This window comes from Rhinolophus sinicus, linkage group LG02, assembly GCF_036562045.2.
Source record: "Rhinolophus sinicus isolate RSC01 linkage group LG02, ASM3656204v1, whole genome shotgun sequence".
NCBI lineage: Eukaryota > Metazoa > Chordata > Mammalia > Chiroptera > Rhinolophidae > Rhinolophus > Rhinolophus sinicus.
Genome location: NC_133752.1, coordinates 33,686,598 through 33,932,428, shown reverse-complemented (window position 1 = coordinate 33,932,428; position 245,831 = coordinate 33,686,598). Strand labels below are relative to the sequence as shown.

Genomic DNA, 245,831 nt, shown 5'->3' with positions numbered 1-245,831 from the left:
TGGCAAGGACTGAATCGTCTCAGGCCTTCACTGCATTGTGATGATCTGAGTCTGCTAATGGCCGTAGTCTAGCTGCCTAATAGAAGAAACTAAAAATCCTCTCAGGAAAGTAATGCTATCTAGAGCCTCAAAATACCTCTATGATATTTTATATGTAATTATCAGTACACATAAAAGTAATCAGGTATAGGAGAAAATATGACAAAACCAGAGAAACACAGACCATAGAAACAGAACCCACAGGGATTATGAGACTTTAAAATACTATAATTAATATGCTCAGGAACTTAAAATATAGGAGTAAGAATGTTTATAGAGAATGGAAACACAACCAAATGGTAATTATATTTTTGAAAGATATAAATTAAAAACCGAATGGATGGATTTAATAGCTAGTTATACAGAGCTGAAGACAAAATTAGATATTGGAAGAAGTTCAGAAGAAAATATGCAGACAGATTTACAGAAAGACAAAATGATGAAAAAATGTAAAAAAAAAAAATGTGAAAGAGATATGGTATAGAGGGGAAAAAAAGTCTAATGCAGTATAATTAAGACCCAGAAGGGGAGGCAGGAGAATGTAACAAAGTGGTGATATTTGAAGAGATGTCTAAAATAAGCAAAAGGCATTATGCCTCAGATTCAAAAAGCACTTTAAACCTTAAACAAGAAAAAGGCAAAGAAAATCACACCTAAGCACATCACAGTAAAACTGCTGAAAACCAAAGTGGAAAAATTTAAGCATCCAGAAGAAAAAGATGTTACTTTATCTAATGAATGACAATAAGACATCTGCTTTGCAATCAAAATGATGCTATCTTCAGAGTACTAAAAGAAAATATTGCGAACTTAGAATTCATTCAAGTAATACAACCTTCAAAAATTAAGGCAAAATAAAGATATTTTCAAACACAGAAACTGAGAATTTGTTGTCATCATTTTTGCCTTAGAAGAAAGTGCAGCCTTGAGCAGAGAGAAATGGAAGCTCTCAGATTCTGGAAGGGATGAAGAGCAACAAAAAGCGATGCAAGTGAGAAATACATGGGTAAATCTCCATGAATGTTAACTTTATGAAACAATGCTAATACATATGGTGTTAGAAACACAGATTGAAAACATAACAACATAAATTGAGAGGAGAGGGTAAATACAGTTAAAGTGGTCAAATATATGGTGATGGAAAGAGTACTGACTCTGGGTGATGAACACACAATGTGATATACAGAGGACGTATAACAGAATTTTACACCTGAAACCTATGTAAGTTTACCAACCATTGTCACCCCAATAAACTTTAATTAAAAAAAAAAGTTAAAGTGGTCTAAGCTGTTCACATTGTCCACGAAGTGGATAAAGTACTAATGGACATGGCTTTTAGAAGTCAAGGACGCACATTCTAATTTCTACAGTAATTAATAAAAGAATAGTAAAACAAACATAATTAAAAAGTTAATCAAAAGAAAAAGATGGAATAATAATAAAAAAACTTGATCAGTCCCAAAGAAAGTAGAGAAAAAAGAGTGAAGAAACAGGTGAGACAAAAGACAGGATGGCAGCTTTAAAACCCCATATATCAGTAATTATACTAAATGACAATTGATTATACCAATTAAAAGACAAAGACTGTCACGTTGGATTTATAAAGACACACTTTTAACCTGTTTTCAAGAGACAAATCTTAAATATTAGGATGTAGAAAAGCTTAAAGTTAATAGATATATCATACAAAAACTAACAGAAAGATGGTATGGCCAAGCAGATTTTAGACAAGAAGGAACACAGGAGATAAAAAGATTGTGAGAGTCCTAACAGGAAACAAATACTCATGATCATTTAGGGAAGGTTTATTTACAAAGGGACTAAGTACAAATGTGTGTGCAGGGTATGAGAATTACAGGAATAGTTCTGTAACCCAGGGCTAACAGCATGGGAGCTGTACCACACTTAGGCCCCTGGAGACAGAAGTAGTTAACCAGATTCTGGAAGGAGACAATTGTGGAGTTCACTTTGAGAGAGGCAATGACCTTTGGTCAAGGTACACATCAGGTTCAAGGTAACCTCTATCGGAGGGAGCAGGGAGAATATGTTCACCTCACTTCTTTTCTACCATGCAATCTCCTCCCATCAGCTATGAAATCACCATGGGGTGTATCAATTCAGTCATACTTTTACCTGAAACCAAAAACATTTGCCACCCCTGAATTTTTCATATATGGTAGGGGAGAAATGAAACAAGTAACAAAACAATCATAGTTTCATAAAACCTGCTTTTTAGCTGGTCATGAGGCCTAAATTAATAAATAGTTGTTTTCACCACCCAGTCCAGGTTTCCCAAACATTCCAAACATGTTTGCGGGTGACCCAAACATTCATTCTTGTGAGTCCTAGTGGAGGTCTTTTTCGGGTTACCCTAGGTTTTTATTGGACCAAGAGAATACTAAGAAGCATCTCAGTGAATACCCTCCATTCCACATATAGTTCTATTTACTCCATTGTATAGCAGCAATCCAACTTTCCCATGTTAAAAAGTTTGCCTCACTCCCACCAAGTAGAGTCATCCCCTTCCCTGTTGGTTAGTGACAGAAAAGACCAAACTTGCCAGTGAGCAGTATCCACTTAAAATTCATTGAAACCATGTTTCCTAGGAAGCATTCCTCCCTTGAGTACTAAGACCTTCAAACCACTAAGTCCAAAGTTTCAAGGACCCACCCCTTCCAAAAGAAAAATCTTCAAATGGATTATTAGGTATAATGGAACCCCACAAAAATGCATACATATGTAGGCAGAAGACGTACACCAGCATGTTCTTACTGGCATTCCTCAAGATAGTACCAAAATAGACACATCTCCACTGTCTATGAAACAGTAAAATGGATATGTTGTGGTATATTCATAATGTAGAATACTATATAGCAATGAAAATGAATGAACTGCTCCAGGTAACATCATGGATGAATCTCAGTGTTGAAGGTAGACAGACCCAAAAGCATACATTATGTATTCAATATATACACAGGTTAACCACTGGCAAACTTAATCTTTGGTGTTAGAATTCAGGATAGTGATTACCTTTGGTAAGGCAAATTTCTAAGAGCTCTGTATAAGAGATGTTAAATCTCCTTGAAAATATTTTTTTAAGTTTATTGTATACCAATTAACTTGAACTATTTATCTTTTTGCATACAAGTTACTTTAACGTGTCTATTTTGAGAAGAATGTATTCTGTTGTCAGGTGTAGTCTATAAATGCCAATTAGGTCTCGTTGATTGATGGTACTACACAGTTCAACTATCTGCATAACCTCACTGATTTTCTGCCTGCTAGATCTCGATTACTGAAAAGACAGGTGATAAAGTTTCCAACTGTAACAGTGGATTTGCCTATTTCTCCTTGTAGTTCAATCAGTTTTTGCCTTAGCTATTTTATGCTCTGTTAGATGTACACACGTTAAAGGCTGTTACATCTTTTGGGAGAACTGATGCCTTTATCATTATGTAATGCCCCTCTCTATCCCTAGTAATTTTCCTTGTTCTGAAGTCTGTTTTATCTGACTATAGCAACTACAGCTTTTTTTGATTAGTATTAACTTGGTGGATCTTTCGCCATTCTTTTACATTTAACCTGTCTTTATATTTAAAGTAGGTTTCTTATACATATATGGTTCCTGAGAAAACAGAGAACTTATGTAAGGGCTGTTATCTTCCTTCCTCCAAATCAACTCTGGATAACTACAGAAACAAGGGCTTGAAGAATAAGATCAAAAACTGAGGAAACCCTACTTAGGGTAAGGAATAAGTTTTTAAGTATTGTTCCTGCCATTTCCCCACGTTGCTTTGGCACTATCAGTGCCAGACAACTGATTGCTACAGATCAGGCCTCCCCGTGTAAAAAAATATAAAGGGTCTGTTGAAGTGAGTTGCTGATGAAAAAGAGTGTGGGCTGACCAGATACTCTGGAGCATTGGGACACTGACTCCCCCAGTCCTTCCCCAAACCTCCAGGGTTTGGGGGGATTACAAGACTTCGCTGGATTTTGAGTGTCAAGGCAATTCCTTATCAGCGGAGTGAACCAGTGAAACAGCAGCAGACAAAGCACTCTCTACTCTCTAATTCTGAAACTTGTGGGAAGTTCTGCCCTTTTGCTTTTCCTCCATATCCATTATCAGAAAGGGTAGTAGAGAACATGAACTTGTGGACCACAATATCTAGACACCTGAGGAGTATGTTCACGATGTAATACAACAAACTAAACAACATATAACAACTGAAGCAGAATTAAAGGAACACATACAGTTAATATTAAAAAATTAATCATTTAAAAAGTTATTCATTTAACAAATTTTTATTAAGCACCTACCAAGTGTCAGGCACTGAGGAGTCTGTGAACAGGACAAAAAGTTTTATTCTTGTGTATCTTTTGTGGTTGGAAATGACATGGGGGACAGATAGAAAAACATACAAACAACTAGGTATCTAATGAACACACCATTTTAAAAGGTAATATTTGCTATAAAAATAGAGCAGGGTAAGGCAGATTGGTATTGCTGAAAAGGGTCACAATTTAAAAATGAAACTAAGCCTAAAATAGGAGTCAAGAAGATGATGGGTGGGAGGTTAGTAATGTGTAAAGAAACAAGAAATCATTAAAAATCCATGTGAGGATATTAGGCATGAAAATAATGAGCTTACAGAACATCACAGATGGATAAATAGAAGGGTGGATACGATTTTATGATGCTTTTGAGGGTCAGAATTTTATTATTTTTATGCAGTTAAAATCTCTTGATCTTTTCCTTTGTGGTCTTCAGTAATTTCATGTTTGAAAGAAATCTTCAGAGATTTTTTAAAAAAGCTTTATAATGAAAATATTGTAAATTATAATATTTGTACATGGTAAGAAATTCAAATGAAATAGAAGGTAAGCAGAAAGTAAAAGACCTCATCATCTCTTCCCCCATTCTGCTTTCCACAGAAGTAATCATTTTTCTATATATCCTTCCACAGAAATTTTCTATGCACAATTAAATATATGTATATATGGTTTTAAAATTTTATAAATACTATATATATTTTTGCAGCTTGCTTTTTTCTTCACACATATGGATCTACTCCAGAGATTGAGATTTCAAATGACAGTCAAAATTTCATTTAGAAGGTAAAATTCTAGAGATAATAAAAATTTCAGTGGTTGTCAGGTTTGCAGCAGGGGTGGTGGTGAGCGCAATGGAACTATTCTATATACTATAATGCTGGATACATGACATTATGCGTTTGCCAAAACCTACAGAACCTTACAACACAGAGTGAACCCCAATATAAACTATGGACTTTAGTTAATAATATCAATATTGGTTTGTAGTGAACGTATCACACTAATGCAAGATGTTGATAATAGGACAAACTGAGTATGTGTGTGGGGGTGTCATATGGGAACTCTGAATTTTCTGCCCAATTTTTCTGTAAACCTAGCATTGCTCTAAAACAAAGTAAATTTTAAAAAACTTCATTTAGAAAAACTACTTTTAAAACTTTGTAGAGGATTTTTAGAATTGGAGGCTAGAGGTCAAATATCAGGCAGGCTGTCGCTCTGGTCCAGCAATAAAATGATTAGTACTAAGGTAGCAAATGAAATTAGTTTGAACAGATGTGCTAATACTGAAGAAAACTGCACATTAGAAAGTCTTAAGTGGAATTTAAAGTTTCTGACTTAAAGAAGTAATGTATCAAAAATAGTATGTTAATCAGGAGCAGCAAAAAACCAATATGCTTAAGAATTATGAGAACAAAAGGGAAATGTGGCTGAAAAGATGTGAATAGTCATAATTGATAAATTTGTTTTAAGTTAACGTGACGTGGAGGAACCAGAAAATTATCCATCTACTAGGTGTATGTCCTTAAATTATTTGTAGAGTTTTTATAACCTATATACTTTCTTAACAAATCAGCCATTAACAAGGTACTATTGGGTACTTTTAATCTGAAAAGCATTATTACATAAAAAATGCAGCTATATCTGTGTTTACAAGCTCAAAGGTAAAATATAAACAAAACATAATATAAAGCAACATATTATTAAATCTAAAATTTATTCTGGGCACAACAGTGGTATCACAAAGCATTAGTCACATTCCTGTTTTCTTTAATGCCTAGTTCAGCACTTGGAGTAGGCTAGTTCCATAAACTTTTGAGATAATTAAGAACCTGCCCTATTATTTTAATTATTATATAAGAAAATTACAGTAAGCATGGAATTTCTAAGGCAAAAAGGTGGCTTCTAAAAAAGAAAGTTTGAAGATCTACAGAATTAAGCTTTTTATTATGTATGTATGCATATAACGATGTATATATTTACCTCTTAACTGTAATCTTTTTCTAGTCAATGACAGCAAAAGTGGCCTTTCCATATACACTCACACATTTATAGGGAAGGAAGGTTTTTTCAAAGCTCACTCTATTCTACCACGTGTCTCTAGGAATTTTCTATTAGGTGACTCCATACACCGCTTGTTTTTAGTACCACAAAGTGTTATGAAATATGACTTTAAAATAGGTTTGCCACGTTATTAATTTAGATTCTAGTTTTGTTTCTCTAATTTTGCTCTTATTTCTAGTTTGCTGTGTGTTCTCTTAAAATTGTGGGTAAGGCAAGACAGTTAAAATATGGTTTCTCAGAAACAAAAGGGAAGTATAATGTAAGAATGCTAAGCACCAAAATCAAAACAAACTTTTTAATAAGTTTTGTTTATCCCTTAAAAAATGTTTGAAGAAATGGATTTAATAAAAATTCTTTTAAAAACTTTGCTTAGCCTCTCATGTAATAATCATTAATTTAACCCCAAACTATAGCCCAGAAGGGTAAGTCTCCTCTCAATTTGTTCAAACGTTATTAGGTGTCCATTAATTTCATCTTACTGTTCCAATCCATCAGTCAGCAATACCTTTTACCACTCTCTTATTTTGGGTTTCATCTTTTTTTTTTTAAATCACATGTCCTAATTTTTCTTCGTTTACTCTTCATATAGGTGGTATATAGATCCTCCATTAGTTTCTTGAGAAAGGATGCATGGAATGCATATTTTTTGAGACCTTTTAGGTTTGAAAATAACTTCATTCTAGCCTCACAATTGATTGCTAGTTTTGGCTGTATAGAATTCTAAATTAGAAGTAACTTTCCTTCAGAATTTTGAAGCATTTGAAACTTGCTTTTTTCTGGCAATAAACTTGTACAATCTGTGCTTTGTCTATCTAATTATCATTTTTGTAGAGTAAGGGGAGATGGGAGATACACAGAGAAAGATCTTTGCTCCAGAAATCTGCATGGGGTCCCCTTAAGCATTTTATACTTACAGAAATCTTAATTAGATTCCCAAGAGCCACTTCTGCTAGCAATGACACATTGCCCGATTACACTGACTGTAAGTGCAGCCCTAGAGCAACCACTGTGAAAAACAAAACAAGGGCAGCTATAATGAAAAAGACGTGTTGATGATGTGTAAAAAATAGTCATTATGACGATGATGAAAGATAACACTGCTGTGCATGCATACGCGCCAGGTTTTGTTTTTAAATGCTTTATATTAAGTCACTGAATTAGTACATACGATATAACCTTAAGAGGTAGATATTATCTACATTTTTTTAAGTTATATAATTTACCCTGGCAGAGCCAAAGAGTCTAGCTCCAGAGTCTGTGGTCTTAACCAGTAGATGGTACCGTGTTTCCCCCAAAATAAGACCTAGCCGGATCATCAGCTCTAATGAGTCTTTTGGAGCAAAAATTAATATAAGACCCAGTCTTATTTTAATATAAGACTGGGTATAATATAATATAATATAATACCAGGTCTTATTTTAATATAAGACTGGATATAATACAATATAATACTGGGTCTTATATTAATTTTTGCTCCAAAAGACGCATTAGAGCTGATGGTCTGGCTAGGTCTTATTTTTGGAGAAACACGGTAGTAGTTTTTTTATTGTTATATTGCTTTTCATTTATTTATTTTTATTGAATTATAGTTGATATACAATATTATATTTAAAATTGTATTATAGTTGACATATAATATTATATATATATTGCTTGTACATATCTTTTCTTGACAAAATAAAAAGTTGGCAAACCTGTTGATTTTCTCAGTTAAAAAAATGTATTGCTTGGTGAAATCTAAAAGGCTGGAAATCACCAGTTTACAGGGCCAGTAGAGAGCAAGAAAATGTAAATTTGGGAGCAGATAACTGAAGGAGCCACGTCTTGGAGGATGAGCTCTAGAGCACAGAGAGCAGACAGACTTGAAGAACAGGGCAGACGCTAAGTATAGGAGGATTTATAGCCACGTTTAAAGATGATGGTAAAGAAAACTTCTCTGGCAGCTGCAAATCAAGTCATCGGAGCTCAAAATAAGCATGGTAGTAGAAATTAGAAGGTTTAATAAATAAATAATGTACAACAGTGAAAATTTGGAGCAACTTTTGTGAAGAATGTGAAAAATAATAAATCTAGGAATGCACTGACTAGAAAAACAGAGATGGTTTCAACATTAAATATCTTGATGAAGTCAAAATAAGTTTAGTGGGAGTAAAGGAGTAGAAGATGTACAAACAAACATGTGCGGTGTGGTCAGAAGGTAGGATTTCTGAATTTAACATCTCAAAACCAGAGTTAAAAACTCCTTCACTGATGATGATGAAGATGATCCTGCTGATAATACCCATTCATTAAGCACACCAAAAATTACTTCTAGTCATAACAACCATCAATAACAGCATATTAGAGAGGAGAACCTGAGGCCCTAATGAATTTTCAAGAAAACTAAGTTTTTTTCATAGATGTTAAGATGACTCTGAAATTCATATAGAGTAGTAAAGGGCCTGGCAGTCCCAAGATAATTTTGAAGAAAACAGGTGAATATTAACAGTTAACTAATATCCAGCTGGGTATTAACACTTACTATAAACCTGTAGAATTATGATAGTGTGATAATCTCACAGAGGTCATACAAATTGATCAATGGAAGAATAAACAACCCATGGTTGTGTGGAAACCTGACTGACTTGAGATCAGTGACATTATAAACCATTGAAGAAGATTTAAATGATTCAATAAATGCTGCAAGAAAAAAATCGACTGTTCACATATGAAATAAATTAGATCGCTACCTTATACACAAAATAGTGGGTTGATTAAAAACCTAAGCATAAAGAATAAAAGTTTGTAACTTTTAGCAAAAACATAGATGAGTATCTTCGTGCTTTTGAGGTAAAAAATGACTTCTTAAATAAGACCTGCAAGTCACAAAATATAAAGGAAAAGATGAATAAATCTATCTACATTCCAACTAAATTTCAGTATGTAAAAAGACACCATAAACAAAGGTCAAAGAAAAGGTATAGACTGGAGGAAGATGTACAGAGATCAAATACAACAAGCCAGGTATTACTATCCAGAAAACATAAATCAATGACAAAGATGAGCAAAGCAATAGCAAAATGCGCAAAGATGCCCAGAGATATCCAGAAGACATGTGGGATTAGTAGTACTAGAGAAATCTGGACTGGAAATAGAGATTTAGGCTATATCAGTTTACTGATCATATTTGAATTCACGGGACTAGATGAGTTTGCTTATAGAAGGAAAGCATGAGGTTAGAGAGTAGGTCTTTCTAGCGAGGACACAAAGCAGACAGTAGATTATTGATCCTCATTCAAGTTTTAACACTAAATAGTTACACCTTTAACTTTACTCACATACTGATTATTTTGTCTGGGCTTTTCTGACTACATAGTATCTTTATGTCTTTTAAAAATTGAGTCTAAATATAAGAATTAATGCTAATAAAACCAGATTTTGTTGGGCACTACATCACAAGGTAGTTGGATAAGCCTATTCTATTTAGGATATTATCTTCAGCCCCCGTTTCACATACTGCCAAGAAGGAAGGGTTGTGGAAATGAAATGAAAATTTAAAAATATGAATAAAACAAGATATAAATTTTAAGTAAAGGAAATCTAAGAAAATATTCCCTACATGCACAGTAAAGATTTTTCTTTTTTTAATTGGTGAGGTCAGAAACTCTCCTTTTTATACATTAGCACAGCTCAGGTAATACATCACAAATATCTAATGTTGCATCCACATCTTCTCCAAATTGGAAAAAAAAAAAAAAAGTTTTGCCCATCATACATATAGGCTTCCACTCACTATATTTCTTCTACTTGGAAATAGCAAATCAGCTATCCATATCCACCTAAATTGCTCAGGCGAAGCCAGTCACAAAACTACATTATTATATAATTCCTTTTATGTGAAATTCAAGAACCTGCAAAACAAGACAAAATAATGGTAGTGGGGTGTGGTAGGGTAGGTAGTAGGTGGATGTGGTTACAAGGGGTACAAAGAAGCTCTCCGGGTGTTGGATATATTCTATATATATTGATCTGGGTGGTGGTGACATCAAATTGTACATTTGGCACGAGCATTTAACTATGTTATTGCTCTTAACTGAGGTATACATTTTTAAATTCCTTTAAAGAAAAACTTCTTAGAGGCCTTAGGAATCTCAAACAGCACAGCTTGCTTTGCCCTTGTCAAGACTACAAAGCCTCTAATGAAGAGACAATTATTTAGTGGCGTTCTCCAAGCTTTTCTTCCCCTAATGTGTCAGGCTCCCAACCCATGCCTACCTCATTTCTATGATCCACAGAGATTAACGAAAACCACCAACAGAACAGTCCAGAGGACTGGGATATTTGAGATCATCATAGTCAAGAAAAACAAGCTTCAGGGCCCTTCTTCCACGATACCAAAAGTAAGCTCCCAAAAGGTAATTGAAAGGAAATCTTAATGTAAACACCAACCTTTTAATCATCACTTTGTAAATCACTTCTATATTGTTCAAGCTCATGAACATGAACCTGTATTATATGAAGAATAGAATTTCCATTGTAATGGTACTTTGATAATTTTGAACAGGATAAAATGACAGATAATCAGCTTATCTAGATTCTAATTAACTTTCTTACTGATGGCTATTTTTTTAGTGACTGACAATCACAAATATTAGTCCAGAGAGTGGAAAATTGCTTTAAAAAAATTCCTTCCCTTTCTCACTTTAAAATGAAAACGCCAAGGGAAAAACAAAAAATAAAATGTATGTATTACAACTGGCTGTTACATTAACTCATATAAAATGAAAACTGGACCATGCGCAGGTTCGTTGGTACTATACGAGTATGTTGCTGGCCAGTAAGGTTCAGCACTGTAATGAGACACTGAATTAACATATCACACCACATACACAACACGCAAGCAGCAAGTGCATGCATTACTTCGGATATTTGACTTTGGCAAAAGTATGAAACAAAGTCATGTCAAGGGAGGTGTTTCAAGCGAGTGAAGCTGTCTCCTTACATCCTTCAAGTTTTTAAAGATGTTAATAAAAATAACTAAAATGGAAAGATCTTCACGGATACTTTACATTGTAGCAAAAGCCCTGCAACAAAATATAAAGGAAACCCGACGGTTTTACATTCGCTAACACTTTCCCAGTTTTAGTTAACCGAAAAAAGAACTGATCTGCAGAAGGAACTGAAAATATTTAAGGAAGTACTATCACGGGTCTTGACTGAGTGGCAAAAAGCTCGGGGCCTCGGAGCAGGGTTGCACGAAATTGCCGAGGGGCAGAGCTGTAGCAGCCCCTAGTTTAGGTAGACTATTTTAACTTCTTTTTAAGAGACCTGACTTGTAGGGATGAGGGAGCGAACTTAGACACCGCTAGGGTAGAGGTGGATGGAGGTCCTCTTAGGTGAACATGTAACCCTAAGGCCACGGCGCCCAACCTGTAGGAAGAAGAGGCCAAGAGGAAAAGGGCCGAAGTAAACAGAGATGCCAGGAGAGATCCACTTCTGAAAGGCCCTTTCCGGTTACAAAGCACTCTCACATGCTTTATCTCATCGGACACAGCATCCTTTCTGCTGGCTTCCGGCGTCTACAGACGTAAAAGGACCAACGCGAAGGCACTCTTCAAAATCCAGACCCAAAGGGGGCCCGCTACCCACCCGTCCCCGCAGCTCCGGAGCCTGCGGCCGCCCGCGCCCCCTAGGCGTCCACCGGGCGCGCACGTCACTCGCTCGCTGCCAATCGGCGCCGGGCAGGTCACCTCTCGTCCCGGGACTCGCAGCCCCGCCCGCCGCCGCTGCCGCCGCCGGGGCCCGGACTTCAGGCGCCCACCGGTCGCCTCCGCTCTCGGCGCAGGCGCGGCAGCTCGGCTGGAGAGGGGCGGGGGCTTGGGAGAGGAAAGGACGCCGCCGGCAAGGATGGTGCTGGAGAGCGTGGCCCGCATCGTGAAAGTGCAGCTCCCCGCATACCTTAAGCGGCTCCCAGTCCCCGAGAGCATTACCGGGTTCGCCCGGCTCACAGGTAATCCCCACTTTCATGCAGTCCCCATCCTCGCGCGCTCCCCAAGGCGGGGTCGGGGTGGGCGTGTGTGCGGGGGTGTCCAAAAATTCTTGGGCCAAGGGGCGGAGCGGAGCCTGGCGAGTTGGCGCGTGACCCCGTGACCCTGCGCGCGGAGGCTGGTGGGCGCGCGCCGGCGCAGCCGCGGTGGAGCTCGCGTGATGCCCGCTCTCGGTAGTTGGCAACACCGGGTGCTTGGCTTCGTCGTTATCTCCGGTGTCTTTTCGCGGACGGAGACCAGATTTTTCCATAGAAGGTGCTGAGCTGGGGGCGCCTTCATCTCATCCATCTTCATCGCTCTCTGCAGTGTGCTTGTTTGTTGTAAAGCACGATAAAGCATTATCCAAGGCGCTGCGTATCCGGCAGGCTCAGTTCTCGGCTGGATTTTACCCACATTTGTTGTGGGTGTGAGTGGGTGTGTGGGACAGAAACACAGACATACGCATAATATGTATATGGCCGTTTTATTTAGTAACAGAACTAGAAAATAATCTCTATTCCCATAGGGGCGAGATGACCTATCATGGGGGCATTTGAGGTCACCTCCGTTACTATGAGCTTGGAGAAAGTTGGGCTAACTCGAGTTGGAGGAAGGATACATTAGCCAGAATGTCTTCAAAGACTAGTGTGATGGACCAAATCTTAGAAAATGAAATTCAATAAATATAGGTAACGTTCTGTACTTAAGATCCCTCCTTTACAGAAAAAGAGCCCACAATTTAGGATTTCATATCTAGAGGATGAAAATTTCCAGAATGCAGTCAACACTTGGAAAATGTCCAGTTCTAAGCATTACAGTGTGCGTGGGATATTTGTAAACCAGACTCAGATTGATTACGATGGTAAGGGGCAGTCTGGAGATGTATGGTAGCTTACTTAAAATACAGCATTTGAAAGACTAGAAGATTTATTTTGTATAGACCAAAAGACAGAACTAGGACCAGAATAGTGAAAGTTATTTGGAGATAGATTTCAGCTCCAGTACGAGGACGTTTTGAAATTTTTTTTTTTAAATTAAAGAAAATTTACCTCAAACAAATTAGGGTGCTTTGGGAGATAGCCCCTCTTGGAGATGAAAAAAAAAATGTCTGGTGGGGATAGATTTAGACGGGTAAACTAGATGACTGTTCCAAATCTAGAGATTCTTTGAATTACGGACAGAGACAGTTGCCCTGTTGACAAATGGATTGTGAAATTTTGACATTTTAGATTTTAAAGCATTGGGTAGAAAGCTCGTAACTGAGTAGAAAGCATGATAACTGAATAATAAATGTTAAAAAGAAACATCTAAACATCATAAGCCACATAAAAGTAACAAAATGGAAAAACTGTTTCAAATTGAAATCTTTTAATCCTACCAGTTTATTCTGATAGATTTGCAGGAATTATGTAAAATTGACTTTTTTCCCCTTATCATTTCTTTTACTTACTTTACATATTTTAATATATTCCTCATCTTGTTCTAACAACTATATGATCTTATTTTAGATTAACATCACAATAGGCCTACCCATTCCCCTGCAGCTGGAAATTCGTAATGTTTATATATTTTGTGATTTTAATGTTCACTGGTAAGTAGGCCTATACCAATACCAATTATTATTATTATTTTTCTCTTTTGAATTATACCCTTAGATGTAGTCACTAAAATAATAATACCAGGTCAAAATGATTGATCATTTTGTGATATTTGTTCCTGGTTGCCAGCTTACTTTTTAATAATTTGCATAAATTACTGAATTTTTAGCAGTCAAAAAAAAATGTCCCCTTACTCCCACCCAATCCAATTATATTAGTTTTAATTTTCTGTAACTAGAGTGTAGTTGAAGCAGATTAGAAAGTATGATATTTCACTTAGTGGCTAGGAGATTTTGGAAGTTTTGGTTTTTTTTTAATTGAAGAACCCTGCTGTCAACAAATACTTAATTCCTATTAAAGGCATTAAGGAAACAAACCATTTTCCCCTTACATCAATAATATATAGTAACTTCCTCTTCGAAACTGTTAAATTTTTAATGTGAGGACTGATTCTCAGAAATAATGATAACTCTGATAAACAGTGTTACACATTTAAGTTCCATTACATGTGTCTACAATTTAGTTCTCATTGCATTGCTTATTTGTTTAGGAAACATTAACATGTTTGTAATAATTACTTTATGAAAAAAATGAGACAGGTTTTTTCACACTGTAGCAGTTTCAAAATCTATTTTGAAGCACTATGGAGGAAAAACAACCAATTTCTACCCTGAATCTCCTTTTCAAAACATAATATTTATAATATCTAATGACATTTGTCTCTCTTGAATGAGCGTCTTATAGAATCCATGCTTAGATTTTGTTGAAAGAAAGTTACCTGGAAGATAACTTTTTAGCAACTGTTTAAAATGTCTAGGAGACCAAAAAATATACTCATTTTTTTAATCGTTGACAATTAGAGCAAAAAAAGGCACAGTTCCACATTATTGTTGCCTGTTTTTCCTTCCCTATTTAGCTCTAGGAAATTTTTTTAAAACAATCATCTCTCTCATGATGACTTTACATTCTTAGTATAACACTTGGAGATCCTTAATTACTGTACAATACTTACAGACAATCCTTATCTATTAGAAACAACTTATCTTAGTTTAGGTCACATTTTTAAGAGTGAGGCTTTTGAGATGAGTTAGTATGATTCCCACCTTTGGAAGTGTAGTGTATTCTAATACTTTGACCTTTAAAAAAGCTTTCCCTGTCATATGAACTTTCAAAATAGAACAACAAAAAAATCTTCCTATTTTAAACTCAGAAAATCATTTACTTCTAGATTTAAAAGCTAGCTATGTAACTTTGAATATAGTTCTTCCCCACTTGAACTAGTTTGCTTCTTTGAAATGTAATGGTTTTGCTCTTAAAGACAAATAATATTTTCCCCAGAGAAACACAAACATGTCAGAGCTGACAAATTTAGGGGCATTGCGTCCTACTTTGAAATGAGTCAACAAAATGTTGCCTAACTGGGCACCTTTTCAATGGATTGAACGTTGAGGTCAGTCAGTTCCATCTTTGACGTAACTGCAGCCAAAAATGCATCTCTTTCTTTCTCCACCCCCTGATATTCTCTCACACTTTTATCTTCAAATTGTGGCTTGCCTTCTAAAACCCTTGATACTTGAGGCACCTTCTTGCCTTAAGTGAAACAAAGCTTTCCCTGAGGAAAGCACTTCTCCCCGTAGCTCTCTCAGTGGTGTCTTTTTCTATCCCTCCTTGTCTTTGTGGGATGAGAGAGCAGACACATTGGGCATCTTTCAGGCCCTGCAGAGCTACTTCCACACTGGAACTGTTTCACTCTCTTTCAACAAAAACTATGTCTTTTACCATCTATCAGTGTACCTCTTGGCTGTTATCTGTTCAACTTTAGTCTCTCCATTACATTTTTTAGGGATGTTGACACCTCATATTTTTCCCTTCTACAATACTGAACTTTCTTTTTCTGCTTAAAGCTGCCCTTATATTCTGTTTGTTTGTTTTTTTAATTAGAGGCCAGTATCATCATACATCCAGATAGTGAAACCAGAAATCTGGGAATCATGAAGGATCTCCACTACCTCCATTTACCTCATGCTCCATACTTAATCACCAAATCCTATTGATTTGACTACCTGAGTTAGTGTTTGTTTCAAGGTGAGTGAGGGTTGATCACAGACCTACCCCAGTGAAAGCTATAGACTGTTTCCTCAGAAAATGTGTGCACTCATACACATACATTGTTCTAGGGAGTATTAGGGGATCCATTTGTCCTCTTTTTGCCTTAGTTTCAGCTCACATTTTTTTCTAGGTTATTTCAGTGGATTTCCAACAGGTTGTCTTGCCTCTTAGCCTCCCTCTCTGCTCTTCCTTATGTCTCTCCACTAATCCATCTTCCATCTGATATCAGTGTGATTTCATAAATGAACAATTTTCCAGTTACATAAATATTCAGATATTTCAGTGGTTCGCTTTTGTATCAGAGCTTTTCATAATCTGGCACCTGCTCACTTCTACAGCCCCTCTCCTTTCATTATATCCCAGCAATACCACAGCACTTAGTTTCCCAAACTTTTCATGTATGTTGTATCTCTGTGCCTTTGCCTATGGTGCTTTTCCTGTGTGGAACGTGCTCCTCCTATCTGCCTAGGGTCCCCTCCTGTACTCATTCATCTTTCAGAAACCTGTTTAGGTGTCAAATGCTCCCCATAAAGTCTTTGCTCATCCCTGCAAAGAGTTAATCATTTCTTCCTCTGTATTGCTTATTTATGATTATACATACTACACAGTACTGTAACCCTTTATAGATCTATTCCATACAAGATGGAAAGCTCCTTCTTCTAAAATGTGTGCCCTATAAGAACAGGGACCGTATGTAACTATTAGCTTGTGTCCCCAGCACTTAGTGCAGTATTTGGACTATGGCGGGTACTTGTATTGTGGAACAAATGAATGAATTATTGTTATTCCTATTTTACAGACCAGAGAAACCTGATTCCAAGTCTATGAAAATCTGACTTATACAACAGATAAACTGGGAATTAGTTATGTATTTGAAATCCTGCTCTGTACCAGGCACTGTACGAAGCACTGGGTACATAGGGACAAATAAGACAGCTGCTACACTTGCATTTAGCACAGTTTCTTCACATAGTAGTAGGCACTTAATAATTATATAGTAAATAATTATATAGTAAAAACGTTGACAACAAATTCTTTATTCAGATTTCTTCATTCAGAAATATTTATTAAGCACTTAAATTGATGAACAAATGCAGAAAAAGGGGATTGTACAAAAGCAGTGTCTAGAGTGATGGAAATGCCCTAGATTTTGTTGTAGGTGGTGTTTACAGGTCTGTATAGTTTCAAAGTTCATCAAATTGAATACTTAATACAAAGCTCGATAGGCTGAACTGTAAGTTACACCTCAATTTAAAATAAAATAAATTGAGCCAAGCAGTATTTAGGCACTGAGGCTACAGTAGTGACTCAGACATCTTGTAGATCTTCTGTTATGATTGGGGTACGTGATGGCCGGGTACAGCCGTTAAAATGCATATTTCCAAAGGATACTAAGGAATTGGGAAATGTTTCTGATATAATATTAAGTGAAAAAGTAGGATGCAGAATGTATATACAATATGGTCTCAATTTCGCTTTTTGTTTTTTTCAGTATTTAAAGCATACATAGTTATACACCAAAAAACCCCCCAGAATTACAACAAACTGTTACTGACTCATGACTGGGGGGTATTGAAAGTTATTTTATTTTTTATACTTTTCTAAATTTTTACAAATAAATGCTATTTTTGATAAATCCTAAAACAACAAAAATAAAAAATATACTGTACAAAATATATATTAGGTTGGTACAAAAATAATTGCGGTTTCTGCAATTATTTTTGTACCAACCTAATATTATACCTAACAATTAGTAAGTAATAGTTTTTTCTTCACAGTATCTAAAATATCTGCAATAGCTCAACATGTATCGAATGGGTTCATAGGAAAACGCTGGTCTTAAAAGTTTTTTTAAAGTTTCTTGTTTGATTTTTCTGTATTTCATATTTCTTCACTAAAAGTCAGCCTTAATAAGTAAAATGATTTCTAATTGAGCTATATAGGTTGTATCATTTTCCTTTATAAAACTTTTCTGTAGTTAAATTGAAGTTTATCATTAAAAAGCAGATGGTACTAAAACTGTTATATAAATTACTCCATTGTAGGAGATAATAGTACCTTTATATATATATGTAATATATGTAAATTATATATATATATACCCTTTATATATATGTAATATATGTAATATATATATAAAGGGTATATATATATTACATATATATAATATATATATATATTATATATATATACACATCGTGTTTCCCCAAAAATAAGCCCTAGCCAGTCAATCAGCTCTAATGCGTCTTTTGGAGCAAAAATTAATATAAGACCCAGTCTTAATTTACTATAAGACCGGGTCTTTAATATAATATAGTATAGTATAGTATATATAAAATATAATACCGGGTCTTACATTAATTTTTGCTCCAAAAGATGCATTAGAGCTGATTGTCTGGCTAGGTCTTATTTTCGGGGGGAGAGAGAGAGGAGAGAAAGAGAGAGAGAGAAAGAGAGACTGACTAGTGTTTTTACCAAGGAAGTGTCAGAAGAGCAACATTTTCTGAAGTAGATTTTAAATAGTATTAATACCATTTATTTCCTGAGATTTGTGGGTTAAGATAGGAAATGCTAAACTTAAGAATATAAGTTAAGGATTTCATCTTTACATTCTCATTCATTTACTTTTTGACTTGGAGCATTTAACCTCTTGTGACTTTATAATTATTTAATTTACAGTATACTATGTAATGTTATTCTACATTCCACAAACATTTATTGAATACTATTTTAAGACTATACTGGCTGTTGGGGACAATTGCAATCTAATATATTAATTGCCTGATCTAGAAGGTAAGCGTAAATGAATAATTACAGTACAATGTGATGAGTGAGAAAGGAATTGACATTTATGCTCTACATTATTCATTCAGTAAGTCACTCATTAAACATTTCTGAGGTATCTGCTTTGTTCCAGGAGAGTAGTACATAGCTCCTTTTCTTACAGGCCGACAGAAGAAACTTTATAGATAACAGTAGTGTAATAAAAGAATCTTGAGGAAAGGGGCTTGAAAGCACAAGAGGAAGTGATTAATTTTGCTTTGTGAAATCAAGAAAGACTTCTGGAGGAGAACGTGTTTGACCCCAGTCTGAAAGAGTTTACACAAATGAGTCATATATCAGAGGGTAGGAAGGCATGGCAGACAAAAGGAATAGCTTATGCAAAAAGCACAGGAAGGCTGCTACTAGGTAAAAGCTTTGGATGGTTTTAAGTACATGCGAGACGGAATGTTTGTGGGAGCGGAAACTGTCACATTAGCCCTGCCACGCTATACAGTTAGTACTTTATGGAAACAATGGTCTCCAGCAGCACCATCTAAGAAACTCTGTGATGATGGAAATGTTCTCTGTGCTGTCATATACAGCCACCGGAGGCTATTGAGCTGTTGAAATGTGACTAGTGTGTCTTAGAAACTGAATTTTGAGTTTAAATTTATTTAAATTCAAATAGCCACATCTGTATTTTAATCATATTTTTTACTTTCTATATTTTGACTCTGACATCTTGGGGGGACTTGCTGGCCCTGGGGAACCTGCCCCTCCCAGGACTAGCTAATTCCTAGAGATAATAAACAACTTGCTTGTAGAGCTCACTTTTCATATGCAAATCAACCAATCCAAAGCCTATACCTCAGCCAGCTCTAACTCTCACCGCCAACAAGGATTTTTCCTGCCCTAAATCACCCTGGGCCAGGTATGAAACAACTAAGAAACATCCCTATAGCTTAGAGCCCACTGAAAATTTTCAAGCTATCCAATCCTAAACTGTTTACCTTGTCTTACCTTGCCATTCCTGGAAACCACAATAAAGGCTTCTGCCCACTTTTTTCCCCTCTCCTTCCTCCTGACCAACTCTGGTATTTTCCCATGTAGACTTGCATGGCATATTGTCCCCTCCTCCTGGGAACTGTAAGTCACACTTTTCTTTCAAGGCAGTTCTCTCTGTGTCTGTCATCTTACCATATCTGATTAAACAAAATCTTGGGTACAAATCAAAACACTGTGGCTATTGGCTACTATATTGGACAGCATAGATCTATAGATAGCCCCCACGCCCAAGAAACTGCTTTTGTTATTCCCAAAACGTTAATTCATTCTAAGTATCTATTTGGAGTGTGTTCACTTTGGTTATGAGAATAGAATAGCCAGCATGACAGATAAGATCCTTAAAAGCTTCATTCTAGTGACTAAAAGATGGTATCCCCCCAGATTTCTACCATATGGCATTGTCAAGTTGAGTTGTCAAAATATTTTTTCAAGAGTTGCTACCATCTCCAGAATCTCTTATTAAAAGCTAACATTTATTGTATATCTTTTCTGTGCCAGACAGTCATATTTGTAGGTGCTATAGATAAATGTTTAATTTAGAGTTCATAACAAACCTTTGGCATGGTGTATCAAAAATAGTTTCATTTTGGAAGAGTTGGTATTAAGCTAATCTTTCAGTAGTTGAATAGAAAGAACAATTATATCTGGAGTGTAGTTTTACCAAATGAACAGATAAAGTTTTAAATCTGCTGGATTTGATCCATGGTGATTTAGAACAAGCTGTGGACCTACTGTCCTGGACTAAACCTGTTTAAGTTACAGTTTACCCACGTGAAAAATGGGAATAATAATGGTGCCTACCAAATACAGTTGTTTAACACAGTTAAATGAGATGATACAGTCTTACTCTTACCATAATCTATTATCATGAACATTTATTAGTATGCCTTTACATATAATCTTCAGTTTTTCTCGACTAAGCTATTTCTACATAGTGCTTAAGGTATCAAGGAGGTCCCCAGTGAAGGATGTCAAATGATAACTATTTAAGGACAGAAAGGATTGCCCAACAGAGCCCAACAGAGGCAGGACATGAGCCAAGCTGACATTTGATAAATACATGTTGAAATGTTTATCTTGGTTTCCTGGTGTGTTTGTTTCTACAGGCATAGAGACCATTTCATTTATATCACTTATGTTCCCTATCCCCCAGGGCAGTGCTGAGTACTAGAAAGGCATTTAATGAACACTTACGGAATAAGATGTAGCTAACAATGAGAACATTCAGTCTATGAAAATTCAGTTCTTTAAAAATAGTAGCTTTGACACAGCATGTAGGTGTTTCCTTAGGAATCACTGTCCCTTACCAAAAAGTGTAAATTAAAGCATTGAAGACATGTTCTGTCTGAAATTATAAATCAATGGTAAAATATTTACAGATATTCTGTTTTATGGTTTTAGACATGGAAATATTTTCTAAACCTATGAAATATATCACACATTGAATTTTGTTTATAATTATGGTGATAATTCCTGAACTGAAAATAAAGGTAAACACAAATATACTTAGGATACTGAAAGAGGATATTTGATATAGGACCTATTTCTGAAAATTTTGTTTTCCATTTCACAAGTCTCAAGTTAGCCCACAAATGAAACCAGGTGGTCCTAGGTATATAGGTGGCTGATATGTTAACTTATTCACAGTTTTACAGATGAATAGTTGAGAAGTGAAAGTGAGAAGTAAAGACTAGATAAAGAATAATCTCAAAGATAAGACGTGCAATGTGAGTTCTATTACAAGAGCACTGCCGACTAACAAATCCCCATGTTCAGTTTCAGAATGGCTTCGGTTGTTGCCTTTCCTTGGTGTGCTTGCACTACTTGGCTACCTTGCAGTTCGTCCATTCCTCCCAAAGAAAAAACAACAGAAGGATAGCTTGATTAATCTTAAAATACAAAAGGAAAATCCCAAAGTGGTGAATGAAATAAACATTGAAGATTTGTGTCTTACGAAAGCAGCTTATTGTAGGTGTTGGCGTTCTAAGACGGTAAGATGTCCATTTATACATACACTAAAATTTTGTGCAGTTAAAATTGTTTTCCTTCTTAAATCCCCAGTTTTGAGGTTCTGTGAGATGAGAGATGTTCCCATAGTAGTCAGTACTGAAAGTCTGTATTTCTAAAGTGTGCATTTTATAAGCAATACTACCTATATTAAAAAAGTTAGAGCAGCAAGGAAAGGTAGACATCTGATATTTTCACTGTGTTCAGCAGTTAGCTAGACTAACATGTCGTTTAAAATATACCTGTTATGAGAGAGGATGTAAGGCTTAGTGGAAAAGAGTTTAAGCTTTGGAGTCCGAATAAATTGTGTTCAAAGCTGATGTCTGTCACTCATGCTATGACTTTGGGCAAGTTACTGAATCTTTAATCGCTGATCTTCAGGGTTGTTTTTTTTTTTTTTAAATCTGATAATATACCAACATCACAGGCATTTTTGAGAATTTAGTGAGATGATGTGTGTGTACAGTGCGTTATAGTGTGAGCTATAATTATGGATGATTTTTAATGTGGAGATTAAAAAGGAGGAGTTTGGAGTGCTAAGTATTATAAGTAGTTGATGAGGTCTGTTTTCTTCTACTACTTGGATCATAGGTTATTTGAGGTTTTAAGTGTAATAATGTTCATTACAGCATCCTCTGTAATAGCAAAATTTTAGAAACAATCTAGAATCTGATAATAGATGAATGATTCATACAAATAATACAAATGATGGGATATTAGGAAGCTACTACAAATCATGTTTTAAAGAATATTTAATGACTTGAAAGCATGATGTAATACCAGTAAGACAAGCATATTTCAGTGTGATCCCATTTTGTTTTAAAATGGATACACATAGTAAATGCAGAGGAAAGATATACTAAAAACTTAATTATTATTACCTATGAGTGAATCTTTTTAAAATATTTTTTAATATTTTCAAAAATGTTATAGTACACGTTTATAGTAAGAAAACATTATGAAATAATATATTTTGACTTTAAATTACATTCTTTTAAAATTTAAATAAGGGAATAAAATAGGTGAGCACAAATTTAGAGCTCCACAGAGAACAAGAGCTTATTTTGATCCCCTTTTAAACCTATTTTATTGACTCATATGGAATTGTACAAAGCTTATTTAAAATCTATACCAAATAATGAATTAACTGCTTAAAAGTTAGATTTGCTGTGGTAATGGGATATAGTTTGGTTAGATGTGGACTATATCTATACTCAGGAAAGCTAGCTGATGGTTTATTTATTTTTTTTCAAAGTAATGTGCCTTCTTTATTTGTAATGAGCATTTTACAAATATTTCTACTTACTGAATCATTTAAAAATAACACTTGTAATTATTTTTCCTTTCTAGTTTCCTGCCTGTGATGGTTCACATAATAAACACAATGAATTGACAGGAGATAATGTGGGTCCACTAATACTGAAGAAGAAAGAAGTATAATAGTAATGAATTAGGATTGAATTCAATTGTATGCTGTAAAATCTTATAACAGTATTTTTTTCATTCTTTGTGTATAGATCTTTCAAACGGTGGTCTTAATTATTAATACTGGTTAAATAGTTATTTCTGCCAACTTCTTTTCTTGCTACACTACTGTTTATATTTGATACTTCGTATCTTCAGTCATTTATATAGAAATTACTATATAAAAGTGTACAACCCTTTCATTCTAACTTCAAAGAGTTAATGTATCTTCCTACAAAAAAACAACACTTCTGATTTTAATTAATTAAGAAAAATCTTAAGTTTTTGGCCATGGGTCTAAAACTCTTTATTTGAATATCAATATTTTCAATACTTAAATTTTTTCTCCCTACACTATTAAAGATATTATTTTTCAGTTATCTTCTGTTCTGATCATTTGCAGTGATTTTTTTTCTTTTTCAGCCTTCAACACTCCATTCTTTATAGATCACTAAGAAAATTATTGCTCTCAAGAATTACTTGAGTTTTCAAAGAGATAAACCCTTTGCTTTATAGAGATTGTTGTCTAATAAATATGTTTCCCAGTTTCAGAAAAGACATGAATTAGATATAAAAAGTTCCAACAAGGAACACTTATTTACACTGTAAAAGTTTTGTTTACTTTGCAAAAGGCTTGTTTGTATGTTCATGGATGTTGTGTATATGTATAGTGAGCTGTTTGACTCAGTGACAGCATGGGTGGGGTGACAAGAACACTTACAGCTAAACTCATGAGCTGCTGCAATTTAAAGGTCAATTAGAAATAAAGCATATCTGAATTTATATTAAAATAATAAATAGTTCAGTGGTCAAAATTGTGTTTATATGAACATTTTCCTTTTTATAATAGTGTAAACCCTACAAAAAGTTGCAAAATAAACTTACTGGAGAATCTTTAAAACTTTTGCAACTTTTTAGCCTAAGAATCTGTTTAGTTTCATTTCATATTACAAGCTATCCTTATGTCTGTCCGTTAAAGGTAGAATCCAGTAGGTTCACTCTGCCTCCATTATAAATGAAGAAGGTACATGAGGCAGACATATGTAATTATTCTTTCCATCATATTCAAAGCTAATAGTTATTGACCACTTATATGTATGTACCAGCCACTGCACTAAGCATGGTACTTGGATTTTTAATTTATTACATGTAATGTCAACAGTTTCTGTTGTGTGATTTTTTTTACTTTCTCTTGACCAATAGCAGGAATTTTAGAGTTAGAAATGTAGTTGTGGTTTTGAGAAGTTTTACAAGCTGTATGTCCTAAATTGTTGCTTTTTCCTCTTCTCACCTGTGAGAATGGACAAATACAACATTGCTTTCACTTTGGCTCTGGTATTTTTTCCTGAGATCTTTTCTTCAACACTCTTAAGGTGTCTGATTAACTAATTATTTTTCCACAGTTAATCACAAGACTTTGGGAAAAAGCCTCCTCACCAAAAGTTCAAATAGCTTGGTTGATGGTCATGAAATGCTTTTCTTTAAAATCATTCACTGCAACTCACAGCAACATGTTTACACATGTACTAATGGTTCCCATACTTAGATTTCACAGGAGGAGGAAAAATTTCCTCAAAATATGGAGACTAAAATTAAATTATCAACTTTTAATTCCGTAAAGTAAGAACATTTAAAAAATAGAATTACCTCATAAAAGGTAGTTTTCACACCCCAAAAGTAAGAAGATACTCTCAGAATAGTTTTCCCTCCACGTTCTCAGTTGTTTAAATACGATAAAGAGTTGTGCCCAAATATTTTTCCCACCTGTATAAATTTTTCAGAAGCCTGAGGCTGTTGTTTTAATAACATTATGCATTGTGATCAGTTGCCATCACTTTTTCTTGTAAGTTCACAGAATCCCATCATGTCTTCTTTAAAAAATAGATATCTAATAAGCAACTGTATCTGAATTAATACAACAGAAGATAGCTCTTGAAATAACATATCTTGGGTTTCTAAAACCTTCAAGAGACAACCCTGTTTTTACTGTGTCACATGATTGCTGAGGACTGATGCTTACCCAGGAAGTACTCAGTGCCTTACTCAGCAGATGGGCGATACTACTACATAAATAGGTATGCAAAGCTGGTGAGCAGGCTTGCAGTATTAATGATTCATTTGTATGTACAATTTAGCAAGTTATTGTGAAAAGCACATTACAATGCAGCTTTGAATTCAATGCCTCATGATGATTCAGTAAATTGCTTTTGTATTTTGTAACCTAACTTATTCATAAGTTTATGCAAAGCTAATTAAGCCAGTTGCTGATCTATATAGTTCTGCTTTCCTTATGTATCCTTCCATTAGAAACATGCTATCAGACTCTTTGCAAAGAGTTTTACTCTCTCAAAACTCTACGGTTCAACAGGGTTCTTAAATTATGGTGGCTATTTTATTTACTACCTACCAGAAACATCTGATTGCACCTCATTCATTTAGAATCCAGTTGTGACAGCATCACCAATCTGGAAGAGCAGGAGAGATGTTACCAGTACACATGTACTTTATTCAGAAGTGAGTGCCTCAGGTCCTCATCTTCAGAGTCTGCTTATTTTTACTTCACACCTGATTCTATAACAAGTTTGGTTATCTGATTTCTGCTCCTGAACAAACAAGTATCTACAGGGTCCTGCTAGATGTAGAACAAATAAGTATCTACAGCTGACAGCTGACAGCAGGAGGGAGAACCAAAAAAAAATAAATTTAATGTGAATGTTAAAAGGCTAGAAACTATGTGAATATTAAAAGCTTTAAAAACTACAGAAAACTAAATGGCTTGAGACCTGCACACCACAGTTCCTGATAAGATTACTGTGATCACATTATACAAGCGATGTATGATGAATTTGAATCAAGCTAAGTACTATGGTATTTTAGAAGGCAGGATATATGTTGCATTTGGTGATACATACCAGTTTCCACTTCAAATAGTTAAAATCTTAGTACTTAAGTGGTACGTCCAGGTGGAAAGTTTGTACAGAAAATAGTTTAACACCTTCATATTGGAAGGCTTATAGGAAGTTTTTCCATTCAGCTGAAACATTTTTCAAGTTAAATCACTAATTCACTGCAAAATCTAATTCGTTAAAGTACAAGGAAAACTAAATCAAAGAATAGTGATTTAAACCACAGAAATCATGTTAGATGACCTCTTCCACCTGAAAGAGGATTAAAATCATGTTTAAAAACCATTCAGCAGCAGTTCTGTCACTGCCTCACTGTCCATTGTTGGCCCTTTGCACCAGAGGTGTTGGACTGTAGAAGACTCCCACATTTATTTTTAGTTTTTATTTTTTTAGCTATGCTGCATCATCTGAGGTTCTGCTTTGGTGTGTCATAAAAGTCTTTTATGGAAGCTCATTTTATTATGTTCAGAAAGTCAACTACTTTTATCTTCTACAGAAATCCAGTTTTCTAAAGACACGTATCAAGTATTTTAATATAAAAAGTAGAAAGTCCATATTAATTACTAGCATTTCTGTTATGCAATTTAATATTAGTTATGGTCTTGAAGGACATTGAAAATCTGTTCAGAGACTCATGGCTATGTTTTTCAGTCGGAATTGACATCACTAACTTTCCTTTGGTTTAAATGCTTGATTCTTCACTTACAAAAAGTGTATCTGTGACTATTCTCATAGAGCACTGATGACAAATAGATCAGCTATGAGGTTAACAAATTCCTGACCTCGATTAAAATTTGGAATTTTCCAAAATAATACAGAAAGGGGGAAAGGGTAATAAGTGGCATTATCCTGTACTAGAAATGAACCCTAGTGAGAAAATAAAAATGTCAACAGACAATTCACTAAATTTTCATATTTCCTGGAATTTTCCATTAGTATCCATCATGCATGCCTCTGCATTATCACACTAAAGATAGGAACCGTAACACCCACTGAACAAATTGAAGAAACTCAAACTTGGAAGTACAGAGTTTTCAACTATATTGAATGCTGCCAAAAAATGAAATAAGATGAAGATAGAAAAACGTTCACTTAAAAATGTATGCAACATTCTACATGGATGAAACTTTGTTAACTTAGGCCCCTCAAGATTCCTACAGATTAATTCTTTACCACCCCCTCCAAAACAAAATCAAACCAAAACAAAACAAAAGTAGCAAACAAAAAGAAATATATTACCAAAAGTTTGAGAGGCATCAGAACCAAAGAGTAAGATTTAGACCTACAAAGCACTTTAGATACCACACTGTTGGACATAGACTATTAAATAAGTATATGCAAAGTTTTTAAGAGATGAAAAAATGGATTAACAATGAATAAGGAATGAGACTATCAAACATGACTTTAAAAAGTCATTAAAATTAAAAACCCAAGGAATGTGCTTAACAGCACTTACATACAGCTGAAGAAAGACAATAGTGAAATAGAAGATAAAGTCAGTTACCCAGAGAGCATCTCAGATGAGAAAATGGAAAATATGAAAGCGGAGTTAACAGAAAATAGTTACAGAAGGTCTTTAGGTTGAACCAAATGAGATTACCAATATTGGATCAATTTTGATCTGTAAAATTACAATTTCATATGAATCAGCTTAACATAAACATTATAGAAAGAGAATGAGGGAAAGACAATGTAGGAAAAGATAAGTGGCTAAGAATTTTGCAGAAATGAGATATGTAAATCCCTAGATCCAAAAAGTACAAGCAAGCAAGAGAGATAATTACACCTAGACACCTCGTTTTGAAACTACAGAACACCAAAGGCAAGAAGAGCTCAAAGCAACCAAAGAGAAAAGACGGATCACTTATAAACGAATGAATTTTACAGCAGACGTCTCAAACTGTTGTCAAGAATGAGGGCAAAGTAAGACATTTTCAGAAAAAAATAGTTTTCTATCAACAATCACCCAATAAAGGAACTTCTAAAGAATGTATTTTAGGGTAAAGGGAAATGATTTTGGAAGATAGGTCTGAGATATATCCAAAGACTATGTGTTTATCAGTTATCTAAGTTTTGGGATTAAAAATGGTAGCACAAAAGTGCTGGATAACAATAGTATGTTATCTGCAAGGCAGGTTATTAGAGTTAGGGCATTCTGAAGTCCTTGTATTATTTACAGAGTGTATAGATATTGATTAACCTCAGAATTAAATATGGAGGGCAGAATTTCAAGGGTAACTAGTGAACAAAAATAGCATCATCTATCACTTAACTCTAATAATCCATTTCTGAAAGTTGTATGTAATGTGTAAACACTAACCAGGATAAAATGTCCACCATTCCCTATGTTTCTTACATTCTAAATTGGAAAAGGTACAATATGTTACATGACAGCCCCAAACCCTCAACCAACTTCCTTAAATATATTGAAAACTAGCAAAATGTCTATGAATGGGTAGCAATCTGTTAGGATGATGGAAAGTGCTTAAAACAGTTTTCTGATTACCAAACTTTTGATATAATTGTTAAAAAAAATAGTTGCTTTTTATGTGGTAGTTGAGGCCTTTCAACACTAGAACATACAAGGCATGTGTCTCCTTTATGGATGTACTCCTCATACTCGTGATTCTGAGGTTCTAACAATTGCATTTGAAATGTAATTTGAGAATCTTCTCACACATTGTTTTAAAATGTACGTCGAGCTTAAATATAAAGTTTTTCTATATAAGTATCAGCCCCCAAAATAATAATAATAATGCGTGCAACTGTATAGCCATACATTGGAAAATCTAGGGAAAAATGCATAAATTCTTAGGAAAACATAAATGATCGAAAGTAACCCAAGGTGAAATTTAAAAATGTTAATAGACCAATTATCAAATAAGAATGGAAAAGTGATTTTTAAAATCCATAATGTAAAAAGTACTAGGATTGCAAGAAAGATAATTCCAATGTTATTTAAATTATTCCAATTTTTTAAAAGGGAAAAACTCCCCAATTTATTTTCTATGGCTAGAATAACATTAGTGTGAAAACCTAATAAAGAAACACAAAACAAAAAACTATAGAAACATTGTATTAAATAAGAATAAACAAGATTGGTAGGAAATCATTGAGAATTTAGATATAGATGAAACTTTAATATACGAAGTCAGACAATTAAGTTCGCAAACTCATCCTAGAATAAGTGCTACATACCTCATTGCTGAATATCACTAAGGTCACCTTCGAAGTACTCCCTTGGGAACTTATGCACCGATGCCAGTGCCTAGTCCATCCTTCAAAGCAAATTTGGAACTCTTTTTCTGGCATGGCCATCAGAGCTGTCGTATTACCCTTGATGTCCTGAATGTCATCAAAATGTCTTCCTTTCAATATTTCCTTTATCTTCGGGTAAACAAAGAAGTCACTGGGGGCCAGATCAGGTGAGTAGGGAGGGTGTTCCAATACAATTATTTGTTTATGAGCTAAAAACTCCCTCAGACAGTGCCTTGTGAGCTGGTGCATTGTCGTGATGCAAGAGCCATGAATTGTTGGGGAAAAGTTCAGGTCGTCTAACTTTTTCACGCAGCCTTTTCAGCACTTCCAAATAGTCAACTTGGTTAACTGTTTGTGCAGTTGGTACAAATTCATAATGAATAATCCCTCTGATATCAGACAAGGTTAACAACATTGTTGCAACAAGTTCGTGAACTTAATTGTCATACCCCATATGACGTGGTATTTCAATTCAAAGAGAAAATAAATTGGATTCCAATTGGCACTAAAGTATTTGATGTGACACACAAAATGATTTTAAAATCATTTTTAAAGAGAGATGGGGGATGGTGGAGGGCAAGAAAAAAATAGGAGACTAAAGACGGAAAACCTACGTGGCAAAAATTAATACTTATATGGCAAAAGAGATAAATGAAGTCAAATATTAATACATAATTAATATGGGGGAAATTGCAATGTGGGTCACAGAAGAAGAGGTAACACCTGTACCATACTAGTATGTATTATGGAATATATAATGATAATATGTACTATACAATGAGCACATGAAAATGGACAGTGTCAACATAAGAAACATCCATACCTGTAGAGAATTTTTATGAGTTTATATGAGCCAAAGTGACAAAAATGTCAGGAAGCAAGATCTTAAATGGTCCGGAGAATGACAGTTTTGAAGTTACTTTTATAACTTTGGAATTAAGGAAGGAATGTAAGGAAGATTACATGGGAGAAAGAAAGGCATGGATTGCATTACAGGATAGTTTAGAAGATTATGTGCTCTCTTGAAGGTGGATATGCTTCCAAGGGGTCTGCAACAGAGGCATTTCAAGGGTGTATTAACCTAGATGCACACGAATGGACAGGGCTGGCTTAAGGTGATGATAAACCTTGTATAGGTCTGAGGTGTGACTACCTACCTTGACCTGCATGGTTAGGAATTTATGTTTAGATCACCCTGTGAGGTTACTTTTGGTTAGACTTATTACAGATGTGAACTGTAACTTTTTCATCCATAGTGGTGAGAAATAGATTATTGCAGTCTTTTTGGGAAATGATTTGGTAATATTTGTGAAGAAATACATTCTTTGTTACAGAAATCCTCTGGAAACAAAGTCAGAATGCATGAATATGAATATGTGTATTTTTAAAATTACAACATTGAACTCATTCAAAAATAAAATTAGAGCCACAGTAGTTGACTCAATATTTCTATGCAGTAGTGAAAAAAGCAAGATGCACTACGGCACATTGAATCCCATGTCTGTGTGTATGTGTGTATATATACACACTTTTATTTTGGGGTGTGTATGTGTATGTGTGTATTTAATTTTATGAGAATGAAGAAAACGGGGGATGAATATATTCAAATGAAGATGACATCATTTGGAGAGGCTAGGTGGAGTAAAGATGGGAATTTTGATGGAAAAAGAGAGGAGAGAGGAAAGAGGTGAGAGTAAGCAAACCAAAAGGAAAGCAAAATACTAAATTCCATGTATGATAGCTCATTTGGAAATTATACAAATTAAACATGCATATACACAATAAAATTTAAAACATTAATTGGATTTGATAACTTGAAGTTCATTGATGACCTTACTGAGAGCAGTTTTAGTTCAGTGGGAGTAAAGAATGAAGTAAAATTTCTATTAGAGCAGTTTGAATAATAAATAAGATAGCAGACTACAATAAACTGAAACTTTACCAAAATAATACCAATAAAAACAAAACTAAAAAAAAAAAAAAAAATCAATGGTGAGTGAAAAAAGGGATAAAGAGAGTCACTACCTGGTATGTACATTAGGCAAAGATAGCCTCTGTGTATTAGCCCCTGGTTTGCTTATTTCTTCATAGGAGACTGACATGCATTAGCTCAAAACCCACTGGCACCAGACCAAAATTTTACACATCCAATTGTTTTAAACATAGCACAAACCGGCACACTTTTAGCCATTTAGAGCTTGCCTGCTTTACATACCCTATGAAACTGCATCCAAATTCTGCTTGCCACAGATAAAATAAGGCTTGGACTATGAAGATTCTAAGCTGTTGCTACCCTGGGGAATTCTTTGACCCAGAGATTCCAAAACCCCCTCTCACCCAGGAGTTCCCTTGCCTTCCTTCCCTTCTGGATGATGGCCCCCATGCCTTAAGCCTCTGGATGGTCTCATGCTGTTAGAGCTTTCCCCAACATTCAAACCTGTCAAAGTATCACCCAAAGAAAGCTTGTGTGTTAGTGGCACCTCAAAGCCATAGCTTTTTCCTTGATCAGTCACAAAATGCTCAAACTCACCCCCTTATACACTACACAATAAAAAAATAAATAAAAATTCACCAAGAAGATACACCAATCCTAAAATTATAGATACCTAATATGTCCCCCAAAGAAACAAATCCAAATTAAATGACAGTAAAAATTTCATTTAGATAGCAAATCATAGAGATAATAAAAAGATCAGTGGTTACAATTCAAAGCTGTTACAAAATGAAAGCAGAGAGGAATGTCTGGCACCCATTCCTACTGGGGGATGTCTAGGCAACCTCTTGTTCAATTTTTTATGGCTCGATTTAAGTAGACAAGTGTAGTAGCCACGCATGAGTACAGCGTCCTACATTGAGTGGAGAAGGAATGGTGATCTGGGTTCAGATGCCTGAGGGATGCTGAGCTGGGCCACCCCACCAGCTAAGTGACCGAGACCAGCAGAGGTGCCGCAGACTGAGGGCAGGAGGAATGCAGGACAGAGAGCACACAGGTAGTAGAGGCAGGAAATGGTCAGTTGAGGGTGTAAGACCAGCTGCCAAGGGCTAAGGGGCTGTAGTTTATTCCACTAATATTCTTTCATAAATTTCCCCAGCAAAAGAAACCAAGAATCCTGGAGGGGTTTTTTCCTAGATGCAGTGAAATTATATGAAGCAATAGATCCAAATGGCACAAGGGGTGAGCAGTAGTGTATTCTGTGGTGTGTAGCTCACATTCCTCTTTCAGGACTGAGGCACTCATTCCCGTGCCAGCTTCAAGTGCTGTCTCTTAAGGGCTCGCAACAAAATCCCTCTGTAAAAATGGCCCTCGGACAAAGGGAGCCCCATTACACTCCCTCTTTGAGGGCATGTACATATCCAGTGACTACTTGATTGGAATTCATATTCATTGTTCCTAACAGAATTTTAAGCAATATGTTGTCAGTGAAAGAAAAAGGAAACTTAAGATGAGCTAATAGAGTGGAACTGTTGGTGAGAGGACAGGAAATGATGATGTGGTCAGTGAGGGTCACTGAGGTTCAGAGGGCTATTAGAGCAGGAGGCAACTGAGAGAGGTACTTGGTTGGTATTTGGGGAGTAAATTCATGCTGGTGGATTATTTTAAACTTTCCTAGGGCATTTACAAATTTACTCTGTTCTTGAAATAGGTAAATACTAGGACATTCTATTTTATATCGTTTCCATTAAATTAACATTGCAATGAAAAATCATAGGAAAGCTCTGTAGTCAAATCACATATTTATTAAATCCTTGCTTCTATGCAGTCTTCACATATTTGTTCCTTTTTATTTTTCCCTCATGTGAGATAATTCATTAAGAGAAGCAGGCAGGTGATGGCAAATGAACTTTTTAATGAAGTTCTAATCTTGTCAATTCCAGTGTTATTTCCTTTGGATCATGGCGTGTAAGTAATTTGGGCCCCAGTGAGCCAATAATCAGAGCTCCATTGGGAGCTGTTGTCAAGATGGCTAAAAATGCTATTGTCATCACATCCTTTGAATATGGTTCCAAGTGGGGTGCGCTGATTCTTGCTCTTTCTAGAGCCAGGGGACCTAATACGGCCTGCATTTGGGTGGGGTGGTGGAGGAAGGCGAGGCATAATGAAAAATGTTAAACAGAATTAAAATATAATAAAAGTAAATGGCTCTCTTAAAATAAACAAAACAGTACTATACTACTAGAAAAGAGGCAAGACTTAAAGTGCTGAGAAATTTTTATAAGGTACTCATCAATTCTATGCTCTTCCTAGCAAATACATCTGGAGGAAGAGTGAAATAGAGACAAATCAGCATACAGACATTTTGGGGCTGATTTTGTATTCTTGTCATCTTAGCTTTTCCCTGTTTAAATTTTTGTTTGTTTGTTTGTTTGGAGTGCTCACATTACTCTCAGAACTCTTGAGTTCTAAGTGAACCAGGGTTTTCTTTATTTGCTTTTACAATGGACCACTTGGTCTTTGGCTGCAACAAGACAACAAAAAACACTAAGGTTTCTTATGGTTCACTAGGACTTCGTTGATCATCTTCTTGTTCCTCCTATTTGGGGAGCAGTGTGGTGATATAGTAAAACTGACAAGAGGTTTGAAATCTACAAATGGCACCGAGAGATTGTGAAGTAATTGTCAATAAGGTTACAGGCAACTAACATGGTATTCAAAACAGGAAGTCTGGCCGCACAGACCTGCTTTCTAACCATGACACATAGGGAATTTTGTTGCATGGAGGCTCACAAGCTTTTGCTTGGAAATAACAACGGAGAAAAGAAACTCAGGGAATAAACACATGTTGCCAGGTTAAAGACTCTAATAGGAAGCAGCAATGCCTTTTTCAGTAGGAGGAGAATATCACTGAATTAGATTGCAAAACTACGTCTTCCTTTTTATTCATTCATTCATCCATCATTCATTCTTGTAGGCACACAATGCCTTTTTATTGTGTTCCTCCTGCTTTCTAGGCACTCTTTTAAGTATTAGGGAAAAAAATAATGAAAAAAACAAAAACAGAAACAAGACATGGTTCCTGTCCTTCTTGTGTTATCTAGTGGGGGAGATTCAGTCATTAATCAAATAGTTATACAAATTAAATGTATGACTAAAAATAATATGTGTATAGTCATTCATGTGTGGTGGAGTGGTTGGCAGTGGTAGGAAAGATATATTTTTAAAAGAATCAATGTTTCTCTACTTTAAAATCATAATATTTAGCTCTGTAATTTTCAGCAAAATGTAAAAATTCCAATATTCAGGTATACTCTTATTTTATGTCCTGGGAAAATGGAAAAAAAACGTTTTAATAAGTTCAGGAAGTATTTGTCATTGAAAGTACACTTTTCAATTTCAGGAGAATTGCTTTTAAAATTAAGATTTTAAAAGATTACGTTAATTTTAATGAGTAGTTATGATCAATCAAGCATTTTAAAAGTAAAGATAATAGCCCACATTTTGTGATTACGCAAACATTTTTCATTTAGAATTTTAAAAAAATCAACATTAAAATTATTAGAAAGATTTAGTATGTTCTTACCTGGACTGTAGCTTTGGGCATCCACGATAGAGCAATAAATATTTTCTCCTTAAAATTAAAACCAGCAAAAGACATCAGTGAAAATGTAAAACAAATTCGAACCAATAATGCCAGACACACGGTAGCAACAGAAACGCCTAACAGATAAAAACAAACATAAATAACAAAATACTTGGGAAGAAGGGGTTCCTTATGTCCGAAGCTATGACTTGTAAAAGTGTTGAAAACATTTTAAGGCTATTGCCTCTTTGTGCCTTTATTTTTTAAAGTAAAAATAACAATCATTAAAAAATACAAATATGATTGAAGCCTCTATGTAAAGTGCAAGAGATTATCTGATGGTGGTGGTATCATGGAAAATAAGATAGATTACATTTATTTAATTCTGAGTTAACAGACTTTGAACTTTTACTATAAATGAAAGCATTCAAACGAGGCTCATGGTATCTCACATTTCCCCTCAGAAAAGAATTCTAATCTCCATTTCCTCAGGTCACTCAGGGAAGATACAAAGAGCAAACAAGAAGAGCAAATGTGTGTTACTGTCTCAACATGAGTTTCTGAAGAAGATCCTTGTAGCATTCAAAGACACATTGTAAGTAAAAATAAAAGTTATTCATAGATTCCTTAAATATTTTCAAATCTTGTATTTTTTGTGCCTCTAATCATTCTTACCAATAGCATTTGATTTAAGAGATGCAACAGATACTTCCAGTCCAACCAAACCAAAAAGAAGGGGTTGAAAAATATCCCATACAGATGACATAATTTTTTGGACTCTAATCTGTAGAAGAAAGTAACACATTTTTAGTTTCTGTGGCACATAAAAATAACTACATTTCAGAAATTTAAAGTCTCTCTTAATAAATAAACTTAAGATAGTTTATTTATAGGAGAAATGTTAAAACAGTAAAAATTGAGTTGATTAATTCTAACACTTAGGTAAAATTTGATCAAAAGAAATTTACAAAGCTATAAAATATAAATATTTGGTAATTTTGTCACGGAACAAGTAAGGTCTTTGGAGCTCCAGACATGTTCTGATGGTTCAGCAAGAGGTCCAGCTTTTGTTTGTAAGGTAGCAGAACAGAGACAGAACTACATCATCCTAATGAGAACATACTCAAGATCAGGCAAACATTTCAGCTCTCAAAAGGGTGTGGGGAAGGCAGTCTTCACTAACAATTATCCTAGAACCCAATCCCATGGAAATGAATCCTGATATGTCCTAAATTACTAGGAAAAATTTCTGGGAATCTGTTAGGCCTGTTTTGAAAGGACCCATGTTGAAAACTTCAGTTATTTTTTCCTTAAAACCAAACAAAACAGAAACAGACTCATAGATATGGAGAACAAACTGACGGTTGCCCGAAAGGGTGAAGGGTTGGGGAGCTGGGTGAAAAAGGTGAAGGGATTAAGAAGTACAAATTGGAAGTTACAAAATAGTCATTGGATGTAAAGTACAGCACAAAGAATATAGTCAATTATGTTGCAACAACTACGTATTGTGTCAGGTGGGTACTGGACTAATGGGGAGGATCACTGCATAATTATATAGATGTTAAACCACTATACTGTATACCTGGAACTAATAATAAAATAATATTAAATGTCAACTGTAACTGAAAAAAAAATTAAAACAAACAAACCAAAAACACATAATTGATTCTTATTTGATTGACTGCCGGCTTCCCTTTCTGGGAACAAATTTCTCCCAGTACTACTTCCCCAGTGATGTGGTTACAACAAAGGCCCCTGTGACCTAACAGTGTTCTGACTCTTTTCTAGGAACTTGGGCGAAGCGATTTTAGACTACCTTCATGACTATTCCCCTAATGTCTGAGTTTTCCGATGGCTATTTATAAAAGTAAAGTCTAAAAGAGAAAGAAAGAATGAAAAAGAACCAATTATTACTCTTCCTTGTTTATAGCACATTATCCTATTTGTTACTTTTAATCTTTAAAGTCTATTTTTTTCTGTCTGATTTCCTCTATCATAAAAAAAAAGAATTGTAGTGGGTTTCTTTTAATTTATCTAATTGTAATTTATTATTAACCATTTAATTTCTTGTATAACTTTATTGGAATACTAAACAAAATGCCAGCATGATTTTTTTGGTAGGGAACTTCTCAGGCTGATTCTAAAATTTAAGAAAGACTATGAGCAGGAACAGCCAAGAAATACTTTAAAAATAAGTATAATAAGAGGCAATATTCTATATTAGATTTTGCAACATACAACTATGATTTATAATTTAAAATAGATTTAAAACAGAGTGGTAGTGGCATAGGAACAGATAAGTAGGATTAAACAGATTCCAGAAATGAACTTAGACATATGTGAGTTTGGATCATATTAAAAAAGGCATTTAAAGATCACTGAATGATTCATGGATTAGTCAAAAAATAATTTGGCAATAACTGACCATCCAATGTTTACCTTTATGTGTATATATCTATTATATGTATTTATATATGTATGTTTATGAATACATGTATATGAGGTGTGATCAACAAATATGGTGAATGTTTGAATAAAAACACTTTATTACAGTAAAAGGCACATTGCCATCAATCCTCCTCAAAATACTCTCCCTTGCTTGGAAAACACTTATCCCATCGTTCTTACTACTTTCTGAAGCAGTTCTGGAAGTCCTCTATTTGTGAGTGTCTTTACTTTATCCTGCATCGTGACAATGCTCTGTGTCACACATCGCTTCTGGTACAGCAATTTCTGTCAAATAAAAACAATATGGTGTGTCTTCAATCTACCTTGTTTACTGGATCTGGCATTGTGTGAATTCTGGTTCTTCCCCAAAGTCAAAATGACCATGAAAGGAAAATGTTTTGAATTGATTCAGCACATTGAGGCAGCCACGACAGCGTAACTACATAAAGACAATCATGAAAGTGGATTTCCAGAACTGCTTCAGAAAGTGGCAAGAATGAGGGAACAGCGTGTTGGAAGAGAGGGGAAATATTTGAGGGGGATTAATGGCAATGTGTCTTTTACTGTAATAATTTTTTTTAAATGTAGACATTTACCGTATTTTTGATCACACCTTGTATAAACACACACGTACATCCTTATCTCACAGCATTCATAAAAATAAATTGCAGATGGATCAAAGAACTAAATGCAAAAACAAACAAAAACTACCAAAGTATTAGATGATAATATAGAAGATATTATAATATTTATCATCTTGAATGAAGAAATCCTTCTTAAATAAGATACTGAATCAAAAAGGAAAAACTGACAGGTTTGACTATAGGAAATATTACTTCCATACAAAAGACATTATAAATAAAATTGTTACAATACTATTGACTATATTCCCTGTACATTACATCTCTGACTTATTTATTTTATAACTGGAAGTTTGTACCTCTTATTTCCCTCTGGCAACCATCAGTTTGTCCTCTGTATCTATGAGTCTGCTTTTGTTTTTTAGATTACACAGATAAGTGAAATCATACAGTGTCTATTCTTCTTTGTCTAACTTATTTACTTTTGGGTAGTACCCTCTATGTCCATCCATGTTGTCACAAATGGCAAGATTTCATTCTTTTTTATGGCTGAGTAATATTCCACAATGTTATATAGTTTCTTATCCATCAGACTGTAAAAAAAATAGAACTAGTGATGATATCCAGGGTTGTTGATGGTTTGAGGTATTAGGGACTCTTCTACATTGCTGGTAATAAATAGTGTAACTAAACAGTGTAATTAAATAAATCTTTTAAAAGGATAATTTGGCAGTACCCATCAAAATAGAAACATACCATTTCTAAATCCAGCAATTCCACTTCCAGGAATATATTCCTACTTGGACTTTGCAAAAAGACACATAAACAGGACTGTTCATGGCAGCATTATTTGTAATAATAAAAAAATGGAAGTGATCTAAATGTCTACAAATACAGGACTGATTAGAGGAAATGATTATTTCTGGGAAGGGGGTTGTTATTTGGGAGTGGTGGGGAAAAGTAGTCTTTTACATAGTATTCCAAATGTGAATCTTCTGTATTATTTTAATCTTTTATGAGTGTGTTTTCAAGTATTAACTGCATAAAATTATAATGAATAAAATAAGTGAATAAAAGTTATATAATCATATTGTATAAACTTGGAGGGGAAAAAAAGGCCTGATGTGATAACTCAACTCCTGATTGCATTTTAGTGTATGTCCTGGTCCTTTTCCTAAATACTTTATTTCCTTTATTGATTTGTATACTTCCTTGAAGACATAAACTTCTGGAATATCTTCTAACTAGAACAAGGAAGTTTCCTAAATGTCCGCTGTAGATGTAAAAAATGCAGTTATTTTATCTAAAAAATGGTGTGTTAAAAATATTCACCTTTTCTTTGGACCACTTCATCCCTCCGATGAAAGTCAACACTAGTGTGCATAATCCTCCAGCTGCATGTTTACCTAAATGATGGCTGCCTAAGACAGCAGAAACACACATACTCAAAACAAGGAATGTTCTCTTCAATGGAATGTTTGTCTAGAATTAGATAAATATTTATAAATTAATTTACATTAAACAGATAACAATATTTACGTTATCTATCATTTATCATTGACCCTTTGAGACCACGTCTCTATACGTTACATTAAATAATGTCTAGAACTTTGACTTGCTTCACTCACTGAATATTTTAGTAGACTTGATACCAAGTGACAAAATTTGTAATCATTAAGTTTCATCTTCTGCCACATCTCTGATACTAATGTCAGTAAAGTGGTTCTAATACACGGTGAAGAAGGAAATAAGAGACCCATATAACCTGCAGCTCCATATAACATATCCAATGAATTCTTAAAAATAAATTTCTGAATATTTCTTTAGCTAAAACAGCTAATTGTTATAGACAAATCAAGATGGAAATTACAGAAATACAAGAATAATAGCACATACCTCAGGGCAGGAAAGGGTTAAGTTTAATAGTATTGCCTTAGTCAAAGGGAGTGGGAGTGAATTTTACTCAGGAAACACGCAGAGATAAATGGGAATCTATCTCTCCCAAAATGTTTAAGGGAAAATGTGAGATAAAAAAAATTAGGAAAAACTGTCAGAAGTCAATAGACAATTTAGTGAAGAAAGGGGTGGGGTGGAATGGAGAAGGTACTCTGAATTAAGTACATTTTTCTAATATTTTTAATTTGCCAAATCAGGAAGCAGAGATTTCACTCAAGGCCATTGACCTATATCAATCACAACTGTCCTCAGTTTTATGCAGAGTAGGCACTGGGGCTACTTTTGGGGAAAGAGAATTAAATATTAAATTTAATATTTCATGGATCTTCTAAAAGTTCAAATTTTTGAAAGAAATGTCCAATACTATACTTTTAAAAACTGATTAATTTTTTATTTACCTGATCTCTACTTGGAAAATACTGAACAAAAATTCCCAAAACAGTTCCTACAATCACACCGATAATTATATCCCGAAAAGAGGCAATGATGTTTCTAAGTATATCACCTGTAAGGGCACACAATAAGGAAAACATTTCATAGAGAAATATTTTTATATACCCAACACATCAGAAAATCAAACCTAGGTGATTAATGAAGAAAGGTATTTATTTTATAGAATATACAAAAAAATGGACCTTTAATATTAATAAATGTGAAAACATATGCAGATCTATTTGATAAATTAAATATGTACTCTTAAATAATTTTTCCCCCTTTCTCCCACCTCCCCCTGCCACTCCAGTTCAAGCCGTTATTTATCAGTCTAGTTGTGCAGGACACAGCTCCCTGGCCCATGCTGGTATTATGAGCCTTGCGCACCCCCGACTCAGACACTTGGTAGCCAGTTGTGGTTGCCGATCGTCCATCCGCTGCTCACAGCAGCTCATGGCAGCTCACGCCAACCTCTGGCTCTCACGGCAGCCAGGTTCCAGGGAGAACTGTTGTTCACAATCTTAGCTGTAGAGGGTGCAGCTCACTGGCCCATGTGGGAATCGAACTGGCGACTTTGGCATTAGGAGCAGGGCGCTCCAACCACCTGAGCCACTGGGCTGGCCCTCTTAAATAATTTGATACATACACTCCAACTCAAAAGTGTTTATTGAACAAATAGGCCAGAAAACAAAGACATAGTAAGCTATGAGCTCCCCTTACATAATCCACCTAAAAGACCAGGTGAGATAGAATGGACAGATTGACAAAGGAGCACCTTTAGCACCTTGCAAATGGGTGGTATTGTTTCTTCTCTGAACAAAGAAACAAATAATTTAAACATAATTATGACAAAGAAATAAATAATTTAAGCATAAAAAGAACAATTTAACAACAACATGAAGAAAAGATTTATGCCAGGCTCAATCCTAGGAATATTCAAGGCCCAATTAAATTTCCAATATATTTTAAGTATCTCTATCTGAAATTTATTGTAATAAGTTTAAAAACATGATCCTGAGTCACAAAAAGTTCAGTTATGCTTTGTGTGTTTAGCTCAATAAGGTATATATATTATATGTAATATATATTTCAAACACATATATAAGAAATATTTCTCCATTAGAAATAATATAAATGGAGGATGACAATAGCAATATGGTGGAATAGAAAGCCCCAGAACCTCAATCCCCCACAGAGACAGCAACTTAACAATATACATTCTAAAAGCCCTTATCAAACTCCATAAGCCAATTAAGAAATTGCAGGAAGAGAAAAGCAACTCATTATGTACAAGGGAACTCCCAAAAGATTACCAGAAACCTTACAGCCAGAAGTGGGTGGGATAATATATTCAAAGTGGTGAAAAAAAACTGCCAACCAGGAATATTATTCCACAAAATTGTCCTTCAAAATGAAGGAGAATTAAGACTTCCCCAGATAAATGAAAGCTAAGGGAATTCATTACCACCAGACCTGCCTTACAAAAGAAATACTAAGAGGAATTCTTCAAGAGGAAATAAAAGGACGTTGGACAGCAACACAAAAACATGTAACTATAAATCTTTGGTAAAAGTAAATATATAAATGAATTAAGAAACCTGTAATACTGCAATGGTGGTGAGTAAATCACTTTTTATTCTGTTACAGAGTTTAAGATAAAAGCATAAAAATAACTATAACTATAAACTATGTAAATTGATAGATATACTATAAAAAGATAAAACTTGAGACATTAATAACATAAAGTGAGGAGGGTGAGATGTTAAGGAGTAGAGTTTTTGTATGCAATTGAAGTTATCACTTTAAAAGCGATTATTATAAGGATGAAAAAAGATATTCCATGCAAATGGTAACCAAAAGAGAATAAGGATGGTCATACTTATATTACACAAAACAGACTTTAAGTCAAATACTGTCAAAAGAAATACTGAAGGACATTCTGTAACGATAAAAGGGCCAATTGACCTGGAAGATAAGTTTAGATCTCAATATTTATCATATTGTAAGGTATGCGTATTGAAGATCTAATGTATAAAACAAAACTTTTTAAAAAGTTCTTAAAATTTTAAGTGACAATTTAATAGTCATGGGAGGAAAGAGGATTTTCTGAGCTTGCACCTACTTGGTTTTTCACTTTTTCTGTTCCCCTTAAATTAGGTTTGCTCTCTTGTAGCATGGTCCCATAGCATCCTATACTATGTAATGTTCATTACATTTGTAAGTATTTGTTTAAATAAACTCTTTGAGAACATGGGACACATGGTCTTTTCTGTCTGTTGTGCTGAGAGGCAGTAGAGTAGTCCTTAAAAGTGTGGGGTCAGACTGCCAGGTTTGTATCTTAGCTCCCCTACTTATTGGATCTATGACTTTGAGCAAGTTACTTAACCTGTGTTCCTGTTTCCTTATCTGTAAAATGAGCATAGCACTATTGTGACTATTAAATGAGTGGAAACATCTAGGGACTTAGAGCAAGTACCAAGCAATTACTCAATAAAAGCTAACACTGTTGTTCACTGTTTTTCCAGAGTTTGGCACAGTAGCTGGCACAATGGAAGAGGAGCACAAATATATTTTTTGAAAGAATGACTGATACCAGTCACAAAGGAAAAGACTACCAGATTTGACAATAAAAAATTCAGAACTTCTGAATGGCAAAAAGAGATAAAGTTAAAAGTCAAATTACAGGGGGCAGCTGGTTGGCTCAGTGGGTTAGAGTGCAGTGCTCATAACTCCAGGGTCACTGGTTTGATTCCCACATGGGCCAGTGAGTTGTGCTCTCCACAACTAGAGTGAAAACAATGATTTGACTTGGAGCTGGATGGGTCCTCGAAAAACACAGTTCCCCAATGTTCTCCAATAAAAATAAAAAAAACAACAACAAATTACAAATGGGGAAAACTAAAGAATATATAACAAAGGGTTATTATTCTTAATTTTATAAAGAATCAAAAAGAACAAATCAAAAAGAACAAAAGATGAACACATCTATAAAATATAGGCAAAAGATTTTAAGAAAAGCAATTTATGAAACATACCAAAATGCCAATGGCCAATAAACATGAACATCTGTTTAACATCACTAGTAGTCAAAGTACTCCATTTAAAGAGGCCTCACTTTTCACCTATCAACTTAGCAAAGGTAAAAAAAGATGAGTAATACCGCATTTTGAAAGGGTAAAGAGAAAGTGACAAGCTTGTGCAGCATGGTAGGACAAGATATTGAGGCAATATATTTCAAAAATCTTATACCTCTATATAATTAAGAAATTATTAAGTTCAGGTACAACTATTTAGCTATAAGATGTTCAACCAAATATTATTTTATTAATAAATATTGGAGTCAACTTCAGTTTTCAACAAGTAATTATGATGCAGCCAACTGAATACTATGCAACTATTAAAAACATAGAAATATATTTACTGAAGAGAAACATGTTTGCAATATACAGGTAAGTGCAAAACAGCTCAGGTTACAGGAAAGTATGGTCAATGTCAATGTTTGATAATTTTATAAGAATATTGGGAGCAGAAAGAAAAAGACAGTAAGAGAGAGAGAAAGAGAGATATAGATAGATGGATGGATAGATAGATAGACAGACAGACAGACAGACAGACAGACAGACAGACAGATAGATAGATAAAGTGTAGGTGGATTTACATCAAAAGATTCAGAATTATTATTCCTGGGGTATGACTATTGCAGATTTTATTTTTATCTTTCCCCCTTTTCCTTCTTTTTTATTCATATGTTATGATTTTAAGAGAAACCTGTATATATATAATTAAAAAATATTTTGGTTCTTCAATACCACAGAAGACAGAATTTCAAATACTGCACATAACTAAAGCATTACTAAATGTGGAAATGTTTACTTTCATAATTTCTGTAGAGTGATATTCAAGACCAAATATGAGGTCGGACAATTAAGTTCGTGAACTCATCCTAGAAGAAGTACTACATACCTCATGGCTGAATATCACTGTGGTCACTTTCAAAGTACTCCCCTTGGGAAACTATGCACCAATGCCAGCACCTAGTTCTCCCTTCAAAGCAATTTTGGAACTCTTTTTCTGGAATGGCCATCAGAGCTGTCATCCTATTACCCTTGATGTCCTGAATGTCATCAAACTGTCTTCCTTTCAATATTTCCTTTATTTTCAGGTAAAGGAAGAAATCACTTGGGGCCAGATCAGGTGAGTAGGGAGGGTGTCCCAACACAGTTATCTGTTTACTGGCTAAAAACTCCCTCACAGACAGTGCTGTGTGAGCTGGTGCATTGTTGTGATGCAGGAGCCATGAATTGTTGGCGAAAAGTTCAGGTTGTCTAACTTTTTCATGCAGCCTTTTCAGCACTTCCAAATAGTAAACTTGGTTAACTGTTTGTCCATTTGGTACAAATTCAAAATAAATAATCCCTCCGATATCAAAAAGAAGGTTAGCAACATCGTTGCAACAAGTTCGCGAACTTAATTGTCAGACCCGGTATCCCCTTGGAAGTCAGCACTGGCGCAGGATCCTGACCCTCCAAAATGGCACACAGTTGTCCATGTTCTACATATCTAAGTTGTCTTAATAGAGCAACCAGTTATTTATAATGATAGCCAAAAGGTATAGTTCAAAAATATCTATTAAATATATTAGCAGTACTAATAAGATTGCTGCTTAAAATTTTCTATTGAAAACTGTGATAAAATTCCAAAGCAACATGAGCAGATAAATGGTAATATGGGCTATCAAATTAATTGAAATATATGGTTATTAAAATGAAATCATTTTTGTTTAGTAATGGTTTTGTCACCCATTGAAATGTGCTTCCTGGTCTAGAATGAGATTTCTACGAAGAATAAAAAGATGTTAAATGTAAAAAAGTCCTGGTTAATAAATGGAGAACTAAAGCCAGAAAGCTTATTAAAAGAACTAACAACGAAAATATAGCAATGAATGATATGGCAGTGGTTATATTTTCTCATTTACCTGTGGAGAAGACTATGCTGAAGCATGTGTTGAATCCAGTGATAGCCAGGATGTCATCCAAACTGCTAGCAGCTATTAGTAAGGTTGGGATGCCTTTCTCAATACCATATCCATTGTCTTGCAAAACTAGCATGGAAGGGACAACAACAGCAGGAGAGACAGCACCTAGTACAAAACTGAGAGAAACACTGTGAAAACCAATTCTAAAACATCGCTTTAACAAAACAGCGTTTTATATGGAAATTTACAACAAATATATTAACCTTTACAACAACTTAAAGTTTGAAAATTCTGCTTTTGAGTTAATGTCATTTAATGGTGGTAAAATTTCCCATTCATCCAGCCCCTGGGAAATACCATTCTACTTTCTGTTACCGTGATTTTGATTAAATAAATATATCTTTGGAATCACGCAGTTTTTGTCCTGGCTTATTTCACTCAGCATAATGTCATCAAGGTTCATCCATGTTGTAGAATGTGACAGGATTTCCTTTTTTATAGCTGAATAATATTCTATTATATGTATATACCACATTTTCTCTACCTACTTATCTGTCAATAGATATTTGGGCTGCTTCTACCTTTTGGCTATTGTGAATAATGCTGCAACATGGGTGTGCAAATATCTTTTTGAAATTCTGTTTTCAATTATTTTGGATATATACCCAGAAGCAGAATTACTGATTTTATGGTAATTCTATTTTTGGTTTTTTGAAGGACCTTCAAACTGTTTCCCACATTTTATTAATAACAGCAGTGTACAAGGGTTCCAATTTATCCATATCTGTGTAAACACTTGTTATTTTCTAGGTTTTTTTTTCTTTTCTTTTTTAATAGTGACCATCCTGATGGGTATGATTTACATTTCTCTAATTATTACAGATGTTGAGCACTTTCATACATAAGCTCGTTGGCCATTTGCATATCTTCTTTGGGGAAAAATCTATTCAATTCCTTTACCATTATTTACTCAGGTTTTTTTGTTGTTGTTGTTGTTGAGTTGTCGGAATTCTTTATATGTTCTGAATACTGATCTTTTTTCAGATATATGTTTTGCAATTATCTTCTCCCATTTTGTGGTGCCTTTTGACTTTGTGTTTCCTTTGCTGTACGGAAGTTTTAAAGTTTTATGTAGTCCCATCTACCTATTTTCACTTTTTCTACCTGTGCTTTTAGTGTCTTATCCAAGAAATCATTGCAAAATTCAGTGTCATGAAGCTTATACATGTGGTTTGCTGGATACAGTATTCTTGGTTTACATTTTTTTTCTTTCAGCATTTTGAAAATATGAATCCTAGTCCATTCTGGTCTGCAAGGTTTCTGCTGAGATATCCAATTACCTTATTATGGAGCTCTTGCTTTTAAGATTCTCTCTTTCTATGACTTTTGACAGCTTGAGTATAGTGTACCTTGGTGTAGGTGTCTTTGGTTTATACTAGTGGGAGTTCTTTGAGCTTCTTGAATTTGTATGTTCATTTCCTTTCTCAAATTTGGAAGTTTTGGCCATTATTTCTTCAAATAGGCTTCATGAGCATTTATCTCTTTCTTCCACTACTAGAACTCCCATAATGTGTAGCTTGGTCTGTCTAAGGGTATCCCATTACTCCCTTAGGATCTCTTCACTTTCCTTTTTCTTTTTGCTCCACTGACTTGATTTCAAATGACCTGTCTTCAAGTTCATGGATGCTTTCTTCTGATTGATACAGTCTGTCATTGATCCCTTTTTCAATTTTGGTATTGTAAACAGCAGCTCAAGCTGCTCAATTTTGTTCTTTTTATAGTTTCTATATCTTTGTTGGTATTCTCATTTTGTTCATGCATCATTTTCCTGATTTCTTTTAGATGTCCGTGTTCTCTTTTAGCTCACTGAACATTTTTATGATGGTTACTTTGATTATTTGTTTGGTAATTCATACATTTCAATTTGTTTAGAGTTGGTTTCTGGAGTTTTATTTTGTTCCTTTGAGCCATGATTCTCTGATTCTTCGTTGCCTTGTTATCTTTTGTTGAAATTTGCATATCTGAAAAAACAGTTACTTCTCCCAGTCTTTATGGACTATCTTCACTAGGGAGAGGTCTTCACCAATCAGTCCAGCTAGAGATTCTGGGGGCCTCGCAAGCCTTTCTGGGATATGTCTTCTCTGGGCTTGGATGTGTTATCTCCAGCTGAAGAGTTTTGCCTTTTTCTACTAGGGAGCATCCCCAGGTGTCTATCTGCAGTACTGAAATATCTCTGGAGTTGTAGCAACCCACTTGCTTTGTTTTTGTTTTCAGGGGACCTCAAGCATCTAAAGTGTGCCAATCTCTTTCCTGTCAGCAATCCAAGTCAGGTGAGACAAAAACCAGCACCTTGGGAAGCCCCTCAAAAGGCCAGAATTTAGGATACATGTTCCATGTTTTCCTTTTCCTCCTGAGGGAGAAGCCACAAGTTAGGAGTTTTCTCTCAATTGCCCCTTGTTTTTCATGAAGGAGGGTGGGGTATGATGGGTAAGTACAATGAAATGTCCTAATTGCTCCAATATGAACTTGCACTTGGAGTGCTATAATCTTTCAAGTGGCTTCTGGCATCCTCACAAAGGTAATCTGGTCCTTATATTTTTAAGTCAGTTTCTCCATGGGGAAAGGAGAGCCTGGGGCTTCATATTCTGGCATCTTGTTGACATTACTCCTCTGATTGGTAAGATTTTCAAAAGCTCCTCAGTTGATTTTAATGTATAGCGAATTTGGGAACCATTGACTTTCCCCACATTCCTATCTGGCTTCCTTCACTCAGAGGTTTCTACTGAGAGCTCCCTCAATAAATCACTTGCATAAGAATCTTAATATCACCCTCAGCTTCAAAGGTACTTTGCTTGGTAGCATGATTGGCCTATTCCCTGAAAGAAGGCAACAGTAAATGGATAAAGCAATCAGAAGTTAATAGGAAGCTTCAAATACAAAATGAACACCCATTAAAGTGTCATCAAATATATGGGGAAAGCCAGCAATTTGAATTGAGGCACCACGTTCATTAAGTGGAAAAATTTACACCTAAGATACACACACACACACACATACACACACACACACACACACACACACACTGCCAAAAAAATGTATACATTTTAAGAAAAGAAAAAACTGCATTAAAATTGTAATACTCAATATATACTGATAACAAAAGATGCATACAAGTCACATTCGACTTCTGCAATTACAAGAGGTGCTCAAAGTGGTTACCATCAGCGTCCAGACACTTCTGATTACAGCAAACTACTGCTTGAGCAACGCTGACCAGTGTCCACTTGTATCGCTGCACATGCCATTTCAATCTCTTCACACAATATCATGTGTCTCAAACTTACCACGAATGCACGCAATTGTTAGGCGTGTTGGAGGTTCTGTTGCACACTCATGCCCCTATTGTTGTTGTACTTCCACAATGTTCTCGAATTTCAAATACCACTTCAAAATAGTCTTGAGGTCCTTGAAGGACAACCATGTTTCCGCCATTTTCTTTATCCTGGCTGTCGCATGGTGATGCTAGTATTCATTTGATTAATGCCATCTTTTGAGTGAACATCATACTACACATTGCTATCATAATTCAATTTAACTTTGAAAAGTAATACATTGATAACATTTCTTAAAATCTGTATACATTCTTTTGGCATCCCCGGTACATATAAGAGGTGTGATAAAAAAATACAGGCAATGCTGCTGCCGAGTGCCATCCAATGGAAAGGCAGGATATTCAATACGGGAAGTGGTGTGTCGAACCTTAGTAACAGTGTGTGACAAGTTTCAACTTGTTCAGTGCAGTCACTTGGGTGTGAGCTATGGTTGAGAGAAGGTATGTTTTAATGTGTACTGTAAATCATGGATCACAAACAATGCATCAACATGAAGTGGGCAAACAGTTTCATCCTCCATCATGACAATGCTCTGTGTCACACATTGCTTCTGGTATGGCAATTTCTGTCAAATAAAAACATTACTATGTGTCCTTATCCACCTTGTTAACTGGATCTGGCACGGTGCGACTTCTGGCTCTTCCCCAAAGTCAAAATGACCATGAAAGGTAAACGTTTTGAGTTGATTCAGGATATCAGACAGCCACGACAGCGCAACTAAAGACAGTTATGAAAGAGGACTTCCAGAATTGCTTTAGAAAGTAGCAAGAAAGATGGGATAAGTGTGTTCAAAGCTAGAGGGAGCATTTTGAGGGGGATAACGGCAATGTGTCTTTTACTGTAATATTTTTTTTAAATTTAAACATTCACTGTATGTTTTGATCACACTATATATATATGTGTGTGTGTATATATATATGTGTATATTTAACACATATGGATATTTAACAAGGATATTATATATGTATATATACATATATATATATATATATATATATATGTATATATCAAAAAGAGAAACCAGAACATAACTTCAGAATAAGTGTAAATATCCTCAGAATCATGAAAGTATACTGTAACTGCCCATAACATTTTAACTATAGTTCTCAGAAATTAACAATCAATTGCCAAAATAAAAAAAAATAAATAGGTGCTATGAACATAGCTAAAGAATGAGTTAATAAGCCAGAGAACTGAGCAGAGAAAAAATTTCCCAGTGTATACTGCAAAAAGGCAAGCAGATGAAAATTATAAAGAATACTTAATAGTTTTAGAGGGGAAAGTAAAAAACGGAGATAAAAGAGAACTGAGGAGAGATAAAAGATGTGTCTAAAACATGGAAAAAAATTAGATACACAAACCTCTGAAAGATATTATACCAACTATTGAGTAGAACAAATTTCAAAAAGACACATCCAAGGACATTAAAGAATTGTTGTTAATTTAGTTAGAAAAATGCTCTTACATTTTAGAAATGCATAATGCAAATTATAGGGTAAAATATAATCTCTGTAATTTACTTTAAGATTCATTAGAGATTAAGTTTAAGTTAAGGGTATTTGAGTGTTCATTACATTATTCATATTCTTATGAACCAATAATTCTGCACCTAGTTATGTATCTATACAAAATTGTGTACATGTGTACCAAGAGTTATGTACAAGAATGTTTGTAAGAGCACATTAACAATAATGTGACCTCACATAGAAACAATGCAAAGTTCCACTGACAACAGAGTGAATAAATAAATTGTAGTATATTCATACAATAATATACACTAAGTCCTCACTTAACATCATTGATAGGTTCTTGGAACTGCGGTGAAACAACATATAGTGAAACCAATTTTATTATAAGCTAATTGATAAAAACAAGAGTTAAGCTCCTACAGTTATAACAAAATGATTTTGAATGAAACGACGTTATTTGAGGACCTGTGGTACTATACAAAAAAGAAAATGAACTACATTTACACACAATAATATGGGTGAATCTCAAACATAATATTGAGTGAAAGAGGTAGGCAAAAAAGAATATACTGTATGATTTCATTTATATAAAATATAACTACAGGCAAACTAAATCATAGTATTAGAAGTTAGTATAGTGGTTTTCTGTGGGAGGAGTAGAGAAGTAGTTAGGAAGGGGGCATTAGGGTACTTCTGGGGTTCTGGCATTGTTGTATTTCTTTATCTGCGTGATGGTTATATGAATATTCACCTTTTGATTCATCACCGAACTGTACATTCATGCACTTTACACTTTTCTGTATATGAGTTATACTTCAATAAAAAGTTTAACAATTCAAGGAGGGAGAAATGAATTCTGAATAGAGTGCCCAAAACAAAACAGGGAGAGACATATTAATATTTGACAAGGTAGAATTGAAGATAGATAAGCATTAAAATGAGTGAGAAGGTTATTTAACATTGATTTTTTAAAAACCAGCAGGAAGATATAATAATCATGGATTTTTGTGACCTAATAACTTAGCTTAGATATATACAGCAAGATATGCACAGATTTTATCAGATGTTAAGGTATTAGAAGAGAGGGATTAAGAATTCAAAATAAGCATAATAAACAAAGTAAAATCAAGATAATAGCAAAATAAATCAAAACCAGAAAACATAAAAAATGATAAGTTAAAATATTAGTGTAAAAATGTAGATCACAATAGTTGGAATAAACTAAAGAATGAATAGAGCTGAAGAATGAAGTAGTGAGTTGAAAGATAAGATTGAAGAACTTTTCCAAGAATTAGCAGAAAAGGATAAAAAATCAGAAAATGTAAACTAATAGGTAAGAGATATGATAATAGCAGATTTGCCAATATATAGATGATAAGAGCCTCAGAAAGATAAATATGTGAAAGTAGACAAGATGGTGTACTCAAAGAAATAATGGAAGATTCCCTTAAATAACGACAAAAGACCTTAGATTGAAAGGGTCACACAGTAGATGTAAGGAATAATCCATGTCTAAATAATTTATAGTAATATTTAACAAAATCAAAGAAAAAATTCTAAAAGCATCCAAAGAAAAAGATTATCTACAGAAAATAAGAGTTAGATTGACATCAGAATTTTCAATAGCAAGGCTAGATGCCGGAATAGTTTTTAAAAGTTCAAGGAAAATCATTTTGCATATTTTAAAATCAGCCAAATAGTTATTCAAATCTAAGGGTTTCATAATATTATGAAAATATTTGCAAGCACACAAGGCTTCAAAAGATATGTCACACAAAGACCCATGTTAACAATAATTTTTGGCAAAAGTATGTAAATAAGAGGAAAAATGAATCCAGAAGTTGCTGTAAGAAAGATACATACAAATTAAGGGTATTCAAACATGGTAGCTTCAATACTTATTTTTATTTTAAAAGGAAAGAAAGAAAACTGACATGAAAGAGAATTGATATTGATTATTAAGCTTGGATTAAAATGCTAGATGATATCAACATGAAGGGATTTGAGGCAGTAATACAATAATAATAATATGATATTAAACAGGGCAAAGATAGCATAAGAAAAAAAAACTATGGTTCAGTTTCACTTATACTCCCAAGTAAGTATGAGCAAATTGAATCTAACAGTTTATTGAAAGAATAAACAAGCTGCCCAAGTAGGTGAGTGAATGGATGGTTTTACATTAGGAAACTCTGCCAATATAATTCGTAACATTATCAGATTGAAAGGAAATAAACAATACTATATTTTATTTTTATTAAAAGGGAACTTCTTGATAAACAAGAAGTACAGGAAACTTTCCTTGATCTAACATTAAGAATTGACCACCACCCTACAGTAAAAATGATATTAATGGCAAAGTATTAGAAGCATTTTCATTAAAATTATTAAAAAGTTAGAATTGTCTCTTTTTTCCTACTACTAATATTCAACATTGACTGGATGTTCTATCAAACACAATAAAATAGAGATAAAAGTAGAAATACTGGTAAAGGAAGAGACAGAAGTTTAACTATTCAAAGACAGGATGTTTCTATAAGAGCTAATAAGAGCACTAATATGTACATTCAGCAAGGTAGCCATACACAAGATCAACTTTTAAAAATCAGAAGTATAACATCTGCTTACTTGCATGAAGGAATATAGGTTCTGGAGTTACCTTCCTGCTGAAAGCCCTTAGAAAACCAGAAAAAATGTAAGTAACAACTATTCTCAGACATTGGGTAACAGACAGGATAGGACAGTTACAAATAAGAAAAGGGAAACAAATGACGTAAACTTCACCATTACCCAGGCTTTCTGCTAGGGAGCAATTTCAAGGCTGTGGTGGAAAGAAACCGACCAAAGGCCAATGAACATGCCGAGTTGAGGAGAGAAGAATTTGGGGAAGCCAAGGCAGCTACAATTTTTACTACAGAGTGAGAGAGAGATGACAAAAAGAAAGTTCCAGAAATTTGCACAGGGGATCTCTGTGTCTTTGGTTGAACACCAAGAAGTGCAGGCATAGAGTAAAAACCCCCACAAGGCTGGACAAGCATAACTCCTGAAGAAAGATTATTGAGGAGCAGTTAAGATAGTAATTTCCAGAGCTCACAGAAGCCTGCTAAAACCTTTGAGTTCCCACCAGCTGGAGTAGAGATACCTTATCAAACACATAGGCCATTCAGTAAAGACAGAAGGGCCACACTTTTGAAAGAGACTAAATTAGCTCTACAGTAAGGCTACTCTACAAAACCCCTAAAAGATCTTAGAAACAAGCCTTGAAAGGATAGACTAATTCACAAATAATTTACGACTGCCATCTAGGACAAAGTCCAACACTCTAAAGGAAAAGAACAAAACCGAGAATTCAACAATGTAAAACCTATCAAGTCTAGCATCTGATCATTAGACATATGAAGAGGTGGGATAATCTCACCCATAACCAGCAGGGGGTCAGCTGGGGTGGGTGGGAAATCAGTCAATACAAACAGATACACAAATGACAGCAACGTTGGAAATGGCAGATCAGTATGTTAAAGCAGTTGTTATAAATATGTTCCATATGGTTAAGGATTTAAAGGACAGTGTGAACATAACGAGGGAAAAAAACGGAAGGTAGAATAAAGAACCAAATGGAACTTTTGGAAATAAGATACAATAGCTGATGGAAACAACCTAAGTGTCTATCAATGGATGAATGGATAAAGAAGATGTGGCATATATGTATGCAATGGAATAGTATTCAGCCAGGAGGAAAAAAGGAAATCCTGCCATTGTGACAACATGGATAGACCTTGAGAGCATTACATTAAGTGAAATAAGTCAGACAGAGAAAGACAAACACTTCATAATCTCATTAATATGTGGAATCTGAAAAAGCTGAACTCACAGAAACAAAGAGTACAATGTGGTTACTAGGGGCTGAAGGTGGTAGAAATGGCAAGATATTGGTCTAAAAAGTATAAACTCCCACTTATAAGATGATTATGATTTGGGGAATCTAATGTACAGCAGGGTGATTATAGTTAATAATACTGTATTATATACTTGAAAGTTGCTAAGAGAGTAGATCTTAACTGTTCTCACCACAAAAAAAGAAATGGAAATTATGTGACAAGATGGAGGTATTACCGTGTTTCCCTGAAAATAAGACCCAGCCAGACCATCAGCTCTAATGAGTCTTTTGGAGCAAAAATTAATGTAAGACCCAGTATTATATTATATTACATTACATTATATTATACTATATTATACCAGGTCTTATATTATATTATAGTATATTATACAAGACCCGGTCTTATATTAAAATAAGACTGGGTCTTATATTAATTTTTGCTCCAAAAGCTGCATTAGAGCTGATGGTCCGGCTATGTCTTATTTTCGGGGAAACATGGCAGCTAATGTATGTCGACAATCATTTTGCAATATATAAGTGTATCAAATCAACACACTGTACACCTTACACAATGTTATATGTCAATTATACCTCAAAGCTGGAAAAACAAACGTAAAAATGTATGATGGCTTATGACAATTAAAAAATACAATATCTGAATTGAAAATTTCACTGGCTAAGACTAACAGAAGGTTGAACACTACAGAAGAAAAGATGAATTAGTTTGAAGACATCATAATAGAATATATCCAAAATAAAACACAGAGAGTAACATGACTGAAAAAAAATTAATGGAGTATCAGGGAACTATACAAACTAATATCAAGCAGTTAACACATGTAATTATAGTTCTTGAAGAAGAAAAAAGAGAAGGGGGAATAATATATTTAGGAAATAATGGCTGAATATTTTCCAAATTTGATGAAAAACTGTAAAAACACAACCTGATACCACTACATACCTTGTAAAAATTGTGAAAATTTATACTACCAGTATTGGAGAAGATATGGATAGCCTGGAACTTCATACATTATTGGTGGGAATATAAAATATAACAATACGTTGGAAAATTGTTTGGCAGATTTTAGTAAAATTAAATATTATCTTACCATATGACCCAGAAAGTCTACTCCTAGATATTTCCCTAATAAATGAAAACTTATGTCCATACAAAGACTTGAATTCAAAAGGTCATAGCTTTACTTGCGAGAGCCCCAAACTGGAAACAATCCAAATATTCACCAACAAGTAAGTGATAAACAAGTAAGTTGATGGCATATTCATACAATGAAATAGTACTCTGCAATAAAATGGAATGAACTACTAGTCATAATATGGATACATTTCAAAAACAACTTGCTGACCAAAAGAAGCCAGAAACAAAAGAGTACATACTATATAATTCCATCTATTTAAAATTCTGAAAAAATATCTAATCTATTGTGACAGAAAATCGATTACGGTTTGCTTGGGGCCAGTATGGAATTGATTGGGGTGGGATATAAGAGAATTTGGGGAGGTAATGAAAATGTACTGCATCTCAGTTTTGCAAGTGGATACATGGGTATATAAATTTGTCAAAACTGATTGAAATGTTAATTAAAAATGGGTGCTGATTTTTGTATGTATATTATACCTCAGTGAAAGTGATTTTTAAAAATTAGTAGCTTTCTTACACATCTAAAAAAACTAATTAGAAAATATTATGAAAAATTACATCAACAACATCAATTAAAAAAAACAGAATACCTAAGAACAAAACTATGAAATAGTCTAGACCTTTATAAAAATCATAAATATTGTAGTACTTCAGATAACACATGAATAATTGGAGAGATGTTTCACATTTGTGGGTAAAAATCATCAATATTATAAGGTTGTCATCTCTCCCTCAAATTAATTTATAAATTCAGTGCTATGCCAATTAAAAATCTCTCAGGATTTTTCACTGAACTTGACAAGTTCATTCTAAAATTCATTTGGGAGAACAAGAGCTTAGAATGAAAAATCAAGTCAATGTAAAACCGACTTTTTATAAAGGTAAAATAGTTAAAACTGTGTAATAGTGACACAGAAATAGACAAAATAGATTGGAAGAAAATAGACTACAGTGTAGAAACAAATCTATGGGATCAATTACATGATAAAATTGACATCTGCAATCAGTGTGGGGGGGAGGACTTTTCCATAAATGGTAGTTGTTGAGACAACAACCTATTCATGTGGAAAATAATGTTGCAAGACCCCACACATAATAAATTCTAGCTATTTTAAAGAATTTAAAAAACTGAAGTTGAAAGTAGTAAGAATAAAATATTGAAGAATATACATTTGTGACCATGGGGTAAAAAGTACCTTTTGAGTGACTCATAGAAAGGCATTAACATAAAGAGAAACACTGTTAAATTTAATTATATTAAAAAGCCCTTTGGTATACCAAAAGCATACACCCCCTTACCCCCAGCCTTTATATATTTTTTATTTTTTTTTTATTTTCAAGGTTAAGTGAATGGCTTTACATATTGGCCTTTCTATCTGGTAGAAATCATAAAATACATTTTTCAGATTAAAAAGGTCATTATAAGCAAAGTTAAATATCTAGTAGTATACTGAGATAATATATTTAGTATAATACCTATAACAGACAAAGCAATGATATAATGAATAGGAAAGAAAAATAACTCAATAGGAAAATAGACAAAGGATATGAACAGGCTAGTAGTCACAGATAGGAGGTATGATTTATATAAAAATATACAAAATAATACTGTTTTCTCTGTGGAGATTTATTTAGAAGCCTGGGATGTTATTTTTAAAGGTCTAGAATGATATAAAACTCAAAAGTTTTCACTTTGGGTTGGAGTATGGGCACTAGGATTTGAAGGCATGGTCAAAAGCCTTTTTACTTTTATTTGTAAAGTTCTAATTTTTCAAAAGGAAAATACATTTGGGTATTTTGCAATAAAATTTAATTTAAAAGATTCATTGAATTTAGTAGAAAGTATGTAATAAGTGAAATTAGCTATAAATTTCATTGGAATAGGTAAGTGAAGGCAAAAGTTAAATGGATTGAAAAATGAATAGGAGTCAGGATCCAGAAGTAGATATTGTAGATTATTATTCTGAGGAAGTTGGATATGAAGAGACATGGATGGTAGAAAACAATAGATGGGACATTGGATTTGGGAAGAGTATTTGCTAGTTTTGTTATTGTTGTTGTTATAATATCTATACAAAATTTCTCTCATATACTATATGTATATATAATATGTACATGGAGTATATAAGGAAAAGGCCATTACATAGGTTAAAAATTACAATACAGGAGAGAAGGAATAAAGTTGAATTGATGAAGTGAACTATTTTGGCATTAAACATTTAGGGACTACACATGTTTATCAAGGATATAGGAGATTTAGAACATGGCTCTACTTGTGACCAACTGATTTTTACGGTTGGTTTTCTTTTTTTTTTTAAACCACTGTGAAAAGAATTTTAATGAGAAGTTTCTATATACAATATTCTGAATACATCCACATTTTCTTAAACCACACATCCTTAATCGAATATTTTCATAGGGAAAAATGAGAAAAAGTTACCCTAATAGAAATCCCCATTGCCAGGGAAAATTCATAAGGAAGTGGGAAATAACAGCAGCTGAACATGCCTCCATAAGGCATGGACCCATAGACAATCTTAAACAAACTCCCTTCAAATGCTTCAAAACCTGAAATATAAACACAGTCATATTTAGACAAACTTATAATGGTCAGAAAGAAAATTATTTAAGCAAATATTAAAATAAAGGTCTTTTTTTGAGTAATAAGGTTTTACTAAAGTAAATCTCCCCAGCTGTTCTACTAGGCTTGAAATATTAATACAGTCCATTTTAAATGTCATCATAGATTGGATTATAACCTATTTCATATTTTATAAAATATTATTATATTTTAATTATTAAAAGATCAATTTCTCTGTGATTAAATAACTAGTTATCTCTTCTTTAATCTTCCTAGTAAATAGTATAGTGAAACTATAGGTTTATCTCCATCATTTAATGTTTAGAGATGAACTGTGTGATTAACTTAATAATTATAAATAGAAAATATCAAAATGAGAAAAGAGAAAAATCACTTAAAAACTGCACAATTAACTAAAAAGAACTTTCAAATTTCCTCATTGGCTCAAATTTTCTACTGAAGAATATAATAAATTATCACTGTCTATAATTTTTATGCTTTTGAGATATTACCACTAAACTTATATACTTGCCACTTTTATTTGGGAAGCTGTTATATTCATGAATCTTTTAAAAATCCAAATAGAATTATGATCTCTAGATAGTAATATTTTAGGAAATATTGTAACTAAAAGATTAGCTTTTACAATACAAAGATAATCAGGAACATACTCTGTGGAAAAAAATTCATGAAACAAAAATAGTATTGAATGTCAACCATAAATATATATATATATATATATATATATATATATATATATATATGTCACAGGATGTAAATTATAGCATACGGAATACAGTCAGTGGTATTGTAACAGCTATATACAATGTCAGAGGGGTAGTAGATTGAGGGAGGGGGTTATCACTTTGTGAGTGGTGTAAATGTCTAACTATTACGTTGCTTTGTATACCTGAAACTAACAAAAAATAAAAATATATATTATTGAAATTCTTAATCTCTCCGAAAAAATATAACAAAACAGAAAAGGAGAAACCTTTTATGGGGTGACCGTATCCTTTGTTAACTGAAAAGTAAATAGTTCTCCATAGATAAGCCACAATTCCCAAATAACACAAAAGCTGTATAAGGGGAATTTAGCTCTATGCAAATTAAAGGCTATCTCGAACAGAGATTTTACATCACAGTGATTTCTCTTTATAACCAGTAATAATAATGACAAGAAAGAGAAATTAAGGCAACAATATTTCTGCAAAATTTTTGTTCATTATTTTAGTTTTGCTTAAAGACTCGAGTTGAAACAGCTATAAGAAAAATTCTTCATCTTCTTTTCTACCAGCTTCCAATATTTAAACTAACATTACTCAAGGTATAATTGGAAATCTACCTTTGGATCAAGTCCAAGCCCAGCTCGTATTAGGATAACAGTAAGGGCAATGTTTCTTAAAGTTGAAGACCACGTATTACTAATACGAACATGCTTACTGAGGAATGGAACATTCCTGATGGTAAAACCAGCTAGTAACATCCCTTAAAAAAATAAAAGAAAATGAATTATGTTTAATTCAGTTGATTCTTCCATGAGAGAAAACAGAAATGTTTAATTTCCCCTCTTCAAACACCCTATGTCTTTCATGACTTTGGTGAAGGGCAAGTTATATACAAGTAGAGGAGGCTGCACAAATAAAGAAATGGAGATATGAAATGACACAGCTCAATGGGGTACAAGTCATCCAGTGTTGTTAGAACATGAAGGGCAAGGATGGAAGTCAGATAATGGGCAGGAGGGGTCAGATTGTGAGTAGCTACCCCTACCGAGCACCCCTTCCTGCTCTGGAAGAGTAAGGCAAGTTTTAGGCAGTAAGTGACACAATGAGTATTGCATTTTTTATGCGATAGTCTTGGTGAATTAGATAGACATAAAACTGGAGGAGAGACCAATTAAAAGCCTCTGCCACAGTCCCTGGAATAGTTGGAAAGAAATAGCCTAAGATAGGACAAGAGCAATAGTCTTGGAGAGGAGAAAAAAGGTACAATGAATTCTTAAGAGGTACTGAAAGGGTGTTATAGACATAGAAAGGGTGTTAGAGATAATTTCTATTGACAGTGTACTGAATATTTGGATGTATTTAATACTTAGAAGATATGAGACACCTCTAATAGAAGTTCTTCCACCAATTTTCCTCTGTCCAGCTGGAGATTTGTGTAATAATGGTGATGAAGAAACACTGGTCAGGCAGATGGTGACTCCATGAATACACGTAGAATGTCAAAACAGTTTATTCAAAAACTATAAGGCTTTTTGGTGCCCTAATCACTAATATTTGGATCTTGTAATTGTACTTGAATTAGGTTATCTACAGAAAAACACAGTCTTTTCCAATTTTTTCCTTTTTTATAGTACATTTAAAATTAAGTAAAAATGTCCTATTAAATGATAACTCAATAAGAATCCCATATTGTAGAAATGTACACTTGAAACCTATCTAATTTTACTAACCAATGTCACCCCAATAAATTTAATAAAAAAGAATCCCATATTGAGTATATTTAAATTATTTAAAAATACATTCCAGAAAAAAATCTGTGCGTATATATAGAGAATAAATATTTCTATAAATGACTTATATATACATATATAGTACATATATATATCAAGAAGCTATATATAAATCATATTACATTGAAATATTTGTAAATTATAACTATTCCAACTAAAATATGTTCATAATTTACGTACAGTCAATAAAGCGAAATGAGAACTAATTCTACCCTTACCAAGAAGTGGTGGAAGTTGAGGCACTGAAGGTATTCTAATGAGTTCCACAAGTTTCCCCCCAATTATGGCACAATAAAAGATAATTAACAGTCCAAATAAATTTCCACCAGGAAGACTGTCACGCCCTGAGATTGACCAGGTTACACACCATATCAGAGAAAGGAAAACTCCTGAAACATTAAAAAAAACATATCTACATAGACATGGATATATACATATAAAAGATGAATTCTACTCTATTAAATATCATATTAATAGCCAGTCTTATATGGTGTAGACTAATGTCACTTGCTAGTATGGTTGAAGAAATATCTGTTTAACATCTATTGCAATGTGCCTGTCAATTAATGGGACAAGTTTTAAACTAAGTTTTTTATTTTAAAAAATATTTTAAAACTATGTATGAATCCTTTAAAGTGATAAACATTTCTCATAATATATTACATTTCTAAAATGTCATGGCAATATAATGAGATTTATTCCATTTTACATTTTAAAGTAGCTTTTCCATCAGGAATAAGATGATTGGTTGTGATACGTATTCTCAAATTTATTGAAGATCACAGTGGCAGGGTGCCAAATTTTTCAACAGGAGCAGAGTAAATCTTTATATTGAAAGGACAACTCAGTTGACATTTGGTATAAATTATTAAAGGGGGTAAGGGCTGAAAAGAAAGTAAACCTGGTCTTTGGGAGAATATAAAGTATCTAAGATTATGTGTAGGAAGCAGAAGTAGTCAGAGTAAGGACAAGGTAGTAGACATCTTGTTTCTGGCAGCTAGATCCTAATGAAAGGCGCTACTCACAGGGAAATCCATAGATTTCTATCAAGGACAGATAGTTACCCTGTAAATTGCCATGTGAAAATTAAATGGCTACCTTCATTTACTGTGAATGATAATTTCTAGTGCTTTTACAGGTTCTTAAAACAACACAAGTGCACTTTTCAGTTGTGACCTCTTTTTGGCTGCATAGAATAAACAAGGAGGATTTTGATAAACTCAAGGCAGTAAGTTAGAACTAAGATTCTTGTCCCTTCCCCACTGACTACTGCTATTCCATGAACACTGGAAGGACTGCACTCCTACTGAAATAATGGACCAGAAAATATTCTACTGACAGAGAAAATAAAAGGCAGTTTGTTTGTCTGATGTCTGAGTGATAAAATCACATCTGAGAATTCATATACAAAATATGCCTCAACTACCTGATGTTTAGGGCTCAAATTTATATGATTTGAATGGTTTGGGAACCCCTAAACCCTATACCTATAAAAAAAAAGTGTCTTCCCATGGAACTATGCCTAAGGCAGTTAATAGGTTTTAGTTCAAAATATCCCAATAAACACTCCTGACTCCAGATGGCATAAAGTCCCAAAGATAAAGCCCTACTGAATATGAAGTTAAAATAAAACCTTACAAAACAATAAGTAATCTCCTATGAACAAAAGTTGATAGATACAACAAAAAATGGAATTAGATATCCAAAAACTTCAACTAATAGAACTACTAGATAGATACTATAAAATATGTATTTTCAAAGAAATGCAAAACAATTTAAAAAGACTAAAGCTATAAGAAATACCCAGAAGCAATGTAAAAGAATCAAACAGAACATCTAGAAAAAAACTAAAAAAGTTACTGAAATTTAAAAAAATCACCAGATACCTTAAACAGCAGATTAGATACTGCTGAAGAGAGAAATATGGCAAACTGGTAGATATGAAGAAATTACCTAGCGTGTAGCATAAAAAGAAAAATGAGGTGAAAATTATGAGATATTTAGATTTTGAAAAGATATAAAATACATCTGATGGTAGCTCCAGAAACAGAATTGAAAGAGTGAAGAAGAGACAATATTTGAGAAGATAACTGGCTTAAAAAATTTACAGAATTTATTAAAACCATAATCAATACTGTACTGATTTGGAAGCAAAATGAGTTCTCACAAGGATTAAATAAAAATAGATACTTAGACACAATGATAAGAAACTATAGACAACCAAATACAAAAATAAAGTATTAAAGAATCCAGAGACACAGATTAATTATAAAGAAATAAACATTAGAGCAGTTCTCAATTTTCAATAGCAACAACAGAAGCCGGAAGAAAATAAAGTCTTCAAAGTTCAAAGATAGAATATCCAATGATATATTCAAGCAAAGGACAAATTAAAGATATTGTCAAGCAAATATATCTAAGAACATGTTCCATTTTTACTGAGGGGAAAAAACTATTGGAAGATATTCTTTAGAAAAAGGACATAGGACTAAAAAGGAAGGAATGATGGAAAAAGAAATTTGTAAACATATAGGTTAATCTAAAAAAGTTTTGATCAAAATTTCTAAATCACAGGATACAAAAATAAGTTGGTGAAGGATTTCTAATAATAATTATATAAAGAGGTTGGCAATTTATTTCAACCAAAAAATTCCCAACCTATAAAACTATACAAAAATAAACAAAACAAACATTCCAGGATCCTGAAAACTGACCAAAGGCATTATCAAATTGAGAAGTGTTTATTCTTGAAAATGTGCTTGAGTTTGGGTAGAATCAATGAGTCTGGGGCCTTCCTGCCTGGGATTGTACCATTCCTTCCCTCCTCCTTCCCACTTCCAACTCAGTTGGGAAAAATTATAATTTTACAAATATGGCACTAGATATAAAACCGGCAGCTTTGTTGCCAGAAGAGATAGAGGTAGATTTGATACTGAGTAAAGGGAGAAAACCCATGACTTTGCCAGGTAATAGTGGTAGACTGCACTGGGAATAAATAGAAAAACATGAAGTTTTCCTAGTTTGAGGTTGTAGTCCAAGTTGGGGTGAGTGTCAGATCACCTAAAAATGTAACTGGAAGATCCTGGACACGAGAAAGTCCTAGAAAGGTTGAGATAAGTTCTCCACATATCCATGAATGCTTGGGGAAGCACTTGTATGCACGTGAAGGGAAAACTCAAGATAGTATGTTAAAAAGTAAAAAAATGATATGAGACTTGCAGCAACTTTGACTGAATTCTTCAGTCCACCTACAGATTACGTGACATTGATGGAAGTCTTATTGGCTTGAACAGAATGTCTCCCAAAAATCACTGGGTGACTACTAAACTATGCAGACAAAATGAACCCAAACAGGTTCACACCAAGATACATTATAATTAGAATGGCAAAGGTTAAAGATAAAGAGAAAATCCTAAAAGTAGCAAGAGAAAGACAACTGGTTACTTACAAGGGAGCTCCCATAATACTGTCAGCTGATGTCTCTACAGAAACTTTGCAGGTGAGAAGGGATTGACACAAAATATTCAAAGTGATGAAAAGTAAGGGCCTACAACCAAGACTATTCTATCCAGCAAGGCTATCATTTAAAATTGAAGGAGAGATAAAGAGCTTCCCAGACAAGAAAACACTAAAGGAATTCTTTACCACAACCCAGGATTACAAGAAATGTTAAAGGGATTTCTTTAAGAAGAAGGGGGGAAATAAACAAACAAAAGAAGATAAAAAAATGTGAATAAAATGACAATAACTATGTATTTATCAATAATTATTTTAAATGTAAGTGAATGATTATTTTAAATGCTCCAATCAAAAGACATAGGATAGCTGAAGGGATAAGATAGCAGGACCCATACATATGCTGTCTACAGGAGACCTATCTCAGATTGAAAGACACACATAGATTGAAAGTAAAGGGATGGAAAAAAATATTTCATGCAAATGGAAATGAAAAACAAGATGAGGTAGCAATAGTTATATCTGATAAAATAGACTTTAAAACAAAGACTATAATGAGAGACAAAGAAGGAATTACATAATGATAAAGGGACCAATCAAACAAGAGGACATAATTCTAGTAAATGTCTATGCACCCAACATAGGAGCACCTAAATATATAAAACAAATATATAAAACAAAAAGGGAGAGATTGACAGTAACACAATCATAGTAGAGGACTTTTAACACCCCATTGACATCAATGGACGGATCTTCCAGACAGAAAATCAACAAGGAAACTATGGCCTTAAATGACACAATAGACCAGATGGATTTGATTGGTATGTTTAGAGCATTTCACCCCACAGCAGCAGAATATACATTCATTTCAAATGAACATGGAACATTTTCCAAGATAGACCACACGTTAAGCCACAAAACAAGTCTCAATGAAATTATATCAAGTGTCTTCTCTGACCACAATGGTATGAAATTAGAAATCAATTACCAAAAAAACCCTGTAAAAACACATATTCATGGAGGCTAAATAACATGCTACTAAATAATGAATGGGTCAACAATGTGATCAAGGAAGAAATCAAAAGATACCTTGAGACAAGTGAAAAAGAAAACACAATGATCCAAAATTTATGGACATAGCGAAAGCAGTGCTAAGACGCAAATTCATAGCAATGCAGCCTTACCTCAAGAAACAAAAAGAATCCAAATAAACAATCTAACCTTATACCTAAGGGAATTGGAGAAAAAACAGCAAACAAAGTCCAAGGCACAAAAGGAAATAATAAAGTAAAAGGAAGGCAATAATAAAGATCAGAGTGGAAATAAATGGAAGACGTTAAAAAAAAAAATACAAAAGATCAATAACCAAACAAGAGCAGATTCTTTGAAAAGATAAACAAAATTGATAAACCTCTAACTAGATGCATCAAGAAAAAAAAACACAAGAAAAAAAAATCAGAAATGAAAGAGGAGAAGTAACAACAGACACCACAGAAATACAAAAAAATTTCAAAAATTCTAAGAGCAATTATACACCAACAAATTGGACAATCTGGAAGAAACGGATAAATTCCTAGAAGCATACAATCTTCCAAGGCTGAATCAAGAAAAAACAGAAAACATTAACCAATCGATTACTACTAACGAAATTGAATCAGTAATCAACAAGCTCCCAAAAAAACAAAAGTCCTGGGCCAGATGGCTTCACAGGTGAATTTTACCAAACATTCAAAAAGAATTAACACCATTCTTCTCAAACTATTCCAAAAAAGTCAAGAGAAGGGGGAGGCTCCCAAGCTCATTCTACGAGGCCACCACTACACCGATTCCAAAACCAGACAAAGGCAATACAAAAAAAGAAAATTATAGACCAATATCCTTGATAAACATAGATGCAAAAATCCTCAACAAAATATTAGCAAACTGAATTCAGCAATACATCGAAAGATCATACAATATGATCAAATGAGATTTATTCCTTGTATGCAACGTTGGTTCAATATCTGCAAATTAATTAATGTGATACACCACATAAACAAAATGAAACAGAAAAATCATATGATCATATCAATAGATGCAGAAAAAGCATTTGACAAAGTCTAGCAACCACTTATGATAAAAACTCTCAGCAAAGTGGAAATACAGGAACATATCCCATCATAATAAAGGCCATATGTGACAAACACACAGCTAATATCATACTCAATGGGGAAAAGCTAAAAGCATTCCCCTTAAGATCAGAACAAGGCAAGGATGTCCACCTTCACCATGCTCATTCAACATATTACTGGAAGTCCTAGCCACAGAAATCAGACAGAAAAAAAAAAAAAAGCATACAAATTGGAAAGGAAGAAGAAAACTCATTTGCAGATGTCATGATACTATACATAGAGAACCCCAGAGATTCCACCAAAAAAACTATTAGAACTGATAAGTGAATTTAGTAAAGTAGCAGGATACCAAATTAATATTCAGAAATTGGTTGCAATTTTATACACCAATAGTAAACTAGCAAAAGACAAATTAAGAAAACAATCCCATTTACAATTGCAATTAGGAATAACTTTAACTAAGGAAGTAAAAGACCTGTACTCAGAAAATCATAAGACATTGAAGAGATAAATTAAAGAACATACAAATAAATGGAAGCATGTCCCATGCTAATGAATAGGAAGAATATAGTTACAATATTCATACTACCCAAATCAATCTATAGATTCAGTGCAATCCCTATCAAAATACCAATGACATTTTTCACTGAACTAAAGCAAATAATCCTAAAATTTATATGGAACCAAAAAGACCCTGAGTAGCCATTGCAATTTTGAGAAAGAAGAACAAAGCTGAAGGTATCATGCTACCTGACAAGTATCAAACTATACTACAAGGCCATAGTAATCAAAACAGCATGGTACTGGCATAAAAACAGATACACAGATCAATGGGACAGAATAGAGCCCAGAAATAAATCTATGCCTATATGGTTGTTTAGTCTATGACAAAGGAAGCCAGAATATACATTGGGGTAAAGAAAGTCTACTCAATAAATGCTGCTGGGAAACTGGATAGATACAAAAAAAATGAAACTGGACCACGTTCTTACTGCATATACAAGAATAAATTCAAAATGGATTAAAGACTTAAATGTAAGACCAGAAACCATAAAACTCCTAGAAGAAACAATAGGCAGTAAACTCTCAGACATTACCCTTAGTAATATTTTTACTGATATATCTCCTCGGACAAGGGAAACAAAGAAAAAAAAAACAAAACAAAACAAATGGGACTACATCAAACTAAAAATTTTTCACAGCAAAGGAAACCATGAGCAAAAAAACACATCCTACTGAATGGGAAAAGATATTCACCAATGGTACATCTGATAAGGGCTCAATATCCAAGATTCATAAAATACTCATACAACATTTCTCCAAAGAGGACATATGGATGGCTAATAGACATATGAAAAGATGCTCAACATCACTAGTCATCAAAGAAATGCAAATAAAAACCACAGTGAGATATCACCTCACACCTGAAAAAATGGCTATCATCAATAAATCAACAAATAACAAGTGTTGGTGAGGATGTAGAGAAAAGGAAACCCTCGTGCACTGTTAGTGGTATTGCAAATTAGTGCTGTCACTATGGAAAACAGTATGGAGGTTCCTCAAAAAATTAAAAATAAAACTACTTTCTGACCCAGCAATTTATCCCAAGAAATCCAAAACACTAATTCTAAAAGATATATGCACCCTTATGTTTACTGCTGCACTATTTACCATAGCCAAGATATGGAAACAACCAAAATGCCCATCAATAGACAACTGGATAATGAAGATGTGGTACATATAACAATGGAGTATTATTCTGTCATAAGAGAGACTGAAATCTTACCATTTGTGACAACATAGATGGACCAACATTGAAGGTGTTATCCTAAGGGAAATAAGTCAGACTGAGAAAGACAGAGACCATATGATCTCACTTATATGTGGAATCCAAAGAACAAAATGAACAAACAAAACAAAAACAGACCCATATATACACAGAACAAAGTGATGGTTACTGGATGGGAGGGGGCGAGAAAGGTTAAGGGGTTAAGAAGTACAAATTGGCAGTTACAAAATAGTCATGGGGATGTAAAGTACAGTACAGGGAATATACTCAATAATATTGTAAAAACTATGTATAGTGTTAGACAGATACTAGACTTATCAGGAGGATCACTTCATAAATTATTTAAATGTCTAACCACTATGCTGTACACCTGAAACTAATATAAAATAATATTGAATGTCAACTATAATTAAAAATACACTGACAGGGATATAGAGTACAGCATAGGGGAAATAATCAATATTCTAATAACTATGTCCAGTGTCTCATGGGTAATAATAGACTTATTGGGGTTATCATTTTGTGAGTTATAGAAATGTCTAATCACTATGTTGTTTTGTACCCCTGAGATTAATTTAAAAATGCATCTTTGAGGGAGAGTTGAGAGGCATAGCTAAATGGTGGTATCTTCCTCTGACGTAAAATGACAGAATGTCTTTGCTCGTGTTTTAGTTTGGGGCAGTATAGGGGCTGAGGAGGAGATGAGAAATACATGGGAAGCAGAAGAATGTACTCACTCATACCTTCTGCTAATTATGGTTCATTTTGATTAGTTTATTCCCCATCTGATATGTGAAGAACCTCTGAAACTTTTAAATTGGTCAATGATTCAAAACTTTAGGGGATTATTTCATTAAAGTAATTCACACTAAACTTTAGCAACATAGATGAGAGAACAAAACTGAGAGAACAGGATTTCTATCAAAGAAGTGGGGAATAGGATGCATAGAAATGTGATCAAGGGGCAAATTTTTTACAGATAATTTATAAAATTAAAAGGCATTGAGTACCTAGAAAAAGAACAGAGGATGGGAGAGTGTCAAGCAAGCGAGGCAGGAAAACACCTACTTATAATTGTGGAGTCAATGTGAGTAGTGGTTACTAAACATGACCCTCAACTTTTTTGACAACCTCCCCACAAGATGGCATATTTATGGCCTTGAATCTGGGTTGGCTCATTACTGCTTCAACCAGTCAAGATGTTGGTGGGAGATGCTTATATGATTTCTGAGGAGAAACAGTAAATGGCCCTGCATCCTTCTTTTGGTTTTCTTGAAATACTTGCTCTCTGGATGCTTTTTAGAATAATTGCTCTTGGCCCTATCTTACATACTGTAAATAGTGAAGCAAAATGAAGAAACCATATATAGACACTTCAAGAGAGTGTCAGTTCTTTTTGGTTTCAAACTACAAAACTACATAGCTGTATACCCAAGTACAATCAAAGCCACGCTGAGCCCAGCTTTGAGGTCATTTCAGCCCAGGCTATAGAAAAGAGAATTAATCTCTAGATAATTCTAACCCCAGAATTTATGGCTGTTCCTTCCCTGGCCATTTGAGTCCACCAAGAGATCATGGAGCAGAGATGAGTTATCATCTCTGACCCTGCATAAAGTCCTGATGCACTGGATCCTTGAGTATAATAAAATAGTTGTGGTTTTTATGTCACTAGGTTTCGGGGAATTTGTTAAACAGAATTAACTAGAACACTTTGGTTTGATGGAAAACATTTTTTGTAAGACATTCTCCATGGGTCTCTCATATTTCTGTATGTCTTGTGATCAGAGGCACTAACTACACTTAGTTCTGGAATATCTTTGTAAGGATGCTTGTATCAAGAATAGAATTGTAAGATAAAGACAATGTGTTCTTCTGGAGCAAAAGGAAAGTTTGCCTACAGCTTTGGGACAAATAGATGGTGTCTCCTTTCAGAGCAAAAGCCAGGCATGCTTACTTCTCATTATAAACTATTTGGGTTCCCTAAGCTCAGGGTTCCTTTTCCTTTTAATAACACTTATTGTGTGTGCTGGCATTATTCTGCCCCATCAACACCACCCCATGGGACTTGGGGACAAAGAGAACTAACACAAATATGATGATGTGCATGCTGCTCGCTGTGCCATGCATAATAAAGTTCTTTATTTTTTGACCTAGGAGTCCCCCATGTTTCTGCCCACATCCATAAAACAGTAACAGTCGGGATGGCAACTTGCAAGCAGGGTGAAATTTCAGACCCTTCACAGTTCTTGACAAACACTTGAGTTTTACAGACAGATTTGGGTCCAAATACTGCATAAGTTGGACAGTGAAGAAGGCTGATAGGAAAAAAAAAAGATTCATTTCAAATATGGTATTAGAGAAGAACTCTACAGATACACTGGTCTACCAGAAAGATGAACAAATAGGTCCTAGAGGAAATTAAGTCTGAAAACATCACTGGAGGCAAAAATGACAAAACTGAAGCTGTCCTACATTGGGTACATCATGAGATGTCAGGGCGCTTTGGAAAAGACAATTATACTGGGAAAAATTGAAGGCAGCAGGAAAAGAGGAAGACCAAATATGAGATGGGTGACTCCATAAAAAAAATCATAGGCGTGAGTCTACAGGAGCTGAGCAGGGCTGTTGAGGACAAACCATTGTGGGTATCACTCATTCATAGGTGCCAACTCAACAGGAGTTGGAGCTGACTCAATGGCACGTAATACCCACTGACTCTACAAACTTGTTATTTCTGTGATTTGGGTAAAGTTATGTAATCTCTTTGAGTATCAGTTTTCTTATTTGCAATTTAAGAAAAGAATATATCTTACAGAATTCCTGTGAGAACTAAATGACAAATTGTATATAAAGTACATAGAACAGTGGAGAAAAAAAAGTTTGCCATACTTGATTTTAAAAAAGCAAGATCTAACTATATGATGTCTACAAGAAACACACTTTAGATGAAACATACAGATAGGCTTAATGTAAAAGGATGGAAAAGATACATCATGCATACAGTAATCATAAATCAAAGTAAACAAAAGGGGAATTACAATATATCTTAAAGAGGATATATAGTAAAACACAACACATCAATATCAATGGGATGCTATGTGTATAGAGGGAAATGTCTAATAGCTTTAAAAACTATTACACAGAAAGAATAATCTAAAATTGACAACAAAAACTTTCAGCTCAAGAAGTTAGAAAAAGGTAAGTAAACCAAACCAAAAATAAGTAGGATGCATGAAATACAAAGGATTGGAGTGGAAAATAATTAAATAGAAAAAAAAATTGGAGACAAATCAATGAAACAAAAACAATTATTTGAGAAGTTCATCAAAATGGATACATCTTTAGCTAGACTCACCAAGAAAAAAGAGAGAAGATATAAATTACCAAAATCAGGAATGAAAGAGGAAACATCACCATAGACCCTACAGAAATTAAAAGAATGCTAGGGAAATACAAACTTCAAGCCAAAAAATGAGACAACTTAGAGGAACTAGACAAATTCCTAGGAAGACACAAATTACTAAAACTGATTCAAGAAGAGAAAAAAATCCAAATACACTAAAATCAAGTGTTTGCTATTTAAAAAAATATGGAGAGTATATGGAACAAGTTTAGTCACTATGTTATTGGGGGAGGGAGTGGAATTAGATAGAATTCAGTCAATTTAAGATCCAAAGATGCTCTGATCTGGTGATGGCCACCCAGGTTATATATGGGGTAGTAGAAAAATTTGGGCTTTAAGATTATTTATTAAATTGCAGCTCAATTCCCGAAAAAAGAAAGACGGGGGCGGGAGGGGGACATGGTATAGAAATGATCTTCTAGGAGAGAGGTCAGAAAATCTTTTCAGTAAAGGCTCAGATTGGAAATATTTTTGACATTATGAGTCATATGGTCTCTGTTACAACTACTCAAGTTTGCCATTTTGGCACAATAGAACTTTATAAAACAAGTAGGAACTGGATTTGGTCTATGGGCTGTAGTTTCCTAGCTCCCATTCTAACAGCTGAAATAGAAGATTATACTTGGGTATAAATAAAAACGAGACTGCTTTGGGCAGAAAATTACTGTGAGGGCCCTACTATAAAGATTCCTTGGGTTCTATTTTTCCTAACACCTTTATTCCAGCAAGGCTATAACAATTTTCTCTACCCCATATATATTTTCTGTAGTTAATCATGTTTCATGCTATTTTACTAACTAGATATTTACATGAATAAACAAGCACCTCCTTTAAAATTAACCTATTTGCTAATTGCTCAACAATAAGCTGAGAGCAGATAAACTAAATAATGAGAGTTTTCATTATGTAAAAAAGATGAGGTGAAGGGAGAGAAGGAAATAGTAGAAAACCAAGCTAGCTCAAGATGGCAGACAGGGCACACGAGACAACTGAAATAAAAGTATAGACATACAAAAAGGAACACATACACAACCATAAAGACAATTAGGGGAGAAGATACAGTGGTTGTCACACACAATTCTGGGAGATGAAAGCAAATAAGACCAAGATGAAGGATGGAAATGGGTGGAAAAAGCTGTATCCTTGAATATGTGAGTTAACGACTACCAAAAAAAAAAATCCAACTGACAATGGAAACTGAAAGAATCTTAGGCTTGGAGGTGGTATACAACTAAAGGCAGGAGTGAGGAAATGGGGCTGAAAAGAGGGAAATTAATCAAGGGTTTGGAAATGGAACAATCGCTCCAGTCTGCAACTCCACTTTTCTCTCCATTCCTGTGCTTAGAGACTGCAAGCATTTATCATACTTTAAATAAATGAATGTATTATATAAGGGACAACTAAAGCTTCAGGAGTAATTGTTGGAGTTCCAGAGTGAAAACATCTCATTCTGGTATGGGGAAAATCCCTGACATCATAGCCAGCTCTATGTCCATACACCACAAGCCAAAGCCCATTAGTCAATAAAGCTTTGTCCTGCCCAAGCAGAAGACTCTCAGAGTAGGAACCCAACAAGAAAACAGTCCTACTTTCAGAGCAGCATATGAGTAGTATATCAACATAAGCTACTGAGACCTTCCTTCTTAACACGTTGCGTACGGATCACGAGAATCTTCATGAGGGATTTAAACCCCGCCGTACGCAACGTGTTAAATATCAGATAACCAAGGATCACCAGCATAAAATAAGAACCAGCAGCATGAAAGTGAAAAGTCAAGTAAAACAAACTAAAAACCTGATCTCAGAAAAAACAGATAATTCAGGGACCAGAATAAAACAAAAGAAAAAAATAAAATTATGTTTTCAGAGATTTGAGAACATACATAAAATAAGAACAGAATACCACATGAAAGAAACAATTAGAGAACAAAAAAAAGTTTTTGGAGATAAAATAAGTATGATTGCTGAAATGAAAAACTGGAAAAATGAAAAATATCTGACTAGAAGAGAGAATAAAGAAAAAAGTGAGTAGAGCGGGAAAACTGTCAAGTAATTAATATGCAAATTTCTCAGTGTTCAAATTGAAAGGTTCAATGAAGTGCCCAATACAAAGGATGAAAGGGTCCTATCTACACTTATCAATGTGAATGTTGTAATGTCAAGGATATATAGAAGATTCTAAAATCTTCTAGGTACTTAAAAAAAAGCCATTTCCAAAGGAATCATAAACAGATTTGCATACTATATCTTAGTAGCAACTCTAGATATTAGGAGATAATGGATGAACCCTTCCAAAAAAGGAGACAAGAATATACAATGAGAAAGGACAGTCTCTTCAATAAATAGTGTTGGGAAAACTGGACAGCCCCATGCAAAAGAATGAAATTGGACCTCTATCTATACTATGTACAAAAATTAAATCAAAATGGATTAAAGACTTGAATATAAGGCCTGAAACCATAAAACTCTTGGTCTTGGTAATGATTTTTTTTTTTTTTTTTTTTTTTTTTTTGTATTTGATACCTAAAGCAAAGGTAACAAAAGCAAAAAGATGCAGGACTACATCAAACTAAAAAGTTTGGACAGCTAAGGAAACTATCAACAAAATAAAAAGTCAACCTACTAAATGAGAGAAAATATTTGCAAATCATATATCTGTTAAGGGATTAATATCCAAAATATACTGGTGGTGCCAAAATAGTGTATACACATTTTAAGAGATGTTATCTATGCATTACTTTTCAAAGTTGAATTGAATTATGTAGCAATGTGTAGTATGACGTTCACTCAAAGATGGCATTAACCAAATGAATGCTAGTGTCATTCATTGTATTATAATTTTAATACAGTTTTTTCCTTTCTTAACATATATATACTTTTTTTTTTGGCACCTACTGTATAAAGAACACATACAATTCAACAGCAAAAGAAACAAACAATCCAATTGAAAATAGAGGATCTGCATTGAAAATTTTCCAAAGACAACATACAGATGGCCAACAGGTACATGGAAAGATGCTCAACATCACTAATCATCATGAAAATTCAAATCAAAACCACAATGAGGTATCACCTCACACCTGTTAGAATGGCTATTATCAAAATGACAAGAAATAACAAGTGTTGGCGAGGAGAAAAGGGAACTCATGCGCAGTGTTGGTGGAGATGTAAATTGGTGAATCCACTATGGAAAACAGTACAGAAGTTTCTCAAAAAATCAAAACTAGAACTACCATATGATCCTGCAAGTCCCCTTTTGGGTATTTGTCCAAAAAATTAAAACATTAACTGGAAAAGATATATTTACCCCCATGTTCATTGCAGCATTATTTACAGTAGCCAAGATATGGAAACAATCTAAGTGGCTATTAATGATTGAATGGATACAGGAAATGAGGTGTGTATACTTGTATATACAATGAATATTATTCATCCATAAAAAGAAAATTTTGACACTTGTGTCAACATTGATGGACTTGGAGGTCATTATGCTAAGTGAAATAAGTTAGAGAACGACAAATACCATACGACCTAACTTATATGTGGTATATATAAAAACAAAACTGAGCTCATAGATACAGAGATCAGATTGATGATTGCCAGAGGTGTGGGGTCAGAGATGGGTAAAGGCAGTCAAAAGGTACATACTTCCAGTTATAAAATAATTAAGTTATGGAGATGTAAAATATAGTGTGGTAACTATATTTAATAATACAAGGTGTGATAAAAAATATGGTGAATATTTAAATAGAAAAATTTTATTACAGTAAAAGACACATTGCCATTAATCCCCCTCAAAATACTCCCTCTCACTTTGAACACACTTATCCCATCAATTCTTGCCACTTTCTGAAGCAGTTCTGGAAGTCCTCTTTTGTGAATGTCTTTAGTTGTGCTGTCCTGGCTGCCTTGATGTCCTGAATCTATTCAAAACATTTTCCTCTCATGGTCATTTTGATTTTGGGGAAGAGCCAGAAGTTGCACGGTGCCAGATCCGGTGAGTAAGGTGGATGAGGACACATCGTAATGTCTTTATTTGACAGAAATTGCTGTACCAGGAGCGATGCGTGACACAGAGTGTTGTCACGATGGAGGATAAAGTAAAGACACTCAGGAAAAAGGACTTCCAAAACTGCTTCAGAAAGTGGCAGGAACAATGGGATAAGGGTGTTTGAAGTGAGGAGGAGTATTTTGTGGGGGGGTCAATGGCAATGTGTCTTTTACTGTAATAAATGTTTCTATTTTAAATACTCACCATATTTCTTGATCACACCTTGAATTCCAATTACCAGTATGTTACACCTTTTGTAGTTGTCCCACAGTTCTTGGATATTCTATTTCTTTTTTCCCCCAATATTTTCTTCTCTTTGCTTTTCAGTTTTGGAAGTTTCTATTGACATATCCCCAAGCTTAGATATTCTTTCCTCAGCTGTGTACAGTTTACTACTAAAGCCATCAAAGGCATTCATTATTTTTGTTATAGTGTCTTTAATTCCTAGCACTTCTTTTTGATTCTTAGAATATCCATCTCTCTGCTTACATTACCAATCTGTTCTTACCTGTTGTCTACTTTTCCACTGGAGCCCTTAGTATATTAGTTATAGTTGTTTTAAATTCATGGTCTGATAATTCCAACATCCCTGCCAAATCTGGGTCTGGTTTTGATGCTTTCTCTGTCTCTTCAAACTGTGGGGGTGTTTTGTTTTGTTTTGTTTTTTGCCTTTTAATACAGTGTGTATATTTTTGTTCAAAGGCAAACATTTGGTTCTGGGTAAAAGGACCTCTGGTAATGTGGTGGTAATGTGTGGTGGGAGGGGAAGAGTTTACAGTCCTATGACTAGGTTCCAGTCTTTTAGTGAGCCTGCAACCCTGGGCTGTGACTTTCACTATTGCCTCTCAGGTTTTGCTTTATTTTCTGTTTGTACCCCCCCAGGATGGCTAGAGGGGACTGAAGTAGGGTATTTCTCTTCTCCCAGGTGGGTTGGGCTCTGATAAAATAGTTTCTCTTGAGGACAGGTCTTGTAAAAAAAAGAACTGAATGCTCTGGTGTATTTCACAGTGCTTAACTGCCACCCACCCCCCATGGCTCCTAGAGGTAAAAACTCACAAAAGTGTGTTCCCCTCACACCACGACTGGGTTCCCTCCGGAGTTTTATTCTCAGAATTGTCCACACTGAGCCTCCAGCCAATTTACAATTACAATTTTGGTTTTCCTGCCCTGGTACTGGTTCCCACAGAGGTTTCTGCTCTGTTATGATTCTCTGTATCCACCCATCTGTCTCCAATTTGGGGGGCAGTAATTTGCCCTGTGACCTCACTTCTTTGTCAATTTTTCAGTTCAGCATTTTATTTGTTGTTAGGATGGAATGATGATGCTGGACCAGAATCTGGAAGGTTCTGGGATATTATTTTTGAGCTCTAAACTTCCAAGGCTGCTTACTTCATAAAACTGATAAGATTTTAATGGAGAAATTCTGGCCTCAAGATTATTTAAAAATCATAGTTAGATATATAATAAAGCTTTCCTTTCATTTATTGAAAGGAAAAACAGCTTCATGAAAATAAATTAGTACCTTTATTGAAAGTAAACTAAAAAGAACTTAAAAAGGAGGAATAGCCTATTGCCCTAGAATAGCCATTTCTTTGGGACTAGGCAAGCCACTTCCCAAGTAAGGGATATAAACAATGTGATTAAAAGTGATGAGACTGATTTCTATGTGTGGTTGAGAGTTTAGATTTCTTACTTAAATTAACTTGCATACACTGTGGAATTGGTGAATTAAGTATGAATTGTAGAGAAAATGCAGTTATATTTCTATTATCCAGAGAATATACTGTTTTAAGGGTTTCTTTAGTGTGAATATAGGGTGTGTGAGAAGGAGAGAGAGAAAGTGAAAAAGAGAACAAAAATATAACCCCCCCAAGATACAATCACAGAAACTCCTTTCCCTATAAACTTCTCTAAAATGGCAAAATCAAAAGTGAAAGAAAACAAAGGAGGAAATGGGTTATGGACCTAAGTAAGTTTGTATTTTCAGTACTCTTGTTATCCTCAATTAGTTCATGAGCAAACTGCAGTCCTCAACCTCAAAAGAAAGTCTTTGGTGATCAATACATTTTTCTCTCTTTCAGCCCCGGCCCTACTCTAACAACTGTTCTATAGAAACTGCCCACTAATTAGGGTCATGGGAACATGCTTGTAAGACCTACGCATGGAATTACATTTATAGAGGTGTCCAACCACTTACACTGGCAGGTGTCCTAGTTTAGTTTAGATTCAGGGCCTTAAAAATACTGATGTTAATTAAAAAGCAACATTTACTAAATGCAAAATCAATTGATAAAATTTGCTTTCCAAAGTTTAAAGTTAGCAAGCAGCAAAGAAGAAAATAAAATTTTGAAATTTCAATTGCTTATCCTTCATCATATTTTAAAATAATTTTTGTTCTCTATAGGTTCTGTACTTCTAGAAGTCAAAATCTTTCTAAGTTAAATCATATAGAATATCTAGAAAAAAATTTAAGAATATCATATACATATTTGGTGACAACGACATACTTTAAAATTTTAGTGGGACAGCAAATTTTATACATCTCATTACAATGCAGCAGTTGTTTTAAAACTAGGGGCATAATTTAATAAGAACATTAATATTGCCAGAAGTATAATGTCCTTTCCAGCCAACTTAAAAATAAATGTGAGAAGTACGTTTTAAATAAAAATCTTTAATCAGTGCTGTTTCTCATCCCCAGAATTTAACATCAAAAAAGCACAAAACTCTTTAAAATATAGACCTGTTAAGCAATTATTATTTTTGACAGATTCAAGGAAACATTTCCTTTTGTTCACATATTGCTTGTAATAGAGCTGATCATTTGATCTGGAGTATAAACTGGGGGTGCCAAAAAAATGTATACAAGTGGACACTTTGGTCAACATTGCTCAAGCAGTAGTGCGCCGTCATCAGAAGTGTCTACACGCTGATGGTAACCACTTTGAGCACCTCTTGTAATTGCGGAAGTCAAATGTGACTTGTATTCATCTTTTGTTATTGGTGTATATTGAATATTACAATTTTAATAGTTTTTTCCTTTCTTAAAATGTGTGTACATTTTTTTGGCACCCTCTGTAGATTAAGCAGTGGCTTTGCTGGCTTGTGGTTTCATATTTATCAAATATATTTCTCATTTTCTCTCCACTTACATTTCTTATTTCACATACCATTTGTAATAATCTTATTCAGTGTTCCTCGTGGAGGACAACAATTCTCTTCCATCTGTGGTTTTGTTTCCTCTGTTTCTGAGAAGACATTCTCCTTAATTTCTTCGTGTTCACTAGTATTATTATCTTGGAGGATCTTAAGTAAAACAAAGAAATCTTTTAAGAAATATACTTTCCATACAATTTTATAAATGTTTAACTCATTATTATTGTCAACATAAAGACTTACACATACAAAAGTATATTCATGCTCTATATCAATGTGATATTGACATACGAGTATGGGGATAGCACAGCTGAGCATTTTGCAGGGCACCTTGACTGAGTTTTTTATAGACCTGACTCCCTGCCATTTTCATCTGTGATTCATAAGTATACCAAAAAAGTGAGACTACGGTGTGGGTAGAATAATTAAAAGTGTCTCTCCTCAGTTTAACTCCCAAAGATTGCTCAACAAAACTGTGGAATGAAAATACAACTAAATTGGAAAGGAGGTGAAATATAACTTATCATGGACTCATTTGAAAAGTTACATATTTGAAAGAAAAATGAGAACAATATATCAAGCCTTCAGAAGTTCAAGTTTCATGTTTCCACTATTATTTAGAGATAATATATTGAGATCATCCAGGCTTTTAATGGTAGTTAGTCTAATTATGAAACTGCTGATTTAGAAAAAAAAAAGTTTGTGAGACTATCGAGAAGCTCCTCCCAAGGTAAAAAAACAAAACAAAACAAACAAACAAACAAACAAAAAAACAGAGTAGTTAATCCTGGAATAGAGAGCTTCAAATTTGCCTTACTGTCGTTATTGTGTCTGTGTGTGTGTGCGTGCGTGTGTGTGTACGAGTATGTGTGTACACACAGGCCAACACTTTGTATTGATAATACTTTGAGTGCAGGGGGGAGAGAACATCACATTGTCACAAGAAATGGTAACAAAGGCTAGCGAGCATGGACAGAATAAGGAAGGGAAAGGAAATAAAACAATAACTAGGGAGATGGGCACCACAGCAGCGCATATAAATGAATTATGTAGTTCTTTAAGATCAAAGTTCTTTAAACCTGATCGTGATTACTCTGTTGGAGCTCTGGTGTAGAGACTTTGAGAAAGTCTGTCACTGTACAAAAGGACCAAGGTAAAGACACAAAGGTGAATTTTGATTAGGGTGGGTGAAAGGTCATATACAGTAAAACCATATTATTTTAAGTTTTATTATTCCCAAATTTATAATAAATTGACATAGACTAGGATGAAGTTTTTACAGATAAAAGCAGTTATCAGAATTAGTGGTGAATATTTTAAATATTTAAAAGAACTTTTTGGCCCTTAAGAATGGTAGAAACCTCTATTTAAAAAAAAATTTAAAAACCCTGTAATTCTAATACAAACAATTACTATTTAGTAAAACTGGACCAACAAAATGTCTAGTGACTTACTCTATACACTTGCAAAAACAAAACGTGGGTCTCTTCAAGTATAGCACAACATTTTAATTAGTTTAGATTTGTCTTTATTTACTTCTTATAGTCTAAATTACTGAGTTTTTCCTGGACATGGCAAGAAATAATAAGCCGTATTTCCATTATTCCTAAAATATGTCCTCTTTATCTCCAAAATAGTCTGTAGTCACCCTTATTTATCTTTTCATTCCTTTTGCTCATTTCTTAGGACCTATTAAAATTAGCTATTTAAAATGACTATTCATTTTTTAACTCGATATATGAAAAAAACCCTAATAATTTGGAAATAAATTTTAAGGACAGATTGATTTTTATGTCATATATAGTTTTAAGTTTTTACCTGAGGAGTTGTAGATGATTGGATGTTTTTATCCTCCAAATCTTCATTATTTTGTTCTGTGGTGTACATGCTAATATTTAAAAGAAAAATTATTTGAAAGAAAAAATAGGACTATAAGTCCATCTGAAAAAAACACACATAGTTAAGTGGGATTAATTTCTTAATGATTTTTTTAAATCATAAAGTTGTATCATAGTCAAGTCAGATACCTTTTTAATCAAAACAGTTCCAGTATTCATTTTAAAGTTATTAACCAAAGTCAGGTGCACAAGTATTAAAAAAAACATCATACAGAAATGTACTACTTTCTCAATAGTTCACAATGCTGGGCTGTATCTTAAAGGCATGTATTAGAAAACCCAGCTCTTTATTTTATACTTGAGATAATTTCCAACTTTGATGTATTCTATCTTCAGTCACATTCCTACATAAGAGACTCCAAGAAAATTTAAAATATGATCAACTACATTAATACGTACATCTATAAGTTACTGATACATGCTGTCTTTAATACATGGTCAATTTGAAAGGGCTGTAAGGTAAACACTTAAACAAAATAAAATAAGTTTTATTGTGAATAAGAATGAACTAGAAAATAAAACAATGAACTAGAACCAGTCAAAAGAAGAATGAGGTCTGAAAACTTTTATTTTAAAACATCTGTTGTTTCTACCTTTTCTGGGATCTTTGCTGCTTTTGAGTAGGGAGCTACTCTAGTAGGGAGAGTACCTTTGCCTTTAAAGAATTGAAAATATTTTTCAATTCTTGAATTGTGGACAAAAAATTGTTGAGGACAAAATTTAGTATTTCAAGTTTTAATTTTTAGGTGTTTAATCAAGACCAACTCCCCTAGTGATTCAACTATCTGTACTTTTTTTTTTTTTAAGGCAAGCAATTTTAATAATAAAAATTTTTAATGAAAAAGAATATTAACATTTGAGTACCTACTATACTTTAGGGGTTTTACATATACTGTCTCACTTTAATGAAGGAAAATATCAGTGTATAAACTCCTATAAGGGATCATAACTGAATTTATGACATTAAACAGAAAATAACATTTATTTTTTAAATTTGATGAAAAAATTAGATGTCTAGTGCTCGCTTCGGCATCACATATACTAAAAAAATTAGATGCCTAAGTCCCTTTAGAAAAAAAATCCATTTTAACATGACTATCAAAATTACTACCCTGTCCTTAGAATGACTACCTGTCACTAGCTGTTAGACCAGAAGCTAAATGTTAGTAAGTTCTATGAACAGGAAGCTTGATGAATCACCTAAGCTGTGTCAAGTTCTCCAGGGACAGGCCAAGGGTTAGGGCCATTAAAAATTTGAGGTCGACACGAATTGTGAGGTCAGGGCACAAAGTTCATCCAGCCAGTAATTTTTTTTTTTAATTTTATTGGGGAAGGGGAACAGGACTTTATTGGGGAACTGTGTACTTCCAGGACTTTTTTCCAAGTCAAGTTGTTGTCTTTTCAATCTTAGTTGTGGAGGGCGCAGCTCAGCTCCAGGTCCAGTTGCTGTTGTTAGTTGCAGGGGGCACAGCCCACCATCCCCCACAGGAGTCAAGGAATTGAACTGGCAACCTTGTGGTTGAGAGCCCGTGCTCCAACCAACTGGGTTATCCGGGAGCTCAACAGCAGCTCAGCTCAAGGTGCCGTGTTCAATCTTAGTTGCAAGGGGCGCTGCCCACCATCCCTTGCGGGACTTGAGGAGTTGAACTGGCAACCTTGTGGTTGAGAGCCCACTGGCCCATGTGGGAATCGAACTGGCAGCCTTCGGAGTTGGAGCATGGAGCTCCAACCGCCTGCGCCACCGGGCCGGCCCCCAGCCAGTAATTTTTTTAATGTCTACTCTTCTGGGATCTGAAGATAAATCAGCAAACAAAACAAAAGAGAAATGTAGGTTTCTGTTCTCGTGGAGCATATATTCTTGTTGGGGGTAAGAGAAAGACAAACAATTTTCAGATTGTGATTAAGTACTGAAGAAACAAAAACCAGGATAATGCTATAGTGATCGAGGTGACATCTGAACTATGACCTAAATGAGGAGAAATTGTGAGTCATAATTAGGCAGGTGGACTAGGAGCTGGCAAACAAAACACCAAGAATCATACAAGCAGAGACATCAAGAAACCAGGCGGTGTATTTTAAGATTTGCAATTATGTCATAATTAGAATAGCAGGACTTGGAATTCAAGCAAGCACATCATGCATTAGAGCTTCAAAACCTAGATAAGGAGTCTGAATAATAAATGTACAGGTTAGCTGCTATAAGATACGGTGTTGAGCAATATTTGTGCCAGGCAATTACTTAATACTCTCTTTACATACCTGTCAAGAGTGGAATTGGTAGGTGGTATGCATAGTAACTAAAAGTAAGGACTCTGGAGTTGAGCTAGAAATGTATTTCACTCTCCCCTTTATCTTTTAATAACTGTGGGAAGTGATTTATTTCCCTATGTCTCAATTTCCTTATCTGTGAAATAATGATACAATATTAATTTATTGTCAAGATTAAATGATATAACAGCTGACACAGTTGGATTATGTTAAACATTTAACATGAATCATCTCATTCGAATCTCACAACTCTGAGTTATTTACTATTATTATCTGTGGCCACGCAGCAGCCTACCCGTCTGTCTCCTTGTACCTGCCCCCAAAGAAAGGAGAGTCTGTGAGACGGATCCTTTCAGGGACTTTGCTTCACCTTTGTGTTGGCACCTTATGTCTCCCTGTTTGGCCCCAAAAAGATGGGTGGTCTACCAATGACGAGTAAGATTCCCCATGGGGGGGGGGCACTCAAGCCAGGTGCAGTTGAGTGGGGACCAACAGGAGAACCCACGGGGTTCATAGAGGTGGGTACAGCCCCCACCTTCCCCGGGCTAAGGAGAGCCTCTGCCTCTGCAGCTGCATTCCTTCCCACAACCTGCAGGGGAAGTGACTCAGTGATGTGCTCTCCATCTATTCACATGCATATAGGTTGTGTCCCTTGGGGAGGTACATACATCCTGAGACTCATGGTTCAGCTGCCTGCAGGCAAGGGTGATTGGCTTGAATCAGTTTCCTATTATAATGTATGGAATTCACAGATCTTGAGATTGACAAACTTTATCTCCTTTACTTCCCCACCTAACTAATACAAGCTAATGCGCAGGCCCCGATTAGCCCAGCCCAGTCCTTGAGGCTGCAGGTCCCTTGGCCCCGCTTGCACTCTATTCATGGCGACTGTCTTTTCTTAACCCTGCACCGCCCTCCTCACTCCCCACAACCCTCATCCCACGGGACTCGACAATTATCCTCATTTTACACAGGTTGAAACTGAGACCAAGGAAGGTTAAGTAATTTTCCCAAAGTCATACAGCTAGCAAGGAGCATGGCTAGAATTTGAACCCAGTACTCTTTAATAGTACTCGAATCCTTGTTAACCTCAGTATCATCATCTTTTTCCTTTTAGTTATTCTGGTGACATTGCATTGTGGATTTAAGTTGCATTTTCTTGATGACTAATATATCTTCACATAATTACTGGCCATTTGATTATATTCTTTAGTAAAGTGTCTGTTCAAGTCTCTTGCCCATTTTTAAAAATGGAAGTAGAACTGCTGGATCATATGGTAATTCTATGTTTAATTTTTTTGAGGAACTGTCATTCTGTTTTCCACAGTGACTATACCGTTTTATAATCACACCGGCAATGCACAAGGGTTCCAATTTCTCCATGTAGTTTTTGTTATTTTGTTTTTTGATAATAGCCATCCTAATGAGTGTGAAATGGTATCTCACTGTGCTTTTGATTTGCATTTCCCTAATGATTAGTGATACTGAGCATCTTTTCATTTGCTTATTGGCCATTTGTATATCTTCTTTGTAGAAATGCCTATTTAAGTCCTTTGCCCATTTTTATTTTTTTTAATTTTTAAATTTTTTCCAGAACACTTTGCCCATTTTAAAATTGGGTTGTTTTCTGTTGTTGAGTTGTACGAGTTATTTTTATATCCTGGATATTAATCACTTATCTGATATATGACTTACAAATATTTGCTCTCATTCTGTGGCTTGCATGCTCATTCACTCCTCAATGTCCTGTAGTTAAGGTTCTACTCCTTTCACTCCACAAAATAATTCTAATGAAGGTCATAAATAATCTCTAATTGACCATATGACACAATGAAGCATTTTTCTTTTGGCTTTTGTTAAACTACTCTCTCATTTCTGCCACCCTGTCCCCTCCCCCACCATCTTTCTTATTCCTTCCCTATCTCCTATGTAGCCTCATCCTTCTCAACTGCTTAAAGTTGAAGATCCTGAAGGTTCCATCCAGCAATCCTCCACTAGTTCAGTGGTTGAGTGCCCCAATGTTCTTCACTGGCTTTAGGATAAAGACAAAAATATTTACATGACTGTCTTAGTTCAGGTTACTACAACAAAGTACCATAACTGGGTGGCTTACAACAGAAATTTATTCCTCACAGTTCTGAAGGCCGGACATCCAAGATCAGGGTCCTAGCATGGTTGGGTTCTGGTGAAGGCTCTCTTCAGTTTGCAGACTGCCAACTTCTCATTGTATCCTCATATGGCAAAGAGAGAGCTAGAGAGCACCCTGGGGTCCCTTTTATAAGGGTACACGTCCCTTTATAATGACTCTACCCTCATGACCTAATTACTTCCCAAAGGTCCCACCCCCTAAGACCACCTCATTGGGGGTTAAGATTTTGGGGGCATACATTCAGCCCACTGCAATGACCTACAGGATCCTGCACAATCTGGTCCTTGGCTGCCTCTCTAGACTAATTTCATATCATTCCCTATCCATTTTTATCACTCCTAGGCACTCTGATGTTCTTTCAGTTCCTTGAAACTGCCAGATTTCTTCTGCAGGGGATGACCACTTGCTTGTTCTTCTAATTGAAAGACTCCCCACCACCAATCTCCCCTTCATTTGGTTAACTCTTTTTTATCCCTCAGTTCAAATACCATATCCTCAGAGAAATATTTGTGACACCAGGTCTGCCCCTAAGCTCAGTCATGTAGTTTTTATATGCTCTTATAGAACACTGATCATTTTCTTCAGGACATTTATCTGTTTGTGCTTATATATTTATTAGAGTGATTGGTTAATGTGTTTGTCTCATTAGGCTGTAGATTTCATAATAGTATCCCACAGGTCCTTGAGGCTCTGTTCATTTTCTTTTTCAATCTCTTTTTTTTTCACTCCGTGCTTTAGATTGGACAATTTCTACTTATCTATCAAGTTCACTGATTCTTTCTTCATTCATTCCTACTCTGCTATTGAGTCCATCTAGTGAATTTTTAATTTCAGGTATTGTATTTTGTAGTTCAAAAATTTTGACTTGCTTCTCTTAAACTGCTTTTATTTTTCTGTTGTGAATGAGTATCTTTCCACTCATTAAACTATGCTTATCTTCACCACATAAAACATAGTTATAATGGCTCCTTTAACATCTTTGTCTGATTAAGTCCAACATCTGTGTCATTTTGTGTTGATATCTGTTGATTTTCTTTTCCCCGAAGACAATCATTTTCTGGTTCTTTGTAGGTCAAGTACTTCTGGAGTACATACTGGATGTTTTCTTGTGTAGACTCTGGGTTCTGTTAAAACCCTCTGAGGAATACTTAATTTTTTTTGTCTGTTTGGCAGACAATCAACTAGTGTAGGTGCCGATCATAAACTCTTTTTGAACTTTCTGTGGGCATTGTTTTCAATCTCAGTCATCTTCAAAGCCTTTGCTATACTGCCTTCGGTCTGTCCCGTACATGAACCAGTCAGGGGCTAGTCTGTGACTTGGGCAGTGATTTTTTCTTTCTTTGTTTTTGTTTGTTTTGGTTTGAACTTACTTCAGTTCTTAAAGCCATTGCTATGCTGCTTTGGGCCTGTCTCATGCATGCACAGGTGAAGGTGAGCCAAGGTACTTGGTTCAGTTTATACACAGAATTAAAGAACCCCTTTCTCCAGTTTGCTCCTCTCCTGAATCTGCACTACTGCCCACCTCACTCGCTGTCTCTCAAGGTCTCTTTTCCTGGTTTCTGTGGTAAGATGGGGTTTTCCTCCGAGTTTTAGGTGCTTGTAATGCCATAAATGGGGGAAAAAATGCAAAAGGAAAACAATGATGACAATAATAACAAGAGTTCCTCACACTTTCGTTTTGGACAAAAACTTTTCCCAGATCTTCAGGCCATAAAAATAGGTTTTCTATTGTGGTTTTGGCCTTCTGTGCTGTCCTTACACAGTTGTGACTGGGGCCTGTCTTCAGATCAAAGATGCAAGTGCAAGAGAAATTCACCCCTGTAGTTTTGACTGTCCTTCACAGTCCACCTGCTTTTGTTTACTTTTGAGTCCTCAGGTAGTTGCTCTTTGCATTTTATCCAGAGTTTTTGGTTGTGAACAGTAGAAAACGGGTTGTAGTAAGCCTATTCGATCTCAATGGAACTACAAGCCTGTGTGCTCCCTCAGAGGAGGGATTATATCTGGTTTTACCCTTGATCTACATAGTACCTAGCACAGGTAAGCACTCAACAAATATTTGTGGAATAAACATTGAGTGAACTGAGAAATGCCAGATACTCAAAATGACAGCAAAACATGGTTAACAAGAAAGGCATCTTTGGTAGAAGAGTAAGAGACTCTATCTAACACCAAGAATAGGTTTTTCAAATACATTAATAAAAAGGAAGCAAATTATAGAATGAATAAGATCCTTAATAATTAGGCTGCAAAGACATATAAGGAATCAACAGGACAACTTATAAAAAGGTTCTGCTCCTATAGAACAAAAATTTAAAGAGTAGATGTTTTAAAGAACTAGGACCCTGGCTAGGATAGATTTTTGGCACAATTTTAATGGAGGAAGTTGAAAAAGAAAAAACAGATACTTGAGTAATGTAGGGATCAGAAGCAGGCTAGGTAAAATATATGGGCCTTAGCTCTCTCCCCATTACCCATTCCCCTCTTTTTTAATACTGTGCCTATCTGCTTTCTTCTTCGCTCTAGATATCTCCTTATTTCTATTTTTCTTTGGACTTCTCTATTTCCCTGGACACCTCTGTCTCTCTTATCTTATATTTTTTAAATGCCTGTTTCCTTAACATAATATAAATTTTTAAATTTAAAATGAAGATAAATTGAACTCATAAATTTTATCTTTCTCTTAATAACTCATTTTAAGGGGTCAATTTCTTGATAGAAAAACATCTTCTTAACATTTCTGTGCAATTGTTTGAAATAAACTTGATATAAGCAAAAGCCTACTTGTACAACTCAGAAGTAATTGTGGTAATCCAGGAATTTAAGGGTTACAGTGACTGTATCTGTTAGGAGTCCTCTATTAGATTGTTTGGATAGCTGGCATTATGGAAAGAATGAGGGATTGGAAATCAGAAATATACTAGTTGCATGCTCTCGGGTAAATGACAGTATCTCATCATCTTTTAATGGACATAGTACCATTTACATCTCTTGCTTCATGTTCATAGCTAGAGAAAGCAGAATCAAATTTGAGAATAGCCCACTAAATCTAAGTTTACTGGAAATTGTGGCATGCTTTTGTATACTAACAAAAAGAAAGCTTCATAGCAGTAGCCTACATTTATGATCACCTCAGTTTCTAATTTTTATGCTATAATTATTTCAATAAGCCTTCTTAAAATCCTTTTTGGAATGAGGCCGAGTATAAATACATACATACATACATACATACATACATACATACATACATATCTTACTATTATGAAAATAAAGTGAGATGGTTGTATAATTCACAACAAAAACTATGGTATTCAACTGATAATTTTTATTAGAAATATGCACCATGATCATTATATTGCTAAGCTTTGCTTTGAAAGTCATGAAAAATTTTGATGGGTTTAGAGGTACTATTTTCACTCGGTTTTATTAGAATGTCTCTTTGTACATATTAATAATGGACAGTGTGGTATTATAAAAAGCGTTGGGCAAAGTAAGCTCTTTGCTTTTAATTTGCTATATAATATTGAGTAAACTTCTTGCCACTTTACCTCCCTGTACCTCGATTACAAACCTATAAAATGGGGTAGGGAGGAAGGATGTCAGGTGATCTAAGGCCTTTATCAGTCTTGTCTATGCTTACATTCTCTTATGGACCTGCTAAGAAACAGGGTGAAAGAATTCCAAAACATGCCGTTGGGAACTTCATATCTTATTAAACATCATGTATGTATATATGTATATCACTTAATAGGAACACTTTTTGTTTTTCCCTGCCATGTGTTCTTGAACTGTATACTGTATTGAGGGGTTATCCTTTTGGAGCAATGTTGTGCAATGGTGACATCTAGTGATTACACCACATCATTATTCAGCAAAAATTTATGACCAATTCTTACTCTTCTTACTGTGGATGATTCACTTTGTGGCTTAGCTAAATACTTCAATATCATTCTTCATATGCCCCTGCCATCTAACTATAGATTTTTAGAAATAGCAATTAAATTTGACAGTAGCATTAACAATTGGATATATAATAACTGATATTTTCAAAAATCATAATGCATATAGAGTTAAGAATAAACTATTCTAAGTGAGACAAACTTTTTTCCTTCCATTGAAAGTGGCAGAAATGGAATTTGAATTCAGGTGTGTTTCAATATATATCATATGCCTTTAGCCACTATACATCACTGACACATACTAGACATTTAACATATATTAAATGAATGTTAGGTAAAGCAAATGCATCAATATCTATGTTCATGAGTATTTATTGCTTTAGAATCTTTGGAGCTACGGCTGCCTTCAGACACTTTTTCTTTCTGAGTTTACATCAAAGATCATCAAATAAAAACAACTACAGTATAAGTGCTCTTGAACAAATAAATTCGAGAGTTATATCCACAAAGAGAGTATTCTTTATAAAGAGCATTCAAATTAGATCCGTTTTTAAAAAAGACAATAACTAGCTGCCATTATTATTTAATCAGGGCAATATAACTCTGGGCTAAACTACTACTACAATTCCAATTGGCTTTGCTACTGCTAAAATTTCTACAGTATTTAGTGTTTGTTCTCATTATCACATATTATCTTGGATTTTTATTCTTTTCAGGTAACTAGATCTTGTTTCCACAATATAGTATTTCCCAAGAAGGTATTCCAGGGTTCAGAGTATGTTTCATATTCTTGTCTTCCCCTTAGCACGAAACACAATGGTTTTTCTCACCTGTGGAATCAAGTTACCAACCTACCCAGAATCCAAGGTTTTCCACAACATGGCATAAAACTATCTTGTCAGTTTTCTCTCTAGTTCTCGATGCTACATTTCAGTCAAATTAAACTATTAATTGTTCTCCCATTATTTGTTTTAGTTGCTTAGAATCCCTTACCACTGCATCTCTTCTTTGTAAATGGTATCTATTGCTTAAACGTCATTCCAAGCAAAGCTTCCTGCAAGATACACCACAAACCAGGAAGTCATCTTCCCCTATTGAATTACACATCATTTTGTCACTTGCTCTATCTTCCTTCTATCTGTCTGGTTGTCCTTTCTTGGTCTTCTTTACGGGCCTCTTTTCCTCTATCCATCCCTGAAATGTTGGGGTTTCTAAGGATTCTGCCCTATGCCCTCTTCTCTTCTCACTCTGCGTACTTTTCTTAAGAAATCTGTTTTACTCCCGTGGCTCCAATTATGACCAACATGCTGATGAGTCTGGCCTAGAGAATCTCTACTGAGATTCTAACTAGCACATTCAACTACATATTGGATATCTCTATCTGATTTTCTTTATAAGCATCTAAACCTCAGTACATGCACAACTGAATTCAAGACCATTCCCCACCTAATTTACTCCTTCTTCAGAGAATTTCCTATCTCACAGAATGAAACCACTATCTATTGATTTGTTCCAATTTTTACAGAAACCAGGAGCCATTCTTTCTCCTGCCTTCTTCCCTGCTGACATCCAGTGAGTTACTGAATCATGTTAATACAAGCTTATAACTATTTAAAACTGTTGTCTACTTTTCCCCATATGAATTGCCACCACTCCAGCCCAGGCTATAAGCACTGCCTACCCTCCCCCCCACCCCGCACCACACCAAACACTGTAATGGCCTTCCAATTGTTCTCCCCACCTCCAGTCTTGGTCCTCCCCATTGTAATTTCCATAATGCACAGTAAACTTCTAAAATGTAGGGTGATTATGGCCACTTCCTGCTCAATATTCCTTAATGGCTTTCCACAGAAGAAAAACATCCAAACTCCTTAAACTCAGCTTTGTAATAAAGGCTAACATTGTTTCTGCCTATCTCCTCATTCTTCACTTGGCATTCTAAACTTCAGCCATAAGTGAAATTTAGTTCTTCAAAGTTGCAATGCCTCACATCTCCGAGACTTTACACATTCTGTATGCTGCCTTCCAACCCCACACCCCTGTTTTTTGCCCAGATAACTCTATTATCAGTTTAGAAGTCATGCTTGCAGAAGCTCCCTTCAGTATTTATGCATTCTTATCATAGTGTCCACCCCCTATCACAGCATGCACCCCACTATTATAATTACTTATCATCCTTTATTTGACAAATGCTAATTGAGAGTCGAGTACATAACTGGCACTACAGTCTCCTCTGTACATAGAATTTTGTTGATACAAAACATGTGGAAGTGCATATGGTATGTGGGAGAGGGTCCAAGAAGTGCATCCTAGTGACTCGCATTTCCATCTATTTCCCTACCAGATGAAATCAGTGCTGATTTCACAATCATTTCTGTGTTCTTCGAATGACCTAACACAGTAGATGGTAGATAAATATTTAATCACATTAACTGCTGGATTTTAAACACATACAAAAAGTTTTTGCACTATTAGAGGCTTCCAGCCAGCTATTACTTTCTACCTACCAGAGTTTTCCTTTGCTATCACTTTGGATATAATGAAGTGTAAAAAGAGAAGAGGCAAACTTCTACAGAGAACATATGGGACACTGCTAGAATACTGTGGTTAATAATTCTGCCACTTACTAGGTATGTGTCCTTGTTCAAGACCCTTAACCTCTCTGTTTCCTCATCTGAAAAAGGCAGTTACAAAATCAAATGAGGTAAGAGAAAATAAAAGTTTAGCACAAAATGTCAAGGGCTATCCACATGCTGCCTATTATAATTGTTATTAGAATGATACAGGTCTCCCTGTTACTGGTCATCCCAGCTTTACAGGCAACAAGATTTCCAAATTTCATCTTTCGTCTTTCTTTTACCATTTAAGAGGTAGGCTTTGTACTTCAGTAAATACATAAAAGTGGTTTAAAAAAATACAAAGAAAGACAAGCCAAAAAAAGTTTAACAAGTAAATACTATAGGGAACAAGAGAAACAGAAGTTAGAGTTTATGAAAGTCTAGAATTTGGACATGTGAACCAAAAAAAAAAAAAAAAAAATCAAAAAAAAAATCAGGCCATAAATGTTTAATGTTATCTGGATAGCTGGTGGCACAAAAGAGTAACACTCTGAATCATTTCTCAGTAAAATGGTAACCCACTGAGTTGGAAAGTCAGAATATCTGAGTTCAAGGAATTGTTTAACTACGTACTAATTTAACCACTAATCCCCAGATAGTCACCCCATCCAATATTCTGGTCTTTCAGTTCCTTGGTCTCCTTGGATCATATGAGCTTTTCTTCCACCCTATCTCAGCCACCCACTCACAAGACCACAATGTCAAATGGCCACTCAATCCTGCCCAGCTATGCTACTATGCTTCTCTAATATTGCTGTAGACTCTTTGTATCACCTTAAAATCCACATGTATAAATCCTAATCGCCAATGTGATGGTATTAGGAGGTAGGGCTTTGGTATGTGATTAGGTCATGAGAACTCAGTGCTCTTATAAAAGGGACCCTGCGAGCTCCCGTGCCCCTTTTAGCCAGCTACAAACAGGAATCAGGCCTTTACCAGACACCAAATTTGTCAATACCTTGATCTTGGACTTTCCAGCTTCTAGAACTATGAGAAAGAAATTTCTGTTTATAAGCCACCAGTCTATTTCTGTTACAGCAGCCTGAACAGAATAAGACAGGTATGACTGATGTTTATCCTTCAAGATGACTATTTTCTACCTTCTCTTCGCCCCTTATCCAAACATTACTCCTCTCCTCTTACTGATCTTGCCTCAGACTTTATACTTCATTTAAAAAAAAAGAACCAATATCAGGCAGAAACTCTTACCTTCCCATTACTGACTCCAGGCACTCATCAAATATTTGATATAGCCGTGTATCTGCATCTCTACCTATACCCACTGCCTTCCTTCCCATTACTATACATTTTATGTTCATGTTCCTAAGACAACATTTCTACATATTTCCTGGATTCCACCCCTCATTTTCTCAAAGTATTTCTCACTTCTAAAATATACACATTCTCTCTTACACTATAATGTTTTCCCCTCTGAACTGGACCATTTCATTAGCCTAAAAATAAACATAAGTATCCCCATCTTTAAGAATCTTGCTTTGACCCCATATATTTCTCCATTACCTCCATTTTCACTCTTCTTCATAGTAAACCATTTCTTCCCATCACATTTGCTCTTCATCGTGCTTGTCCAGGCACATGACTACTATCTGTTGCCAAAATCCCATAGTCAGATCTCTTTATATTGCTCTGAGCATGTTTCAATACCATTGGCTATGCTTTGTTATCTTAGTTTATAAGTCACCACACTCTGGGTTTACTTCCTACTTCACCGGCTACTCCTTCTTCATTTCCTTTGTGTACTGCTTTTCCTCTGCTTTACGTCTAATCATTGGAATGCTGTTTGTGAACACACTCTCTAATTTTTTCTACATGCTAATGACTCTCAACTTCGTACCTTTGGTCCCTTACATAGAACTCAGAACTTACTTTAGATTTCCAATAGGCATATCAAACTTAAGGTGAATAAAATAAATATCTCCCTCCACCCCCAAACATTTTCTTCCCTAGTCTTTTCCATTTGGTAAATGGCACAACCACTTACTCAAGCTCTTCTCTCTCTTTTTTTTTTCACCCCTATATTCGAAACATCAAATCTGTAGGCTCTGCCTTCCAGTATATCTCATTTCCCTGCACTTCTATATACGTACCATTTTATCCCAAACTACTGTCATGCCTTCGTGGATTACTGCAATTGTCTTCTGCTACTAATCTTGCTCACCAATTCTTACAATCCATTCACCACTTAACAGGTGGACCAAACCTTTTTACAATGTAAATCAGATTCTATCACTCTCTTAAAAAAACTCCCTACTAGTTTCTTATCCATTTAAAATAATTCCAAACTTATTAAATGGGTAGATCCCCATGGCCTAATCAAAGCCCTACAAAATTTGGCCTTAACTTCTCTCCAAGCTCATCTTGTACCACTTTCTCTACGGTCCAGCTACAGCAGTCTTTATGATGTTCCTTGAAAAAGCCACGTTCTTTCCTACCTTAGGGCTTTTGCAATTGGAGTTCTCTTTCTCCACAATGCTCTGATTCCAAATATTTCCATGGTTGGCTTTTTTATATCACTGAAGTCTCAGCATAAATGTCAGTTCTTCAGCGAGGCCTTCCTTAACCTATCAATCTAAAGTAACCATTCCCCCAGTCTCTCACTTCACAGTTTTACTTTTCCCCTGCACTTACCATTATTAAACATTTCTTTGTTCATATGTTATTGTTTACCTGTTTATTTTCTATCTTCCCTCACTAGAATTTAAGCTCCATGAGAACAGGAATCTTGCCAATCTTTCTTACCATTGTATTCACAATACCTGGCAAAGTAGTAGATGTGAAATATTTGATGAATGCCTGTCCCTGAGTAAGTCACTCAACCTTCTCTAACTCACACTTGCAGACTTACTGCTAGACTTAGCTCTGGGTCCACGAATATTAAGGCAAATGGGCATGGCTCCTTGTGAATCTCATACATTCATCCCTTCAGCAAATATTTACTGAATGTATATTATACTATGTTCCGGTACTGTTCCATCTCAGTGTTCAGTTCCCTCTTCAGTAAAACGGAGTTTTGTTAACTTGCTCTATCTCAGTCACAGAAGTGGATAAATAGGATATGAAAATAGTGTACAAAATGAAGTTATAAAAATGTTATTTTATATATTACTGCACCTGTCTCTTTCCTTTTAATAATGGCCAGGAGCTGATGTGTAAAACAGCAGTATAAATTCTGGTACTCACAGATAGTAATAAATAGGAATTCCCTTTTCATAGGCACATACATAGTGACTAAACATTTGGGGCATGAATTCTTTAGGTGTGATAGTAATAAGTGTTAATTTTCTACATTTATGTTGCACAGATAACAATCCTATGTACCCTCTGGAATTGGAGTTCTCTTTCTCCACAATCCTCTGATTCCAAATATTTCCATGGTTGGCTTTTTTATATCACTGAGGTCTCAGCATAAATGTCAGTTCTTCAGCGAGGCCTTCCCTAACCAATCAATGTAAAGTAACCATTCCCCCAGTCTCTCACTTCACACTGTTTTCCTTTTCCCCTGCACTGTTTTAGTTTCCCCTACCAAAGAGTGGGTTGTTGGCCCCCTCAGTGACACTCAGGCCAACTACCACTCTCCATCTGCTCTTTCATAGGCGAGAGGACACGCCTAGAGGGAGGTCAGGGGCCTGGTATGGGCCTGCAGAGCTCTTATAAGGACTCCTGAATGATGTGCCTGACACATGGTACATGTGCAACAACTGTCCTTAATCGTTCAAAAGCATGGGTCTACAGTGCTTGTCCACTGCGATAAAGCCAACAGACATAGGCAGGGATGAGGGGTGTGCAACGAGGGAGGGGAGCCTTCCCGGAATCAGCAACCATTCCTGGAACACATCTCCAATCACTGGAGCATGTGAAGGTTCACGTGCAGATATTCACCATTTGAACAACAGTCTGCACTCAATAAAATTAATTTTGCAGTCAGTCTTGACTGACACATCTCTTCTTTCTCACTTGCAAGTATCTGTCAAATGAGAGAGAAACAAGAGGAAGAGAGAGGATAATGAAGAGATGTGGGATGTGGGAGTAAAGAAAAGAGTCAGGGATAGGAGAGAAAAAGGTCTGTGGCTGCTTCCCCAGCGTCTTGCTTCCCTGAACTGACCAGGGAGGAAAAGCGTTCCTGGGGGCTACTGGAAAAGAAACGACCGGGGGGAGATGAGGGGCTAGTGTCCAAGGGCCTGGAAAGGGAGAGTTGAGAAAAATGGACCGTACCTACAATTCCTTTAGCATCACCTGCTGCTCCGGGAGCCGCCCTGCTGCTCAGCAACCGCCGCGTAGACTACGCACCCTCTGAGGCAAAAACCGCCAGGACACGACCTCCGCGAGAGCTGCCCAGGCCAGGATGGTGGCCGCTAGCTCTGCTGAGGGTGGTGGGGCGGGGCCTGGGCGGGGCTGCTGGCGGCGGGGCGGGGCCTGGGAGGGGCTGATGGCGATGGGCGGGGCTAATGGCGAAGGCATGTTTAAGTGACGTTGTGGCCGCAACTGCCTGGGGACACAAGGCTTTTAGGGTTCCCCTGGACCGCCTGGTATATTTTCCGTCTATTCAACCTTATCCAACGTCTTTTCTGACTATTAACCTATTGGGTTGTAAAAGTTCAGGCACAGTGTTGATATCACAGAGCCTTTTGGCCAAAAAGCAGTGCCAGGGGCTGCATGTGCCAAAACCAACTTGTCAAAAGTCAGATCATGTTTCCTCTCAAGTCAGCTTAAATATAGTATAATCATAAAAGAGCATAATCTCTGGGATCAAGACAGTCTGGGCTTAAAGTTCAACCCTGCCACTTTATAACTATGGCACCAGAGGCAAATACATAATCTCCTTGAGTTTGGATTTTCTTATCTGTGGTGAGAATAAATAAATTGATACACGGCAAGTGATTGGAACAGGGCTTGGTACAAAGTAAATACTCAAAATCCTGTTATCAGTATAAACCTTTGTTTTTTTTCCACATGAAATCTTATGTAGGAACTTTAGATGAAACAAATGAAAGCATAGTTGCTCTGACTGAAGGGGGGCCCTTCAAGCTTTGGGTTCTCAGTCCCAAAGGTGGTCCATAGGTTCCTCTAACGGAATCCCCAAGCTTCCTAAAATATAGACTAAAATAACTTATTGGAGAAAAGTCAAAACTTCTTAGAAAGATAAACTGCCCTTTTCCACCTAATTTTTCTCCTGATACTCCTAACAACTTTTACTCTTGCATACACTGTATTCCCTTTTGTTTTTTTCTAAAGTTATTCTATTGGGAATGTTCTTTGTCCCTTTCTTATTTATCATTTCAGATCTTATTCAAATTACAACTCTTTCTTGGGTGACAGAATAAAACATTTTCTTATTGCAAGCCCCTCCCACCATCAGCATGGTGTACACATCTCAGCAATGATTGAAAGTTATTTACTACCTTGTTTTAGGAGTAGACAAGGTATTTTTGTGATTATAGGCTTAAGGAAATGCTTTGTTCTCATGGTGGGGAAGGAAAGAGCAGGTAGATCTCCAAGGATGCTGCGAAGGTGGATATAAGATAGAGGTGGGAAAGAGGACCTTTGCGAGGAGTGTGACGGCCTCCAGGGCACTGCTCTGTGCCCCACATGCAATGACCTGCTGGAGGTTAAGTGTTTTAGGGACCATCTAAGGAAGATGGAAGGCACATCAACAAATGGAGTTTTGTAATTTTCAACAAGTCAGAGGGCTCAGGCCACATTCAATTTGAATTATTCAACTGAAATGTGTGAGATTACTTGCTCCCAAAATGGCATAAGCAATTCCCACCCGTTACACAGAACTATATAATTATTCATACACAAATATAATACTCTGAAAAATAAAAAAAAATAATGTCCTTCATTTATTTAAAGACAATATGATGAAAATTTAAGGATGGTTTAAAAAACATCTAAAGAAACATCTGATGACTCTTCTTGTAAAAAAATAATAGTAATAGTAACTTAAAAATGATTGTATCAGTTATATTTGCAACAATGCCACTGAAAGCCAAAAACTTTTGAGGAACAAGGAGAACCTAATTCATGACAGCATTTGATATGAGGAAAACAATTTTTAAAATATCTTCTACATAAATGGTTCTGCACTTCTGAATTCATTCAATAGAGAAATTTAGCCAATGATCTATTTGGTGTATAAGTGCCAATTTTCTCTTCCAGTCTTATTTCTCACTAATTTGCTTTATCAATCCAAATCACATCCACTCTTGAAGGTCAAATTCAAGTCTCACCTCCTCTAAGAAATGCTCCTACCTGAGAATACTTTTGAATCATTCATTTGGATTACAGCTATTTGTACATATCTTACTTCCTTGTAAGATTCTTGAAGACAAGTAGTCTGTCTGATTCACATTTCTATCCCCAATGTTAACTACCCACTAGAATTTAAGTTTCATTGAAAACAGAGCCCTTAAATACCTTGTTTATCCCTGTATTCTCCACTAGCTACCGTGTTTCCCCGAAAATAAGACCTAGCCAGCCCATCAGCTCTAATGAATCTTTTGGAGCAAAAATTAATATAAGACCCAGTCTTATTTTAATATAAGACTGGGTATAATATAATATAATATAATATAATATAATATAATATAATATAATATAATACTGGGTCTTATATTAATTTTTGCTCCAAAAGATGCATTAGAGCTGATGGTCCGGCTAGGTCTTACTTTCGGGGAAACACGGTAGCATAATGCACGGCACATAGTAGACATAAGTGTATTCTGAATGAGTGAATGGATTTAAACATAACCTGCATGAAGGCAGGGTTATTTCTGTTTTATTCATTACAAAATGAATATTTAAATATTACCAGGTGAACAAACAATTTTTGGAAGACTTAGCATTTATTATTATACCACAAAAATTTATCAGTCTATATATCATCACAGAAGTCAAATGTATTTATGTTACCTTTCACCCAACTCATTCAGTGGATGGTATGTCTTTCTGAAAATAAGACAGCCCTCAGAACTGAAGGAGTAAAATTTAAAAGAGTCAAACTAAAATGTATGTTTACATCAAGTACTGGTAGTTTCAGTTTTCTTTCTTGTACTTTTCTGTGTTCTAAATTTTCTGCAATTAAAATATATTATTTTGTAATAAAAAATAATCAATACTATTTTTAAAGAATGCACTGGATGAGATTATTTGCAAATGCATGGCTCAGGAAATATTAAGGACAATTAATGTTACCAAAGAGAAAAACACTGGAATGTGAAAATAACTTAAAGAGCTGCATCCTAAGCAATCTATGTGAAAAAATACTTCTCAGAGGGGAGATGGAGGGCACTGACCCTAGGGAAAAAAGGGCATTAAATAACAAGAATTTACAGTGTTTGTTTAGCACCATCTTTGGAAATATGACAAACCTGCCCTGGAATGAGCTGTGTCCCATATTCTGCCCCCCCATCCTTAGACATATGTTTTACCTAATTAAAATGCCTAAAAATTAATAACTGCTTTTGTTTGACTTATACACGATGATTAAGTGCATGTAATATTGGCAATTTAAAAAAAGCATTCCTTGCCCAATGGATGTATACATTTTTGAAAGAATAAGCAGAATTACATAATATGGAATGCTATGTAAAATTTTCTATGCAAAAATACTATGTATAATACTGTTAAAATATCCCATGCTTTAATCAGGTGATAAATCAATAGAATTTTAAAAAGTAAAGTGAAAGAAAAATATTACCCCCAGACAATTGATATGTTGAAGCCCTAATCCCCAATGTGATGGCATGTGGAGATGGGGTCTATGGGAGGTGATTAGATTTAGATGGGGTCATAAGAGTAGAGCCATCATGAAGGGATTAGTACCCTTATAAGAAGAGACACCAGAGAACTTGCATGCTTTCCCCCATCCCTGTCTCTTCCCCCACCATGTGAGGACACAAAGAGAAGGAGGCCATCCACAAGCCAGGAAGAGAGCTCAATCATACTGGCACCTACCGTCATGTTGGACTTCCAGCCTCCAGAACTGTGAGAAAATACATGTCTATTGTTTAAGTCACTCACTCTATGGTATTTTGTTATAGCAGATTAATGTCTGAACTGTTATGTGGCAGGTAATTTTCTACACTGGAAGAGGATCCCCTCATTGATTCAGTCAATAAACATTTATGAAATGCCTACTGTGTTCCATGCCTTGTGCAAAGTGCTGAGGATTCAAAGATGACCAAGACAAGGCTCTCACCCCTAATTAGCTGATTTAATAGGAGACAAACATGTAAACAAATTGAAAAAAAAGGGTTATGAGTGCTCTGACAGAAGTACTTATAGGGTGCATACACCCCTCTTTCAGGGGCTCAAATGTAGGAGTAATCGTTTCTATCTGTGGTTGGCATGAGGTAAGTTTGGTTGGCCTGAGTTAATATTCTTTATCTAGTTAACTTGGAGATCACCAACGAAGCCAAAGGCTGTCACCTACAAGGTGGTAACAAACCTGAGACTTCACATGGTGAGCTCTGCAGAGCCCAATACTGGACAGACAGTCATAGAAATTTAGATGGTGGCTGTCCACCGAGGAGAGGTAGGAAAGAACTTGTTGCATGCTCTGCAAAATGGAACAGACTACTGGCAGTGGCTTAATGGGCTTGTCATGCGGGGTGGCATGTGGGACGTCATGTGGGGTCTCTAGTCCCGCTCCCCGCATAAGAACACAGGACATGGTGAGGTCTAAAAGGAACACCAATGGAGCCATAGATAGGGGAGTCATACCACTATATTCTCGCTGGTGGCTAGGTTGGAGACACAGGAAGCAGGAGCCACACTAACCGGAACTTGCGGTACTCTTCTCTCTGCCATCCAACCTCACTTGCTAACTGCAATCCGCGCTTGCTAGCTCAGCCACCATCTTCTTAGTAGCCCCCATTTGCTGCTGTTGTAGCCACGGCAGTTATATTAGTGGTCAATGGCTCACTGGTTACAGCTGATGGCCAACTAGCCACAGCTGATGGCCATCCAATCACAGTTGATGGCCATTTACTACCTGGGCCAGCACCTTTTCACGTGAGGCCGAGGGCCTGGAAACTGCACTCCTGGCTCTGTCCCCACAGGGCTCTTCAATTATTTCTGAACTCTGTGAATTTCCATTTCTAATTCTCCTTTGGGGCTTCGAGTATGTATAACAACATTCTCATTTATTTATACTAACTGTATTTTTGTATCTGATAAGTATTAAAAGCCTTTTACATGGAGAAAAACTACGGGTGAACATGGGAACCAGCATGAATTGCAACATCCTCCCACCCCACGTCCCTTTTGCTGTCTAAGTCTTAATCATCCCCCACCTCCTAGCTAAGACCCTACTTTCTCTGAAGCTGTGCCTAAACTGCATCACCCTCTGGACCGGTTAGTTGCTCCTGCTATGAGCTCCCCAGCACCCCTGCACTTCCTGTATTATAGCACTTATACTGTTTTGCAGTCATTGTTTAATTGTCTGTCTCCTCTATCAGACTGTCAGATCCCTAAGGACAGAAATATTAGTCTTGATGAAGTGTCTGGACCACCAAAGGCTTTCAGTGAATATTTGTTGAATGAATCTAGCTTCAGAGCCTTTGAAAGTAGAAAACCAGATGAGCATTAGGTTTATGGTGCTAGCACAAATGTGCACCTAATCAATGAATTCAATTTCAAACATCTGAATTTTTGTATAAATTAATCCAGTCCAAATAGAGAATATACACACTAAGGGAATAAACTATCATAGAGTCAGGCTGATATATAATTTAAATGAAACCTGTTATGGCTTCTTATTATGTTAGCTTAAGAAAAATTAAGCTGGAAGGATACAAGATGGTGGAGTAGATAAACACTGTGCTTGCCTCATCCCATGAACACATCAAAATTACAACTAAATTATAGAACAGTCAACCTGGAGAACCATCTGGTAGGAGGGGCGGAGATGTGAAACGGTCAAGCCCCAAACCTCCAGATCAAAATTGGGAGGGATAGTTTCGCCACAGAAGTTCCAGCTGGAGGAGCAAGGGACCCCATTTCCACTCCAGGCTCTCCAGCCCAGAGTACTGGTGTTGGGAAATATAGCCCCCGCAACACCTGGCTGTGAAAAATGATGGGGATTCTGACAATCCAGCTGGGACAGTTGGTCTTGGGAAACCCAGACAACCTCTTGAACCGTGCACAAACCCACTTGATTGCAGGTACTCACCCTGGGAGCAAACGGAGGGAGAGTGATTCAGGGGACATTGTAGGCATATGGGGAGCAGACTAAGGTGTGTGGCTTCGGGCAAGGGTTGGAAGATAGTTGCTATTTTCCAAGGGGGGTCCTCCTCCCATGCAGCGGGCAGGCGGGCGCCATCTTTCCTGTGTTGAGCCCGCCCCTTATGCTTACGGCTAAATCTGAATCTGATTGGTCTGGTGAGCTCTGCTGCTCCACCCGACTCATTGAGACCCTGCCTCACCCATCTCTGTATCTCACAGGACTTTATCTGCAGCTGAAACTTACGGGACCTGGCAGGTGGCAGCAGGCCTCAGGGTGACCTGGCTTTTTGCGGAGCTACCCGAGACCCGGTACTGGTTGCAGCTGTCCTCAATTCACAGACTAGATGAAGCAAAGGATCAAATCAATGATTTGGAAGACAAGGTGGCAGAAAACATGCAATCAGAACAGCAAAATGAAAAAAGAAAAAAAATGAGGGTAGTGTGAGAGACTTCTGTGACAACTTCAAGCATAACAACATTTGCACAGGTTCTCTTCATTTGTAATGTCTTTTTTTTATCTGACTTCCTTCAAGAGTTTGTATTTTGTTTAAGCAGTTTGAATATGATAATATGATACAAGTATATAAATGTTGAACAACTATGGTGTACACCTAAAACTGATATAATGTTGTATGTTAGCTATATTTGTGTCGTGTGGGAGACCCTGCTTGCCACGCCATTTGTCGTGTGAGGCAACCTGCGGGGTCTCTGCTCCTGCTCCCCACATAAGAACGCAGGATGTGACTAGGCCAAAAAGGAACACCCATGGAGCCATAGATAGGGGAGTCATACCACTATCGTCTCACTGGCGGCTGGATCCACACAATCCGCAACCTGCTGTCCGCTTCTCTGCCTGCCAACCCACCGATTCCCCAACCAACGCAGCCGTGGCAGTTACATTAGTGGCTAATGGCTAACTGGTTACAGCTGACGGCAACTAGCACAGCTGACAGCCATCTACTACCCGAGCCAGCACCTTTCCACATGAGGCCGAGAGCCTGGAAACTGCTCTCTGGGACTCTGTCCCCACAATTTGTTAAATAAAAATCTTAAAAAATAGAACGTTATTTACATCAATATTTAATAAGTGGATAAGTATGCTATTAACATGCAATGTGTTCTAATTGTATTCACATTTAATGACCTTAAAAGTTTTTTTCGTTGTTGTTTTAAGAAAAAACTAAATCCAGATTCACATTTCATCAGTGAAAACACACAGGTTTGGAGAAGTAACACCAGGCCAAGGCCTCAATAGTCACTGTAACATCAGTTTTTATGCTGAACATGCTAAGTAGGCACCAGCCTGTGCTACAACCTCTGAGCGACTGCTTTGGCATCCTCAACAATTGAGAGTTCACTGAAAAATAATCAAATGGTGTTACTGTAACATAAAATTTGGTAACTGTAACATAAAATACTAAACTGTCTATGGTAAAAAAAAAAAAAAAAATCTAACAAATAGGCAGAGGCAGAGAACCTGCATAGACATTTCTCCAAAGAGGAGATATGGATGGCCAACAGACATGAAAAGATGTTCAATGTCACTAATCATCGGGAAAATGCCAATAAAAACCACAGTGAGATATAACCTCACACCTGTCAGACTGGCCAACATCCATAAATTAACAAACAACAAGTGTTGGCAAGGATGTGGAGAAATGGGAACCTGGGTGCAGTGTTGGTGGGATTGCAAATTGGTGCAGCCACTATGGAAAACAGTATGGAGGTTCCTCAAAAAATTAAAAATAGAACTACCTTTTGACCAGCAATTCCACTTCTGGGTGTTTATCCAAAGAAATCCAAAACATTAATTTGAAAAAATACATGCACCCCCCCTATGTTCATTGCAGCATTATTTATAATAGTCAAGGTATGGAAGCAACCTAAGTGCCCATCAATAGATAATTGGTGAAAGAAGAAGTGGTACATAAATATAATATTACTCGGCCATTTAAAAAATGAAATCTTACCATTCACAACAACATGGATGGAACTAGAGGGTATTATGCTAAGCGAAATAAGTCAGACAGAGAAAGAAAAATACCATGTGATCTCACTTATATGTGGAATCTAAAGAATAAAATAAACGAACCAGTAAAACAACAAAAAAATTAAGCTAGTTTTGAATAGAGGTGAAAGTCATGGTTGAAGGGGCTGGCATGATAGTCTAGTGACAAGAGAGAAGTGGATAGGCTTTATGCAGATCAGTTTGGTGGATTAAAATATTCATAATCCATTCATTTAATACATATTTAATATCTACTTCAAGATTAGATAGAACTTTGAATCCTAGGTTAAAGAGTGTAGAGGGGATATAACAAGTAATAAATGATTTGGGTATATAAACAACATGACAAAAGCTGTGAACTGCATTTGAACACGATTATTCTAGCAACTAGGCAGGAGTTGACCTAGAGTAAAGAGGAACTTATGGGTGATATACAAAAGCAGAGACAATCTGTTGAATCAGTGGGAAAAAGTGTGACCTATGCAGATAAGTCTTTCTTCTAGTATCTTCTCTGCTGGCATGCCACAATGGAGGAAGTTCCTGCTACGGAAGTCACTCTTTTGGTTAAAGGTACTATCTTTGGAAAGCCCTTGTTAAAATACATGAATATGCTCCTAAGTGATGGTAACTCCCAACATAACAGTACCGCTGGCTCCCAAACCTGATCTTTCCTTCCCCGTGGGAATGTGGTTTTCAGCCTCCTCACAGCTGGTATGGTCATCACCAACAGAATGTAAGGGAGACACACGCCCACTTCCATATCACTTCCTTAAAAACAAATTGCTTGCCTTGGACTTCCTTTCTTCCTTCTTCCTGAGTGCTAGAAACGAGACATGCTGTGTCCTAAGCTAGGGCGCGGCAGAACCTCCAGACAAAAGACATGGGCCTCTGAGTTACCTCATGAGCAGACTAGCCCTGTCAGCATCAACCAGTCAGCCAGTTTTATGAGAGGGAAGTAAATTTCTATTTTCTTAAGTGCTGTATTTTTTGTTTATTATAGTAGCAGCTTACTTTACCCTAATTAATGTGATATTCATGAGGCTGATAAAAATTTGAAATTGAGCTGTTCTTCACCTTGAGAACAGGGAGAGCCTGAAGCTGTGGGTCACAAGAAACAAATAAGAAAGGGCTGGACAGGGCACTCCTTAGGGGAGGCAAACTCCGATCGGCCCCTGAAATGAGCCTGTGTAGCTCGCTCGGAGACAGGCTAAGGTCTTTTGTCATCTAGATAGGCACAAGAAGAAGAACCAATGAAAATACTTTGTGAACTTTTAAATTTTGGTGGGATCAATCCGTTACAATAAGAGGGACAGAAATGGAGAAGAGGCAGATAAACAGGCAAAGTGAGGGTGGAAACTGATGAGGGATTGCATTATGGTTTTTTAAAAACAAAAAAGAAAAGAGGAGCCAGAACCAACTTAAGGCATGAGAGGCTAGGTGACCATGAGTAATGACCCTATGACAATAAGTCACAGCAAGCTGTTGGCTAGCAGAACAGGATTCTGAACTGGATCTTTCGCATGTTAATTTTAAATTGTGATAGTACATTAAAGTGTATATGTCTCTATACAAATTAAGATATGTGATGAAAGTGTATTTGAAAAAAACAAGGAAGATAGATCAGGTTGGACATGCAGTGATACTTACTGGAAGATGGTGAAGTTTTAAAGGAAAACACATGGAAACAGTAATGGCTAAAAATGCTGTTTGAAGGAATAGCTACACTTCTGGTTCTATTACATTTTAAGCTTAAACATTACATATTTCAATAGTCATCTGGATAAAAGTAGCCTCTGGTAACAGGTTTCTAACCATTAAAATCAGCATTCTCTCTTTTCACCTCTAAACTTGTACAGAAGTCTCTCCTTGAGTTTCTCCATCTTTATTTTGATGTTCAGCTTTCTGGAGAAGCCTGGGGCCCAGCAAACCAATCAGGAGACTTCCAATGGGGGCTGTGATGAGAATGGCCAAAAATGCTACTGTCAACACATCCATTCCATATTCTTCTAACTGTTTCTCTCCACGAGATCTTGCTCTGTCCAAAGCCACAGATCCTATTGCAGCCTATAAAAGTTTAAAGGTAAAGTTGGAAATATAAGACAAGCGCATAGAAAAAAGGTGAATTATTTTACCATTTGCAAAAACAAATTGCTTGTTCTTTTGCTCAACTAAGCAAGTTCTATTAGTTTTCAAAGTATACTGAAGTTGGTTTTGATTGTTTTAAACTCTCCCTGTACCCACCTATTTGCATAAGGTAAGGTCACAAAATAGCAGGCAAATATATTTCAAAACACTAGGCAAACAGAGACTCATGATATTAATTAACTATAACATGATCCGATGTACTAAGTTTCTCCTGAGTAAAGATGAAAGTTGCTGGTCAGCTTATTCTTTTACCTTTAGGAATTTGGAATTAAGAAAAAACAAGATGAAAAAATGAAGTGATACTTACTGGAAGATGGTGAAGTTTTAAAGGAAAATACATAAGAATATGTATTGCTTTGGAGTTTAAACTAATTGTTAAACATCATGAAACTTGAAAAGTGGTAGGCACCTTCAAAACTTGAAGTTAATCTTATTTGGTATTTGGTTAACTCTTTGCCTCAGGAGTTGGTGAACTGTTTCATTTAAAGTTTATCTACTGGAAAGTCTTATAAAAATTCTCATGTTCTTTTAGAGGCAAAATGCAATACTAGTGCACATGAGAAAATAATATATTAATCATCTCCTTATTCCACAGAACACAACAATGTTTGCCTCTAGGACGGTGAAACAGAAGAGAAAATATTAGTGTGCAGGAGACACAATGGCAGAAATTGCTAATTGCCCACAAAAATCTGAATGTCCCTTTTCCCTTCTATAATATAATAGAACTGAGTTTTACCTGGTCACATTTCTGTCCAAATAGAAACTTTTTTTTTTTTCAACCTTAGCAACAAGAAGCAGCTATGTATCTAAGTTCTGGCCACTGAGAGGTGAGTGGAAGTGTTAAATGCTACTTGTAGCTTGCTCCCTCAAAATGCACACTTGTACCTTATTCTTTCCCCACTTCCCACTGGATGAGAAATGGTGAAAGTTGGACACATGGGTGGAAGGCACATGCAGAGGATAGTGGTGACCCTGCCAGTTCTGGAACGCCCATGCTGGACTGCTGGTGAGAAATTAAAAAAATCTATCGAATTTAGTTCCTGTATTGAGGGTTCTTTGTTATTGCAGGTTATCTGCTACTGTAACTAACTCAACATTTCATGAATTCTTGGTAAGAACTGCACACATTATGATGTATAGTTGACCCTTGCACAACACAAGTTTGAACTGTGCGGGTCCACATATACATGGGTTTTTTTCAGTAAATATACAGTTGGCCTTCCCTATCTCCGGGTTTTGGATCTGTGGATTCAATAACCATGGATTGAAAACAGTATTTTCCAGGTGGGAATCCGTGGATGCTGACAGCTGATTGTATGCGCTGTTCTATTTCATTTTAGATAAGGGATTTGCACATCCTCAGATTTTGGTATCCAAAGGGGGTTATGGAACTAATTCCCCATGGGTACTGACGGACAACTGAGTCTTGGGGGAGTCAAAAGTTATACATGGATTTTCGACTGGGCAGGGGTTGGCCCCCCTAACCCCTGTGTTGTTCAGGAGTCAAATGTATATTTCTCTTTCAGTTCCTTGTTGTGTGTTTATGTGTGTATGTTTTGGGGTTTCTATGTATGCTGAGTTGTGATTTAAAATTCATTCCTTATAGTATTATATGTATTATAGTATTATATGAACAAAATACTTTAGAAAACAACTAGCATACCGCATTTCCCCGAAAATAAGACCTAGCCGGACAATCAGCTCTAATGCGTCTTTTGGAGCAAAAATTAATATAAGATCCGGTATTATATTATATTATATTATATTATATTATATTATATTATACCCAGTCTTATAGTAAAATAAGACCAGGTCTTATATTAATTTTTGCTCCAAAAGACGCATTAGAGCTGATTGTCCGGTTAGGTCTTATTTTCGGGGAAACATGGTAGAAAAAATATATGAGAAGTCTTGTTTCTTGTGCAGTGGCAAAAGGAGAAAAAGAAAATTCTATACAATACTTGCTTCATAGAACATACATTATTCAACATTTCCTAGATAATTTTTCCTTATTTTAAAATTTGTTTTAATAGCAGGAAAGTTTAGAAACACATCTTTCATATCAAAGCTACTAGAGTGATGATTTTAATATTTACCTACTAAAGTTACCAGAAGTAGTATGGAAGATGAAGACACTGTGAGGGAGAAACTATTTCGCTTTCGGTGTTATAGTAACCTTACAGTATTCTTAGCTATTATGTCCGAGACATCTTTGAAATTCTAATGGAAAACAACAACATCAACAACAACAACAAAAAACTTCTCTGGAATAATGCCCAAGCCCACAGCCACACAAAATCTAGCATATAGTTACAGAGCATATACATCCCAAAACTTCCTAAATTAAGAACATTTAATTTTTATTTCATGAAATAGAAATTTGTATACTTAAATAATTGCAAAATAATCAGGGATGGAACAGTTAAATTTCACTTGCTATAATTAGTCTAGAAATTAGGCAATACAATCAGGAATATATTACATTTGCAACAAATCATAAATGTAACAGGTCTAATTTAATTAGCAATTATAGGCATTCTACCAAGTTTGTGGTTAATAATTTCAAGCACCTGTCTATTAGTACCTCGTTCATCAGAGTGCACACATTTTGGGTCATGCAATTGAGACATTTGACAGGAGGTTCAGCTAGTTTGAAAATTTTAATATCAACTAATAATCTAGGAAATCAGTATTTTCCGAGTTGTCAATAAATCTTTCTACTTTATATATAAAGACTGTGGTCAAGCATAATTGGTCATCAATCATATTGACACTGAAGTATTTCCCAATTCTAAGACGGGCCATGTTATTTCTGTTTTCACTCTCTTCTTAGAAGATATTGAAACGAAAAGAATTAACAAATATCTTTCTAGGGATTTAGAGAGCTCTCGCTGATGGAAAATTTAAACTCTTTCCTCTTGCTACTTCTGCTTTCTAGTAGTGTGGGGATTTACTGTAATTATTGTTGTACTCTGGTGATCTAAATAAATTTAAATGAGCTGTCCTATTTAAAGGGTCAATATACCAAAAATAAAACTTTTAAAGAGTGGATTAGTATAAACTCCTCATAAATCAAATTTCAATTACTTACTTTCACCAAATTTGAATAAGCCCTCTTTGCAAAATTTCAAGATATCATACAGAAATAGAAGTTAAAATGCTAAGCCATCTATCCATCATTACCTGCACTGTGGCCTTCGGAAGCCATGCAAAAGAAATAAATATCTTTTCCTTTATGTTAAAACCAGCAAAACACACCATCAGAAATGTAGTCAAAATTCGTATCAATACTGCAATGCCCAGGGTGGCAACACTAAGGCCTGTAAGAAATACTCAATTTTTAGACATAATAAAATACTGGGAGGGAAACTGAACCTTAAGATTATTGATTCAAAATACCATCAAGAGCAATAATCCAAAACCATTACAAAATTTAAAAGACAAAAATAGGCATAATCAATCAAAACATCAATATTAAGGATCAATCAGGCCATTTATTTAAAAGGTTACTTTCCCTAGATTAAAAGGAGAAATTAATTAAACATATTTAAATTTTACAAAGGAGATTTGAGTGTTATTTCTCTTGTACTTTAAAGCAAAAATCACACTTTCTTCCATGTGTTTATTCAGTAAGAACTTATTAAATGATAACAATGCATGACAGAATTTGGACTAGGTATTAGGTACACAAAAATATATAAAGTACATACAGACTTTGCCTCTATGAACTTCAAAGTTAGAGGAAGACAGAAACACAAACAACAAATTAATATAGTAGCAGGTAAGTGCAGTACAAACATACTTATAATAGAGTAAGAAGAGGAGAAAATTAGTATTTTCATCAAAATGGTTGAAAATTTTTTACTGAGTATAAGACCAGAGGTGATATTCAAAATATTTACCAGCCAGTATAGAGGCAATCAGCCAATCAGAACAGAGCTGGCTGGACACTGACCAATCAAAATAAACATTGGCAGTACACGTTGGTTTCAACATGGTGTGTGCAGTGACTTCCCATCAGCCCTGGTTCACAGGTGCAGTACTAAATTCAATCCTTTAGAATTCTTTGCTGATAAAGATAAGTTCATCCCGATTTGCAAAATAAGGGATTGCAACAAGGGCTGCTGTAGGCTACTGCACCCGAGAAAGGCATAGCTAAGGTGACTAAGTAATAGGGTGATTTTTCAAAAGGTAACATTTGTTAAGTGTTTACTCTGTGCCACCTTCTGTATTAAGCCTTAAGTGCATTACTTTACTTAATCCTGACAACCTGTGGGGTAATTTTTTTTCATTTTATGGTTGAAAAAAATGAAATTTAGAAAGGATAAATAACTTTCTCAAGTTCAAAATGCTGTAAAATACCAGGCAGACATTGCTAGAGTACCTACTGTGAATCTGCAGTATGATTTCCTTGTAGAAAAAACTTTGTGGCTCCTTAATGAAGGGTATTTCTCCTAGGTTGGTAGATTTTCAAAAGTATTTGCTGCCTGAAGTACAGGATACAAGAGACGATACCACTCCCAGGAGGGAACATTGGAGGTTTGGGGGGAGGATGATGAGGAAGTTTTAGGCACATTGAGTTTGAAGCTTTGTGGGACTTATAAATGGTGTTGTCCAATTAGCAACTGGATATATTGATTTAGAAATAAAGATTTTGGAAGTATGTAGTTTATAATCGAAGCCACTGAGTGTAGATAAGCTCAGAGACGTTATGTAGAGTGAGAAGCATAGAGGCTTTGGAAAAACCTTACAAGAAGAGCAGCATTTAAGCCACATATAGTGTCTAGAATTACTCAAAAGGCATTAGAAAATATGAAGTTTCAGAATTTAATGTAAAAAGAGTTTCAAAGAGGTCAATAACATCAAATGCTGCTGAGAGATCAAATAAAATAAAGACTAATATGTATTCAGCAGAGTTAGCAATATAACATTGGTCAGAGCAGGGCTGGTTGTGTGATGGGGCAGAAGCGGAACTGAAATGTACTGAATAAAGGAATAAGAGTTGAAATGAAATGGGGGATATGATTACCTCTTTTGAAATGTTTGAAAAAAGGAATAGAGAGGTAGAGTGGTAGGTGAGGGGGCCAGTGAAATGAAGAAAGGATAGTTTTTAATTGTGGTAAAATAACACCACAAAATTTACCATCTTAACCATTTTGAAGTACATAATTCAGTAGTATTAAGTCAAAGATTCATATTTGTGTGCAACTAATCTCCAGAACATTTCATCTTGCCAAACGGAAACTCTGTACCCATTAAACAAGAACTCCCCATTTCCCTCTCTCCCAAAACCCTGGCAACCACCATTCTACTTTCTATCTCTATGAATTTAACTACTCTGGATACCTCATATAAGTGAAATCATACATATTTATCTTTTTGTGATTGGCTTATTTCAGTTTGTATAGTGTCCTCAAGTTTTATCCATGTTGTAGTCTGTATTAGAATGGAAGGATATTGTTTTAGGATAGGAGAGATTGGAGTCTATTTAAATTCTGAAGAGGAGAAAACTGACAAGTATATTTAAAGATATATAGAAAAAGGAAGAATCTATGTGTGAGATATAGAAGGAGGGGGCAGGAGAAAGGATCCCCAGGATGGGTAGAGAATATTGTGATGAGAGGAAAGGAGGAAATAATGAGCATATATGTGCAAATTAACTTTAAGTGTAGTGTTATGAATCGAGAGTTTTAATATGATGGCTTTGAATGCATAAATGAATAAAACAATGAATGAACCAATAAACATTTCTATTCCATGGGTACATATTATAGAACATATTATAGTTATCTTTAAAATTCTGGCCCTTGATCAGAACAAAACTAGATGAACACTTATTGTTGGGAAAAAAAATTTTAAGGCCAGCATTTTTTGATAGTAGTAAGCAGTATTAGTTTGCTTTATAAGGAACAATACTAAAGACATAAAAATTTACTTAGACTGACAAACTATTTCCTAACCAACCTACTCTAAAATATTTAAATCATTATTTTTATATACTGTGACAGTGGGAACCACTGAACATATACCTACTAAAGATATTTCAACTGAATATAAAAAGAGTTGATTTGAGCAAAAGTACTACTTTGAAAATCTTACCTACAGTTTCTGGTCTGAGAGATGCAATAGATACCTCTGCTCCAATCAGTCCAAAAAGAAGAGGCTGAAAGATGTCCCAGGCAACTGAAATAATTTTTTCAACCTCTGCCTAAAAGAAACACACACATACACACAGATTTTTATTATGCAAAGTTACAAGTTCTAAGAATTTACCAATTTGAAATTTGAGTCAATTTGACCTCAGATAGGGTTTAGTGATTTAACATCACTAAATAAGATGTTAGCTAGAAAAGAGCAAAAAAATTGCATAAAGATATTTCTAACACAGTTAGAAATAATGGAGTTATAGCCATTTACTTTTCCGCCACTAATATATGAGGTGCCTCTCTCATTACACGCTTATCAGCTTAGAGTTGTGTTTCTCAAACTTTAGCATTCATCAGAATCAACTGAAAGTCTCAGATTTCTGGGCCCCACCCCCATATTTCTGATTTAGGCAGACACAGTGGGTCTGAGAATTTGCACTTGTTAACAAGTTCCCAGGTGATGCTGATGCTGCCGGGCTGGGGACCACACTTTGGGAATCACTGGCTTAAAATATTATTGTTTTTTATCTTTAGCCATACTGTTAGCGGCTAAATACAGGAAAATGTTTAATTATTTGACCCCAATATTTCACTGTTAGGAACACGCCTAAAGAAATCAGACATTGGATTTCAGCATAATTAAAAATACCAGAGATTAGAAGTAACCTAAATATATAGCTATAAGGGAATGGTTAAAAAAAGAAAACTAATGATCTGTGTGTGTGAGTGTGTGTGTTGTAAAGAGGTATACATAGGAGAGTAGCCAGAGGTAAATATGAAAAAGATGTTCCTAGTTTTCTCTCTGGGTTGTGGGGTTACATTGTTCTTCTCTGTAATCAGCAGGGCTGCAGGCAATTCAGGCAAAATTCTGACAAATGCAGGCAATGATGCTTTGCTTGGTTTATAACAATCTTTTCTATATAACCCACAGTTTTTCTGAAGAACAGTGTAATCAGAAGTGATCAAAGTGTCCCTTTTTCTCTGTTGCCTCTCGGTGCTCATAGCTAATGCGTGCAAGTCTCCCCCTTGCTAAAACTACTTTTATGCTGTATTTCAAATGATATGGTTTTATTGCACTGTTTATTTTTTTATCCTATAACTTATTAATTTAGAGACTTACTTTTAAATTGCAAAGTTTAGAAGTATATTTTTAATACACTTGGTATGTATTACTCAAACAGAGGTCAAAATATAAAAATATAAAAATGGGCCCTGCACAATAACGCTACAGTTGTATTTATTATAGGGTAGTCAAGTCGCTTTAGAGTCAGGTAAATCTGAGCTTAAACTTCAGTGCCACTTTCTAATTTTATGGCCTTGAACATGTAATTTAAGTATTTCTAAGTTATAGTGTCCAAAAATGAAAATAGTAATACTTTTTCAAAGGTTTTTTTTTTGTTGAAATAAATGAGAATATCCACTTGGTGCCTAGCACAGGGCCATACAGAGTGGCAATAAAAATTTATTAGTTTCCTTCCCTCTTTTTAACCATGTAATATATTATCCATATAATATAATGAGCTAATTGTAATTTTTGAAGATTTTTAAAGAGGTGACAACAGAAAGAATTTACTTGTAAAATTCAATTTGAAGAAACTTACTCCAAGCATATTTGAGAATTTTCCAGTTGAATAAATGAAAGAAAGTAAACCAAAATATTTAAATAGTTTACAGAGCTGTTGCCTTTAGGTGGAAGAATTACAAATAATTTTTTTCTTTTCTTTTATTTCTGACTTAAATTTTTTTTAAAGTTCTGTGATAAGCATATACTACTTTCAAACTCAGAAGTAAATTCAACTTTATTTAAAAAAATATTCTCTTTAGCAATTTATTTTTTTAAATGCTGGAAAAAGGTTACCGTTAAGAAGTTAAGGGATAGTTTATACAATGCTAATGCTGGGCAAACTTCCCAGATGTAGGACAAGGGGTCACGGTGCAATGCCATAGCATCCCTTCACTAAGTGAAAACTGTGACCTTGGTCCTGGGTCAAAGGAGCAGATCAGAATGCTTCAGAAAGCAGAGTGCATTTGTCAGCAGCGCAGGCTAGGCTGGAAGACAGCAGCAGAGTCCTCAGAGAGAAATGAGGGAGGCAGCAGAGCCCTTGGTCCTGAGCTAAGATTAGACCAAAGAAGACAGACCAGAGTGTTATACTGTGTGATAATCTTGATGTGTGATAATCTTGCCTCAGCCCACAAGTAAAGTGAAGCCCTGGAAAAACAAATATCCTAGTAACAGCAAATGCTTATAAGAGAGGAGGGATGATGAGAGTACCCAATTTACACTAGGAAGTTTATTTATAAATAATGTTAACTTTGTTCTTATCAGATGTAAGTTTACTTAAAATCAGAAAGTAGAATTAATACTATAGGTGCTGCTGGGAAAAAAAAAGTTGGCCTGAAATAAGCCTTAGAGTCAAATCTTTTAATGAGGCAGCAAACCTGGGTGCCCATGTAGTACCTAGAACAGAGTTCAAAAGGACTGTCTCTTTTCCCTCAAAGTACAATCCATCTCAGCTCATTTTCCTGTGGCCTCAATATCCTTCTCTACACAAGGCTCCCAGCAGCTCCTACCAATCCATATTCTTCTGAAGCAAGATGAGTCACAATTATGCTTGTCCTAACTTTATATCACACCCTTACAGAGTGAAAGCCTTCTACATGAATGCTATTTACCCACAATGACATTCTGTCTCTAGCAGATCTCTGCAGAGGTCATTTAGTTGAAAATGATTATGTATTTAAGCTCCAGATTCATAACCTTCACATATTTTTCAACATGGCATTATTTTAAGCTTAATTTGAACAGTTATCTTCAGGTTTTCCAAAATAATATATCTGCATTTAGTTTAGGTCACCTACGTCTAATTTCTTCATGAAATGGAACAGCATCCGATCTGTCAAATTCAAATCTATAAAAATGGATCTTGAAATAAAAATAAATGGCAACTAGCTAGTTTCCATAATATGTATTAAGAAAATCAATACTCTTAGTGATCTTGAAAATCAGTAAGAAAAACCAAAATAATCTTACAAAAAATAGGCACAGTCTTTTGAAAAAACTGGCTAATAAACACCTGAAAAGATGATTAGCTTCACTCATAAAGAAATGTAAATCAGATCAATAATGACATACATTTTTCACCTATCAGATTAGCAAAATATCTGAAGATTGAAAATTCTCAGTTCAGAAAAACAGATCTTCTCACATACTCTTGGTGGGAATATAAATTGGTACAGCCTTTTAAAAAGGGCAAATTGATACTATCAAGTTTCAGTGTGCATACTTTTTCATAAAGCAATCCTATTTCTAGAAATTTATCCTATAAATTCAAAAGACATGCTACATTTTGTTGATTTTAAGAAACACACTTTTTTCACATTTAAACATTTCTGAAACTAAGGTGTCATGTCATAGTTGAATTGGCAGCATTCTTTTCTTTCTTGGTGGCACGTAAAATAATGGTGCTTCTGAGACCTGATAGTGTCTTAGAATTTATGAAATATGGCCTATATAGGATATTTTATTGAAGCACTTTTTGTTTAGCAGAAATCTAGAAACAATCTAAATGTCTATTAGTAAGGGACTGGATTAATACAGTACAGTTATACAATGCAATACTCTGCAGCCCTTACAAAGAATAAGGAAGGCATCTTGGAAATACGACCATGATATATTATAAGTAAAGACATCAAGTTACAGATTGGCATGTAAGGAGAAAAAAGAACGTGCATGTGTTCTTTGGGGCATACATTTGTATATAGATAGAAAATAGCTTTTATGATTAAATCATTTTATTAATTTGATATTAAGAAATTATCTGCAAAGAGAAAACTAATCTGATCAGAAAATAGTCATGAGAAGAACTTAAAATGAAATTCACCTTTTTGCTGCTCCATCCCAGGCCTGCAAGGAAAGCCATGACCAATGTACACAGTCCTCCTGATCCAGGGAAACCAAAATACACGCTGCTGAACACCGCTAGCACAGAGAGCCCCAAAACAAGGAATGCTCTCTTCCACACAAGTTTGTCCTTGAGGAGAAAAAGGTTGATTAACTCAATTATTTCATATAATTTATTTTTAATTACTGATTTTTCCATCTTTAGGACTCAGTGGAAAACAAAAATGTGTGTATCCGTGCACAAAAATGCATGATATAACATTTCCTTTCCTTTCCTTAACAAAAGTAGAGTTAGCACATGCATGAATTAGGTTCCTCTTTCAGGAATAATAGTTGGCTTCCTCTGCAATTATCAAGGCGGAATTTCACAGGGCTGAATGGAATAGCAGAAAAAAACACATGAGCTTGTAGCTATTTTATATCACTGGCATATGTGTGACACGTTATTTAGTCTCTTGAGGCTTTTATTTCCTCCTCCCTGTTACATTACGGGCATTTTGTGAAGGTTAAAGATATGATATCTCTATTATTTTTAGGCTCTTTGTTTACTCTTTAATGTGATGCTTTCCTGGTTTTTTCTTTTTTTTTCTAAGTCCTTGAATACCAAGAAGCTTTAAGAGGCTATAGAATGAGTAGATTTTGTTGTTGTTGTTGTTGATTTTTAAAATCTACGAAATCTGTGCCCCTCTCCCCTTACTTTTCCCTGTTCAGCCTTTTAAACTTCTTGATTATTTTAGAAGGCAGGAAAGTCTTTAAAAGTGCTTGACATGGAGGCATGCAGGCTCTTGAGGTGAATTAACTGAATTCATTCCCAGCTCCACCACAGTCTAGCTATGTGTCCTTGTTTAAAAACCTCCCTAATCTTTGATTTCCTTAACAGTAAAATGGTCATATGAATAGCACTTCTATCAGGGGTTATCATGTGGATTGCACTAGACCAATGATTTCCAATAGAATGTTCTTATTTGCACGGTCTATGGGTATGTTCTATGTCTGTAATAGCTACATATAGCTAGCAGCTGCTGTATTGAGCACAGCGGCACCACATCATTTTATACACAGTAAGCAGCCAATGCAAGTCATCATTTTTCCCTTTATTTGGTTGTGTAATTTTTTTAAAAAATCCTGCCATTTTCTTTTATGCATTCATAAAATCGCTTGCACACAATTTTACTTCGAATTTTTTAGAGCACAATGAAAATTCAAATAAACATACCGATAATGGAAATATTAATTTTCTTACTTAAGGTTCTACTATAATTGAATTTCCAATCCTGTTCAAAATACTCTGAAGTCTTCAAATGCAATTCTTACAGAAAAAAAAAAGATTTTTATGTTTATCTATTGTAACAGATTTAGGAAGGTAAGGGAAACAAATAAAACATTTGTTTCTCATTAAAAATCACTGTGTACAGTAAAGAACTTTCTGATCTCCTGGGTTAGAAATATTGCGCTATATTATAATGAAATAGTAAGGTCTATCTTTGATAGTAGTACAATCTAAGGTATTTTTATACAAAAAAAGGAGTTTGAAAAGCCATTTTATATCTTGATTTAATTGAGTATTATGAATAATAAATAAAAATAATAAAATAAAAATAAATTAATTTAAAAATTAAGAACGTGCATATCCTATCATTTTGGAATTGATGTTATTTGTTTTACAGTAAAATATGAAATGTACAGAACATAAGCTAGAGAAAATAAATTCAGGATTGCATTAAAATCTTATACATTTAGTCCTCTTCATAAATCTCATGGCAGCACTGATAAAACAGTAAGTAGTTGAAAAATGGGGGCCATTTCCTAAGTCTCATCCTTCACCTCGGCTTTGAGGGAAGTGTTCCAGATGTTTTTCCAATTACATTTTAGAGCACAGCTTCCTCATAGATTATTTCCTTTACCTGGTCACTGCTTGGAAAGTACTGAATAAAAAATCCAAGAAGAGATCCAGCTGCCACACCAGTTACCACCTCCAAAACTCCTCTGAGGACATTAAAAACTGTGGAGCCTTAAAAACACATAAAAAGAAAAACTTCAGATAAAACTCTAAATCCATAAATAAGCAGAAGACGTGAATCATCAAATTACATTGAAAGAAAAGTTTACAGATCTTCTCTGCTCTCACATTCTTAAATATATGTGATTTAAAATGTCTAACAGACCTCTCTTATAAGAAAGGCATGCATATGTGGGAAATAAATTTCAAAATAGGCACAAGCTATGATTTGTGTACTTTTTGTACATCTACTTCCATAAAAATTTATTTAAAGGGCCTAGGAAAATACAAAAAGTAAAATTCATGACTTTACTCATTTGTGCTGCTATATTATATGCACAGGCTGGGTGAGTAGACAGATATAGTTTTCCAATAGCCATTTAAGAGCCTGATTTTTAAATAATAAACATACACTTATTTTAGTAGCTCTGATATGTATAGATTTACAGTCATTTAAGAATGTGGCAATTAAAATCAAGATTCTTTTCTTAGTACAGTGAGTATAGGAGACTTACCCCTTCTCAAATGTTTTTTCTAAAAGTAAATCTGTAAGGAAATTATTTTTGAAATTGCTCGTAGAAGAGATTTTTTTTCCCAGTTGTTTAGCTTCTTTGAAATACGTATCATAAAATAGAGGTAAGTTAGAACCTGTATTTTCCTCCATAACATAAAAGATTTCAGCAACTTTAAATAAAAAGCTCTTTTTAGCACATTGTGCAGAAAATTATATTAAAATTGATCAACACGTAAAGCCCTTCTTCACACACTGAGGAGTTATTGTGGTTTCTTGTTATTGTAGTGAAGGATACAGAATAAGCTACCTCAAAGTATGCTGCTTTGGCATAAGGATTATTTTGAGCTGAAGGCAACTGAGAAGAAACAGATACACGAAAAACTACCTGCACTCCCTCTTTTTGCTTAAAAGGTAGATATAAATCTGTAAGAGTGTCCATCTCCCCTCTCTACCAGGAAGGATGAAAGTTAACCACTGAGACAACGAGGGACCCTCATCAGCTCAGAGACAGCACCAGAGGAATCTACATCGCAATTTTTGCTAACACCAGCCCTCACCGATCATTAGTTTCCTCATATACATATTTGCCTTTCCACAATTTGCTGCCCTTAAAGCTCCAAGTCCTTTGGTAATTCTCTACAAAATTACTGTTCTTTGCCAAAATGCCACATAAGCCCAAATTCTAACCAATTCTTTGAGTTACTTATCACTGAATATTCCCATGAGTAAGCATAACACACATGATAATAAACTATTTTTCTCTAGTTAATCTGACTCTAAGGGACCCCAGCCAATGAACCTAAAATGGGTATGGGGGAATCAGTTTTTCTTGCCCTACAGTTTTAATCATCTCTCTTATTGAAAAATACCGTACCTTTGTAGTAATTTTATTTAGTTCAGACAACTGTTAGACAATTTGTGACTGTCAAAAGTATGTGATAATGACACGTTATATCACAGAAAATAATTTACTTCCATCCCCCCAGATTATCAAATCTCAAGCACACCCTTCCCACTGCCTTCCCTGACCCTGCTCTTCCCTCTCCCCCGTGATTCTAATGCAAACTCTGTTGCTCTTGTTAAAGAGGAATTCATAGGACCTAAATGGTATCAGGTGTGCTAAAGCCTATCATACTACCTGAGTTAATTGCATGTCCAACCTCTCTCAGCAATACAATCTTAACCAACCAGTCTGGAATTTCTTGTTCAACAGTTTCCTGGAATTTCCTGTCATGTGGGCCCTTGCCATCCCCCATAGAAAGAAGAGGCAATCTGTATGATATAAACCGTTGTCTCTCTTTCTCTCTCTCTCTCTCTCTCTCTCTCTCTCTCTCTCTCTCTCTCTCTCTCTCACAAAGACATCTTGGTCTAAAAATAATCCTTTCTTTTCTTTTGTTAATAGGTTCCTTGCCCAGCGCCCTTCTAGTTTTTAAATGGGATGCTGCCCAATTTGTGAATCACTTAATAAAGCCAATTAGATCTTCAAATTTACTTGGTTGGAATTTGTTTTTCAACATTCTAAAGTTGTGTTTTCCATTCCCAAAGGTTCTGATTTAATTGGTCTAAGACAGAGCCCACATATGAATATGTTTCAAAACCTCCCAGATAATTCTGGTGGGCAACTGAGGCTGAGAACTGTTGTTTTAAGGGTATATGACAGGAAAGCAGTGAGAACATAAATTTGGATAGGTACAAACAGAGTTAAAATAAAGAAGAGAGTGTAGATTTGATATAATAGGTAATAGGGAATCCTCATTGGTTCTTAAACAAGAAGGTAACATTATGAAAGCTGTGTTTTGATCAGATTAATTTACCAATGAGACACAGCAGGGACTGGATGTAAGGCAACTGGGACAATGGGGTGAGATAAGGTTCTAGGTCATCAGTATAAATCATATGTAATCACAAAATGGTAAGATAACTGTAAGGGTGAAATTCAGGGAATCAATAACGCAGTTAGACTTAGCTGGTAGTTTGCAGTTTAGCTCACCATATAGCTCACTATCTAGCCACTTAGTTTAATTAGACTTAGTTTGTTTGCAGTTTGATCCATCCTGATATTCATTTGTTTTCCCTTTGTTTTTCCTCTCACTGATTAACTGAAGAACTCCGTTCCCTTTCTCAAGGCCACCCATACCTCTTTAATTCACAACATCCTAACCTGGGAAAGAGCAATTTCTTAATCTTCAGCTGTCTGGACACTGGAATCCAATTTACAACTCCCTTGCAGTATTTACTGGTGGTGCATTAAAGTCCCAGGCCACAATGGCTGAGTCCATGTCCAGAGTCTGGCTAACATCATCTTCAAACAGACCAGACCCCAGGAAGTGATGTCAGCCCTCAAACCTGCCTGACTGACTCCCACTTTCATATATAAGAAAAAGCTAACCTGGAGTTAAGTGCCACTATCAGGCACTACCCTGGCAAATGAGTTTGCCAGTATTTCTCTCCTCCTAACTTTAATAAAACCTTTTCTTGCCCACTTTGTAGAGTGTTGTGTGAATGCTTTCACCTTTTGTGAACGACCAGGGATTAATTCTATGCCACCACAATAACTACAGGGGGGTGGAGAGAGAATACATAACTGTCTAAGGTGTGTTCCCACTGAATAATCTGAAATTAAATTTAGGCTATCATTACAGTTTGTAAATAATATGAAATTGCAAATCTTATCTTCCACTCTTGGACACAGATTAAAAAATGAACTTAAACGTGTGCTCTGCCAAAGCACAATAAAGGTGTTGAATAATAGTGAGAGAAAAAAATGCCTTCCTCTTTTATTACTACTTAAAACAAAATAAATCCACATCAGGCACTTAAGTATTAATAAGATACTCATTAAAATCATTGTTGTTATTACCCGTAAAATGTTAAAGATGAGGGAACAGAAATTGTTCCTTCTACTTCGACTGCTCTCTGTCATTTGTGCTCACTGAAAAACCTACTCCTCCCTTGTACAAAGTCTCCAAGGTTAAACTTTCCCAGATAGTTCCATGCAGAAAGTGTAGTCCCTTAAACTTTGCTACTTTGCATCCACTCTTAACGTACTTCCCATACCACGTGAGCAGTCTGTGTCTAGTGGGTGAAGAGAGTCAAGACAGGAAGCTAGAGATTCCTCCTTTGGTAGAGAACTAACACTTGGAGTTGCTTTCATTATTTTAATTTGCCATAATCAATCATCAAGCAAACAACCCATGCTTATATCATCACAATCTATGTCTCTGGAACCTGAGAGAACAGCACATTGTGAACTGATCAGTTTACCTGTGGAAAAGGCCATGCCCAAGCATGTGTTGAAGCCAGTGATGGCCAGAATGTCATCAAAGCTGCCAGCAGCCATGAGTAAGGTCGGGACACCTTTTTCAACACCATAGCCTCCTCCCTGCAAAAGGAGCATGGAAGGCACCACGACAGCTGGAGAGACAGCACCTACGACAAAACTAAGCAGGTAGCACTTTAAACATTTATGATAGTATCTTACTCGTCGTCATCATTATTATTGAAATTATAATACCCTCTACTCTTTTAGAGGTTACACTTTAGAGAACCAGTCTTTCAAATGGTGGTGATCCACCAAATCAGAAATACACACACACACACACAAGTCCGACAGAACACTTTTTCCAAGTGTGGCCTGAACTGGAAACACACTTTTGTTGCCTAAAATAGATATATTTATGGGTGGCCTAGAAGACCTAATGGGGTTAGGTCCACCCCCATTTTTTTAGGAATCCACCTTGAAAAAAAACAAAACATTTGTGGCATGAGGTTTAAAAAACATGGCCATGGATTTTTGAATTGGAATCCAGTGATGCTGTGCCTTCTATCAGGACTTGGTATGAAAAATAAGACAACAGACTAGAAGGGGAAGGCCACCATGCAGTGACATCGATACTAATAATAGCAGCAGTGGTAACAGCAGAAGCATTTTATAATGCTTACTATGTGCCAAACGCCACTTTAATCACTTTACATATATTAACTAATTCAATCCTCACAGCAAACCTATGACGTAGCTACAATCAGTATCTCCATTCTGCAAATGAGGATGCAGAGGTACAGGGATTAGATACTTTGCCAAAGAGCACGTACTGGGAAGTCAGAGAGCTGGGATTTGAGTCCAGGCAGTATAGCTCCAGAGTCTTAACCATGAGAAGAACTTACTTCTTGCCTACTTACTAGTACTAAATTCTTACTAAGTACTTTCGTATTTATTTACCTCTCAGGGCCCTTAAGCATTAGAAGTAAGAACTAACAGTGGGGGGTAGACAGCAGCACCACCTGATCACAATAGTCTGGTGACAGAAGAAGGAAGAAAAGAGAGTTGGGTGTTGATCACTGCTGAGGTAGTTACCATCTTTCGTGCAGACTATGAAGTGAGATCCCGCAGCCCTCTCTCCAGCATGGAATCAGGTGTTGGTAAAAGTCAACTACGTCCTCAATAGTTTAAATTGTTATAACCTCTGTAAAACTTAGCACCAACAAAGAAGTATACTATATTTTGAAGTTATAATATTCATATGCTGGAATATCAACAGTTGTAATATTATGCTGGAATATCCACGTTGTGTTTATTGATGTCCTTAAGAAAATGTTATTATGTATTCTCCTGTACAGAAGTAGAAAAAGTCCTAGCATATTTTCATAGGACAAGGAAAAATCATTACCCCAGTATAAATGCCCACTGCCACGGTAAACCCATTAGGAAGTGGGCAAGAAGAGCAGATGTACAAGCCTCCACAAGACAAGGACCCATGGATAACCGTACACAAACACCCTTCAGTTTCTTCAGAGCCTGAAATAGAAAAATAGACATACTAAAATAATCTAAAGACATGCAAAGAAAATGACATTAAATGCTTTTTCTTCAGTATTCAGACCATGTGTAGATCATCATGAATTTTATTTAACAAACATTTCAGTATTCTAAGTTTTAGAGATAACTTATTTAGTTCTCATAGCAACCCTATGACATAGGTAATATTATTACCACCATTTTTTAGATGTCCTCATCTGAAAAGGCACAAGTTAAAATCATGTGCCCAAGATCATGAAATTGGTGAGTTGTGGAGCTAGGTGTGAATCCAGGCAAGCTGCTTATAATCTGCACACTAGTTGGTCTAACCCTCTCGGTGTTAGGTCTATGTACAATCTGTGGGCCCAGAATGAACCTAAGTTAAAGACCTTCATCCCCAAGAACATTCATTCTCACATTCAAAAACATACGTGAATAGAAGCATTTCAAGAAAGCAACTTGAGACTCATTTTATAGACTAGGCAGTTTCCTGAGCCAGTATAGTTAGCCCTGAACACTTGTATAGGGCTTTGCACACCACAAATATCATGTCTTCTCTCTCACCACCATTATTATAACTGCGGCCTATATCTCTGTCAGAGAAAGGAAGAGCCTTTATTCTTGGTGCTGTCCTTGACAGACAGTAACTCCACTTTTCTCCAAGAAAGAATATGGGAACATCTTCCGGGGATAGTGCTGCATGAAATAAATTGCATTCTCTTCTTGAGAATGCCATACAAAGTGTCCACATCCATTTCCTAAAGCTCAGTGATTCTAAATACTTGTAGTATTGGAGGAACAAAATTCCCAGGCCATAGTTAAAAGTGTACACTTCAATACCTTTGAATCAAGCCCAAGGCCAGCACGAACCAATATGACAGACAGGGCTATGCTTCTCAAAGAGGAGGACCACTTGTGCCTGATCTGTACATTATCACTGATGACAGGGATATTTCTGAGGAGAAACCCAGCAAGGAGCATGCCTAGAATGGAGAGGTCAAATGACACTTTAGTTAGTTTTCAAATACAGAAAATATTTTTCAGCACCTTAGATGTGAAAGAGACTACCTTATAATCTCAGGACCACTTCCTTTATGTTTAGCCCCTAGATAAAATTATGTTAAACTTTAAAAATTACAACAATACGATAAATGAAAGGAGCTATGAAAAGGTTTTAATATGTAGACAAAAATGATAGATTCGAATAACTGAATTGGAAAGAGAGAAACAGAATGCAGTGTTTGGATAAAAGGTGTGATCAAATTCTAATTATAAAATGTTGTAATAAAAATCCCAATTCAGTCATCCCTTTGTATGCAACTAGCAAACAGCTCCTGAAATTATTTGCTACGTCAGATTATCTGAAATATCAATCAATACCTACATGGGCTCTATTTTAACCTTTAAATCAGATAATTTAATAAAAAACACATAACCTGCTTTACCACAAAGGCTTAGCAATGAGTTATGATGAAATGGACATTGAGCTGTCCTGTCCTCTGGGGCCTCTTCTTTCAATCATTTGGCACTTACCAAATGCCGTCAGTATTTGAGACACTGGAGAAAGTATTAGAGATTTAATGAACAAACACTCGGTATTACACCTCAACCAGCTTCAGCCTCCAGGGGAGCAAGACAAACTGACAGTCTCAATTTTATGGCAGTATGAGGAGGCGTTGTACAAGCTGAGACAGGATGGCTGAGTCAGACGGTCCAGAAGGGAAAGGTGATGAAGACAGGGCTGGGGGAGTAGAGAAGTCTATGGGAGACACAGCAGTTTCTTCCAATGCATGAAGAGAAGGTGAGACACATGCTAACTTTTGGAGTGTGACTGAGGAAGCTGAGTAGCTGGGAGAGAACTCTGCCATGGTGGATACCACATGCCTGTTGCATAACGGGGAAGATTTCCCTGTCAGACACAGCGAGGCTTCTGCCCTCCCTTTTCTAGCAGGACCCTCTTCGCACCATGTCTTATCAGCACCACATATTAAATGACTGAAATTTACTAAAATTGGGGTGCTTTACATGTAAGCTACAAGAATAGAGACGAATTATAAGTATAGCTTTTTGTGACTTGCTTCAGACACCATTAGGCAAGGAAGCATCACTCCCAGGCATCTCTCATCACCGCCATTTTATCTAGAAGAAGGTCTTAAAAGTTCTGAAGTCTGCAGTCATGGTCTTTCAAGAATTTTTGAAAGTATGAACTAGCCTATAGTAGCTGTTTTTAAAAGAATAATGATGATAATAGTATACGCTCATGGTAAAATTAAAACATTACAGACAAGGGTAAAGTAACAACTACATGCCCTGCCCCAAATGCAACGTTCCATCTTCATTCCCCAAAGGTTGCCATTGTGAAGGGTTTTCTGTGCCCTTCCAGGAAGTTTCTCTACCTATTTAAGCATGCCTCTGTGTGTGTGTGTGTGTGTGTGTGTCTGTGTGTCTGTGTGCTCTTTTGTGTTGGACACAAATGGGAGCATATTTATATACCAGTGTGCAATTGGTTCTTTTCCCAGTTAACCATATATCCTGGACATATTCCCAATGAAGCACATATATATTTGCCTTATACTTTTGAATACTTGCAATAGTATCTCATTGCTTGGAAATATCATAATTTTTTGGACCTATAATGGGCCAGTTCACATATCAAGTATTTATTAAGTGCCAGACAGGCCAGATCAGTATGATACCTTGGTAATACAGAGCTGAGTTAGACCAACATGGTCCCTGTTCATATGGACCTTACATATTTGTAGGTTCGTGCAAGAATATACACAGGATAATTCCTAGCAGTGGAAATGCTAGGCTCCAGCGTATAGGTGTATATCATTTTTATAGATATTGATGAATTGTTAGCCAAAAATGCTGCACTAAGCTTACATTTCATTAATATGGCAATAGTAATGTACTGAAACTTAAAATGTGGATCTAAACCAGTCCTACAATGATTATTGCATATAATTACCTGAAATCAAAAGGAGTAATAATAATCTTATAAGAACTCAAAAATATATTAACAGTTTCTTCAGGAGTTTTAGGGAAGACAAGGGAGCATTTTTATTCCCAAAATGAATGTGAAAATAATTTATCTGGGACACTGTTTTTTTTGTCAATGGTCTGAGTTGATGTGGCTACCTGATTATGATTTGGCAGGTGTCGCCTTCTTGCCTGTAAGCCCATGGGGGCTTCTCCCTTGGTTGTGAAAGAAAGAACACCTTCTTTGTTAAATATCCTTTTTTTTCTCTCTTAATTTGTATTATCGAAGTGGTTTAAATATGCAAAAATTATCAATACATGGTCAATCTTATTTCATCAATTCCCACGTTATTTTGTAGCAAATCCTTATTGAAAAAAAACTTAGTAGAGAATTTTTACATTAGTTACATCACTAATGAGCAAATATGGTGTCACCATGAATGTTGGTTGATATTTTTGTTTATGTTAATATTAATGAATAAGATAAAAATGAAACAATGAAAATACTTCTTGGGACTTCACTCATTTGTGTAATGTAATTTCAATATATCAAGTCCTGACTTGTAGCATTTGCTGATGCTGTATTATAGATACTTCCACCATGGCCCATGTTAAGCTACCAACATGATGCTACTGGCACACCATTATATAATATTTCCATAATCTCAAGAGCAGAGATAAGGAGAAATGTAGTAAAATAATTAGAACATGACAATTTAGAGTATTTATTGCTTTTGTGGTTAATGCAAGTTATATAGTTGTAAGTATATATAATTTAATTTTTTGAAGTTGCCATGTTTAAGAACTGGCTCACAAAACTCCTCAAAATTTATCAATTTTAGGTGCAGCACAGAAAATACAGAAACAGTTTATGCCTTTATCTCCAAAAGCTTTCCAACCTACTATTTTAAAAATATGATTAATATGATTTACTCTGAAAAAAAAACAAGAGTGTTTAGCACTTACCAAGAAGAGGAGGCAGTGGAGGCAGTGTAGGTAACTTAATGAGCCCCAAAAGTTTACCTCCAATGATGGCACAATAGAAAAGGATTATAATTCCAAATAGGTTTCCTCCTGGAAGGCATTCACTGCCAGTAATTGACCAAACTACAGCCCACAGAAGAACAACAATGGTAACTGAAATAAACCAGGAAAATTAGTTTCTACCCATAAGTGGTTGTATGCAGGTTTTAATATAATCTAAAAATATTTAAAAAATAAACATTGAATACACATACAAATATTTATAACTATGTGTAAGTTTAAAAGAACATCAGTCATACGACAACTGGGTAATTACCAACCATCTAAAGAAATAGGATATTTCCAGTGGATTTGAATCCACTACTGTGCCCTTCCTAATCCCACCGTCCATCTCCTTTCACAGTGCCAGAAGGAACTAGTATATCTCGATTTTTTTTTTACATTTCCTTATTTAAAAAAAATAATTTTACGATAAATATATTACTAGTTAATATTTAAAAGAGAAACAATTACTACCTTTACCTTCTTTGCAGGAACATGAGAATACTTGAACAATTACACTCCAGTATTTTAGTTCTACCTTGAATTAAACATTGTTTCTTTTCTATAGTAAATGTTTGTTTAGAATTACCCACATAGGTACCTATTTTTTAAATCATCATTCACTATGGCATCTCACACCTTTCATTGGGACAATTATCTTGCTGCCCAAAGGATTCCCTTTGGTGGAGTCATTTCTGTTAGAAAGTGAAATATGTTTCCCTATTTAAAAACCTTGTGTTCTACAAATTTGTACACTGAAAACAGAAAGGCTCATGGGAAAAACAGAGTTCGGCAGATCACTTAAAACATAAAACTTGTGGCCAAAGAACTAACAAAAACAGTAACAATCCTTAAAAAAGTACCAACACAGTTAAATCTCCACTGACATTTGTATCTCTCACCATCAATCTCTTCTTCACAGACTTAAACCCAGGAACCGCATTTTCTGTTACACGACGTACAATCTTGAGGGCTTTGCTTTAAATAGGGAGTAGTTCCATCAAAATCTGATCCATATTGTAGTCTTCTCCATCAATCAAATATTGATTATATATATATATATATATATATATATATATATATATACACACACACACATATATATATGTGTATATGTGTGTGTGTGTATATATATGTTTTTTGTTTTTTTTATTGGGGAACAGTGTGTTTCTCCAGGGCCCATCAGCTCCAAGTCATTGTCCTTCAATCTAGTTGCGGAGGGCGCAGCTCAGCTCCAAGTCTAGTCACTGTTTTCAATCTTTAGTTGCAGGGGGCCCAGCCCACCATCCCATGCAGGAATTGAACCGGCAACCTTGTTGTTGAGAGCTCGCACTCTAACCAACTGAGCCATCCAGCCGCCCAATCAAATATTGTTTTAATGTTTGGTTTTATTAACTGAGGAAAAAGTATTGACAGTGTCTTCATTTGTACTGTCAGCTTCTTCAGTTACATTAGGTAGCATTTTTTTTTTTTAGTGTTCTGAAAGCGAGCATGCTTATATTTCCAAAATTTATATAAAGTTGCACATATAAGAAGTTTCAGTTATTATTTCCTGAGGCAGTACAAAACAAAATATACATCTTTGAAGCTAAACTTTTCTTAGATCTTAAATTATCCCAATGTTTCGTATATGAGTTACTGGCATCTCAGGCACATGAACCTGGTCTTAGAGAGATTTCTAGTAGACTTTTAGCATTATCTTAACAGCTGGTAGGTACAGTGGAAAACTAAATTCATTGGAAAATAAAATTTCTTGAGGAATCTGTTCGTTAGTATCCTGATAACATTCAAATGTCAGGCCACTCTATTCTTCCCAGAATTAACTGTCAAAGACTTTGAATGACAGGAGACCACCATTCCAAACTCTCTGTATAGATCGAGCACAGTTGAAGCATAAAATGGGGCTCTGGCGGGTCATGGACAAGAGGTAGAACGCAGGATTCAACCTCCTTCTCTGTACCTTCTACTTAGGTGCCCTCTATGATTCGGTGGTTGGGGAGAGGTAACATGTTAGCCTTCCCAAGATTCTGAGACACCCCTGACTCCTTACCTGTCACACAGTCAGTTACCCAGATGAGTATGAAGAAACTCCACATCAGTAAGCTTGGCTCCATCTTCCTGGCACTTAGGATAGGCTGCCAATGTAGGGGCAGTGAAGAAGCCCAATCCTTCTCACCCACCCCCGCCCACATCTTCCGGCAATAGAACTTGAAAAAAACCTGGTTAAAACCATTTCCTGTATTTGAGACTATAGAGGAGACTGTTAGGCACAATTTCCTGGCTGAGGAAATCAGCCTAATACTTTTAGACAGCAAGTCCTGACTATCACAGAGACTGGAGGGACCAGTGGGGACCACAACCCAAATGGATTGATCCTTTCACCCTCATCTTCCCAGCACAATGCTAACAAGAGTCTGACAGGAAACCCAGCATTCTAAAGAGAAAGACCTTTTCTTCATTAGATAGCTTAATGTTGTGGAAAGTTTAAGTCTTTGAAATCCCTAAATCAGCAACTAACTGCCTGAAAAGAAGGCACTTGCACAGGGATTTCAGCTTTTTAAAAGGTAAGGCTTTACCTGTAATTATAAGAAAGCATATACCCGATTCTTCTTTTTTTTCTTTTCAATTCACTTTGCATTCACTTCTACTGCTTGATGGTGAAAAATATTAATGTGCCAGAAAGAATATATACAAAAATGCAAATTGCATATTATACTGACACAATCCATATTTATCATTGCATATGAGCTGATTCATGGTACAGAAACACTTTGCAACAGAGTATGCATTAAGATCTGTTGGTAGTAAATTGTTTCATTTGTCTTCAATTATCTTTATTCTCATTTTTAAGAGATAGATTTTTTTGGGTATACAATTCTAGGTTGAGAGTCACTTTCTGTGAGTTCCTTGAAAATATTATTCCTTGGTTTTTTGGCTTTCACTGTTAATTTTCATTTCAAGTTTAATTTCAGTTCTTTTAGGGAATTTTTCTTTGGCTGTTTTTGAGTATGTTATATTTAGGTCTGGCTTCCTTTTGGTTGGCTTAGTTTTTATGTTTTTCTTTAATTCTGGAAAATTCAGTCTTTATGTCTTCAAATATTTTCTCTTCCCCATGCTTCCTATTCTCTTCACCTAGATATATGATTATTCACTCTTTTTTGTGTTGCTAACCCTACTTTCCATATTTTCCATCTATGTCTGTATATACTGCATCCTAGATACTCACTTTAGATTTATTTGCTAGTTCACCAATTCTCTTATCACTTAATCTGCTGCCTTATTTAGCCATTGAGTTTTAAATTTCAATTACTACCATGTTTCCCTGAAAATAAGACCTAGCCAGACAATCAACTCTAATGTATCTTTTGGAGCAAAAATTAATATAAGACCTGGTCTTATTTTACTATAAGACCAGGTATAATATAATATAATATAATATAATATAATATAATATAATATAATAAATATAATACTGGGTCTTAATATTAATTTTTGCTCCAAAAGACACATTAGAGCTGATTGTCTGGCTAGGTCTTATTTTTGGGGAAACACAGTATATCTTTCATTTCTAGAAATTCAATTTGGTTCTTAGAAAATATCTGTTCATTTTTTAAATAGCTACATGTTTTGTACTCATATTTGCTATCTCACCTTAACTTCTTTACAGAAATCGAAAATAGTTTATATTCTATTTTCTGAAAATGCAAATTTTTGAAATGTTTCCTGTGCATGTTGTGATTTTTCTTTGTTTGTATTTTTGTGCGAGTGACCTCTTCCTTAGAACTTTATCTTTGAGAATTGTTGGAGATTTACATTGAATGTGAGTTTTGTCAGGTAGGATCTGAATTCACTTCTACAGTGTACTTAGACATTTGTAATCAGAGGCTACTGTAGACATATTCTCAGCTTGATTTTTTTCTGTGAATTTGGAGCACAAATCAGCATGAAGTTGTATATTTAATGATGACTCTCCCTTTCCCAGTCAGCCCCGTTGAGACAGGTTTAGTTGCAGGCCCCATCTGCAAGACAGGTTTACCTCAAATTCACCATCACATTGGATTCCAACATTGTGTGGGTGAGGGAGGATTTCTCCTGTTACACTTCTTCCAACCTGGGCAGGCTTTAGCATAGCCTCCTATACTCTCAAGAGTCTCAAAATGAATCTCAAGTTCATTGGTGTTTTACAGAATCCTCTAGGGTGAAAGCCAGATTGAGTACTTATTTATCTCTTTTACTAATACTTTGTTTTGGTGTCTGATGATTTCATGTTTTCTTGACAGGCAAAAGGTACATTGAAAAAGACTTAAAATATTTTTTTCCTAATCACAGATGGGGCCGACTGGGTGGAAGAACAATAGGCAAGTGTTGTGTGTTCTAGCACTTTTATTCCAATTGCCTGTTCAGGTTGTTTTCCCATTTTGCTATTCATCCTTATTGTAGTGATCTGTCGTAGCTTTAAAAATATGTAAATAGTAACCTTTTATCTACCATGCAGATTAAAATTTGTACCGATTTCCTTTGTAAAAAAAATACACATATATTTTTTTCAGATGTTTTCATTGGTAGAAGTGAAAAGATTGTTCATTGAGTCTTGTTACCATATTGCTAGAGATGGAATACTATGTCCCATTGTTCAAACCCTCACAGAATTATCCCAGATTTTCTAGGCTTATGATGCTATTGCAGTGAAACAACTAAAGGGCCTTTAGTATTTTCCAACTGGCTATAAGGGCTGAAATTCCTATGCAGTTTTGGAGGTACAATAGGAAAGCAAGAATTGCCAGCTCCTAAATTTTACTTTATTACAGTATAAACTCAACTTTATACTAAATTCAGCAAGGCAGAATTAGGAGCTTTCTACTTCAATGGAACTTTTAATATCTCATATATGAGACCTGGTTACCCATTTATTGATGGGAACAAATTATTACTGTGTCAGTAAATACATATTGGTAATATAAATTATATATTGATGAGAATAAATACTGTATCAATTTAAACAATTTTTTTCTACTTTAAGGCCACTTTTTAAAAAATTTAAAACTCCCTTTCTTTTCCCATATTCAAAATGCAGTTCTAAATCCATAGTAAATGTACATTTATAAGGTTTCTCTAAAGCACATTTAATTCAGTAAATTTGTTTCTCATTTACGATTTTGAAAAATTGTTTTTTCACATGTAAGATTTACTTCTTAAGGGGGGAGGCGGGTGGGAGATGAGGGTAAGGGGGATCAAATATATGGTGATGGAAGGAGAACTGACTCTGGGTAGTGAATACACAATGGGATTTATAGATGATGTAATACAGAATTGTACACCTGAAATCTATGTAATTTTACTAACAATTGTCACCCCAATTAAAAAAAAAAAAGAATATCTATGTACATATACTGAATATATACATGAAGGAGTATATGAAAAAAGCAGTTTTATAAGCCTCAGGAAGAGAAGTACAGGGAAACAAGTGAGAAGGTTTTTATATATTGTATAAGTATACTTACATACTGTATCTGGCACCTTTACGGATAATGATAGAATTTTAAAAAATAAGTCTCAAAATCACATCAGTCAATTATACCCTTTCCTTATTTCAATCTGTATTTATTTTACCATAAATGTTTTAACTAGAAATGTACCATAATTTGAATGGTAAAAGTTTTAAAAAATAATAATAAGGATAAAAAGGAATTACATTATGTTGCCATATCAACTATTGTATATTTTGGAACATGGTTTCTCCACATGTTTTAAAAGAAGTTTGAAAATTTTTTTCTCATGCTAGTTTAGAAACTTGCCTGATTTTATTGAAAACATATCTAGAGCCTAACGCATAAGGTATTATACTTGGCTTCCATTGCTCCACTTGAGAATGGTAAAAGTATCTTTCAGAGCTCCCAAATGAAATGTAACTATAAAGAAGAGAATCTGATTTTTCAGTAAACATAACTTCTAGATCAAATGTATCATATTCTTTCTTTAACCTATTTACTTTGGGAGGCATTATATTTATTCTAATGAAGCTGCCATTCCTCAACACAATTTTTGAAATTGTCTTTAAATTTGCCTTTATAGACAATATTAAAACCCTTTCTCCTCTTTCCTCCTATACTACACATCCTCCAAAATACATAATACACACAAATACAGTTCCTTTTTGAACAAAAAATAGCAGTACTCAATTTGAACATTCATTTATTCATCAAATTGGTATTAGAATAATGTTTGGCTGCCCGCAAAAACGAAATCCACTCCTAAAAGAAAAATTCCCAAAGAAAAATCTCAAAGATGTTTTAAGCAATAACAGCTCTATTGGCATAAGTCGAATTGTACGCCAAGATCCTTACTTATAAAATGACATGATTCATTTGGAAGTATAAACTGAGCTGTGTTCTCCTCAACATTAGTTGCATAAGCTTACAGTAATAACAACCAACATTTATGTAGTGCTTCTCACAAGAGCTCTAACATAACCTTGTGAAATTACTCAGATACAGAAAAGGAAAAGGCCCTTGATCCCTACTCTTTTCCTCCTCCTGGCAGCTGGGATGATGGTGACCATAGTACTTTAGGAAGCCTGTGTGAAAGACGGTGGAGCCCTTCAGCCTGGGCTCTTGAATGACTGTGTGGAGTCGAGCTACATACCACTGTGAATTGTCCCATAGTAGTTTTTGAGAGGGGAGTCAACTTCTTTTTGTCCTTGAAACCATTTTATTTTGGAATCTCCCATTATATAACAACTTCATCTTTTACCCTCTCTCTTTGAACTCATCCTTACCATTTACATACCATTTGTTATTACTCTATCCAGTGAACCACGTGGAGGGCAAGCGAATGTTTGCCTTAGTCTTTGAAAATGATTTGATTCAGTTGGTGGTTCTTGTAGCCTTTTTTCACTGCTAGTCAAAAGGTTACTTCCTTCTGTTGGTTCATTTCCATCTACAACTTTGATGTTCATAACTGTTTCCTCCTGTGTTTCAAGCAATTAAAAAAATCCTTAATACTGTATATTTGCTATACATTTTTTTAGTTACTGAGATATGATATCACAAGTCAAATTCCCATTATGTATTAGAAACAAGGCTAACATTTTAAAGGGGAAATACACAGCTTTATTACTAGCTAATTAGCTAATGCTTGAAATAAACACTATGTTGGGAGTGTTTACCATTGAGTCACTATTTGTATCATTATAAATGCTTAAGTCACATAAAATTTCATTATGTTTTGTAATACCAGGTTTAAAATTAGCCTATTTAAGATATGATGCAAGGCAATAGTTGGTAAATATATAACAGTGGTTCAGTAAAATATACTATTTGTCATGAAAACAAATTCACATTCACTTATCTACTTGAATTTAAGCAATAAAAAGAGAGAAGGAAGAAACCAGAACCATACTAGAGGTTGGGTTGAGAACACACAGAATTTCACGGGTTCTCCATTTTTCCAGCCTCATATTAAGCCAGCTGCTAATGAATATCTGAAAAGCTGGTATTCACACCTAACCTGAACTGCACGAATTCTGGGATTAGAAATGGGGAGAACTGTTAACTGAGTGATAGAGAATGAAGAGAACATAATTCTGTCATAGACTTGGAAATATATAGTCTCTTCCTTAAAGAAACAGTTGGGATGTTCTCCATTTAATCATAGATTTACCTGTGTTTCTTGATATGTAGAAGCTGTGTGATTCACTCCTGCTGATGGTTCCAATTCTTCACCATCAATTGTTTTATCTTGATCCCCCATGATTTATAATTAAGATGGCTGAGGGACAAAGAATAAGATCTGTATTGAGGAGAAATAGTATAGATATAGAACAGCAATTTGAGATTTAAATGAATAAATTAAACAGCAATTTGAATCAATGAATAGTACTTATTTTTTCCCTTAGAACTCTGACTGGCTGAAATATTTTAAAGTAGACTATTCTTAATTTTCAATTGCTAATCTTTTTGTTATTATTAAAATATCTTATCCTAATTCTTATCTACCTTTTTATTTCTCTTGAAAAAGCCTTTGTTGACCATCATACTTTTTATGATTTCTTTCCCACATGTCTTTTTTGAGTTCTACTTCAAATATTCCAAGTAATATTACCATTAAATAGTCCACTCTAATGGACCAACTCAATGAAACAGAAAAGCTCCAGCTGATTTTCCAATGTTGATGAGGAAATGAGTCACTAAAGAGAAATCAATGGATTCCATCATTTTCAGAGAAACTACACTCACTAATTCCTGCCTGTTTCTTATTTCTAAATAAAAGTTAAGAAAATACAACAATATTGATTTGAGTAGCCATAATGTCTTAGACACTGTAAAAAGTACAATGATAGTCACTTGCTAGTTATTGTGGGCAATTCAAAGATACCAAAACATACTCTTTGTTCTCTATAGGCTTACAGTATGACAGAAAAAAAGAAAAAGAACCAACAACTTAATACTAAGTAACTAAAAATCTTATAAGGCAGACCTATATGTTGCTCCATCAACACCCACCACAATGCTTTCTCCTTGGGCTTCTGATACTATCTAGGCTGAGAACGAAGTACTCCAATTCCTAGCCACTTTGCAGTTAGAGGTGGCCATGTGTCAGAGCTGTCTGTAATGAGACACAAGTGGCAGTCCCTGGGGAGGGCTTTCATTCCCAAATAATAAGGCAAAGCTTTCGAGGATCATACTGTTTACTTTTCGCCCTCTAACATTTCCATTCTTCTTCCTAGAATCTAGATACATTACCTGGAGGGCCAGCAGCCATCTTTCAACCATGAGACTACAAGGCCCTGTACCAAAGAAGGTAGGTAAGTAAGACCGGAGGATCTGGTTCCTTGATGACATCCTTGAGTCACTGCATCAGTCCTGGTCTGCCAGATTTGAGGTAATTGTTTACACCACTATCAGTCAAGTTTTCTTTTTACTAGTAACCAAACTTTTTCCTAATGCAACAAGCATGATGAATATTATAATAGAGGTAAAAACTACAAACTTTGGTACAACCAAAGAAAAAAATTATACAAGAGAAGGGAAAAATCTAATTCAACACATATTTGTGTGCCTAATATGTGCCAGGCACTATGCTAGGCCATAAAGACAAGGGTTAATTAGATAGGATGGCTGCCCCAAGGAATCATTTTCTGTTTAACAAAGCGCCAAGATGTCTGCATTTAAAATTTCAAAGAAAACTATATCCTTTCCACTACTACCACCATCATCACCACAACTACCATTTTTCTTATTATACAAAACACAATGTTAGCAAGAGTGGCATCTCAAAAAAACTTTAGTTTGATTTTTATTTTATATTATATATAGTAAATGCATATATATATATATATACACATATACATATATACACATATATACATATATATGTATATATATACCTATATATATGAATACATGTGTACATAGGTGTATACAATTTTTTAAATTTAAAAACTTACTCCAAAATTTAAACTCATAATGAGAAAGAATGGCATTTTGACAGGAAAATGATGTTGGCCTTAGAAAATCCTTGTCTTGAAGGCATAGAGGCATGAAAGCCAGTTGGGTGTAAGGCGAAACTTTACTGGGTCAACAAAACAATTAGGTGAGCCAGTAACTTCCTTACCAGTTTGAATTGGGTTTCTTTCAGTTGCTACAAAATGAATCCTTAGTAAGAACCTTCATACTTGAATTGGCCCTGAAGGGTTCCCTGTATAATAACAAGTTTAGAAAGGTGATTTTACATCTTCTAGAAGATGAAAAGGAAAAATGATATGAAAATATTTCCTGTTTTAAAAGGCATTAAAATATATAGTACAGTTTAGAGATTTTCTTTAAAGAGAATGTTAAAATAAAAAAAAGTTTGGCATTCAATAAAATAGGTGTCAGTTATCCAGAACATCAAGTGAAATACTTTGTTTTTCAACAATGTTGTTTAAGAGAAATACTGTAGTTTATGGACTTTATTTTTTCATTGTGTTCATGGAAGTCTTTTAAAATCCTTGGTTCCAGTGAAGGTTCAAGAGCACTGTTAGATCTGATTTAAAAGCTCCCAGCACAAGAAACAAAAATGTAACTATGTGAGATGATGGATGTTAACGAAACTTACTGTGTTAATTATTTCACAATATATACACACATGAAATTATTATGCTGTATACTTAAACTAATATGATGTTACACGTCAATTATATCTCGATAAAACTGGGGGGGGGTGAGAATTGATCTGAGATGTGGGTTTCTGCAATGGAAATATTAAAAAATGGGGAAATACGAATAAATTAGATAGCTTCCAAGTACCAAAGAATCATAGTTTACTGGAATAATAAAAGTTGAAAAGGTCGTTAGAAATTACCTACTCTAATCACTTTGATATTCAAATGAGAAAACTAAAGCCTAGAAAAGCTAAATAACTTTTTTCAACTAACATAGACAGTATCAGCCAAGCCTCAAAGTAAAACTGTATAAAAACTCCTAAAATGAGAGTTTTTTAATCTATATTTTTGACTTTATATCATTTCTACCAAATCACTGCATTATATTTTTACATTTTTTGCTGTAATATTTTGTTTAAAATCGCACTCATATATACCCATAAAGTTTGCAAATACATTCCACAAGAAATTTTAAAACACATTCTACAATATAATATTTTTATTTTCTATCTTGTATTATTTTTAGCTTTATTCTTTCCCATTGTTATGGATGTTATAGAGCTTATCATAAACAAACAAACAAAATACTAATCCATTTCAGTCGCACAACATTGGTAACAAAATGAATAGAAATAGAACTTCCATTCTCATGACATTGATACATATTCTCAATAACCAGCTAAGTGGTCACTTGCCACTTACGTATGCCTTAAGAGTAAGAACTAAGGTGCTTTTCTTTTTAAAATATTCAGTTAAAATGAGACGCTTTGAGGGATTTTTGTATATCAGATAATTATACTGAAAACTAGGAAGGCAAGGTATATTTTAAACACTAAACGTGCCTATTCTCAGAAGCAACAGTTTTCTTTTCTGATTCTCAATCAAGATATTGTATTATTCAGACTGATATACAACCTGTAAACAATATTAGGTAAAAATTTATCCTGTGTCAAATGGTGAAATTACATAGATTTCATAAATTCAGTAAATAATGTGAATTTACTGAATTCAAATTTACTGAATTCAAAGTTCTGTGACTCAAATATATATTTCCATAAAAGAATAAGGCTCGTCCTAAGCCACGGGACGTGGCTGTTATGATGCTGTGCTTGCATACTTGCTTCTAGGTTAGTAGGTGAAGTGTTTTCTAAAAACATATGCAAAGGCTGGTGGCCATTCATGGCTTTCTTTAGCATTCTCAGTAGAGAGAATTTACTACAGGACTGATACACACAGTTGGAAATTATCTTGGCTTAATCTGAGCTTTATTTAACAGTATTAAGGACATGTGCCACCAAAATCATAGAGCTGTGAACGTCAAAGGAACCTTAGTCTTTCCTCCACACTTGAGAGAAAACTATAGATGAAGAATAACACATCAAGAACATGAGCAGTTCTGTATTTGTCTATGTGTGAACAATAGGAAAAAAGTCTGTTAACAGTAGTTGCTTTTGGGGAGTGAACTGGAATTGGCATAGTCTTTATTCTCCATATCCTCATTTTTATTCTCTGTAGTTCTGTATTGTTAGGACTTTTATGAGAAGATTTTCTTATGTAATTTAAAATATATCAAAACAGAATTACGCAATTCTTAAAGTTTGGAGAATAGAAAATGATACAGCTTTCCTCGGTAATAATATTTTTCATAGACAGAATCAGGTAATTTGATTTTAGGTAACTTAATCCCACTTGCCACAGTTTAAGGTCATTTTTTTGTTTTTCTGGTTTTCAAAGATGGGGAACTGCCTAGAATCTCCTACAGTAGTATTTTTCAAATATATTTTAAGCCAAAAATCTTCCATCAAATGAAACCTTATCTTGAAATCCAACAAATGGGATAAAGGTGGAGCTGCAGGAGCCCTGTCCACTCAACCCGTTCCTCCTGGCAAGTGAAGCACACATTGAAAAACACTTCTGTAAATATGCTTTCATATACAGAGAAATGTTTATTAAATCAGTCTTCTTGTTTTCAGGTTATTTAGTAATCTAAATGTTTAAAAGTGCTTTCTGTAATATTCCAGAGGAAATAAAAGAACTATCAATTTGCAAATATCCATAGTCTCTTCGCCAAGTAAAATATGCTTACTGTATCAACTGAATTACTGCGAAAAAATCATCATATGGATAAAGACTGGTTATTTCTGTTATTTTTTGTCTGGGAAATGGACAGGCTGTCATTTTTTTTTAATTGTTTGCATACATTTAATTGTCAGTGTTAAAAGCCTCTGGACAAAATTTAGGCTGAAAGATGTTTGAAATTATAATCATAGACCATCCAGAGGCTGATTTCTAGGAGTTTGGCCTGGACATTGAGTTGTGTTTTATTTTATTTTATTTTTTTTTGAAAGCTCCCCAAGTGATTCTAATGTGCAGCTAGGGTAAGGCATCTCTGTACTACCGTGTTTCCCCAAAAATAAGACCTAACTGGAAAATAAGCCCTAGCGTGATTTTTCAGGATGACATCCCCTGAACAGAAGCCCTAATGCGTCTTTTGGAGCAAAAATTAATATATGACCCAGTCTTATTTTCAGGGAAACATGGTAGAATCTGAATCCAGCTTACTGTTTTCGCCTTATGCTCCACTTCTATCCCATTTACTCGAGATTACCTTACTTTGCTTAATACATGCTTGTTTTCACCCTATAATTTTCTTCTTGGTTACCCTGTTTGGTGTGCCTCTCCCAAAGCCTCCCATCTTCAAAGACCATATCTTCTGTGATAATCTTCTTGATGACTCCAGTCCCATAGCAATTTCCTCTGTGCCCCACATTTCAGAGCAGCGATTTTCTAGAACATGGTCCACTTCTTCTATCAAATTTATGAAGCTGTTATGTCTTATTTTTGATATCTTAATGGCATCTAGATTTGTTAACTTTTTCAATCATAATATTATTTGATTTTTCTTTCTTTTTTTCAATCATACTAGAAATTTGTTTCTTTTATGTCTTTCCAAAAAAAACAGCCTTTGGTTTGATCCTCTTTGTTGTTTGTTTTCTAGTTCATTAATTTTTGCTCTTTTCTTTCTTCTACTTTATTTGAGTTTCCTTGGGTTTTTCCTCTAACTTTTTGTGTTGCATTCTTAGCTCATTAATATTTTTTTCACTATGTTTTCTAGTATGTTCATAAAAGGCTGTATATTTTTTTCCAAGTGTTGCCTTAGCTGCATTTCAGTTTTGATTTACTATTTTTGTCTTTCAATATTATGGAAAGTGTTTATGATTGAATTGTTAATAGAAAAAAGTACAGGATGAAATAATAATTATAGAATATGAGCTCCATTCAGTAAAGGAAATGTTTCAAAAGAAAAAAAAAAGAAAGCATACTTTTAAAGCACATACAGAACAAATACTGCCCACATAGTATGGCATAAAGCAAGCATCAACAATAGAAAGTCTTTATCTTACAAATCAAGTTTTTTGAACAAAAAGACAGCCTCAAACTCTATACATTTGGAAACTTTAAAAAAAATTCTAATTTATGGTTCAATGCATAAATCCTAAAGGAGGGGCTGGCCTGGTGGCTCAGGCAGTTGGAACTCCATGTTCCTAACTCCAAAGGCTGCCGGTTCGATTCCCACATGGGCCAGTGGGCTCTCAACCACAAGGTTGCCAGTTCGACTCCTTGAGTCCCGCAAGGGATGGTGGGCTGTGCCCCCTGCAACTAACAATGGCAACTGGACCTGGAGCTGAGCTGAGCTCTCAATAACTATGATTAAAAGTTCAACAACTTGACTTGGAAAAAATCCTGGAAATACACACTGTTCCCCAATAAAGTCCTGTTCCCCTTCCCCAATAAAATCTTTTTAAAAAAATCCTAATGGAAATGACAGGCTGATACTTAATGGGGTGGTCTGATTGAGAATTTACATGCATTGCTGGAGTCCTTCATGTGCCACACTAATGCCTTTGAAGGAGCATCTCTATGACTATCCAGTAAGTCTCTATAATGATTATAATAATAGAAATCTCCTATCTTTGGAGTTCATTCATTCATGGGCTGAAAGTATAGGTTCTCAGTCTCATGCAATATTTCTATACAGAGCAGAAACCTTCCCATTTCTGGACTCTGCTCATCAACTCAGATCTAATGTTCACTTCCCAAAAAGAGCTGTGCCTAGTAGTGAGGAATTCAGATCAAGCAAACAGCAGGGTTTAAAATTTCCCTGACAATTAAATTACTGAAATGACTAAGAATGTTTCCCCGAACAAGAACACCTTATTTCAGTGTTAGCTGTGCCAACCACGAGACCAAGCTATCAAAGAAAAACAACTGCTATTGTATTTGGTTAATTGATACGGTGATTTGGTTGCATCACCATGAAGTAAAACACCATGTACAAAGAGATATGACTAAAAGAATGTGAGCCCTAGGTAAGAAGGGACCCAATACTTGCCTCTCTCCTTTCTAATCTCTCTCCCCACAAAGGGCAAAGGTATTTAATTGTTAAGTTTAAAATATTATTTCTTGGCCTACTAAAATCAGAATCTCCAGAGACTGAATCTCCCCAAGTATGACAGATAAGACTTACTGCCTACCTAAAAGCCACTGCTCAGGTATGCCAGTGGATCCCTTCCCCACTTCTAGGGATAAATCATAATTGGCTGATACCAATCTCTGTAACACCATTCCTCTTTTCCAGTTGTTGGTTTGTGGCCGAGCATGATTCATTTCTTGCCAATGAAATTTGTGGGCAAGGCCATTGAGGGCCACTGGGTTAGATTTTCCTTTCTAATGAAATGAAGCAAGAGGAGAACCCTCTCCTCTTTTTGTTTTTAAATACCCTTGTATGTGTGTTGGGGGGGTGGGGGTGGGTGGAGCTGTGGATGGAGACTGTGTTTCTTGGAACTCTAGCAGCTATCATTTTCCCATACAGAAAAAGTCAAGATTAGCTCATAGAAAGCAACCGAGACTCTGATACCACTGGGCTACTGAACAAACCCGGGATCTGCGTACCTTCAGACATCTTGTTGTAGGAGAAAACTAAACTTGTATTTTTGGAGACTATTTTGGCCAAATATCCTGTTACTTGCAGCCAAAAGCAGCCTAACCAACAAAACAGGTGATTTTGATGCAGAGCCAGCTCTGCGTAGCTCTGATGAGAAGTAATGATGAAGAATCTCTGGCTTACACCTGTCTACCTATGTGACACGGTGCAACATCTCCATTGAAGATGAACAATCAGAACACTGCCTTTGTATTGCTAATTCTCAAAAATGTCCAGAAAATAACATTTGAGTGCCAAATTTTTAGTGTCATTCTTTTAGTCAACAGAGACTATATAGATTGTAAGGTTATCTATTCCTTATACTGAGATTTTGGAATTCATCTGTTATAGCAGCTAGTGTTACCTTTAGATAATGTAATTATGATGTGAGAAGTGCAGGTATAAACAGGGGAGAGGAGGTATTGCCTTGCTTGGCTGAGGTTAAGTGGTACTTGAATCAAGCCTTGAAAGATGACTTAGTCTTGCAAAGAAAATAAAAACCATTATAGGCAGAGGAACCACACGAATAAAGGATGAAAGGCGAAAAGGAAAGTGCACGTAGGGAATTCTGTGCACAGCTCTATTAATTAAGAGCATTGTGTGCAAGATGTGGAAAGGTCAGAGGAAAATGGAGATGAAAACCCTGTGTGTAAATCCTGCGTCACTGCCTCTTACTTGGGCCATTTTGCACAAGCTAACCAGTCGGGATGTTTCTTCATCTGTAATATGGTGATAATGCCTATGTCACAGACAATCTTAAAGCAGTACTAAGTACATCATAGAGTGCCCATGTGGTCTCCCAATACTTTGTTCCTTTTATAAGACTTTCCTTGAGAAAGAAGTATGCATGTACTGTACTGAAGAGCACAGGCAAGGGAGATCGGTAAATCGAAAGTTTCTAGTCCTTTACATAAACTACAGAAAAATAAATAAAAGAATGAATTTCTAAAAAGGCAAAGACCCTTTATTATATTGACAAGACTTATTTAATAACTTCATAAGGCTGTTACAAACTCTTTAGAACTTATGAATGTGTTTTCCTTAACATGTATGACACATGACTACAAAATACTGAGAACACTTCCTCATTCCACAAGAATACATAGGCAGCTACATTTCCCCGTATACCATGTTCCTAGACTTTATGTGCAAAAGATGTAAACCCTTTTCCCCAGAGGAAAAATCTGTTTTATCATTGGGGTTGGTGTGCTGACCAAGAGTCTGTGGCCTACAAATTATTAGTAAGACCAGTAAATAATTAGACATGAACCAGATATTCAACAATCTGCTGTTGTAGAACATATTCTATAAATGTTTTAGGTGAAGAAATGTCTTACATTATACTTGTAGAGCAAGAGACTTCAGAGATAATCTAATCTACGGGTAACAAACTTAAATGCCTTGGGGGCCAAACTCAAACATGGGGGTCTGTGGCAAGTGGAGAAGGTGCAACTCAACCGAAGGCATTTCAAACACTGCCAGCCCCTGGGTTTAATCTCATGGTTTCATTTCCCATCTAAAGAAACTGAAGAGATTAGGTTTAGGTGACTCTCAGAGGCTACATAGCAAACATATTAATCAGTCAGTGCAGAGCAGAAAACCAAAACCAGTCCAGGTATTTCAAGCAGGAAGAGATTTTATACAGGGAATTAAGTGAACTGTTGAAAGGGCTAGAAGTGCAAGGTGTAGGATGGACCTCCAGGAATGACTTCTAGAATATCAGTAACCGAACAACCAATGAGTGTACTATTTCTGCACAATCAGGAGGTCCCACAGGACTGTGGAATTTAAGAACACCACTGTAGCTGTGACTCCTAGAAGCTGGGATCTGGAAGCTGCCTCGACAGGGAGCACAGAATATGTTCACCACCTGCCTCAACTGCGTCTTGACAGCCATGGAGCTGGTGATTCAACAAGACAGTGCTGACTCTGGCTGTCACCAATGTTAGAAGTTCTTCCCACACTCACATTTCTGGAGACTGAACACTGATGTTTCCAGGAACTTCTTTGCCAACAGAAAACAGCCAAAAATAGCAGGGACATGGCCTCTGCCTCACCCCTGCCCTGGAACTCTCAGGCAAGTGATCCATTTGCCTGACCCTAATTTTACATCCAGAACTCTAACTGGAAGGGAGTATGGGAAATGTTTTAGCTCTCCAGTTTCTTCTGTACAACAAGGCACACTAGAAGCAGTTAGGAATGGACTTGAGTGACAAAATTCCATATCCAGCAGAGGACCTTCTGGTGTAGGCCCCCGAACTCAGACCTACATCACTGACTTCCTCCCACTTATTTTATAATGCCTATAATGGAAATCATAAAAAAAAGGCAAAAACCGAGTCAATAGGGTTATAATTCCAAAGACCTTTATAAGCTAGAAAATACATTATGTGACTTAGTCATTTGTTCACATCATTAGTATAGGGTGAATTACACGACCTTATTACTTGTTAGGTATATTCTGATCCATTGGATTTTGAGCTACTGAATGGCAGAAACTGTATTTCATGCATATTTGTATCTCCTATGTCCCTATGCCTGCTTGGCCCAGAGTAGATACATAGGTGTTTACTGAACTGAAATGTTTCAGCCCTGACTTGGAGAGAAAGAGTAAACCAGAATTTCATGAGAATTGGTGAGCAGCAATGTCGGGTGGAGGCCCCATTACAGAGGACAAATGGGGAAAAGTCTTAGTCTTTCTGTGAAAACAGAGGATGACCTGGCTAAGTAAGGTATCTACTCTGTCTCTGTGCGGGTGTTGTTGATTTCTTGATGAGAAGCTTAAGGAAACAGTGGCTTCCTGCCATTAATCTTTTAATGCAACAAATCACACCAGAGTCTAGGGTGAGATAACAAGTTGATGCCTGGTATGTAGAAAAAAACCACAAACTGCTTTGAGCTGGTGATTCTGTTCTCCAGCCAGTGGGATCTGATGGTTCTTAGTACCTAGGGGTGCTAACCTAGCCCACAGTAGCCACACCCTCTAACTGACTTGAGAATTAAAACAAAAACAAACAAGAAAATTCCTGTCCAACAACACAACAGCAAAGACACCTTCCACTCCATATACAACCACAAAGGGCTGGGCACTCGCTCCGGGTCTTTGGCCTGGCAAGGCCGACAAGTTTCCCGCCGCGGGCGCCGCTTCTTTCTTTGTACCCTCAGTGTTCTTTGCAGGCCACTTACCTCGTGGTCTCCGGCGCAGGCACTCGGCTCTGCCCGACGACTGAAAGATGGGTTAAAAGGTGTGCGGAGCAGGCTCGTCTAGCTCGGGCGCGCTGGGCTTCCCGGGAGCGCATCACTACAGGCGGAACCCCCGGCTGCGATTAGTGCAGTTCTCGGGCCGCTGGGCGCGCCGCGGGTATCTGCGGCCCCGCCTTCCCCGCCGCGCGCTGGGCGGCCCAGCAGAGGGAGACCCGGCCCCGCGACGCTGGAACCCACCCGGGGTGAGCGCCCTCCGCGGGGTTTGGGGTCAGATGGCGCCGGCAAGAGGGGCGCCCGGGAGACCCGGCGGGGAGAGGGGCCAGTTCCCGGGACCTCGTAGTGGCACCATGTTCAGTCTTTTGTTCCCGCTGGGCGGCCTGCGGGTCGTCGGTGCCCGGACCAGTGCGCTCCCCAGGGAAGCTCCGTGGAAAGGTCGCCCCGCGAGCGCATACCCTGGCGCCAAGTCTTTCCTGGTGATGCCGAGACCTTGGGCGAAGACGGTAGTTCTTCAGGAGCCAGGAGTGCGGTCTGGGTAGCCGATGGCTGGGTTTATCGGTCCCTAAACCAACCTCTGTTTTCTGGATTTTAACACCATCTTTTAGTTGTACTTTTTAGAAGAATCTTCTCAGGTGCGGTGGGAAGACAGTTTTCTTCCCTGGTCACCAATTAAGTGGGATAAAAGACTTCTCTCCCTATTATCGCTTCTTTAACACATGCCCTTCTTGCTGTGTATTGTTTTGGATTTAACCTTTCCGTGAGCTGTTTGATTCTTTCTCCTTCAAAACTCACTTCCATTTCCGTTTTCCTTTCTTCTGTTCACCCCCCCACCCCCCAGGCCCAACTAAGTGTGTGTATATACACGCGCGCCCCTTTTGGGATAATTTTCATTTCCTTCAAAAATAAAAAAATTCTTACCTGTTTTTCACTCCTTGAAGCAAGTGCCAATTTTAATCACCTCTTTTCAGGCAAGAGGGAAAATGTCAAATAAATGTCTACACCAGGCAGAAACCACTCATTTTTGTCCTTCAGATTCTCCTTTTGGAAAGAATGGATGAACCTACATTCTGTCCAATAACCTTCTTCAGAGCATCTAAAATGATTATTCTCCTAAACTGAACTCTTCCTTGCCTAAAGCTTGCAAAAGTTCCTGGTGACATTAGCTTCCTCTTACCAAAACAATGAAATACATTTTTCCTTTTCTTCCAGTCATATGATCTTCATTGATACATCACCTGATTTGATTCGCATGACTTTGAAGAACATGGAACTTTTGGGCTAGATTTTACTTGCTTTTATTGTTTATAATGTTTTATTTAGTTAGCTCTGAGAGAACTAAATCTGAGGGAGCATTTGTTAAAATTAGAATGCATTTGCAGAATCATCACTTGTTTATTTAGAATTCATTTGTTCATAGCTATACATACGAGTATACATGTGCACTTGCTTACAGCATAAAGTACTTCATAGTGTACTTATAAACTACAGCGTTCCATACCTCACCTGATAAGAAGTTACAGCATTTTGATACACCCCAAAGAAACCCAGGTCTTTTGGCCCAACTCCTTAATTTCAGAAACCAGAAAACTGAAATCCAGGATAAACTGGTTGACTTGGTGTAGGTTACAAACCAAGCTATCTGTGATCCAGTCGTGGAATGTCTGGTCTAGAACCCCAAAGCAAATCTTAAAATCAGTGGACTCTGGGAATGCTAGTCAAAATATCCTTGCAGTCAAGTTTAACTCACTTTTATAAACTGCAGAATTTTCTTCCTCAAACATAAAATGTTATCTGTTCATTGTGCATTTCAATATTTCCTTGGTATTATTAAGGCTCTAAGAGAAAAGTCTAAGTGTTACTGCTCATTTATTGAGTACTGTATACATGCATCATACCATTTGGTCTTTTGAAGTAGTAACAAATAAAAAACATACAAAACCCTATAAAGAACAAGAAAAAAAACTCTTTGTAATAATTTCTTATAGAATTACCATCAGTGAATTTACTAAAATTTTTTCTTGAAAATTTTCTTTTCTTTCTTTCTTTGTTTCCTGTTACATGATTCATTTATATTCATTGATCCAGAGACTTTCTAAATTTCATATCCTCTTATCTCTTATCCTGGAATGTGGTGAAAAAAAATCTATACTTAATCTAAAAAAAAAAAATCCCTCAAACTGACAATACTGCCAAGTTAGTTAACTATATTTTCTTAGGCCCATGAAAATATCATTGCTTATTTTAATAAAGATTTTTTACTTAGACTAAGAAGTTAAATACCAGAAGAAAATAGTACTTAATTATAAGTGATGACATCCATTAAGTATAAACACCTGATGATTATTTTATATAACAGATCAACAATACAGTTCTGAATCTAAATATCTTTCAGTGTAAGTTACTGACACCAAACTCCTTACCTCTGGTATTCAATTATAATGGTAAAATTTTAAAATCACTATCCATATACAGACCAATGCAGAATTCTACAAAAATATTTGAATATTGGGATATAGAGGTAAAATAGACATTAATACATTTTTCTTAAAAACCTTCCTTTTTTCTTTATATTCACAGTTTATGTGCTTACAAATTGAGGCTTATTTTTAAAACTATTCATTTGCAATGAATTCATTATCTTTCATGTTATCTACAATGATTTCAAAACAGATTAGAAAGAGATTAATATGTTTAAAGAAGCAGACTCTTGTGAATAGAATAATGCCATCATTAAAACGAGCTTGTTTTGATTACTATGCCATTAATAGGAAAGACATGGGTGAGTTTTCTTCATCACCAGGTTCCTGGTGGACAGGAAGAGTCTGCCTTCCCAGCAAGGAGATCCAGAAGTCACAAGCTCCAGCCTCCATCGATGATGACAGGGTTACCTGTTACGTAGGCAGACTGCAGTGATAAACACAAGGAGACAACAATGAACCAGGTTTAACACAGGTTGTGTTTCTTCAATCTTCTATGACTGACGTAGCTAAACAATTTACTCTCATGGGAACAGGAAAACTCAAACAGAATTTAGGAAAATCTAAATTAAATTTTGGATGATTTAAAACTGCCAAGTGTTCTTGTGGTCTGCAGTTAACCGGCCTCTGGCTGGTGTTTTAGCACATGTCACATTCTATGTAAGGTCTGTTAGGTGTTTCATCTCAGAATCAGAACATTAAGAAGTGAAGTGCTCTGTAGTAATTTCTCAAATTAGGATAAATTGTAGGCTATCATAGTACATTTTCATTTTGAAACTCAGAACTATTCTAAACTGGCTGAGTTTTATGCCACTAATAAACTTTTGAACATAATCAAGTGTGTCAGTCATAAAGGGATCAAGTCAATTACCAAACGAAACAACAAAAATATTGTATATATAACTACTCAATATACAGGTAATTCTAAGAGCTGAAGCACAATAAATGTGTTTTTAAAATGTTTATGAAGAATAATTATTATAATCTAAACTATGAAAAAATATTCTATACTAGTTTAAGATACCCAAATCTGTGCACAACTAAAAAAGTTAAAATAAATAACTTTTTCTACAGAATTTTTCATTTTCCAAAAAATTAAAGCTAAAATGATTCCTTGTGGTAGAGGTTTAAAAATCTTTTAACTTAAACCTGGATAATAAAGACTCAAATTTGTGTTCTTAATTTTAAATTTATCTAAAGCTTGAGACAAGGGAAGAAGTAGGAAGGAAAGACATAATATGAGTACAGAAATTTTTAAAGTTCAATCTATGAAAACTGATCATATAATGTAGATAAACTAAGGTGTTTTTGGTTCTTTTACCAAGAAAGGACCCCAATTCTCCCAAGTTTTGTTGTTGTTTACAATGCAAGCTCTCATATATATATATATATATATATATATATATATATATATATACACACATATACATATATATGTGTATATATGTATATATATATATACACACATATACATATATATGTGTATATATGTATATATACATATATATAGTGTTTTCCCGAAAATAAGACCTAGCTGGACCATCAGCTCTAATGTGTCTTTTGGACCAAAAATTAATATAAGTAAAAAAAAATTATAGTAAAATAAGACATATTAATTATTGCTCCAAAAGACGCATTAGGGCTGATGGTCCGACTAGGTCTTGTTTTTGGGGAAACACAGTAACTGATCAGTGAATGATACTCCCACCTACTCCCCTTTCCTTGTCTCTTCATACATTACAGTTCCCTGATCATGTAATATTCAAAGACATAAAATAGAGGGGGATGTTCTTGTGCTCTATGTCATATATATATATATATTCTGCTACTGCAGTTGTATGCCATTAAAAAATATACAGTAGCCATTAAGGAAGAAAACCATTGCTAAATAGATGCTAAGTGGAAAATAGATGCTAAGTGGAAAGAGAATTAGGAATTTCTATACATGATGGCAAACAAGTAAAGAATTCATAGAAAAAAATACCAGTGGGAGTCTCCCACACAAGGCACCAGTAAAACCAAAAACACCAGATGCCAAATCTGTGTCACCTGGACACAATCTGGTTACCCTCTCTCCTTTTTACCTGAAACTCATAATTTTGGAGGTTCATTTGTTTGAATTACATTTAACCAGGGTATACCCAATTGTAATTTTTGAAAGCAATTCTGTCTTTAAAAATCTAGCAATTTAATTTTTTTAACCCTCCATTTCATTTGCTACAAGATTTAGTGACATATAAAATTGAAAAAGGAAAAGCCATCAGCTCAGATCCAAGTGGCCTTCCTTTGAGCAATTTAAATCAGAACTTATCTCTATCTAGTAACTGTAGCATCTTAGCATATATATGCCAGAACTCTCTAAGATGACATTTTCTGATAATCAAATAGTGGCCAAATATGATTGAGGATAATGAATTATTGGGAAGAATAGTGCTTACTTCATCAGAAGCCAAATACACGCACAGCAGGGCTATTTCTTCTGCAGTTGCAAATCTTCCAGTCTTCTGTCTCTTCAGAAAATTGCTCAGTGCCTGTGACCAGAAAGCATACCAGACATCTGTGATGTAAGCTGAAGTATGAACTCACCTGCAGCTTCTTCTGGGGGTCAAAGGCAAGATGAACCTACACAGGTACCACTGGCTTGCCTTAATTACTCATGCATGATACATGATACGTGAGAATATTAGTAGTATCATTAATTGTGGACTAAGCAGACCAAGCAGGCCTATGGTGACTTCGAAGCCACTCAAACTATTTTGCTATGCTAACACGGACAGACACTGCAACAGATCAGAAAGTTAATGTTAATGAAGAGAGCTTTTTTTTTAAAGTTGTAAAATACACATAATATAAAATTTACCATTTTTAAGTGTACAGTTCAGCAGTGTTAAGTACATTGACAGTGTTCTACAATGAATCTGCAGAACACATTTCGTCCCGCAAAACTGAAACTCTGTACTCATTAAACAATAACTCCCCACTCTCCCCCACTCCCCCAGCCCCTGGAACCACCCTTCTACATTCTGTCTCTCTGTTTACTCTAGGTAAGGAAGAGGACAGTTTCTAACAAGATTGAAATGCATTGAAAATAGTAGATGTACCTCTTCAGGATTTGGTCTGGCTTGTATTCTTTCTTGCAGAGATGGGGTATCAACCGTTCCTAAATCAAAGGGGGACATTCAGCTTGGTTACTTACTTTAACTGAAAAAGAAATTGACAGTTAATGATATGGAACATATAATTATGATACAGCAATTCTTCTCCATGACTTAGAATGACAGTTTTACCTCCACGTACTTGCTCTTTTAGTTAGTAGGTTTGTAACTTCTGTAATAACATTTCTATGATTTTAAAAAACACAGACTATAATTCTCTGTGACATGAGCCAGGGACTTGGTGAATCACTCAGCATTCCCAAAACATATATTTTAGTCACATTACATTAACATGATACTTTATGGATTTTAAGCACTTTTACATGTATCATTTCCATTAATCCCCACAATCACCTTGAGATTAGATAAAATCATACAAGTACTTTACCAACAAGGATCTAAACTGCCTTAATCATCTCAAAAGCATTCGTGCGGTCAAGTTCAACTGCATGACTGTCACAGTTGTCTGTAGTTTAGGTGGTTCTAAATTTTCTTCATATCTTGCCTATTTTCAGTGGTTTCAAATTCCTATTTTTAACCACTGTTTCATGTTTCTCATCAGAAATATAATTTGAAATTATTTTATTTTTAAAAAAGCATGACACCGCAAGTTTTAAATCCCGCTTAGTTCACACTCCTACAGAGAAAGTTCCCCAGACTTTTTTGTTCACTTATGTAATCCGTAAATTCTCTTTAGAGGGCCTTTTTTTCTGACTGACAGTACGCCAGGGACCATGTGATCTTTCTAAGGTCACAACAAATGATTTTACAGTCACACCCTCAGCTTCATCTTTAGACCACGCTCCTGAGATTTAATGTTTGCTCAGAAACCATTTCTTAATTTTATCATCATTTGCCATTTCTCTGGAGAGTCTGGGAATCTTTAGATTCAGCGAATCCTGGCTCCTTTATATTTAACAGCCTTTTCTTTAGCTTCTCTCCCTCCCCTCACGTTTTACTACAAGCGGGCAGCACTTTTCAACACTGTGGGTGGAAACTGCCTTAGCTAGATTACCGAGTTCATTAGGAATGTTTTCTACTTTCCACGTTACTGCGGGCCATAGTATTAAAATACTTTCTGAAACCACATAATAAAGATCCCCTTGTATTAGTTTCTGATATTTTCTTCACTTCCCTCATCAACTGCCTCCTTAAAATCCCGAATTCTACCAACAGTGTGTTCAACGCACCTAAAGCTTTCACTGAACAGTCTCTTCAGAATTCTTATAGCTTTATCAGCTTCCTTGCACAGACGAGAATGAGCGTCATCTCTCACACATGGCTGGTATGAATGGCCATTAAATGAAAACTGTAGAGCAAGCCTTGCCTTCTACTTAATTCCATTGTCACTGGACTCTGCTGTGTCCATGGCACAGACTGACACACCATGCCATAGTCTACACAAGTCTAGGGGTGAGGAGTTCTGACTATACAACCACCAGCACCATCCCAGACACAATCATTCTTCATCAGGTTTTCTTCTGTGACTGGTTCAGTGAGTCACAGCTAGTTCCTTGTTGCAGGGAGTTTGATAACATATTTTCCAATCTCCTGAAAAGTCCAGCTGCTAAAACAATCATATTTTCCAAATCATTTTGCCATTTATTCCATTGGGTAAATAGCACCAAGAATAGCCAGACTCAAGTATCACCAGTACATATGCTAAAACCCAGTGAAACTGTCTCTCCTGTATCCTCCTTTTTCTCAGTGTTACCTGTGCTTATCTTTCTAGTCCACGAAAAATTAAACAGAACACCTCAATCATGGCAATTCTGTAGCTTGAAGGGTACTTAGTAGTTTTCCCTGTTTAATAAGCCAGTGGTTTTTCAACCTGAGAGGATACATCAGAATCTCCTGTGGGACTTTTCAAACCACAGGCATATGTTGTTTTATTGTGCTTCACTTTTTTGCATTCCACAGATGTTGGGTCTTTTAAAAATTGAAAGCAAGAGCCTCCAAGAGCAAAAAGATTACAACTTGCATTATTTCAATACTCGCTTTATTGCAGTGGGCTGGAATCGAACCTGCATTACTTCCAAGGCATGCCTGTACTGTACACAGTTTTCCCTGTCAACTCCTTCCCCAAATTGTGGCATACCTTTCAGGTTTGGAAAAGTCCCACAGGTAATGGTGAAATGATATGTCTGCCTAACCCCTCAAACACCAGTTGTGATCGACTGAGAGAAACTGGATATGCAATATTTAATTTCTTTTCAGGGAGGAAGTTAGTAATTGGTCTTAGGCACCTTGTATTCATTGAATAGGCAGAGTGGGGTGAAAGGGCATACCTACCTAATAGACACACCCACAGTGATTAAGAGAATGAGAAATTATTCCTAAGAAATAAGTTATTGAATGCTTTTGTTTGGACAAATTTAATGTCCTTTCTACTAAAAATAAGTTCTGCTTTTCTCCTTTCCTTTAAACAAGAGGTTGGCATACTTTTTGGTAAAAAGCCAGATAGGAAATATTTTTAGCACTGAGAACCATTTGGTCTGTTACAACTATTCAATTCTGATGGTGGCACAAAAGCAATCCTAGCCAACACATAAACAAACTGTGTGGATGTGCTCCAATAAGACTGTATTTACAAAACAGGTGGTGGCCAGATTGGGACTGCACGCCATCGTTTGCTGACCCCCTTTTTTATGGCATAAAGGGAGGTGTTACTCTGTCCTTTTAATTTATGGGCCACCCAGGTGATTTCCATGACTCAGCAGCTGCTCTGAAGGCTCCTTTTACTTTCTTCCAGCTGTCCGGCGAGCATGGTCTACTTTTCCTCTTTCCCCTGACAAGGTCATCCCTGGTCTGGTTCCAAGACATCCAGCCCTGGCCAGTGATGTCTCTGAACTGGTGGTTTAGAATTGCCCCATGTGAGTGATGTTAAACACTTTTCATCTGTGGCTTATTCCTAATGACTTAGCCTCTCTCTCAATTTACTGTTGGACTGTTAATAAGCCTAGGCTCTTTTTCTCTCGAACTTTTCCTTATGACAGGATACAATATAACACGGGCTATACAAGCTTATGTAGACACGCGTATCTCTCACAATTGCAATGGGGATGTCAGAAAGGACATGCTCACAGCCCTAACGTGCCAAACTCACCTGGACACACACAATTGCACCTGATACCCTGCTGGATGAAGTCTGCAGCCACAGACTTTGTGAGGCCAATCACAGCTGCCTTGGTTGCGCTGTACACACATCTATTCACAACTCCTGAGGGGGTAGGGAAGGTTCAACAATTGAAGGAATACAAAAAATAGTCTCCTTTAAAAAGGGAACACAAATAAGTGTCCTCAGTAACCATTGTCATGCTTCCTCCCACCTCACCCTTTTTAAAAATAGATAACACGATTTCTCCCTTAATAGAGCTAGCTTCTGAATTTGTGAAAATAATATCGGCACAACTCAGCTGAGACGTAGGTGTTGAGATGCTGCATTTAAGTGCCTGCAGTGGTCTTAGTTTTTCACCATCAGTTGGCAGACCCCTGAGGCAGATTCCAAAAGAAAATCAGGGTAAAGAAAAACAAAGCAAAACAAAACAAACCAAGAGGTCTAGGCATTTCTTGGCATTCCTCTCCTGTGCAGGCTTAATCCGTGTGTCCTTGCAAAGAGCAGGAATGTAATCTCAGCAGTCGCTATTTTATTTTAAACTCACAAATCCATCTGTGCCAGTGTGACATTACCTCCATTTTACACTGCAATCCTGGCTCTTCCACTTCTCATGTAGGGCCCAGATCAACTGTCTTTGTGAATCGCTCCTCAGAGTCACAGGCAGTTAGCTTCCCGGTATTGTGACAGCACTTTGCACAAAGTTCTGTTGTAATATGTACTATCACACTGTAGGTGTGTGTTTGCCTGACCCTCACCTCCCAGGGGACTGTGAATTCTGTTGGAACAGGGGCACATAGTAGGTGTTCAATACATCTTTTTTGATTAATTAAATGGATACATGTTTCCTCCTCCCAGTTTGTTCTTCCTTTCCATATCCATTAGAAGGAATGAAAGGGAGGGTGACGCAAACAAACTTTAATTTTATGACCGCTTCACACCTAAGGCAAAAGGACTGGGAGTTAAAGAACTTAATACCGATTTTTAAAAGGCAGTTTTGAAGTTATGTGTGGGGTCCATGATCTCTGCTATGCTTGTTCTCTAAGCCCTGAGTTTGGGAAGGTGTGTGAGTCTGTGCATCATGATCCCAGGAAGACAGACCTACCCTTGATGCTGGAAGCCACAGAGGACATGTTGATAATGTTGCCAGACTTCTGAGCAAGCATCTGCCAAAACACAACAACAACCAAATGCCACTCTGCAGGATTAAACTACTACCTCTTTAAAAGATTTGCATTTACTTGGGGTTTGCAGAACCATTTTGTTAGCTATTAACACTAAGCTCTGTGAAGGAGTCTCACCCAACATTGCTGGGAATTGATGGCGTGTGCACACACTCACTGGCAGCGAGTTCCCGGGGAATTACCCCCTTCCTGTGGCACAAGAGCATCAGCAAGACCAAGACACCTCTGAGCTAAATGGAATGCGAATGAACGGTCATCCTTACTGTGTGTTCCTGATGGTGGAAAACTCTTACTTCACTCAACATGGTTATTTGTTGAATACCTACTGTGGTTAGGTATTGTGTTAGGTCCAGGAGATTCAAAGGTAAATGACAAAAACCCCACCTATAGACAGCTGCCAGTCCGACTGGATTGGCTGACATAACTAGCATCCAGGGCCAGTAGAGACCTTCACAGAGAAGAAGGTGGTGGTAGGAAGGGACTGATTCAGGCTGTGGGACAGCCAGAGGGCTTCTGGGGAGGAAAAACGTGGGTTGAGTTTTGAAAACTAGAGTGTTAGAAAAATAGAAGAGTATTTTAAGGAGAGAACTGTATGCATAAAGGCTTTATCATGGAACTGGAGGAAGGAATGGGTCTGGCTGGAATGCAGGCTGTGCGAGGAATGAGGCTGCACAGGCCAACAGGAGCGAAATTTAGGAACTTGGGCTTTCCACTGAAGGCAACAAGGTGGTGACAGTAAAGGGTGTAAGGCAGGGGAGGAGTGATCAGTTTAGATTTGGGGAATCTAACAATGGCTCTAGCATCCTGGAGAGACGACCAATGGATGCTGAGGCAGTGATTTAGGAAAGGGGTGATGGAAGCGGAGATGCAGAAATGTCTGTGGGCAAAGAGATGGAAACAGTTGAGGCAGTAAGAGCAGGACCTGGTAAATAGTTACGGGCAGTGAGGGCTGCCTCCCCCACCTAGGGCAGTGCTTCCTAAGAAGGTCTCCCTCAGAATTCCCCACTAAAGTATGAACTTCGTGAGGGGAGGGTCTGTGTCTGTCTTGTCCTACTAGACAGGGCACACAGTAGGTGGTCAATACACTTTGATGAATCACCATCTCCTGAGGTGCCAGTTTAAAGTGCAGATTGCTGGGTCCTGCCCCAGATCTAAAGGTAATGAAAAAAGCTGCTATGGATTAAAAAATGTTTTCAAATGAACTTATACTTTATTATTAATTATAACATGTATGTTTTCAAGATAATATACCTATGTGCAAGGGCATGGTTACCCGTGAATGTTTTGGGGGAAGAAGCGAGAGGTGGGGAGAATTTCTGCCTAATGGACACTAACTTTTCCTTGAAATCAGAGGCTGGGAGGGTGACCATAAAGAACCAGGGACACAGTGGACACCAGCGAGTGGTGAAGAGTTAAAATAATTGCTGGGGAAATGGAAGAACCTACTAGAGAAGAGAAGGAAAACCAGGGTATGCTCTATCACGAAAATCAAGTGAAGAGTTTCTAAAAAGAGTCTCAATAGGCATTGTAAAGGGTCTGGAGGGAAAAAAAAATCACTTCTGTTGGGATGAGTTTCTCCAGCAGCTTTCAGAAAAGAGGTGTAGGACTGGAGCAGGTGACTCATAGGGTTGATCCCGGAGTGAGGCTGCAGGATTATAGGTTTCCTTGTGGTATTCTTCTTACTTTCTGTTTTGACACTTAGCTACAAATTGTACCTAAAAGCTGAGTCTATAAAAACCCTAAAGCATTGTCAGATGGACTAACAGAATACAAGGAGAGGCTGAGGTGACCCAGCCGTCAAGGAAGATGACAAGGGAGAAAATATTTACTCCAACTTGTTTATCCATATAATAGAGGATCATAATGAAATAGGGTCCTCATAATAAAGTATAATGGTGTTGAAAACCAAGACTTGAAATTATTCTTTCTTACTCAATTTATTGAATAACATAACCCTATTTATTCATTTATTTCTCCAGTTTCATTGAGCTATCATTGTCATGTATAACCCATTTTCAATACATATAGACCACATAGAGTCCAATTTAAAACCAGGGTGCCAAAAAAATGTACACAAGTGGACACTTTGGCCAACGTTGCTCAAGCAGTAGTTCGCCGTAATCAGAAGTGTCTGGACGCTGATGGTAACCACTTTGAGCACCTCTTGTAACTGTAGAAGTCAAACGTGACTTGTATTCATCTTTTGTTATCAGTATATATTGAGTATTACAATTTTAATACAGTTTTCCTTTCTTAAAAGGTGTATACATCTTTTTGGCACCCTCTCTATATAACGATGGGCTATTAAATAAGTTAAGTCTCCAGCCTTCTGAAGTGTAATAACTCAGGCAAAACTTTAGAATTTGGGCACCTAGGAGATGGTGGTGCGGCCCCTAATGCTTGTACTATCCATTCAACCCATATTCTAGAGCCCTGCTGGTTCTAGAGCCCATAGTCCTTGCCTCCTGTACTGCCTTCTCACCAGCAGCTCGGTACCTGCTGTCACGGTGTGAATCGTCTTCTTGGCTCCCCATGCAATGGTCCTCTCTGGCGAGCACGACTACAAATATAAAGTGAAGTGCCTGGTACGTACCGTAGTGATGCTATATAGGGCTGATGGCCCAGAAACTCAGGTGGGGGTTAGAGAAAGGCCTCCAAACATTCCCTCTGTCTAGTTAGTCCTACTCTGACCCAGCCATTCTGTCCTCACTCACCAGAGCTCAGCTCCTAAACGTGGCAGACCTTGGCTTCCGAGTCTTCAGTGATTCTGTGCCTGACCTCCAACTGGATTGATAACCTAGGCAGGTTTATTCATTCAATAGATGTTTGCTAAGTACCTCTATGTGCTAGGGGCTCTTCTAAGATACAGGAAGGGGAGCAGCCCCCACCACATACCCAAGACCTCCGGAATTCTTGCCGTAATACATCTCTTCCATTCTATATTGGATCTTGGGTTCTGCATTGACCTCTTCTTACAGTATTTTCAACTTGTTGTCTGCCTTTTGGCTGGTCTTCCAGTTTTGGAATGGCTTTCTTTCTGTCTATCCATGAATCAAAAATTCCTACAAGTGTTCCTATGTTTGACCATCTGACCTTTCAGATCTGCCTAGACTCCAAATCCTGGCTTCCCCTGGAAAGTTCTAACCTGGTATATGTGCGTCATGCTTAATGAATACAGAGGATCCTAGACAATTTGGTCTGGAAGGGATTGTGTCACCCTCATTTTAAATAAAAGAGATAGATGCTGAGAGGGTACAAGTGCCTGCCATCTCCCAGGTCATGGGAGTGCAGGCCTTGCCAAGGTCTTCTGAGGCCAGGGTCAGGTTGTTTAGGGTCACCTTTACAAATGGCACTGACTCCTTCTGATTCCCCATCCTAGTCATTAATATCTCTTGGGATTTTTTTTTTTTTTTTACTTTTTACAAATCAGTGTTATTGGCTCACATGGATTATTGTTATGATGCTTTAAATCATAGACAAACTCACTAATTTACAAGTTAGCGTTTGGCATTTAGAAGGTAACACTTACTTACAAGTTTAAATTTCAGCTTCACTGTATCCCACACATATTTCCTTCACTGATATGTGTAAAGCTTTCCAGACATGAAGTAGGCTGGTTTGACAAATGCATACATGTGCAACAGTCTTGTTTACTGTGACCTATACTTTCCCCTTTCACCGTAGCCTCTGATTCTCTTCCATTTCCTATGCTAAGGATCAGTCTTAGCATAGGATACATTCAAGTTCTAAATAATACAGATTCTCATGAACTTCAAATAAGCAAAAAAGGCAATTAAAATTTTTACCTGTTCAACATTCTGTGGACCCACCCAAAGATCCTTCTAGGCGCAAACAAGTAGATTGAAAAAGTTCCTTTGTTACTAAGTCAGTTTTTCTAATTTTCCTTTTAATATTCATCTGGATCCTTCTTGACCTTAGGTTGAATGTTCAGAGCAATGTACCAGCCCTGCTTTGCATTAAAAAGCTCTTCTCCTTCCCTGGGTTGGGCAGCATTCAGTATGTCAGTCATCTAATCCAGCTGGGATGGAAGAGAAGAATGGCTCGTCTGCTTTTCACGAGGGTTCAACTTACAGTTTTGAACTGAACTGATTCTGTACTCTGTCAACCCCTTTCACTGTCTGAGCCTGTGCTGTCTATTACTATAGGCTTACAAGACCATTTGAAGTTAGTGTTTTTCATATTTATACCTCCCTTCCCCAGAGCACCTAGTGTGGTGCTTTCTATCAAAACGTACTTAATGCTTATTAGTAAAGTAAAATAAACAACATTGATTAGTTGTGTGAAGGCTGGAGAATTCAATGGTAGCAGATAGAAGGAAAACTCTCTTTAGCACACACTCTCTCCCACCTCTCTGGTATCTCTGCAGCTCAGCTAAAAACAGGAGTGCAAGCAGAATACTCAGGGTACAGAGAAGCAGTAGGGTACATCCATCCAATAGGGTGTGTTCCTAGGCCGTGAAATTCAAGAAGGGGCCCAACTTCAGTGTTTGAATCCTGGCTCTAACCACTTGCTAGTTACGTGACGATCTTGGGCAAATTACGTAGCCTCCCAGTTTCATCCTCTGTACTGTGGATATGAGAGAGTGGCATCTAACTCATTGGACTGTTCTGGTGCCACGTGCCTCCTTGCCGTCCCTCTTCCTGGAGGCCTCTCCCCAGATACCTGAATGGTTAGCTCCCTCACTTCATTCAGATCTCTATGAAAATTTCACCTTATCAATGAGGCCTTCCTGGGCCCCACTGATATCCTAGCTTCTTTTTCTTCAGAGCACTTATAACCACCACACATGGTACATGCTCATTTGATTAAATATTATCCTATCTCACCCCTCAACAATGGGACTTCTCTTATGGAGGGACTTTGTTTAGTTCCTGATGTGTCCTCTGCACCAAGAATAAAGCCCGGCGCAGAGAAAGTGCTTAATATTCCTTGAATGGATGAACTGGAAGGTTCAATGAGTTAATTTATATTAAATTCCTTGATATAAATGTTCAACACAGGTTAGTCATTATGCTAACTAATTTCATGCCTCAGTGCATGTGGGGATCCTTTCTAGACGGCAACAAGAAGATCTACTTATCCAGTGGTGCTTATCCTAGAGGCGGTGGCCTTCTTACTTTAGGAAGAAATGCCTTGATCATCAGGTACATGCTGCGGACGTTGAGGTTCATCGAGAAGTCCCAGTCTTTCTCTTCACAGTCCAGGATGGTTCCGTGGTGGACAAAACTGGAACAGTGATTCAACGGTGGTGGTGAAGGGGGAGGAGAATAATTTATAAAGACTTCTATCCATGTTCTCATCATTTTTACTGTCATTTAGTGACTTAAACCATTGTCCCTTCCCTTACCAAGAGTTTTAACAGTTCCAACATAATATTAGTCATTAGGTTAGTAAGTATCCAAACAACCTAAGCTAAATACATTTATTTGAAAACAACATCCTTCTTTTAAAAGAAGAGGGCAAGAGATTCAGGCTACGAAACAGAAGCAGCTGTACACCAACTACACAGGACAGATGGCAAATAAAAAAGGACACCTGCCCTGACTCCTATTTCAAGAGCAACAGTGCCCTCCGTTGGCCCAGATTTAACATTGTCAAGGGCAAACAAAATTGCAAGGAAAACAAACATCTCCGGGGAGCAAAGTAATATTGCTAAGGTACAGTTGTAACATATTGAATAAGGAAAGCAGAAAAAATTAACCTTCCCTCTTTTTCAAGTCACTCTTCCTCCAGGAAGCCTTCTAAAAACTGGAGTCCTCATTGATTTCTGTCACCTGGCAGAATTATGTAATCAATGAGAAACTATTGTTGGTTGTCATTGCTGTCATCCACTTCAGTGGAACCACAGCAAGAACCACAGGCTCTGTTTCTATATCCCTGACTTAGCTGAAAGTTTAATTGATGCTCAAAAACTAATTTTGCTAGTTGATTCTTTTTCACGGCTCTGGGTATATTCTCATATAAAGGATGAGCAGGTTATTTATAAAATAGACGATCACAAATTGTTGCTTAATTTAACCCCCATACGTTGTAACCCATGCTAAACTGTGGGCAGACCAGGATTTGCACCCTCCCCCCACTCTGAAACACGGTTAGGAAGAACCACAAAAATATATTCGAAGGCTCTAGGATTTTTCTATCCGTGCAGCAGTGCCAATGTAAGAAAAGAGGTCCATGAGAAAAGTGGAACTTCAGAATGTATTTACTTTGTTCAGGTGTAAGCCTCCATTGTACTCATCTCTGCTGTCCCGCCTGAGAAGGGAGAAGACTGGCAGTCACTGTGTTTACATGCAGCTGCTTCAGTTCCAGTCTCTTATCATTCACGGGGGTTCAATAAGTTTGGTACCACCCTAATAAGTTTAATTAAGCCCTTCTTTTTGTGCTGTCTATAAAGGTACAACAACAAAACTTCTTTTGCTGGGATTTATTGTCCCAATAAGAAACACTGAGCTTGGGAGGTGTAAAGAACTTGCTATAATATTGTGCCAAAAAAATTGGGAACATAACGCATTTCAATAAACTGAGTACTTGGCGTCTAGTAAATATACTTTGTTTTAAAGATACTCTACCGGAAAACAGTTTTTCATTTTATTGTATAAGTGCCAGTGGAACATTAGTGACAAGTCCACTGGTGTAGGCCTGTTAACAGCCTTAAGACGATCAATATTTTGGATTAGTATAAATTGTCTTGATTAGATCTTAACTGCCTTTAGGCCCCAAGCCCAGGTCAATCTCTACACTTGTAATACAAATTCTGTCCAGAATCCAGCCACATTTCCCAGGAAATATATTATGGTTCATGATGAATAATTTGGCGATATTATCTTTTAATAAGTCATGGCAAACATTCTGTAAGGAGAGTGAAATCAAAAAAGGTCTGAATTACCCAGCAACATTAAAGAGAACATCAAGTCTCTCAACTTCATTGGCAAACTGATCAATTTGTTTCTTCTTTGTGACATCAAGGACCCTAGTGTGAATACCTGAGAGAGAAAACAAAAGACACTACTTATCTATACCCATAAAACGTGTCTAGCCTAGAAGACTAGCTGTTTGGAAACGTGAAGACTGCAGTATCTGTCCAGTTAAGCTTCACAGGATTGTTGACCATTAGTAGGGTCCTAAGACTCTCATTAGTAGAAATCTTCAAGTCCTCCCAACCTGGATCTCCCAGTAACATATCTCTCTCTCTCCCTTTCTCTCCATTCTCTGAATTGAAGAATAAAGGTCTTTTCTGAGTAAAGACTTTAGAGTGCAGTATGCATGATCTACATTAGATGTTTCTCAGTAAGCCAGCAGTAATGACTGAAAGTGGGCCATGTTAGGCCATTCTTTCTCCCAGAGGTTGAGTAACTGCTACAGAAATTCTGAATTCTGTCTGTGTGACAGGGAAGGGCAAAGGTAGTGGGAAAAGAGATTGTTTCTCTTTGTGAGTTTTACTTTTATGTCAATTCCATGATTTATTAAAGTGACTCTCTTGGTCAAGTGTATCATCACTTATTTTTTAGACTAAATTGCAGGAGAAGAAATGAGAGGTCAGAAGAAGGGATGAAGCACTTAAAAGCTTAAGAGCTCAGGCATGAGGTCTGAGAGATACACACTGTACTAGTTCCAAAAAAACTCCAAAACTTCTCTAATGAAAGCAGCAGTCATTATCTTTATGTCTTTTTTTTAAAAAAAAACAACAACTATGATTTATTTTATTATCTTTTGGATGTAGGAATACAATATGAATAAACAAAGAAAGGGAAGACTGAAATTGAGTGTGAGAAAGCCCTCATTCCCTTTGTGCTTTTCTAGTACAATAGCTTTACTTTGAGTTGTTGGAATGAAAATTCAACACAGTCTAATTCAGTTAACTAAATCAATGAACTAATTGGTGTTTGATCCTGTAACCTGTTCTGTTTTGTGGGAACAGCTAATTTTCAAATGACTTCTCTGTTCTGATTTCTTTCAGAGTAACTCTAAGCGAAGTTCTCTGATGTTGGAGTTGGGTTCAGTGTGGCAGAATAAGGGGCGATGCACACCTAAGTCACTTGGGTAATTTCTTTGGCTTCCTAATCATGACATGTGATTTTAGGGCTGAGCTGTCGCCTTAGCCAGTAGCCAGATGTGGCTATTGAGCACTTGAAATGCAGCTCTTCTGAACTGAAATGGGTTGTGAGTGTAAAATATACATGGATTTCAGAGATTTCATATGAAAAAAAGATTGTAAGATATTCCATTAATAATGTTTGATTATGTGAAAATGATAATATTTTAGATGTATTGTATTATATGAAATATATATTCGTAAATGATTTTTCGCCTGTTTCCTTTACATTTTAAATGTAGCCACTAGGAAATTAGAAAACTGAACATGACACATATGGCTCATGCTGTAATTCTATTGGACAGCACTGCCCTTAGAGGAGGCGGGCACGCGAGTGAAGTTATTATGAAAAGTTAACTGTTAAATTTTCACATGTAATCTTCTTATTGGGTACTGAGTCCTTCAACAGGTTGGATAAATAAAATTTAAGTCTACACCTAAAATTTTGTTTATACATTTAAGTGTGCATATTTTGCCTGTCAGTTCACAGAATATAAATTTGATATCAGAGTCAGGCCCTGAAAAGGAGGCCAGTGGAGCTCAGCAGCTAAGCAATCCCCTTTCAGCTCTGCAGACGTTGAATCCCAAGTTTAAGTGACTGAGTTGCTTACCCGGGTACTTTTCCAGTTCCTGAAGTTTGGACTCATTGATATCTGTGGCTATGACTTTGGCACCTTCTTTTGCAAAAGCCTGGTAGACACAATGCACAAATACATCTTTTGTTTACTAGGTTTAACTATTCTCATGAAGGGAAAGCCATTTAGCCTTTTCCCTTTTATCTTATTTTCATTGTTTTCCCCCCTATAAAGCAGGTGGAATTTCAAACCATCTACTCTAACCTCACCCTTCCCATTGTTATTATTTTTATCATTAATTAGAACAATGTGACATATATTGTGTTTGTCATCTGAATTGTCTCTTTAAATAATATCAAACAAAATAGTGTTTTTAAAAAACTAAGACTCTGTTATTAACACCTCTCAAAATACTATTCTGTGATTTGATAGACTATATTCTATTTCTGAGCAAGTTCTTAATATAGTTCATTTCTTATTATATTCCAAATAATCAGAGAAAAATAGGTCATTTCAACACTTTTCCTCCTAAGAGTGTATTACTGTTTTCATAAACATCAAACCATACCCTGCCATTATACTTAAAGTGCCTGATTTGCTCAGGTAGGGGGTATAATGTGTGAGAAGGGGATATAAGTTAGAAGGTGAAGGTAACCAGATAGTCTTATAACTCTGAAGTCCTTTATCTGAATTGACATAATTTCAGAAATCTATGTACTCCTGTAGGACCTCTGCAGGAAATTTTTTATGGAGCAAAGAAACTGAGGCAGAGACATAAGTTTCTCAGAGTCAAAAGTTGTTAGTGATGTCACATAACAAACATGTGAGCTATTGTTTCCTTCATCTGCCTGGGATCAGGAGTAGTGACTTTTCTTTTTTTAACTTTAGACAACAGAAGCACAAAAGTCAATAATAAAAAAAAAAAAGTAGAGCAGAATTAAATAACCATGGAATCTGTCTACATAATTCAATACCTCAACAGTTAGTGAGCAAACAACGAGATGGTTACTTACTAAGGCAGCTGCCCGGCCGATCCCCTGAGCAGCAGCTGTCAGGATGATGACCTTTCCATCAAGTCGACCCATAATGGAACCTGTGGTTTAATCTAAAGACAGGTGTATTTAATGGCTTACCCCGTGGCACCTGGCCCTATGCCGGCAGTAACATCTAGAATGAATGGTTCAATATACACCTTTAAGAACTTGAAGACAGCCCCTCTGTACAAACAGTCCCACCATCTGACTTACTTACTCTAGACACCTAGCCTTGTGTATCAGAAACATTTAGTTAGCATAACCCACTGGAATGATAACTGGGGCAGAGAGACATTAGGCTTTAACCTACCTTTCGTTACTTCAGTACCTGGAGAACAGGGCCTCTGATGTTGGTCCAGCAGGAGTGGAATCCTTCCCCTGACCACCTCCACTACCTCCCCACTTTCGCAACACACACTGCTATGGCGTTGTATGTGTCTTTACTACTCGGGCTGTGTCTCACTTTCTTTCCTGTAAACTTTTGTCAGGGTTTGCACTATCAATAGTCTGTGGTTTTTCCTTGTCCCTGGGAAAGATTTCACAGTTACCTTCAGAGACTGATTGAACAAGAGAACTGGAAAATCAAATCATGTCAGTTCCCCCATTTTACAGGTGAGGAAACTGACCTGACCTACTCAAGGTCATAGAGCAGGTCAGTACCATAGCAGAGCCAGAACCAAACTCAGGTATTCTGACTCTTGCTATGTGCACATTCCAACCCACAATGCTGCGGATCCTCTTTGAAAGTTTAAGCATGCAGTAGTGACTCTTTAACAGACACAATTACTAATTCTTAACAGAGAGGACTGAGAAATTCTGACATAAGGGAAATGTGATGCGCGTGAGATATTTGGCGAGTGCTTGGATTGTAGGTCTCAGGGTGAGAGGAATGGTTAGTGATGAGGTTGGGGGCGGTGATGCGTCAAATGATGATTTAATGAGGCTGTTTTCAAGGAACCAGGTTCTGTCTCTTAACTCTGCGGTCCTTAATGTGTGCCTCAGACCTCACACCAAGTCACAAAATGGCTGCTACAGCCCAAGGCATCATGTAAGCATTCCAGGCAAAAAAAAGGGGGTGGGAGTGAGGAGTGAGTTGGATGGGTGTTGAGTGAACAAACTTAAATAATACGAGCACAAATAACCTACACAATCACTCTGCTCAGTTACCTGCCTGATGAAGTACAGGTAGCTAGCTAGTCTTGCCTAGAGGGCTCACATGATCTAGTCTTTCTTTTTGAACTTATCTCTGTTCTTTTCAGCCACACTGGGCCTTTTGCTGTAAACAAAGGACACTTCCCTTTCAAGCCCTCCCTTTGTGGAAGGTCCACCTGCTGAGGGGCTAGTGACTCCTGTGGGAAATGAGCACTGAAGGATTAATGGAAAGAATGTGACATGATCAGACATGTGTTTTAGAAAGATCACTGTGGAGAACAGACCTGGGCAGGGAGCCACAGGCAGGAGCAGAAGGGGTGGAGAAGAGAGTATTTCAAAGATGAGACCAGGCCTGGTCACCAATGCACTAACTTCAAAGAGATGTGCTTTATCCAGTCTTGCACAGCTATGAATTCAAACCCAGGCCTGCTGATTGCAGTTCCGAGAGAAGCCCTGGTTCATTCGCACACCCAGCGGACCCCAGGTGGTGCTAAGGGCCTGTGCCTCCGGGACCCCAGCTGGTAACTGACTAGCGCCCGGGTAACTGACCACCAGCCCACCGCTCCGAAACCCATGGCTGAGTTGGTGCTGAGGCCATTTTCCTGTGGGCAGTGCATGAGTGTGGCACGAACACTAAAGCAGACCCATTTCTAGGCGACACGGCCCTCCTCCCACCGGTCTCCCGGACCCTCCCGCAAACCTCAAGGCCATCTGGGTGCTCCCACCCAGTCGGGTGTCCCGCTCCCTCCCCCGCGGGCGGACTTCCGTCGTGGTTTACCGCTGTCCCAGCCCTACCTAGCTCCCTCCTCATTTTCTCCCACATCACCGTTTCGCCTAATAAAATCCATGCCTGTTTAACTCTATCTTGGAGTCCGCTCCTCGGAGGGCCCAACCACGCGTTAGAACTACCTCCAGGGAACAGCGGACTTCACAGATGTTCTCTGATTTAGTTCACATGTGTTATGCGGCAGAAGCTGGGCTTTTATGGTACCAGTCTTTCTTTGATGCAATGAATTTGCACTGTTGTTTCTTTGTCCTTACACGAGTGATACATTTTCATTTTAAATATAGAAAGGGTTAAGAGATATATTCAATATATACTTTAGAAAGTAAGAGATTCCAGTAATCTTTACCCCACCCAATCTTGAGCATGGTGTTTACAGCATTGTCATTAGTGACTTTTGGCGCACGGCACTGCGAAGGCACATGCCAGAGTCTGCCTCTGACACTCAGAGAAGTATTTACTGAACAATCGCTGAAGCGCCGAGCAGCTGGTTTGCTTACTCTGAAAACCTCCCCCAAGCTGGCCTCCTTGTCTTTCTGGGACTAGATTTTGGAGCCAAAGCCTTACTATTAGATAAAGCTGCACCATCAAATTAAAACGGATTGATTTGGGGAAATGAGTGCAAACGTGGCCTGAAATGGTAAAATAAGGCAACTTTCAATACATCCAAAGTGAAAACCACACATGATGGCTTTCTTACTCTCAATGTTGGAATCAAAATGTTAATTTCGGGTTAGCTGAGAACAGTAATTTCAGGAACTCTATTTTTATAGGCCAAGAAGAAAAATGTTTACGTAAGACAATGTAAAATCCTCTCTTCTTTGGCTTTTTTGAAAAACTAAATATACCAGAGTTTCAAACTTGGTAAAAACACACCCTTATCCTGACATCCCTACTAAGATTAATCCTGAAAGAGGTAATGTGCAGAACAAAGCAACAACTAAAAAATCAACCTCCCCTTTTCCCAGTCCAAAGTTTCATTTAAAATATATTAGGAAATCTTACTTTAGAGCAGCAAGTGGATGGCGTCCTCCAGATCACTGAGCGAGCAACAAACTTGAGACTTTTGTACAGAAGCAAGTCAGGTGCTTAATAGAGTGCATGCTGGGATTTGTAGTTCAGGTTCCTTCAGTTTTTCTAAAAGGTTTCGCACGTTCGTATACCGTCTATGTGTACATGCTGCCATCTAGTGGACTCAAGTAGAACTGTTAACTCCAAGTGAAGGTGAAAAGTGTAAAAGCATTTTTTACCTTCACTCTAACCTCTCTAAGTCCTTGTCGTTTGTTTATACCTACTATGCGCTGTTCTGGGGATACTCAAGATTGAATGAGCCACAAACTGCCTGTGGAAGATAGCATAGCAACAAAATACAAGGAACCCAAGTAGTTGGAGATACTGGAGCCTTCCTTTCTAGCCCTGGACCTACAGTGTTTTGAGGGAGGAAAATAAAAATTCTCCCGTGTTTAAGGTATAGTTGTGGTTATATTGTCACGCTCAGTCTGTTCTAACACTAATACATGTTTAGTTGCAGAATGCAACTGAGGGGGAGAGGGTGAGGAACTTCAGTGAAAGTACATTTGGATACAAGAAAAATCAAATTTGGCTGAAGAGAACAGAGATAACAGATGAAAAAGAAAGGAATAGATCATGTGAGTACTCTATGCTAAGCTTAATAACTTACACTGTATCAGGAGTGTAATTGGGCAGAGTGATTGTGTAGGTTACTTGTGCATGTACTATTTAAGTTGGCTCACTCAACATCCACCCTGTTCACTTTCCTTTGCCTATTACTTTATAATGACTGGAAAGCAAAACTCAATCCCTAGCCTTCTTTGTGGCTAGAGTTGACTGGCCAGTGAAATGCGGGCTAGAATTTCTGAGCAGGGATACCCTCTTAGAAAGGTAAGCCTTCTCTGAAAGGCTTTTGACTTTTGCTATTTCCCTTCTACTCTCCTGGAATGCAGCTATGATGCCTTGGGACATAGCAGCCATTTTGTGTCTTGGTGTGAGGTCAGAGGCACCTATTAAGGACAGCAGGGTAAGAAAAGGGACCTGGCTCCTTGAAGACAGCCTCAAGATAAGAGCCCTAGACTAAATCCTCTGGACTTCTTATGTGAGAAAAATAAACTTTACTTTTTTTTCTTTTAGGTTTTTTTGTTCTTGGAGCTAAGTGTATTCTTAACATAGTGGTTAAGAACAAACATTGTAGAGTCAGAAATATGAAGGTAGGTCCCACATTTTGCCTTCCATAGTTAACTAAGTCACTTACCTCCCCAAACCTATTTTCTCATCTGAGAAATGAAGGTAACCATAGCACCTACCTTAAGGGATGGTGTGAGGAGGGACTCAGCATGTAAAACCATCAGCACAATATGTTACATTTGTACTTAATGTTAATAATTATTAGAAATTCAATTATAATGTGTAGTAAAAATTGTCCTTTAAAATTTTTTTTAAAACCCTGACCTAGTTTCTGAATATGTCCACATAAGGTCTTTGGTAAAACTCGTCTCTCATTGCCCTATCGCTGCTTCTAATGTTGGGTCTAGTGAGCTGTAACCACATCTAGATCTGCTCCTTGCTTTAATAATGCCTTTTCTTTGACTTTTGAGGATTTTGGAATAGACTTTTTCGTGAGTATGAGTTCTCTAATCAAGGCCAAGTCTTATACTTTTCTTGATACAGCTTTCTTCAGCCTTCCTTCTTCCACTGATCTTCAACAATAAGGCTTACTCTACAACAGACTAAGACATGTGATTTTGCAAATATTTGCTTACCCATCTGTATTGCCAGTGGACTAAATTTCTTCAAGACTAGGAACCATATCATTTTTACCCTTACATTTGTGGTCAGCTCATATTAAAAATATATCATTTGTTTGTTTTCCAAATCAGTGCGTGAGTTCCACAAAGACAGTGCCTTTTGGCACTTAGACCAATGATCAACACACAGTAGACAGTCACTTAATATTTGCTGAGTATGAATGGCAGGTTCCTAATAAATTTCCTGAATATAATTCTGCCAGACTCTTAAAAAAATCTTTCCTATGCACAATAACATATTTTGTCTTCTCTGGTCCTGACTTTACTTTCAGACCGTTTAGTATTGTCTGATCATACTACTGCTTTTCAGCATTGTTCCTTCACTATCGTATGTCATGATAGTAAACACACAGGTAAGAGTTAAGAACCATTTTGAAGGAGAGGTCAACAAGATGGAGGAATAAGAAGTTCCAGCTCTTTCCTCCAGAGACACCGACTTAACAATATGTGGACCAAAATACCTTTGTGAGAACTTCAGAAGCCAGTTAAGAAGTTGCAGTATCCTAGATGAGGGCAAAGCTGAGAACTGCCACACTGAAACAGACAAGAGCCAGTTCACTTCCCCTGCCACCATCCCTGCCCCTAGCTAGCCCAGCTTGGCCCCTGGCCCATGGATTCTTCTCCATGGGGAGTAAAGGGAGAAGAAAGTTCATCCAAAGATTCAACATTTTGGGGGGCTGTCCAAGTGACTGGTTTTGTCTCGCCTCACTTGCAGTGCTGATTGAACTGGCATGGTTTTGCACCTGAGGGCCTGCAGCGCTCCAGACCAAGCTCTGTCAGGAGAAAGTGCCCAACTCACAGCTTCATCCTTGGGAGGGAGGGAGGAGAACAGAGTGTGTGACTGGTGTTTCAGTTTTTTGGAGGGTTGCCCGAGGGACTGGTCTCTGTCTTGGCTGACTTGGGGTGCTGATGGAAGATGTAATTTGGATGCCTGGGGCCAATGAGAACAAAGGAGAGTGGGGTGGCTTCCTGCTGCAGCACCAAAGAACCTGCAGTACTGCAGACACACACAAGAGGAAGCAAGAGATTATGAGCTCCTGGAAAAAAAAAAAAATTGCAAACCTCCCTAATTGGCAAATTACATACTCAAGCCCAGAGTTCACATCCCCTAACCCCCAAAAGGTTTCAGAGGCCCCCAGAATCTAACCAGACTGACTGGTGAAGGTCTTCCCCTCTATAAAGCAGTCCATAAAAATTGATGAGGAGGCTAATTTTTTGAATGCACAAAATTCAGAAAAAAAAAATCAAGAAAGCACAAAAAGAAACAGAAACATGGCCCAATAAAAGGAAAAAAATAATTTCCACAAACCAACTCTAAGGAAATGGTGAATTACCTGACAAAGAATTCAAAATAATAGTTTTAAAGAAGCTCAATGATCTGCATGAGAACACAGATAAACAACTAAGTGAAACGAGGCAAATAATGCATGAACAAAGTAGGAATATTAACAAAGACATAGAAACTATAAAAAAGAACCAAACAGAAATTATGGAGCTGAGGAATACAATAACTGAATTGAAAAACTCACTAGAGCAGACTTGATCAAACAGAAGAAAGGATCAACAAAGTTGAAGACCCGTCATTTGAAATTATCCAATCAGAGAAGCAAAAAGAACAAAAAGTGGAGAGCCTAAGGCACTTATAAGACATCAGCAAGTGGACCAATATATGCACAATGGGACTTCCAGAAGGGAAAAATATTTAAAGAAATAATGGCCAAAGGCTTCCCAAATCTGAGGAAACAAATAGACTTCCAAATTCAAAAGTTAAGCAACATATTACTAGACTGGATTCCTGATGATTGATTGTATTTTTAATGGCCTTAAAGTAATTTTATTAGCCAGGTGTTCTTACGTATTTTGCATTACTTTTACTCAGTAGAGGAGCAGACATTGTAAAGAATCAAACCTGCAGTTCTGTTAAAGTGTCTTGTTTGGGTAAAGGTGAAAAGGAGGAAAGACTCCCAAGGGACATGTCTGGGGCAGAGAATTGCAGGAAGGGAGAATTTCCCTTAGCCTTAGAGAATTCTTATGGATTGTAGTATGTTAAAGGAAAATATCCAATCCATAGACTTTAAAATGATGACTATAATGCAATTCATAATTTCTTCCTTTGAATTAATCTTCTTACCAAAGAGCCAAGAATGCCTTGAAATCACTAACTCTGTTCTGAACTCTGTTCTGCAACTTGTTTTATAAAATATTTGATATAAAATATTGGATACTCTCTAAAATCATAGCTCTTAACCTCTTACAGGGCACAGATCCCTTTAAGAATATGATAAAAGAAAGTATGAACCAGAGTATCCTAGAAAAATGAATCCATACAACACACAAAAGTTAACAATTTTTTCAGAAGTTATACAGACTGCATGAAGCCCACCCATAGATGCCTTACATATATGTGGGGACCCCAGGTTTAGAAAGCTTTCCTTTGATAGAAACTCTGGTGCTGTTTCCTCATGTCTAAATAGAATAGGTAGAGTAAGTGATTTATGAGGTTCTACAGCTGGAAGTGAAGTGCAATAGAGTACAAAGTCCAATAACAAACCAACTAATTTAAAGTGCTTGTGTAGGAAGTGGGATGGGAAGGGTAACAAAAAAGTGAAAAGGAACTTTTGTAGTTACAACAGTAAAAGATAGATTAGACTAAGAAATGAAGATTATAGCACTTGCTATCCTGTAGCAACTTAAATCCAGAAAGCACGTGTACATTTTCATAGCAAAATTCTGAAAGTCAACAAAGAAGAGAGCCAAATACACCCTGAGTCCCCCCACTAAGAAACCATTAATTAATATTACAGGAGTTGTGATTTAGTACTAATTAAACATTTTATTAAATGTTCAAGGTATTAAAAAAGGAGTTTACAATTTTGTTAATTACATGAAGCTTTATATTAATTTATGTATAATGTTTTGGAATTATCTAAGTCATATCTGGACTTTACAGAAATAAAATTGATACATTTTAGATTAGCAATTTCTTTCAATAACTTTATTCTTTACAAAATAAATAAATAAGGCAATTCAACTTCTAAAGTCTTACCACATTCAAGGAGACAGTATTGCTAACACCATTCTACCTTACTGGAATGCATTCATCTCCTGTCCTTTCACCTTCCCATTCTAGTGGCAAAGTGAAAACTGAATTGAAATTAAGTTGGACTGTGACATCATTGCCAGGGTTGGAGACATAAAGTAACAATCAAGGAATGCTGGGCCCAGAAAAGTGTCATAATTGGAGTCTACTGAATCTTGCACTCAGGCACATCTTTTTCTGAGAAGGCCTGCCCGGCATGTGACTGAGGATCCACATTCTCTGCTCCAGCAGGTGGTTCTTCTGAGAGGGGAAAAAAAAAAAAAAAAAATCAAAAACAAAAGTAATCTTATTTTAAAAATACACAAAAAACAAATCAGCTGGAAACGGAAAAGATGTTGTTAAGACAGTAGAAATATGAAGAATGAAAAGTGGCAACATGGTCATTAACTTCCTCGTGTTTGGTCATTAAAAAGGGTATATTTCACCTCATCAGAGTTGGAGTTTATTCCCTATTTTTTTTTTCCATAAAATGAATTGTGAGAAAAACTATGTTTTACATAAGACCAAGAAGTAATAAAGTCTTATTTGGAATTCATAACTTTGAGATTCAAAGTGAATCAAATACGGATTGAGTTTGATTTTCTTTTGTCTTATTTTTAGAAAACAAATGGTGTGCTAAACAAATAGTATGTATTTTAGGGAATATTTTAGACATCTTGGGAAAAATGTCTTTGAGCCTTCAAAAAGCACTTCAGCTACATCTCTTTATTTATAAATAATATTCATTTTCAAATTATATTCATAAAAGTTCGGCTGACCCTTGAACAACATGGGTTGGAACTGTGCAGGAACATTTACGTGTGGATTTTTGCAATACATACTATAAATGTATTTTCTCTTCCTCATGATTTTCTTAACATTTTCTTTTCTCTAGCTTACTTTATTGTAAAGAATACAGTATATAACACATGTAACATACAAAATATGTGTTAATTGACTATTTATGTTATTGCTAAGGCTTCCGGTCAACACTAAGCTATTAATAGTTAAGTTTTTGGGGAGTCAAAAGTTATACGGGGATTTTTTTAATGTGTGTGTGTGTGGGGGGTTGGCACCCCTAGCCCTAGTTTTGTCCAAGGGTCAACTATAAACCTAGCATAACTGGTCTTGCCAATTATCTTAGTTCTTGAAATAATTTAGATTACCTTTTTTAGAATTAAAATGAAAAACTGACACAAGTTTTTTAGACTGTTTCACTAATTTAAACTAGGACTATATCCTTTAATTCTGAATTCATCAGCTTTTGATTGATATCTTCTTCCAGTCTACGCTTTACTTTATTTCACTTAAAAATTGTACCAGAAACATCCACATATTGATAAAAAGAATTAAACATTTTTATTTGTGTTTGGATTAATTTATATTATGCCTGACTGTGCTTCTGGCACTATCAGATAAAATAAAAAAGGTGGTGATAAAAGTTTCTCCGTTTTTCAAAACTCTTCTAAAATAGTATATGTATACAGCAAAAGTACCACATAAGCTAGTTAATGGTAGGTCCGTGAATCATTGTTAAACACTATTCCATGAAGTGAACATTTCAAAAGCTTTTCCAAATGGTTTTGTGACTTAATATATTCCTAAGAGCAGTTTCAGACTCCCAATTTGATCTAATTTTGATGAGTAGTTGATGAGAATGGACTGATTTCTTTGTCACAAAGTAGAGCTCTCATAAACCCTGGCAGCCTTTCTTTGCTTAAGGCGTTAAATGACTTGGCAGCTGCCTTTCTTAGGGTACAGTTGTGTTGCTTTAGATTTCTACAGCTGCACAATAGAGTATTTCAGACAGGCAGACACACTGTCACAAAGGGCTCTGGCCATGCACACCTGGGCACATAATAAATGCTATGTGGTGAGAAAGACCACAAGGAACATTAGAGCTTCTCTTGCAATGCTCCCCACCTGTATACAGCACCCCTGCAGGGCTGGGGGGTGACCCTTGACCCTGCCCCACTGCATCCAATCAGGCAACCAGCACTGCTGATTTTACTCCCCAATCTGTGCCGTCCGTCCACTTCTCTCCATCTCCACTGCACCTGCCCAAGTCCACACCACCTGTGACTTGCTTAGGCAACTGCCATCAACTCTTGCTCCTATTATTTGTTGGTTACCTCACAGTTGAGGTAACATTTTCAAAATGTATAACTCATTATGTTCCCCTGCCATTGTTTAAAATCTTTCAAAGTTTCCCTCTACATGCTTTCAGGAAGGAATACAAATTCCTTTAACAGCCTACAAAGCCCTGCACGTGTGGCTCTTCTCTCTCCCTCTGGCTTCCCTGACTCATCATCCACAGGAGCCTGTGTGCACTGTGCTCTGGCCACACCCTATGTCTTTCAACTCTTCCCCTGGTTATGGTCCCTCCTACTTGGGGCTGTCACCGTTCCATCTTCCTGACATGCTTTTCCCTCCCCTTTGGTAAGCTAACTCACATCGACCTCTTAGATCTCAGTTCCATTCTTCAAGGAAAACTTCCTTAAAATTCCTAGAACACAAACCTATTATAAGCCTCAGAGCCTTTTGCACTCTAGAATTTTACCTTTTCTTTTTTTGACTACTTGATTATCGACTATACCTCCCATTAGTCTGTAAGCTCTAGGACGGCAGGGATCATGTCTAGTTTTGCTCGTCAATATATTATCAGGGTCTAATGTGTGACACATAGTTGGAGATCAAAAAATTCTATTGACTGAATGAATTAATAAGTAAATGATGTAAGTCTATGATCTGGCTTGTGGAAAAGGAACATAATGCTTTTGGAAACACTGGCCCATCGAATTGATGAGAAAGTCTTTTTCTTAGTAAAAGTAGTTTTGTTTATAGGGTAGTGTCTTTATGTCCTTGAGAGAGTTGCTTGTCTATTCTCGGGAAAAGCTTGAAGGTTTAAGAGGCAGAATAAAGACTTTACTTGGGGTAAAGTGACTGCACTTCAGTGCTGTGCTTTGGAGAAGCTTTCTCACACAGAGACAGCTCCGCATCAGTGCTCTGTTACTTGCTCACCTACCTCTTCTCTTGTCTAAACTTGACCTTTGCGGCCACATATTAAAGATAAGCTCCAAATATTATCCCCTATTTCCAAGTAATCAGTATATTTACCCACCTGGGCAAAGGCCTAAGCCTGAGTTATCAAAATATCGAACTGGATGAGGTGCTGGTAAAGACTTTGATCGGCTGTCAAAAAACCAAGATTTTGGTGATTCCTTTGGCACGGGATCTTGTAAATTCTGTTCCTCACACTGAGAAGCTATACATTGTCTCTTTTTAGAAGCTGCTCCAGTTACTTTAGGAGACTTTGGAGAATTTTCACAAGTTACTTCTTTGCAAACTTCCCTTTTAAGGATTTTCTCCTTCCATGTTTTGACTTCATTGGAAAGACGATTATTATTGCTTAAGTGGGGGAAGAGGAGAAAGGAGACCGTAAGACTGCTCACTTCCTGAAACGTGTTCACAGTTACATAAAACTTTTTTATAAAAAGTGTCGTAAAATATACATAATTTACCGTTTTATCATATTTATGTTTCAATTTCATTAAAATATTAAACTACATAGTAATTATAGTTAATCTCTGTGATCATGGAGTCTTGAAAAGAAAGCTCACGGTATGACATTAGGTTTTCAAATGAATCGATGATATCATCCAGAATGGTTTATCTATTATTGATACATTAATCTTCTAGATGGGCAAACCTTTAATGTTCTTTTGTTCTATTAAAAGAAACATTACACTGTGCTTTTCTGAATTGATTATAATCTTGCTTCTTACAGGAAATGCCACCAGCATTTATCTGGTTCCTCCAGAGAAACCTGGGAAGCAATTCTAGAGGCCCTGCTCTCCTTTCTCAGTTAGCCAAGTCTGGTGATACAACCTCAGACTTCCCGCTCAACCTCATCTCCTTTCTTTTAATTATTGACATCATTCTTATTTATTTATTTATTTTTTTGCCTGGACTACCACAGGTTCCTAAATTGGGCTATCTGATCTCACCAGGCCCCGGCTGAAAATCTTCCAGTGAAAGTAACCCTCCCATTAAATTTAGGATACCACCCAAACTCCCTCAGAATGACCTCTAAGGGCCTGTGGAATCTGTCCCAGTTACCTGTGGCCTCTCATCTTGCACCTTACTCAGGCTCAATCACTGTAGTCTGGCCACACGGGATGTCTTTCAGCTCCACCGACTGGTTATTCTTCCGAACTCAAAGTCTGTGTACATGCTGTTCCCTAGGCCTGGAAGGCTGACCAGGCTCTCCTTTCATCTAACTGAGCTTGTACTCATTTTTCAGATCTATTCATATATTAGTCTCTTGATCACCACCTCTCCCCATGCTTTGATCTCTGTGATACCCTTTCATAATATTTTATTTGTTTTTTGTTTAATAGCACTTATTACAAAGAATTAGTTATTTGCATAGACATTATTTGTTTAATGTCTATTTTTTTCCTACTGCATTATTAGAGATTAACACAAGATTCTAATCTTTGGTAGGTGTCAAATAATTAAATCTGTTAGAACTGTTTATAAAGTAAAATTAAATAGGCGACAATAGTGAACCTAACGGGTTCTCTTATGAGTAAAGCCTCATTGACTTAAGTATATGGACTTGTGGTGTATATAAGCTGCCTCCTCAAAGATGTTTATTTGCATCCTGGTTTTTGGCCTAGTTAAAAATAGGTCAGTTGATAGATAGCAAACATCTGGAATAGTGCTATCATATTCTTACTCCTTTTAAAAAAGACACATTACATGAGCTCTAAAAATTACTTTCCCCATGTGTGAAGGGTTGCTAACTGCAAAATATAAATATGTATGTGTATCTATCACACCCCCACGCACGTAACAGCCATAAACATAATTTCTGTATCACGTAAGCAGATCTTACCTTAATAGTTCATTCTTTTGCTTTATTAGCTGTTCATTTTGCTGCTTTAACTTAGAAATTTCCTTTTCGAGTCGTACATATTCACTTTTCAAAATAAGAGCTTTTGTGCTCTGTACAATGCCACTGCCACCACCACAGGTTAGGGGTTTATTTGAAGGCTGAGAATTAGTATCTTCTGATACCACTGTGGGAGGCAAATACACAGATAAGTGATAATTTTATTTATCTGCCAAGTTCAAAATAAAGGAAACATTATTCAGTGCAGCAAGTCACCACAAAATCGAACGCACCTTAACCATCATCTCCCTGGAAACCATCCTTGACTTCCCCCTTCTACCTGACCCCCATGCCTATTCCATCATCAATTCTAAGTATCTCTAGAAAGCTTCTGCTACTCTCCACCCACCAATTCCGCTACAGTAATCCTGCTAAGATCTTTCACCATGACTGCAGCAGTAGCAACCCTCTCCAGCTGGACTTGTCCCTCACTCATCTGCCTTCTACATCAGTGGAAACACTTGGAGGGCTTCTTCCAACAGAGTGTGTGGGGGGATCCACCCCATTCATTCAGCGTAGTATATATACTCAATATATACTTGTTAACTAAACAAACCTTAGAATTAAAGCATATATTATATATTCTACACTATGCATGTAAAAGTAGTGTAAAGAATTGTTTTATAAATTTTAGGTAAAATTTCATAAAAATGTGAGGAGCTTATAAAGTTGAACAATCCACTAAATCAATGACAATTTACAAAGGGGGTAAAGTGTGTGTGAAGAAGATACTCAATGTCTATTTTCTTTTGAATTATTGTGAATTCAGGTACAACGTGTACTTGAAATGCACTTACAAACCAAGAGCCATTGTCCTGACCCTTCTGTAACAACAAAGAGTCCTCGGTTCTATTTTTACCCCTTGAAGCTATCCATGTAGGAGTTGTAATAGACACTAGGAACTTTCAAACTAAATATGTACTAGACAACATCTTTAACACTACCTCTAATTTAAAAAAAATAAGTGGACAATAATACACACAAATGCCATCTTATGTTTGCTTGATATTTAGAATTCTTAGTGTGCTTCCACACACCCCTTTAGTTTGATCATTACAAGTGTGTGTGTGTGTGTGTATACGTACATATAAATATATGTATATGTATGTGTATGTATATATGTGTGTATATATATAAACATAAGAGAAATATGGAAAAAGATATAGTTTGAGGACTGTATATGCAGAAATATGATCATTAGATTTGAAAACTGTATCTAAGATAAATTTTAAAGAGTTTACAAGTAAGCATCAACTCTGTATTTTCAGTTTACTAAGAACCAGTGGAATAATACTGACTTATTTTTATTGTGTACTGATTACATTTTTACTATGTATAGCGTCAAAATCCACTAAGATGTGTTTGGATTTTTATTGGGATGGGTACTTCTACCTTTATAGCTGTCATCCTTTTATAGTATTGAAGGTATCTTCACCAATATATAAAGATCTGATAATGCAAAGGTAAAATTCATATTTTTCAAGCATATATAAACAGTTAACATTATAGTAAAACTAAAGAGATGTCCCAGGACAAATATAATGGCAATGAATTCATTTTAAAAATAGTTATTTCTAAATTAGTGATAAAGCTAGGCTTATTCTTGACTGTTGCATATTTAATAGTCCTCAAAATGTGTAAGTGATTGAGAAGTCAAATGGAAAGGATCTAGAAATACCAATATTTTCTACTTACTTGAGGTATCTTGGGCCTGTTGATTTCTTCTAAGATTTTCTCTCAATTGCCTTATAACTTCGTTTTGATGTGCTACAGTGGTTTTTGTAGAAGCAATTCTAATAAGAACAACAATAGAAATATGTAAAGGCCCAGCAACTAACTTTTAATGGAAAAATGAGCACAACTGCTGTGAAGAATTTTCTAGTAAGATACATCACATTGACATAATATCCATACAAAGCAGTAGATAAGCCCTATGATTCCCCCCTCCCCCACCACCCCACACCCCGCAGCATGCACTTTGTAGCTATAACACCATCAAACTGGAAGTATTCAGTTTGGTTGCAGGGGCAATATTTTTAACATTGAAAAACCAATTCTTTCAAATTCCTGTAAGCTCAATAGCTATTAATTGGATATTGAGCAAAATTATACTCAAAGTCACCATAAAATAAATAATTAGGCTGTAACCATACCATTCTAGAAACACCTTAAAGGCACAACCAGTACCAGAGCATAAAAGTGAAAAGCAATTTCCTTCTACATTGTCAGGCAAGCAAACCTGGCTACAGCTCTGGTCGAGGTGATAACTAAAAGGTCAAATTCTGCTACTTGTTCCACAGGAGAAAGAGATACTTTATGAATTGTTGGCTTCAGCATTAATCAGTAGTGATAAATTATAAGACTTTCTGCCTTTATTAGAGACTGAAGTATCTGCTGATTCTATTCTATAAGCAAAACTGCTTTTATAATGAAGAACTTAGTAGGTTTCATTAAAACCAATATAGTCTTAGCGGAAGGCTGGTTAGAATGCATGCAGATTCAGAGTGCTGCTTTTTGAGCAAAATTAGATATCATCATTAAATATTTATTAAAGATTTATAGCAAGAATAAAAAGTGTTAAGAACTGGAAGGGATATTAAGAAATTCTCTAATAGAAACCCATCCTTTTATTAATTATGAATGTGAGGAGCAGAGAGATTAAACAAGTTGCATAAAGTGACATATAAATAAGTGGCAACATTGTATTTCTAATTCAGTTTCCCAGACTCTATTCAATGTTCTTTTTATTATGCTACATCACAAAAAAACTTTAGGTATGCTATCAAGTATAGTAATATATATTGATAAATCAATAAAAAGAGGATATGCTCTTGGGCACTAGATACTATAATTTCAAAGGAAATACAACCTTTACACAAAAACACAATACTAAGAACAAATGAAATTAAAAGGACCAACAAAAACCTTAGTCAAACTGCTAAATACACACACACACACACAAACGTTCTTATCATTTACTGTCAACCATTCTAAAGCTGTTTTTGATTAAACAAGAAGAATCCAAAGAAATATTGTGTTAGTAACTGATCAGAATTTTGCTTATTTTTAGAATCTTTACATATGTAATGAGAACTTAATAAATTTAAAATCTTTGAATGTTTCTACTTTTAAAAAGCAATAATATTTTCAGATACTTGAAAAAGTTAATTAATGCAAAGAAACATATCATTTAAGAAGAAAATTTAAGCTATTAAAGTCATGTTCAGTTAAGGCACAGACATACTCCTTTTCACACTCCTTGGCAATTTTCATCTTCTCTAGGTCTATTTTCACCAACTTCATTTTGAGATCTTCAATTTCTTCTTTATAGGGCTTAGCTCCTAAAGCACATTTGTCCTAAAGATTTTAGAGAAAAGAAAAATAAAATACTTTTAGAGCAGTTTCAAGAAGTTGTGAACAGCCTTTATTTGGTAGGAATATTTTAAAACAGCAAATTCTATTATATGAAAAGCAAGAAAGGCACACATTTTAACCCTAAAATGAGTAACAAATAGATATTTCAGGTGAAGTATATCTGAAGTTATTGGAAGCTAATATGTAATTAGAGAACATATAATTTTTATTTTTTAAAACAAATTCTTTCCCAGTTAAAAAACGATATAAACAAAATGAAACAGATTGAAAGTAATGAAATGGGTAGACAAAGGTAATCAGGAAAAGGAAAAAAAAAAAAAAAGACGTCAGAACGACAATATAAAACTAGAACTAAATTCAAAGCACAAAGTATTAGATAGCATTATTGGGGATATTTTTTATTCAAAGATGGTTCAATCCACTGACATAAATATATCTACTTTCCACTGAGAGAAAAAGAATTATTCATGTATAAATATATACATACATACATATATAATTTTTTAAAAATGAATAACGTCTCATTGAATGAATGTTAAATAATGCAAAGAACAAACATTCTTGACTTGTTCCTAGTTTTAACTGGAATGAAGAGACGCTGGAGCCGGAATACAAGCTTAAATGTCTTTTAGGGTCAAAGTCAGTAACAGAAGTGTGAGAAGTAGCTGGGCCTAAACTGAAAGGGAGTGCTAAGGAGGTGATGAGTAATGAGGGTGTGATGTGTAATGTAATGGCATTCATTGAAATAAATGTTCTAAGAGGGGGATCAAACAGAAAAAAAAATGTAAAAATGTACTTATCTAATAAGGAGTGCTAAATAGTTGGATAAGAAGCATTTTATTTTGAAAAATGAATATACATCTTCAACTATAAAGAGTATCTCCATGTCTTTGAAAAATAAGTTTTTAGAAAGATAAAAATAATCATTCTTTTGCATGAAAATATACTCCTGCATTTCATTTTTAAGTTGTCACTCAATTTTTCAAAGGTTGAGTACTGAACTTGAGACATACATCGGTATTAGGAAGTTGAAGTAAAAGATTAGAGTCCTAAATGATCTGCCACATTCAACAGTAAAAAGAAAAAAAAAACCCTTTTATTTATAAAATGAGTTTAAGTTACCTGAAGTACTTGGATCATTTCTTTTGTTTGTTCAAGGCATTTATTTGATTCATTAACTTGCGCTTGAAGTTTTGCTATTACGTCATTAGTCTTTTCAAGTTCTTTCTGCAACTTTATAATTTTGCCTTCCTTATGCATAGCACTTTCTTTAGCTTTAAGTAGTGAAGTTTCCAGCTCTTGAATTTTCTATCAGAAAAAGCACACATACGTAAGTTCTGTCATAAAGACAGAATCACTGTAAGTTTAAGACAAAGATGATCATATATAGGTATTAATTTTTCACAGACTCCATTAAACAAAGGAGAGAAGAGAAGCCAAATGTCACTCAATTTACACATGTATTATTTTTTCATTTAAAAGCTGATGATTTTGGATTAAAAAATGCCCAAATTTTATATTATAATGTTTAGCGTTTATTTTATTTACTGATTAGCACATTGCTAAGCATATTAAATCGGCACTCACATTTTAAATTAATATTACTTAAAGAAAGTACATTTGTTAATTGACTCTTTCAAGTAATACACATAACATATCTTTCTCTTTATATTTATTACCTAGATTTTAAATTGAAATATACAAGTGGAAAAATTTAAAGGCATATAATAGAGTAAGTTTTCCCATCTCAGACTCCCAATTGACCCTAAAGCAACGACTACTAAACATTTTCAAGTGTATCATTCCACAAATTTTTCATATGTATCTAAGTATATATGAATATAGTTTTTAAAAGTCAGTCATACACACAATAGAAACATGCTAAACATATAGTTCTGTCTCTTTTTCTAACTTAACAATATATTTTCCAGATCTTTCCATTATCAATACATACAGATCTCTTACATTTTTGTTTCCATATTTCCTGTTTCATGGAAATAGCATAAATTAGTTAACCCATCCAATGAACATTTAGATTATTTCCAGTTTTTGCAAGTACAAAAACACTTGAATTTGTTCATATTTATAAGATTATTCTCATGCACACTCATATAGGTTTTCCTGGAAAATGTCTGTTTCTTTCTGGCCCACTTAGAATATATTTTTGTTAAATGAGTGAGGTAGGAATCCAGACCTATTTTCTGCCAGATGGCCATATGGTTGTTCTGAATCAAATATTAAGTATATCATCTTTTCCCCACTGAGCTGAATGTTACCATTATCATACACTAAATTCTCATACTTACTTGGGTGTACGCTGAACTCTATTCTGTTCCATTGTCTATTCCTGAATCATTACCAAATTACTCTACGCTAATTTGGCATCAATACCAAACTAAGAGCATATATTTTATCTGGTAGGGTATTTTTCCTGGGGTCATTGAAGATGGAATTTCCTTCTGCTTCTTTATCTTATTGCTTTGGTAGGTGGGTTTCATAGTGCCACTATTTTTATCTCTGCTAGCTGATTGAGGTCTGTAGTGATCAGCAAATCGATAAACTGTATACTCAGGTTCTTTATGTTTCCAGTGGTAATTATTAAACTAATGAATGATGATTTATAGGTATTTATTTTGATAAAAATGATAAATTTACTTTTGGGTTCCCCACTAAGTCATTTTGTAGGCTAACAAAATAAAACATTGTATTTGCTTACAGACTCTCAAGTAAGGGTAGTTAATAAAGTAATTGCATTATTCAAATAATGTATCAATTTTTGGCTAATCTGCATTAGAAATCTGTTATTTTTTTAGCTTTTCATATTTTTACTTTGATTATAATATTAACCAATATTAAAGACATTGATGCCAATTGGAGAAAAGCGAAATTGCTCTTTCCCTCTAAGCTAGTGCTGTATCCAGACACAGATTATAGCTTGAAAGGAAAGTCACATGATTTAGGAAATTTATAATGAAGGGTGATAATGCCGTAAATGGCATATATATATCTATGATTCAAATTAAGCTATGAGTTACTTCTGTTTTATAATCCAAAGGGAAGCTCTTAAATAATGTCTAGCTTTATGGATAATTTAGGTTAATGACAGTCATGATAGAACTGTATTTAAAAAACAAGTTCCGCAAACACATACACAGATGGTCCATGTTCCTTAATAAATACATTCAATACTATAATTCTGCTCTGAAATGTTATATAAAATACAGCTTTACCTCTGTGATAAAGCTGCAAATTCAAAAATACAAAAAAAATTACATACCTCTGTGGTTAGTTGTGTGGCTCTTGATGTAACATGAAGATTCGAACCATCTTGTGTAGTAGGATGAACAGGGGCAACAGACGTCTGAGAGATCTTCAAAGTTTGGCAGTTTTTAAACAGTTTTTCATTTTCCTCTTTCATTAATTTCAGGTCATGTTCCCATTCTTTGGCTAAGGTAGAATTTCTTTCCTCAAACTCTGTTGATTCATTCATTATAGCCTATAGCATAATAAAAATACCATTATAGCTCTAAAATGAATTACATATTTTTTTTAAAACACTATGAAAAAATGCGATAATTCTAGGATAAGGTATATGTTGAAATTCATTTTCAGAACACTCTAGAACAGTATGTGAAGAACATAAAAGAATGTGAACACTCTTTGTGGTTTGCATCAGTTCCTGAAATTTCAGAAGATGTTGGATGTTGATGATAAAAGAATAAGGACTGGAGAGGATTCAGATTCATTTTCAAGGTGATAATCTTGCTATTAGATCAGTACTAACATATGAAGAGAAATTTGAGGTTAAAGTCACTATTTATATTATGGATGTTAACAAAACATTAACTGACATCTAATCGCAGAGCACACCCAGTAAACTTAACAACAATCAATTTTCTTGTTTCATTACAAACCTCAGTGTTAATAGGAAAAAGAATTCACTGACTTTTGGTATTTAATCTGAAAATCTTACATTTCTGTGCAGGGAATAACAATCAATACCATCTTTTACTTCAAAGGCTAACTAACTCTGAAATGACTCAGATCATCCTTTTTACTTCCTCGTTACTATGGGATGTTCTTTTTGCTCTCATCACAAATGTCTTATTGGTCTTATCTACAAGTCTGTGGCTTTATGGTCATTCTGTCAGAGTTGGATCCTAAATTAGCTGTATTCTTGTTGGCACCCTGGACTCTCTTTGGCTCTGGACTACTACTACTGACTTCACGTCACACACAGTTACCAATTCCTACTGTCAGGGTCCTGGAAGAAGCCACATATCCATGCTGATGTATACCGTAGAAATACCTGCTTTCCAATCACAACTGTGCCCTCAATATTACAAGAAAAACTGAATGATATGGAGATTATCTTGTCTAAACATTAGTTTTATGGTTTTCTCTATTAATGGTGGACTTTTTAAAAAGTTCATTTACTGTTTTGCTAGCTTCAGGTAACCAACAAATGGGGTGAACTATCCATTAAACATTATCTGTATTTCAATGTGATTTAAGTATAGTTTCCAGATGAAATCAAACTGCCTGGAAAAAACCACCCAAACACATGAAATATAAAACCAATTTTAGAATCTATACTAGTCATCTAGTTCCCTTTGCATATATATAACAAGCAACTTTCTGATTTCTACATACTTTATTTATCAAGTATATGAAGTAAGGATTACTTCAGAAAGAAGAATTAATATTCTGATCAGTGGAAGGTAAAACAAATTAATAAACTGATCTTAAAAGCAATGTTGGTTCTCACGAATTTGTCTACTAGGGCCAGTCACATTGGGAACAATGACACAAACCACATTTTTGAACCTCAACTTGAAGGATCAGCGCATGTGATGGTGACCCACTGACAGGAAAAGCACAAGGCCTTCCTGAAGTAGCTGCCTGTAGCCCTGAAAGAGGCTCCTGTCTCACCTGTCTGAGGCTCCCTGGGGACAAGGCTCAATTCCCACACAAGGAGTGAAAAGTGAGAAAGGAAAGGAGAATAGCAAGAGGACTCAAGATTTCACAAGTGGAAACCGACTATATTACACACTAAGATTTTGTTACCTTCTTTACGAGTACAAATTGATTTATTTAAGTATCTTAAGGCAGCATAATGTTAGAGGAAGAATGTGCTTTAAATAGTCACAATTTTTTTCACAAAGTATATACGAATAAATGAAAGAAAACCTTTAAAATCCAGTTGTTCTAAGTCCTTTTAATGAGGTAGAAAACGTAAAGCAAACAACAACAAAAAGAATGAGGTAGCACAATAAAAATTACTACTTACAATTATTTTGTTATTATAGAAGTTATTCACTTGACAAATCCTATCATTTTCTTCCTGGATGCCACTTTTAAGCTTTTCTATATCAAAATGAGTCTTCAACCACTCTTCCAAAAATTGGGTCATTTCTTTTCTATTACTTAATACTTGTTGAAATTCAGTCTTTATGCTGTGAAAGTCACATTCTGAAAAATCTTTGAGAATTTCCTGTATTAAAAAGGAAATATTGAATTGCCTGAACATTAGGAAAGTTTTTATCTAAATAGCATACAAATATCAAAAGGGGAAAATACCTTACTGAGCTCTCATTCTTAATATTTTGAAGTAAATATAGTTTTAGTTATTCTAGTTATACTGGAAATATAATTCTAATTTAAAACCTTATTCTAGTTATTTGAATAATAAAATAGATGCTGTGTAACAGAGGCATGTCTACCAATTCTGCCTGTTAGAATTGAAACCTGTGAAAACCATAAATGTGGCTAACAATTACAATACGTGAACTGCTTCTGGATGCAGCTTTTCTGCAGAGAGCAGGCCTTACATGTGTGTTAGGAATGAGATGCCAGCCTCACACTACTTGCTGAAAGCACGACATTTCATGTGGAGTTGGTGCAACAAACATTTCTGACTCCTGGTCAAAGGTCTAGGAAGTTTTGGAAGCCATGTAGAAATTATTCTGGAGTTCTATGAATTCCCACTTGCTGATATTAAGTCTTTCTTTCTGTATCTGTGGAGTCCTGAAATGAGGCTAGTCTAGGCTATTACTTGGTACTCTTTACATTTGGCCAGCTGTCGCTCTGCAACATATTATTAATTTTTGATAAATGAAAATGCCTCTACGCATATGAAAAGATACATTTCTACTAGCTAAAAAGGCTTAAAATCTAATTAAATACATTTAAAATAAATTATACCTCAATTTGTAGATCCATCTTCTGGCTCAATTTGAGGTTCCTTAATTCTCTGGATGGTACATCACAGTCTTGTGTAAGGTGCTGCATTTCAGTTAGTAGTTCATTTTGTTTTTCCAGTTCATCAATAAAAACCATTTCAAATTTATTGATGGATTCATGTTGTTCTTCCTTTATCATTGTAACATGGCTTAACACATACTTGTAGAGAAACAAGCATATTGGAAAAAGAAACTTTTATCACATTTAGAGGATGTTTTAAATTCTTAAAACTAAAGGTGAAATGGTATCTCTTGTTTATCTATATCCTCTGATAAGTGAGGAAGAAGGAGCCTCTCTCTATCCCTAATTTCCTCCTCTCAGCATCTTGGAAGAATAGCTTCTAGTTCCTTATTTCTGACTTCCTACTGGGTATATACCTCATGGATGTCCTACAAGTACCACAGATCCAATATGTTTAAAATGTAACATGATCTTCCCCCCTAAAGCCCACCTTTCTTTTTTGCCCCCTTTTCGGTTAATTATATCACCAATCACTCAGGTTTCCCAGCTAGTCACCTGAGATTCATTTTCAACATCCCCTTCTGCCCACATTGGTCTGGTGACCAACAATGGGTGTGCCATGCCTCAAGCATATTTAGATGTTTGGCTTCCAGGTGACAATAATTTGAATGCCATTATGTTCCAGGGACCTCAAGAATAAGTTCTGGATAACAGATTGTCAGGATTTGTGAAACACTATCAGAGTCTAAGGGGCAATCTAACTAGGTAGGGCAGACATCTGCTTCCTGCTTCCCCAATTTTCACTATTCCTTACTCTATTATAATTTGGCCACTTCCTTAAAACTCAACCAAACCTGCTCTAACACAGGTCACCAATGAGCTCCACTATCAACGAACTGAGGTGACCTCTTCAGTCCATATTCTGGCTGTCTGAGTTATCTGACAAACTCTCCTCCACTGACCTGAGTGATAGCACTTTTGTTTGGTTCTCTCCTGTCTCTCTGACTTTTCCAACCTTGAACCCATGTGTTGCTCTTTTCTGTCTTTGCCTCTTGAAAATTTACTGTTTTCAGAGTTCTGTTCTTATCCCAAGGCTCTTACTCGTCTGTTATGCTTCCTGGGTAACCTCACTCACACATATTGAATCACCCATCATATACATGCTGATGAATCCCAAATCTTTATCTTTAGTCCTGACTTTTCTCCTGACAAACCTCAGATGCACAGCTCAAAGCCTACTTGGTTTCTCGGCGTGGATGGTCCATTAAAGGTATTTCTACCTCAAACATCTCAAACTAAATACCTGATCTCTCCTCCTGCCTCACCTACTTTGTTTTGCTCCTCTTCCCTTTTTCTTTATGTCATTAATGGTACCATTTCCGCCAACCTGGCTAAGCCCAAATCCTGGGATGCCATCCAAACTTCTCTCCCTTACTGCCACTGTCAATCACATGGACCTGCTATTTTAAGCTGCTAAATATTTAATGTTTTCATCCTTTCCATCCCTATGAATCCTTTCCTAGTAGTACAGTCACCCATAATATCTCACCTGGACAACTGTAACTGCCGCTCGTCTGTTCTCTCTGCCACTAGGCTTTATCCCTTGCAAACTCATTTCTTCTTGGTCTACAGTGAAGTATCTAAAATGGCAATCTAATCATGCTACTGCCACCACTTAAAATAACTGTCCCATGGCAGCCCATCACCTACACATGAACTCCATCCAAACTTTATTGACTGAGTCTGTCTTCCACTAGTCTTATCTTCTTTAATTTTTTTCTGCTGTATCTTATGACCCACACATACTTCTATCACTGTACTTATTGCCTGTTTCTATGTTTGCTTCACCTGTTGGACTCTGATATATTTGAGATGTTATTCATGCCTGTCTCTCAAGTACGTTGACACAGTGTGTAGACCCGAAGGCAGAGCCCAGGTTTTGTTGAATGACCAGGTTCTAGGTGCCCTGAGAATCATGCACATACTATTGTTACACCCACATAACATTTAATTCAATAGTAAACACACTAAGTAGCAGTATATGCCAACCCCAAATCAGGATTTAAATAGACTGAAGTTTGTAACTGAAATTTATATCAACATTTACAAAGATATCACTAAAAAGGGTGGTACCTTAAGTTTCTTCATGACTCTATGGAATTCCATTGAACACCTCTGGTTTACAGTGAGAAGCTTTTGAATGTGTTTGCTTTGTGGATATGGAAGTGAGAGGTTTGCTTTTACTTCAACTGAAAGCTTTTTTTGGGTTTCAATCTCCTTCTCCAAGTCAAGAGACAATCCATGTAAGAACTCATAATGATTATTCATCTCCGAGTATCTCTTCAGAAGGCCCTAGAGAAAATTAGAATTCATTGAATTTAACAAATCATTCTAATTTAATAATAGTTCTAGCCTTAGAATTGTAACAAAACTTATGCTTTAACATTTTCTGTAGGAGAATAATAAATTAAGACCTTTTTGTTTAAAAAAAAAACCACAACAGGAAACTTATTGTTGATCTTGGATTAGAAATATGTAATTATTATAGGAATTCAACAAATTTCAACAAATATAACAAAGAAATCCAGAAACAACCATTGTTATCATTTTGATACATTTTCTTTTAGTCTTTTAAACATCCATGATTTGAATGAGCATCTACAAAGTCTGAAAAGAAATTTGAATGAATTCAACCTAGCATATATGGTGGCTCAAGGCTAAATGCTAGTTTATGTTTATAGTAGGCAGTGTGAATTAGCAGATAAAACACGTGACCAAGAATCAAACAAGCTGTTTACTAGCTTGATAAACAGCCTCTTCACACCTTTCTATTTGCCTAGAATCTGTGTTTTCTAATCTTTTATCAGCAAGTTCAAATTCTAGTTCTGCCATTTCCTGACTGGGGAAATCATTGAGACATTTTCTCAACTACAAAATGAAGACTACAGTAATTGCCACAGAGTGTCCTAGGGCAAAGAAGTAAAATGTAATATAATATCTATATGTAATGTATAAAATATATACACACATTATACATTAATGGAAGTAAAAGTATATTTGTAGATATGCTTCTATATCCAAGTTTTAAACTTAGATTTGGTTTCAAATCCTGATTCTACCAACTTACTAGCTATGTGACCGTGAGCAATTACTAAACTTCCTCTCTGAGCCTCAGTTTCTTTGTTTATAAATGGAGCAAAAAACCCTATCTCATGAGGTAAAGCACCAAGTACAGCGCCTGGCATGTGGTTGACACTCAATAAGCCTGGGCCCGTGAGCTCAAATGAGTAGAGCGTAGGCAGCGGGCACCGGTCTGAGTATAAGTGGAGGAACACACTGGTTCAAGTTGCTACAATAATCTAAAAAAAGTTTAGTTCAGGGTGTAAACAACAGAACAAAGGGCTTCTGACAGTAATGAGCTCTCTTTTTCATCAGTTAAGGAAAAGCTGGATGTTCATTAACATGGGATGTTGGAGAGGTGATTCCTGCCTTTGGCCGTAGGATAAATCACACTATGACATGCACCAGTGCTGTAGAATCATTCATTTGTACTTTTAGTAGATACGTACTGAGTGCTGCCTTCCCTTAGGAATGTGCTAAGTAGTACAGCCATAAACAACAAAAACAGTCTTTCGGGATCTTGCATTCTAGTAGGGGTAACAGTAAACCTTGTTGGTTTTACTCTCTGTGACAGAATCCAAACACTTGTCCCTACTTCCACTGCTTCCTCTCCTGGCCGAGCCACCCTCTCTTTGCCTGGATTACAAATAGTCTTCTGGCTTCCACTGTCTATTTTCAACACAGTCGTCGGAGTCATCCCTTTAAAATGTACGTCTGATCATGACTCTGCGTAGTCAGAACTCTCTATCTCCCTCAGAGTAAAACCCAAAGTCCTTTTAAGCTCGCACAGCCTGCCTCCTTCCCCTTTAACTCTCTGACCTCATTTCTTACTAGCTTTCCCCCTTCTTGACGTTCTGGAACCCACCAGACAGGCTCTGCCTCAGGAACTTTGTACTCGCTATCCTCCCTACCTGTACTGCGTGTCCCGCAGACACCTGTATGGCTCAATCCTTATCCTCTTTCAGGTATTTGCTCAAATATCACCTTATCAGTGAGGCCTGAAAAGCACAAACCTCCACTGTTTGGTTTATGTGTTATCTATATGTACACGTACCTACGCTAGAGAGTTTCGAAACATACTGAGCATTATCTATTCATTCCACAGAGATTCCTTTGATTCCATAGGCCTTTGAAGGGTACCAATACTCATCTGTAATTTTAAAAGGGGGCACTTACTTTTATCCTAAAGCACTTTTCTCTCAGGCTTTCGGTAAGGTGCTGTTTTCCATCACACCGTAACTTTTTCTCATATTTTACCACTTCTTTGTGGTTCTGTTGGTCCTGCTTGGACACAAAGAAATAAACAAGGTTTCCACTATAACTACATTCACAGATACGCATACTTTTTCTATTACATATTTTATATCAAGTTTCAATAATGGAATATTACACTTGTCAATCAAAAACAATGTTAAAAATGGTCAGAAAATGAATGATAGTACCACTAAGTCTGGTAGCAAGTGACCTCAACTCATAGGGGGGGACAAAAAAGGGAGAAACACTTATTTTTTGGAGATAGAATTTGTTCCTGTAACTTTCATAGTTGCAAATTAGGTTGTAGATTTATCTCCGGTTCCTACTTTTCCAAATCTCTGCATTGGAATCACTGCTGCCAACTAAACATACCAGCAAAACCACCTGTACTATCTAACGTGTTCCAAGCCCGATTCATATATTCTTCCCAGCACCTTGGAATAAAAAATTCATATCCTGTTTACATTTTGTGTTTCTGATTAAAAGTACAAAACGTTTTCTTCCACTTGTTTATCTTATTCACTGCAGTACCCAGAAGAATGACTAACTTCAAAAAATATTTGTTAATGACTTAAATCTCTCCTAAATCTAGTTAAGGCCAAAATGACGTGATTTCCACGTATCTGATGTTTCTATTGAGATTGCAAATGATATTGTTTTCCACTTTATTCTTGATATACGAGAATGAGGAAGATTTTTATAGATTTCATACAATTTCTTAGTTCTGAATTTTACGTTACTTTTTAGATATTCACTTTAAACAGTCACAATAGAAGAACTTCCTTTTTCATATTCATCTTGCCTTTCCCTTTTAACCTCACTGAGTCCATGTGTAAAACTCTATCATGTAGAAATAGTGAAATGGGGTGTTTAATCTTATACAAATCTAGTCCTTCAAATATTTCTCCATTGAGAATAATGCTATTTCCTGGTTTTAAAACCTTTTTGAAAATTACTTTGAAGAAAATAGTCTGCTTTATTAAACAAATCTTTTCTTAAAACTAAAGAATTAAAATGGTATTTTGTAAAAAATCATTTTGGCTTCTTTTAAAACCGTATTTTCTATTTGTGTGAAAATTATACTTATGGTTTCCCCATTTCCTTTACTGTTTGTAGACACCTCCAGAAAAACAATAACAAAACAAACCATTGTTAACCTTTTTTAAAAAGCTTGATTCTTATATTTACTAGATAAGGCAAGATTCTGAACTCACTCTAGCTATCATTTCTCTTAATGTTTCTCTGTTTTGGTCTCTTTCCATTTTCAGAAACTCTTTTATCCTCCTTAGCTCATCTCTTTCCTTAGCTACAATTCTTATTTCTTCAAGGCTTTCATGAAGTTTCTTAGTCAAGTGTAAGTTATCCATTTCCATACTCTGCATAGATAAATTCTGAGTTTCAAATTGCCTCTTCAATCGTTCCATTTCATTCATTTTTCTATGAGTTTTATTGACACCTTCTTTCATTTTAAGAAGCTGAAGCTCTTTTTTCTGAAGTTCTTGGATCTTGAGATAATTATAAAACAAGTTAGAATGCAAACAGAATTCCTTCAAGGAAGGAAACTAGTGTCTATTTGTTATATACGTATGTACATATACAGCTACATCTACATATCTGTATCTATATCCTTTCTCATTCCACAAATAATTTTGGACACTCCCAAAAGGACAAAACAACACATACCTTTTTCTGTAATTCAGCTTTTGATTTACTTAAATCCTTTTGAATATTTGAAATCTGAGTTGTTTTTTCTGAAAATCTCTCTCTGAATTTATCAATAGTTTCTTGGTGCTCTTTCAACTGCATATGAGCAATTTTTAGTTCCTGTTGTGTTTCCAGATCCTTTATTATTAGAAGAAATTGAGAAATATGATGATGTAAAGGCGCATTACCTTTCTTACTGAGGAATGAAAATCTTAAACAGGCATGCACATAGTTAAAAACCACCACCATACCATGGTTAAATTAGAACAGTGCAGAAGCAGAAGTAAAAGTTCCTGTCGTGAGCCTCAGCCACCTCAGTCCTGCTCCCTGGTGAACTTTGCCCCTTACTTTTCATCTTTCTTACTACTCAGTCACCTTTCTAAATCAGCATCACATGCCCCATTCTTATGCTTAGTATTCATTTATACAGATGAACCCCCACTTAGACAGGGCATTACTGGTGGACACTCGGATTGCTTCTAGATTTTGTTCAGCACAAACTACACTGCAGTAAACACTGGGGCATTTCTGCCCAAATGTGTGACTATATTGGTAGGATAAAATCCTACAAGTGGGGTTCCTGTGCCAAATGCATACGCTCATAGATTTTTAATAAGATGTTGTCAAACTATACCCCTAAAAGGCTATAATGTTTACATTTCACCAACAGCATCATTTGTTTTCAAAGAAGGAAGCTTCTTGTATTAAAAACATGTTTACTGGATAGGAAGAAAGAGCACAACTCACTCTAGCTATGGTTTCTTGTAGGTTTGCCTTGAGTTGGTCTCTCTCCAGTTTGAGAATGTCTTCTGCTCTCCTCAGATTATCTCTTTCTTTCGTTACAGATTTCATTTCCTCAAGGGTTTCATGAAGTTTCTGAGCCAAATTTAAGTTCTCCATTTCTATTTTGTCCAGAGTTAAACTCTGAGTTTTTAATTGTTTCTTCAATCGCTCTATTTCAGACATTTTTTTCTGTGTCTCATGGACATCTTCTTTTAACTTAAAGAGTTGATGTTCATTTGCCTTAAGTTCTTGGACCTTAAGATGATCAAAAAATAACGTTAGGATATAGATGGTTTTTAAGGGAAGGATAAAGAACAGCTTCTCAATTAAGAAAACAATCTTCCCACGTCACTCTTATGAATATTCTACTTAATTCCACACAGAAATTATTTTCTTTTGAGGTATATCTAAGTGCTCTATTCTTAACTGTATAGAGTTCAATTATTCTGGACATATGGACACATCTATGTACTCATAACCCTGATTAAACCATAGAACCTTTCTAACATCCCCATAAAGTTGCTGCATGTCCCATCCTACATCTAACCATTATTCTGACTTTTATCATCCTGATGAGTTTTGCCTGCCTTTGATCTTATCAATCACAATGTATTTATCCATTCTTCCCTTTGAAGGCACTCGAGTTGGTTTCAATTTTTCGCTATGATGATTAGAGCTGCTATGAACATTCTCATACACACCTTTATGCTGAAGTATGCATTTTCTCTTACGTACATACCCAAGGTGTAGAAATACAAGCCCTAGGTAGGTACATGTTTAGTGTAAGAACTGCCAAGCTGTTTTCCAACGTGGCTAAACCATTTTTCATCCCCAGTGGATTAGGCAAAAATAAAGCAGATAACCAATCAAAACATCCCTCCCCATATCTGTTTTTGTAATTTAGTATTGGAATTTCCTAAACCATTCGCATATTTGCGATTTCATCTATCTTCTCTGAAACAATCCCCGAGTTCATCAGTAATTTCCCTGTGCTCCTTCAGATGCATGTGAGCAACTCTTAGTTCCTCTTGCTTTTCCATGTCCTTTATCATTAGAGAAATTTTAAGAACAGTGACATATCTTAACATTAACTAGTAATATAATGAAAATTATATATTTTCTTAGTAAAAATAAAACTATTACTTCTTTAACTAGTATTTTTTAAATGAAAGTGACACATTTTCTTAATTAAAAAAGTAAAACTATTGCTTCTTACTCTGTATTTTTGTTGTTAGAACGTGATAAGCTTTCCCCTCTCCTGTCCTCCCCTCCCCACAACCTACTCCTACTTTCCTGAGACAAACACATTATACACATACTATTCTATAGCTTGTTTTTCCCACTCAGAGTTATTTTGGGCTTCCAAATAAGGACACTCAAATCTATTTAATTTTTTTAAAAACCTGTTGCATAGTATTCTGACTTATTGCTCATATGTACTCAGTTTCCTTCTGATGGACATTTAGATTGTTTCCAATTTTTTACAAATTGCTACCATGAACAACCTTGTTGTTCATGTGTGTGATTATGTATGTTTATATCAAAGAAGAGTTCACTGCTGTCAGAAAAACACCACATTTGTTCACTAGGAAAAGGTATGAATGTAACTTACTTTGGCTTCTGTTTCTCTAAGGCTTTCCCTGAGCTGGTCTCGCTCTACTTTGAGGGTTTCCTCCATTCTTCTTAGGCTATCTCTTTCCTTAGTCACATATCTTATTTCTTCAAGGTTTTCATGAAGTTTCTGAGTCAACCTTGACTTCTCTGTTTCTATGTTTTCCAGGGCTGAATTCTGGGCTTCCAATTGCTTCTCTAATTGCTCTGTTTGATACATATTTTCCCTGAGATCATTTTTTGTCTTAAGAAGTTGATGTTCTTTCTCCTGAAGTTCTTGGATCTTGAGACAATCATACAATGAATTAAGATAGAGATAGATATTGATAAAAAGCCAAACAATAATTTCCAAACTATATAGGCAAATCTCGACTTGTCTTCAGTTTTAGGCTAATTCATATCCTGTTTCATTGCACAAAAGACTTGATTCAAATTCTGTTACTAAAGTAACAACTTAAAAACAAAGATACCTGTGCTTTTAAGGCAGTGTTTTTGTTTTCCAAATCCATCTGCATATTTGCTATTTCATCTGTTTTCTCGGAAACAACTTTTCTGAGTTCATCAATCGTTTCCTGGCGCTCTTCCAGATGCATGTGAACAACTCTTAGTTCCTCTTGTTTTTCTAGGTCCTTTATTATTAGAGAAAGAAGATAATATACTCACAGTAATACAATTCAAACAATGTGTAGAAAACTACAGGGTACAAAGTAAAACTTCCCCTCCCTCCTTATGCTCGTGCTCCTTCTCTACGTGACTTTTAGACGTTAACACAGGCTAGATGTACTACTCCGCAACTTTCCCTCTTCCCTAGCAGGACACTTCCCCATCAGCACCACAGCTCGACCTTATCCTTCATCTGTGGCTTAGGATTCCACGGAACAGAATTTAATTAGTCCCTTACTAACAGACAGAATTTTTCCTATTTTTTTTGGTTTGCTTTATTTTTTCAACACGCTGTAATGAATATCCTTCTACAAATATCTTTGCACAATTGTGCTAAAGTGTGTTGGATAAATAGCTGCGTCTGAACTTTTTGGGTCAATGAATAAATTTACTAAAATATTTGGAAAATATTACCAAAGAACCCCCACTCCCTTCCCCAATGTTGGGCCAATTTTACATTGTCACCAAGCCCCATCACCCAATGTCATATTTACTACATGAGGAAAAGATGGTAACTCACTCTAAGGACAGTTTCTCTTAGGTTTTCCTTGAGCTGGTCTCGCTCTACTTCGAGAGTCTCTGCCACATTCCTAAGGTCATCTCTTTCTTTTGTAACAGATGTCATTTCTTCAAGGTTTTCGTGGAGTCTCTGAGTTAATCTTATGTTCTCCATTTCTACATTTTCCAGGTTTGACTTTTGGGTTTCAAGTTGCTTCTTCAAATATTCCATTTCACATATTTTTTCCTGAGTCTCACTTACAGCTTTCATATTAAGAAGCTGATGTTCTTTTTCTTGAAATTCTTGCATCTGAGAAAATCATGTAACAAATTAGAACACAGGCAGAGTTTTTAAAGAAAAAGATTTATTACTAAACTAAGTCAATCATCTTTACATTTAATCTAATGTACGTATTGATATGAGGAATACAATAACCAGATGTCATTTTCCAACTTAACAAAACAAGACATACCCTTTCCCGTAATTCAGTATCTGAATTTTCTGAATCTCTTCGAATATTTACTCCTTGATCTGTCTTCTCTGAAATATCCCTTGTACTAATAGTTTCTTGGTACTCGTTCAGAAGAATGTAAGTAGTTTTTAGTTCCTCTTTGATTTTCTGTCCCTTTATGATTGGAGGAAAATTAATAAAACTTAACAGTGAATATCATCGTTATCCCCTTAAACTGTTTTTGCATCCAAAAAACATTGGAAGAGGGAACTTACTTCAGCCATAATTTCTTTAATGTTTTCTTTGAGTTGGTCTCTCTCCATTTGAAGGGACTCCTGTACCCTTTTCAGTTCATCTCTTTCTTTAATTATAATTTTTATTTCTTCTTGACTTTCCCGAAGTCTCTCAGTTAACTCGAGTCTCTCCCTTTCTATACTTTCTAGTGATGAGTCTTTGGCTTTGAATTGCTCCTTTAATTGTTCCAGTTCACTCATTTTTTCCTGCGTTTCACTGATTTCTTTGACACAAATAACTTGTTCCTGTTTCTCATGAAGCTCTTGAATCTTAAAATAATGATAAAATAGCCAAAAAAAAATATACACATATTCATAAAATGTGTTTATGTATGTGTGTATATGCATGTATATGTGTGTATTTGTATTTTTTTTCAAGGGAAAAAACCCAGGATGTTCTCCAAAAACAATTTAGTATGTAAACAGTAGTCTTCGCAATTCAGTTAGCTACCTCCCTCAGGTTTTTCTCCCACTTTTCCTTTACTCCCAATTTACCTTTTTCTGTAATTCATCATTGGTTATTTCTAATTCCTTTTGAAAGCTTGATAGTTCCGCTTCTCTCTCTGAAAGATTCACTCTCAGCTTGTCAATAGTTTCCTCCTGTTCTTTCAGGTGACAATGAGCAACTTTAAGTTCTTCTTCGGTTGCTAAGTGCTTTTAATAATAGAGGAAATTATAAGAAATGTATATAAACATCATAATCATCACATTCTAACTCCCTTTTCCAAAGGTTTAGTTTCTACAAAAATATATGCTTACAAAGTACTAAAAAAAAAACCCCCAAAGAACCCACACATACATGGAGAAAAAGATGCAACCTACTTTAGCTATGATTTCTCTCATGTTTTCTTTGTATTGGTCGCTGTTAGATTGGAGAACTTCTTGCAGCCTCTGTAGATCATCTCTCTCCTTAGTTATAGATTTCATTTCCTCATGACTTTCTTGAAGTCTCTCAGATAACCTGAGCTTTTCCATTTCTAGTCTTAGCAGTGCTGACTCTTGAGTTTTGAGTTGCTCCTTCAATTGCTCCATCTCAGTCATTGTTTCCTTTGTCTCACTGTTTTTTTCCTTCATATTGAAGGACTGTTCTTGTTTGTCTTGGATCTTAAGAGAATCATAAAACAATACAGTTGGTATCCAAAGATACTTTATTTTAGGGGAAAAGAAATTAGGATACTTTCTAAAATAATTAAGCCAGGATTCAATGGTTCATCTACACATCAAGCTTCCTACTCCTCAGTCTTCCATTATTCAGGCATTTAGCATTTATTTATTGAGAGCTCACTGTGCTGTGAGTATAGTATACTACTAGAAGCTGGAGATAAAACAGGAAATGCGACTTACAGGATCTTGGCCTTTTTGAGACACATTGGGGGAAAACAGACATTATGCCAAATCTTACAAAACAGAGGTACTGGCTTCTCCTAGGGTATTAGAGGTAAACCTAACATACTGTGAGTGGTTAGGAAGGGATTCCTGCAGGACTGAAAGCTTCAGTTAAGAACTAAAGGATGAGAGCAGTAGTTAGGTAAAGGGGGGTATAGTAACACTGTAGGCAGGGAGACCAGAACATCTGAAAGTCACAAGATGAGGACGAGCAATATACTAGAGTTGCTGGAACGGGATGAGCAGAAGGAAGAGAGCTGAAATAAGGCTAGAGACCAGCAAGTTCTGAGATGCAGGGCCTCCTAGGCCATGCGAGGGATTCGGGTCTTTATTTCAAGAGTAACAAGAAGCTATTAAAGAGTTTAAGAAGAAAAGACGACCTGGACTGTGAATGGGTAATAAATTGGAGACGTGTAAGAATGAATGTGGGAAGATCAGTTAGGAGGCTATTGCAGAAAGCCAGGCAAAGAGAGAACCGTGACTTGGATTAAGTGCTGGCAATGTGGAGAGAAAAGTGGGAAGATTTCTCTCTCTCTCTTACACACACACACACACACACACCCTCAAAATATACAAGGTTTGGCGCTCGGATCATAGAATGAGTGAGGAGGGAAGGATGGTAGTAGTGGTGAACCCCAGATTTCTGGCTGAAGCAGTGAGGAAGACGGTAGTGCCTTATGAGATGCTTGAGGAATAGATTTAAAGAAGGAAAAAAACAGTATTTTTGGCTTCATCTCTTCTTGTCATATAACATTGTTCAAAAATCATTTTGAATATTTAAGAAAAGCTCTGTGTTCTCTGAAACATTTTCTGTCAGTTTCAATAGTTTCTAAGTATTTATGAGCAATTTTTAGTTCAATTTTCAATTACTTCATAAATAAAAATGTTTATGATTGTGATGGTTTTACACAACATTTGGCAAATCTCACAAAACTGTACACCTAAATTTTACTAGTTCCATTACGTCTTAATAAACCTGACTTTAAAAAAAAAAAAAGAAAATTAGTAGTAATATTTATTTAACTAACTGCCCCTTTTCCCAAAGACTTGATTCTTATAAAACATTAAATGGGAACAAAGGATGAAACTTACTTTAGCCAAAGTTTCTCCTTCTTCCAGCTGGTCACGTTCAACTTGAAGAGCTTTTTCTCTTATTTGAAGGTTGTCTCTTTCCTTAGTTAGAGATTTTATTTCTTCGTGACTTTCTTGAAGTTTTTCAGTTAACCTGAGCCTTTCTATTTCTATGTTTGCCAGTGTTGTTGAATCGGTGGTTTTGGATTGTTCTTTTAAAAGCTCCAGTTGATCCACTGTTTCCTGAGTACAGCCGACTTCTTTCACGTTAGGAAGTAGCTCCTGTTCCTCATGAAGCACTGGGATCTTGTAATATTCATAAAATACCAAGTTTACTATCTGGAGATTATTATTATAACTTTTTAAAGGAAAAAGATGAGGATACTTTCCATGGCAATGAAAGTGAGCGTGAACCCTCAGGGCCTACCATGGATCCCCAACCTCTAATGACTCATTTTGCCTTGATTCCTACTGAAGCAAATTCAGTAACTTTTCTGTTATAATTTTCCTTTTCTCCAGCTTACATCCAAAGTGAACTAATCCTTACACTTTAGCAACAAATCACTAATTCAGTCAGTTGCACACTGCTACTGTTTCCCTGAAAATAAGACAGCAGGATAACCAGCTCTAATGAGTCTTTTGGAGCAAAAATTAATATAAGACCCGGTTTTATATTATATAAGACCCGGTCTTATTTTACTAGTACAATAAGTAAAATAAGACCAGGTCTTATATTAATTTTTTGCTCCAAAAGACACATTAGAACTGATGGCTGGCTAGGTCTTATTTTTGGGGAAACACAATATATTTCTATATTAGTTCCATAATGCTACAGAGGAAAATCATAGTAGAGCAGATTATAGCCCAATAAATGAATGGTCCTCATTCTCAGATGAATTCTAATACTACTTATCAATTTTTTTATGTGTACAGATTCCTTTTCCTATGAGCACTAGTGGTACCACATAACTTTGCATATTACATTTCTACATTTATCATACTGGAATTGAGGGATTTTTTAATATGCCTATATTGGGGAGCAAGAACAATGTCTTATTCATACATATAGTTTCAGTGCCTGGCACATAGTAGACTATTAACAAGGGTTGGTCCAGTTATCCCAGCATTTAATTTTCTGCATAGCATTTGCCATTATCTCAAATTATTTTATTCATTTGATTGTTTATTTATCAGTTACCTTTCCCCACTACAAAGGAAGCTGTATGATCAGAGATTTTGTCCACCTTGTTCCCATTTTATTTCTATAACTTAGTATTGTACTTGTCACATTAGACACTCAACATATACTATCCAATAAATGAATGAACCACATACAACTCAGTCACTATTTACTACTTACCTTTCCTTCAAGGGTGAACGAAAGGAAGTAGGGAGAAGAGGGAAGGAAGAAAAGACAAACCTTTTCTTGTAATTCAGTATTGGACTTTTCTAGGTCCTGATTATTTAGTATTTGAGCTGTCTTTTCAGAAACATTTCTTCTTAGATCTTCAATAGTTTCTTGATGTTCTTTTTGATTCATGTGAGCAATTTTTAGTTCTTGCTTCGTTTCTAGACCCTTTATTAACAAGTGAAGTTTAAATATTATAATAGCATCATTCCAACGCTACCTCCCCCTTTCCAACTGGCTCAGCTTTTAAAGAAACATTTAATAGACGAAAGAAAAGGATATGACTTACTGTAACTTCAATTTCTCTTATGCATCCATTAAGTTTGTCTCTTTCTATTTCAAATGATTCCTGTAATTCCTTCAGATCATTTCTTTCTTTGGTTATGGATTTCATTTCCTCACTATTTTCATAAAGTTTCTGGGCCAATTCTAGCTTCTCTATTTCCAGACATTCCAGTGTTAATTCTTGGTTCTTTAATTTATTCTTTAAATTCTCCATTTCATTCATCTTTTCCTGCATGTCACTCATCTCTTCCTGTACTCTAAGAAGTTGTTGCTGTTTTTCTTGGAGTTGTTGGCTCTTAAGAAGTACAATTTTTGTAATTATAATTTTGCCTGTTTACTCTTAAAATCTTATGTAAAATGTACTTTATCAAACTGAAAGAATCATTATCACAGCCCTGCCTATACTGCAATGCAAACAGACAAGTAGCATTAAAAGTAAAGTAACCTTCAGGCTTAGTGTCTGTACTGGGTTAAATAGTGTCCCACCCAAAATTCAAGTCTACCCAGAACTTCAGAATGTGATCTTATTTGGAAATATGGTTTTTGCCGATGTAGTTAAAGATTGAAAAGGAATCCTAGTGGATTAGGATGGGCCCTAAATCCAATGAGTGTCCTTACAAAAGACAGAATAGGACACACAGAGACATAGAGAAGGCCATGGGAAGATGAAGGCGGCGACTGGAGTGATGCAGCTACAAGCCAAGGAATACCAAGGACAGCTGGGAGCCAATGATAGCAGGAGGCGAGGAAGGATTCTTCCCTAGCACCTTCAGAGGGAGCATGACCCTGCAAACACCTTGATTTGGGGCTTCTAGAACAATAAATTCTTGTTGTTTTAACCTGAGTTTATGCTAATTTGATACAGAAGCCCTAGGAAAGTAATATGGTGTCACTAGGTAAAGTGAAACTGAGAAAAATTAAAAAAAGAAAAGCCTAATAAAATACACATATATAGCTGCCAAATAACTGTAATTTCTCTTCTCTTAAAATCTTTTTGGGTAATCTACTTTCACTTCTAGTAAGGTCCTTATGGGGTGGCCCAAACAAATACTGAGCATTAACTTTACATAAGGCTATTGATTTCACTTCTTTAAGCGTGTGAAGTAGACAAAAGGTTTTAATAAATTCAATTAGGTTATAGTAGAAGGGATGAGAATTAAGAGAACTCATATGAGGAAAAAAAAAAATCCACAGAAGCACAATGAAAACCACAATATGTTATCGCTAATGCATGTGGCATTGCTCTTGGAATACACAGAAAGATCTCAGTGGGTGCATTTTATAATTACTTGGGTAGTGCAATTGTTACAAGTCTTAGTTTTTATGTAAATATTACAAAAGAATCTTACTTTTATAAAAGAAATGTTTCAGAAAATTGCAAACATCTAAGAAATGGTAATAGTGATAAATCTTACATTTTAGGGAATGACTAATACATTTCTACAAGGGCAGGATCTCTGTTTTGTTGACTGATGTATCTCAAGTACCCAAAACAATGCCTGGCCCATGGTATGTTCAATGAATAGTCGATGAATGAATATATCTTATGATTAGTTTAGATGAATCAAGGCCCCTCTCTTATTTAAAGACTCTAGGATAATATAATCCTTGCAAAGGATATTAGTTAAGATCTCAGTATGAGCTGAAACTGCCCAAAATATTAGCATTAATATCTGTTCATTTGAGAGGTATAGGTCATTTATAGAATTTAGGTCTGCCAGAATCAAAATTTATTACTGAAAATAAAAGAAACACAACAACTTAGGAAAAATGACTAGAAAGACAACTTTAAAAATTAACCTTTTCCTTTAGCTTTTCTTCAACTTCTGCCAGTTTCTCACAGGTCCTAAACATTTCTTTTTCTTTGATCATGGTATGGTTCTTTTCTTGTGCAAGTATCTCTTGTTGCTTTTTAAGTTCATCTCCAAGAATTCTTAATTCTTCCTGATTTTCAATGCTCTAGAATTTTAAAAGTTAACATTAAAATGAATAACACTAGCTGCATTAATGTAATCAGGTAAAAATCAGCATTTACCGAAGCCTAAACATGAAGAAATCATTACAAACTATACAGGAAAAGACTAATTTAAAAAGAAAGTTAGTCTTTATAATTATGTATATGTCGAAAATTTGCTTTTTTATGCTGTCTCTTTATTGTTCAACTTACATTCCTATCATGAGAATTAGAACTGGAGTTAGCATTCTATCATGAGAGGTTTGCTCATTTACTACCACCCCTAAGCCAAAAGAGACTAAGCATTCATTTACTGATGAGGCTATAGTTATGGGCTCTTCATATGCTGAAATGGCTTTGGTTTGGGCTCTGATTAATACCAAGCTCCAAATGGCAGCTATCCTTTGCTAGATGGACTTGGGCTAATCCTAATTTAACATAAACAGTAACATTCTCAATTATTAAGACCACAAAAACATTACAAGCCAGAGGCTGAGAAGAGAATATGACTTTTGTCTGTCATATTCTTATTTACATTTAACTCTTTTGATCAAACAGACAATTCCAACAAACGTGGAAAATTACACAAAAGGTCAGGTTCTACTGTGATCCATAGTAAACTTCCCAAAATATTAATTTTGATCTACACACATTATAATGCCCCTAAATATAGAAACATAAAAAAAAGCTTTGAGAATATTGGCAAACATTAACAACAAAACTTTAAAAATGAAACTAAAAAATAACAATAGCATAAAAATAAAAGAAATATTTAGGAACAAATTTAACAAAACATGGACAAGACCAGTTCACTGAAATCTACAACTCATCACTGGAAAAACAGATAATTTATAGAAAGATAATTTATAGAAAGATACACAAAAGCACATGAAAAGATGCTCAATATCTTTAGTCGTCAGGGAAAGGCAAATTAAAACAATGAAGTACACATCTGATAGAATGGTTAAAATTAAAACCACCAATAATATGAAGAACTGGTGAGGATGTGGAGCCATTAAGAATCCTCTTTATTTCCTAGTGAAAACGTAAAATGGTACAACTACTTTGGAAATCAGTCTAGTAAATTCTGATCAAGTTAAATATACACCTCCCAGGTATTCCATTTAGATATTTACACTAGATAAATAAAAAACGTTATGTTCATAAAAAGATCTGTATAAGAATGTTCACAGCAGCTTTATTCAAAATAGCCAAATAGTGGGGATAACTCAAATTTCCATCAATAGGAGAAAAGCTAACCAAATTGTGCCTATTCATACAATGGAACACTGCCCAGTAATAAAAAGGGAGTGTAGAAAGAAGACACAAAAGAATACATGCTACATGATGCTGTTTGTATGCGGTTCTAGAAGAGACAAAGAGACCTAAGGTGAAGAAACATCGGAATAGTATTTGCTGTAGAGGGTGAGGTTAGGATTGAGCGGGTCCAAGGCTTGAGGAAATTTTGGGGGTCATGGGAAAGTTCTATATCTTGACTGGGGTGGACGAAACACAAGTAGACATTTGTCAAAAGTCACCAGACTGTACACTTGCATCAGATACAGTCATTGCATATAAACTGTACGTCAATAAAGTTGTAAAAATCTAAAACATACAAAGACAAAATCATATTGCCAAGTATACAGTGCTAAATCCTACCATTTCAATATTTTCCCTTAGGTCAGTCTTCAATTGCTCCTTTTCTGCTGTAATACTCTCTAACATTTGTTGTAGTTCATTTTTCTCCTGTATTAAAGAAAATATCTTTCTTTGTTGCTCAATTAGCTCATTATCCTCACCATCTGCAATCGGTGCTTGAGTTATTTTGGCTTCCGAATTCTGCTTTTTATCTATGCCAACCATCTAAAATATAAATGCATTAAAGAAGAATTTCTCAGTTAATAAGAATTTTAATAATTATAAAAGCGGCCAACATTTATATTACTTATGTACCCGGCACTATTTTCATATATTGACATATTTGATCTTTGCTATAACCTTATGAGGTAGGTTCTGTTATTATACCCATTTAACAGGTGAGGAAACTGAATCCCAGACAGAATAGGTCACTTATAGAGGTGGAGCCAGGTTTTGAACACAAGTGTCTGTGCTCTTGTGCCTGTTTACTGATAAGAACTATCTGGACAGCATCTGATAATTAATACTTATCTTCAGGTATGATGGGTTAACCTGACTTGATGAAGGAGTAACCCACCATAAACTCTATATTTTCTTTCCTTCAAAAGCTGGAAATCATTCCCTACCCTCTATTCCCAACAAATCTTTACTTTTAGAGGCAGTTATACTACAAAAGGCTGGAGTTTTATTATGTACAGAAGGCAAAATGATTTTGATAGAAACCGATCTCATATAACAGCATAATTCACATTTTCTTAATAGTTATTTTACTTATACTGCTTAAGAAAATCATGTTATATAAATTCATTTACCCATAAATAAGTCTTAACAAAAGGAAACCTAATATGTGGACTCCTTGGTAAAGAGAGACAATGACTGACATAGTTGATGGTACGAAATTAGGGTATCACTCTATAACTTTATACTAGCCCAGTAAATACATTCAGCGCCATGTTGGCCACATATGTTTTAAAAAGTTTTTACAATAATCTATAATTACGTTAGAAAAAATTTGAAAAATAAAGAGAAAACTACCACCCAATGTCATCAATTTTACACAACCATTCTTAGAATTCCACAGTATTTCCTTTCACAGTTTTTTCCATTAAATTTTTTAAACATAGCAATTATAATGAATTTACATATATAGAGTTCTTCAAATTATAATTTTTAGTAGTTGCTTTGTTCTCTAGAGTGGATATGGACAAACCGTACTTTATTAAGCTCCCCTCTTATTGTTGGCAATATGCACGAGCTTCTGACAATAGTATGCACTGAGCAAACTATGTGAGAAATTAAGGTGGGGAACACATAGTCTGTCAGATACTACAGTTCAGAACCTTGCCATCTCTACTGTTAAGCATAATAAAAGAATGTACACAAAGACAAGGCAGATTGAGACAAAGTATTTTGTCATGATACACAAAGTACATTTCAAAACTGAACAGAGCCTAAAAAGTATTTCAGCCACCACAGTTATGAGTAAAATAGATGTAATTATTAAAGAAAAAAGTTCTGTCCTTTATATGAGAATAAGCTTACTAATTACAAAGGTCAAAATTTCTGTTGAGACACACTAGATAAACTGCATTTCCAAAGAGACACATCAAGCAGAATTGCAAACGGTGATTCATGAGAGACCTATTAATGCAGCTCTGTGGTGGCCAGATGAACAGAGGGGTCCCTGGAAATTCCCAGACCCACTCCTTTATCTACATGGGGATTCGAGCAGGAATATGATGTGAGACCAAGCTGATCTCAGCCTTCTATCCCAGATTCCAGGACCTCTGATGAACAGAATGGCCCCGGAGAATCCCCAGTCAGACCCTTTTATTGAAATGGATGCTTCAGCATGAACTTAACACTCCAGGACCCAGCTGGTCCCAGTGAGTGTATCTCTTCCCTCACTTCTCCTCTATTGCCTCCTTCTCATGGGCCCTCTGATTGTATTGTGCACGTATTTAAAAGCAGCTATTGATTGTTGTTATCTTATTTTCAAAAATTTATTTAGAAAAACCTTCCCCTCATGAAAGTGGAAATAGGAAATTTCAAATCAAGATCAAGTGTCTCTGGCCCATGGTTGATCCAAATTATAGATAAGCTGAGAACACACGATACAGAGGAAGTGAAAATGTTTTTCTAGGAGAGAAGGACTGAAGCTTAGGGAGAGAGAAAGAGAAAGCTCCTTTTCTAAGGCAGAAATATTGTGCGCCAGTGTAAATGGGAAGAAGCAGCTCATTATATACAGTTTTAGGATATAAATGTATACAGAGACTTATTTACATTAGTTGGATCTTAATTACACTGAAGTGTGTACTTGTTTTAATTTAATAATGTATCCTAAAGATTTTTGTTTGCACATAATGTCTACTTTTTTAAAAAAATGACTGTACAAAACCCAGTTGTGTTTCTATACATTAACAATGAACAATTCAAAAAAGAAATTGAGAAAACAATTCCATTTACAATAGCATTAAAAAGAATAAACTACTAAGGAATAAACTTAACCAAGAAATCAAAGGCTTATATGCAGAAAACTACAATACATTCCTGAAATAAATTAAGGAAGATGCAAATAAATGGAAAGATATTTCATGTTCATGAATTGAAAGACTTAATATTGTTAAAATGTCAGTACCACCCAAAGCGATCTACAGATTCCTATGAAAATCGAACTGTTTTTTGTAGAAATAGAAACATCTATCCTAAAATTCATATGGAATCTTAAAGGACTCTAAATAGCAAAAACAATCTGGGAAAAGAACAACATTGGCGGTCTTAGACATCCTGATTTCAAAACCTACCACAGAGCCATAGTAATTAAAACAGTGCAGTATTGGCATAAAAACAGACATATAGATAATGGAATAGAACAGAGCACCCAGAAATAAACCTTTGCATATATGGTCAACTGATCTTAGATGAGGATGCCAAACCACTCAATGGGGAAAAGACAGTTTTTTCAACAAATGATGTTGGTAAATCTGGATATCCACATGCAAAAGAATGAAGTTGGGCCCTTACATTACATCATATACAAAGATCAACTCAAAATGGATCAAGAACCTAAATATTAAGAGCTAAAACTATAAAACTCTAAGAAGGAAACATGGGGAAAAGCTTTGTGACACGGGTCTTGGCAATGATTTCTTGGATGTGATACCAGAAGCACAGGCAACAAAAGTAAATACAGATAAATTGAACTAAACCAAAAGTAAAAATATCTGTGCATCAAAGGACACAGAGTGAAAAAGCAACCATGGAATGAGAGAAAATATCTGCAAATCTACAACTGTTAAAGGGTGAATATCCAGAATACACAAAGAACTACTATAACTTAACAACAAAAAACCCTCTTTACCTTTTCCTGAAATTCATCCTTAGTTTCTCCTATGTTTTCCTCTACACGTAAACTCTTGGAAGTTTCCTCAGAAATTTTCCTTTTCAGCGTGTTAATAGTTTCTTGGTGTTGCTTCAAAGATTCGAGAGCATTTCGTAATTGTTCTTGGGTGTCTATATTCTTTGGCAGAGAAATACAAAACCATTTCCATTAGAATAAGGTAAAAAACAATGAAAATAATCGTATAGTTTCTACTTGATCATAAATAATAAATGATGGCTCTTGTAATGTGTTTAAAGAGGCTCTGAGTTTTCAAAGTTTAATCAGTCAAAACCTTACCATGTTTACAGTATCCTGAATGTCACTTTTGAGTTGGTTTCTCTCAATCTGCAGGCTCTCTTGGAGTTGTTTTAGATCATCCTTTTCTTGGATTAAGGTTCTTACTTCTTCTAAGGTTTGTTGAAGCTTCTCAGTAACCAATGTTTTCTCTCTTTCTACAGTTTGCAGCCTAGAGTCTCTATTTTCTAATTGTTCCTTCAGCTCTTTCACTTCATTTAACCTTTCTTGATTCTCAGTGGTTTTCTGCTGAAGTTCCTGAGTTTTGTGAGAAAGCTTGAAAATAAGAAACAGTAAATGTGAAAAGCAGAACATTCTATGGCATATATATGGAAGCCAAACCCCAGAAACTAAAGATCATTTCCCTAGAGAGCATCTTGTACCAACCTCTGTTGTTAAGGCATCCAAACTTAAACCAAGTTTTTGAGCTTCTTTAGAGAGATTTTCTATTTCCTGGTTTAGTCTTGCATTCTCCTCAAGGACCGTGTTATACCTTTCCTCAAATTCAGTATGATGATTTTTAAAATCTTGGAATTCTTTATCAGTGCTTTTATAATTCAACTGGGTAGTTGCTAGGTCATATTTAGTTTTCTCAATTTCTTCAAGTAAATCTTGAATGCTACTCTCTTTATGAACTACTTCAGAAAATAATTTGTCTTTTTCTGATGTTATTAGATATAGCTCTTCAGATTTATCATTTATCTATGGAAAAAAATAAAACAGCTTTATTAGTAATATGTGATCTACTTAAGCAGTTTTCAGGAAAAAAACTTTCTCTGCAAAAAAACAAGACTTTGAAATTAAGCAAAGATTTGACTAAGGAAAGGCAATACAATTATTGTTACATCTCTATAACAATATATTATCCTGTTTAACTTTACCTTCAGAATAAGTTATTTGCTTAAAAATGTTTACCTCTTTCTTTAGCATTTCTATTTCTGAGGGTAAAGATTTCAATTCAGAGAGCAAATTAACTTCTTTATGCAAAGCTTCATTTACTTCAATTTCTTTATTTAGTTCTTTCTGGAGGTCTGTAATCTTTCTTTCCAATTCCAAATTACAGAGTAAATCTAGGAAATTTTTGGTAAATTAAATAAAACAGCACGTAGATATTGGATTAATCTAAATTGCATACATAGATTTTTAATCAGATTATATAAAATGTATTTTTAAAAAGAGCCAGTATTGGTAAACAGCTAATCTAATTGTTAATACATAGTTTTTTAAAACATAAGTTTCAGGTATACAACATTATAATTTGATATCTGTATACACTACAAAGTGATCACCCCCCAAGTTTAGTTTTCCATGCCATACATGTTAATAGTTCTTGAATCACCTTTTTCAAGGTCAGGCGCATTTTATTTGAGAAATAATTTTTAAACCCTTATGATTTGAAGTCCACGGAAACGTAAATACTGATACAAATGATATTGAAAGTTAAGATTAAGCTACCAGAAAAATCAGAGAATGTATTTTTAATCACCAGAATATAGTTGCAAAATCCTTTAGGTACATTTCTACAGAAAGTAAGATTTACAAATAGGTAAGTCTGAAATTAAAAAATACCTTTTGGAACTTTGCCATCTAAAAGGGAGGTGAGTTTTGTTATTTCATTGAAGGAAGATTGTAATTCTTTCATCAGATCAACTTTCATTTTCTCTTTTGCGTCCAACTGGCTTTTATATAACTGATTATCATTTTCCATTTGCTTGCATATACTTGTAAGTTCTTTCTATTGAGAGAAATATTGCAGTCACAAAAATATACTGATCATTACAACTGCTTTATTATAAATATTACAAAAATCACTTACCATTTTCTCTTTCAGCTCCAGATTTTCACTTCTAAGAAAGGCTGATTCTCTCTTGGAATCAAGGGCTACAGTTTCAGCATCAACCAGAGTCTGTTTCATTTGTTTTAGGTCTGTAGTGTTCTCCTATACACAAGACAAAAAGGATTTAGTGAAATCTAACTTTCCTCGAGTTGGAAAAGATTAACACATTGTTGCTCAGCTAGCCTGCTAAATGTTCCTATGTATATTTATTTTAAGTTATTCTCCCCAAAACACGACAGGCAAGTAGTTAATAGTTAAAATTAAGGCTATTACGTCACAAATTGAAAAGAAAAACAAACAATCCAATAGAAAAATAGAGAAAAGACATGAATAGGCAATTCAGAGAACAGCAAATGCAAAAGACCAATAAATATATGAAAAAAATCAGTCTCCTTTTTAAAGAGAAGTGGCATTTTAACACGATTTTAGCTTACATGAATTCAACCATATGTCCTTGGTAAAATATTAATGCATGAATGAATAAATAAATGAATGAATGACATGAATAAAGAGTAATATACAAACAATAATTTTTAAAAATAACCATTTTTGAACTTATCAATAGATACTCCAGAATTACATAAAAGTGCCTTTCTTACCCACAGCCTCAGAACAATGAGAATACTTTTAAAAGAATCACTTGTCATTAATACAGGTAATAAGAAGTACTCTGAAAAACTCAAATGAAAACAAAAGAACAACAGAGACTAATATTAAAAAAATTCAAGCTGGAAATTGTTGTCTTTTTAAAAAGGGTATTAAAAACTACAATCAAACTGACACTTTCTTGAAGTAATCAGGTAGACTGACACAAATAAAAAAAAAATCAACAATTTCACTATGAGATTCAATGCTATTTAATGACATCATTTTATACCAACTAAGTCATTAGTTTCTGAAAAAAATATTCACCAAACTGTTAAAATAGTGAAATTATGAGAATGCACTAATATCATTGACATTTATAAAATCATGCTCAAATATGTATGATGTCTTATAATTCTAGATTTTATCTAGATATTATCAATAACACAAGTGCTCACCTGATACTATTCACCTGTGTCTGCATTTGTATAAAACAATTGAAAAAAATATAACATTTTTTGAATTACTAATTTTTAATGGAAATTCATCCCTAACTTATTTATATTCACTCAGAAGATAAAATCCTCAACTCTCTATGAATGATTCTTTATTGGTAAAATGGCAATAATCCTAATATAGTCCCTCTCTCATAGAGTCATTGATAAGATTAAATGCTATATGTAAAAAAATTAGGACAATATATATACTGCATTTGCTATGAGGATGAGGATGACGGTATACTATAAACAACATGATTCATAAGAAAATAAACCTGATTTTTACCGATGAGTATGACAAGTCCATTTTCATACTTTCTGACTTCTGAGAGTCTATGTATTTCTCTAGCTCCTTAATCTGTTCTTCCTTTTCTCTAAGCAGATCTACTTTGGAACTTAGTTCATTCTAAAAGAATCAAAGGAGAGTAAAACATAATTTAATTTCAATTCTAAGGGAGTAAAAAGAAATATTTAACAGTTTAAGTTGGTAGCTAGTAAAATTCAAATGGTTGGCGTTTAAAAAAATCGAATTCCTTTTATTTTTGAAATCATGTTCAATTCATATGATTTATATTTTATAGTTCTAGTTCCTTATCAGTAGAAATACCAACATAAATGCTCACCTCAAGATCTTGATTATACACTTCTGCATGCTTAACTAAATTCTTTAAGTTCGAAATTTCATGAATTAGTTGCATCTGTAAGAGCATGTGAACAGGCAACAGAGCAAACCAATAGTTAATAAAGCAAAAAAAAAAAAAAAAAAAAGTATTGAATCACCCAATACAGTAAAAAGGGACTGAGAGATCAATTATTCAAGCTACTATAACAGAGCACCTCATTATTTAAAAGTATAAGAAAACCCCAAAACCAAACATAATCAACCAAACAAAAAAATCCCCAACCCCACAAAACATGCAAATAAGAAAAAAACCTTAGCATGACCCAGAAAACAGTTATGTCATCTGTTAATAAAGCTACAAAAACATAAAAAGCAAATTAGCATGCATCATTTTGGAAGAGATAAAGTGGTACTCAAGCTTATAAAAAAACGCATACTTTTAATAGAGTTTTCTTCCCGTAAATTATCTATGTGGCTTTACAGTGGCATATTTTTTAATGAGCTGTGATTTGGAATTTAGGTTTAGATTAGGGTAGTTACATTGTGTCTTTACAATATTACTGTTCACCAAAGCTACAGAGATATGTACAGGATTACCAACTATTACACCTTGTTGGTTTATTTTATAGGAATGTTGGAAAGATGTTATTGTTTCATATTGTTAAACTGTCTAAAAGTATAAAGAATACTTGTAAAGATACAAGTATTTCTAATAAAGTTTTCTTTCTAACAAAATATATGTAGCATTAAATATTTGGGTACCAGCAAGTTTTGTGTTCAAAACAAATAAACTACAATTTACCAAAGATAAACATATTTTCCCTTAGAATTAATCTTTATAATCAGATGAGTCCTTAAAGAGTAAAAGCAAATTCCAGCAGAATGTAAGGGACTTACAAAAATAGCATCTTATTTAAATAATATTTTCTGGATGTTTAATTCCATACTAACTAGTCTTAGATTTCAGACTAGTGCTTATTTTAGGTCAGAGTCATTCAATAGAAATATAACGTGAACAAAATCTGTATTCAAAATTTTCTAGTAGCCACATTAAAAAAAGTAAAAAGAAACAGGTAGAATTAATTTTAATAGTTTATCTAACTTATGCAAAATATTATTTCTTCATGTAATCAATATTAAAAATTATTAAAATATTTGACTTTTGTTTTTACTTGAGTCAATTCAGATCGTCGCTATTTCAAGTGCTCAGTTGTGATTAGTGGCTACCCGATCGTTCAGCAAAGTTTTAGACATTTGTATTGGTTATAATTTAAATTGATTATAATTTAAATTAGCACTATCGTTTATCTTTTCTTCCGTTTCTAACCTTTGTGCAAGAAAACTAACTGCCAGTTTCTAACTCTTGTGCAAGAACAGCACATTTATTATACCAATAAGGAAGAACTAAATAATCAATCTTAATTTTTGAAAAATTTTAGAAAGAAAAATTCTCCAACTTTCCATTTGAAACAGCACTTTGTTGCGCGTACTGGAAACAGGAAAAGATTAAGTAACTTCTGTAAACATCCGAGTGTAACCTTCCAATGATGTATTGTTTAAGATGCTCAGCACAAAGAGAAAGTATATAATATGATCAAAAGTTAACCCATAACTACATAAGAAAATATTGTAGATTTCAACCATAATTTGCAGCAGGTGAAATATTTAACTTAAGACAAAATTCTGCAAGTTGTGAAAATAATAAAATTAAATACATCATGTTACAGTAGGTAGAGTTTTGAAATTTTTCTTATTCTCTGAGCATGATACTTAAATTGTTTATTCTTCCCTCCAAAATTATTGTTACTATGTTACTATATTACTATGTTCCCACTTGAAAATTATCCACAACTTTGGTGATTTTTGATGAAATCCTTAGGCAAACTAGGGCACATGTCCTAAGGCCATAATTTGCTTTCATTCCTTTTTTGTTAATCTTTTCCCCAAAGTGTATGTTTTGGAACATATTTTACTGTATGCACATAGACTTATGTTTTTAGTTTAACATGGAATGGATATTATAAAACTGTCTTTGAATAGAGTAAGTTTTATTACTTAACACGTTGCGTAAGGCGGGGTTTAAATCCCTCATGAAGATTCTCGTGATCCGTACGCAATGTGTTAATCTTTTAGGTTACCTTACAGAACCGAGAATTTCAATTTGTGTTCAAGTAAAACTGAATAGTATTATTTCCCCCCTTGATTGTGGTTAAAAAGGAAACAAAAAATAGGGATGTGATATTCAAGTCATATATTCTGTGTTATTTTGTAATCTTTTTGCATATGACTAAATTCAGTGAGCTTGTTTTTATTATTAATTAAATACATAAGTGATGTAAGAAAAAATTAGAGAAATTATTGTAACATATATGCCCACAGTTAATTTCATGTCATATTATTTATAACAAGAAATATACAAAAAAATTAGATGAAATTTTGGAGTTAGAAAGGACCTTGGCAAGCACCTGATCTAATCTCAAGAGTGAAGACATACAGGAAGTAGACCTTGACTTTCTCAAGACCTTGCCAATAACACACACCAGGCTTGAATCTGTAGTGAGCTAGTCAGCAGCAAAACTGGGGATTAAATCCAGAGTTTGGCTCCGGAGACCATGACACTAGGCCACTCCCTTTCAATAAAACCCAGTTTTATTGCCTGAAGTCCCATATTCTTTTCATGATATTTTGCATTTGGTTAATATGCAAATTTTAAAACAAGTTAAATGAAACTCTGGAAAACTTACAGACTTTTGCTTCTCAGGCTGTAATACCTGTGAAATGTAGGAGTTACTTTAATTTGTAGGTAGAATGGAAATAATAGTGTTGGTACAGAACTCTTTTTTCCTTTTAAAAAGGAAAAGAGGGTGAGAAATTAAACAATGATTCTGAGGAAAAAGGATCCTGTCCCTTTGGGCTATCCGTATAGAAATCTGAGAAGTATCTGTAAATTAACTCATACTTTAACTATACCAAAACACTGGCTCTTATTTTTGGGGGGCTTTATGGATCATTTTACAAGTCTGATACCAGTTATGGATTCTTGTTCCAGAAAAATGAATACACATTCAAAAATTCTGCAAAAAAAATCATAGTGCCTGTGAACTCTATGTTAAGGACTCTCTGCATTAAGAAATTTCTTGAATCTTTTGGACAATTTGAGTCCCCAAAGTCTCATGGTCTCTAGATTATGTTCTCTTAACATGTAGCCCAATATATACTTTGAAAATGTAAGTGATCTGTCTCATTTCTAAAAATTTCATTAAAAGTATTTAGTATTAGTTATACTAATTTTCACAGTAATTCTCTTATATGGAAAAAGGTGCAAAATTAGCTTCCCCAGCTATTCTAATAATGTTCTATTAGGAATATATTTTCTAAAGAAAACAAAATCCATTAATATGCAGTATCCATACATAAAACATTCAGTTGGATGTTAAAATTTCTTCAACACAAATCCATCAATAGGCAGATTCACTAACCTTCCCAAAGATGTTTTTAATCCCTTCTTCCTTTTGTGCATAAGCACAAGTGAAACAAATGATTTAACTATTTTAAAGATAATATAAATGAATTATTTCTTAAATTCTCTAAACTGTGTATACATATGGAAAATAGTTGGATCCTCAATTTCAACCTTACAAATAAGTATCTATAGGAGAATGGAACTTCTTACAAAACTGTTGTTCTACTTTAGTTTCACATTTCCATCTTTACCTCTTGATCTTTTTCTGCTCTTCTTTCTAGTGCCTCAAATTCATCCAAATCATTTTTTTCTTTTAATTTTATTTCCATTTCTTCATTTTCTCTTCGTAGTTTTTCATAGTCTAATACCAGATTATCATAGTTAGCACGAAGTGAATTCAACTCACTTTCTAAGTTTTCCTATTGTAAACAAAACCAGATTATTTAAGTTAGAGAGAATTCAAATGATACACTCTTTTTTTCCTTAACTGAAATTTGGGTTAGTCAAATAATTAATTTAACCTTGAATCATTTGTTGGTTTAGGCCACTTTCTTTTTCAATATCACCCTCGTAGTCTAGTTTGATCCATAGTAAAATAAAGCGTTTGCATTTTGGTAAACTAGCTAACTTAGAATAGAAGTAGACTATTATGAAAGGGGTAGAATTAAAAAAAAAAAAAAATCATATAAACAAATGATCCGCCTATGCCTGACTGGAAAAGCTTAGTCAGCAATAGGATTTAGAGTGCATAATGGGAAGTCCGTTTTACCACCGGTCCTTAAGCTCCTCAGTAATGAAGCTAATAATTTACTTCACTTGTCTGACCCCTGTTTTAGTTCTCAGAAGGCTCTGAATTTAGGAAGTAAAACAGAGGTATCATTTATTGATCTCTAAAATACTAATGGCTGCTAGATTTTATCATACTCAACAGAGACCTGTTTCTGTTTTTTACACTGTTATGAGAAAGAGATAAACCAAGTTAAAAACAACAACAAAAAACCCCAAACAAAAACTAAACTAATACTGGGGATTTTCCCAAAACAACAAACTTCTAGAGTATGTTTTAGGGACACAAAAGCACTTTACCTATAATGCTTAACTAATTAGAACTAACTATAGTGGTTAATAATTCCTCCAAATCGCTGCAATTTTATTCCAAAATTAAAATAAAGCTTTCTTTAACAATTACATATATAAAACTATACGTATTACTTTGAACATTAGCAGCCTAGAAAGTAAACATGGAATCTAATTTACTAAGGAATTCACTACAGAATTCCTTATTTCTAAAGTTGTGGTTTTTATTTACATTTCTCTGATGATTAGTGAGGTTGAGCATCTTTTCATATGTCTATTGATCATCTGTATGTCCTCTTTGGAAAAATGCTTCTTCATGTCCTCTGCCCAGTTTTTTAATTGGGTTGTTTGCTTTTTTGGTAATTGTATGAGTTTTTTATAAATTTTGGATATTAACCCCTTATCAGATATATCACTGGCAAGTATCTTCTCCCATTCAGTAGGATGTCTTTTTGTTTTGTTGATGGTTTCCTTTGCTGTGAAAAAACTTTTTAGTTTGATGTAGAGGACATACAGATGACCAACAGACATATGAAAAGATACTCAACATCACTGATCATCAGAGAAATGCAAATTAAAACCACAATGAGATAACACCTCACACCTGTAAGAATGGCTATCATTAATAAGTCAACAAACAACAAGGATATGGCAAGGATATGGAGAAAATGGAACCCTTGTGCACTGATGCGATTGCAAATTGGTGCAGCCACTATGGAAAACAGTATGGAGGTTCCTCAAAAAATTAAAAATAGAACTACCTTATGACTCAGCAATTCCACTCCTGAGTATTTATGCAAAGAAATCTAAAACACTAATTCAAAAAAATATGTGCACTCCTTTTATGGCAGCACTATTCACAATAGCCAAGATATGGAAAACAGGGGTGGCCGGTTAGCTCAGTTGGTTAGAGCGTGGTGCTAACACCACCAAGGTTGCTGGTTCGATCCCAGCATGGGCCACTGGGAGCTGCGCCCTCCTTAAAAAAAAAAAAAAGATGGAAAACAACCAAAATGCCCACCCAAAGATGACTGGATAAAGAAATTGTGGTGCATTTATACAACAGAGTATTATTCTGCCATAAAAAACAATAAAATCTTACCATTTGCAACATGGATGGACCTAGAAGATAGTATACTAAATAAGTCAGACTGAGAAAGACAATTACCATATGATCTCACTTATATGTGGAATCTAAAGAACAGAATAAACGAGCAAACAAAACAGACACAGAGAAAAAAAACTGATGGTTGCTAGAGGGAGAGGGTTTGGGATATGGGGGAGAAAGTGAAGGGATTAGAAGGTACAAATTGGTAGTCGCAAAATAGTCATGGGGATGTGAAATACAGTGTGGGGAATACAAACAATAATGTTGTAAAGATCATGTAGGGCGCCAGATGGGCACTGGACTTATCAGGGGGATCACTTCATAGATTGTGTAGCTGCCTGACCACTTCGCTGTACACCTGAAGCTGATGTAGAATAATACTGAATGTTAACTATAATTAAATATATAGTATGTATGCAAATAGTCATGGGATATAAAGTACAGCATAGGGAACACAGTCAATGGTATTGTAACAGCTACATAAGATGTCAGAGGGGCAGTAGATTTGGGGGGTGTTATCAGTTTGTGAGGTGTGTAAATGTCTAATCATTACATTGTTTTGTACACATGAAACTAATATAAAAAAAGAAATATAAATATATTTAAAAATAAAAAAAAAATAAAAAAAATAAAGTTGTGATAAGACCATATACATTTACTTTATTTTCCATTATTATTTGGCAATTTTACCCCTTTCTGATGTATAATTCTACTATATGCCTGAGACTGTTGACACTTTTAATATCAGCCTTTTTTACCCTTAGGATATTGCCCAAGGCAAAATAAAAAGAAAAATCATAGATTCCAAGATCTGTTGATAAGAACCAGATGCAAACGTTTAGCTATCACCATACACCTGTTTTATAAAGTTTTTAGCTTCCCTCTGATGGCACAGTTGTCAACTGAGAGTGTAACCAGTGGGGGAAGCCTTAATTAGAACCAAACTGTTACTGAAATTAAGCAAGAGGTAGTAATGTGCTACAACAATAGTAAAGACCAATAACAAATAAATTTTTAAAAGAGTAAAAGGATAATGTTCTGTAAGTTACCTGACTTAGTAGCTTTGTTGCTGGATTCCACTCTATCTCAGTTAATGTATCAAGAGTGTTACTGAAAACATCAGCCTCTGAACAGACAGCTGTAATTCAGGAGGAAAGAAATTTATTCATAAACATGTTAAGTTTCCTAAAACTCAAATTAAAGATTATTTTAAAAATTCTGATCAGTGGTAATAAGCTCAAATTGGCTAATATGTGCTCACAGTACAATTGCCAAGAGTACATTAACAGATGTGATCACTTATTGTGTAAATTAAGATCACTGGCTAGAGCAAGTGATAAACTATAGGATCCTTAATACAACATAGGTAAAAAGGACAAACTCTGAATTTGAGATTTGGTCAATGTAAGTTTTAAAATGCACCTAAAAAAATCTTAAAATGTTATTAGAGACATAATTTTGAAATATTTTCCTATAAATGCTATCCTTTCAAGATTAGCAAAGTTTAAGGTAGATGATATATGGATACTAATTTAATTGGATAATGATTAGAACAAAAATAAATAATAAAAATATGTCTTAAGTGTTTTAATGACAGTGCATTATTCTTAAGAGATCTGCAAATAGAAAACTTCATGAACTTTCCTAAATTATTTATTTTTATCATTACCTCCATTGTAATTACATCTAAAACACACAAGTTTTATTTAAAAGTGTTTATCATATTAATGGAGTTATAAGTAGTCACCCTTTGCAGAGCTGCTTTGATAATTAAAAGGAGTTGAAAAAACACTCACATTCATCAATTTCTCCTACTGAACTTACAGAAGACTTATGCTTTTTTATTGTTATATTCATTGGCATATTAAATTCATTTACATAGCTTGACTCCTTCATTTTGTTAATTTTGCCAGGGCACCAAGTGACTCTTCGTTTTATTTTAGCCTAAAGAGGAAAAAAAATCAAAATGACCTGACCCAGATCTGAGCTCAAACATAATAAAAACAAGGGAACTAGTTTTCATTTTAAAAAATAATTGACTTGGTAGAATTCTTATTAAGCCTAGCTTAATATCTTATCAGTGTAAGGACAAACTGAGATTAGAAAAAAACATACTTCAACTTTTCAAATCAGTGTTTAACCCCCTAATAAACCTGATAAGACTATTTAAATTTCACTGTTTATTTGAATCTTTACGTACAAGCTTTTCTAGGACTTAATTGAAAGAAATCGGTTAACTCACAATCCTTATCGTAATCTGCTGTTATAAAGAAGGCACAGCTGCTGCCGCCTCCACCACAGTTACCAAAAGCACTTTCGGGTACGCCCCCACTTTAATGGGAAGGAACACACAGGTAGCTCATGTGAATTTCCTTCAGCAGGTACATCTTGTCATGGGGCCTGCATAATGCCAATTCTCTCCTAATTTGGTGAAGCCGATGCCTCCATCAGTGCTCCTAACCTCATGCATTCCTGTCTCCCTTGGGATCTCGCTCCCTCAGGTATCTGTTCAACTTCGTCTTCACTAGGCTCCCTGCTCTCAGACTACGAATGTTCAAGTCTGTTTCCTTTTGATTGTTTTTAAAAACAAACTCTTGACTCCTTCTCTCTAATTACCGTTTTCTTTTGGTTTCTACACTGTCTTCTTCCTTATCCCTTCAGGGACTCCTCTGTTACCTGGTTCTTATCCCACTCAGCTAGCTGTCCTCACCATTCACTCCACTTTGCTGGTTTTTCTTCCTCTGCTCACCTCCTGTTTGTGTTTTTCCATATTTCACAGTTACCATTCTCCTCTTGTCCCCCTACTAGTACAACATTATCTTAGTTGACCCTCTCAACAATCCTTTATCACCACATCCATTTTATAGAAAAACTGAGGGTCCAGAGAGTTTGGAGGAGTTGTGTACAATCATACTCCCAAATAGTGGCTGAGCCCATGTCTGTCAGTTCAGAGCCTATCCACTAGCCATTCCACTGCATCACCTCTCAAGATTATCTGTACCATGCAGATATTTGTATAATGCAGATACGTATCTGTATAACTGCATGCTTTCATGAAGCCTCTACTACATAACACCTTTCTGCTTGAAATGACACCGCCTGCTTGCAAAAGCCTAGTCTTACAAATCCTTGAATCCAGTGACGTTCAGCTCAACTCCATTTGTTCCCAAACCCACTCCTGGACCTTGTGATTAATCTGAAACTTATAAACTTAAACCTCTTGCTCTAACCACAGTTCCTATCCTTCCACTGCATTGATTCAGTTAACCCCATTTTAGTTATTTGGCTTACGAGGGACCTCTATTCCCTTGATCTGCTACTTTCTTCTTGCCAGCTCCCTGCTGGTTCTCATCCCACTCATTCCATCATCTTAGATTCCATAGATGATCACTTCAATCATGTTTTTGGGTCAACAGCCTCAAATTGTTTGACCCATTCTCTGTTCCCCACACCTATTCCAACACAGTGTACACTCAGCTGTATTTCACCCCCTCCAGAGCCTTTAGCCTCCTGAACGCTGTCAGAGCCACAAGCCCAAGGACTGGCTGCCAACACCACCGGGGTCCTTAATGCTGCCTGGCCAGACTTCTCTCCCCCATGTCGGCTTTCTTTTCCATTCCTTACAAAGGCTAATCTATTTCAAACCCTTAGCACGTCTATGAACTTGTCTCTACCATCTCCCGCCATTACAGCAGAAAAGTGAAACCATCTATTTCACAAAGAAAATATATGCTAATCTTATGAAAGCATTACTTATAATGACGCCTATCCTTTCCTCTGTCCTTGTTAAAATGAAGAGGTCTTTCTCCCTCAAGGCCAGACCCTTCTGCTGTATTTAAGATCCCATCCCTTTGGGCCATCTCAGCCCAATGCAAAGTAGCTTTCACTCCCGACATAACTCAAATTGCTTTTGCAATGAGCATCTTGTTTCTAAATCCAAAACAATTTTGTCTACATATCTTATGTAACTTCTCAGCAGAATGTGACACCACTACGTCTCTGAAATATCCTCTTCCTCTCGTTACCACTCACCTGGTTTCCTTAATTCTAGGGCAATCCTGGGCTCCTTTAGGGATTCTTTTCTGCCTTTATCTACAAAGTTGTTAGGTATTTCTTGGGATTTTGCCTTTGGCCCTCTGTTCTTTTCCTTCTCAACATGCTCCCAAAGCAAGCTCATCCATTCCCAAGACTTATTTGAATCTAAAGTAGTTAATGCCAAAATGGATACCTCCATTTCATAGCTTTCACCTGATTATCATACATTTGCATTTTTAACTGTCTGACACCTTAAACTGGAGATGTCCCAAATCAATACTGAGCAGCTCCACTGCTCTTCATTCAGTATTCCTTAACTCAACAAATACTGCTACCCTCTTCCCAGGCAGCCTGGAAATGCTTGAAAGTCATTCTGGAAACCTCCTTCTTCCTTTCCCTGACCCCCACATGTAAACAATCACAAAGTCCTGTTGAGTCTACCTCCCAAAGAGCTCTTTAATTTATCCCTGTTTTCCACCTCCAGAGCCACAGTCCTTAGAGGCCCAATCAATCTTAAGTGCACAGCTTTCTAAAATGCAATTCTGATTATGTTAACTACAGGGCTTGTCCCTGTCCTTAGCATAATGCAATGTTCAAATCCTTCATTGTGCTTTAAAATGTCCCTGCTACCAGAACATGTTAAGTCCAAGAAATATGTTTTTTTTCACAACTTCTGTACATGTAGATGTCTTCCTGAACCACTCTTCCCTATACCTTCCATTGGGTTATTTCCTACTCATCACTCAGTCAAGTAGTTCTTGAGTGTCTTTGATTTGAACATAATGTCTGTTAATCATAACCTTAATAGCATACATTTATTGAGGATTTGCTATGTAGAATATTAAGCACATTCTATATTACTTCTCACATCAGTCTTAGTAGGGATCAAGCTATCTCACAGAGTAGAAAACTGCAGCTAAGTGTATTTAAGAAATTGCCCAAAGTCAAGAGTTAGGAACCGACAGAACTGGAATTTAAATCCAGGCAGTCCAGCTCCAGAGGCCCTTCTCTTAACCATGACGCCATCATACCCCCAAAATATCTGCTGGATACATAAATCCCCACTCTAGTAAAAAAGCACAAACTGGAAGCCAGAATTTTGATCACTATGTTGATTTATACTCTAGGTCAATTTTCCTGAGATTAGTATTTGTTTCTTTAAATAGAAAATATTCCCACATATTCTAGACACCTGTAGTTCCCAACCATCTAATCAATTTCATTAGAATTTAAGAAGCACATTTCAAATCAATTCCTTGACTATATTCCAGACTTCTTGAACTTGAATTTCTACCTGTGGGAATCAGGGATGGGTATTTTCAACAAACCTCTTAGGTGGTGTTGATCTTTATACATCAACACAAAAGCAGGGGGTTTCTTGAATATACTATGTCAAAAGATAAGAAACGCATAACTATAAACATACAAGAACACCAATTCTATTCTCTATATACCAAGTTTAAGCTGTCAACTTTTAAATTGTACCTTTAATTCCTGTTGTGATGTGAGGGAAGAGGACGTTACCAGCATCCGCGTTAGGTTTTGAATTTTCTCAATCTGTACTTTTTGAAGCAAATCTTTTTCTTCCAAAAGTTGGGCCAATTGGTCTTTTTCCATTGCCTGGGCCCGAGTCTCTAAGGAAACCTACAGAATATAATATTAGGCTATATTAATGATAAATATTGCTAGGTTTTAAAACCTTGAAAGTATCTTAAAATATTAATTTTTTGTGAACCATAAAATACTAATGTTATTGAAATAAAATACCCTATCTGCAGAAAACCAATACATAGTTACTATAACAATTTCTCAAACTGATAATAAAGTAAAATATACATTTCTTCCCATGTCCATATTCTGCATGCCATGTATAAGATTATAACAATGCTGTTAAAGCAATTCTATTAATTGTCTAAAAATATATAACAGGCAGAGAAGTCAGAAAAGCAGAGACCTGAATACCTACAGCAAAGAACGAGATGTTCTTACAAGACTATCCCATATTTTAGCTCATTTTTAAAAAGATCATTAAAATGTAAGATTTTTATGAAATAGGGGACCCTGATTGTTAAAACAAATAAATTACAATAATAAGTGATTATGTTATTTCATATTTTATTAGATTGCTATTGTAGGGATAGAAAAGGAGATGACATACAACTACAAAAAGTTTTAAGTAACCATACACGGTCTCTGTTTTTAACTTCATTCCCTATTTATTTGAGACAATTTAAAAAAAGTATTTCTACTTGGCCCATTTGAAAATCTCAAATTTTGCCCTTTGGAAATGAGAAACAAAATCTAAAATAATTTCAAGAAACCAAATCTTTCAGTTTATAGTAAATTAAGCTACAACTTTTATGAGCTGATTTCTTCTTAGTTGAAAATGCAGAACTCAGGTACCCATGATTTAAGTCTCTGAGCATTTAGGCAGATTTCAATTCTATATCTGTCCCTATCCTTTACTGAAAAATGCATGGTTCATTCATACCTCCTCTAGTTGTTTCTTAAGATCCATTATTTCTTTTCTATATCGTTTCAGGAGAGCTTCATCACTCGATACCTCATTAACATAAGGAGTATTCTTCATATATTTAGCAGTGCTGGCAAACTGTAAAAAATATACAAGAGTGTTAAGTGCTCAGAATTGAAAAAATTATTTTTGTCCATAACATATAGGTTTCTTGTAATTAAGTTTTGTAAATAAAAATCAATGCTCTTCCCAGGCAGCTTAATACATTTGAACACAAAGAGCATTCTATGTTCCTGTAACAATACCTGTAACTTACCCTGGCTGTTAGTCTTCAGGACAGTCAAAGAAATATCTTAAAGACAGATACCAACACAGAAACTACAAACATTGGCTTACAAAAATCCCATCTACCCCTCAGAGTCCAGTGCAAATGCTCCCTCCACCTGAAGTATTACTTCCAGTCAAAACCATCACTCCTTTGAACTCTATCCTATGTATTAGCCACTTAACTATTAATCAAGGTAATCAGGGTGGATGACAGGTCTTATCTTCCCTATCAGACTATATAGTCTGTGCAGCCAGGGACTATTTTCTATCTTTGTTTCTCTGACAGTACGTTGATCTAGTGCTCAATACTAGCTATTTAAAGCAATGTTTCTTAAGAGTATGAGTATCAGAAGTAACTTTAAGTGGGTGTATAATGAAGGTGACTATTAAATAACACAGAATCCTTCATTGAGAAAGCTATTCTATTGATATCTCTTAGTTTGCCTTTTTTTTAAAAACAGGAAAAAATAGAAAATGCAGTCCTTAGGCTCAGAGTCAAAGCAGGCAACAATAAACTAGCAGGAATTTAAGAATTATTTTGTTAGACACATTCACAAACACACACACACACAATTTCTTGGGTCACACCTTCTACTTGTTGTAAATTATACCAGTTTTTCATTTATGGGACTGATATAAAGTTTTCTTTTATAATAAATTAAGTAAAAAAGAGTGAGCTATTTCAAGAAAAATATCAAGTCAATTTCAGTAAAAGGGTTGGATGTGGCAAAAATTGTGGAGATGGGATATGAATGCTTAAGTTTGGGACAATTAAAAAATGTTATTTACTAGACAACACATTAATTTTATTTTAACAGGTATGTTATGCAAACTAAAAAAAAAACCCTACAACTTAGGTTAAGTAGGTATATTTTTCTTCTAGATGATTCCCCCCCATAATCAGTTGAGAAAAAAAAATCAAACTCACCTGGAGAGTACTAAGGGTTTCATCAAAATACACAGGAGTAATTGTGCAGATAATACGCGTTTTGGCATTTCCTCCCAAGGAATTCTGGAGAATTCGTGTTAATTTGCTATCTCGATAATTTATGAAACCTCTTAGTGAGAAATGAGTTTGGGAAGAAAAAGAGTAAGAATTTTTATATAACAAAAATGGTTTATTTTTAATGCAGAATCTTAAATTAGCTACAGTTCTAAAAATTAATTCTTTACAGGTTACAGGAGGCAGATAAAAACTACTAAGTAAAAAGTATTTAAAATAAGGAAGTAAATTTAGTCATGGTCATATGGGTAAGAAGCCATGCATGCTCTCAAAATCATTATAGCTTTTATATACATACATATATATATATATATATGAAATCAGTACATTTATTTTTCATTGAACTATTACAATTTTCAACCTAATGAAAAATGTAAGCCTTAATAGGTAAATGTACAATAGAATAAACTCACCCAACTTGTCCATCACTAAGTTTCTTGATCACTTGTCCCAAAATAAATAAGCTTCGATTTATATTACAGCCTTCTTTGAGTCGCACACCTACATTTATTAAACAAATATGAAAACTAAAATTGATCTCTGTACTAGATTATGAACTTGCTTACCAGTAAGTTGAAGAGAAATTAGAAATTAAAGAGTCAGATGCTAAAGTCTATGCTTTGGATTAGATCTGAGCCCACATTTAATATCCACCTATAAAATGAATCAGAAAAGTCATTACCTGAGAGAAATAGCAAAAGGAAAAAGATGACCAAGAAAAGAAGCAAAGGGAGGAAAAGCCCATTTCCTAAGAGTCTCTCTAACTCCTCAGTTCAAATCTATTTTTTTCCAAATATCCAAAAATAAGCAACTACAGACTTACAACCAAATTAGTTCCTATAGGTTTACAATAAAAAAAGTTCTCATTTTTAAATTGTTAATATGCTCACATGGCTCAAATATCAAAGAAAGAAAAAGGACACTGAAAAAGCTCTCGCTTTTTTATGCTTTATTCAACCAATTCCTGATCCTGTACCAGGAAAACTTCTATTAGTTTATTCTTCTAGAGATTTTTAGAAATACAAGTCCATATATATTCATTTCTCCCCTCTCTTTTTTACACAAACAGTAGCATATTAAAAACCCACTCTCATGCACTGCTTTTTTTCACTTGGCAATATATCACATCAGTAAATATTGATCTTTTTCATTCTTTTTAATAGCACAGAATTTCATTGTATGAATGCATCAGAGTTAATTTACTTAGCATCCTGTTGAGGGACATGAAGGTTTTCTACCACATATATAAAAAATACGCAACAAGTAATTTTGAACAGCTGTTATTTCACAGGTGCATTATTCAACTACTGCTGTTAATATTGCTTCTTAATAAGCTAGCCTAAAACAACATGCATTTAGTTCATGTTCATAGGTCTGAGGAGCTACTGGCTTGGTGGATACAGACCACACTCAGCTGAGCGTCTATGTCATTGTAGGAAATTAACACAGAAAGGCGTGATATCTTTCTGAATTTGAACCTGCCTATCTAAGTATATTTTTCCATTTGTTTCAGTATTTGGTTGTCCTTCAGGTCTGTTTTAAAGTTTTCTTTATTTCAGTCTTGTGTAATTTTTGTTGAGTTTCTTCCTATGTATTACATCATTTAAGTCATTATTGTAAATGGAGTCTTTTTATAGATTAAATATTCTAACTGGTTGCTTGGATTATGAGTTATTAATGTCTGTACATTAATTTTGTACCCCATTACCTTTCTGAATTTCCTTACTAATTATGAAAATTTAGATGATTTTCATGGTACTCTCTTGAGCTTTCCAGATATACAATCCCATCAACTGCATAGTTTTAGTTTTTTAATTGCTATTTTAGTAGCTGAAGTAGATAATTAGCTAGATACATGAAGCAGCTTTTTACATTAACGACTTCTATCATAAAATTATTATTGCCATTACTTTAGTAGTTTCTAAAATGCATGGCCGCACTTTTTATTCTGTAAAAGAACAGGAAAACATTCAGACCAACACATTGCATGAGTTTTCATTACCTTCAGCACCTGTCTGAGCAGCTCTTTCACTGCCTGCAAGATCAACGAAATTCTGTAAGATAGGTGAAAATAAACCTTTAGGAAGTGTAACTTGAAATAATAAAATCCAAACAACCGAAAGAACATTTTTAAACGCATGGTTTATCTGAATACCACATCTGTAGCCCTGTCTCCCACCCCACCGTCTAGGCCTTCCCTTTTCTGAGTCAAACTGATCTCTATACCTTGTTCCGTCTTTATAATGTATCCTCCATAATGCTGCCAGAATAGGTTCTCTACTTCCTACACAAAGCTCAAAACCTTACCATGGTGAATATGATTCTTTATAATCTGGCACCTGTGTTGCTCTAGCCTTATACCTATCTATTACTTATCCTTAAATCTAGACGAACTACTCCCTATGCCCTAAACACCTCATGTGCTTCTACACTTCTAAACACAATCAATTGCCACTCCCTTTCAGTTAGTTGGAATGTTCTAGTACGACCCTACTATTTATTCAGGACCAAAGGCAAATGTTACAGCTTCAGAGTAGCTTTGCTAACTTTATCTTTCATCCCCCACACCATGAATGAATTGCTCTTTCAACTGTGCACCTAGATGTTTAAAGATATGACATATTCTTAAGAGTGCTGAGCTAGTCATTTGTGTCTCTGAATACACTGTTGATTCTTTAAAAGCCTGGACCTCTCTTTCATTTCACAAATGCTGAAAAAAAGTGACCGACTGTATGTTAAGTGCTAAGGATACAGCAGTGAACTGGACAATATAAACTGCTCACATATAACATATTCTTCATAGGGTGGGATGAGGAGAGGAGGAAGTTGGTGGGAAGAGAGAAAAAGACAAACAGGTAAGAAACATATCATGGTAAGTATAACACAGATATTTAAGGAGAGTGCTAGAAGTGGAAAGAGGAAGGGACAGAGGTTCTTTGGATTGGGTGGTTGGGGAAGACCTCCCATTAAGCTAAGAACTGAAATGATAGAGAAGAGAGAGTCAGCTATGCAAAGACCAAGGGAACCATACTCCAGAATAAAGAACAGCCAGTACACACAGTCACAAAGCAGTAATGAGCTTTCTATTTCAAAAAATAGAAAGGGCGACATGGCCGAGTTGGGTAAGTAGAGCTAAGACAAGACAGGGTAAACAAGAGCAAGAAGTCTGGATTTTCTAGCTGTAATGGGAAGCCATGAGAGGGCTTTAAGCAAGAGTGACATGTCTTGATTTAACTTTCTGAAGGATCAGCTATGGCCCTTAGGTGGAGAATGGACTGGGGGGCGCCAAAAGTGGCAGCAGGGAGCCCAGTAAGGAGGCTGGTGCAGGAATCTGAGTGTGAGAGGATGGTGGCTTGTGCTAGGGAGGTAGCAGCGGAGAGAGTAATAGTGGAGGGATGGCCTCTTTATTTTTTAAATCTCACAGCCCAGTACTGTGCTCACAAAATGGTAAAAGCTCACTAAATATTCTTAATGCATTAAAATAAAGTCAGAGATTTATACTCAGAGAAGTCTAATCTTTCTTGTAGAGTATCTACTACAGATGACCTAGATACATGACAGGGCAAAGTGGTGACGAAGGCAGCATAAATTAAGGTATAAAGATGGGAACAAGCATTAGTGTTCAAAGACACTAAGAGGCCCAAGAAATCTGTAAGAGAGAAGGAGCTCATGTGGAGCAGTAGGTAAAGTTAGCTTGGTCAAGAGTGGCCGGATCTGGTCTAAGGAAGTGACACAACAAAAGCCGTGCTTAATAACATTGGAAATCTGCATAACAAACAGAAGAAAGGAAGTCCAGAGTCATAGAAGCCAGGTCTGGGAGAATTATAATAGTAATGTAACAGATGAGAACCTAAATGAATACGACACCCACGAGAATGATGAAAGATGGAATCAGTAAGAAACAGTGATAACCGGACAAAAGGGAAAGCAGAGAGTCAAAAATGACTTGGGTTTCCAGCCTACATGACTAGGACGATGCTGTACTACTAGAAAAAAGGAACATTCACAATGATAGGAAGACATTAATTTGGCTTTAGATACGCTGAAGTTTGAGACAACAGTGAGACATACAATTATAATAATCTTTGGGAAGACATGAATTAGAATTCAGAGACTCTGGGTAAAATAAATATTTGGCCATCAGTAACAGAAACAAGAACAGAAAGAATGTCTGGGAGCAAGCACATGATGTAAGAAAGGCCACAGAACATCTTGTGTTTTTACTAGGAGGGTAGGAGACAAGAAGCCACAAAAGGGAACAGAGAAAATGCCCAGCTAAGAGAACCTGGATATTATCATCACAGAAAGGTCAAGAGACACTCAAAAGCTACCTCCAAAGAGACAGGAAATGACTCTTTGGAAAAGACTTCTTCCCAAGAAGATACTAAGAGTCAGTAGGAAGGCTGACCAGATAGCATGTATGGTTCTTAGACAGAGAATCAAATTATATGAGAAAAATCACCAAATGGATCACTGAATATATCAAGAGTATTAGAGCTAACTTATGAGAAGTTTCGTAGTGCAATATCGCAGGCCAAGTTTGTAAATCAAAACAGAAGTTAGCTTTTGTGGTTTTTTTGTTGTTAGATCAAAGCAAGACTAGTCTACTAAAATAAATTTTATTACTTGTACAATAAAACAACTGAGGTGAACTAAAATGAGGTGTTTAATTAAGACTCTGATTTTTGAAAACCTGAAAATGAACAAACATATAGATTTTACTTTTTCCCCTGAAGTTTTCAAATCAAATACAGTAATCTTACATCACATCCCACATCAAGCGAAGGAATTTAGACCCTGAAGACAGAGAATAAAGCAAAAATGGTAAGGAACAGGAAAGAAGCATGAAGAGAGAGAAATGATATATGTGCAGCGATGGGAGGTTTATTTATGTGGGAAAAAGAAATGTTTGCATAATGCTTATAGTCACTTATTCAACAAACAGGTAGTGAATATAAACTATGTACAATGTGTTGGGGCTACAAAGATGAAGGAGATACCATTCTTCCCTTCAAGGGATTTATAGTAAAACATTATGTTTAGAATATAATACATATTTTCTTATTATACTTAAGAATGAACTTGAAGGTGATTTATTTTTAAACCATCCCCCCTAGGCTTTTATCTCGCAAGTCTCAATTCTATTAGAATTGAGGTGAGACTAAGAAGACAAAACACACTCTCCCACCACCAAATTCTAAGATTACTTTAACTCTTAAATGTATATAAAAATCAAAAACAATTTATACCCCCATTTTATCCCCCCAACCCTCCTTCATTACTGGTTAAGAAAAGCCTCACATCCTACAGTCCTTATTTCTAAATTTTAGGAGATGGCAGCCATAACATAATAGGAAGAAAGAGCCTCTGAACTCTTCCTCCATTTCAGCTAGTAATTTCACGCTACAGATGGCACTAGTTATACTACCACTTTATAGATGGTTTTAACTATTTAGTTCCGTTAACAGTTCTTATGAAACCAAACATTCAGCAGCTGAATTAATTTTGCTTTGGCCCATATGGCACATCATCATGGTTTATCAATACTCACCAAATGGGACACCTTGACAGATCCTTCACAATTCGAAGGTTCACCTTTTTCTCTACTTTCCAAAATCTAGATGGAAAAGGCAACTTGTAGAAAAATTACTGCATTCTTAATTGGAAAGACCAAATGGAGAGAGAATTACCTACCATCCTAAAAATGGTATGAGAACGACTGCTTCTTTGATTCATTTTTGTAATTCCATAATGTCTGTTCTCTGTAAAAAACGAGTCATATTTCAGCTGTGTACATTAAAATCCAAAGGAAGGCACTAACCTTTATTTTAGCGTAAGAATGAAAAACGTGTGATTTGAAGCCTAATTACATTCAATTGAAGTTTCTACAAGTGTTTTGAAGGAATACAAAACAAAGTCTTACTTTCTCCCTTTGTGATCCACTTCAAAGCCATTTCTGGTGTATAAACAACTTCTTCTGTGAGATCAGACACATACACATTCCTCTGAAACAAGTTTTAATTATGGGAAGAGGAGAGAAACAGAAGTCACTTAAAAGTGTGCATCTCAAAAAGCAGGTGCCAACGATAACAGAATTCAATTTAGAAGTTAAAAGTGCAAAACGGGAGCTACAGTATGAAAATAACAGGTAAACCTACAGTTTACTGCCTGTATCGAAGCTCACCAAATTCTAACCTGAAACTTCCATCTTGCTCTTTTAGGCACTTACGCCAAATTACTACAGGTGTCAGTATTTAAACACTATACATGTTGCTTAAAAGATGACCTCTATAAACGCTAAGAAAGAAAACAAAACAAATGAACAATAAACAAACCATAGATACAGGAGACACTTTCAAAAATACAGAAACGGCAGGGAAATGTTCAAGAACAACAATCCCAATAGGTAAGTCTGCTACTCACACTGAAGTCTTCCCGAATTACTAAAGGCTTCATTTTCTGAGTGTTACAGAGTAAGTCTGTGATGGTTTCATTGTATATCTCCATGTAAGACACACGTAAGAGAAATTCCCTGTCAGGAAACTAGAAGAAAAAAAATATGTAAAAACATCAGAGATCATCCAGTTATGAAAACCTACTACTGACTGCCTAAGTGCTTAGAGTAAATATTAACATATTGTTTGAGAAATTATCTTGGTAAAACAAACAACAACAAAAAAATCCCCTATCATTCTGGACTGACAATAATAAACACAAAAATATATAAGCAAAAGCACTGGTTTAGAAATAATGAAAGTATAGTATCATAGAATTAGCAGAGTGCCTAGTCCAACTCTATCAGCTCAAAATAAGACCCTATCAACAGATGTTCAAAAAGTATTAAAAATCACTGAAATAATACTGAAAAAAACTAATTTAAATAATACCAACTATTAGGTAACTAGGCTGCCTTATCCAGCCCCCTGCTTTCATCTAATTTTTATTGCTCCTTGGTACTCACTGGTGGTTGAACAAAGGTAACGAGGAACTAACCATTCTGATAACACTTTCCTGTTCCTTAATGCCCACTCTGTGGTGGGAGTATTACTGCTTCAGGATTCAAGGGAAGGAATGAAAAGAACTATAAGCTCTATGAAGTAAGCTTATGGGGGAAAAAGTGAGTCTATGTCACGCCTATCTTCTTTCCCCACGGATAATCAAGAGAGAACTGTAAATCTACCTCCTTTCATCATTACAAGAGAACACTAAGGTCGCTATACTATTATGTTTACCTGTATGAACTAGAAATTTAGCTAAGTTGTTTACCTTCTTAATTTTTTGGAAAATGTCATGAATTGCTCTGGGAATTACTCCCAAGTAATCTTCTGAACCCATCATAGTGTATGTTTTTCCTGAAGCAGTCTGCCCATAGGCAAATATAGTACCTGCAAAAACAACACGCACACACATACAAAGATTAAAAATGAATCTATAGTGTGTAAAACTATCAATACTTGCTAAACAGACACCCCGGACTAAAATGTTTCTGCAGTGAATACAAACCATTGTAGCCTTGGATGGCAGAATCTATGATTGGTACCGCTATTTCTTCATAAACATTTTTAGTAGTTTCATTGCTATGAAAGACACGATCTAAAACAAAACAAAAAAACAAGAAGTTAAACCAAAAAATAAACTGCATTTGCATTCCGAATTAGTAGTTGCTCAAAGAATAAAATTGCCAGTATATGGTATGATAAAATATTTAAAACACAATATTTTCTTCAACTTCTTGGTCTTCTGAAAATGTACTTCTCTATAAGGTAAAATGTATCAGTCTTCACACAGAAAAATACAAGTCAGCTATACTCTGTGCCTTCAAGAGGCAGTAGAGAATAGAGGCTGACTGAATATGGAGGGCTGTAATCAGATTGTCTGAAAATCCTGGTTTTGTCACTTACAAGCTGTGTGACTTTGGGCAAGGTCGTTGATATCTCTGTGCTTCAGTTCCCTAATTTGTAAAACAGACGTACTATATCATCTTCCTCAGAATTATTGGGAACATATGGTTAATACTTAGGAAATGAGAACAGTATATAACCTATCTAGCAAGAAGGCCTACCTCAAACTAAACCAAGAAACACAGACATTTGGAAGAAAAATACTGAGAAAAGCTGAATTTACAGGCAAAAACCAGTTGGCAGTCTGCTAAGTGCTGGGTTTAGAGTAGCATTTGCAGTGATGAGTTCACTAGTCTAGGATGCGGTTCTCTGCTTTTGTTAGCATACTAAAAATGGACCACTCTTTCAGTGGTAGCCTCACATTAAAAAGCTCACAAGAAATGGATTTGTGAATCAGGAGGGAAATTACCGACCTACAATGAAAAATTCAATGATCACACTGCTTGTACCAGGACCACTCATCTGCCCTGTCAGCAGAACTATATGGAAAACCAAAGTGCCATCTGAAGGCTGCTTAGGCGTCATGATTTCTGAATAAGGAGATGGCAGGATGATTCAAATCTCAATGCCATCTACTTCAGATAAGTGGATGAGCGAAAATCCTCTATGGGCATATATGGCTATTGAGAACCTGTAGTACCCAAGTCTGAATGCATCCCTTACTCTTGGTTTTATACTCTCTGCCAAATATTGTTTTACCTTTATAAAAATTATGTTAATACTCTCAAACAGTCCTCTCCCAGGAATCAGTTTCTCTACTATACATCTTTGCTCCAGAACCTTGTATGTTTTGTTAAGGTTTTCTAGCTTAACACTAATTTGACAACAAAATCACTTTTACTCCTAAGGTTGTTGAGAGGACCTCACCGTTGCTCTGTGGTACCTTTAAAAAGGGAAGGTACCTACTACATTGTATCTACTGCATGGCCTTGCTAGAGTATTAAATGAATGGATATTATGAAGTGCTCTGAACACTGGCACACCGGCAGTGCTATATACATGTTAAATCAGTACAACAATCAGCCTAGTAAACCTTTAGGGCCTCCAACTCTCTTTGTCCTAGCTAGCTGTCACTTATCTGGCAGGTCCTAATTCAGGGTGTCATTTCAGACATCAGGACTACTTTGTCGCCCTCTATAAATTCCCACAAAGCTTAGGTCACCATAAGTATAATTAATTGTGGATAGCTTTTTTTCCTACTATAATAAGCTCCAACAAAAGCAGGGGTGGGTCCTTATTGTATCCTAGCAGACAAAGAAGTAATATCTTCACTATTTATTCTCTAAAGGGATTTCTAGTAAATAATTGTGGAAAGAATATACTAAACTGAAAGACCTTAAAGATGACTTGACATTATGTAACATATTTTAGCCTCACGGAATTTTAGGCCACAAATACATTAATGAATAAGAGGAAAAATGATAGTTTTAGTCATAAGACACTCTTATTATAACTGTATTTCAAACATCAACTTATTAGCTTACTTATCATACATGATGGATGGACAATTTTTTAAAGTTTCCACTGAAGCAGTTTATAGAAGGGTTAGTCTCATCTTTAATGACAAATTCAGTATTACTGATAAGCCTTTTGTACTCTTAATAGAAAAAGAATAACAGTTTAACTTTTGATGCTATTATAAGCTTACCAAAATTGAAGGATTTACTCCCATCCACTTGATAAATAGCATTATTGCCAGTTTTCCAACAAATTTGGGTATCGTCTCCAAGAGCTTCTTCTCTAAAAGAATAAAACACTGCATGTTAGTATAACTGGTCACAGAAGCCATATTATATGAAAGATAATTTAAAATATTTCACCTGCTGAAGAATATTTTAAAAGATGGTAATGAATTATATCATATATAAGAGAAATATGGAAAATCCATCTTTGCAAGGTCAATACTTTTAAATGGGGTTTCAGGAACCTCCTGCCCTCTAATGGGAATTTCCTTCTGAAGCTCTCCACTCCCACCCTCCTACCCTGTACTGGCAGCTGAAAGGGTAGCTTCAAAATGCAACTCTGATTACGTCCCTCTCACCTAAAGTCATCTGAAATCCTTAATATGGCACATGAGACCTGCATCATGTTTATTTCTCTCTTCAACCTTATCTTCTTCTAAATTCCTATATGAATCCTAACTCCACACAAATCAACTACCTGAAGATTCCCACGAGATAACAGATTCAACCTCTCCCGTGCTTGGAATACCCTGACTGACGTTTCCATTAAGTAACTTCACTATTTGTTCATTCATTCAAAGTGTCAGGAGTTTCCTGATACCCGTCCTGCCTCTCCCCCAACCTGTCATTTCATTGAAGGGCTATGACTCCTCTAGAAAACACTCTCCACCTGCCTATTATAACACTTGTTAAGATGTATTGTAATGGTTTATGTAGCTGTCTTCTAATGCATTAGATAATATGCTCCTTAAAAATAGGAAATGACCCATCTTCATATACTCATTAAGCACCCAGTAAAATTTAACAGATATTTCTCAAACACAAAATATGCTAGCATTCTGGGGCCAAGGCCAGTGACACAGATTATTTCTTCCCCTCCTTGTCTTTTCTCTATACCATTTATTACTCCCGTATCAACGTTTAACATTCAGTATTTTTCACTTTATTCTCTGCCCCCCCCCCCCCCCCCCGCCACAGGGCAACTATGGCAATGTCTGTTTAGTACAGTGCACTGTACTAAAAAAATCCACCATGGTAAATATCAGTCATTCAACCTTCTGAATGTTGAATTCAGTCATCGTCTGAAACAGTCTTGAGTGCCTACTGAATACAATGCAAAAAGACAGACTAATCCTCCCTCTCAAGGAGCACCCAGAAAAGAGGGAGAGACAGTTAAGTGTAAAATGACTAACTTAACTGATGAGTGCCAGTAAGGATCTTTCCGATACGACTTCCCTGGGGGGTGGGTGTGGTGGATTGGCGCAGATGGGGTAAAGGCAGTGCAGCTCAAGGTTAAGGTCGTAAACGTCAGCGAGACTAAGTTATATGTGATTTAAAAGAATCCTGTAGCTGGGAAGTATCTTCTAGATCTCCGATCTTTCCCCATCACTTTATGGAGAAGGAAACCCAGGCACAAAGTGGGTAAGCGGCCGAGTTACTCAGCAGCAGTGACCGGAAGGAGCAGCTCTGGGAAACGTCGGGGGACTGACCCCTCGGGCTCGGCCGGGCTGGGGACCGCAGTGGGGACCTGGTCTCGGTCTGGCACACCTACCTGCTACTGAGGGGCCGAACCCGCACACAGACGGCGACCGCACCTTCCTCCGCCATCCTCTCAGGATGGGTCCTAGAGAACTGGCCAAGACCCCCGCAGCCGGCGCTTCAGAGCCCACGGGCCACCCCGCCTTTAAGTTTAAATTTTCCCAAACGCCGCTTCTGATTGAGCCGCGGCCTCATGACGTCATGGGCCGTTCCACCGAGCGTCTAAGCGCAGGGGGCGCGAGGCCGGCGGCGCGACCAGGGCTGTAAGGTGGGGGTGGGTGGGTGTAAAGGGTCTGAAGGAGAATGGGGTTGGGGTCGCAGGGAGGGATCCGAAAAGCACCAGGGGACCGGCTAACCTGGCGGTATCGGAAATAGCTATTATCTGCTAAAAGCCACTGAATTGCAGGCATCCATTTGCAAACACCATCCTCCACCCCATCTTAAAGGAGTTTGCAATCTATAAAACGCAAGGCAGATAATTTTTTTTCCCACTAGCAAGATAGAATCACAACCTTTAAAGAATCATACTATTTAAAACAACAACAACAACAACAACAAAAAACAAAAACCAAAAAAACAAAAACTACCCTCACAGTGCCCAGCCCGGAAACATGAGTCTTGTGCTTAGAAACTCTGAGGTTTAGGTTTTTCCTTTTTTCTCCTGTTTCCATTGGCTGTGAGTTCCTAAGAGGTGATTTAGGGAAAGAATTATTGAACACTGGAAAAACTCATTTAGTAATAAGGTGAAACTTTCATTAACGGAATTCGCAGTGATTCTAAATAATTCTTTCCCAGAAATAAGAGTTAAACAAAACATTTTAACTTTAATGGCTGTAAGTTTTTTTTTTTAAGAAAGGGTTTATTAGGCCACTGCTAGCCAAAAAAAACACACAAACAAACAAACAAACAACAACAACAAAAAAAACCCAACAAAACAAAAAAAACGAAGAAACAAGGAAAACCCTTAAATAATCTGGGGGCACGAAGCCCAAACCACCAGCAGCATGCTGGGAGTGTGCAAGCGCTTTTAAACGTAAGGTAGGGGGAGGGGAAAAAAAGACGTAAACTGTCTGCAAATATTTACCGTAGCTATAGGCAAAGGGACGGGAGAAAGTGAAGCGGGGCCAACCTAGGGGACAGCTCTGGGATAGGCGCAGTGTCCACACGAAGAAATACCCACTCTTGTGGATTGGCTGCGGGCAGCAATCCGGCAAGCCCACTTGTAAACAAGAAGCGAGGCTCCTGGGTTTAGATGGTGATTGGCTAAAATAATCTGTAGAAATAGTCATCTGGGAATTATTCCGAAATTCCAATAGACATACCCTGTTTCTCAGAAAAAAAGACCTAGCCGGACTATCAGGTCTAATGTATCTTTTGGAGCAAAAATTAATATAAGACCTGGTCTTATTTTAAGACTGGGTTTTATATAATATAATACCGGGTATAATATAATATAATACAATATAATATAATATTGGGTCTTATATTAATTTTTGCTCCAAAAGACGCATTAGAGCTGATGGTCCGACTAGGTCTTATTTTCCCGGAAACATGGTACTACTGACATCGCTGTCACTTGCTCTCACTTTCTCTCCCTTTCAGGCTGCTGTAATTTAATTAAGAACATCTCAGAATTTTCTCCATGTCATAGTGCTTGGTTTTCCTTTGTTTTATATATGTAGCACAGTAAAGTATTAACATTTTCTTTGGGAGTAATTTCAATCCTTTTCTTAGTTGATTTCTAAAAAAGATTTTTATTAAAAATATAGTTGGCACACAATATTATATGAGTTTCAGAGATACACCATAGTTATTCAACAATTCTATACCTAAGAAGTGATCACCATGATAAGGCCAGCAACCATCTGACACAGTGCTATGCGATCACAATATTATTGACTATATTCCCCGTGCTGTACATTACATTCCCATGACTTACTTGTATTATACCTGGATATCTGGAACACTTCCTGCCCTTCACCTTCCATCCCCCTTTTTAATTTTTCAGTTACAGTTGATATTCAATATTATTTTATATTAATTTCAGGTGTACAGCATAGTGGTTAGACATTTGTATAATTTAAGAAGTGATTCCCCTGACTAGTCTAGTACCCACCTGGCACTATATATATAGTTATTACCATATTATTGACTATTTTCCCTATGCTTCACTTTACATCCCCATGATTATTTTGTAACTACCAATTTGTACTTCTTAATCCCTTCCCCTTTTTCACCTACCACCCCAACCCCCCTCCCATTTGGCAACCATCAAAATGTTCTCTGAATCTATGAGTCTGTTCTCTGAATGAGTCTATTTCTGTTTTGTTCTTTAGAATCCACATATAAGTGAAATCACATTGCCTCTGTCTTTCACTGTGTAACATACTCCATTCAGCACAATACCCTTCAGGTCCATCCATGCTGCCACAGAAGACAAGAACCCATTCCATTCCATGGGTTAGCAATATTCCACTGTATATATGTACCAGCTCGTTTTTATCCATTCTTCTATTGACGGAGACCCAGGCTGCCTCCACATCCTGGCCATTGTAAACAATGCTGCAATGAACATATGGATGCACACATCCCCTCAAAGTAGCATTTTGGATTTCTTCATATAAATACCAGGAAGTAGGATTACTGGGTCCTTCTCTGTCTCTTGTTATATAAGCCTTTGTTTTAAAGTCCATGTTGTCTGGCATTAAGTATTGGTATCCCAGCTTTCTTTTTTTTTTGGTTTCATTTTCATGAAGTAACTTTTTTCATCTCTACTTTCAGTCTGTGTGTGCCTTTTGATCTGAAGTGAGTCTCTTGTAGGCAGCATATGTAAGGGTTTTGTTTTCTTATCCATTCTGCCACCCTATGTTTTTTGATTGGAGCATTTAATCCACTTACATTGAAAGCAATTGTTGGTATGTAATTATTGCCATTTTATTATTCACATTTTTTATCTTTTTTTTTTTCCATCTTAAAGAAGTCCCAGTAAGATTCCTTGTAATACTGGTTTGGTGGTGATGAACTCCTGTTGGGAGGGGCTCCGGTGCAGACTACCTAAGTAGGAGCTACAAAGTGATCCACAGTTGGTTGCTCCCTGTGCTGTACCTGGAGGCACGTGGGAGAGGCAACAGATGGTTGCCACCAGTACCAGGTTTGGGGTAGCTTCACAAAAAGCCAGGACACTCTGAGGCCCACTGCCACCTACTGGCTACTGTAAGGTTTAGCTGCTGATAAAGCCTTCTGCAGTATGCAAGTTGGGTGAGGCAGGGTCTCGGTGAGTCAGCTCGAGCAGCTACAGAGCTCACCAGGCCAGTCAGATTCACATTTGGTAGTACGCAGAGGGGGTGGGCTCAACGCAGGAAAGATGACGCCTGTGTGCCAGCTCCACCAGAGAAGGGCCCCACACAGGGAAAATGGGGACTGTCCTTGCAGTCCTTGCCCGAAGTTAAACGACTCGGTCTCTCCACATATGTCTCAGATGTCCCCAGAGTCACCATCCCTCCACCAGCGCACAGGATGAGTACCTGCATGGGCCCTTTAAGAAGCTGTCTTGGTTTCCCGCAGCCTTCCGTCCCACCTGGATGGTCAGAATCCCATTGTTTTACACAGCCAGAAGTTGTGGGGGTTCCTCTCCCCACCCCGGTACTTTGGGCTGGAGAGCCAGCTGTGGGAGGCTGGGGTCCTTTGCTCCTTCGTGAAGATTCTCTGTGGCTGAGATATCTCTTTCAATTTTCAATCACCACACGTGGGTGTGGGACCAACCCATTTCACATCTTCTCCCCTCTTACCAGTCTCGACATGGCTTCCTCTTTATATCCTTAGTTATAAAACTTCTGTTCATCTAGATTTCAGATGGTTCTTCAGGTTGATTTTTCTATAATTTAGTTGTAATTTTGATATGTTCATGGGATAAGGCAAGCATAGCCTTATCTGCTCTGCCATCTTGGATCTCTAGTCCTTTTCTTAGTTGATTTTAAGGAGCATCAAGAATCATCACTTTCCCTCACCAAAAATATGACCTACAGGTGCTAATAATTGTTCATTATTTGAGAAGTAAACTCTACTGATTTAATAAAACGATTTTGGAAGGTAATTTGGTGATATCAATAAAACCTTGAAGGCACATATGCCCTTTATGCCAGCAATTCTGCTTTTAGACTTTATAGATAGATTTGAAGGACTGTGTAGGACATATATAAGGCTATTATTGCAGCTAATTGTTTACAATAACAATTGACTGGAAACACATTAAATGCCAATAAATATGGGACTAGTTAAATAGATGGCACTTTATCAGTACAGTGTAACCAGTAAAAATAATGATATAGCTCTTTATGTGTACTTTAGAAAGCCATCCAAGATGTTTCGATAACTGAAAGAAACCCAAGGTGCAGAACTATGTGCACAATATGGTCCTGGTTGATATTTTCAAAGGATATTTATGTGTCTGGATATGAATGCATAATTTCTTAAGAGATATGCAGAATATACCTAGCTTCCTTGGACAGGAAAGACTGAATTAAATAATAGATGTACCTTTCATTTTATACTATGGTATTTTATACTCATTAATATTTTAACCATGCAAATATTAAGTAATTCTGCTCAACATAAAGCAACTAGTTAATAGTAAAAAACAGTAAATAAAAATGAGTTTGCTTATTCAAAATTTGTTTTGGGTAACCAGCTGTGAGCTACTAGAGACTACTTTTTTTTTGTGCGTGTGTGGCTAAACTGTGAAGATGCTTGGTTGTACCTAACAATATAATGCAGACTTAAGAAAAATGTGTTTTAACTGATTTTTTTTTAAATAGTGGGAAAATACTGCACATATTTAGTGGAAAGGAAGGAGCCTGTGAAGAGGATGAAGGGACATGTAATTAACGAGTCTCTGATGGAGAGAAAGGGGGTTTGGTTCAGAGCACAGAAGAGATTAGCCTTTTATGATTGTCCCCATAATTGTTGCCATGGTTGTCTTTATTGTCATTGTCATAGCAGCTGACATTTATTGAACATAAATGTGTGCCAGGTGCTCTGTTTATTGCCCTACATGCATTTTTTTCATTTAATTTTCCAAATATGTTCATTAAGAAATATTCATTGAGTACCTACTATATGTCAGATATGGTTCTAGGCTCAGGAGGCAGATAGTGAACAGAACAAAGCACCTGCTCTTATATAGCCTATAATTCTCTTCAGGGAGATGGAAAATGTGTAATGATGTACATGCATAGATAGATACATAGATGATAGATAGATACCGTAGATAGATCAATAGATAGATAGATAGGTGAAATGATTTCTGATAGAGTGACCGACTCCACCAAACTGACCACCAGTTCACCCTGGGAGTGGTGGGCCCTATCACCTGAAAGGAATATTCTTGCATAGGTAAGTGGGCCCATTAAGTTGCTTACTGCTTTTGATTATACAGCTCTTATTAAGCACATGCCATGTGCCTACAAGCCACCTGTGTTAGCATGTGCCACTTGGCTACTGTGGGGTTTGGGAATAAGTTTCCCCAGGATGTGCCACTCTGGCATGCAGATTATTTCAAGCTGAAAACAATTAAAGCCCAACAAACTCAAGAAGAGCTTTTTTTTTTTTTAACCTCCCCCTCACCTGCCTAAAGTGATTCAGGTAGAAAAACCTGCTTCAGGAAGGGAATCTTAGCATATGCATATATACATCACATATTCACCATATGAATTAAGTGGGGCAGACAGGGAGGATCTAAGCAACTGTTTGCTCAATTCCCCTTTGTGTCCAATTGTTTCTGGATGGCCCTGCAAGAATTCATTTACCAAATATTTGCTCTTTCTCATCTATCAGTGAATTGCCTACCTCTACTTTGTTAGTCCAGAATGACATACATACCTAATTTTGCGTCACTGTCTTTGGCATTTTCATGCTTATGTGAATTCTCCATTCACACATATTAACTTTGATTTTCTCCTGTTAATCTGCTGTATGTTGTTTGAATTATTTGACCAGCCAGAAGAACTAAAGGGGTCAGGGGAAAGTCGCTACCTCCTGCCCCCCACAACACTATATATAACAAGACTCATCCCCTTTTGGGTGTGGAGATCTACCGTCTGCTGCTTCTGTCCATAAATTCCCTTAGTAAACTCTTGATGTAATTCTGGACTTGCCAGAGTCTTTCTTTGGTTGCTCAGCCCCAGGAAATTTCCTCGGCATTCTCTCTCTCTCTTTCTTTTTCTCTCTCTCTCTGTCTCTCTCTGTCTCTCTCTGTCTCTCTCTCTCTCTCTCTCTCTCTCTCTCTCTCACACACACACACACACACACACACACACACACACACACCAGGTGATGATGAATATTGAGAAGAAAATTAAAGCCGGATCACCAGAAAGAATGACAAGTTGGGAGTGGGGGTGCTAGTTTCTTATGAAACACATTCTTATGCAAAGAAGCAGACAATACAGAATAAACAAGTAAGTAAAATAACTTATGGTGAGAGAAAGGGCCACTTTAGATGGGATGTTCAAGAAAAGTCTATGGAAGGGAACTTTGTGGCGAGAGCTATATGATAAGAATTAGCCAGACTTGGGAGGGTAGGGGAGAGGGCTTAGTAGACAGAGGGACAATGAGTCAAAGAATCCAAGGCTTGTATGAGTTTGTCATGTGTCTAAGGCACAGAAGAAAAGCCCCTGTGGGGACAGAGCCCCAGAAAGTAGTTTACAGGCTCTCGGCCTCACGTGGAGAGGTGCTGGCTCGGGTAGTGGATGGCCGTCAGCTGTGGCTGATTGGCCGTCGGCTGTGGCCGGTTAGCCGATTGGCCGCTAGTATAACTGCTGCAGCTACGGAGGAGAGCCGAGGATTGCCGAGGATTGCCGAGGAGCCGAGGAACAGAGTCGAGGAGAGGGGAGGAGAGGAGAGTTGTCGGTTGGTTGGCGGAAAGGTGGACGGCAGGTCGCGCATCCGGTGGGCCCAGCCTCCAGTGAGACCAAAGTGGTATGACTCCCCTACCTATGGCTCCGTGAGTGTTCCTTTTTGGCCTCACCATATCCTGCGTTCTTATGTGGGGAGCGGGATCAGAGACCCCGCAGGCCGCCCCGCATGACAAATGGCGCAGCGAGCAGGGTCTCCCGCACGACAGCCCCCTTGGCTGCATTTTGGGCAATGGAGAGGTAGTTGGGGTCAGGCCCTGTGAGGCCTTGTGGATTGTGATAAAATGTTTGGATGCTATTCTAATGGTAGGGGGAAGCTTATGGGAGGTTTGAAGCAAGCAAGTGAAAATGGATTCATTAATTCATTCAAACAAGGCTTTCTGTTCTATTTCACTCTGAGAGTAGAAGTAGCTAGAAGAAATTTTGCACTAGTTCCTGCCAAGCTGTCTTCCTACTTGTCGATACCCATTTACTTTGTCTTTTAGGTTGTAACTAGATGAACAGCTGTCTGTCCTTCATTCTGAAAATCTCTCCATGTGTGAACTAGATCCTACCACTTCCTGCTTGTTCTCTCTGTCTCACATCATCCTTTCCCCGGCTTGAGTAAACTGGTCTTAACAGCAAACACATGCCTTAATCTCTCCCATCGTAGATATCTAACAGACATTGCAAACTTAAAGTGTCTAATGCCACATTCGTGCTCTTCCCCTCAAAACCTGCTGAATCTGGTTTCTTGCATCTCAGTTGATGGCAAGTCCATTTTTCCAGTTACCCAGCACACAAACTATGAAGTCGTGATGGTTGATGTCTTTTCCCTCAAAGTCTACATTCAATGTGCCTGAAACTTCTGTTGGGGCTGCCTCCAGAATATGACCATTTATCACAACTTCTGCTATCCATCTGGTCCAAAATACCATCATCTCTTCAAACTCATCTCCATGTTTCTACCTTTGCCCACCCCCACTGTCAGGTCTATTCTCAACACAGCAATTTGAGTTATCCTTTAAAAATGTAAGTTAGGTCATGTTAATTCTCTCTCAAGACCCCCGGTGCCATCCCCACCCTGATTATTCTCAGAATAAAGCCCACAGTCTCAGCTGTCTCCCCAGGTCTTCTATTATCTCACCCCTTGTTACCTGTCTGGGCTTACCGTCCCCCCTCTTTTGTTCTCTCCACTCCAGCCACACTGGTCTCTTGGCAGCTTCTTGAATACTAGACAGGCTCCTTCTTAAGGGCTTTGAATTAGCTGTTCTCTGGCTGGTAGTTTCTTATCCCAGATATCTATGGCTTCCTTCTTCCGTTTAATTCTGGTATCTGCTCAGATGTCACCTTCTCAGAACTCTCTCTGCACAAAATAGCAACTCTCTTGTTTGCTACTTCTGTTTTTGTACTCTTCTTCCTTTAAAATATTACCTATAAGTTTCAGACATAATGTATATGTATTAATTTATGTATATGTTATCTGTCCCTTCCCACTAGAGGATCTGCTTTGTGAGGTTAGCAACTTAGCTTTTGTTTACTCCTTACCCTGTACCTAGAAAAATACT

General features: G+C 36.0%; 5 protein-coding genes and 1 non-coding gene across 25 annotated transcripts; 2 read left to right on the top strand and 4 right to left on the bottom strand.

The window, feature by feature from the left end:
- The first annotated feature begins 12,196 nt into the window (after nucleotides 1-12,196).
- Nucleotides 12,197-24,772, top strand: CISD2 (CDGSH iron sulfur domain 2). Its single transcript, XM_019738910.2, has 3 exons — nucleotides 12,197-12,421; nucleotides 21,749-21,963; nucleotides 23,330-24,772. Exons 1-3 carry the CDS (start codon nucleotides 12,319-12,321, stop codon nucleotides 23,417-23,419), a joined length of 408 nt encoding a protein of 135 aa, XP_019594469.1. The 5' UTR covers nucleotides 12,197-12,318; the 3' UTR covers nucleotides 23,420-24,772.
- An 8,553-nt stretch (nucleotides 24,773-33,325) lies between these two features.
- Nucleotides 33,326-95,718, bottom strand: SLC9B1 (solute carrier family 9 member B1). 10 transcript variants are annotated; one of them, XM_074322921.1, is made up of 12 exons: nucleotides 95,543-95,715; nucleotides 80,299-80,421; nucleotides 78,495-78,630; nucleotides 60,733-60,903; nucleotides 59,342-59,484; nucleotides 57,856-57,983; nucleotides 45,519-45,694; nucleotides 40,510-40,616; nucleotides 39,488-39,637; nucleotides 35,802-35,910; nucleotides 35,127-35,263; nucleotides 33,326-33,666 (listed from the first exon to the last, which is right to left on the bottom strand). In XM_074322921.1, exons 2-12 carry the CDS (start codon nucleotides 80,365-80,367, stop codon nucleotides 33,454-33,456), a joined length of 1,539 nt encoding a protein of 512 aa, XP_074179022.1. In that variant the 5' UTR covers nucleotides 80,368-80,421; nucleotides 95,543-95,715; the 3' UTR covers nucleotides 33,326-33,453. The 10 variants fall into 10 exon arrangements, with proteins under 10 accessions (XP_074179022.1, XP_019594458.2, XP_074179012.1 ...); XM_019738899.2 differs by having other exon boundaries at nucleotides 80,299-80,368; XM_074322911.1 differs by having other exon boundaries at nucleotides 80,299-80,368; nucleotides 95,547-95,715.
- Nucleotides 95,719-102,620: 6,902 nt separating this feature from the next.
- On the bottom strand, nucleotides 102,621-146,559 carry SLC9B2 (solute carrier family 9 member B2). 8 transcript variants are annotated; one of them, XM_074322900.1, is made up of 13 exons: nucleotides 146,321-146,559; nucleotides 136,689-136,772; nucleotides 134,736-134,843; nucleotides 133,863-134,043; nucleotides 127,017-127,187; nucleotides 123,909-124,051; nucleotides 122,941-123,068; nucleotides 121,538-121,713; nucleotides 117,665-117,771; nucleotides 115,741-115,890; nucleotides 111,813-111,921; nucleotides 108,897-109,033; nucleotides 102,621-105,629 (listed from the first exon to the last, which is right to left on the bottom strand). In XM_074322900.1, exons 3-13 carry the CDS (start codon nucleotides 134,823-134,825, stop codon nucleotides 105,408-105,410), a joined length of 1,614 nt encoding a protein of 537 aa, XP_074179001.1. In that variant the 5' UTR covers nucleotides 134,826-134,843; nucleotides 136,689-136,772; nucleotides 146,321-146,559; the 3' UTR covers nucleotides 102,621-105,407. The 8 variants fall into 8 exon arrangements, with proteins under 8 accessions (XP_074179001.1, XP_074178989.1, XP_019594453.2 ...); XM_074322888.1 differs by lacking the exon at nucleotides 146,321-146,559 and adding an exon at nucleotides 145,388-146,110 and having other exon boundaries at nucleotides 134,736-134,864; XM_019738894.2 differs by lacking the exon at nucleotides 146,321-146,559 and adding an exon at nucleotides 145,388-146,110.
- Nucleotides 146,560-147,742: 1,183 nt separating this feature from the next.
- BDH2 (3-hydroxybutyrate dehydrogenase 2) lies at nucleotides 147,743-168,089 on the bottom strand. The gene is made up of 10 exons (XM_019738908.2): nucleotides 167,997-168,089; nucleotides 165,035-165,126; nucleotides 164,058-164,136; nucleotides 162,241-162,337; nucleotides 160,472-160,580; nucleotides 155,255-155,315; nucleotides 154,141-154,254; nucleotides 150,981-151,039; nucleotides 150,318-150,410; nucleotides 147,743-148,306 (listed from the first exon to the last, which is right to left on the bottom strand). The coding sequence occupies exons 2-10, from the start codon at nucleotides 165,104-165,106 to the stop codon at nucleotides 148,253-148,255; spliced, it is 738 nt and encodes a 245-aa protein (XP_019594467.1). The 5' UTR covers nucleotides 165,107-165,126; nucleotides 167,997-168,089; the 3' UTR covers nucleotides 147,743-148,252.
- Nucleotides 168,090-172,644: 4,555 nt separating this feature from the next.
- CENPE (centromere protein E) lies at nucleotides 172,645-237,542 on the bottom strand. Of its 4 annotated transcripts, XM_074322872.1 has the most exons (50): nucleotides 237,387-237,542; nucleotides 235,801-235,892; nucleotides 233,755-233,844; nucleotides 233,518-233,636; nucleotides 232,675-232,794; nucleotides 232,175-232,256; nucleotides 231,946-232,013; nucleotides 231,803-231,868; nucleotides 228,254-228,305; nucleotides 226,665-226,752; nucleotides 226,177-226,306; nucleotides 224,940-225,059; nucleotides 223,934-224,092; nucleotides 220,210-220,357; nucleotides 219,463-219,551; nucleotides 216,480-216,647; nucleotides 212,767-212,841; nucleotides 212,430-212,549; nucleotides 211,041-211,163; nucleotides 210,794-210,959; nucleotides 210,140-210,294; nucleotides 209,612-209,926; nucleotides 209,228-209,500; nucleotides 208,910-209,068; nucleotides 205,570-205,773; nucleotides 203,757-203,915; nucleotides 201,961-202,251; nucleotides 201,684-201,839; nucleotides 200,285-200,569; nucleotides 198,629-198,910; nucleotides 198,302-198,460; nucleotides 197,789-198,076; nucleotides 197,535-197,687; nucleotides 197,084-197,371; nucleotides 196,371-196,529; nucleotides 195,902-196,183; nucleotides 194,254-194,544; nucleotides 193,486-193,644; nucleotides 193,017-193,307; nucleotides 191,725-191,829; nucleotides 189,562-189,780; nucleotides 187,429-187,626; nucleotides 186,515-186,718; nucleotides 184,502-184,720; nucleotides 182,347-182,532; nucleotides 181,094-181,206; nucleotides 179,545-179,642; nucleotides 177,793-177,976; nucleotides 176,014-176,300; nucleotides 172,645-173,153 (listed from the first exon to the last, which is right to left on the bottom strand). In XM_074322872.1, the coding sequence occupies exons 1-50, from the start codon at nucleotides 237,440-237,442 to the stop codon at nucleotides 173,059-173,061; spliced, it is 8,388 nt and encodes a 2,795-aa protein (XP_074178973.1). In that variant the 5' UTR covers nucleotides 237,443-237,542; the 3' UTR covers nucleotides 172,645-173,058. The 4 variants fall into 4 exon arrangements, with proteins under 4 accessions (XP_074178973.1, XP_019594442.2, XP_019594443.2 ...); XM_019738883.2 differs by lacking the exon at nucleotides 193,017-193,307 and having other exon boundaries at nucleotides 172,646-173,153; nucleotides 191,725-191,832; XM_019738884.2 differs by lacking the exon at nucleotides 193,017-193,307 and having other exon boundaries at nucleotides 172,646-173,153.
- Nucleotides 218,194-218,267, top strand: TRNAV-AAC (transfer RNA valine (anticodon AAC)). The gene has a single exon. It is a non-coding gene; the product is annotated as a tRNA-Val (tRNA).
- Nucleotides 237,543-245,831: the final 8,289 nt, after the last annotated feature.

Coding starts and splice junctions, on each gene's coding strand:
- CISD2 (XM_019738910.2), top strand. CDS start 12,319: ATGGTGCTGGAGAGCGTGGCCCGCATCGTGAAAGTGCAGCTCCCCGCA. Junction 12,422..21,748: donor CGGGTTCGCCCGGCTCACAG/GTAATCCCCACT, acceptor CCCCATGTTCAG/TTTCAGAATGGCTTCGGTTG. Junction 21,964..23,329: donor GGTGTTGGCGTTCTAAGACG/GTAAGATGTCCA, acceptor TTTCCTTTCTAG/TTTCCTGCCTGTGATGGTTC.
- SLC9B1 (XM_074322911.1), bottom strand. Junction 78,631..80,298: donor AATCATCTACAACTCCTCAG/GTAAAAACTTAA, acceptor GTTTTACTTAAG/ATCCTCCAAGATAATAATAC. Junction 35,264..35,801: donor TCTTAAATCAAATGCTATTG/GTAAGAATGATT, acceptor TTTATCTGTTAG/GCGTTTCTGTTGCTACCGTG.
- SLC9B2 (XM_074322900.1), bottom strand. CDS start 134,825: ATGGGGGATCAAGATAAAACAATTGATGGTGAAGAATTGGAACCATCA. Junction 117,772..121,537: donor GGGCATGGCCTTTTCCACAG/GTAAACTGATCA, acceptor TGTGTTTTTAAG/GCTCCACAGTTTTTAATGTC. Junction 111,922..115,740: donor TGGGATGGAGCAGCAAAAAG/GTGAATTTCATT, acceptor TGTTTCTTTTAG/GCAGAGGTTGAAAAAATTAT.
- BDH2 (XM_019738908.2), bottom strand. CDS start 165,106: ATGGGTCGACTTGATGGAAAGGTCATCATCCTGACAGCTGCTGCTCAG. Junction 154,255..155,254: donor TGTGGCTTCCAGCATCAAGG/GTAGGTCTGTCT, acceptor CTACCCCCTCAG/GAGTTGTGAATAGATGTGTG. Junction 150,411..150,980: donor CCAGACCAAATCCTGAAGAG/GTACATCTACTA, acceptor TTCTGGTCACAG/GCACTGAGCAATTTTCTGAA.
- CENPE (XM_074322872.1), bottom strand. CDS start 237,442: ATGGCGGAGGAAGGTGCGGTCGCCGTCTGTGTGCGGGTTCGGCCCCTC. Junction 225,060..226,176: donor AAACCCTTAGTACTCTCCAG/GTGAGTTTGATT, acceptor TATTTTTTACAG/TTTGCCAGCACTGCTAAATA. Junction 201,840..201,960: donor TAAGAGAAATTGAAGTTACA/GTAAGTCATATC, acceptor TTGTTAATAAAG/GGTCTAGAAACGAAGCAAGA.